This window comes from Amblyraja radiata, chromosome 14, assembly GCF_010909765.2.
Source record: "Amblyraja radiata isolate CabotCenter1 chromosome 14, sAmbRad1.1.pri, whole genome shotgun sequence".
In the NCBI taxonomy this organism is placed as follows: domain Eukaryota; kingdom Metazoa; phylum Chordata; class Chondrichthyes; order Rajiformes; family Rajidae; genus Amblyraja; species Amblyraja radiata.
In genome coordinates this window covers 21010003-21278842 of record NC_045969.1, presented here as the reverse complement: position 1 = coordinate 21278842, position 268840 = coordinate 21010003, and the positions used below count along the sequence as shown (strand labels likewise).

Here is a 268840-nt window from a genome sequence, read left to right as displayed (position 1 = left end):
ATGAAATGAAAATGCATTGAGCTGTTTGGCCTGCCCTGTGCTTGAAACTGCAATGGAAATGAAATGAAAATGCAATGAGCTGTTTGGCCTGCCCTTTGCTTGAAACTGCAATGGAAATGGAAATGAAATGAAAATGCAATGAACTGTTTGGCCTGCCCTGTGCTTGAAAGTGCAATGGAAATGAAAATGAAAATGAAATGAGTTTTTTGGCCTGCCCTGTGCTTGAAATTGAAATGGAAATACGATACGATATGATACGATATTACTTTATTGTCAGAACAAAGTCTGAAATTTGTTTTGCATCGCAGCAGCTCCATTTACAGCATCACATAAAAGATAAAAGAGACTTGAAAAGTCATGCATTAAGACATCAAGACAGGACCCAAAAATACATACATTCAACCCAACATGACAATAACAGAAGACAACATTTGAGGCCCATCAGCTTGCATTTATTCTGGGATTATGCACCGTATTTAGTTTGAGGATTGACTGGTGCACAAAAGAGTGCTTCAGTCTAATTAAATTTTGTAACCCTATATCTCCGATTTGATGGTAACAAATTGTACTCGCTGTTCAGAACGTGGATGGGGCCAGAAGAAATACTGGTGGCCATCCTTAGTTTGTTGTTATGGTAGGATGATTCATACAATTTCTGAAGTGGTTGACCTACAATCTTTGAACAGATTTTTAATTGTTGGAGCAGTTTTGAATTTGTAGTAGCAGACAAACTCTTGTACCATGTAATTTTACAGTATTGCAAAACACTCATTATGAAATGAGTTGTTTGGCCGGCCCCTATTAGCTCAGAAATCAATCCCTTTTGCCCAAAATGTCTGTATTAGTCCAGGGATAGCATTTTGGCACAAAAGGCCCGTGCCATGCCAGGAAAACTCCAGAAAAAGTGCCTTTCACTAAGATTTCACTCAGATTTTTTTTTTAAAAGAGCCCCTTCGGTCCATCAGGCATGTACTAGTCCAGGAGCGAGTCCCTTCAGCCCATGAATAAGTATTCCCCCTGTAAGTATTAAACCTCACACCAGTATTTTTCTCCCTTCATTCGGTCCCTGTGTGATCCAGGCCAGGATAGACTTTCCCCCTTCATTGCTGTGATCTGCAGAAAAAGATAAAAAATGTCTAAAATTGATTCTCCACCCTCTCCCCCTTCTCTCTCTCGCAGTCTCTCACCTCTTTTGGGCAGAATTTCTGGCAGTTTCTGAGCTGTCAGCCCACCAGTCCTAGGTGACTGAGCTGCCAGCCCACCAGGCCTGAATGACTGAGCTGCCAGCCCACCAGGCCTGAGTGACTGAACTGCCAGCCCACCAGGCCTGAGTGACTGAGCTGCCAGCCCACCAGGCCTGAGTGACTGAGCTGCCAGCCCACCAGGCCTGAGTGACTGAGCTGCCAGCCCACCAGGCCTGAGTGACTGAGCTGCCAGCCCACCAGGCCTGAGTGACTGAGCTGCCAGCCCACCAGTCCTAGGTGGCTGAGCTGCCAGCTCGAACTCGCTTATTCTCATATGTCTTGTTGCACATAGAATACTGGACAAGCAGGAAATTATTTTTATATCAATGCCCCAAATGTTTGGGACGCATGGCTTCACAGGTGTTTGTAATTGCTCAGGCGTGTTTAATTGCCTCCTTCATGCAGGTATAAGAGAGCTCTCAGCACCTGGTCTTTCCTCCAATCTTTCCATCACTTTTGAAAACTTCTTTTGCTGTATAACAACATGAGGACCAAAGTTGTGCCAATGAAAGTCAAAGAAGCCATTATGAGACTGAGAAACAAGAATAAAACTGTTAAAGTCATCAGCCAAACATTAAGCTTACCAAAATCAACTGTTTGGAACATCATGAAGAAGAAAGAGAGCACTGGTGAGCTTACACTGCAAGATGCAAACCACTGGTTAGCCGCAAAAATAGGATGGCCAGGTTACATTTTGCCAAGAAGTACTTTAAAGAGCAGCCACAGTTCTGGAAAAAAGGTCTTGTGGACAGATGAGATGAAGATTAACTTCTGTCAGAGTGATGGCAAGAGCAAAGTATGGAGGAGAAGGAACTGCCCAAGATCCAAAGCATATCACCTCATCAGTGTAACACGGTGGTAGGGGTGTTAAGGCCTGGGCATGTATGGCTGCCGAAGGTACTGGTTCACTTACCTTCATTGATGATACAACTGCTGATGGTAGTAGCATAATGAATTCTGAAGTGTATAGACACCCTATCTGCTCAAGTTCAAACAAATGCCTCAAAATGCATTGGCTGCCAGTTCATTCTACAGCAAGACAAGGATCCCAAACATACAGCTAAAGCAGGGGCCTCCAAATCTTTCAGCATGAGGGCCACATTATATATTTGGCACATTTTGGCAGGCCATAGGAAAAAATAAAGAAATGTCAGTTTTATAAATTTAATGAACTCAAAAAAGAACTTAACTAAAACAAATGGAAGAAATTCAAAACAAAACTTGTAGCCATCAACCAAGGTTAAACTTTAAGTTAAAAGGCGGGTGAATTAATTTATATACACACACTTACCGGCTCCCCACCGAGAGGGTTTGGTGCAGCGAGTCGGGAGCATGAACCCTGACCACCCCCTTCCAACACCTTGGCCCTCCTCTTTCTCTCCCCCCACCCAGAGCAATTCCAACCAAACTCGATGGAGGAAGCAGTGACGCGCCCTAACAGACAGCGACCAATGGAAGCGGAAGAAGCAGCCTTACCCGGGTTACTCTAAATATAAATGTTTAAAAGGCTCTGAAGACTAATCCAAACTAGAGATTTCCTATTAATGGAGCGCTCAGGTCATTCTGTAGTTAGGTGACCGTCAAGTAGAAGAAGAAAGTGCGTGTGAATGCGCATCAGCAATTAACACATCTATCCGGACTATTACATCGAATGGATGTGCGATCAGTTCAATGTATTGTTACAGCATTGTATGGATTTGTGCAAAATTGCTCAGCATGTGGTATATTCCACTGGGATTCAATTCCAATGTGTGTTATTTTCAATTGACTTTTGATTTTAGTTTCTCTGCACCCAAATTCCCACATTAATATTTAGCACAAACTCTTGACAAACACCTTCGACAAACCCATTCCTTGACAGATTCATCTGCAGCAACATCGCCACTTGTACACCAACCTACAATAAATGCACGGCCATATGATAGCTTTCAACAGGTTGCTCCGACATAATTTACCCTTTGGCCCAACAAATACAACGAGGTCATTGGCCCGGGAATAATTGATCTTTTCCCCTTTTTTCCCACAGTCGAAATGTAGAGAGAAAATATGCCCTTTGTAAAAAAAATATCAGAGGGATTTTAAAAACAGCTGCAATAATTGATGTTACAGTTGTACAAGATAATTGGGCGGCTCAGTGGCGCAGTCTTACGTTGCTGCCATATAGCGCCTGAGTACCGGGTCTGTTCCTGAATACCGGTCTGTACGGAGTTTGTATGTTCTCCCAGTAACCTACATGGATTTTCTCTGGGAGCTACTGTTTCCGCCCACACTCCAAATACTTACAGGTTTGTATAGGAAGGAACTACATATGCTGGTTATACACCGACGATTTGTAGATGAATTGGGTTGGTATAATTGTCCCTAGTGTGTGTACGTGTGTAGGATAGTGTTAGTGGTGGTGGTGGGGAGTCTGGACGAGCGAAGGGCCTGTTTCCGCGCTGAATCTTTAAAGTTTGGAGCAAACTGACGTGTAAATTCCCGCGCTACCACAGAACCCACTAAATAGCCCGCCGCACGGAACGTGTTAAGAGCGCTGCAGACCAGATAAAATCTCGTGGCAGGCTGGATGTGGGCCGCGGGCCATAGTTTGGAGACTCCTGTGCAAAAGCAACCAAGACGTTTTTCAAAGCTAAAAAATTGTCAAATCTTGAATGGCCAAATCAATCACCCGATCTGAACCCAATTGAGCATGCCTTTCATATGCTGAAGCAGGGCCGGCCTTAAGCCAATTGGGCCAATTGCTCCCAATTGGGCCCTGTATTAGAGTAATCTACTCTTGGCTCGGGTCGATCTACCCGGGTGGAGGGGGGAGAGAGGGGTGGAGGGGGAAGAAATGGATAGGCGGGGAGGAGGTTGTGAGGGGGAATGGAGAAGGGGGAGAGGGGGAGGTGGGTCGTTCCCTCACGGTCCTGGGGCAGTGCTCCCACCCTTCCAGTCGCCGTGCTTCACGCACACCGCCCCGGCTCCCCCCCCCCCCCCCCTCTCTCCCCGGGGAGACGCGGTGAACAGTACAGGGAGGCGGGGATTGGAACAACGTTTACAAACCTCGGCTTCAGCTCACACCCGTCCGCCCGAACCCCGGCATCCGCTCTCGCCGCCGGCCCTCTCCCTCCCTTCTCTCCTTCCCTTCCCTCCCTCCCCTTCTTCTCTCCTTCCCTCCCTTCTTTCTCTCCTTCCCTCCCTCCTTTCTCTACTTCTCTCCCCTCTCCTCTCCTTCCTTCCTTCCTTCTCTCCCTCCACACACACACACACACACACACACACACACACACTCACACGCAACGCACAAGCACAGCACAAGCACACATACGCCCAAAGGGTAGGATGGGGCTGAAGGTCAAAATTTAATGCCTGGACTGTTTTTTTGCCAATGGTTACTGGTTTTACAGGATCTAGTTAATTAAATTATTTTTTTTTTCATTTCAGTCACTAAAACAAGTGGTATTGTAACTATGTGCTTTTCAGAGGTGATCTACACATTTTGTTTGTTACTTGTAGGCTTACATGTCTGCAATTTTATATTAAAATGTAGCTTAGATCTGTTTGATCCATTAACTCGCATGCACTTTTTAAGCGCACATTTTCATTACTTTCCATTCTACCATAGAGATATAAAGTCTATAATAGACATTATTTATATTTCTATGATTCTACAGACCTTGGCTGGGAACGTGGGTCTCACCAAAATTGTTCCCAATTGGGCCCCGCACCTCCTAAGGCCGGCCCTGTGCTGAAGAGAAAACTGAAGGGGACTAGCCCCCAAAACAAGCATAAGCTAAAGATGGCTGCAATACAGGCCTGGCAGACCATTACCAGAGCAGACACCCAGCAACTGGTGACGTCAATGAATCGCAGATTTCAAGCAGTCATTGCATGCAAAGGATATTGCAACAAAATACTAAACATGACTACTTTCATTTACACTACATTGCTGTATCCCAAACATTATGGTGCCCTGAAATGGGGGACTGTGTATAAACACTGCTGTAATTTCTACATGGTGAAACCAAAATGCATAAAAATGGCCTTTATTCAAATCTGACAATGTGCACTTTAACCACATGTGATTTTTTTTCTATTACAAATCTCAAATTGTGGAGGACAGAGGCAAATAAATAAATGAATGAATGGATGGATGAATGAATGAGTGAATAAATAAATAGACAGATAGATAAATAAATAAATAAACAGATAGATAGATAGATAAATAAAGAAAGAAAGTAAAAAATAAAAAAATAATAATTTTGACGACTGCATTGGTGCTACCTCCTGCACCCATGCAGAACTCAATGACTTCATCAATTTCACCACTAACTTCCATCCGGCACTCAAATTCACCTGGATAATTTCCGACATCTCCCTACTGTTTCTAGACCTCACTATCTCCAACGCAGGTAACAGACTACTGACCGACATCTACTCCAAACCCAATGACTCCCATGGCTATCTGGACTACACTTCTTCCCACCCTGCTTCCTGTAAGGATTCTATCCCCTACTCTCAATTCCTTCGGCTACGCCACATCTGCACCCAGGATGAGGCGTTCCAAACCAGGGCATCGGAGATGTCGTCATTTCTAGGGAACGGAGGTTCCCCTCTTCGACTATAGATGAGGCGCTCATCAGGGTCTCCTCTATTCCCGTAGCTCAGCTCTCCCCATCCCCCCACTTGTAGCAAGGACAGAGTCCCCCTTGTCCTCACCTTTCACCCCACCAGCCGTCACACACAACAGATAATCTTCCGACATTTTCGCCACCTCCAACGGGATCCCACCGCTGGCCACATCTTCCCATCTCCTCCCCTTTCGGCTTTGTGCAGAGACCGCTCCCTCCATAACTCCTTGGTCAATTCATCCCTTCCCACCCAAACCACCCCCTCCCCTAGTACTTTCCCGTGCAACCGCAGGAAATGCTACACTTGTTGCTTTACCTCTCCCCTCGACTCCATCCAAGGACCCAAGCAGTCTTTACAGGTGAGGCAGAGGTTCACCTGCACCTCCTCCAACCTCATCTATTACATCCGCTGTCAACTCCTCTACATCGGTGAGACCAAGCGCAGGCTTTGCGATCGCTTTGCCCAACACCTCCTCTCAGTTTGCATTAACCAACCTGATCTCCCAGTGGCTCAGTACTTTAACTCCCATTCCGAATCCAACCCTTCTGTCCTGGGCCTCCTCCATGGCCAGAGTGAGTCCCACTGCAATTTGGAGGAGCAGCACCTCATATTTCGCTGGGGTAGTTTATTCCCCAGCGGTATGAACATTGACTTCCCCAATTTCAGGTAGTCCTTGCTTTCTACCTTCCCCTTCCCCTTGCTTCCCCTTCCCTTTCCAGCTCTCCCACAGCCTACTGTTCCTGCCGCTTCTTTTCTTCTCCCCCCCCCCCCCCCCCACCTCCACATCAGCCTAAAGAAGGGTCTCGACCTGAAAGGTCACCTATTCCTTCGCTCCATAGATGCTGCATCACCCGCTGAGTTTCTCCAGCATTTTTACAATACAATACAATAAATAAATGATGGGTCTTTGTCCCAAACATTATAGAGGGCACTGTAATTTATGTTCTTGGTTTCTAATTTGACTCTGATTTTCTGATCGCACATATCCCCCCCCCCCCCCCATCACCACGTTTGTGTAATTCTTGCTTTGCAAAACCACTCACCTTGCCTCAGCCGTGGAGTCATTGTAACCTCTGGAGAAAACTATTCACATCCTTTCAACCTCTACCCTTCAGTCAACTGCATCTGAAAACTGCTGCAAATAAACTAACTTTCGTGGTACCAATCATCTTAGATAGATAGAGTTACATGGAAAATAGGTGCAGGAGGAGGCCATTCGGCCCTTCGAGCCAGCACCGCCATTCATTGTGATCATGGCTGATCGTCCCCAATCAATAACCCTTGCCTGCCTTCTCCCCATATCCCTTGATTGCACTAGCCCCTAGAGCTCTATCTAAATGATCTTCCACTGCCCTTCACTGTCTTTGTGGCAACCAATGCTTGAAATGCAAATTGTTCATCCATGCACTAGAATCCATCTATTACTGCACCTCCTGCCATCTCTGCAGCTTTCCCCAAAATCACAATCCTTGCTTATGTGCTCGGCCAAGTTTAGAATCCTTCACAACTTTTCCAGCTACTCTCCTTTACTCCAATCAGTCTGAAGAATGTCCCAATCAGTCCAATCAGTCCCGACCTGAAAATGTATCCGTCCATTTCCTCCACCGATGCTGTCTGACCCGTTGAGTTCCTCCAACATTTTGGATTTTTACTCAAGATTCCAGCATCTTCAGTTTCTCATGTCTCCATCCATCACAACCTCAATCACTTCATGACTGTCTTCAGTTTCCAAAGCTTTAAATTAGTTGCTCTGTACAACCTACTTCTTTGATTTAGCTGTTGTTCATCTGCATGAATAATTATTTGTGCTCAACGCCATGTTTTGTATGGTAATCTTTTGCATGTTAGTGGCACTATATATAAATGAAAGCTCTTGCATTACAGTTTTGAAATATGAATTTATGAATTGATAATTCATTATTTAAGTAATAAAATTGCCATTCACCACTCAGAATAGATACTATCTATGCTCCAATCATGTATTGGAAATTTTTACTTCACTATATTTGTTAAATGCTTTTGATGTACAAAAAATGTGAAATATGCTTTATTAGCAGTAGATATTTTTCCAATTTAAAACACTTTCTAATCCATATAGATAATGACAGTTTTTATCTAATTATGTTCTCATTGTCTGTTGATTATAATTTTTTAAAAAACAAATATTTTTTATAGTTCGTTAGTACAACATTCCAAGACTGACAGATTGCAATATGATCTTAATCCAGTGCAGAAAATTGCCACGCTAAATTCAAAGTGATAATTCAATCCCTTTATCAAAAACAAGAGCATGTGTTATAAAAATGATATCTAGAATGATATTGACTAATAAGGAAAAACAAATAAAATAAATCGGAAATAGTCAATATAAATTCCTTAATATACCGATTTAAGCACCTGATATTGTTTTGGGTATGTCCCAACTGCTATTGTACGTCATAACTTAATAGAGCTCTACAGCACAGGGACAGGCCCTTTGGCCCACTACATCCACGACTCTGTGCCTATCTGCACTAATCTCATGTGCCCACATTAGGCCCACATGCTTTTATGCCTTACCTATTGAAATGTATGCCTAAATGTCTCTTAAACATAGTGACTCCTCTACCTCCACCGGCAGCAAGTTCCAGATATCAAACAGTCTCTGTGTAAAGGCTTTCCCCTCAAATTCTCTTCTTCAGATCAAATATCAGCAGCTGTTCAATTCTTAGCCTGTGCTATGTACATATGGCACATTTTTTCCCCTGTGTTTTCAGTTACTATTTCCTGGAGATAGAGCCAACACAATCCCATTCCTAGTAAGAAGTTGATCCCTGGTAACAGTGACAACTTCATTCAGCATAACAAGAAATACTGGCAATTGATCCAACCAATGTCTTCATCTCTTCGTTTAAGTGGCATTCATTAAATTCTCAATTTCAATCTTTTGTCAGATGAATCCTACAATGGAGTTCTTGGCTTCCGACTCCTGTTATTCAAAGCAAGCATAGAAATAATTTTCCAGTAATTGACTCCAATTTTATTCTGATAAGATTTATGTTGTGGCTTTCTTGGCTTAAAATCAAACAATGCCCACACCCACAGGAATTAAATAATGTATGTTCTTAAACTTGGTTGTTATCAGTGGTTATATTCAAACCTGCAATCTGATAGTTAGGTCCAGATAATAGTTGCAACTGCATCAGTTTCAGGTAGTTGCTTTATGATATCTAAATCCTTTGAATGGATTATGGCTTTATAAAACTTGTTTTTTGGTTATTTTATCTTTAACAATGTGTCCTTGTTGGTAGATAATAAACTATAACAAACACCTTTGAGAATGTAATGCACAATGGTTTTCAAATACAAGTTAAAGTCTGCTTTCATTAACCATTGAGACTGATAAGGGACCAGAGGCACTTTAATCATTATGAAAGACCCATTGTATAATTTCACATTGTTCTGGAGTGGCCAAAAAATAGTTTCTTAAAGTGGTCGTGTATTTTTCATTTTTTGCCAAATCCCTTAAACAAAATGAATTTTTCTAAAAGAGATCAAGACCTAGACCAATTTATCAAGCCGGCTGATCGAGTTCAGCTTTGTTTGAAATTGTTCCATAACTTTAAGGTAAATCGTCCAAAACATTTTTAGCCCAAAGGTTAGCATCAAAAGCTGAAGTTGATTCGAAAATTCTAAAAGGCAATTTTTAGTAGCATTTTCAATGCAAGCCATATTATTGATCACACAATTGAAAACTATTCATTGAAAGAAAATATCAGTGAAAGAGGCCAAAAATCTAATCTGAAAACCTAATCTGACATACACCCACAAACAAACACACACACACAGAGTTTTAAAAGTATATAGATAGATAGATATAGATGAAACATGGCCGACGGGAAAAGCAGATGGTGAGGGACCAGTCGAGTAGGTTCAGACGTGTATACTGGTAATAAGCAGTTGTTAATGGGATTTAATTAAGCTAATTCCAATAGATATTTGGTTGACTAACAGACGTGAAGATAATGAAATTTATTACGGAATAAGCCAAACGCAGAATGATTGGCAAAAGTAAATTGAGGTTTCTAATGAAATCTCATCGTTCAAATAAGTTTTAATTATTAAATGAAGTGCAAATAAATGATTTCGATTGGTAGAGTTTAAAATATAACTATCGTAAATTAGTTACTTTTCTGCACTTGTTGAAATGCTGATCGTTTACAGTTACATACCCCAATCTGCATGTTTCAAAAGCCTGAAAGCCTTTTCCGATTCCTGTGGTGGTTATGTTACATTTTTCTGGGACTAAATGATTATTTGTCAAAAATATAATTCGCCCAAAAGTCGTGGGGAATTAGTTTTAGATAATTTATTGCAGCGAGAGAAAAAAACACAGCCCTGCTCAAGTTTATTTTCATTAAATCCGAATACTTCTTGAAAAAAATAATTTGTTAGCAAACCAGGAAGCTGTCCCTGGTTTGATGATCATGACTTCGGTTTTAATACAAAGATAAACATCGTGTATGACGAATAATATGAAACGTTAATGTTAAGGTGGGATATTCCCAGTGGACCAACGAGCCACTGAACACCAGAGTCGTGGCTTTATTTCGATTAGGGTTTTAGATAAAATACAGCGGGGATGAAGGGATTCTCAGATTAAGCGTAGATGAAGTTTGATGAAACCAAGTGCCGTGAAACGTCGTAGTCTATAATCAGCCAACAGCGAGACATGATTGTTGACGTTAAGCACTTAAAAGCCTTCCAGGGGAGATAGATTTACTGCAGTTTATTTGGCGACAGCCTGTGCACAGAAAACGTGTGGCTACAATCTAAAGGAAGCCAACCGTATCCCACCGGTACCCAGGGACATCGGTGCAAGGTTTAAATGTGCAAGGAGCAATCCCAACTTTCACCCTCAGACCGAAGGAAAGCGACGAACTGATGCATTACACACCAATCTCTATATTTTTCAATTGGAGGAACCACTTGCTTGTTTTATGCAGGATTTTATTTAAACTCTAAAGATAGCGAGGTTATATATTTTTTTATTTTAAAGCAGCTGGAAAATATAATGGAAAAGGAACAATTAAGATGTTGCCTGATAATATGCAGAAAATTAATTACTAAATAATGCAGTTTTCAAAATGTAAAGCCAGGTCCTAGCTGCCAGTAGTTAATTTAATTGATTAAGTGGAATTGCAAGTCATTGATATAAATAAGCGGCTTCGTGGGCAGGGGAGTGGGTGGCGGAGTTTGCTCTCCTTTAATTAGGCAACATATGACTTGTACTTGCTGGTTCACCCGCCCTCCTTGCCTCGCCAGAGCTCCCTGTCAATCACACACTACAGATATACCTGGAACATTATCATGAGATGGAATGAATGGTTTATGACTTTGGTGCCTCCCATTCTGTCAAGTTCCGAACGCACACACATGCACAACTCACTCATTGAGACTCCACACAGGAAAGGGCCATCTAAAGGTAGGTAGGGAAGTTTAATCTAACAAATTTCAATTGCACCCTCTTGTGTGGGGAGAGAGGGAGATTAAAAAAAAGATCAAAAAGTTTTCTTCAGAAAATAAAATGTATTATACAAAAAAGATCATAAATGACCTTGTCCAGCCATTACATTTCAGGTGTAGGTTTATTATTGTCACGTGTAATGAGGTACAGTGAAAAGCTTTGCCTCAAATTTGCATGTTATCTGAACAGATCAGATATACCATATATAAATACAATCAAGTCAAGCTCATATCCAATAGAGCGAAGGGGAAGTTGGAGAGTACAGAATATAGTTCTTGGCATTAACTATTGTATTGTAGGCATTGTAGCGCATTGCAGTGCATCAGCTACATACATAAACTCCAATGTCCTCAATGGGGTAGAGGTGAATGGGACAGTACCCCAGCATATGGAAGGGCCATTCAGAAGTCTGACAGACGGGAAGAAGCTGTACCTGAGTCTGGTGGTGCATGTTTTCATACTTCTGTATTTTATGTCAGATGGGAGCACGAAGAAGAAAGAATTGCCAAGTGTTCCATCATGTTGGCTGCTATTCTGAGGCAGTATGAAGTGTAGATGGAGTCTTTGGTGGGAAGTCTGATCTGTGATGGACTGGGCTACATCTGCAACTCTCTGCAATTTCTTGCAGTCTTGGGTAGAGCTGTTCCCAAACCAAGCTGTGATGCAACCTGGCAGTATGGTTTCTTTGGTGCATCTGTAGGAGTTTGAAAGAGTCACCGGAGACATGCCAAATTTCTTCTGCCTCCTCAGGAAGTAGAGCACTGGTGTGCCTTCTTGGCTGTTGCATCAATGTGGTTGGACTACGACATATCATTGGTAATAGTAATGCCAGGAACTTGAAGCTCTCAATCATTTCCACTTCGGTACTATTGATGCTCATTGGGGCATGTACTTCATCGTTCTTCCAGAAGTTGATAACTAGCTCCTTCGTCTTGCTGACATTGAGGAAGAGGTTATTGTTCTAACACCATGTCACTAAGTTCTCTATATCCCTTTCATCTCTATCTACTCCATCATGTCATCGTTTGCAATTCTTCCCACCACAGTAGTGTCGTCTGCAAACTTGTAGATGGAATCAGAACTGGATTTGGCCGTACAATTGTGTGCGTACAGGGAGTATAGTAAGGGACCGAGAATTCATCCCTGCGGGGCATCGGTGTTGCAAATTATTATGATAGCGGTGTTGTCACCAATCCTCACTGATTGAGGTCTGTGGGTCAGGAAGTCAAAGATCCAGTGCAGAGGGGGTGCTGATTCTTAGAATATGGAGTTTGGAGATGAGTTTGGATGGGATTAAAGGCAGAGCCAGTTGATAAACAGGAGTCTAAAGTAGGAATCCTTGTTGTCTAGGTGTTCCAGAGATGAGTTTAGGGCCAGCGAGATAATAGACAATAGACAGTCGGTGCAGGAGTAGACCATTCGGCCCTTCGAGCCAGCACCGCCTTTCACTGTCATCATGGCTGATCATCCACAATCAGTACCCCGTTCCTGCCTTCTTCCCATATCCATTGGCTCTGCTATTTTTAAGAGCTCTATCTAACTCTCTTGAAAGCCTGCAGAGAATTGGCCTCCACTGCCTTCTGAGGCAGAGAATTCCACAGATTCACAACTCTCTGTGTGAAAACTTTTTTCCTCATCTCCGTTCTAATTGGCTTACCCCTTATTCTTAACCTGTGGCCCCTGGTTCTGGACGCTCCCAACACCGGGAACATGTTTCCTGCCTCTAGCATGCCCAAACCCTTAATAATCTTATATGTTTCAATAAGATACCCTCTCATCCTTCTAAACTCCAGAGTATACAAGCCCAGCTGCTCCATTCTATCAACATATGACAGTCCCACCATCCCGGGAATTAACCTCGTGAACTCATCCATTATTCTTCCTTTCAAAGCTCTGGGCTCAAAAAGCATTGAGCTCAACTGATGCGATCTTCCATATTTGCTGCCTGGTTTTGCCTTGTAGACTTGATGGCATGCAAACCCTGCCAAATCTGTCGAGTATCCGTATGTCACTAGTGTAGCTTGAAATAGTCTCTTAGCGCTCTAGGTGGCATTTTGCAAACTGAAAAAAAGGACAGGAATTCTTCTTGTTGCATCCTATAACTCCAGATTTAAAAAAAGTTGTTGGAGTAACTCAGCAGGTCAGGCAGCATCCTTCGGGAACATGGATGTGACATTTCGGGTTGGGATCCTTCTTCAGCCTGTACCCGAAATGTCACCTACCCATGTTCTCCAGAGATGCTTTCTGACCTGTTGAATTAGTTCAATTTACTGTCACATGTACCGAGGTACAGGGGAAAGCTCTTGTTGCTTGCTCACCAGTCAGCGGAAAGACAATACATGATTACAATTGAGCCATCTACAGTGTACAGATACATGATAGAGGGAATAACATTTTGTGCAAGATAAAGTGCAGTAAAGTCCAATTAAAGATTGTCCGAGAGCATCCAGTGAGGTAGGTAACAAGCTCAGGACCGCTCTCGAGCTATTGATAGGATGGTTCAGTTGCCTGAAAACAGCTGGAACGACTCCAGCATTTTGCTTCTTTCTATGTAAACCAACATCTGCAGTTTCTTGTTCCCATAATTCCAGTTAGACAATAGACAATAGGTGCAGTAGGTCATCCAGCCCTTCGAGCCATCACCTCTATTCATGTGATCATGGCTGCCTTCTCCCCATATCCCTTTACTTCGCTATCTTTAAGAGCTCTATCTAACTCGCTCTTGAAAGCATCCAGAGAACCGGCCCTCACCGCCCTCTGAGGCAGAGAATTCCACAGACTCACAACTCTCTGTGTGAAATAGTGTTTCCTCCGTACTAAATGGCTTACCATTTATTCTTAAACTGTGGCCACCGGTTCTGGACTCCCCCAACATTGGGAACATGTTTCCTGCCTCCAGCGTGTTCAAACCCTTAATAATCTTATATGTTTCAATAAGATCCTCTCTCATCCTTCTAAATTCCAGAGTATACAAGCCCAACCACTCCATTCTATCAACATATGGCAGTCCCGCCATCCAGGGAATTAACCTGATGAACCTACGCTGCGATCCCTTAATAGCAAGAATGTCCTTGCTCAAATTTGGAGACTAAAACTGCGCACAATACTCCAGATGTGGCCTCACTAGGGCCCTGTACAACTGCTAGGGAATCTTTCCAGTCAACTTTGGCCAGCTCCTCCCTCATGGCTCCATAGTCCCCTTTGCTCAACTGTAATACTGACACTTCCGATGTTCCCTTCTCCCTCTCAAATTGTAGATTAAAACTTATCATATTATGGGCACTACTCCTAATGGCTCTTTTGCCTCGAGTTCCCTTATCGAATCCGGTTCATTACACAACGCTAAATCCAGAATTGTCTTCTCCCTGGTAGACTCTAGTACAAGCTGGTCTAAGAATCCATCACGGAGGCACTACACAAACTCCCTTTCTTGGGGTCCAGTATCAACCTGATTTTCCCAGTCTACCTGCATGTTGAAATCTCCCATAACAACCATAGCATTACCTTTACAACATGCCAATTTAAACTCTTGATTTAACTTGCACCCTATATCCAGGCTACTGTTTGGGGGCCTGTATATAACTCCCATTAGGGTCTTTTTACCCTTACAATTCCTCAGTTCTATCCATTCCGACTGCATCTCCTGATTCAATGTTACCCCTCGCAAGGGACTGAATTTAATTCCTCACCAACAGAGCTACCCCACCCCCTCTGCTCACTTGTCTGTCTTTTCGACACCCCTGAATATTCAGTTCCCAGCCCTGGCCCTCTTGCAGCCATGTCTCTGTAATTTCCAATACATCATACTTGCCAATTTCTAACTGAGCCTCAAGCTCATCCACTTTATTTCTTATACTTCATGCATTTATATACAACACTTTAACTTCGGTATTCACCTCCCTTCTCACACTGGTGACTATTGGCCCTTACCTTACTCTCTTATCCCTTCTTGAACTTTCCTTCCCATTCGGGAGTCTTTTGTAACTTTTCCTGTACTCACTTCCCCTTTACCCTATCTTTATACTCCCAGTTTGTCAATCCCTCCCCCCCCACTATTTAGTTTAAACCCACACGTGTAGCACTATCGAACCTGCCTGCCAGATGACATATTCTATGGACCTGTTGTGGAACGTAAGCAAATTGCAGTGGCTCAAGACTGGCTGGGATGCTCGAGTTAATGTACGCCATCACTAGTCTTTCAAAGCATTTTATGATGGTGGATGTCAGAACCAGTGGAGGGCAGTCATTAAGACACACCACCTTATTTTTCTTTGGCACTGGGATGATAGTGGTCTGATTGATATAAGTGGGGACTTCAGAATGGAGTACAGAGGGGTTAAAGATGTCTGAACGTCTCTGCCAGCTGATCTTCATAGATCCTGAGGACACGGCCAGGGACTTCATCTAGCCCAGTTGCTTTCCACGGATTCACTTGCAGAAAGATTGACCTTGCATCTGCCGCAGTAACTGTTGGTACAGGCGCACCCGAGACTGGTGGGGGGGGGGGCTTTGTAGCCCGTTTTATCATGCATGTTTTGCCACAATCCATGGGTATTTGCTATCACTGCTTTTGCACAGGTCAAATTATTTTTCACCCTGGCGCTACTGAATATGTTTCTGCAGTCGATGCAAGGCATTCTTTTCCTTTTCTCATTGTTCAGAATTCCATGCACATAAAATTTCATTTTTGCCTTTATTTTTTTTTAATATTTCAAGAGCAGCGAAGTGAAATGCAACAAAATGTATGGTAATAACAAAAACACTGTGGACTAGATAGCGACCAAAGCAACTACTAAGACTTGGTTCGGGCTTGTGCAAAGGTGAATCAGGAAGATATTTGGAGTAGGAAGCTAGAAATGTAATGGTTAACTACTAACACCAGTGATATGAGTGCTGAAGAAGATAAGGGTGCTAAAACTGACAAGGGCTTGTTGTATGCTTCCTATAATATTGATATAAGCCGGTGTGTTATTCGTCATAAACTTTGTTAAAGGATAAGAATGTTGCAAATGTTCTAAAAGGAAGGAAAACAAAACAGGTAACCTGAGCATTAAGTTGTCGATTGCCAGAGAGCACAATTAAGGATAATGTAAATAGATTATTAACAATTACAGCACGGAAACAGGCCATCTCGGCCCTACAAGTCCGTGCCGATTATTGAAGGCCCATTAGGAATGTCAAGCATAGATCTCTGGAGCACTGGTCACAAAAACATTTTAAGAGAATATGTAAGATCAAATCTAAGTATTCAGTGAATATATTTCACAAGGAAGGCATCTCAGTTCATGCAAATTGCTTGAAAAAATCAGGGTTCTTTAACATGAAAGTGACAGTTGTGGTTTTGTTGATATATGGAACTGCTGGCTGGCTTACTTAAAGAAAACACAAATTGCGGGATTAACTCAGCGGGTCAGGCAGCCTCAGGAGAATATGAATATGTGACATTTCGGGTTGGGACCCTTCTTCAGACTGATTGTGGCCATGGTGGTGGGGGGAGGGAAGATAGCTGGAAGAGAAGAGGAAGGTGGGGCAGGACAAAGCATGGTAGGTAATAGATTGATACAAGTGAAGGGGATTTTTCAAGGGAGATTTGAATGGGAAGAGGAGTTAAATGGTTAGCAATCGGAAGATCCTTGTTGGATCGAGCAGAGGTGTTTGGCGAGAAGCTCGCCAAGTCTATGCTTTGTTTCGTCGATGTACAGGAGGCCAAATCGGGAATGCCGGGTGAGGTATATGAGCTTAGAGGAGGTGTACATGAACCTCGTTTCTCATGGAAAGACTGTTGGGGTCCCTGGATGGAGGTGAGGGAGGAGGTCTAGGGACAGTTGTTACATCTTGTGTGGTTGCAGGGGAAAGTACCTGGGAAGGGGGGTGGTTTTGGTGGGAAGAAATTAGTGAACTAGGGAGTTGTGGAAGGAGCAGTCTCTGTGGAAGGTGGAAAGGGCTGGAGATGGGAAGATGTGGCTGGTGGTAGGATCACATTGGAGGCAACAGAAATGTCAGATGATAATGTGTTGGATTTGGAGGCTGGTGGGGTGAAAGGTGAGGACCAGGGGAACTCTAGTTAGGTTTTATAATAGTGCTGGTGTAAGGAAATCAGCAAAGCATTGTGTGGTACTGATCATTCCTGGATGGTATTCTTGTTGAGGCTATATTCGTTTTCTGTGACTTTAATTTAGTTGCAAAGGTTGTAAACCAATTAACACCAAATTGAAGATGGAACAAATTACATGCAGAATGATGAAAGCAGATGTAACAACACATGGGCGAAACAAATGTGAGTTACTACACAACGATAAAAAATGGAAGAAGCCTTAAATTGTACCCTTCTTAATTAATTTCAGACATGCAAGTGTAAAATGTAGTTCAACATAAATAGGCCAGAGTAGGCTCTTAAAACTATTAATGTTACTGTCGAGTTTAGATTGAGATCTTAAATACAAGATTATGTATAAATCAACGGGCAAACCACACCTGGAATGAAGGATGCAGTTTTGGGTTCTACCTCAGAGAAAAGAATGTACTATTTTGAGGAAAAGTACAAATGTATAGAGTCATGGAGTGATATAGTGTGGAAACAGGCCCTTCGGCCCAACTTGCCCAACAATGCCCTAGCTACACTAATCCCATTTGCCTGCACCTGGTCCGTATCCCTCCAAACCTATCCATGTACCTGTCTAATTGTTTCTTAAACGTGAGGACTATGTAGAGGTGTGGGGCGGAGTGGGCACTGCAGCTCATGATAAGTGAAAATAATTCAAAAAATGATCTAGGGCATAATTGATCATGTCTGCAGTTATAAGCTTGTACAAATTAAAAGTCTTTAGACAATGATTAAACTTGTATATAGACAGTAAATTAAATGTAGCTACAAACCCCAACTTTTAAACAGCAGCAATAATATAGAAAATATTATTTATACAGCAGTTCTGTTGTTATTTTGTTTAATGTGCGTGGTTCATTAAGCAATGGGAATTGTATGGGGAAAAAGTGGTGGAATACCATCAGAATATACCTAGGATATAATAGACCAAACAACAGATGAAAAATTAGCTAATCATTGTTAACAGAAATAACCATCAAGATTAAGTTTTGCCCTTAATTTTTTCTGATACTATAAAACTAGTCTATTCATTTTTTATGCTTTCCAGTTGCAGTATTCAATTTCTTCTGTAGTTTATGTTGTATGTATGTATTATCCATGGAATTATTTTAAACTTTTAAGTTTTGTTGAAATGTATTTTCAGATTTCGAGAAAATGCCAAAATAATGTAGTCAAGAAAAGTTGACTATCAAATATTTAAAATAGAAAATATTAAACTCGAACATCAGAAATTAATGGCATTACCTAATTCAAAATTATTTCTAGATTAAGGGATCTAATGATTTTTGTGATTGTCAATAGATAGCAACTGTAAAAATTCTAGAAAGCCATAAGAATTTGTCATAAAGGGCCTGTCCCACGGGCATGCGACCTCCATGCGGCAAGCGCGACCTAAAGGGACGATCCCACCAGCATGTGCCTGCATGCGGCAAGCGCGACCTAACGTGGTCGCTTGAGCTGTACGGCATGTGGCAAGCGTGACCAAATCAGAAGCGGGAGCCGCGCGGAGGTCGAGTGAGTGACACGGCGTCGAGGCGGCTGGGGGCCGGCAGGCCGTTGCCGCGCGGAATTTTTAATCACGGTCAGTTTTTCTGAGCCCCGCGCGATGTCGGGACCAGCTCCGCACAACTCCATACGGCTCCGGCGATCGAAGTGGGACCGGCCCCGCGAGGCCGTACGGCTCAAGCGACCACGTCAGGTTGCGCTTGCCGCATGCAGGCGCATGCTGGTGGGACCGGCCCTTTAGGTCGCGCTTGCCGCATGGAGGTCGCATGCCCGTGGGACAGGCCCTTAAGTAACTCCATGGTGTTTTACGTTGCAAACATGTTGACAATCAGACAGTTTGTTTCTCCCCCTTTTACTGACAATACATTTTATCTGTTGTGTCCAACACTACTATTAATTTATCTGTCCTTTTTTCCCCATAACTCTTGATGATATCCTTTTTAATTGCAGTTTTTTACTTATACGGAGCAGTTGTTGAACAAACAAAAACCAAGACTCAAGCAAGGTCTCTACTATCCAGGCCAACAAACCCTCCAACAGACTCAGTATTGAGATGAGGAAAATACCCACTGATACAAGGTATTAGGAACCAAAGGTCTGTAGAGATGCATTTCCCTCCCAAGTATGCTAAACTTAACAGAACATTAATGAAATACTGGACTTCAATCACTGGAACAAGCAGAGGAATCTATGGCAGTTTTTGTAAGTTGCTTATCAATCATTCAGTTTTTTAATTGTTTTTATACTGACAATTCAATCGATCTATTGCGACAACTAAGAAGAAACACTGGGGAACGTTATAAATTCTCTGTGAAGCCTAGTTGCACTTCCCTCTTAATTCAAAATGAAAAAAATTCAACCCATTTTCTAGTGAATAGAGGGACAAAACTGCACCCGATATCCAGCCAGTACAGAGGAAACAAAAGGCTCAACATGCGAATCAGAAATATACTAATCAAGAACACGAGAAACAAACCAAAAACCTCTTTGTGGTTAATAGCAGAATTAATCGGATTAAATCAATCAATTTATATTTTATGCTCCTATGTTAATGAAATGTAACAGGACAGGCATGGATTTCATTCTCCCATATATTGTCACATTTTCTCTTAAATACAACAATGCTATCTATCTCATTGACTCCTTGTCATAGTGAGTTCAATATTCTCAATAATCTTACTGTAAAGTTTTTTTTACTGATTTCCTTAATGGATCTTTTTTGTGCCTACTTTAAGTTTATGATCTTGAGCTTTCAGATCCCAATTCATAGTTTAAAAAGTCACAGATTTCCTGCCAGTCAAATAACAAACATTTTTTCAAACTAGGTATTCATCAAGTGGTCATTCTTTTAATTTTTTTTCTGGGATCAGACCTGTGCCCTTTGTTCCATTTATAGCCAGCCAAAACAAGGCATTTCTTCTGAATACTTTTTTCTCTTTCCCTTCCTTCCCTGGTGCATAGATAAGGTGAATAACCACAATTTTTTACCCATGGTAAGGGAGTCTTAAACTAGAGAGCAGAGGTTTAAGGTGAAAGGAGCAAGATTTAAAAGGGATCTAATGGGCAACTTTTTCATATAGTGGGTAGTGTGCACATGGAACGAGCTGTCAGCAGAAATGGTAGATCCTCCTCTATTTTGAGTGGCTGTAGGGAAGGGATTTGCACAAGATGGGAATGTTGTACATTTTCAAGGATGCTTTGGGAATCTCCTTGAATCATTTCCTCCGTTTGTTTGGCAATCTTTTGCCACAATGGAACTCAAATGACTGTTTGGAAGTGTAGAATTTGGCAGGATAATTATTTGGTCTGTCCATCAGAGCCCGTTGAGTTTAATAGAGCCTCATTGCTGGGATTGATGTAACTATACAACACTGCATGTTTTATATTTTTCTCTTAGCACTGCATGTGTATGGCTTCATTGTTCTCATGAATAGTATGATTTGCTTGGGTACACACAAACAACGTTTTTATACGTACACATTACCAGTTAGGGAACCATGACTTTGGTTACTTATTTTGTTGGTGGATTTGGAGTATTTTACGAAGGAACGTCTGACATGCTTTGACTTGTATATTAGGTATAGACCATGTCAAAAGCATACAGGAGAACAGGGATATCAGCTGTTTGTTAAGCATAGGCTTTGTGCTGCATCTGAGATCTTGATCTTCAAGCCCTTCCTCAATGATCAAAGGGTCTGCTGGGGTACTGAAGCCTGTAGTGGAATTTGTTAATGATGTCCACCTTTGTGTGATGTAACTTCAATATACGGGCTGTGTTGCATGTGTCTCATTCTGAATCTTTATTATTGGGTGCAGTGTTAGGTATTGGAGAGAGGTTGGTGGAGGACCTTGGAGCAACAAACAATTACTGGAGGATTGAGTAGCATCTGTGGGTAGAAAGGAAGGGTTGATATTTCGGGTCAAAATCCTGCATCACGACTGAGCATGGAGAGGCAAGATGGCCAGTTTTAGGCAGAGAGTGGGAAGTCATAAGGTCATAAGCGATAGGAGTAGAATTAGGCCATTTGGCCCATCAAGTCAACCCCCCCATTCAATCATGGCTGATCTATCTCTCTCTCTCCTAACCGATTTCTCCTTCTCCCCATAACCTGACACCAGTACTAATGAAAAATCTATCGACCTCTGCCTTAAAAATATCCACTGACTTGGCCTCCACAGCCTTCTGTGGCAAAGAATTCCACAGATTCACCACCCTCTGACTAAATAAATGTATCCTAATCTCCTTCCTAAAAGAACATCCTTTAATTCTGAAGCTATAACCTCTAGTCCTAGACTCTCCCACTAATGGAAACATCCTCTCCACATCCACTCCATCCAAGCCTTTCACTATTCTGTATGTTTCAATGAGGTTCCCCTTCATTCTTCTAAACTCCAGTGAGTACAGTCTCAGTGCCAACAAACGCTCATCATAGGTTAACCTACTCATTCCTGGGATCATTATTGTGAACCTCTTCTGGACCCTCTTCAGAGTCAGCACATCCTTCCTCAGATATGGTGCCCAAAATTGCTCACAATATTGAGAAAGCTGGAAAAGAGGTAGGGGTGGGACAAAGCCTGGTTAGTGATAGATGGATACTGGCATGGGTGGTTTGATTGGCAGATAGGTAGGTAAAGCCAAAATATGAAAAGGAGACAAAAGAGGTGTGAAATGTATAGCCAGAGGGAGGGGTCTAGATGGAAAGGGTGTGGGGTGGGGGGGGGGGGGGGGGGGGGGGGGGTGGGGGGAGAAGGATATGAGGGTCATGATAGTTGGAAAAAATGGGTATGCACTGGGGTGGGAGTGGTGGGCAAAGGAAAGAGAGAGGGGGAGGGTGGTTATTTAAAATTAAAGACGTTAATGGCCATACCATTGGGTTGTAAGCTACTGAAGTGGAATATGAAGTGCTTTTCCTCCAGCTCTTGGGTGACCTCACTCTAGCAATGGAGGAGGCTCAGGATAGAAAGGTTGGAATGGGATGGGGAGTTAAAATGGTTAGCAACCGTGAGATCGAACAGGCCTTGGCGAACTGATCGCAATAGTTCGGCGAAGTCTACGCTTGGTCTCATCGATGTAAAGGAAGCGACATCAGGAGCACCGAATACCATAGATGAGGTTTGAAGAGATGATTCAGCGCGGTGTTTGGAGGAGGGAGGCATTGGTCAGAGGAGGAAGTGCGGGGGTGGGACTGAGGATAGAGCGCGGTGATGTGAGGAGGGAGACTTCCGGGGCGGGAGTGGCGATTGGTGGAGAGGAGGTAGTGGCTGGAAAGGCCGGGTCGCGGCTGCAGGGCCACAGCCTTGTCGGTGTCAATCAGCGTTTTAAAGCAAATAGAGGGTGTGTGTGTGTGTGTGTTCGTGTGTGAGCCCAGGTGAGCAGTGTGAGTAAAGGTGAAGGGACGTCCCTGAGAGTGTGTGCATAGGCGAGGGAGTTCCCTGAGAGTGTGAGCAGTGAGGGGGGTCCCTGTGAGTGTGAGCAATGGTGAGGGGTCCCTGTGAGTGAGTAAAGGTGAGGGTTCTCCTGTGAGTGTGAGCAGTGAGGGATTCCCTGTGAATGTGAGCAAAGGTAAGGTGAGGGGTGTCCCTGTGAATGTGAGCAGTGAGGGATTCCCTGTGAGTGTGAGCAGTGAGGGGGTCCCTGTGAGTGTGAGCAGTGAGGGATTCCCTGTGAATGTGAGCAGTGAGGGATTCCCTGTGAGTGAGCAGTGAGGGATTCCCTGTGAATGTGAGCAGTGAGGGATTCCCTGTGAGTGTGAGCAGTGAGGGATTCCCTGTGAGTGTGAGCAGTGAGGGATTCCCTGTGAATGTGAGCAGTGAGGGGGTCCCTGTGAGTGTGAGCAGTGAGGGATTCCCTGTGAGTGTGAGCAGTGAGGGGGTCCCTGTGAGTGTGAGCAGTGAGGGATTCCCTGTGAGTGTGAGTGGGGAAGACCCTGCGAGAAATTAAGGGTAAACAGGCAAGAAAACGGTGTCATTTCAAAGACCAATTATCAAAAAAATTCTGCATAAAAGGGGCGCTGCCCCCTTTCAGCCCCGCCTGGGAGTTGCCTCTTGGAATCCTACCAGAGGCCAATGCCCCCTGGACCCCATCTCTCTTCCTGTTTTTTCTTTTTTTTCCTGTCTCATGCCTGCATCGAACAGTGAACAGCTTGGATAGAGTGGATGTGGAGAAGATGTTTTCACTAGTGGGAGAGTCTAGGACTAGAGGTCAGAGGCTCAGAATTAAAAGGCGTTCCTTTAGGAAGGAGGTGAGGAGGAATTTCTTTAGTCATAGGGTGGTGAGTCTGTGGAATTCTTTGCCACAGAAGGCTGTGCAGGCCAAGTCAATGGATATTTTTAAGGCAGAGATAGATTCTTAATTAGTACGGGATTCAGGGGCAATGTGGAGAAGGCACGAGAATGGGGTTAGGAGGGAGAGATAGATCAGCCATGATTGAATGGCGGAGTAGACTTGATGGGCCGAAAGGCTGTATTTTGCTCCTATCACTTATAACCTTATGACCTTATTTAATGCAACATGTCAAATTGCAAGATTGAACCTACTGGGCTACTAGCAGGACTGGAAAGTGTTGTGCAGTCTGGTCACACTTTTGTAATGAACCAATTGGCGTAGTTTCCCTCCTCTTTAAATTATCCTGCTGATGTGGTGTACAAAATATTCACTCTTTCTTTTGTTTTCTCTTTTATTTGGTGGTTTTCCTACATGCATCATGGAGAGAAGTACCAGATAGTTTCAACTGTGTTTACATTTAATGATTCTATAACATTGGGATTTAATTTAATGACTATTGCACTGGGATTTTAAAACACTCAGTGAATAAATGGAGAAATGGTTCAATACTGAATGACTTAATGGAGCAGTATTCATTTTATAGAGGCACCACTTTAGATAGACCACAGAGCAGATGTGAAAGCCATGAAACAAGGATTAGTTGTATTTAAATGAAAACATTGCAACTTCAGTTGCTAAGAATAAGTAAGAAAATTTAAGGTTAAAACTTGAGTTTTTAACCATAATATCTGGCTGAAACAAATTTTTAAACATTCTGTGTTATTAAATGCTAAGCTTTTCATTTTATGTGTTACTTAGTTGACCTTGTGTGGTGACCTTTCATTCTTCACTAAACCAGCCTCCGACATATTTAAAAAAAACACATTGTTAACGACACCCTGAAAATGAGGGCAATATATAAAACAGACTTTTTCTAACATTCATCATATGGCCCCAAATGGAACCTTGCAGAAAGGGATTTACAGTGCCCTCCATAATGTTTCGGTCAAAGACCTATCATTTATTTATTTACCTCTGTACTCCACAATTTGAGATTTGTAATAGAAAAAAAATCACATGTGGTTAAAGTGCACATTGTCAAATTTTAATAAAGGCCATTTTTGTACATTTTAGTTTCACCATGTAGTGTTTATATGCAGTGTTTATACATAGTCCCCACATTTGCACCATAATGTTTGGGACACAGCAATGTCATGTAAATGAAAGTAGTCATGTTTACTATTTTGTTGCATATCCTTTGCATGCAATGACTGCTTGAAGTCTGTGATTCATGGACATCGCCAGTTGCTGGGTGTCTTCTCCGATGATGCTCTGCCAGCCATCTTTAGCTTATGCTTGTTTTGGGGGCTAGTTTTCAGTTTTCTCTTCAGCATATAAAGGGCATGCTCAATTGGGTTCAGATCAGGTGATTGACTTGGCCACTCAAGAATTGACCATTGTTTAGCTTTGAAAAACTCCTTTGTTGCTTTAGCAGTATGTTTGGGATCATTATCTTGCTGTAGAATGAACCGCCGGCCAATGTGTTTTGAGGCATTTGATTGAACTTGAGCAGATAGGTTGTGTCTATACACTTCAGAATTCATTATGCTACTACCATCAGCAGTTGTATCATCAATGAAGATAAGTGAGCCAGTACCTTCAGCAGCCACACATGCCCAGGCCATAACACCCCCACCACCGTGTTTCACAGATGAGGTGATATAATTTGGATCTTGGGCAGTTCCTTTTCTCCTCCATACTTTGGTCTTGCCATCACTCTGATATGTTAATCTTTGTCTCATCTGTCCACGACCTTTTTCCAGAACTGTGGTTGCTCTTTTAAGTACTTCTTGGCAAACTGTAACCTGACCATCCTATTTTTGCAGCTAACCAGTGGTTTGCAGTGTAGCCTCTGTATTTCTGTTCATGAAGTCTTCTGCGGACAGTAGTCATTGACTCCTAAGAGTGTTTCTGATCTGTCGGACAGGTGTTTGGGTTTTTTTCATTATTATAGAGAGAATTCTTCTTTCATCAATTGCGGAGGTCTTCCTTGACCTGCCGGTCCCTTTGCGATTAGTAAGCTCACCAGTGCTCTCTTTCTTCTTAATGATGTTCCACACAGTTGATTTTGGTAAGCCTAAGGTTTGGCTGATGTCTCTGACAGTTTTATTCTTGTTTCTCAGTCTCATAATGGCTTCTTTGACTTTCATTGGCAAAACTTTGATCCTCATGTTGATAAACAGCAATAAAAGTTTCCAAAGGTGATGGAAAGACTAGGTGCTGAGAGCTCTCTTATACCAGCATTAAGGAGGCAATTAAACACACCTGAGCAATTAAAAACGTCTGTGAAGCCATGTGTCCCAAATATTATGGTGCCCTGAAATGGGGGGGACTATGGATAAACACAGCTGTAATTTCTACATGGTGAAACCAAAATGTATAAAAATACCTTTTAATAAAATCCGACATTGTGCATTTTATCCACGTGATTTTTTTCTATTACAAATCTCAAATTGTGGAGTACAGAGGCAAATAAATAAATGATAGGTCCTTTTCACAATCATTATGGAGGGCACTGTGGTATCTTTAAAGAAAAACCCCTTCATCTCTCATGTGATATTGTTCTAAACTTTCTAAAGAGTGAATGCATTATTAGCATTGACATTTCAAAGCAACATTTGGCATGTTTTCAGACTTGGATTTGCATCTATAAGCACATAATTGTATGCTCATTTCACAAACATCATGCCCCAGTAGTCGCACTTTAGAGCACTAAGCATTTCTTTAATGCAAATTATATCAAATATTTTAAAAGGTTAGCATTATAGAAGCAGCGACATGTAATTTTTAGGCACTCTGCTAAATGGTTACATTCTAAAACTGTAGCTAGTTCTGACAACACATCCCATGCTCTGCATATTTTCAAGTCTCTATTCAGAACTGATTTTATTGCCACCCTTACTGAAACTGTCAAAATGCATCACATTGATCACTGAGTATGGGGGATGCTTGTTCAATTGGAACTTTCACGATTGACACAGATAGATTTTTTAAACTTATACATATGCGTGAAAGGCTGTGAAGTTGGGGTACGGATGAAAATATTTTGTTGTGTCGTTCTGTTCTGCCTATTTGTTTTGCTGCCTATTTGAACAACACAATATAACAGTGTGAACACAATAATCTTTTATCCGTCCTAATGCAATGGGATAATGGATGGAACAAATCATGCATTGGTTGTGACTGTGTGGCAGTATGCATTTCACATTATAACTTCATATCATATATGACAAATGGTGCATGGCTGACAGCTTCATAGGGTTGAAGGTCAGGCCACAAGGTGTCTGCGGATGGTGAGCTGCCCTCAGTTGTACTTTATTTCTGACTAGGCAATAGGGGCACAGGTTGCTACTCAGACATTTAATCATTGGGAGGTTAGAGTGAATCTATACATAACTAAAGCTCTGATCTTGTAATCTTCTGGTTGTGCGGTCATTCTATATGCGCTAAAACGTTACATGATAGCGCTACGATTTTTCGCCAGCTTACTCGCCGTTCCCCTGCACTGTGATTGCACCAAATTTCGTTCCGATCGGTGGTCTAATGTAAACTTTAGTGAGGTTTAAAAATCTTAAAAACCGCACATGCGCAGATCGATCTCCTCTCCTGCATGGATTGGTCTTTTCTCCTGTCACTCCGCGGGACGGTCCGCCCCTTCCTGCGCCATCGCGTCTTTACTGGAGCGGTGGATGGCCGGAGGAGGTTTCCAACCGGGCACAATTTTCAGAGGGACTGGAAATGGCCCGGCCGTCACGTGAAATGTCGCCAAACGGAAAATCTGATCTCGGCGGAGGAGAACGACCAGCGACCGCTGTGAGTCCGCTCCAGCCCCTTCCCCTCTGGTCCCCATCGCTGGCTCCTGCCCCCCACCCCTGTGATACCCCCCACAACCCCCGTATTTTCTCCAGCTCTCTCCCCCCCTCCCCCAAACACTCCCCCCTACCACACACACCCTCCTCCCCCACACACACCCCCTCCCATACACAGCCCCCTTTCCCTCCCCCCCACACGCTTCCCGCCCACAATCCCCCCCCCCCCTCCTTACTTAATATCTGGGTGTTAATTTTGTTCTGTAACCCATATTTTTGGGTGGTGATTTGTAGGACGAGTTTCCATAACCTGAACAGCTGCAATGTGGGCATTGTCTGCAGCTCTCTGCTCAACATCAGGGCTTGGCTTTACTCTTTGGTTGAAAAATAATTTAAGAGAAAAAAACAACCTTCCATTGACTTTTCTCTGTGACATTGCTTTTTTGAATCAACTCATTTGTTTAACTTGCAAAGATTTAATCAGATATGCTTTTTTTCCCCTTCAGAAGCCCAGAGTTGAAAGCTACCTTGTAACAGTTACTCTGTAAATGTTTATCCAGCTATGCTTTCTTTGTCTGCTTGTAATTCAATGTCTGGCTGTAACTGAGTGAAGGTTAAACACCTCCCACTAAACCAAAATTCTTGATATTGCACTTCGACATGGCAAATAAGATTTAAGTTAAAAAAAAAGAGCCTATCACAATCTATGTGCAATATAAAATCTAACAAGGTTGTGTTTTGGCTGCAGTTTCAGTGCACATACTTGCCATAAATAGCCAATGACCTTGTACCACTCTAATCCTGTCCTTGACCATCTGCGGCTTCTATACAATACATACAAGGTTTTCCTTTCAGGCTCATTTATCTATAAAATAACTGCATGTGAGCTGGGTCATATCCAATTGAGAGGAGCAAGTAGCCCAGTAGTTAAGTCTCAAACTAAAAATATGTGAGCTGCTGCAAAATAACAAACATGCCAGTGTTAAGTCAGTGTTGTGTATAAATGTTCATGAATAAAAACTAATACACATGTAAATAAGCAAAATTTTAATTTAAAAAAAGGTAGATTAAAGTTTTAAAAATGTTCCATAAAATAGATCTTTTAAAGAGACTATTAATTGGAACTACAAAGTCTAAACAGTGAAGAAGGCAAAGCACCCTTTAAAAAGGCAGAAAAATAACCTTTCATTTATAGCTGTTATAATTTGGGATGCATTACTTAATAGGGTGGAAATAAGTTCCATGGTAACTTTCCAGTCACAATTAGATATATAGTTAAGCAAAATGTTTTACTGGGGTGCAGAAAAAGAACAAGGGATGAAAGTAATTGGATGAGAGCTAGTATGAGCAAAATGGCCCAAATGTCTTCATCTTAAATTCTTTGTTTTCACCATCCTATGCATTGTCTTTCAGTATGCCGAAAAGCACTTTGCAAACTGCTGTCACTGTTGCAATGCAGAACATGCTGCAGCTAATCTGTACATGGCAACATCCCTCATTAAACCATAATAAAACAAATATACAGATTAAATCCTTCACTGAGGAATTGATATTATTCTTCAAGAACTTGAAGGCTGATGGGATATGGTTTAATATATCACCTGAAGGACAGCACCAATGCAGTGGAAGACTGTGTCAGTGTACCACCCAGATATTTTGTGATTGGGTGTCCCTGGACTTAAATCTCCAGCCTTCCAGCTTAGAGATGAGTGTACCACCACCAAGCTAAGGCCAGATTTATATTTAGTTATAATATCATTATCTTTAGACTAATTCAGTGCATAGTCTTGGTACAGCAATTCCTTTAAGAGAAGGATTCACAACTGTACGTATTTAGTCACCATCAAATATACCACTCTCATATTCTCTAGCCTCTCCGGCATAAAACCATGATGATTACAAATTTAAAACACAATTATTCTTATTTCTAGTAACTGCTCTGCTGGTGAATTCACACACAGTGCCTGGGGTTTAAATTTTAAATTTTGGGTGGGTACTGAGCAGGTGGATGTCGGATACCTGGAATATAGATATAAACTATATAACCCCTGCTGACAGACATCGGTAGTTACAGTGCCCTCCATAATGTTTGGGACAAAGACCCATCGTTTCTTTATTTGCCTCTGTACTCCACAATTTGAGATTTATAATAGAAAAAAATCACATGTAGTTAAAGTGCACATTGTCAGATTTCATTAAAGGATATTTTTATACCTTTTAGTTTCACCATGTATAAATTACAGCTGTGTTTATACATAGTACCCCCATTTCAGGGCACCATAATGTTTGGGACACATGGCTTCACAGGTGTTTGTAATTACTCAGGTGTGTTTAATTGCTTCCTTCATGCAGGTCTAAGAGAGCTCACAGCATCGTCTTTCCTCCAGTCTTTCCATCACATTTGGAAATTTTTATTGCTGTTTATCAACATGAGGACCAAAGTTGTGCCAATGAAAGTCAAATAAGCCATTATGAGACTGAGAAACAAGAATAAAACTGTTATAGAGACATCAGCCAAACCGTAGGCTTCCCAAAATCAACTGTTTGGAACATCATTAAGAAGAGAGTTCTGGAGAGTTTACTAATCGCAAATGGACTGGCAGGCCAAGGAAGGCCTACACAGCTGATGACAAAATAATTCTTTCTATAATAAAGAAAAATCCCCAAACACCTGACCGACAGATCAGAAATACTCTTCAGGATTCAGCTGTGGATTTGTCAATGACCACTGTCCGCAGAAGACTTCATGCGCAGAAATACAGAGGCTACACTGCAAGATGCAAACCACTGGTTAGCCACAAAAATAGGATGGCCAGGTTACAGTTCGCCAAGAAGTACTTAGAAGACCCTTCAACCACAGTTCTGGAAAAAGGTCTTGTGGACAGATGAGATGAAGATTAACTTGTATCAGAGGGATGGCAAGACAGAAGTATGGAGGAGAGAAGGAACTGCCCAAGATCCAAAGCATACCACCTCATCTGTGAAACAGGGTGGTGGGGGTGTTCTCACCTGGGCATGTATGGCTGCTGAAGGTACTGGCTCACTTATCTTCATTGATGGTACAACTGCTGATGGTAGAACCATAATGAATTCTGAAGTGTATAGACACATCCTATCTTTTCAAGTTCAGTTCAGTTGAGTTTTATTTGTCATATGTAGGTTAACACAGGGTCAATGGTACAATGAAATGTGTTTGACAAGACAATGGGTCACCTCAGCAATGATATTACAAGGATAAAAATAAGATAAAATAAAAATGACATTGGTAGGTAAAAGACAATAATAAATAAAATAATCAACATATATGATGTGTTTATGAGTTCAGAGGCCTGATGGCCTGATGGTAAAAACTGTTCTTAAGTCTGGTGGTATGTGCAGCCATTCTCCTGTATCGTCTGCCTGTTGGTAACAAGGAGGACAGTCTGCGTGCTGGGTGGCTGTGGTCCTTGATGATGCTCTGTGCCTTCCGCAGGCACCATCTGTGAAAAATGTCCTGAATGGCCGAGAGATAGTTGCCAGTGATGCGCTGTGCCGCCTTCACCTCTCTCTGTAGTGATTTGCGGCTGTGGGCAGAACAGTTCCCGTACCAGACTGTGATGCAGCCCGTCAGCAGACTCTCGATGGTGCATCTGCAGAAGTTTGTGAGGATGCCAAACTTCCTCACTCTTCTCAGGAAAAAGAGCTGCTGGAAGGCTTTCTTTGTTATTGTGTCTGTGTGCAGTGTCCAAGAGAGGTCCCCAATGATGTGCACACCGAGGAACTTGAAGCTGCTGACCCTTTCAACCTCAGCATCACTGATGTGGATGGGGAGGTGTCCACTCCCCTGCTGTCTCCTGTAGTCCACGATCATCTCTTTAGTTTTGCTGACATTGAGAGAAAGGTTATTTTCCTGGCACCAGCTGTTTAGTTCCTTTACCTCCTCTCTATAGGCCGTCTCATTGTTGTCTGTGATGAGGCCCAGGATGGTCATGTCGTCAGCAAACTTTAGGATGATGTTCGAGCTGTGCTTAGCAGTACAGTCGTGCGTGAACAGGGAGTGAACAGGGAGTACAGGAGAGGACTGAGCACACAGCCCTGTGGTGTGCCTGTGTTAAGGATCAGTGAGGAAGAGGTGTGGCTGCCAATTCTCATCACCTGGGGCCTGCCCGTCAGGAAGTCGAATATCCAGCCTAACTAATTCAAACTAATGCCTCAAAACTCATTGGCCGGCAGTTCATTCTACAGCAAGATAATGATCCCAAACATACTGCTAATGCAACAAAGGAGTTTTTCAAAGCTAAAATATGGTAAATTATTGTGGCCAAGTCAATCACACAATCTGAACCCAATTGAGCATGCCTTTTATATGCTGAAGAGAAAACTGAAGCAGATTAGCCCCCAAAACAAACATAAGCTAAAGATGGCTGCAATACAGGCCTGGCAGAGCATCACCAGAGAAGACACCCAGCAACTGGTGATGTCCATCAATCGCAGACTTCAAGCAGTCATTGCATGCAAAGGATATGCAACAAAATAGTAAACATGACTACTTTCATTTACATGAAATTGCTGTGTCCCAAACAATATAATGCCTTGAAATAGAGGGAACTATGTATAAACACTGCTGTCATTTCTACATGGTGAAACCAAAATGTATAAAAATGGCCTTTATTAAAATTTGACAATGTGCACTTTAACCACAAGTGATTTTTTTCTATTACAAATCTCAAATTGTTGAGTACAGAGTCAAATAAATAATGATGGGTCTTTGTCCCAAACATTATGGAGGGCACTGTATATGGAGCTATCTGTCATTCTTAGGAAGAGTAGAGGAAGAGTTGCTGTAGCAGGGAAAACAAAGCTTCCAAAATCTTTTCTTCTGTGTTTTTTCTATGGAATATGCTTTTCTGACTTCACTCAGCTTGGCAGGGAAATAAAGAGAACCCCCATGCCCTGAATGAGCCGGAGTGATGACTTCAGTTGACTATCAGTGATGAAATTGGGACAGAACAGGCAAAAGTTAATAATGACTTTATAGCTTGTATGGCAAATTAGGTTAAAAATCATTATGTTGAGAATTGGACAGGTTTTTAGCATGTAAGTAACCTGGGCGAATTTCAATGGCCATTTGTCTGAGTCTGCAAAGAGGGTTAGAATTGCCCTGTCCATACTTTGGAGGATATTGGCCATGAAATTCATAATGCCAGTGTGCTTGTCATCTCCTGATTATGATTACTATGATGGTGCATGTTTTAGTGAAGGTTAAAGTTGTCGACCTTTCACAACAATATGGGAACTCCACTCTCTCCAGCTGCAGACTGTTATATATTTTTATGGGTAAAGATGCATTTAACAGTGCAAATAGATGTCTGTATTGGTCTTCATTTTTAATAAAGTCTGTTTTTATGTCGACAGATGTATTGCTCGCAGATAAAATGAATGTGGTATGAAAAAATAGCGTTATCATTTTTAATTCTTATTTTGAGAATGAGTAATGATTTTGTTACATTCTAAGCAATTTTTGAGAATTGAGTAATGATTTTGTTACATTCTAAGCAAAACACTGATGAAACTGTGAATGTAACCTCCTCATGGGATGTCCACTTTAATGTTCCTTATATTAAATTCTTCTATATTTTCCTTACACCTCAGAGCATTCAATGAATACTTGGATTTGCATCTGTAATCATGTAATTGCAACCTTCAGTCATTTGCTTCATTTAATTCCATCTCAACTTGGCCTGGGACAGGTGATGAATAATGTTTAAGGAACGATCTTCCTTGTGGCGTCTTCTTTAGTTCATATCTGAGACATCGAATGACACCATTAATTGCATCAACACATACTTTCCAGTCTTTGCCATCCTCAGCCAGGTCAAAACCTGCAAAGTAATCTGCTAGAAATTCTGTGGAAAAATGGAAAGCAGTCAAAATTACATTTTTACCTGATAAATGACTTTTCAGATTTGTTTTTAAAAGGCTTTACTTTTCGAAGGCATCTTAAAATGATTAAATAAATATATATAAATCCTCTGAGAACGGTGTTTATGGGGAGGTTTGTGGAAATCATAGTAAACCCATGCAAAATGCCAAAACATCTGGATAAGACTTTGAGTAGAAATGGAAGGAAAAACAGATGTCGGAAATCTGGAATAAAATTAAAAACTCCTGGCACCATAGAGTGGTTTGATTAATACCTGGAGGAACACAATAGGTTAATACTTTTGGTGTAATTGCTTGTCAGATTGAGCATGCTTGAGCTGGAGTCATGTTTTGCAGAACTGATGGGGGTAACTTCGTTTATTTTGTAAATCCAGTTGTTTAATGTTTTTGGAGGGAAATGTGCCAGGCCTATATATCAAAGGAATGTTATCCTGCCATTGTGTAAGGATAGCAAGCGAACAAAGTGCTCTTGTGTCAATCATGAAAATTCACCCTGTCTAACATCTGGGGACTGATGCCAAGGTTAGGAGACTATTCCACAGACTAATCATGTACCACCCTGTTATGGGTATTAATAACAATTAACATTCTTCCACCAACTCAACAGATCCACTACCGTTTGGGATGCAATATTTTGGATGGGAATGCTTTTAGGAGTCCTCAGAACTGTTTTCAGGGAAAACACTGGCACAATAAACTTGTCCATTTTCTCTTGGTTAATATATCAGTGTGCCTATTTATCAAACAGGACATAAGAAGCACCGAGGGTAACTCAAGCACAGAATGTACTCTGGGTGGGGTGCAATCACCTGTGATTACTGCAGAATGCAGATGTAGGACTGGGGTTGCAGCATGCACTAAACAAAGAAACACCTTACAGTTCATTCATCGTACAAAGGAAGACTGCGGTGGTAACTAATTCCCCAGAGTAATGTCCTTTCATTGTCAGAGGGAGGGAGAGAGAGAGGGAGTGAGCGCATGGAAAAGGGCCCTTTGCAGAGCAGCTAAGTTTTGTCAGAGCATTTCAGTATTCTAGTACCTGAAAATCAGTATTTTGCTGAGGAAATCAGTATTTTTACGCGGTGCCACTTTGCCGAAATTTTTTTTTTTTGATGTTAACTCATACCCATGTAAGAGTACAAGAATGCATAACTTGTTTATTGTGTATTCATAATAGTTTATTGTGTATTATGTCATAGCTGCTTTCTTGCATCTCTCTCTCTCTCTCTGTTGGCTGCAGCCATCGTCTGCTTCAGTAAGGGAAGCTGGTCGGTGATTGGTCGCAATGCCCCTCAGAGACTGCGTCTGATTGGCCACCGAGTGACGAGCGCATTATGTGACTGGATACAATGCCCTTGGAGACAGTGGTTGATTGGACAAGAATTTTAAGAGAAGCTAGTCGGTGATTGGAACCCCCATAGAGACAGCGGTTGATTGGCCGCCAAATAATCGGGCACAAAAAATTGACAAATAGGAAAACAAAAAAACAGGAATTCCGAATTAAATCAGAAGAATATCATGCCTGATCTGCAGTTCCTTCCTATTGAACAAGAACCCTGGCCCGAAACAACTCCTAATCCATTCCCTTCACAGATGCCGCCTAGCCTGCTGAGTTCCTCCAGCACTCTGTGTTTTTTATTTAACCCTGAAATTGAAGATAGACATACGTTTCCGTGCTGTAATTGTTATATGTTATATGTTATAAAGCTGGAGCAACTCAGCGGGACAGGCAGTGACCCTTCTTCAGACTGAACTGATCTCTCGTCGGTGAGAGTACTTGTGATTGGCTGAAGAAGGGTCTCGACCCGAAACGTCACCCACTCCCTCTCCCCAGAGCCGCCGCCCATCCCGCTGAGCCACCCCAGCCCCCCGTGTCCACCTTCAACTCCAGAGCCAAACAAAAAACACAGAGTGCTGGAGGAATTCAGCGGGCCAGGCGGCACCCGCGGAGGGAATGGACCAGGAGCAGCCCTGAGCCAGGGCTCCCCCCCCACCCAACAGGAAGGAACCGCAGCTACAGCCGTCCCTACTAAACGCCAAATGATTCCGGGAATGCCGAGGCAAGAGAGGGAGCGAGAGAGACGAGATGCGGAGCGGGAGAGAAAGTGTACAAGAGAGAGTGAGGAAGAGAGCGAAAGACAGAGACACAGTGAGAGAGAGCGAGGGAGGAAGAGGAGAGAGGGGAGAGAGGGAGGGAGCGAGAGAGAGCGAGCGAGAAAGAACACGAGACAGAAAGACCCCAACCCAAGCACCACGGCAGACCAACGCCCACAAACACCATCACCCAGATCTTGAAACCCAAAACACCAAGAGATTTATTCTGTTACAATCCCCAGAGGTACAACATGACGCCCCCCACATCCCTGCATTTTCCAAGCAGCAAGATCCCAAGTCAACCCCACCGGGCCACCACCCCTCCATTGGCGAGTGGCATGGCAACGAAACAGGAAGTCGGGCTGATCCCGGCCGCTCCCACCTGCCCGCTGCACCTCGTTGTTACGATTATCTATGGTTGATTTTGCGTTGTTAAATACGGACTTTAAAAATATCCGTATTTAACGCAAAACCGTACATCCGTATTCTTATTGCATTTCCGTACAAAATATGGGAAATCCGTACTACTTGGCAGCTCTTCCTTTTGCTCACTGAGTCCATGCTGATACTCAACCATCCACCTCGCTTATCTGACATTAATCACATTTTTATCTTCCTCTGTCCCAAATTCAGAGATTGGCCGATCATTGTGAGTAGCAAAACAAACCAGTCAATACCCAATTAAAGTAAGACCAAGGTAAAATTGAGGTTTGGTTTAACATATACATGATAACATTCCCACATACAAGGACCAAGCCACCATAATTTCCATCGCACAGCACAGCCACCTTGCTGCTGTGTGTGCCCCTGTCCCACTTAGGAAGCCTGAATGGAAACCTCTGGAGACTTTGCGCCCCACCCAAGGTTTCCGTGCAGTTCCCGGAGGTTGCAGGTGGTTGCCGGAGGTTGCAGGTAGTGGAAGCAGGTAAGGAGACTGACAAAAACCTCCGGGAACCGCACGGAAACCTTGGGTGGGGCGCAAAGTCTCCAGAGGTTTCCGTTCAGGTTTCCTAAGTGGGACAGGGGCATTAGCTTTCAGTTAATGATCTTCACCCAAATGTCCCCAATCAATATCCATGGGGTACTATTGATTAGAAACTCAAACGAATCAGGAAAACAAATGCCATAAATATTTTATAGAATGTCAGAAACTGGATATTCTATAACCTCCTGACTTCTCATCCATTACAGCTGATAAACACATTTCAGGAATGTGATGGAATAGTTTCCACTTGCTGAAATAGGCATAGTTAAGGGCCTGTCCCACTTACGTGTCCTTGGCACGCCAATTACGCGACCTTGTGGTCGCGTTGAGCCGAGACTGTCCCGCGAAGGCCGGGCGCGTTTACATGCATACGCACAGCCGTCTGGAGCGCGTGACGCCATTTGAAGATGGACACAAAGCAGGAGTAACTCAGCGGGACCGGCAGCATCTCTGGAGAGAAGGAATGGATGATGTTTCAGGTTGAGACTCTTCTTCAGTCTGAAAAGGGTCTTGACCCGAAACGTCACCCATTGCTCCTCTCCAGAGATGCTGCCGGTCCCGCTGAGTTACTCCTGCATTTTGTGTCTATCTTCAATTTTCTTGGCCCCGCTCTGGGAGTAGGAGTGGGGGCGGATCCGGACCACTACGTCCGTGAGCCCCAGGCCAAGTTCGACGATCGTTTGCGACAGGCCGTTGGCGCACAAAGATTTCGTTCACTACAAACATTTCGGAGCCCCACGCGATGTCGCGCACAACTACATACCCCTCCGTGCTTCTAAGTGGGACCGGCCCCGCGCGGCCATACGATGCCCGTGCGCCTTAACGCGACCACGACGTCGCGTAATTTGCGTGCCAAGGACACGTAAGTGGGACAGGCCCTTTACAGTGCTCAAGAAGGTCAATATCGCACAGTGTAAAGAGGCTTCCTTTAACCATATCCTTCACAATATTAAACATTGCAAAAGATTTGTGTAGTTGAGAACTACAGTTGGCATTATTATACAGAAGGCTCTTTGAAAATTCTCTGGTTTATTTCATATAATTCATTTAAACCATAATGAATAAACTTTATATGAATATCACTATACTGTATTAATTTTATACACAATAATCCAAATTATCCCCAATTTAAAAAGCTGCGCTGAACTGGATATCAAAATTGGTCAAGTGTAGCTCACCTCTAACAGCATTTATCTTATTACAGTCTAGAGGAGCTTTTCCTTTCCGAATTGCTCCATACACGTTACTCCTGAGAAGAATGCTGTCTGGGAAGAGATGTCTGATGAGGAAACGAGCTGCCAATTCAGGTCGTGTCCTCTGCTTGGCAAGATGGATCACAGAGGCTGGCAACTCCACTTTCCGGTCAGATCTACCGAGGCACTCTAGTATGAAAAGATAGATTACATGTCATCAATCACATTGTGAACACGAAAGGGAAATATTGAACGTGAAACATTCCCCAATAACATTTTCTACACACAATAATAAGGAAATAATTGAATTGTATTGTTGATTCATTGTTCTATTTTAATTGACATATACCACCGAACTTGATTATTTTGGTCATCTTATATGGCTGGATTATTTTAAAGATAAATCTGAAATAATCCATCTGAAATCTTCTTTTGTATGGATGATTGAGAACTACAAATATAAGATCAGTTTACCAGTTTAATGCATTTTTGGAATGTTACCCTCAAATTCATACAGAGGGCATTGCGTTTCTATGTGGCCAATATGTGACTAACATGTCCATGGATGATGGTGTTTATACGTGATATCAGGATATTAGTACAGCAATTACATAGTGATAACAACACAGAAATGTGTCTTTAGGACTGATGTCTATGCTGGTATTCATGGTCCAGTGTTTATATCCAACTTACTTCATTTCCCGTATCAATATATCCTATTTCTTTCACCCTCATGGGACTGTGTCAGTGTTAGCTCCAGGTGCTAGATGTCCATGTTATTCTGGCAAGGCTTCCTCATTTATAGATTTACAGGCAGATTAATTATGAAAATGTAAAACTACTATCAAGAAACCCAATAATAACAATATTTCTTGCATGGATAATCTGGCATTCCTTCATCAAAAATGATCTAGGTTAGTTAAGGAGAATATCTATTAGATAAATCTGATGTTACTTTGAGGCATTATCTCTATACTTATAAAACTATGATCTTGGATGTGTATTTATTTGTGTGTAATCACATCTTCGCAAAAAAATGACACGGTAACGGTAAAGTTTTTACATATTCAGGTAGAGATTTTTCCCGTGGAGTCCAAAATCGCATTATCTGAAAATTTAAGGCTCTATTTCTCGAGTTATTACTGAAAATGTTCAAAAATCTGACAGAGCTTTCAATTTAAAAATGATTGTCCTTCGCTGTTCACATTACAATGGCTCTGCTCCGCGCGCCGTCTTGCTCGTGCTGCGAGTGACATCACCCCCCACCCCGACCACTACCATCCCCCCCCCCCCCCCCCCGTTATTCAAAAGACGCAGAAAGAGCAAGTTGGGCCCTGGACTGAAGCCGCCGAACTCGCAGTCCGTTGGTTTACGCCCGCTCCCCGGCCGCCCACCCCGCTTGCCGGCTGGCCGGCTGGCCGCACCGCTCCCCTCCCCCCCTCCTCCTCTCCCCCCTCCTCCTCTCCCCCCCTCCTCACCCCCCGGCCTCTCCTCTCTCCACCTCCGCTCTATCCCCGTCTCTCTGCCCCTCTCTCTGCCTCTGCCCCTCTCTCTGTCTCTGCCCCTCTCTGTCTCTACCCCTCTCTCTCTCTGCCACTGCCCCTCTCTCTCTGTCTCTGCCCCTCTCTCTCTACCCCCTTCCTCTCCCTCTCTAGATGCGCCTGCGAGTTGGGGGCTATGCGTGAGTGGATAGGGCGGGGATGGGGTAAAAGGAGCGAATTAATAATAGTAATACAATATCAAGGGGAGTGGTTAGTGTGTGTGTGGGTGGGGGGTGGTTAGTGTGTGTGACGCCGCAGCCCCCCCCCCCCCCCCCCCCCGGCAACCGTGCGTTGAGGGGATGGGACCCAACGGGTCCCACTTGGTCTAGTTAATGTTATAAATATTATAGTTATGCTTTCATGATTGATGAATTGTTAATATTGATTATTCACCAGAGGTCAACAACGGCATGAATGTTCAATGTAATCACCAAAAGCACATCTATTGCTAGAGACTTTGTGTCCTTAATATTTCTTTGTGGTCTGCTTCGTCTAATGTACCAGTAATTCAGTTGCATTTCAAGGCATTTGTTCAGCAAAATATGTATATTTTCAGGTTGAACTTATTTTCTCATCACTTTTTTTATTTCTTTTTCCTGATGTCATACATTTATTGACCTGACATTCTCACCATGAGAACCTTGTTGATAATGCTTGTCAGTTTTCTCACAACACTTGAGTATTCAAAGCAAGCAATGTCACTGGTGGGAATAGATCATATTACATGCATTGAGTGTTTGACGATCAAGTATAGCTATCTTGATTAAAAACAAAGTAGATTCTCATCAGCTCTACCTCAGGGAATACGTGTGGATCACTGCATTGGAAATTTTCAAAATATTTCCTGCAATGGAAAGATTGCAACATCAATTGCAAGGTTCACAGAATAGTGATGGTAGGTTTCCCCATGCATATCTACGTTCATTGTTAGTTTCGTCACATTGTTCCTATTGATGTGTTGAAGTTCTTGTAGCTAACGATATTTAGCTTGGTTTATGCTCTCTCTCAATCTAACACGTACATAAGGCCGTTGTTCGACTTCAGCCTGTTGTTAAATACCATCTTCCCTACAAAGTTATCATCAAGCTCTGGGAACTGAGCCCCCAGTTATCCCTATGTAATTGGATCCTTGGCTATAATTAATATGATTGGCAACAACTCTTCCTCCTCGATCGTATCAGCACAAGCGCAACTCTATACCCGTGACGGTGTAGCGAGACATGGCTCCAATGCCACCTTTACATTCGTGACGTGTAGGAAAGAACTGCAGATGCTGGTTTAAATCAAAGGTAGACACAAAATGCTGGAGTCACTCAGCAGGTCAGGCAGCATCTCTGGAGAGAAGGAATGGGTGATGTTTCGAGTCGAGACCCTTCTTGGGTCTTTAAATTCGTGACCATACCACCATTGTTGAAAGACAATAAGACAATAGGTGCAGGAGTAGGCCATTTGGCCCTTCAAGCCAGCACCACCATTCAATGTGATCATGGCTGATCATCCCCAATCAGTACCCCGTTCCTGCCTTCTCCCCATATCCCCTGACTCCGCTATTTTTAGGAGCCCTATCTAGCTCTCTCTTGGAAGCATCCAGAGAACCTGCCTCCACCGCCCTCTGAATAATTGGTAATGATGAGCCAGATTACAGGAAGGAGATTGAAAATTTTGATTGGATGGTGCCAAAACAACACTCTTGCTCTCAATGTTAGCAAGACGAAGAAGCCGATTGTCGACTTGAGGAGGGGAAAACTGAGGATCCACAAATCAGTCATCATCGACGGGATGGTGGTGGAGAGAGTGAACAACTACAAGTTACTGGGCATGCATATTTCTAAAGATCTGTCTTAGGCTCAGCATATCATCACAAAGAAAACTCAGTTTAGCAGATTGAGGACATTTGGTATGTTGACGGATACTCTATTGAATTTCTACAGGTATACAGTAGAGAGCATGCTGATTGGGTGCATCACAGCCTGGTTTGGCAACTTGAAAGTCCAGGAATGAAGACTACAGATGGTGATAAATACTGCCAGGTCATCACAGCTACTGACCTCCCCACCATCGATGGGATCTATAGGAGATGCAAACTAGAAAGACAGCAAGTACCATGAAAGACCCACACCACCTTGGCCCGCCCTCATTTCACTTCCACCTTCGGGAAGAAAACACAAGAGCCCGAAAACTGTGACCACCCGGTTCCAGAACAGCTTCTTCCCAGCAACCATCAGGTTCTTGAATACTACACAACATTAACCTAAGCAACTATAATCTTCTATGGACTGTGTCTTTGGTTGCACTATGAATTTTGGATTTTTTTTTTTGCACTATTATGGTTACTTAGTGGATGAGAATGTACAAAGCATGATTTGTAAGTTTGTAGATGACACAAAAGTGGGTAGTATCTTAGATAGTGAAGATGGTTATCAAAATTTACAGCTGGCTCTTGATCAGCTGGGCTAGTGTTTGAGGAATGTCTAGAGGAGCTTAATGCAAATAAGTGTGAGGAGTTGCATTTTGGGAAGTGAAACTAGGGCAGGACCAAAGATCCTATAGCGGAGCTATAGCATAACTATAAATTAAGTTATGCTATAGCGGAGCTATAGGATCTTTGCTTCACAGTGAACAGTACGGCCCTGTGGAGTGTTGTAGCACAGGGGGATCTAGGAGTGTAGATATATAGTAAATTACAATTACAACACAAAGTACTTGTGCTATAACACCAGGATACATGCTCAACCAAGAAAACCCAAAGCCCAAAGCACTATCCAAACCGATTACACAGACTTATGCAAAGGACAATAATTAACTCCATATGCAATAATAAGAGACCAACAAGCACATCAAAACTAATCGTGTAGATGCAAGTCGAGACCCGAAACATCACCTATTCCTTTTCTCCAGAGATGCTGTCTGACACACTGAGCTACTCTAGCTTTTTGTGTCTATTTTCGTTTTATACCAGCATCTACAGTTCCTTCCTACACATTTCATCTGACAGGAGGCTGCCAAGCAGATCTATGAATTGCTGCACTTTGCAGAAGCTTGCAATAGAGACAAAACCCTGTGCCTGTTGTACCACTTCTGGGGCCGAAGGTGATCTAAAAGTAAAGTGCTAATATGATTGCTCTAAGTTTTCAAAATATGGAAAGGAAATGAAGTTTCTGACACCACTGACAAAAAGTGGAAGTCACAATAATTTTCCATTTGTCTATCAAAACATCACAAGGCAGTAGACAAGAACGTTACATTTGCGATTGAGCAGGGGCAGATTACAAAAGGTTTTATCAAATAAGTATATTATGATAAATGTCATAGGAGAAAATAGAGAAGAGCTAAGGAGATGGTTAGAGCTTAAGACCTGGGAAGCAAGATTGTCAAAGGTGCAGCATTTAAGTTCAGGGAGGAACAAGATACAGGGTTACAAATGTCAGCAAGTGCAGGAGTGATAAATGAATTGTACAAGGTAGGATACAGGCAGCACAGTGTAGGATAACATCAAATTTACAGGGTGTACAAATGAGGGTGTCCATCCAGGTGTTGAAAAGGTAAAATATAACAAAGGCATAGATAAAAGTATCAGCAGAAGAACAGCTCATGTGTTGTTCTGGAAACATGAATTATGTCAGGTAAGTCATTGTTTAAGTTATGCTACCTGCACTGTGTGTTGAGACCCATATGTACAGAATGACCCATCAGATAAATTACCAGAGACCCTGTTGAATCATTACATTCTTAAATGGAAGGGTATTATGTGGGAAATAGGGCCAAGGAGCTATTTTAAGGTAATACACAGAGCAGCTGTGATAAAACAATATTCATGATGGGCTGCCTTATTTGATTGAAACACTTACACACTACAAGCATCTACATTATCAACTTGAATCTTTTTCCAAAGTGACCTGTTACTAAATGAGTTATTCATCTGATTTGGTGCAAGCATCAAGGACATTTTAGACTGTTCTTATTTTTTTTAATCCTGAAACCTTTGAACTACTTCCAAACTATTTTTTTCATGATGGCGATAAACAGATGCAGCATAGAACTTAAAACAGATTCACTGCTGCAAAGTCCTTGAATGGAATGATAGTAACTCTCGAAGTACTGGTTTATGGCAAAAATAAATTGTGTTGTATTATTCTTCTGCAAGAATAAAACTTTTTTGCTTTCAGTCACCATTGGTGTTTTATTTCCATTATGAGAGGGTTTATTACTGGAGTAAGGGAGTCTTATTGCAAGTGTGTATGGCCTTGGCGAGACTGCATTTTGTAGTATTGCATGTAGTTTTCGACTTCTTTTAGCTAAGAAGGGATGCACTTGCCACAGCAACAATTCAGGTCTGTCCATTACAGGTTTTCCTTTCCAAAGAAAGGTACACCTCCAGCTACTTCCCTCACCTGACATTGTCACAGGCACTTTATCTCATGTGGGCCCCTTGTACGCAGACGACTATTGTAGTTCTTCGTTCTGGTTGAACATAGTTTCTCCTCCATCTATCAACCGGTCATTCTTTCCCCTCAGTACAGAATGCATTCCCAGTGATTGAATTGACATCCAAAAGTGAAGTGATGGATGTTGCACCAATCTTTTTAATTTCACTTCTAAATGAACACTGGATATTAATTACTGACCTACATAAAGGTGATGACTGCATACTCGGGATGACCTCTGGTCCACATTGGAGCACATTACACAAGCATATCACAGCTGATTTCCAATGTAACATTGAGAAGCCTTAAGTGCTTCATAATCCTGTTGTGGACTTTGCATATGATCCACCAAAAACCAACAAAGTCAGATGGACCTGGGTAATCATTGAATATATGTGTTACCTCAGTAGCCACATCTATCAAAGTGAGGTTTAGGATCCTGTGGGTAAGTGCTTACATTGTGAAACTGCTCTGACACAATTGCACTGATTGCAACCAACCAGATGCTGAGACATTCAAGATTCAAGATACATTTAATTGTCACATGTGCCAGATGGCACAGTGAAATGAAATTCCCATACAGCCATACAATAAAAATAAAGGACACAACACACTATAGAATTTAACATAAAACATCCCCACACAGCAGAATCAGAGTTTCCCCACTGTGTGGGAAGGCACCAAAGTCAGTCTCTTCCTCCACTGTTCCCCGTGGTCAGGGCCTCCCCAAGCCCTCCGCAGTTGCAGCTACGGGCGGCCCGATGTCCAGGACCGCTCGCCGGGGTGATTCAAGTCCGACGTCGGGGCTGCGGGACGTCCTCAGCGGCGTGGACACCAGAGTCGGCCCCCTCCTACCGGAGTCGGCGGCTTCCAAAGTCCGCAGGTCGCGCCGGGTGGAGACTGCTGCTGTAGACCCTCTGCAAGGCGCCCCAGAACTCCACGATGTTGTTCAGCGCCGCCCGCGTTGGAAGCTCTCCGCACCAGAGCTCCACGATGTTGGAGCAACGGCTCAACGCTCCGGAGCTCCAAACGGCGACCCAGGTGGGCATCGCCCGCTCCGCGGTGAATCCAGCGCTGTCCCGCCGCTGTAGCAGCCCTGGTCCGGTAATCGGTCCCCGGCAGGAAAGGCCGCTCCGATCCAGCTGGTAGGCCGCGAGGTGGGGGGCGAGGACGCGACTCGGAGAAATAGTCGCGTCCCCGCCAGAAAGAGACTGGGAAACGGTTTCCCCCTTACCCTGCCCCCCTCCCCCACATAGAAAAGTAAAAGTTTCCCCCTAAAACAGACTTTGGACTAACTGAAAATTTAAAAAAAGATAGAAATGACAGACAGGCTGTAGGCAGAGGCTGCTGCCAGTGCATGGGTCTATAATACAGACATTATCTAAGGATTAGAGAACTGGGTAGTGTTTGACAATCAGGCATCCACACTAAAATTAACATAAACAGAAATGAAGCATTGTGTGTGAAACCAGATTCCTACATGCCCAAGAAAGACCTACAGCCCAAGATTGCCCTTGATCAGAGGTCCTGTAATGACCAGAAAATACACTGCAAAAACACAAAGATAATGTTATCATTAAAGGGCCAGTCCCACTTACGTGTCCTTAGCACGCAAATTACGCGACCTCGTGGTCGCGTTGAGCCGGGACGGTCCCGCGAAGGTCGGGCGCGATTACATGCGTACGCACATCCGTCTGGAGCGCGTGACGTCCCTTGAAGATGGACGCAAAGCTGGAGTAACTCAGCGGGCCCGGCAGCATCTCTGGAGAGAAGCAATGGATGACGTTTCGTGTCGAGACTCTTCTTCAGTCTGAAAAGAAGGGTCTTGACCCAAAACGTCACCCATTGCTTCTCTCCAGAGATGCTGCCGGTACCGCTGAGTTACTCCTGCATTTTGTGTCTATCTTCAATTTTCTTGGCCCCGCTCTGGGAGTAGAATTGGGGGTGGATCCGGATCCGCAACGGCCGTGAGCCCCAGGCCGAGTTTGACGATCGTTTGCCAGCTTCTGCTGCTGTTGGAGGTGAGACATTGCGTCGCGACAAGGTCTTGGGCTTGTCCCACTTTGTGCGTCAGTTCCGTGACAGGCCGTTGGCGCGCGAAGATTTCGTTCACTACAAAAATTTCGGAGCCCCGCGCGATGTCGCGCACAGCTACATAACCCTCCGCGCTTCTAAGTGGGACCGGCCCCGCGCGACCATACTATACCCGTGCGCCTCAACGCGACCACGCGTAATTACCGTGCCAAGGACACATAAGTGGGACAGGCCCTTAACTGGATGGACAAAGCCATCAGTCAACATCCATGGATTTACAATCTCCACCTAGTAGTGTCATAGAGTCATATAGCATGGAAACAAGCCCTTCAGCCCAATTCATGCATGCTGACAAAGATGATCCATCTAAGTTTGTACATTTGCCTGCATTTGTCCCATATCTCTCTAACATTTCCTTTCCTTGTAATTGTCCAAGTGCCTATTTAAATGTTATTGAATGCCTCAACTATCTTTTCTGGCAGCTCATTCCACACACTCATCTGTTGTCAGTTTCAAGGAGATAATACTATCCTCAAAACCGAAGAGAGTTTGTGGTTTCAGAGTTAGGATCCTGATTCATCTCAGTACTGTATGTAAATCAGTGGCAGTGGTCAATTTGAGGGATCACTGCTCCTGACCCTCTGTACTTGAACAGAAATATTTCATGCAAACTGCTGAATTCTCTTTCAGCCCCAATTACACTTTAAAAAAATTACATGACCATAAAAGGTCTATTTTAAGTTACTAGTATATTGAATTTGAACAAGATGAAAAGAAATATGGCTAACCACAAAGGATCTTGTCTGGCTTGCGGATAAATGTGCTCATGAAATTGTGCACCACACTTTATATTGATTTTTACTTTTCTCGGGTCAGGCACACAGCCAAAACTCAAAGCAAGGCAATACAAATACTGACGATCAGATCAATAATACATGCACACTTTTAAGATAAAACTAACAATTATGTGTCACAATTAAGTGTCACAAAATTCTTTAAAATACCTTGTATAGTTGCTTTTCTAATGTAGGAAATATGCCAGTCAATTTCACGATTAAATCTTGTCAATAATAATACGCTTGGCTAGCACAGTGGTGTAGTAGTTAGTGATACTGCATCATTGTTCCTGGGATCAATCCAGACCTTACATGCTTGCTATGTGGGTTTCTGCTGGGCGCTCCAGTTTGTTCCTACATCCCAAAGATGTGCCAGGCAGTTAACAAGCCACTGTAACTAAGTGACTCTCATAATCAAAGGGCACCTGAGATTCAGATTCAGATTCAGATTCAATTTTAATTGTCATTGTCAGTGTACAGTACAGAGACAACGAAATGCATTTAGCATCTCCCTGGAAGAGCGACATAGCAAATTATTTAAATAAATAATAATAAGTGATAATAAGTGTCCGGGGGGTGGGGGGGTGATTGGCAGTCACCGAGGTACGTTGTTGAGTAGAGTGACAGCCGCCGGGAAGAAGCTGTTCCTGGACCTGCTGGTTCGGCAACGGAGAGACCTGTAGCGCCTCCCGGATGGTAGGAGGGTAAACAGTCCATGGTTGGGGTGAGAGCAGTCCTTGGCGATGCTGAGCGCCCTCCGCAGACAACGCTTGCTTTGGACAGACTCAATGGAGGGGAGCGAGGAACCGGTGATGCGTTGGGCAATTTTCACCACCCTCTGCAATGCCTTCCGGTCGGAGACAGAGCAGTTGCCATACCATACTGTGATGCAGTTGGTAAGGATGCATCTCGATGGTGCAGCGGTAGAAGTTCACCAGGATCTGAGGAGACAGATGGACCTTCTTCAGTCTCCTCAGGAAGAAGAGACGCTGGTGAGCCTTCTTGATCAGAGTTGAGGTATTGTGGGTCCAAGAGAGGTCATCGGAGATGTTGACTCCCAGGAACCTGAAGCTAGAAACACGTTCCACCTCCGTCCCGTTAATGTGGATGGGGGTGTGCGTGCCGCCCCTGGACTTCCTGAAGTCTACAATGAGCTCCTTGGTCTTCTTGGAGTTAAGGGCCAGGTTGTTGTCAGCGCACCATGCAGGGAAATAAGGGAGGCAGTATTGACATGAGGAGTTGAATGGCCTCCTTCATGATAAGTAAAATATAGGTCAGGATATGAGGGATAACACCTGTGTTCATTTCAAAATACAGCACAGATGGAACCTTGGTTTAACATTTCAACTAAACAATCTGCACTCATTCAGCACTGCAGCTCAGGTTTCTGGAGTTGAACTTGAACCTACAAGCTTCTGACTTAGAGGCAAGAGTGATGTTGTCGACAGCACTGAACCTCGGTTGACACCAGCTGTGATACCTGGTGTAAATTTTACTACAGGGTTCCGTTGATTTCTTCAGTGATACCAGAGAAATCATGCCGGAATGTAGCAACTGATTTACTGAGGAAAAATGTGGAAAACATAAAGATATCACATGCAACTATCTAATCCAACAAAGCATCTAAAGTCCATTATTGCTTGACATGGTGTTCTTGAACGGGAGATATCCAAATATCAGATCTACCTTGCCAAGTTTGCAGCTGGAATTAGTTTAACTGCATTACAAGCATATACAAATTCTTGCAAAGCAGTAAAGAAACAAAGAGAATAGTGCAGTGAAACATTGTTGAAAAAAGCAGATCGCCTCTATTGGGAATTGTAGACCAGGTATGAATTGGGTGCGGGCTGGCAAAAACTAATTACCAATAGGAAAGCAAGAACAATATTAATAATGTACCTATAAAATGAATGAGAGAGTAAACAAGTCAAACTGAGCATTATCACAACTCTCCAGACTGTGCACAAGAAATCCTGAAATCAGATGGTCACACCAGGAAATGTTACAAGTGTTAGTAGTTTAGTTAAGACCAGTCACTGAGACACAAAGCCGACCTCAACTCGAGGGAATAAATCAAAGCAGGATCAAAGGGTCAACTAGGCAGCAAGAACATTTGTACCTCAATCATAAACAATTCAAACTGAGACTTTTCATCCTAATGCACAGATGGCGAGACAAAAGTTGGCATCAAAAATGATTGCCTGGACTCCCGCCTCACCAAGACTCTTTAGATTGATGCCTTGGAAGACGAGATGATCTTAACTGGGATTGCGCAATGAATCTCCTCTTCCCAGCCCTTCTCCAAAGCACTGACTATTAAGCATGAACGGCTGGGCTAATCTTCATCTGCACAATGAAAGCAGAACTACTCTGGGAAATCTGGAAATCATAAAGATGTCACATATCACAGCATATTGTCTGATTCTCATCCAACAATTATTCTGTTATGGAAAAACGACAGGTGAAATGACATTTTGGCATTGCTACGTTTGTTCTTTCTACACTTATCCTCGGTCTAATGAATTTCTTGAGCCTTTGAAGTCTGGTCTTTAGACCGTTGGCTGCAGTGAAGCAAAAAACACTGATCATAACCATTAGTCAGAGCAAAGGCCTTTCTGTGCTTTACATACTTTTAAACAAGGAACTGGCAGAAATTTTACAGAACAAATTTACGAGCTGAAAACTCAACAAAAATTGCTAACCGTGTAATAAAAATTGAAACTACTAAATATTTTGTCATCATATACAGGAAGAGCACAAACCACACTAACATCAACAATGATTATAAACAGAACCATCAATTATTGAGTCTGGAGCATAGACCTCTCGAGAGGAATAGCAGTCTTGTAAAAATGATAAAAATGCTCCAAAATGGAGAGAAAATGTCAGTTGAAAAGAAACTTCAACAAGAGTTATATCCTAAATTCTAAGTAAATTTTATTTTTTGGTAAAACTGTTGAACAGTGATTGTCAAAACACTGCAACTATCTCTGAATAGCAGAGAACAAGGTTGGAATTCCCATTATTCAGTAGCAATACCTCTGGCCCTTACAATCACCAATAGAACAAGTCATTAATGAAAAGGTTTAATTTGTACCAATGCAAGGTTCTCCTAGTGTTGCAAATCACCCAGGTTATCACCAACATTCACTCACAAGTTCAGTGAATGAAAACCTTAAGTTGCTGTCGGTTTGTACTCTTCGAAAAGAATCATGTACATAGTGAGAACTGGATTGTCAGTATAGTACTGAAAATGAGAAAAAAATAGATGTTTACCATCCACATAGCTGTAGACTTCTTCGTAAGTGAAAGATTATTTCACTTTATATCATCCGTTCTTCGACCCCCCCCCCCTCCCGCCCCACTGTGGGGGGGGGGGGGGGGGGGGGTTCAAAGAAGGGATGCCAGAGTACTAGAACAACATTTAAAAGACATTTGGACAGGTACATGGTTCGGACAAATTTAGAGGGATATGGGCCAAACATGGTCGGCATGGGCATGTTTTGCCGTAGGGCCTGTTTCCAGGCTGTATGACTATGTACATTCTGATTAATAATATGCACCAAAACCTGGCCCTTATTCCTTCTGGGAAAGCAAAAGGCAAATAAATCCGACAATTTTGTAGTCATGTTTATCAAAACAAATTGCGTGGGTCTGAAAAACAATTTTTAAAGATTGTATGAAAATATTTCATGCTTGGCCCTGTAGTTGATTCAAGATCTTTAAATCTATTACTGTTCATTCAGATATAGGTATCCTGAACTTATTTTTTTAACCCCCTTTCTAAAGAGGCTATCTGATCTCCCATTATTCTGCGAGTAAGAAATTAAAATAAATATTGTGCACTATTTTCCATTTTAGGTTTCTGTTCTTCCTCAGTGATTCCAGACTGTGATCAAAAAGGTGTTGTTTTTTCATAATACCCTAGTATAAGAACAATATTTGAAAATCCTCATTCGAACATTTCTGGCCCCCCTCCCTTTGTAAACTTGTACACATCTGAAGCTTTATTTGTTTTTGTAACTGTGCTGTCAATTCTATGTTATACTGATAAACACCTACAGCACAATGGCCTTGATATACCTTGCCTATTGCAGTGTATATGTTCCTTGGTTGCTTCTGGGGCCCTGCCACAAGAGCTAAACCACGCATCCAATTACTACAATATTAATCCATCAATTCAAATCATCTTGTGACACTATCATAAACCCGACTCAGTTCTGTGTGTTTGGGTGGATTCAGATAGTGGGCTTGAGTTTGAATTAGCGAGAAGGAGCAGGAGCAACTGAAACTTACAATAGAAGAGCAGGAACTTACCATCTGTGGACTGGTTTCTTCCTCAACTCCAAAGCATGAGGTTTGGACCATAGAAGGTTCGATTATGAATGGTTCTGTGCATGATCTATCGGAACAAGGCAAGCTCCCTAAGCTAGGTGTTGACGAATTTATTATCCATATTCACGAGGAAAATGACTCTACACTGTTGCATCACAAGTTTAGAATATGACAAAGCAGGACATTATGGTTATATAAATTCACCAACAGGGAATTAGTACAATTAGATCCACTCTTGCGTGTTCTGAGATTGCAGTTGTGGAGGGTCATTTCTATCTGTCTATGTCATGCTGAAAACTGGGTGCAGAGAGCTATGAAATAGAGCTTCAACAACATCAGTGCTTCTTTCAACCTTTCCTTTGGGTAGGTTAGCCATCATGTTGATGGAGAGCCCTAATCGGCAATAGAACACATACGAGACAGTCAACTTTCAGGCTGTGCACACCATTTTACTTGACCTTCATCTGGAGAGTTTTTGAATTACAGAATACAGTAGCATTGATAGTAATTGAAATAGAACAGAGAACAATTTTTGAACCATTGATTGTGTGCAGACGGACAGCTCAGTCTGCACTTAGCTTAATGTGTGCTCTGGTAGTCTTCCTGGCTGCAGAATTGTTTCCATAGCAACAACTAATGCACCATTATCTGTCCTGCCAAAGTCTTGATGATAAGTGAGCCTTCACCTCCATCACTGTTATGACTCTTTGTACTGCAAAATTACTGAGGGAGACTCTGGCAGGACAATAGTGTAAGATGACCTTAATTTATACAGGAATGTAAGGCCTTATTTTCCCCTTATAGTGGGAAAAACAGCTATCAGATTTTGGAGCTCAACCTTTCTAAGCACTGCTTACTACTGAAGCTTATGTAAGGTTATCATTAGTTATAGCTGAAATGGCTATGCTTTGAATTTGAATAACCATTCCTGAAATCAGCCTTTGTCTTCAAGCAAGTTTTGCAGAGGCAATTGTCTTGAAACAAAAATACTGTCTCTCCTTCCTGGGACCTGGATACCGATTTGCATGACTCGATTATATTCCAGCTGTACACTGAGAGAGAAGCTTTTCTGTTGGCATGACCCGTGGATGTTCTGGATGGCTGTTTGGTTCCAACAGTGTACGTTGTGAATCCAGTAATATAATGAAACTGCAATGTCCTGACATGCTGTAATTGCTTTTCAATGGGAAAATGATTGAAGTGCTTGCCCTGCTATGCAATTCATTAGTCACCTGCTCAGTGCATCTGTCTCCTACAAATAGGCATACATTCCTGTTGTTCCCCTGTGGAATGGATCAAAAAGGAAACTACTATTAGCAGTGTCATCTATGTGTCGTCTGCAGGTGCCCTTGCAAAGTACAGTATGGCTCAGCAACTGAGCCTTTGCCGAGCTATAGCAATGCCTAGGGCTGTTCATACATTCCTTGTGGTTACAGCAAATATGAGCAGTCACCTGGTGTTACCAGTCATCTCTGGCACTTCACATTTGTTTATACACTATGTGGGACTTGAACATTTGTCACTTCTACTGATAAAAACTGAAATAGTACCTCTAAAGGCTGACATGGGACTTACTTTTGTTCCCAATGAATGTCTGTGTCAGCAATAAATGTCATTAATCCAAGAGTTTCGTTCTTAGACATCAAGAACTCCACATACATTTTCTTCAAAATGATCATCGAGTTTACATACTAATTGTGCTTGTCTGTAGGATATACCGATCAAGCAACATGACTGGTGAAAAAGGCCAAAAGAGTCCAAGAGTGGGGCATCAAGTAAATAAGAATTTGCATATACAATAAGATATAAAGCCTGAATAACTGGAATTAATTGAGCTTTATGGAGACTGAAAACCGATGTGCCTCTTTTAAGTCATTTTACATGATGGATACTACCTAATTTTGCCAAAAGCTAATAAAAATGGAAGAAAACCATTCCTGAACTGAACAACAATTAAAAATATTAAGCACTGTTTGTGAAAGGACTATGTGTTGCAAATCAGTTTTTAAAATTTTGGTGTCAGCACAAATCATTGTGAAATACAAATATTTAGATTCTGAAATGAGAAACAGTTGAGAGGAATATAATTTTTAACACAGGCCATACATGATGACTGTCTAGTGTATTTATTTAAAGAATAAAGCGATCATCATTATCATGGCTCTTTTGATATATTCACTGTGGACATTTGGCTCAGTTCTTTATGGACATAGAACAGTACAGCACACGAACAGGCTGCTTGGGCCACAATGTCTGTGAGATTTTCTCTTACATCTCAATTTAGAAATTGCCGGCCTGAATGTTGATCAAAAAGATCAACATCCTTCTGCTAGAGGAACTCAGGCAGCATCTGTGGAGGGAAATGGACAGATTGTGGCAGCACCCAGTGGTTAGGCCACTTGCTATGCGAACTCTCGGCATTCGGGGGTAGGGTCACGAGACTGGGCAATGGCAGGGAGGAGTTGGCACGGGGTATAGGGGTGTGCAGGGCCGGCGTTAAGCCGATTTGACCGATTGCTCCCAATTGGGCCCCGCGCCTAAGCGGGGCCCCGCACTAATGTTCAGTATTTCGTACGGAAATACGAATTCTCTTTGTTAAATAAAGATTTTTTTTAATTCGCCATCCGGATTTTTTTTAAACGAACATGTATAACAACCGCTGCACGGCCATCATACACAAACGATTTGTTAACTAGTGCTGTTAGCACTTCTTAACGGTAAGTACTTAACACCTTGTTATGCAATGTCATGAATCTGCATCTATCCGCATTCCTCAGTAAATGTTATAGTGTTTTGAACAAGTATTAATGACACCGTGTTCCTTTGAATTAAATTCACGCGGCGTCATTAATACTTGTTTAAAACACAATTACATTTACTGAGGAATGTAGATCGATGACACGTTGAGAATTTCATTTAACTCACCATCATGAGTGAGGGCCCCGGACCGCGAGAAGGGGCTTCTTCCTGGTGTGCAGGTTAGTCATTCACCTGCCGACCCACGTTGTGTCCAAAGATCTCTTATAGCGGATCTTTGGTTGTGTCTCTCTGTCTTTTGCTCACTCCCTCCCTCCCTCCCTCCTTCTCTCTCGCTCTCTCTCCCGCTCCCCATATTGTCTCTCTCTAGCTCTCCCACTCCCTCTCTATCACCCTGTCCCCTCAGCATTCCCGGAATCATTGACGTTTTGCAGTAGACAAAAATGCTGGAGAAACCCTGCGGGTGAGGCAGCCGCCTGGCCCGCTGAGTTCCTCCAGCACTCTGTGTTTTTTGTTTGGCTCTGAAGTTGAAGGTGGCTCAGCGGGACGGGCAGCGGCTCTGGGGAGGGGGTTGTGTTTCTGGTCGAGACCCTTCTTCAGACAATCACAAGTACTCTCACCGACGCGAGTTCAGTTCGGTCTGAAGAAGGGTCTTCTCTCCAGAGTCGCTGCGCTGCCTGGCCTGCTGAGTTACTCCAGCTTTATATCTATCTTCAATTTCAGAGAATTACAATTTCTCACGGGGGGCTTATAACGTCTCTAAACCCCTCTGGGACCCTCTGAACACCTCTAAAACTCCTCTAGCCCCCCTATTTCCCTCTATTCCCCTCTAAACAATTGTAAACACACCTGAACCCATCTGAAGCCCTCTAAACATCTCTAAACCGTTTAAACCCCTCTAAACTAGGAGGCTGCAAGGTGACTTGGATAGGCTGGGTGAGTGGGCAAATGCATGGGAGATGCAGTATAATGTGGATAAATGTGAGGTTATCCACTTTGGTGGCAAAAACAGGAAAGTAGACTATTATCTGAATTGTGGCCGATTAGGAAAAGGGGAGATGCAACGAGATGCAACGAAAAATGCTCACGGCAGACCAAACGTGTTAAACAGAAATTGGTCAGATATTGAGCTTTACACAGTGAGAAATCATGTGAAATAATCACTGAATTTAATTTTAAATGAATGTACCTGCATGTTATACTGTTTAGTTTGGAGATACCACCAGATAGTCTGGTTGATACAACCAGATTAGTTTGGAGATACAACCAGATTAGTTTGGAGATACAACCAGATAGTCCACTGAGTTCACACCGACCAGCGATTTTTGTTACAGATTTGACAAATTTATTTGGCGGCCAATCAAACGCTGTCTCTAAGGGGGTTGCATCCAATCACCAACCAGCTTGCCTTAAAATTCCCGAAACTACACGAAATATAAACATACATAAATTTTTACTTTTCTAGAGTAGGGGCCCCGCCATCAGTTTTCTAATTGGGCCCCGCAATTCCTAGCACCGGCCCTGGGGGTGTGTCCTAGTATATAACGAACCCCGGGTCAACCTTCCCTCTCTCTTTCTCTTCTCTCTTCGCGTGAGTGTCCTGCCACCTCAGCAAGAGCCCAGCTCAAGCCCACGAGGCAACAGCCTCGCAGCAGCAACAATTACTTTTGTGTTAAGAGGACTAAACGTGCATGTATATCTATCCTATAATGCCTGAATAAAGACACCGTTTATTCACGACGTTTGGTGTCTCGACAAGACAATATTTCAAGTTGGCTCCCTTCTTGAGAATGGAGCAGAGGGGAATTAGTTGAGAGAAAGAGATGAGAGGAAGGAGTGGGGCAAGAACTTGAAAATGATAGGTGGATCCAAGTGAGATAGTGTGGTTTAGCAGATGTCAAGTGGGGGAGAGAAGGATGGAGACAGTCACAAGGGCTGGAGGTAATGTGGAGAAGACCAAAGGGTGAAAATGGTGGAATCTGATCAGGAAGGAAGTTGAGGAGTGAAGTGTAGAATCGGAGGGAGTGATGGTAGGTAGTACAGAATAGAGGGTACGGGAGGGAGGGGAAAGAACAGGCGATCCATAGGAGGGAGGGGTAGGTGATGAGTGGGTGAAGGAGGGGGAAAATAACTGGGTGACCAGTGGACAGGTAGGTGTGTGCTGGGTAGAGTTGAGATGGGAAGGTTACCTGAAATTGGAGAATTCAATGTTCATGCCGTTGGGCTGTAAGCTACCCAAGTGGAATATGACGTGTTATTCTTCTAGTTTGTGTGTGGCATTCATTCTGCCAATGGAGGAGGCTGAATATTGCATGACTGGGATAGCAAGTCATTATGTTTTATAACAATGTCTCTCCAAATACAATCTTCATTTTCATGTTAGCACTATAAATCTGGGGTAATGTTGCTTGTACACATGCTTCTTAAGAACAGGACTATCCCACAGTACTGCTATTAGCAACACATAAAACAAAGAACTGTAATCCACATTAACCCATTTAGTCTCACCTTAATAGATCTGTCCATCCCAGCTGTCTCTTCTGCAAATTGAATACCTTTATTTGTCATTCAGACCTTTCGGTCTGAACGAAATGCTGTTGCCTGCAGCCATACATGTAATAATAACAAAACACAATAAACACAAATTAACATCCACCACAGTGAGTTCACCAAACACCTCCTCACTGTGATGGAGGCAAAAGTCTTAGAGTTACTGTCTCTTCCCTCCTCTTCTCCCTCTGCGCCGAGGCGATACCCCACCGGGCGATGGCGGCCCGGGGGGTGGTCGAAGCTGCCCGCAGCTGTTGCAACGGGTGCTCCGGAAAACAGGCACCAGCCAGTGACCTGCGAGCTCCCGACATTGTCCTCCACCGGCCCGCGGCCGAGCCCAGGATCCAGGTCGCCGCCGCCTCAGCCGCCGTAGCACCGTCTCCACTCCGCACCGGGCCGCCCACAAGGCAGCGTCTCAGCCCCGCACCGGGCTGCTCACACGGGAGCACCTTCCAGCCGGTAGCCGTGCCGGCCGCACAGGAGTGTCTCAGCTCCGCACCAGGCCGCTCGCTCGGGAGCGCCTTCCAGCCGGTAGCCGTGCCGGCCGCACAGGAGTGTCTCAGCTCCGCACCGGGCTGCTCACACGGGAGCACCTTCCAGCCGGTAGCCGTGCCGGCCGCACAGGAGTGTCTCAGCCCCGCACCAGGCCGCTCGCTCGGGAGCGCCTTCCAGCCAGTAGCCGTGCCGGCCGCACAGGAGTGTCTCAGCCCCGCACCGTTCGCCCTCATCGGAGCGCCGAGTCGTGCCGCTACCCGGACGTCGCCACAGCTCGAAGACGGCCAGCCTCGCGTTGGTGAGTCCTGGCTGGCTCTACCTCCGGAGCCTCGAGGTCGGTCGCAGGTTGGAGGCCGCCAGCTCCGCCATTAGGCCTCAGCGCAGATGGGGGAAGAGAAGGGGGATACGACAAAAAGTCGCATTCCCCCGAAGGGAGAGACAGAAAGCTCTGTTTCACCCTCCCCCCACACACATAACACCACCTAATAACCAAAAAATTACTAAACTAGACAAAAAAAAAACGACATAAAAAGTAAAAACAGACAGACTGCAGGCGAGCCGCAGCTGTATCACAGCGCCGCCACTTCCGGTAAAATGAAATGTTACTTGCTTTTTTTCTCTTACCTAGTTCTGACAAAGGATCTTGGACCTTGAATTTTGAGCACTGTTTCTTTTTCCACAGATGCTGCCTGGTCTGCATGTTTCTAGCATTTCCTGTTTACACTTCAGATTTCCAGCATCTGCAGTTTTATTCTCCTTTACTATAACGATTTAACTGCTAGCTTCACACATACCTATTGCTTCTCATTCTGTCTGAAGATTAGCTCCAGGCTATTTCACAAGTAATGGTCATTGTAGTGGCCATTTGGCTTGTTTTGTGTGTCATTGATTATGGCACGTGTCTTTAAATTTCAGACTGCCCGTTATATTGTGGGCGGGATTTATGACGTATTTTAGGGCATGTTTGGAGCTAAGTTTCTTGTGCAGAAGCTTAGTTTTTAGTTTAGTTTTGGACCAGCATGGGGAAGGTTTACCCTTTGACCATGCAAAGTGTAACGGAGACACGAGGAGTTTTCTAACCTTTAAAGCGATATGTTGGAGTTTGATGAAGTGTGTAGTGTACGAGTCGGAAGAAGTTTGGATATACCTTATTGTTTTTCATCAACAATAAATAATCTATTAATCAAAAGACTGTGTTATGAAGATTTATCTGTGAAGAAGCTCTGAAGGTCTCCAACTGAGAGCTTGCATGCGTACAAAGACATTCTCCTTAACCATGTAGTCCAGTTAGCGGCTAGAAGGAGTAATCTCTTGAACGATATAAAAATCTGTCGCTACAGTCATGTTAAAGATAAATATGATGCACTTCGGTAGGGAAATAAAATTCAACACAGATGGTGGGAGTCATTGGTGATGGTCAATAAAAGTGAGAATTAAGCAGCATTTGTTAAAAATAATAATTACTTGCATCAGCTCAAGGGTTTAATGACAATCTCCTAACCTTGCTGAAATTCAGGCCATCAAGAATTAGATTTTTACACACACAGAAAAAGTAATTAATAGATGTCACTGTACCATGAGTTTAAAAATATTATATATTTATAAAACATGCATTTCACAATGTACTTAAAAAAAATTATGTTATTGCTGACCGTAGTTCTCCTAGATCCTGTACATTGCTTTATTGACCTGTAATGAAATAATTATCTTTGGGATAATTATCATGCCTTATCCCCCACAAAAAGTTTTTGTCACTCTCAATGTGAATTTTCTCTTTGTCTTTGTTTTTAATATTAGAGAGGACATTGCAAATTTCAATATTCTGCATGTATTCTTTTGAACATACTGTTGCTATTTGGTTTTATTTACACCACTAGTTCTCTATTCTACGTTCTGTTCTTCCTTATCCTCCTTCCATAGCCACAGTGGCACAACTAGGACTATTGCCTCACTCTTCCAGTAAGATGGGTTCAATCCTGACCTCTGTGACGAGTTTGCATGTTCTCCCTGTAATTGTGTGGGTTTCCCAGGTGCTCTGGTTTGGCAGGTTAATTGGCATTATAAATTGAGCTAGTGTGTAGGTGAGAGGTCACTTCTCAGGGTAGTTGATGAAAACGAGAGGAGAATAAAATGAGATTAGTGAAATTGAGTGCATGATGACTGGCATAGATTTGTTAAACCAAAGGGCCTGTTTCTGCGCTATATGACCCTATGTTTTATTCCTTCTCTCTGAAGCTCAACACAATAAATTTTCATATGATTTGATAGTGTGGGATCATTAGTGTCATGTCAAATCTTGAGTTTATAAACATCTACTTACAGTTAAGTGTTAATGGAAAATAAACAAGATTTTATTGTGTGTTTTCTGATGCCAATGGAGTTGCAAAGCTACCTGTTCTGATATTAGCTAAAAGTCCAGATTAGATATTGAATCTGACTCTTTTATATTTCTGAAACTCTGTTCTCTTCCTCTCAGAGGGTCAGGAGTCTGGAATGTTCTTCTTCAATGGATGATGGATGTAGAAATTTGAATATTTTTTTAAAGACAAAGGCAAGTTTATTCTTGATACTCAAGGGGGTGAAATATTTCTGTGGGCAGACTGGGTAGAATGGAATGCGAAGTTGAAGTTACACTTGAATCACACCTGATCCAAGTAATTGGCTGAGCAGACTTGAGAGCCTGAATGACCTGCTCCTAATAATGTCTGTGTGTGTGTTTGCATAACTATCCTGGGCAGTAAAGTTATTAATTGAGCTAAGCAGAACCAGGCTGACTTTAATTTACAATTGAGATTGAATAGGTCAATGCACAAGGTTTGGCAAGTTAGCCATCAACTGCATATTTGTTTTATGAGAAAGCACCCAATAATATTTGCTGTCAGCAGCACCAGTGCAATGCGTTTCCTCTTTTTCTAATCTGATTGGTTTCTGTCACAAGGGTGTTGCGGAGAACTGTGAAGAATGGCATAGCAACAGAGTTAATGGCTAATGGTAACCATGTCATTTTTCACTGTCATTCTTTCCATAGCTTCAGGTTCAGAACTGAAGTGGAAAGTAATCATTCTGAATCGCCAGTGGTTTGTTGCGAAATGAACTACCCACCTCGGATACAGTCTTGATAGCCAATCAACTGCTCTTTTAGATTTATCAATTTTTTAAAACTCTAGATCACTTTAAGGAATTTAACAGTTGGCTCGTTGATTATTCTGCTTCCTTATTTTCAGCATTATCTGGCTTGAAGCCCTTGGGAAAACTGGAAGATGGTGAACAGATTGCTACGTGAGGAACACTGCTTGCAAAAGGTACACAGAAAAGCTTTCATAAAGATCAAATTCCCTTGAGCTCGATAGAAAAACCTAACCAAAGAAAATACAGATAAGAGAAGTTGTTACCACTATGATGCACTGGCCAGTTTTTACAAAAGATATTTTGAAATATTAACACAGATATGTCCCTTTGATTACATTGTCTGTCTATCTTGGGTAGGCTTTTTTTCGAATAAAGAACAGGCTGCTTTTAGTTCAATGAATAAACACTTCCCGGGAGCAAAGCGGAAATATACAGATTAGATCCTAAACGTGAGCCAAGTCAACCTGTGTTCAGAGGGGACCAAACATTTGGGTGCAGATTTTTGCATCCGATTGCTGAAAATGACCCCTGTTGACAATATGCTAATTTAGACAACAGTGTTGAATTTCATCTGGCAATGCTTTATGTATCTGCATAATCTTCCCATGGGCCTTTTTCAATGTAACTCACCCCTTTTATAAAAAATGGTTATGATCATTAAAAAAATCTGTGATAATGTAGACAGGAAATTCAACATGAATAACACTGACTAGATGCATCCAGATGAATGTATGTTGGTCAATTTGGCAAGATGCTCTAAGGCTGTAAAAAAACATTCAACTAGAACTAGGAAATTAGACTCTAATATTACTAATTATATTTGGGACTATAGATCACATAGAATCACAAAAAAACACTTATGTAAACCAAAAGAGGTCGGGGGACTTTCACTTCCGAATTTTATGTATTATTACTGGGCAGTGCATATTAAGAATATGATTTATTGGTTGGATAGTTCTACCCAACAGACAGAATGGATAAAAATGGAGAAGGAGGATTGCCATCCTTGTAATATAGGAACGATCCTCTTCTCCCCAAAAAAACTGAATAACACAATATATAAGAAGAACCCAATTATATATGGTACAATAAGAATTTGGAAACAAATAAAATTATCTTTAAAATTAAGAAATCTATCACTGTTAATGCCAATAGCGAATAACCCTTTATTTAAACCATCTCTTATTGATAAGACATATAACCAATGGGAAAGTCTCGGAATTAGAAGGATCGGGGATATGTACGAAATGGGAAACTTACTATCATTCCAACAACTACAATTAAAATTTAAATTGAAAAACAACCAATATTTTAAATATCTTCAGATTTGCGATTTCGTGAAAAAATATATACAAGGATATCAAAAAGTAACTCCTGACTTATTGGAAGAAGCAATGAATATTGAAGCTGACTCACAAAAATTAATATCATATTTATATAATAGTATTCTAAATATAGACCTACCATCGACAGAGGTACTTAGAGAAGAGTGGGAACGGGAACTAATGATAAAAATTACGAAGGTTAAATGGGAAAAATACCTGATATATATTCACAAATGTTCAATTAATGTAAGACATAATCTAATTCAATTTAAAATTGTACATAGATTATATTATTCAAAAACAAGATTGAACAAATTTTATCCAAATATATCCGCCACTTGTGATAAATGTCTAGCCCAAAAGGCAACTATAACACACTCCTTAGTTTCCTGCATAAAACTTTATAGATTTTGGAATGATATTTTTGAAATATTTACAAAATTATTCAAGACAAGAATGGAACCTAATACTGAAATGATTATATTTGGCGTAATGGAAGATGGGAATAAATTGAACACATCTCAAAATCTATTCCTTAACTATGGTTTAATAATAGCAAAAAAATTAATTCTTAAATTTTGGAAGGGTACATCAATACCAACGCTTAAAATGTGGATTGCAAGTATGTTGGACACCGCTCATCTTGAGGAAATGCGATTCCTCCTAATGGATAAATCAGACCAATTCATAACGAGTTGGTCTCCATTCGTTGTTTTTTTGGAATCATATGGTGCAATACAATTGTAAAAAATAACTGTTTCAGGACTGGACGAGGGTTGGTCAAGACTATAAATAATGATCTCCTTTTCTTTTTTTCTTTTCTTTTCTCTATTCTCTCTCTCAACTTTCTTCATTTACTCGTTTTCTTTTTTCACACACTATATATTTCACATCTTTCTATCCTTTACTATCTAACTTCTTTTTCTTATTCTAATCTTTTTTCAGTGTAATAAAAAAAAAAAAAAAAGAAGTTGTACATAAAATGTATTATGAAAATATATATTAGGCACTTTGGTGCCATATGACTGTACTTACTTCTAATAAAATAAAATATTTAAAAAAAAAAAAAAAAAACTAGAACTAGGAGTCAGTGTCTTTCGCAGAGAAGATGCAGAAAATCGAATACGTGAATCGCACTAATTGATAACAGCTCGTCGGATAATTTTTCAAGAGCCATTAAATCCAGATCAACATCCGATTGAGGCTTCTGCTGCTATCTTCACCCAGAATGAGCAAGGAGAATATGCTTTTTTTTTAAAGCAGTGGCCCTGGACATTTTCTAAGCTTCCGTAATGTATTATTGTATCCACTTAAAGTAATTCCCAAGATCTCTTTCTTATCTGCTCATCTCTCCCCCTCTTCCCCTCCCCACCCCCTGCAAGTTGCTCCTACAACCCTCTATTCCTTTCCACTCATCTCCTACCCCTCCCTACATTTTCCTTGATCCCTCCCTTTCCTCACCCCCACTACCACTCATATCCCTCCCTCCGGCTTTACTATTTGCCTTTGTTATTATCTCCACCCCTACCACTCTTTACCATCTTTCTCCCCCATCCCATCAGTCCTGAACTGAAATGGCATCTGTCCATTTCCCTCCATAGATGCTGCCTTATCTGCTGTCCCTGCAGCATTTTTTTAAATTCAAGATTCCAGCATCTACAGTTTATTGTGCCTACATTAAAATTTAATTGCCTTACTGCATAAAATGCAAACAATCTACCAGTAGTAATTGAACATACTTCGGTCCACAATAAGTAATCTTCCGTCACTTAACGTGGCGGAACGTGATGAATTAGGAGCACAGATTACAATTAAAGAAATCGAAGAGACTCACAATTCATTGAAGAATGGCAAAACACTAGGCCCAGACGGGTTTAGTAATGGATTTTATAAAACATTTTATGATGTAATATCCCGCGTTTACATAACCTTTATAAACACGCATTTAAAGAACAGTCGCTATCACAAGCCTTAGCCGAATCAACTATCACACTGATACCCAAAAAAGATAAAGATCGGGAAGACCCGGGATCATACAGAGCAATTGTCCTGTTATATACAGATCAGAAAATATTAGCTAAAACCCTGGCAAGAAGATTAAGTAAATACGTTAATAAATTAATACATTCTGATCAAACTGGGTTTATACCCAAGAGACACTCATTTAACAATTTGAGATGCCTGTTTAATATAATGTACTCACACAGAACGATAAAGGAAGACTTATCAGTTATTTCATTAGACGCAGAAAAAGCATTTGACCAAGTAGAATGGAAATATCTTTTTACAGTATTGCAAAAATTCCAGTTGGGAGAAAATTTTATTTCATGGATAAAATTGCTATATGACAAGACGACTGCCAGAATACTGACTAATCATGTACTCTCACCTAAATTTCAGCTATCCAGGGGCAATAGACAGGGATGTGCATTATCACCCGTTATTTGCCCTCGCGATTGAACCTTTAGCGGAAAGTATAAGAGTACATCCGAATATTCACGGCTATAACACTAAACATTCCAATAATAAAAATCATTATATGCAGATGATGTATTACTTTATATCACCAATTTCCAAGTTAGCATTCCAAGTATACTAAATCTTATAGAGGAAATTGGTTCCTTTTCAGGATATAGAATAAATTGGAACAAAAGTGAAATCATGTCAATAAAACCTCAAGATCCGACACACCTTCTAAAATTCTCTTTTAGAATTGCTACGGAAAAATATTAAATATCTTGGCGTTCACGTAACTAGAAAATACACTTCTCTATTTCAAGCAAACTTTCCTCCTTTAATTACCAAACTAAATGCCCGTACTCAATTTTGGAAAACGCTTCCGATGTCTCTCATAGGCAAAATAAATGCCATAAAGATGATCTTCCTTCCACAAATCCTGTACTTATTTCAATCAATACCGATTTATCTTCCTAAAATTTTTTTTTTAAACTTGACTCTCTGATCACAAACTTTATTTGGGATTATAGAACACATAGAATCCATAAACGTAAACCTAAAGAAATCGGCGGATTGGCTCTCCACAATTTTTTATACTATTACTGGGCAACGAATATTAAAAATGTAATCTATTGGATGGGCAACATGCCAACAGGTAAAATGGTTAATAATGGAGAGAGAGGATTGTTCTCCTTTTAATATAGACGCGATTCTTCTCTCTCCAATAAATTTGAAGAAAACACTATATGAGAAAAATCCGATTACCCTACAAATCTGGAAACAAGTGAAGTCAACCCTTAAACTGAGAAATTTATCTCTTCTCTCACCAATTGCCAACAACCCTTCGTTCAAGCCGTCTATTTTAGACAAAACGTTCACACTTTGGGAAAGATTAGGAATTAAAAAACTGGGAGATCTTTATGAGATGGAAACTCTTCTCTCATTTCAAGAATTACAGTCGAAATATCATCTGAAAGGTAGCCAATATTTTAGATACCTTCAAATGCAAGACTATCTGAAATCATATCTCCAAGTCTATCAATCTATGTTGCCAGACACATTAGACGAATGTATGAATAGATACTAGGATTCAAACAAGTTAATATCATATCTGTATAATACCCTTTTAAATATACAAACCCCATCGTCAGAAGTAATTAGAAGAGCTTGGGAAGATGAGCTTGACCAAAAAATTTTAAAAGACAGATGGGAGGAAAACCTATATATATATACAACTGTTCTCTTAACGTTAGGCAATCGTTAATTCAATATAAAATACTGCACAGACTCTATTATTCAAAGTCTAAACTGAATAAGATCTTTCCAAATGTATCTCCTATTTGTGATAAATGTCTCCTTCAGGAAGCAACTATAACCCATTCCTTTGCCTTTTGTATAAAGTTACATAATTTCTGGAGAGGAATTTTTGAAATTATTTCTAAAACACTAAAAATAAAATTGGATCCCGACACGGAACTGATCACGCTAGGTACGTCAGAAGCCTGTTCTGAACCATCACTATTGCAAAGACATTTCCTTAATTATGGCCTGATAACGGCGAAAAAACTAATACTTAAATTTTGGAAACATACATCAGTCCCAACTCTTAAGATGTGGATTATAAACATGTCCGAGACACTACATCTCGAAAATATTAGACTTGTCTTGGCAGAAAAACCAGATCATTTATCCAAGACATGGACACCCTTCATTGATTTCTTACAAGGACAGTGTGGCGCAACACAACTTTGGATTTAAATCTAATTATGGGTTGGGTGAGGTGGGTGGGGAGGGATGAGAGGCAGGTATACCACCACTTTTCTTTCAATTTTTCCTTTTGTCCTTTTATTTTTTTCTATTCCTCTCTTCTTTCTTGCTTTTATTCACTCTTTAGCTACACTACTTTGGTAGTCTAGAGGTTCTATCTTTGCACCTCACTTTTTCTCTTTCTTGCTTTTTCTCCTTTCTTTTCTTCTAATTCAAAGCTAAAAAGTTAAAAATTGAAGCTGTACAATAACTGTATAATTTTATATGCCGTTGGTTCTACTCTTGTACATTTGCTTCTAATAAATAAAAATTAAAAATTAAAAAAATTTCAATACACTCTGAAAACTCCCATAACAGGATCTGTGGGGAAAAAACCCAAGAATATCTGACATATGTTTATTTCCCTCTAATATGAATTGGAAGTGATATTTTCAGAAAGGTCATTCGATGGTGCTGGTTCCTGGCCAGAACACTAAGACCATAAGTATAGGAGCAGAATTAGGCAATTTAGTCTTCTCTGCCGGTCGATCATGGCTGATCCATTTTTATCTATTCAATCCTGACTCGGTTGCTGACAGTATGAAATTTGCATGTTCTACCTGTGACCTGTGTTTTCTCCCATATCCCAAAGATCATGCCAGTTAATTGCCTACTGTAAATTATCCTAGAATGTTCATTGAGGTAAAATAATTAAAGGGAACTGATAGGTTTGTGAGAGAATGAGTTCTATGGTTAAAGGGAAATAGGAGGGGGAAATTGAACTAATGGATTTGCCCCCGGTGCAAGCTACACAGGACCCATAGGGATGAATGGCCTCCCTCTGTCATAATAAGTAAGAAAGATCCCAGTGTAGTGCGTGGGTCTCGGAATTAAGCACGAAGTCGTGTTTTGAGAGACACTTTTTATTCTGTTCCTCCCGGTTGTAGGGAAGACCAAACGAGAGGAAGATGGCACCCAAACCCCTGCCTTTAAAGCCTCCGGCTAAGGGCCGCCTCCGGACTGAACCACTCCTGTGCCGAGGGGTTCGACTATGGTGGCACAACCCTTGGGAGCCGCCACACCAGAACCTTTGTAGATAATGTTAGTCTGATCAAATAAATCAAGTCATAAATCATCTCCATCCATTTTGATTCCTCCTGTATTCTCCACTTCCCTTTTCCAGTAAATCACATTTAGTATGCGAATTATAGGTATTTTTCTTTGCTGACTGAACTCTTTAGCGAGATTTTCTGAGCATTTCATGCTTCTTGAATCATATTCACTATTTTACACAGCTTATCACTAAATTCCATCATCCAGCTTGTTTACAGGTTGCATTCCATTAAATAAATAACTTGCTTGAATCTCTTGAATCCCTCTGGTGCCAGTCAAGATATTGAAATGGAAAAATTGTTTAAAAAATACAGACATCCTCCACAACTTCTTAAGGCATTTTGCATCCAAAGAGCTCACGATGACTTGGTTATGCTGAGCATGAGAGATTAAACAAGAAAGATTAAAAAAGAAGGCTGTTGCTAGGGGCTGATGATTCAGGTACCTGGGAGCTTGTGGGCAACATCAGACTTTAATTTTAAATGACACATTTGAAATACACAACTTCTGTGTATAGATCTGTAGTCTATTCTCTGCTTATACCAGCACCCAAGGGGCAACTGCAAATGTTCACTGCATGGTACAAACATCCAAGGATTAGTGTGCGGTTTAAGTGTGAATTAGACAGAATATAAACTATAATTAAATAGTACTGGAAGTTAATTTGTTCATTCTTTAGTAATTATAATTATGCCTTGTTTATCTTCTGATCTGATTATCATTTTTCTTCGACACAGTGACCTCTTGCAGCTGGGCAGGAAATCAACCTTGACCTAAAACATCCATCAAGCTAATGCAACATATTAAAGAGCCTACGGGAAAGAGGTGCACAGCAATAATATCAAGCAGGGAAATATTCAGACACAGAATGTCTCCTTCTCTCACACACAAGCTCAAAGGAGTCTAGCCAAAGTAGTTTCTAAGTGAGACAAAAAGACTGAGTGACTTATGCTTTAGTGATTGAGCCAAGAGATTAAACTAATGAGTCACCCGGCTCATTTTTGTAAAAATGGAAAACCTTAAATGTTAGTCTTACCTAATTTCTCATAAGGTTTTTGATTTGTAGTGGGAGATAATGGTGTTGGGTTCTGGTAAAGCCACCACAGCTGACCATTAGCAACTGAATCAGAAGTGGATGGGGACACAGTTGAAGTTGATGCTATTTCATCAGATAGGTATTCCATTCCCTGGTTTGAGCCCGTTTCCTGGTAACAAAATACAGGACAATTATTACTATTTCTTCCACTCATGAACTCAAAAGTCATTCAATTACAGAATAAAAATATACCATGGTGCTGGTTATTATAATGCAGTTAAAAAATAGGCACGGGAATATTGACAATGTGCTTTCTCATCAAACTGGATGAGTTGCTTCATATTTCGCTGGTCTCCCTTTATGGGCTACTTGGACCTGGGATGTCGACCAATATTAAAGACATGCCTCTTTTGACTTTTAGCAATGAGGCATTATAAAGTTAAGAGGCACTACCATTTTAGCTTCTACATAGTGCACTGAAGGGTCCATTTTAATAGAATTTAGTTTCAGATTCTCTTCCTGAATAGTGTCTGTTATGAATTGCCAAGAACATAAAATGTATACCTAGACCTGTGATCGCTTACTATGAACCATGTCTTCTGTTGCACTGTTCAGCATAACCATTGATTAAGGCCATGCTTAGGATTGTGGCCAAGTAAAAGACTATCAGGTACTAAGACTGTTGACTGATATTCAGTTCATTCTCCTTTACACCTGCACTCCAATTCCAATATTATATGTATCTTATATTGAAAATAATTACATCTAACCAGAACAGCCTGGAGGCTATAAAATGGAAACTATAGGACCAGCTTATAAAAGATTAGCAGTTTGTTTCCTGCTGAGCTACATAATATTTAATCAGAATCTATATATTTAACAAAAAATGACAAAATGTTGTGAATGCCTGAAATTGAAAACCTAAAATTATAGCATTGCACACAAGGGGTTCTTGTCCTCATCCAATTAGGCCAAATTGGAAATATTGATTTAAATGATGTATTTACAACTGCACTATAACACTGAAAGAACTTTATCATGCAAGGCTAACCAGCATCGGTTGCATCAATGTCAGGGCAGTCATTCTTTGTCAAAGGTTAGGTACCTGTGCATTCTTTAGTTGATTGAAAAGGTTTCATTTTTGGTGATGTTATCAGGAAAACTGTAATAATTTAGTTGCAAACGGGGAAAAAAAAGATTTTCAAAATCATCAGTAAAATAGTATTGCCAATTCTAATCCATTATTTTGATAAAATGTACTTTTCAAATTGAAGTTATGTGTACATCTAAATTACACCAATAGGCCATTCGAGATAATACTACTTTCACATTAAATATTCAGAACTGACTAAAAATGGCAGCTCTATGAATGAAGCAACCAAAACAAATACAGAAATATTGAATGAAAAGCACATACTCATTTTGCCACAAAAATGGGAACAAAATATGTGCAATGTTGCAAACAGTAAATTTCTCCTAACAATACAGCCATGTGCCAAAAAAAAAATGCTCCTTTATCATAGTATCACCATTGATAAACATGTAGGTTTTATATTACCTTGGCCACAATGGCAAGCTATCATATATTTGTTCCAGAACAATGTAATTCCCAGTCTGATGAAACCAAATAGTTTGTGTTTACATTGTAAACTATACTTTTTGGCAAGGTGTTTCTTACTAGTAAAATGGTGTTAATTTGTAAGACAGGTGCTGGCAATGAGTGAAGGGGGAAGCAGAGAACTTTATCCACTGACAACTCTTGTTAGACAAATGACAGACAAGATGCCATACAGTTGAAAACTATTCCCAATACGGCCCAATGGGAAATTAAGGTTATTTTCTTGTCGACAAAGAATGGACAATGAAAACCCAATGCTATATTTGCCCATTTTAAATAATGTAGAATAACACAAACAGTCCTAAAATGCCAAAACACACTGTTAATGGCTGAATCACTCCAGCAGAAAGACAATGCGGTAATATAATAGAAAAAAGAAAATGAATTTCCTCCACGTCGTTATTAGAATAACTAGCTTTAGCGTACACCTTATAGGGAATTCTGTCTACGTGCAGGTTTCTAGTATTTGATAACCGTCACTGCATTGTTACAGTTCCTCACAGTGTAGTGAAAGGCACACAACACATATTAATGCATGCAGGGGAACTACAGATGAGCAAGAAACATGAACATTTCAGTATCACCCATATCCTGAAAACAAGTTACGAACAAATTCATTTTTTTAAACTGCTATTATCAATGCCAATTTGTATGATCTTGTTGATTGAGTTTCCTCATTATACAATTAGCTGTTGTTAAATTTGGGGTTTTGGAAGACTATAATGCTACAGATACAGTGTATTCAGAAAGTATTCAGACCCCTTCACTTTTTCCATATTATGTTAAGTTACAGCCTTATTCTAAAATGGATCAAAACGTTTTTTTTTTATTATCAATCTACGCACAATGCCCCATAATAAAAAAGCGAAAACAGGTGTTTAGAAATTTTTGCAAAGTAATTAAAAAGAAATAACTGAAATATCACATTTACATATAGTATTCAGACCCTTTACTCAGTACTTTTTGAGGCACCTTTGGCAGCGATTACAGCCTCAAGTCTTCTTGGGTATGACGCTACAATCGTGGCACACCTGTATTTGGGTAATTTCTCCCATTCTTCTCTGCAGATCCTCTCAAGCTCTGTCAGGTTGGGTGGGGAGCGTCGATGCACAGCTATTTTCAGGTCCCTCCAGAGATTTTCGATCGGGTTCAAGTCCGGGTGCTGGCTGGGCCACTCAAGGATATTCATAGACTTGTCATGATGCCACTCCTGTGTTGTCTTGGCTGTGTGCTCAGGGTCATTGTCCTGTTGGAAGGTGAACCTCTGCCCCGGTCTGAGGTCCAGAATGTTCTGGAGCAGGTTTTCATCAAGGATCTCTCTGTACTTTGCTCCGTTCATCTTCCCCTCGATCCTGACTAGATTCGCAGTTCTTACCGCTGTTCTTAACATCCCCACAGCATGATGCTGCCACCACCAAACTTCACCGTAAGTATGGTATTGGCCAGTTGATGAGCGGTGCCTGGTTTCCTCCAGACGTGACGCTTGGCATTCAGGCCAAAGAGTTCAATCTTGGTTTCATCAGACCAGAGAATCTTGTTTCTCATTGTCTGAGAGTCCTTTAGGTGTCTTTTGGCAAACTCCAAGCGGGCTGCCATGTGCCTTTTACTGAGGAGTGGCTTCCATGTGGCCACTCTAACATAAAGGCCAGATTGGTGGAGTACTGCAGATATAGTTGTCCTTCTGGAAGTTTTTCCCATCTCCTCAGAGGAACTCTGGAGCTCTGACAGAGTGACCATCGGGTTCTTGGTCACCTCCCTGACCAAGGCCCTTCTCCCCCGTTTGCTCAGTTTGGCCGGGTGACCAGCACTATGAAGAGTCCTAGTGGTTCCAAAGTTCTTCCATTTAAGAATGAAGGATGCCACTGTGCTCTTCAGGACCTACAATGCTGCAAATTGTTTTATACCCTTTCCTAGATCTGTGTCTCGACATAATCCTGTCTCGGAGGTCTACGAACAATTTTGAGTGTCATAGCAAAGGGTTTGATCGTAATGTAAATGTGATATTTCAGTTATCTACACATTATGTAAATGTGATATTTCAGTTATTCCTTTTTAATTACTTTGCAAACATTTCTAAATACCTGTTTTCACTTCTTCGTTCTGGGGTATTGTGTGTAGATTGATGATAAAAAAATGAATTTAATCCATTTTAAAATAAGGCTGTAACGTAACAAAATGTGGAAAATGTGAAGGGGTCTGAATACTTTCTGAATGCACTGTAAGTGCTCCATTTGTTTACTTCATACTTGAGATGTGTCTGATTGGTAGCAAAATCACCTAGTGGTCACCCCCAAGAATACCGGGTGTCAGTTGTGAAGAACCTTAGGGATTGTAACATCCAGTCCAACTAATCAATATGAACATCTGGATCAAACCAGTGACCGCTGCGAAAGGGCAGCTGACAACCAGGGAAAGACCTGGTGACGGCCTGGAGAGACTGCTGACCGGAGGGAATAGACACCACCAGGGCTGGCATGGGCTAGCTCCTCATGCCAGCAGGATCCATCGCTAATCAGCGTTTTGGATCCACCCTTATATTGCTACGGAAGGAATCGACTATGAATAAGAGAACTAGCACAGCAATTGACAGAGCAGCAGCAGGACATAAGCTACGAAGCTGCATCTGTGGCTGGGAAAATATAACATCAGAGAAGGGTCTTAAGATCCACCAGGGCAGGGAAAAGTGCCTGTGAGAGCTTGGTGTGGGGCCTCGCATTGACCATTACCTTCTAAGAGGTGGACCAAATCAGTCGAGTGAAGCCCAGTGGCAGTTAACCACCGCAGTCCACAGGGTATCAGCACCCCAGGCGAAGCTCAACCAAGTACTGTCCCACCAACGGACACGAGTCCAGAGCCCAACCAGCCACAGTCAGTGGTAGAGAGGAAGATGGAAGGAAAAAAGCAGAATGGAGCAGTCACTAGCTGTGGCTGAAGAGAAAAGATGCTGTCTGGGCTGCCACTTGACCATCTAGAGGCTAACCATAAGACACACACCCAGGGCTGATCACTCTGCGGTGGGCCTGCCTCGACTGAGGGTGTCTTGTGATAAAAGGCCGAAACACCCAGTGATGTTGAGGTACACAACTGAAGATGTGTCTGATTGGTAGCAAAATCACCTAGTGGTCACCCCCAAGAATACCTGGTGTCAGTTGTGGTGAAGAACTTTAGGGATTGTAACATCCAGTCCTATTAATCAATATGAGCAAGATAATCTTTTTGCTGTTGTTGTGAAATTTATACACAAACCTTCCTTCCCAGTGTTTCTCATTTGATGTCATAACTTAACCAAACTTAATGGTATCAAGGCAACATTTTTCCTCCCCAAAATTCTCCCTGAAGGCAGCCTGTCACCTTGCTGCAGAATTATACGGCTGCCTTAGATTTCCAAACCAAGAACAAATTCTTTAGAGTTAAGCCTCAACAATCGAAATTGACTGTTCAACTATGAAAGCTCAGCTGCTTAGCATAATCACACCATTGCCTAATGTTTGCCCAGCCGGACTTTCCAATTTGATGTAGATCAGGGAAGAACCTTTTTCAATGACAATGGCAGGGAAATGACTGTCAAATAAAATTTCTTTGCTGTTGCCCTAATGGAGATTTGTTAATTCTGCCTAAACTCAGGATAAAACATGGGATATTTGTGGCCAGCAATACAGCTCAATTCATTTAAATACTCAAGATTACATTTATCAAATATGCTGTTGAGCAACCTTAATGCACTGGTGGCAGAGGTCATGAAATTCTGAGTTAAATCATGTTTAACTTACGATAATCAAAACTGCCAGTTTTGCAGGTCCAGTGTTTTTTAAATTAGATAGGAAAGACCATCCAAACAGAAGAAGTAATCCAATGTATGAAACCACTCTGTGTGACATTAGACTGCTACAATCTTACAGCTGTTGTTCATGAAGCTGTCAGCAGTGAAGCCAACCATTCTACTGGAATGTCATTTTACACCAAAGATAAATGTGGTACTCAAAGAGAAGTTGATAGGGTAGATAGACAGATGGGGGAAGAGGAAATCTGGGGAGCTTAATTTAAGATTTTTAGCTAGTTTGCTCAGGGATGATGCCAGGAAACATTATAACACAAACATTCTGCACGCAAAGAAGAGAGGTGATTTGGGCCTCTTTATGCAAAAATTCAAGCGAGTTTATCATCATGTGTCCCAGATAGGACAAATCCTGGATCAGGTGAAGGTTTTAAAACTGAGATTGTTTTTAAATATTTTTTTACTAAAATGTGGCATGAATATTAAGGGTAGAGGAACTAAAGGCAGAAGTTCAAGTTAACAGGGATCAGCCACAATCCAAATGGAGGTCTAAGAGAGATTTAGTTATGAGAAATGAAATGCATTTATAAAGTATGTTCTAGAATTAAACCTGAAACTTTCCAAATTTCTGTGGTTTAGCACCTTGCTAGTTAGTACATGAAAATTCTACACAAAAATAAATTTTTTGTATAATACTTTTTGTACAATAGATCCTGCTGGTGTTTGAATTATAATCAGGTGATTTATACATAAATATTGATACAATTGTCGGAATTGCAGTGGAAAAGGCCAGGAGAGCAATTTAACGTCATTCTTTTACCGAACTTGTTCACTATCAACACTGGAGGTAAGAACTTACAACTCTTCTCCTAGTAGTGCTGATCATATTATTGATTGCTGAGATGCAGATCTTCCAGTCTTTACCACCTTCAGTAAGATCATGGTGAGGAAACTGTTTGCTTAAGAACTCTGCAATGACAAATGGTATTTTTTTAAGTATAAGTTCACAAGCAGATTCGGAGTAAAGAAGAACTCCTAATGTGACCATTGATTATTTTCTAATCTTTGCCATGTTTAATTTAAAATATACTTGAGTCCCTTTGTAAATCGATTCTCATATCTTAGTACAATAGAAACAGACCATTCGGCACACCATGTCTATGTTGACATATTAATCATTTGTATTAGTCTCATTTGTCTGCATTGGTCGATGGTCTTCTATGCATTGGTGATTCAAGCACTTGCCTGAATGCTTCTTAAATGTTATACGGGTAACCCTCCACCACCACCACCTCAGGCAGCCTGGATCCCAACCATTCCAAGTAGAAAAGAAATCACCCTCAGATCCTCTGTAAACCTCCTAGCACTCACCATATACATATGTACTCTTGTTTTATACTTCCCACCAAGAGAAAAAAAAAATTATACTTCTCTATGCCCTTCATAGTTTTGTATATTATTTACGACCTATAGACAACTACTTAAAGTTTAATGACTAATTAATTAAAACAGCATAATGTAAATTTTGGAAAAAATGTGTGTACTGTTTGAAAGGACATTGTTCTATCAGCCTCTGTTACTCGATAAGTATGTGGAAGGGTTTAAAATGTACATGATCAATGCTGGTGTTTATAATGTATGAGCCCACTTTACTTCTCATTGCATCAGTAGGTTCTTTCATGTATATATCTAGTTTATCCTTAACTGATCTGTGCCATTTGTCTCAATTATTCCACCTAAGTAATAATTTGGTAGAATTTGTTAATCGAATATTAGCTTTGATCAGCCATTGTGATTTTACTGCCAAGAAAGCCACTGTGATTTTACTGCGATGAAGGTGTATCTACACAAAAAACTGCACGTCTTCTGACAAGAAAGTCAGACTTTTGAACACGGCCATTACTTGAAAAGGTTTACCAGTTTGTCACAGAGTTCGTGGATGCATCGACTAGAGTGAACCTTCATAAATTGAAAACACTTTAATACATATTTATTACCATCCTCTTGGTGAAGATGGACATCAGTGATGAAATTCACTACCTTCTTCAATGTACCAATGCCGTCTTGGGACGATTGAGAAATGGGATGTCCTGAATATCAAGAGCCCATATCTGGCACAAAAGACGTGGTCTGACAGCTATCAGGTGATCCCTGCCCTTACATGCTCTGAGAGCTGGATTACGTACAGTAGGCACCTCAAGGCACTGGAAAAACATGACCAATCCTGTCTTTGAAAATCATCCAAGCACTGAAAGGATAAGTGAGTCAACGTCAATGTTCTCCCATGAAAACAGCCTCAGCCTTAAGACCTTAGTCACTTGGCAATGTCCGTTTGGTTTCATTGTTTGCATGTGCAACTGCACACTTCCAAAACCAACATTATAGTCTGAGCTCCATTATAAGAGATTTTGAGGATGAAATGATATGTTCAAAACGTCCTTGTACATAAAATACCTCCTCAAAGATTCATGGGAACCACTGATTCATGACTACTCAAAATGGGGAAGGAACATTCCTAGAGCACATAGAAGAGGAAGAAGCGCACTACCTCATGAACTACTCCCTGCCTGTCCCATCAACAGCCCCATGTGTTGAAGAGTTTGCAGTTCCCACATTGCCCTTATTGAACACCACATAACCTAGAAAACTGGAGAGGAAGCAAGTGATCCTTGATCCCGGTGGACTGCTAAGAAGATGATGCAGCCTATTATTTCAGTTGCAAAATAATACAAATTCATTTTAGTAATGCAGTAAGTCGGACTGTAATGACTCTGAGGAAAATGCAACCTGACAATTTGTAATATGAATAGAAAAGAAAATGTTTTCTGAAGCACAAGATTCAGTAATGATTGTCAGAGAAGCTGCTGAAGCAGTTACTAAACCTGAACTATGAGAATGCAGAGCTGAAATCAAGAGAATAACAGTGGATTTTCTAATTGATATATATAAGCTTGACTCTGCTTTCCACTGTGTGTCATTTTCAGGCGTGCATAAGCCAATTTAAATTAAACTGGCAATGTCTGTTTAGAATTAGCATGTCTGCCTTTAATCTAGCAGTGAATGTTATTTTCCCTTTGATTTTTTTTCCATCTCCCGAATACAGTCACTGACGTCAGTTGTCCTCAACTACCACCAACACCCTCTATGCAGTGACCTTCAGCCATTGTTAATGCTGGCAGGCTACAATGAGTGGAGGGGGTGGGGGAGGGGGGGATGCAGCATTGCATTCATTTTATATCACAATGTTATAATTTATTGATCAGGAAGGGAACGACTATCCTTTGTCCCATGGAAACAATAGACAAATTGTATACCCCCTCCAATTTGTGCTGAATCAGCAGGTCCTTATGCAGACTTCTTTTTTTAGTATTTGTGATGTTTTAAAATAAAATAATAATTGTATATTTGACAATAACATGATTAAAGTAAAATAATAAATCACCTCTAATTTTCTATGCTTCAATTACAATTTTCAGTCAAAACCTTTATTCTGGCTTAAAAGCTTGGGGATCAATTCAATATTTCAACCTTGCATCAACTAAAGAGAACTTTCAATCCCAGCTGGTCTCTATGTGCAGTTCGAAATATTCAGCATGCAAATCGGTACTTCAGATGAAGCCGATGGATATGAGCGTGCAAATACTTATTCTGTGTAAACGGAGGGTTTCTGTGCTTTTCAACAACTGTCGTAGAGTTTTGTTTGATTCATGCATAATTGTTTTGATTTTGTATGTTGTACAAGTCTATGTGCGTCTACCCTTCATCGGTACAACAGGTCAAATTACAGTAATCGATTATACTTCCAACCTGCACATTTTTGGGATGATGGAGGAAGTTGGAGCACCAGAAGAAATTTACAGTCACGGGCGAATGTGCAAACTCCACACAGAATGCACTGATGGTCAGGATTGAAACTGGAGTCGCTGGAGCTGTCAAACAGTAGCTCGACTAGATGCACCACCATGCTATTCATTAGCATTAAATCATGCTCGAAAAGGACTGTCCAAACATTGCTTAAAGAATTACACCTGAAAAAATGGTTCCTACAGGATACAAGCTGCCTGCATTTTGAACTTTTAAAATAGGCTAATCCTACTTTCTCAAAGAGCTAAACTGAGGTGAAATCCCATTCTGAGTGCAGAAGAGTAATTAAGCTCACCTCTCACAGCTGCAAGTTTGTTTGGATCCAGTGACTTCAGCCCATACTGTTTGTTTCCCAGAACACTACTTGATACAAGAACCTCATCGGTGAACAGATTCCTAGCCAAATAACGTGCTGCTAACTTTGGCTGTGTCTTCTGACTGGCCTTCAATATAAATGCACCAGGTATTTTAACATTGCGCAAGGGATTCCCCAGAAATCCTTAAGAAAAAGAGAAAATGAACCTTAGGATGATGTGAAACTTAGAATCAACTTCTCTCACAAACAAAATAAATTACAGTCACCGTGACTGGCAAGTTAAATTCAAACTTTTGACTCAAATTAATCCAATCTGGGTCTTTTCCAAGAAGGTCAATGCATTGAATTCCAACTTATACCATCATGCATTTGTTGTGAATGGATCTGCAGTGGAAATTATGTAGCCCTGGATCTTCCACTAACATACCAGGGAGCCATGAAACATGACGACAGAGATTATTTAGTCAGGCTGTTTCACCAGTTTATTCACAACCTCCATATTTCTCAGCAGACATCAATAGGATTCTTATCATAGGGAAGGACTACTACTGCTGGGATTCAAACTTAGAAATGATCCCAGGGCATGCATGCCTGATGCAGCAACTGATTTATTTACAATTAAGACAGGAATGTATAATGTACTCTCTTACAGCCATTCATTCTAGAATGCCATGTACACAGAACTGAACTTGCTCACTAACTAGCTTATCATCAAACTATGCTGAAGAGATTTTTTCTCCAATTGATATGTGCAAATTCCAGTGGTATCATGAAACACATGGGTTTGCATTGCCTATTACTGTCATTGGTCTCTGAATTACCTTATATTCAACAACTCAACCCAGCCTGTGACTTTCAGGAACATTGGTGAAGTTGTCTGTTAGTTTTTTAATTAGTAGTTTTATTTTTTTTAAGTGATGCCCGATCCTTCAAATTGTAATTTTGGGATGATATGGAATAATCTGTTTTTAAGCAGCATTTTTCCCTACAATAACATTCTGCCTCAAACTTATTTTATAGTGGTCTTCACTGTACATCTGTGTGGAGGCAGAGCTTTATTTCTAAGTGATGACAGATCCTTCAAATCCTATTATGTGAAATCAAAGTATTTTTATATTGCTGTCCTAATGTACATCGTGATCTGGAATAATGATACCAGATTTAATTTCACTGGATGGATATGGAATAATCTGTTGTTGAACAGATGTTGTTGAACAGCCATTTTTTCCCCTACTATTACATTCTGCCTCAAACTGATTTTAAAGTGATCTTCGCTGTGCAACTGTATTAAGGCTATCCAATTTCATTATCACAACTGATTTAACGACTTTTAAAATAGTCTGTTCCTTTCTCTTCCCCCTCTCCCCATCACTCCCAAGTAATTCCTTACACTGTGACTTAGTAGTTACTCAGGAAAACGAGTTTGGAGCATTGCCTCATCCCTCATCGACAATCAAGCCTAACACTCCTGTGCAGCATTGCTGAGATCTTGAACAATAACCTCACATGTTGGGTGTAAACTGGTCACTATTATACAACCTATCTAATTCCCCCTTTCAGTGAGATGGAAAGGAAAGTCACCAGGTAGATATTAGGTGGCCCATTCTGTTTCCTCAAAATTGACTTCATCCCAGTCTCTATATGGGGATAATTTGCTTACCAATCATCCATTTTTTTAGATTCATTTGTTCAATGTGAGTGGAACTGGCTAGGCCTTTCCTATTATCCTCAAGTGTCCTTAAAAAGACAATGGTGAGCTGTTCTCTTGAACTACTAAAGTTATTCTCGTGAAGATACTCCCGGTGCATCAGGTATGAATTAGATCCAGCAATAATGAAGGAACACTATTTTCCAAGATAAAGGGGTGTGCGATTTGGAGGGAATCCTGCAGGTAGTGCTATTCCCATGTGGCCCACTGCCCGTATCCCAGGTGGTGGAGGTTGTGGGTTTGGGAGGTTCAAGTAGCTTTGGAGAGTTGTAAATGCAGGAAAGTTTTAGATGCTTGGAGACATTTAAAGAGATGGTAGATTTTTTTTGAAATATTATGGAATTGTGTTATGTGAGCAACAGAAAAGAGGATGGGGCAGGGCAACCAAGATCATATTGAATCGCACAGCACTTATGACCTTATTGTCTGTGAGGTTTTAAAGCTTTGACCTTCAATTTGATTAGTTGAAGTTATTTGTCTATTGAACAAAGATACAGTAATTCAACCAAATGTTGCACATGGACTTTCCTTTCCTTTCTGCAGACCCAGGCGCTGTGCATTTGGAATATTTGTCTGCTATGAGATGGCGAGCACTATAATTTGCACTGTAACTAGCCTGCTACTCATTTTGTGAATAGCCTTTAAATACCACTGTCACTGCAGGCCTGTTAGAATGGGAAAAAATGGAAATCACAAGTCATATGATTCTATTCAACAGTATGGAAGGTAAGTTAGAATAAGCGAGTTTGGTATTCCGACTGTGCATGCCCAGTTCAAGGGTCACTATGCATTGACTGCCCTGGAAACCATCTCCAACAATGATTACATCTAATTTGCAGTAGTTTTGCATAGGTTCAGAGTTGAGAGGTCCAAATGTGGTTATGTACTTGGAATAAGCGAGTTTGCTATTCCGACTGCTTCTGACTGCGCATGCCCAGGTCAAAGGTCACTATGCATAAGCAACCCTGGAAAGCAGTGGAGCTGTGGACCGTCATTCCTTCTGTTTTTTCCAGCTTTGATTCTTCTAGGTAAGAAAATACGGCTTTCAAACTAAGAAATAGTTGTATTTATTGTTCCTTTGTTAAAAGGTAAGATTATTTTGTCGTTTTTATTGTTTTATTATGCTTTTGTGAGTGAGCGAGATCTTGCTCGTCCGTGGTCGGTGTCGGGCCCGGGTCTGTTGAGTTGCTGCTGGGTCGTCCCTGTCCCCTCCCGGGTACCTCGTCCCTGTCCCCTCCCGGGTACCTCGTCCCTGTCCGGGGGCGGCTGGAGGTGTCGGGTCGGGCTTGCAGCCGGCGCTGGGAGAAGGTTGAGTTGCTGCAACACTTTGTAGTATGGCTGGTGCTCGGCTTGTGCCGATCAGGATGGCTGGCGGTCCCCGGCCTGTCGGGGAGCGGGGTTGGGCTGGAGTTGCCGCTTCTTATCCGTGGTGTCTGTGGACCTGCGACCGCTGGTGTCGTCGGTCCGAGGCTGTTGGTTGGCCCGGCGGGAATTGAGATGGGGTTGGCGCTTCTCCGCGCTGGCTGTGACCGACGACACCAGCGGCCCCAGGCCCACAGCCAGCACGGATAAGAAGCGCCAACTCCAGCCCAACCTCGCTCCCCGATGCCGGCGAAAGCCAAGCATCAGCAATATCACAAAGCACTGCAGCAACTCAGCCTCTTCCCCGCACCAGCTGCAAGCCCGGCCCAACACCTCCGGCCACCCCCAGAAAGGGACGAGACACCCGGGAGGGGACGGGGACGACCCAGCAGCGAGTCAACAGACCCGGGCCCGACACCAACCACAGAAGAGCACGATCTTGCTCACTCTCCAAAGCATAATAAGGCAATAAATACGACAAAATAATCTTACCTTTTAACAAAGGAACAATAAATGTAACAATTTCAGTTTGAAAGCAGTGTTTTCTTACCTAGAAGAATCAAAGCTGGAAATAATGGGAGAAATGAAGGTCCACTGCTTCACTGTTCCATTGCTTTACAGGGCTGCTTTTGCATAGTGACCTTTGACCTGGTCATGCGCAGTCGGAATAGCGAACTCGCTTATTCCAAGTACATCAAATCATTTGGACGTCTCAACTCTGAACATATGCAAAACCACTGCAAATTAGATGTAATCATTGTCTTTTGTTCAGGGGTGTCCGGGGTTAGAACAGGCAGGAGAATGGGGTGAGGAGAGAAAGATAGATCAGCCATGATTGAATGGCGGAGTAGAGTAGATGGGCCGAATATCCTAATTCTGCTCCTATCACTTATGACTTTATATCAAATGTGCATGAATGTAGCACTAGTTACTTCATTGCACGTGTTCATTTCTATTTTTATTTACCCATACCATTTCAATATATTATTAACTTCCACCTCAATTCTTTTTGGTATTTCTTGGATCATAAATTCTAATGGTAAAAAATGAACATCAAAACAATTTTTAAAAAAAGGTGGTACAGTGTTGAGAGCTGTTCCTTCACAGCTCCAGCGATTTAGGTTCAATCCTGACCTCTGGTGCAGTTTGTACAACCATCCTGTGACCCAGTGTTTCCTTTGCGTGCTCCAGTTTCCGCTAACAGTGGGACATGTGCGATAATTTGTTAACTGGCCACTTTATATTTCCTCTACTGTACGGTCGAGAGGTACAGTCTGGAGGGAGTTGATAGGAATATGGGGAGAATAAAATAAATTTTCACCATGGGTGCTTGATAGTCATAATGGTCTCAAGGGTATGTTTCTGTTCTGTATGGCATTACGGTTCAAATTGTAGATGAACTAGTGCTCAGCTTCTCTGACAGTATTAGAGTATGTAAGTACCTCATGATCATCAGTCATTTGATCCTGTTCCAATGAACAAGAAATACAAACGTGGAGCAAGCTTGTGAAGCAAATATACAATGGACTCCATCTTTTCAACAGGGGAAGCTTACAGCACGTCAAATCATCTTATAGATAAATATTCAATGGCACAAGAATATAGTATTTCTCTGCTGAAAATTGAAAGCTTAAAGAAAAGTAAGCTTATTTGTTGTGGAATAGCATGATTATGGTCAGTATTATTAGGCGAAAGTATAAAATTCATCAAGTTATTTTACTTTACTGAGGGCTAACACATTTATCCATGCAATGGAACAAAGGACAGAGAGATGTAATGGGGTTCTCGTTCATACAGTTAACAGAAATTCCAAATTTGCCTATAATAACATGACTGAACTAATGCATGGTGCCATGATAAAGTCTCTTTTGCTCCTATTTATTAAAAAAATAGTTTGAAACGAAAAAGTGACTTGCTATATAAAAGCAGTTCTGACTTACCAAAGCTATTCTTTGAAAGATCAAAGGATGACTCCTCCAGCATCGGATCCTTTTTCAAAGGCTCCACATTATTACAATGATCAGCTGAGGGATCAATGTTCTCGTGAGCATTTTCTATGGTTTGCAAAGTTTTTTTAATTTCTAGCTGTTGAAGCACTGGTCGCTGACCATGGTGGTTCAGTAGCTTGTTCATTCTATATGTTGCTGGTGTGTATTGCAGCCCCTGGCCTGGTTGCTGAAGTTCTGGTTTTAGGGCCAGGCGTTGTAGCACTTGACCATGCACAGCTGAGTTAGTCGGTGGCATCACATTTTCCAGGATCTGCTCCGTCGGATGAAAGACTGCAGATTCATTTGGCTTCTCGTTAACTATCATATCAGCAACATCTTCTTCATCCTGAATTACTATAGGATCATTAGAGTAATTTGGCTCACTCTGACAAGAGATGTTGGGGCAAGTAATTTTCTTCTTTCGCATATTCACAGCAGACTTCAGTACCATTTTCCTCTTCAAGGTCTGATTATAACCATTGGAAAGAGATGCTAAAACTTGCCTCTACAGTAAACATAAAAGCATTGAGTTAATGTAAGCCATTTTAGCTTTAACAGGAAAGGAGGAGCAGACTGGTGCTCCTTTCTGTAGAAAATTGGAAGTTGGAGAAGGGGTGGGTGCAGGAACAGGGTGGGTGGGGACCAGGCACGTGCTGTCAGGGTAGGCAAGGTAGGCACTGCCTCCCCTGACTAAAATTATAAAATGATAATTATTAAATAAATAGTAAAGGCACGGGAGAATTATGCCTACCCAAGAGATAAGGAGCTCCTTTTACAGTGTGTGGGGAGTCTGGCCAGGGGTAAAGTTGGGCAGGAGCGTTGAGAAGGAGGGGGTCGATGATCATGCCAGCAACCAGCTGAAGAGTGGCTCAGCGGGTGATGGATAACAGGACAGCGGGCGGTGGAGCTTACTCCATGTGTCAGTGTGAGTAACCTCAATTGGTCCCTTGTTCGCACTGACACAGGAGTACGCTCCACTGCCCGCTAACCCGCTCCACTCTATGATCTTTGCTTTTGAGCTAGTCCCCTCACTGTTCAGACGGAGAGCACTGCCAGAGGTGAGCGGGATGGTAGAAGGCGCTGAGATCCCGGCAGCCGCTCGTAGCCACACGAGCTCCTTCCCTCCCCGGCCACAATGCGGTGACTCCACTCCTGGAGCGCCGCGGCAGCGGTGAGTGAGTGGGTTACTGGCATGATCCCCGACCCTCTCCTTCTCTCCTGCCCTCCCCGCAACTTTACCCCTGGACAGACTCTCCACACGCTGTGAAAGGAACTATCCCCCCAATTGGTCCTTGAACTAGTATTGTCATTCAATAAGATCACAACTGATTCAACTTGTCCCGGTGTGCTCCCCTTTTTCCCACCATCTCTCCACCTGCCGTCACCCTCCACCCCCCACCCATTCAGTAATTCAGAATGAAGGAGATTTGGAAGCCTTGGGCAAATAGAATTATTACTTTCTTTATTTTTATTTTTTATTTTACGGAGAGGAGAACAATCTGCGCATGCGCGGTTTAAGATTTTTTAAAAAGCCGACTGACTGCCTACCCTGAGTAATTACTCACGGCACGTGCCTGGTAGGGACGGTGACCCTGCGAATACTTATAAGTCCATGAGGAGATTTGACAGGTTAGATGGAGAAAATGTTTCTGTGGGGATTGCAAAAGCAGGAGGTAAAGGTTGTATAAATCAAATAAATACAAATAAAGCCAACCAGGAATTAGGAAAAATATGATTGAATGTAGTAGCTAGAAGGCGATAATGCTTCTTTGTCTGGGTATTGCATGGTTACTTGCATAGCTTTGGAACAGAGAGCGCCCGGAAGTGGCGGCGCTGCCTGGCAGCTGCGGTTCGCCTGCAGTCCATCTGTTTTTTCTTTTTTTGTTGTTTTCTTTTGTCCTGTTTTAGTAAAATTTTAGTTTATTAGGTTGTGTATGCGTGTGTGGGGGGGGGGGGGGGGGGGGGGGGGGGGGGGGGGGGGGGGGGGGTGAAACATGTTTTTGGTCTCTTCCTTCGGGGGAATGTGACTTTTTCTTGTCGTATTCCCTTTCTCTGTCTCCGTCTGCGCTGAGGCCTAATGGCGGAGCTGGCAGCCTCCAACTGCGACCGACATCGAGGTTCCGGAGGCAGAGCCAGGACTTACCAGCGCGAGGCTGGCCGACTTCGGGGCTGTGGCGGCGCTGCGGCGTTCCGGTGGCGGTGACCCGACTTCGGAGGCTTGGCGCGGGCCCAGTGGATGACATCGTCGGGAGCTCGCAGGTCACAGGTTGGTGTCCTGTTTTTCCGGAGCTCCCACGGTAACAGCTTCGTCCGCTGGACTGGAGGGCGGCAGCTTCAACCACCCCGGGCCGCGGAGTTTGAACCGGCCCGTTCGCGGAGCTTGGATTCAGCCGCGGGACTTACTTACCATCACCCGGCGGGGTCACAACATCGGAAGCCTGGATCGCCTCAGCGCAGAGGGAGAACAAGCAGGGAAGAGACAGAGACTTTAAGACTTTTGCCTTCCATCACAGTGAGGAGGTGCCTGGTAAACTCACTGTGGTGGATGTTAATTTGTGTTTATTGTGTGTTTTTGTCATTTATTATTATATGTATGACTGCAAGGCACGACATTTCGTTCAGACCGAAAGGTCTGAATGACAATAAAGGAAATTAAATGTAATTCAATTCAAAAACGGAACCATAATTGCAGGTGGACGGCTTACAGCAAGAATTGTGATAATGCATATGGGTGTTTCCGTAAATACAGCACTCAATAGTGAAACTGAAGGTCTCCAAACTTCCAGGATATTTTTCTGTTTTTTTATGTAATATTCCCATTGATTCATATCCTGTATTTAAGTAGTAGTAGACCGGGGGAAAGGAGCGGCAACCTCGAGATCCTGGGGAGGTGAGGAGGGAGAGTGTGGGGTTTGAGGGAGAGGGGGGAAAGTGGGAGAGGTGAGGAGGGAGACTGGGGGAGAAGGGGGAATAGAGGGGGAGGAGGGGGAGGTAGGGAGTGGGGAATACCTGGGGAGGTGAGGAAGGAGAGTGGGGGGATTGAGGGAGAGGAGGGGGTAGGGAAGAAGAGGGGGGAAAGTGGGGAGGTGAGGAGGGGGAGGAAGTGAGTGGGGAATAGAGGGAGAGGACTGTGGGGGAGGTGAGGAGGAATAGTGGGAGGTGAGGAGTTGGAGTGGTGGGGGGGATAGAGGGATGGGGGGTAGGGAGGGGAGAGGAGTTATGGAGGGAGGGAGTGTAGATCAAACAGTATTGCTGATTTGATCCGTATCTGATTTTACACAACCATCTGGTGGAATGCGGGCAGCCATGTTAGTTAGTTTAACTTATGACTCGGAGCAAACAGTACTCATTTTGATGGTCTCTATATGTATTCTAATTAAAGTACTTGTTATGATACATAACGACTCTGTATCAATAGTAATTTGCACAGGGAGGGAGGGAGTGACTGAGGGTAGGGGAAAGGAGAGGTGAGGGAGGGGCACGCAAGGAGGAAAAGGAGCGGCACCCTCGAGATCCTGGGGAGGTGAGGAGGTAGAGTGGGGGGATTGAGGGAGAGGGGGTAGGGACGGAGAGGGGGGAAAGTGGGAGAGATGAGGAGGGAGAGTATGGGAGGAGGGGGAATAGAGGGAGAGGAGTGGGGGAGGTAGGGAGTTGGGAATAGAAGGAGAGGGGGGCAGTGGGGGAGGTGAGGAGGGATAGTGGGGGAGATAGGGGGAGGTAAGGAGTGGGGGATAGAGGAATAGGAGGGGGTAGGGAGGGGAGAGGAGTTATGGAGGGAGGGAGTGACTGAGGGTCGGAGAAAGGAGAGGGAGGGAATGGGATGGGGAGGAGGAGAGGGGGAAGAAGAGGGAGGATGAAGAGGAGGGGGAGGGAGTGCTGGGATATGAGGGGACATGAGCCGCGCATGCGCAGTTGGGGGCTATCGGTGAGTAGTGGAATATTGCGTTGGGGGAACAGGTGAGTGGTGGAATACTGCATTGGGGAACGGGTTGCATTGGGGGACCAGGCCTCCAGTGTGACAGGGATCCAAAGGGTCCCACTTAGTCCAGTAGATGATAAAAATGAAATGCCTAAAAGGTGAAGAATGTATTAGAAACATGCAACCTGGATCAGGAAGAGTTGATGTTTATGTTAGGACGAGAGACAAAGAGAGCAGCTTAAAGATCCCATCACACAGGTAGACAATGTGATGGAGTCATTGAACATGAGGCAAGGTGCCCACTTGGGTACACATCCATTTCTCTCCCTCTCCCATTCCCCTTTCTCTTGCACCTACATCACTTTCTCTGGCCTCATATTTTCCGCTTCTTTTCTCCTTATTTCACAGCCTTTTCGTCTCTGGCCTTTGTCCACCCATCTGCCAATCAATCCCCCTCAAGTGTTCTCAGGGATGTTGCCTGGTCCGCTGAGTTACTCCAGCACCTTGTATTTTTTGCTCAAATTACCACTATCTTTACTGCCTTCTTTCTACATCTCATTCATACACCGATAAGCATAACCACATTAACAAAGATGAGCCACTCTGGGACAGCACATGGTGAGAAAAGTTTGTTATGAGTTGTCTGCAGAAATACAGGTTAAACAAAGAATTGAAAGATGGAGCAGCAGGTGCAAGCGGCAGTGAGTTAAACAATTAGGATCTCAATTGCCTAGTCACATTATCAGCAAGCAATTCAGCACCAGTTCATGAGGGTAAACAGCGAGCAAACATATTTTGTTTCAAAATGGTTGAGCATTTAAATCTGGAAGCTGATACCTTTTGTGCAAGGTATACTCACCTGTTTAGCAAAGTATCTTGTTTTTCCTTGACGCAGATCTGATACTTTTCTTTGAATGAATTCCACTTTTTTGTCCAGTCTTCGGATAGCAGAATATATAACCTGCATGAATAAAATAAATATCTGTAAATTAACAATCATAATACACCAAAGGTTGGTTTTGAAGTCAAAATAAATGTTATTTCATTCATTCGCAATTCTGACTCCAAATCTCGCTGCTTGGTAGTAAAATGTGAAGACTTGTTCCTTCCACATTCAGTTCCATTTTTTAAAATTATAGAATTCTCCCACCCACGACCAACCTGCAGTGCCCTCCATAAGACCCATCATTTATTTATTTGCCTCTATACTCCACAATTTGAGATTTGTAACAGAACAAAATCACATGTGGTTAAAGTGCACATTGTCAGATTTTAATAAAGGCCATTTTAATACATTTTGGTTTCACCATGTAGAAATTACAGCAGTGTTTATACATAGTCCCCCCATTTCAGGGCACCATAATGTTTGGGACACAACAATGTCATGTAAATGAAAGTAGTCTTGTTTAGTATTATGTTGCATATCCTTTGCATGCAATGACTGCTTGAAGTCTGTGATTCATGGACATCACCAGTTGCTGGGTGTCTTCTCTGGTGATGGCCAGGCCTGTATTACAGCCATGCTTGTGCTTGTTTTAGGGTATATTCCCCTTCAGTTTTCTCTTCAGCAGATAAAATGCATGCTCAATTGGGTTCAGATCGGGCGATTGACTTGGCCACTCAAGAATTGACGATTTTTTAGCTTTGCAAAACTCCTTTGTTGCTTTAGCAGTATGTTTGGGATCATTGTCTTGCTGTAGAATAAACTGCCGGCCAATGTTTTGAGGCATTTGTTTGAACTTGAGCAGATAGGATGTGTCTATACACTTCAGAATTCATTATGCTATTATCATCAGCAGTTAGAGTCATAGAGTGATACAGTGTGGAAACAAGCTCTACGGTCCAACTCAACCACACCGGCCAACAATGTCCCAGCTACCCTAGTCCCACTTTCCTGCGTGGGTCCATAACCCTCCAAACCTGTCCTATCCATGTACCTGTCCAACTGTTTCTTAAACGATGGGATAGTCCCAGCCTCAACTACCTCCTCTGGCAGCTTGTTCCATACATCCACCACCCTCTGTATGAAAAAGTTACCCCTCGGATTCCTATTAAATCTTTCCCCCTTCACCTTGAACCTATGTCCTCTGGTCCTCGATTCCCCATACTCTGGGTAAAAGACTGTGCATCTACCCAATCTATTCCTCTCATGATTTTGTATACCTCTAGAAGATCTCCCATCATCCTCCTACGTTCCATGGAATAGAGACCCAGCCTACTCAACCTCTCCCTATAGCTCACACCCTCTAGTTCTGGCAACATCCTCGTAAATCTTTTCTGAACCCTTTCTAGCTTGACAATATCTTTCCTATAGCACGGTGCCCAGAACTGAACACAATATTCTAAATGCGGTCTCACCAACGTCTTATACAACTGCAACATGCCGCCCAACTTCTATACTCAATACTCTGACTGATGAAGGCCAAAGTGCCAAAAGTCTTTTTGACGACCTTATCTAGCTGCGACTAAACCTTCAAGGAACCATGCACGTATTCCTAGATCCCCCTGCTCTACAACACTACCCAGAGGCCTACCATTTACTGTGTAGGTCCTGCCCTTGTTCGACGTCCCAAAATGCAACACCTCACACTTCTCTGTATTAAATTCCATCAACTATTCCTCCACCCACCTGGCCAATCGATCTAGATCCTGCTGCAATTGTTCACAACCATCTTCACTATCTGCAAAACCACTAACTTTTGTATCATCAGCAAACTTGCTAATCTTGCCCTGTATGTTCTCATCCAAATCATTGATGTATTTGACAACAGTAACAGGCCCAGGGTTCGGTCCCTGTGGCACACCACTAGTCACAGGCCTCCATTCTGAGATGCAACCTTCCACCATCACCCTCTGCTTCCTTCCATGGAGCCAATTTGCTATCCATTCGGCTATCTCTCCTTTGATCCCATGCAATCTAACCTTCCAGAGCAGCCTACTATGCGGCACCTTGTTGAACGCCTTACATGTACACAACATCTACAGTTCTGCCTTCATCAACCTTTGTTGCTCACGTCTTCAAAAAAATCAATCGGATTTATGACACGAACTCCCACGTACAAAACCATGCTGACTGTGCCTAATCAGCCCTTGCTCATCCAAATGCCTGTATATCCTATCCCTCAGAATACTCTCCAGTAACTTACCAACTACAGCAGTTAAGCTCACCTGCCTATAAGTTCCCAGCATTTTCCCTGCAGCCCTTCTTGAAAAGAGGCACAACATTTTCCACCCTCCAATCCTCTGGCATCTCTCATAAATTTCAACCAGGGCTCCCGCAATTTCCTCTCTAGTTTCCCGCAATGTCCTCGGATATATCTGATCAGGCCCCAGAGATCTGTCTACCTTCAAACACGACAGTACCTTTAGTACTTCCTTGACGGTAACCCTGACTGCTCTCATGACACTTCCAGTGACTGCTCCAATTTCCTCCGCCCTACTGTCTTTCTCCTCGGTAAATACAGAGGACCTTGAGGACCTTGCCCATCTCCTGTGGCTCCACACAGAGGTGATCGCTTTTATTCCTGAGAGGTCCCACTCTCTTTCTAGTCACCCTTTTCCCCTAATGTATTTATAAAATCTTTTGGGATTGTCTTTTATGTTACCCGCCAGAGCTATCACCTATTCCCTTTTTTGCCCTTCTGATCTCCCTTTTAAGTTTGCTCTTTAGTTCCCAAAACTCCTCCTGGGATGCACTTGACCCCAGCTGCCCATATCTGTTCCATGCATCCTTCTTGTTTTTGAATAACGTCTTACTTGCCCTAATCAACCAAGCTTCCTTACGCTTGCCTGCTTCAGCTGTCACCGGTTTATACAGACATTTTCAACCAGTCCCTGCAAACATGTACTGTCTCTGCCTGCTTCAGTCTCCACTATTGTCCCTTTACCCAAAAAGGGAAGGATTACTTGTCTTAATGACTACAGGCCTATCACACTGACCTCTGTAGTCATGTGTGCAGTTTTGGTCCCCTAATTTGAGGAAGGACATTCTTGCTATTGAGGGAGTGCAGCGTAGGTTTACAAGGTTAATTCCCGGGATGGCGGGACTGTCATATGCTGACAGAATGGAGCAGCTGGGCTTGTACACTCTGGAGTTTAGAAGGATGAGAGGGAATCTCATTGAAACATATAAGATTGTTAAGGGCTTGGACACGCTAGAGGCAAGAAGCATGTTCCCGATGTTGGGGGAGTCCAGAACCAGGGGCCACAGTTTAAGAATAAGGAGTAAGCCATTTAGAATGGAGATGAGGAAACACTGTTTCTCACAGAGAGTGGTGAGTTTGTGGAATTCTCTGCCTCAGAGGGCGGTGGAGGCAGGTTCTCTGGATGCTTTCAAGAGAGAGCTAGATAGTGCTCTTAAAAATAGCGGAGATATGGGGAGAAGGCAGGAACGGGGTACTGATTGGGGATGATGAGCCATGATCACATTGAATGGCGGTGCTGGCTCGAAGTGCCAAATGGCCTACTCCTGCACCAATTGTCTATTGAAAGGCTTGTGCTGGCCAAGCTGAAAAATATCACGATCCCCGTTGGATCCTAGGCAGTTTGCATATCGGGCCAATAGATCTGTGGATGATGCAGCCAACCTGGGCCTGCACTTCATCCTACAGCATCTAGACCGCCAGGGGACCTATGCGAGGATCCTGTTTGTTGATTTTAGCTCTGCATTCAACACCATTGTGCCAGAGCTACTACACTCCAAACTTTCTGAGTTGACTGTGCCTGAACCCCTCTGTCGGTGGCTCACCAGCTTCCTGACAGACAGGAAGCAGCATGTGAGGCTGGGAAAGCACATCTCGGAACCGCAAACACTCAGCATAGGAGCACCGCAAGGCTGCGTACTCTCTCCTCTCCTCTGCACCAAAGACTGCACCTCCACAGACACCTTTGACAAGCTTCTCAAGTTTGCGGACGACACAACCCTGATTGGATTGATCCAGGATGGGGAGGAATCTGCCTACAGACAGGAATTGTCACAGCTGGCGTCCTGATGCCATCGCAACAACCTGGTGCTCAATGCTCTTAAGACAGTGGAATTGTTTGTAGACTTTAGGAGAGCTCCCTCTCCCGTCACCCCACTCACCATCAACAACACCACAGTCACATCTGTGGAGTCTTTTAAGTTCCTGGGAACCATCATCTCCAAGGACCTTAAATGGGGGGCTACCATCGACTCCACAGTCAAAAAGGCACAACAGAGGATGTACATCCTACGGCAGCTAAGGAAGCACAATCTGCCACAGGCAATGATGGTCCAATTCTACACGGCCATCGTAGAGTCTGGTTTGGCCCAGCCACCAAGCACGACACCTGGAGGCTACAGCGAATCATCCGATCAGTAAAGAAGGTTATTGGCTGCAACCATCCCTCCATTGATGAACTGTACACTGCAAGGGCCAGGAAGCGAGCAGGCAAGAGCATCTCTGACCCGTCTCACCCTGGCCACAAACTCTTTGAATCACTTCCCTCTGGAAGGCGACTCCAGACTGTCAAAGCTGCCACAGCCAGACATAAAAACAGTTTTTATCCATGAGTAGTTGCTCCACTCAACAGCCAAAAATCTGTAGCCTCCCTTTGATCTGGTATTTTGTTGGTTCACATGCTTGATCAATGGTGTTTTATCATTAATGTTTTATTATTATTAATGTTTAGGGTTTTCTGAGTCATTCGTAACTGTCATTGTATGTCATGTTGTTACTTGTGGGCGGAGCACCAAGGCAAATTCCTTGTATGTGAATACTTGGCCAATAAACTTACTTTCTTACTTACTTCTAACGGGGACACACACATCCTCAGCTCTCTTCAATACACTTTTAAAAACATCCCACTTGGCCGACGTTCCTTTCCTCTTAAATAACCTGCTGCAGTTGAGCGAGACCTTCTCTCATACCCTCCTCATCCATAACTATCTTAAACCTAATCGAACCGTAGTCCCTTGTCCCAAAAGGCTCCTCCACCCCTGATCTAAACCCTTCATGCTATGATTTTCCCCGTCTATATTGGGAAAGTTGAAATCCACTGCTACAACAACCTTATTTGACCTACAGCTGTCTGCAATTTCCCGGCACATTGCTCGTCTAATTCCCGTTGATTATTCAGGGGTCTGTAGTATACCCCAAACAAATCATCCCTTTCTTGTTCCGCAGCTCCACCCATATAGCCTCACTAGACGAACCGTCCGTAATGTCACCTCTGAACACAGCCGTGACATCCTCCTAAACCAACAATGCAACCCCCCCTCCTCTTTTTTCCTCACCCCTGTCTCTCCTGAAGTTCCTGTACCCCGCAACATTGAGCTGCCAGTCCTGCCCCTCCCTTAGCCAGGTTTCAGTCATGGCTACAAAGTCCCAGTCGCTCGTACCTATTCACGTACAAACTCATCTGCCTTACCCGTCAAGCACCATGCATTAAAATACGTGCAGTTTAAACCAACCCTCCTTTCCTGCTTTTTGCCAATTTTGTCCATTAACCTTTCCCACACCACCCACCATACCAACTTCTAGCATCTCCTGTGCCTCTGTCCTGCACGAGATCCCACCCCCCTGCCAATCTTTAAACCCTTCCGTGTAGGATCAATGAAGATGTGGGCCAATACCTTCAGCTGCACCTATTTTCTCTGTTTCTATGAGATTTTGCAAGGTTATTAGGAAAGGGGAGGGTAGCAGAAGTAAATAATTTCTTTCTTGAACTATATTATCATGCGATTCTAACATTGATTTCATGCAAATGGGATCAAGGAACACTATTTCACATACACAAGTTATATTGTCTCCACTACATACTTGGTTCATATGGTAAACAAGTACAGAACTAGTAATGGCAGACAAACTATTAATCATCCTCAATGTCCCACTGATGAGGTTTTCACCTGGTTGAGATTGACTCTACTGGGCTAGAGGTCCAGTACAATTCCAAAGTCCACCTGTCCTATTCTTGGTTTTGTGATTAAAAATTAATGATTTGAAAAATGTGAATAGTGCATATCTGAGTTCCTGTACTGCAAAAGATAAATCTCCCATATATATATATATATATATATATATATGAGATAGAGAGGGAGAGAGAGTGGACACTTCTTTAGACTTGACCTCAATGTTGTGCCTTTAAACCCCATTCCAAAAGCTTAGAAGATGAAAAAAAGGGTAATCTTCTCTTCAATTATTCTACAAAGTAACGCCACCCCTCATCATATCTAGGTAGAGATTAATCATTTTGTAATTACTAATGGGCTGCAGCCTGTAGAATGGCTCTGCTCTCTGTTGGAAGTAACAGGAAATGGAGAGAGTGACACAGGAATACATGGATGATAGCCACGCTAAGCAAAGCTAAAAATTAAGCAAGCCACTGGGAGAGGCAGGATGGCTAATTTCTTTCAGTTACCAAATGGGCAGAAACTTGGTTAACGGATGTCTTTATCGATAGGTTTGAATAAATGGCAGGTGCCAGGACTTTTGCCATTTTACTGTTAGCAGACGGGATGGAAATAGTCCCACAGAAGCAGAAGGACTGCAAGGTAATCCAAACTTCCATTACTAAATGGAGATAATTATACACTAGAAAGATGGGATACAGAAGGGGCAAATAATTATCTGTAAATATTTTTTTTTAATTATGTGTGCATAAATATTCGAATTGAAACTTCATTTCTACAAATATTGCATTGCTCCTTAATTATGTGTGCAGCTGGTTTCTTGGCAGAGGACAGCTCTCCTTCTTATTAGCATCCTAAGATTCCCACATGTGTATAATTTAAAGTACAGTGGTGTAATGGGCCAGCCAGATGTTAATGTTCAACCACTGTATTATCCAAGCTTTTGTTTTGCTTTTAATTAAACAATTGTCTCGTCTTTGAAACGACAACCACTCAAAGTAAAATTCCAAAAGAAAGATGTCCATTATTAGGAAACTAAAGGAATATAAATAAACCAAGTCAGCAAGTCTGGAGCTAGGTGGATATAATTAGGTTCTACCCACCCTTCCCACAGGTGTATTTTTATAAGTTTACAAAATAGCGTATGTAAAAGGCAAGCACAAAAACATGAGTCTATCAGCATGGACAGTGGATTTGACTTATTCCAGAACACTCTGCCTTGTTTATGCTGTGGTGCAATTTCCATGGATTCATGATGGTTCATGAAGCAGAAGGCAGCCGCTTTAAGTATGCAATTAGTCAAATGTCCATCTTGCACAGGACATAAAGGGAAGCTAACTATTAATTTTTAAAGCCACACAAAACAGTTGGAAGGGTATTTAAATAGCCTTCTTCTTACCTGACAATAGTTGATAACTTCCATCAGTGAGGTTTGTTGACCTCCATTTTCAGAGCTATCCGACAAATCACTGGCCTGATTAATTAAAGTGCAAATATATTAATACCTTTTCTCAGTTCAATCTATGAAACATCATGTTATTAGAAAAATGTCCCACACCAGAAATTATAATTCCTTACAGATAATGCAAGTTGTGTCACAAGAAATCTCAGATGTTGGAAATTTGAGCAGAACATTAAGTGCTGAAGAAAGTCAGCGGGTCAGGCAGTATCTGTGGAGGGAATGATTAGATGCTATTTTGGGATCGGACATTTCATCACATTGTGTACCAACCTAGAACATTGTCTGTCCATTCCCTCCACAGATGTTGCCTGACCCGCGAAGTTCCTCCAGCACTTGTACTTTACATAAAGCAAGTCCCTTCCCTTCCAAGGAGAATACTGCACAAAGGGAATTTATGTAAAAGGAATATAATAATTAAGTGCTAGTTCTCAAAGTTTCTTGAGCTCTCTCTTGGAGTAGTTTCCCATTTGAAGTGAAAGTATGTGGCTGGCATAGCACTTATATGAACATATTTTAAGAGAGATCTGTTCCTATGCCAATAGGGACTCTTACATAATTTTACAGTGCATTGGAAGAGATTAATGATTGGAAGGGTAGACATGAGAAGGGTTCTATGTATTGGAAGCAGAGAAAACCAGGAAGTGGATAGAGGGCAAGAACAGGATGGAAGACCTGGAGGGAGTCTATTGTCCTCAGGGATCAGAAGTAGTGATGATGAACAAGCTGTGAGGTGGGGTTTAACGACAGCAGTAGACGGCAGCCCTTTTTGCAGCCACATGCAGGACCACGCACAGATCTGTCTGGTTTGGCCAAGTTACATTATTTCAGAAGGAGATAAACTATATTTTGTATTATGTAAATGAGGCAACCAGTTTCAGCTGCACACCATATTGAAGGCTTAGCAGTTTGTGTAACTAAATGCAGGTTCATCACATATTTCATCTGTTATTAATTAAAAAAAATATTTTATTGCCCATTCCTAGTTTTTCTTGAGAAGAGGATGTTAAAGTATTCTATCCCACACGATAGCAATATATTCAATTTCTACATATAGGATATCTAAGGCAGAAAATGTTCCAAGGCGTTTAATAATTTAAGTAACAAATAATAAATGAGGCCATTCTATGAACAGATGTCGAGGCCTAGAATGTGGTTTGGGAGAGGTAACTGAAAGCTTGGCAGTAAGAAATATGGTGTTGTTTCCTGCTTACATTATCTGGCATTGCATCAGATTCCTCATCGTAGTACTCTTCAAAATCTTCGTCATCTGATAGCCTCCTAAACGCAGGTGGTCTTACCTGGATAAACAGAGCAATGTATTGAAATATTACAGCAATGCATTAGGTGTCTGGGATTTGTGTTATTTGACACTGAAACTTCTGAAGGTGGAGCTGCAATGATTCTGTACGCCTAATTATTATAACCATATAATATAATAACCATATAACAATTACAGCACGGAAACAGGCCATCTCGACCCTTCTAGTCCGTGCCGAACACATAATCTCCCCTAGTCCCATATACCTGCGCTCAGACCATAACCCTCCATTCCTTTCCCATCCATATAACTATCCAATTTATTTTTAAATGATAAAAACGAACCTGCCTCCACCACCTTCACTGGAAGCTCATTCCACACAGCTACCACTCTCTGAGTAAAGAAGTTCCCCCTCATGTTACCCCTAAACTTCAGTCCCTTAATTCTCAAGTCATGTCCCCTTGTTTGAATCTTCCCTACTCTCAGTGGGAAAAGCTTTTCCACGTCAACTCTGTCTATCCCTCTCATCATTTTAAAAACCTCTATCAAGTCCCCCCTTAACCTTCTGCGCTCCAAAGAATAAAGCCCTAACTTATTCAACCTTTCTCTGTAACTTAGTTGCTGAAACCCAGGCAACATTCTAGTAAATCTCCTCTGTACTCTCTCTATTTTGTTGACATCCTTCCTATAATTAGGCGACCAAAATTGTACACCATACTCCAGAATTGGCCTCACCAATGCCTTGTACAATTTTAACATTACATCCCAACTTCTATACTCAATGCTCTGATTTATAAAGGCCAGCACACCAAAAGCTTTCTTTACCACCCTATCTACATGAGATTCCACTTTCAGGGAACTGTGCACAGTTATTCCCAGATCCCTCTGTTCACCTGCATTCTTCAATTCCCTACCATTTACCATGTACGTCCTATTTTGATTTATCTGCTCAACCTGTCATGCAACAATGGTTACACAATAGGCAACATGTGCTGAATATCTTTGTAAATTTGCCAAAGTGTACTGTTTTGCCTGGAAATTTGATAAATTAATAAAATTGGTAACCAGCTCCATTTTATGTCAAAAACCAAGGGTTAAGTTACATGTCACCAACACAAGCTTCATTTTATTCAAAAAACGAAGTAGTATTGATCCGTTCACTATTGCCATTTAGTTATTTTCCCTCGTATAGCAGCCATATTAGAAAGCTTAAACCCAAGATCACAAATCAGAGCTAGAGTGTGGCATTGACCATCATGGTATATTCCTTGTAATGCAAATAACAAGCATAGCTGTGACTTAATGGCCAGATTTTCCTATCCATCAATAGAGCTGGAGGATGGTTTCTACTTTGTCTCACATGCCCAAGATCTAGATTAAATGAAAGGTGAGATTGGATCAGTCTCATTGCATTGTATTCTGATCCTCTAATTACTCTACCGTGTCCCATTATTTTGTGGACACATTGAAGAAATTTGGTGAAGCAACATGATTTTAATCAATTTAAATGGTAAGCCATCTGTGGGACACTTACTTCAGCAAGGCTCACATCGATATCACCAACTTACTTTCACAAACAATGCAGCACTGAAGTTTTACCATATTGTATTAAAACATTGAACAGAGGAGGTATAGAGTCATACAACATGGAAACAGGCCCTTCGGCTCAATTCAACTATGCTGACCAAGATACCCCATCTAAGCTAGTTCCATATGTCCTAACCATGTATTTATCCGTATCTTTAAAATTATGTTATAGCATCTGCCTCAATACCTCCTCTGGCAGCTCATTTCATATACTCACCACCCTCTGAATGAAAAAAGGTTGCCCCTCAGGTTCCTATTAAATCTTTCCCTATTCACCTTAAACTTCTGTTCTCTGGTTCTAGATTCCCCCGAGTCTAAAAGATTCTGTGCATTCCCCCTCTCTATTCCTCACGTTTTTGTACACCTCTATATGATCACTACTCAGCCTCCTGCCTCCAAAGAATATAGTCCGAGCCTGCCCAACCTCTCCCTATAGCTCAGGGTTCGTTCTGGCAACATTTTCATAAATCTTCTCTGCACTCTTTCCAGCTTAATGACATCTTCCCTGTAACAGGGTAACCAAAACTGAACACAGTATTCCCAATGCGACCTCACCAACATCCTGTACATCACTGACATAACCTCCCAACTTCTGGCTGATGAAGGCCAATATACCAACTTACCTTTTTATCACCCTATCTACCTGTGACATCACTTTCAGGGATCTAACCATCCAGAGCAGCCTACCGTGTGGGAACTTATCAAAAGTCCATATAGACAACAGTTGCTGTTGTGCTCTTGTCAAACTTGGTTATTTATTCAAAAAACTCAAATCAAATTCATGAGACATGGTCTCTCATGTACAAAACCATGCTGACTATCCCTAATAAACTGCCTGCAATCTCTCAGCATATTTGTTCTAATTCCCATTGACTATTTTGGGGCCTATAGTGAGCAAGCTTCTGAGGTGAGCAAAGTCCAGTAAAGATTAAGATACCTCAAGAATATCTGAAAATTGATGTCTGTAAATACATGTACTGATATTCTGTCAGCTACTGAAGTTCAAGTTCAAGTGAGTTTATTGTCATGTGTTCCTGATAGGACAATGAAATTCTTGCTTTGCTTCAGCACGACAGAACAATAATAGGCATTGACTACAAAACACATGAATAAATAAACTGATAAAGTGCAAATAACAAATAATGGATTATTAATGTTCAGAGTTTTGTCCGAGCCAGGTTTAATAGCCTGATGGCTGTGGGGAAGTAGCTATTCCTGAACCTGGTCATTGCAGTCTTCAGGCTCCTGTACCTTCTACCTGAAGGTAGCAGGGAGATGAGTGTGTGGCCAGGATGGTGTGGGTCCTTGATGATACTGCCAGCCTTTTTGAGGCAGCGACTGCGATAAATCCCCTCGATGGAAGGAAGGTCAGATCCGATGATGGACTGGGCAGTGTTTACTACTTTTTGTAGTCTCTTCCTCTCCAGGGCGCTCAAGTTGCCGAACCAAGCCACAATGCAACCGGTCAGCATGCTCTCTACTGTGCACCTGTAGAAGTTAGAGAGAGTCCTCTTTGACAAACCGACTCTCCGTAATCTTCTCAGGAAGTAGAGGCGCTGATGGAGTGAGAAATAAACTTGGATTCTCTGAGGAGAAACTGAGATTTCAATCAAACAAAAACACTTCCAAAAGGAACCCAAATTGTTTTGCAATATGGCAACAGCATAAATGTTGGTCATTAATTGTTGCTTAGGGCCTCATGCAGATAGTTAGCTGCAATAGATCCGGTTGGCCTGCAGGGATACAGAACTTTGACCTTCTTGGTCTCGTCTCATAAGATATTGGGTCAGGTATTTCCTTCTTAATGTTCCAGGTCGAAGACCCTTCATCAGAATTGAACCAGCAAACCTTATCATCAGTTCTGCTTATCAGTGTTTCCAATGTTTTCTGCTTTCATTTCAGATTTCCAGCATTTGCATTTTGTTTGATTTTTATTAATTAGACTGCAGATGCAGTCTTGCACTCTGTTGTATCCTGTTTTCCATTGTCTGCAGCACTCCCGCTGCCACCAACACAAATATTTATGAAGATTCTAAATTAATCTACATTAACCAGAGTGGTTATTTGAAAATTTTAATCAGTTTCTCAAGTCAAGTTCCAATTAAGCTTATTCACCTGCACAAGCACTGCCCTTGAAATGTGTTATGGTCACTTACTTTTGGGATGTAATGCCCCTGTCCCACTTAGGAAACCTGAACGGAAACTTCTCAAGACTTTGCGCCCCACCCAAGGTTTCCGTGCGGTTCCCGGAGGTTGCAGGTGGTTGCTGGAGGTTGCAGGTAGTGGAAGCAGGTAGGGAGACTGAAAAAACCTTCGGGAACCGCACGGAAACCTTGGGTGGGGCACAAAGTCTCCAGAGGTTTCCGTTCAAGTTTCCTAAGTGGGACAGAGGCATTTGGAATACCATCATCCTAATTAAGGTGTTAGGAATGGAAGGCAATCACTTTGCCACAGATAAAAGGAAAAGTTTGAGGCCAATAACTTACAACAAGTTTGTGAATCTGCCAGTGAAACTAATAAAGATTCTGCAGGGGACTAGTTGCAAAGTACAAAAAATAATGGAGAGAAATCAACTTCAAACTGTGGAACATGTAAAATAGTTAATCTACACCAAACAGAATAATTTTAACTTTTGTGAACTCTATAATGGAATTGTAAATAATAAAATACATAATGGTTCTTGCTCCAGTAATGAAACAATTCTTGCTTCATTCTGAAGAAGGGTCATGACTCAAAATATAATCTATCAATTTATTTCCACAGATGCTGCTTGGCCTGATGAGTTGCTCCAGCATATTGATTTACACTTGCTCCAGTCATGTTGGAAATACACCAGAATGATGGTTGATTCGACACTCATGAAGCAACTAAAGTGGGAAGAGAAAGGGCCTCACCTATGTCGGATCTTTCACTGCTAGAGTTCCCAGATAGAACAGTTGGATACTATGCATTATCAGCACATGTATGTTATAATATTAGAAGATAGACACAAAAAGCTGGAGTAACTGAGCGGGACAGGCAGCATCTCTTGATAGAAGGAATGGGTGACGTTTTGGGTTGGGACTCTTTTTCAGACATTGGTTACGATACGATAGAACTTAGTTTAACCCAGGAGGGAAATTGATCTGCCAAAAGTCATAAAACACAAAATCCATGAAACATGAAATGAAAGTGACGAGTGGAAAGGATGGGGGATGTGCAAAGATTGGGTGGGGGGAAGTCAGCCTACCCCATGACAGAAGGGGGAGGAGTTGTATAGTTTGATAGCCACAGGGAAGAAGGATCTCCTGTGGCATTCTGCACTGCATCTTGCCAGCTTGCACACTTACTGCCAGCATTCACTCCTTCTGTGCTCCCATCTCAAACCTGGCTCAGAAAAGTCAAGTCACATCCTCTACTTCCAGTTCTCATGTCATTCTGTTCCATCAAATATTTACATCTACCAAAAAGGTGCATGGAATTGGGTGTGTCATTTGAATAAAATCGATTAGTACTGCTGGCTTCACTTCTGCACACTATAAAAAAAAGTACCTGGATTTGAAAACGTCAACATCCTGTGACATCCAAAAAGCTCTGTGGAATGAGCTCAAAAGGGTCACAATCTGTCATGCTAATCTTTAATGAAAGCTGTTGAACTGAGTGATAAAAGCATACACACCACCCACGAGGAAATCATGTGCTGTACAACATCAGTCACGCTTCAGCAAATCAATTGGCATTCGCAATGCCTAATGCATTAAAAAAAATGCAAGTGACATTCAAATCAGGCATTAACGTAGGTTATATAGAGATTACGCAAATGAAAATAAATATATGCATATGTTAGCTCATATGGATCTGCTTCATGGCTTACCATACTGTGCAATCTCTTCTTCTTCAATGTTACTTCATTGTAGTTGGTTAGTTTTTCCATCTGGACATTAGGGGGAGAAAATGTTTTCCTTTTGCCTGATCGAAGTCCACATGGGTGATGAGTAATGATGCCAGCGGGCTTATCCTCAGTGATGGGTTGCTCCTGGTAACCAGTGCTTTCAGATTTCACATCAGATAGATCGCCTCCTGCAGAGCTGCACTCCCCAGCGTTATTGTTTCTGGTATTTTTCACTGCAATAAGAATTTCTATAATAATACTTTTATTTAAAAAATACCTCTTGTTTTCATTCATATGCAAAGCATCACATATCTAAATAAACTGTTAAAATACATGGGGGTATTTTGGCAAAAAAAATATTTGCAGTAAATAAAAGAAAGGAGAATGGAAATGTGTGTGTAGGAAATTATAAACACAGAAATTCCATCAAAAATATTGATTCTCAAATAACCTTTAATAAATGTGAATGCTGTTTACTGTTCCCTCAATGAAGAAAGTAACCAAGGAGATTAGTATTCTAACTGAGAGTAATTAAGATGTAAAGATGTAGAAGGTACAATGGTTCAAGTGTTTCCTTGCCACTTAGAAAAAAATATTTATTTAAATCCCATTCCGTGGAACTTGTTTTAAAGAAGTGGGCCCAAAGTAGGCTTGACAGCTACCAGCTGACACCATTCTCAGTATAGTTAATTTGAGGGAAAATAAAACAGCCATTAATACCAATACTTACTCCACTGCCATTGTCAGGATAGTTCACCATTCTACTAACCAATCCCAGGGCACTGCATTCCTTTAGCAGCAGTCAGCAAATACTCCCGATTTCTGGCAAACAAGCTCCACCTATCCACATTCTAATCAGAGAAGTGACATTCAAAGATTCAATGAAGCTTTTAAACCAGGATGATTGATTCTTGCCGTGTTCAAGAAGGAACTGCAGGTGCTGGAAGATCGAAGGTACACAAAAATGCTGGAGAAACTCAGCGGGTGCAGCAGCATCTATGGAGCGAAGGAAATAGGCAACGTTTCGGGCCGAAAAAACCCGAAAAAGGGTTTCGGCCCGAAACGTTGCCTATTTCCTTCGCTCCATAGATGCTGCTGCACCCGCTGATTGATTCTTGCCATTGTCCTATTCCTTCCATTCCTCAAACACTGATTTTATGCTGTCAGATACACATTCCAGCAGATAGAAGATTTGTTACGGCAAGGAAGGATGCCATTCAATCCATCAAGTTCACTGTGGTTCAATGCAATGGAATTTAATGCACGTTATTTCCCTATAAGTCCTTCAAACTCATTCCTTTCAGACACACCCCCAATTTCCTTTTGAACATCACAATTGAACCTCCCTCCACTACTAAAACTGGCAGGGAATTCCTGACTCTAACCACGTCCACTAAAAAATGATTTTCCTCGTGTCACTTTTAGTTCTTTTGGCAATTATCATTATTCCATGATTCCCTAGTAGAAGAAGATGGGGTCATAGATAGACTGGAGAAGACTGAAGACCCCATCTTTCATCACAGGAATAATTTTACTAAATCTCTTTTGCAATTGCTCTAAAGTCTTTACATTACTCCTAATATGCGTCACCCAGTGAGAAAATGCTTGACAATATTTAGAGGTCCATCACAATTTCTTAGGCCTTGTAGTCTATGCTGCTATCTATAAAGTCCAGGAACCTGTCCGCTTTTTTCTGAAAAGCAATTTTGCAATCTGCATGTCACTATCAATGGACTACATTCAGGTGAGCCCAGACCATTGTGTTTTTTGCACCCGTTTTTTAACTGAGCCTTCGATTTCAAATAGCTTCCAATTGAGTCTTGCTACAAATATTTAACACTTCACATTTTTTATGCATACTGCAAGCTATTTATATCTCCATAAAACGTATTATTATCCAGTTCACAGTTCCTCCAAGTCCAGTGTCATCTAGAAATTTTGTAAATATGTCTTGTACACCCAATTCCAAGTTACAATATATGTCTTTTTACAATACTGCACACAAAAATGTGACAAAGGGGGTCAATTTTCAAATTCCTTCAAAAAAGTTGACAAGCACTTTGTTGGGTTCATGACTAACATAGTATCAACAAAAAATATAAGAAAAGATAGCATATTGATGGCAAGTTTCAGAAAATGTCTTTTTATGTTTATGAATACCACATGGAACAATAACATTGCAAACATCATTTCCACTTTATTCGCATGATCATGTAGTAGAATACTGCATCCATCTGAGTGGACACCGCAACGCGCGTTACACATTATACATACAAACGTACGTTGCGGTGACACTCAAAGGTTTTGTGTCCCAGAAAACGAACAATACATTATTAGCGAACAACAAACATTTTCACCAATGTGATCGCATTACCTTATGGATTTGAGCTATATCGATGGCCGATGATTCGTCAGAAGGTTTAATTTGGGAATATTTTTTAGTAAGTAAAATGTCTCCGTAACGGTAGTTGTGGAGCTTCCGGAAGTTGACACCAAGGAATTAAGTTAGCGACTTGGTCCGTACGAAAGGTAAACAAGAGACAGTGTGTTGCCAAATTGAAGATTGGCTCAGTTTCTTAGTTTTGATGACCAATTTATGTCCAAAAACATTTTTTCATTGATTTAAAAAGTCAGAAAATATATCGTAAACAGTCGTTGCGTATTTGACACCACAACGTTTTTGATATATTAAATTGAAAAATAAGAAAAAAGAATTAACTCGCCCAAAAATCATTACAATAGGATACCTCGTTGGGTTTTTGAAAAGCATTACAGGTTTGGATCCTCCGTAGTTTAACTTAGAGGTATCGACCCCGATAACGGTCGTTGTGACAATGGACACCAAGCACAACGACTGCTACGGGATCTTTGCTAAGCGGAATGCCAGACTTGTTCCTGTGCTTTTCTCCTGGAAGATATTTCCCTAGATCATTATCAAAACGTATATGTATGAGGGGCCATATGAAGTTTATTTATGAATTAAATATTCATGACTAAATGTGGCAGAGTTTTTAATGTCACATTTTTGGTGTCCAAAATGGTGTTAAAACAATGAAAATTTGTCTGTTATGCAAAAAGCTTTTGATTTTTGGTCTTGAAGTTATCTAATTTATATGTTATTTATAAGGTTTCACATGATGGGTAGATTTTTGTTAAGAACAGTGTAATGGTGTAAAAACCTGAATAATAATCTCGTTCCTCAAAATCTCTCCAGTATTGTAAAAAGACATATATATTAAGAAAATATATATATCCTGCATACTAAAATATTACCTTTCCATTTAATATAACTACACATAACTTTAAGGTGAGAGGGGCAAGATGTAATAGAAACCTGAGGGACAACTTCATTCAGAGGATGGTGGATGCATGGGACAAGCTGACAGAGGAGGTAATTGAGGTAGGTCCTAAACAACAGTTGAAAGACACTTGGAACAGGTACATGGATAGGAAAGGTTTAGAGGAATATGGACCAAATGTGTGCAAATAGAGCTAGCTCAGATAGGCATCTTGATCAGCGTGGATGAATTGGGCCAAAATGCTTATTTCCATGGTGTGTGGCCCCATGGCTCTATGACTATAATTTTAAGATGTGAACCAGATGACGTTAGACTAGTGATTCCAAGACAAAGTCTGTTCCACAAAACAGGTAGCTTATAACTGCACAAGTTGTAAGACACAAAAAGCTGGAGAGTAATTCAGCGGGATAGACAACATCCCTGGAGAGAAAGAATGGGTGATGTTTCGGGTAGAGACCTTTCTTCAGACTCAGTCCAGTCTGAAGAAGGGTCTTGACCTGATACGTCATCCATTCCTTCTCTCCAGAAATGCTGCCTGTCCCGCTGAGTTACTCCAGGTTTTTGTGTCTATCTTCGGTTTAAACCAGCAACTTCAGTTCCTTCTTACAACTATTGGAATATCCGGCAACTCATGGATGTAGTGACGGGATGATCATGTCACCTCTTCTGAACAATTTCCCTTACAACAGGGAAAGAAAAGCAGCAATATTTATTCAGCCAATAAACCCTGCACTATCTCTACATGATCATCTCCTCTACAAATATGCCCTGCTGACATCTACAGGTTCAAACCAGTATTACCCAAGAATCTCCTCACTAATTTACATTCACTGACTAAGCTGAAATTCTGATTTTATTGCATGATTTTTTTTTACTAATGTATTTTGGGGCATGGTCTAATGCTATACACTGTGGCTGTGACATTTACTCTTCAGAAAAAAGAGAGAAATCTTATTATTGTGCATTATAAAGTATATAATCATGACAATGCCCCAAGTCTGGATAATAAATCAATCAATTTGGGTAGAGTTATAGTGTGGGGTAAAGAGGAAAATTAGCAGCTGAGGATTTGCTCAACTGAATGATAAATCATTGATATATACATTTCTGAATTTCTTCCCAGAGGTACATTATCCAATTTAATTAAAGATAGATCCTTCACTCTTAAATACCAGCATTTTATTTTCATGGCATCTTCATATGACAGACCACAATAACATAATGTCAATTTTTCTGATACAGGCAGCTTATAATAAAAACCTCAATCAGCATGGGCTGCAGAATATTTTTAGGGTCATAATGCATTACGATCTGAAAACTGCTGTGCTAGGTTCATCTCAAATGTTAAAACGGCATGGCTGACAGCTACAATTCTCAAGACCAAAGTCTAGGCGCCATGGTGGCATATAACTGATGAGTGTGCATTTCTTCTAACCATAATACAAACAATGTTGTCCGTCATAAAATGCAGTACAGCATGTACAAATAATGCAAATATTTATCACTGCTTAGTAACTCTGATTCTGGGCCAAATGCTGTTTCTCAATAAATTGTGACTGCTTGTGACTGGGAAATGAATTGCATGTTATAAGGTCATCAGGAGGCATAAGGTTATGAAAGAGGCAAGAGATACATATCATGTGGAAAATAAAAGCATGCTGATTTGCTGAACTTACAGTCAAATTAAAAAGGACACAAAGTGCTAGAGTAACAGCGGATTAGGCAGCATCCCTGGAGAACATGGATAGGTAGATATGGGCCTAATGTTATTATATCTCTTACTTAAAATCCATGTAAACAATATCCACCACCTCACTGATTACATTTGTCACATCCTCAAAAAACTCAAATTAAGTTGCAAGACATGACCATGCTGACTGTCATTAATTAACCCAACCTAACAAATTCTGCCCCATCTGAGCCTTTTCACTGAGTAAGTCCCAGTGAATATTGGGAAGTTAAAGTCACCCACTAAGACAACCCTGTTGCATTGGCATATTTTAGAAATATGTCTACATATGTTCTTCTATCTTCCACTGGCTATTGGGCGGCCTATTGCACAATCCCATTGTTTCACCTTTCTTAGTTTGGAGCGCTACTCAAATTGCCTCAGTGGAGGAACCCTCCAGTATTTCTACTCGTGTGCGGACGAGGCGTCGAAAGACGAGAAGCCGAAGCGAAGAAGTGGAAGCCAAGATACCGAATGGACACGACACCGAAAAGTAAAATAACAGAACGGAACGATGCCGAAAAGCCAAATAACCGAACGTAAACGACGGCAAAAAGCCAAGATACCGGACGGAAACGACGGCGAAACGCCAAATAAGTGAACGGACACGACGCCTAAAAGCCAAATAACCGAACAGACGCAAAGAACGGACATCACATCTCCGGGGACGAGATTTGTCCAAGACGTTGTCAGCTATTGGTCCAGAGCGTGCGTGCGTCTCTCTCTCTCTCTCTCCCCCCCCTCCCCCAGGGATATAGCAAGACGTTGTTCTTAGTCTGAAGTCGTACGCAACAAACCTTTAACGTCCGGCATGATTTCCAGTATCCTTCACATCAACCAAGAACCTCGTGGTGCAGTAGAATCAACCACCAAAACGATATCACCTGGAATCAAATTTCTTCTTATTTTCAACCATCGTTGTCGTTCTTAGATTAGAGGCAAATTACAGGCAAATATTCTTGTGTCCACCTTTTCCAAAAAAGATCTGCCATATATTGTACTTGCCTCCATCTGCGTCTCATATATAAATCTTCTTTCCATAGAGCCCAGGTGGTAGCATTGGATTGGTCTTCAACAGAAGAATACGATTTGGTGTAAGTGCTTCCAGGTCATTCGGATCATCAGAACTCCTAGTATTGGTCGAGCATTTAAAATTGCTTCAACTACACAAAATAAAGTTTGCAATCCTTCATCGTCCAAAACTTGTTGTTTAAGAACAGAACGTAGCACATTTCTAACCATGCGGATCAACTGTTCCCAAACATGATGAGAACCCGCAGAAGGATTACAATTCCAATCTATCCCATCCTGATGCATAACACTCTGGATTTTATCCTGATTTAAGCCTTTAAGTACTTCTCTAAATTCCCTTTCCGCTCCAACAAAATTTGTACCATTGTCTGAGCTTAACGATAAAACTTTACCTCATCAACAGATAAATCTCCGTAATGCACGATACTGGAGTCTGTGTCAAGTGTAGATGCAACTTCAAGATGTTTGCCATGCAACTGAAGATTATACCATACCTTTTCACAAGACTTCGTCCTCTCAACATTTATAGGATCGAAGTAATCTACTCCTACATTTGTAAATGGATTATCAGGTTGAATCCTCTCCAGAGGTAAGTCCGCCATCTTCTGATCTCCAACCTTTTCCTGCTGTCGTCTGCACACAACACAATTTTTTATTATCTTTCTTGCAGCAGAATTAGCTTTGATAATCTAATATTTCTTACGAAGTTGCAACAGCATGTGGTTCCTTCCTCCATGTCCAATTCGTTCATGAATATGTCGTGACCCACAAGGCGGGAGAGAGAAACAGGGAATTATAGACCAGTTAGCCTGACAGCAGTGGTGGGGAAGATGCTGGGGTCAATCATAAAAGATGTAGATAAAGGACCCTGTAGTAGTTGACAGTTAAGTGATGTTCCTTTGAAGACTGCAGCACAGTCAAAGATCACCCTCAAGGTCCCTTTCTTTGAGTGATACACCCCATGGTGTGGAATGTACCAAAGCTCTCCATCACTTCGATCCAGCTGGTCTGTAGGTACCATTTCGGCATAATCATTGTCAATCATGTCCTTTAGGAAAGATGTACATTCAACATGAAATTTAGTATTCTTGCCAAATTTGCATTTCAGATTCTGGGTGCGTTGCTCTGCAATGCAACGATTATTCTGCAGGCTAACACTTCCTTGTTTGAAAGGCAAGTCTAGACAATAGTGTCCGTGTATCATCTTTACTGAGTGATTCATAATATCCAAGAACTTTAACTCTTCTCTGGACATGTCTTCTGATTCCTTACTGGTACTTTCATTGAAGTCATGGTTGTATTGCTTGATCAATAGCTCTTCTATAGGAGGACTTGTCACCCTTCATACAGCAGATCAAGAGGCAACTGCTTGGCTAAAGGGCTTTGCAGTTGCTAAATAAATAAATAAATAGCTCTTCTAATTTAACAGTAGATATTTGATTGACAGCAGCAGCAGGGTGGTTACTCTGGTTCCTGCTTCTGTTGTTCCTTCTCAAGGAGCCATAGATTACCAATCCGAGTAGGGTTCTCACAGCAAATGGTCCAACCCCTTGACTGCTGACAAACTCTTTAGTTTCCAATGTCTTCAAAGCATTCGTTCCAATAAGTAGGTCTATACCAGAGTTTATTTTAGGTAATTTGACATCCTTCATATAAGGTCATTGTTTCAAGTCTTCTTGCTTGGGTATATTTAGATGAGAAACAGGCATGGTCTCATGTGTAAACACATCAGATAGTCGTATAAAATTGTCTTCGTCCAGACTAGATATTTCCATACCTGTAATATACTGACTATAGCAGCATTTCTCCTAATTCATGGTACGCAAGACAATCTTAGCCTTTTCTCCTGTAATGTCCAGCCTTCTCATCGAGCTTTCTGTGCAAAAGGTAGCCGAACTTCCATGATCCAAAAATGCATATGTTTGCAACACTGTATTCCCTGTGCTCCTTACCTTTACTGGTAAGATGGAGAAAATACAGGTTTTTACCCCTGCCCTAATATGCGCATTTATCTGAGGTGAGGTAACATTTATGTTTATTGTTAAATTCTTTAATGTTGTGTCTTATCTTTATCTGTGTGCTGCATGGCAAGTTAAATTTCACTACACCAATTGGTGTATGTGATAATAAATGTCCTTTGTATCCTTCGTAACAGCATCACTTGTAGCTGGGTTCTCCTTCTGTTCTATTTGCTCCGGCTTCTTTTCCGTATTCTTCGGTTCAGTATGAAGTAATTCAGGATGACCTTGTCTGCACTTATTGCAAGTCATATGACTCTTGCAGTCTCTAACCATGTTTCCTTTCTTCAAACATCCAAAACAGATTCCCTTCTCCTTTAAGAAGTCCACCTTTTCTTTATATTTCTTCTTCTTGAATTTTATGGTGTGAACAACCTCATCACATGACAAACAGAACCCTTTTTGCTTAATAAGCGTGTTCGGTATTCCGACAGCGCATGCCCAGGTCAAAGGTCACAAGCGAAAAACACTATGGGCAGTCGTGCCGCAGCATGGACACAGACCTGCACCTCATCCGCAGCCAGGATCGATCCAAAGTCTCCTGCACCACAATCGCTGCCGAACCGCCGCTGGACCATCCCCGTCCCCTCCTGAGTGCCCCCCGTCCGGGGACGGCCAGAGACATCAGGAGTCAGACAGGAGCGGCATCCCCAGGTCCACAGACAGCTCAGAGAAGCAGTGCTAAATCCAGCTCAACTCTGCCTGTCTTGCCGGGTTAACGTACCAGCCCTGCCTGGACTTACGGAAACGATGGCCCAGGCTTACAGCCAGCGCAGAGAAGCAGCGCTAAATCTAGCTCAACTCTGCCTGTCCCGCTGGGTTAACCTCCAGCACTGCCTGGATTTACAGAATCGACGGCCTAGGCTTACAGCCAGCGTGGAGAAACAGCTCTAAATCCACAGCTCTGGGCTGGTGTCCCATCAGTCTAGGCAGGGCTGTAGGTTAACCTGGCGAGACAGGCAGAGTTGAACTGGATTTAGCGCTGCTTCTCCGCGCTGGCTGTGGGCCTGGGAGCGCCGCTCTCGTCTGATTTCTGACGTCTCTGGCCGCCCCCGGATGGGGAGTGAGGCTCTTGGAAGGGGATGGGGATGGTCCAGTGGTGGTTCGGCAGCGATTAAAGCGCCGGAGATCCAGGTTCGGTCCTGGCTGCAGTCCATGCCTGTGGTCTGTGTCTGTGTCCATGCCGCGGCACAGCTGCCGAGAGTTTTTATTGCTTGTAACCTTTGACAAATCCCATGATTCCTTGCGTTTTTCGGAATACCGAACACCCTTATAGTGGATGCATCTCCTTTCATTCCTCCTGCCGTTTCTACAGGTATTATAGCGGTAGCAAAACTGCTTTCCTTAGGTCCTGATCTTCCTTTTGTTTTAGTAAAAGTAGATTCTTTAACAGTTGCTGGTTTAGGATCGTGAATATTCCCATGGCATAGATTTGACATTAACCGTACTTCTCTTTCCATGAAACTCACCAGATCAGGAAGCATGGCTTCTCGTTTCTCAACTTCCAGTATCAGACCTGCTCTATCCCTCCATCTTTCTCTTAGCCTATAGGGCAGCTTTAGAATGATAGTTCTCATATTACTAACAACAGTCATTTCTTCCATGTGGTCGAGATTTCTCATTGAGCTACAACCTCCAAGAAATATCGCAAATTCATACAAAGCCTTCACATCTTCTGCCTTGATAGCTGTCTAAGCATAGGCCTTCTTCATGTATGCATTAGCAATCTTCTGTTCGTTATGCATTAGCAATCTTCTGTTCGTTATGCATTAGCAATCTTCTGTTCGTTACCAAAATGTTCTTTAAGCAATTTTCTTGCCATTTGATAGCCCTCTTCTGCAGGCAAATTTCAACAATTTATTACAAGCTGCTTTGCATATCTGCTTTTGTAGTGCTCCAGAAATCGTAAGCAATCTCTTTCATTAGTGGTTTTCATTTCAACTCCTTCGTGAAACGCTATTATGAAAGTTTCACATTGCAAAGGATCACCATCATACATAGGAATTTCCATTGGGGGTAAGGTGGAAGAGAGATTTTGTTGAGCTAGGAGCTCGCTGATTCTCGTTTGATTCCTCACCAATTCATAGAATTCACTTTTAGATCCCTGGCTGGGTGCAGATGGATGGTGAACAGGCCTCTGAAAGTCTTGGCTTGTAGAAGCCTATGTATTGGGCCTCTGAGAAGAGTGCTGGGTCGCTGGCTTATTATGAGCCTCAATAGACAGCCCAAAAGTTGTTTGCTTCAGTCTAGCTCCTTGTTGCTGAAATGAAATTTTGTCGCCTATCCACCTACTCAGCACTAGTTCTGAGTCATGCCAGATATTCTCTGGCTGTAGATTTGATTTAGATATTCCCAGTTTAGCAGCTCCTTCTTGGACTAAGGAACTCTCCCTCTGAGATATTCTTGTATCTTGACATTCCAGTATCTCCTTCTGTTCCTTGGAAGCTGCCAACTTCGTGGCTATTTCCAGCCGTTCTTTCTGTTTTCTCAACTGCCTTTTTCATTCCTCGGCCTCTCTCTTCAGCTGTTCTTCTTGCCTTTTCAGCTGCTCACTTTGTTCCTCAGCCTCTCTCTTCAGCTGTTCACTTCGCTCCTCAGCCTCTCTCTTCAGCTGTTCTTCTTGCCTTTTCAGCTGTTCACTTCGTTCCTCAGCCTTTCTCTTCAGCTGTTCTTGTTCCTCAATCTCATATTTTTTCTCCTAGGCAGCAGCTTCTAGCGAGAGAGCAGCTACTTCAGCTTCGGCTTCCATTTGAGCAGAGACTCTTGTAGTTAAGACTCTTGTAGGTTACAGAACCAGATTTATGTCTTGATCTTCGTGTTAAGACATTTGAAATACTATCTTGATGTGTCATTTCTTCTCCCACTTCGACACCTTGTTGCATAGCACTTACGACTGTAAGTTGTTCAATTTCAAGTAACTACTTCTTCACATACTCTGCAAAACCATCGAAAAACTCCACTTTTTCTTGGAACCACTGGGTGTGCTTTTCGAGTTCTCCCTCAGGCAGTTGTAAACTCAGCAATGAGTTTTGCTTTTCTCCAACCTTGCGGACGAGGCTGAATAATTGCTCCCAATTATATGGCACTGTCTTCGCATTCTCATCTAATTCCATTAGTTTCTGGTGTTCAATTTCCTTGGCTATCTGCTTCCATAACTTGTTTCTTTCCATCTGGCATCTTTCCAGGTCGGCTTCTTCTCCCTTTTCAGTGCACTTGGTTTCTCTCTTTCCATATCTTCTCTCTACTGGCTCCACGGCTCCCTCTTCGTACTTACCTGTCGGAAGATCCATGATGAGTAAATTCTTGGCTGGCTGCCAGATTGTTTATTCAAACGTAGAGCAGGAGTTTGCAAGTCTGTTGCAATAAAATTAGCTGTCAATAAAATTACTAATCAAGTAGTAAAATCTTTATTTCGCCAGGCGGGTGTGGCCGTAAACTCTTACAGTATGTAATATACAGACTATAGGTTCACTCTATCCCCATACACAGAGGTAATGTTCAATCAGATATATTTATACCCCAATAATCAGTGATTCAGCAATACTTTATCTTCCAGAGCATTGTACAGCCTCTGGCATGTTAAGATTGACAGGTTCTTCTGATTTTTTTGCAGATTCAAGCACTCTTGTTGGAGTGAGAGAGTTAGAGAAAATTGCTGCGATGCCTTGGCAGAAACTCCAGCAATGAGTAGTGCAATGTATCCACTGCCGGGGGAAATTAACTAGCCCATTAATGGGATTGGTCCGATTCCCTGTCATTCAGGGTCTTGCCACACCTCACACTTTTAAACTGAGAGTTTTAAACTGTACTGACAGTAGGCTGCAATATGTTAAAGTTCTTGGGGCAAAAGTGAGCAGCCTCGATTCTTGCGGGGTAGTTAAGGTACAGTGTCTGGAAAGCCACCAGCTCGACATCCTGCTTTTTCCCTTTCAGTCTTCTTTGATTATCTGCTGTTTCTCTTTCTCTGGTGCTCTGTGTTGTTTAACTCTCTCACTGCTGGATCCATTACTGCTCTTCTTCTTCTGCCTTAAGCCCTCTCCCTTCTCCCTTATCAGTTCTTCCTTCTTCTGGGGGTGCCCTTCCCTGTAGGAGTACCTTCCTCTTCACGGGATCTTAGTGTCGTAGCTCCTGCTGTTAGTGACTGGTGGCCAGGCATGGAGAAGATATTGTACACTATTTCCAATTTTGTTTCTCTCCCCGAATGTGTTCCTCATCCCCTCTCTCTGTAAACAGGGTCACCATGCCAGACAAGGGGTCTCCGTGGATATTTTGCTTAGGTTTCCATTTTTACATACCAATTGTTTAATATTATGTTGGCCAACCATATTCTCTTTTTTTTTTTAATCTATTCATTATGTAATCTTTACATATTGCAACAGTATGTTCTGCTTCTTCAATAACACTTCAATATTTTCAAGGTTTTGGATTCTTTTACCAGTATCTAGTGTAAACATTCATTAGCTGACCACGTCTTATCTTGTCAAAGTTCAAAACATCGTTATTTCCAAGGTCATGGCTCAGCACTAGCTGGCTTATCTTTAAACCACTGTAAACAAGCTTCCTCAGATGTTTTCAATATTTCTACAGGCTGTCCCTTTAAGGATGTGTTGACGTAATAATGTTTCAACGTAATGACGTGGTCATGTAAGACGTATGCTTCCAGACTGAAATTCAAAATAATCTTCAGGAACTCCGACACCAAACTGAAACTTCTAATCTGAGAGTCTGCGCCAGACTCCTCTAACAAAAAAGACACACCCCTACTACGTATCAAATCCCACCTACAAAAGTACAGGCAGATAAAAACTAAAACTGAAAATATCAGACATGATAATAATACTGACTTAAGCTTAATGGCTCCTACAGTTGGTGTCCAATACTTGCTCTGTTACATTTATATTAAATACTCATTGTTCATTTCACTGTTGTGAAATGTGTACAAAGTACTCAACAGGTTTCCTCTTACATCTTATCCAGAGCTGCCTAGTTTTGTCAGAGCATTTTAGTATTCTAGTACCTGAAAATCACTATTTTGCTGAGGAAATCAGTATTTTTACGCGGTGCCATTTTGCTGAAATTTTTTTATTTTTAATATGCAGTCATACCCATGTAAGAGTACAATAATGCATAACTTGTTTATTGTGTATTTGTAATACAGTTTATTGTGTATTATATGTCATAGCTGCTTTCTTGCATCTCTCTCTCTCTCTCTCTCTCTCTCTCACTCTCTGTGTAGGCTGCAGCCATCGTCTTCTTCTTGGTTCTTGGGTCCTCCAAAATATTCCAACTGGAATTTAAACTGGAGGTGGTGAAGGGAGGGATTAAGCCAGAAAGGGTATAAAGAACACACACTATAGAATTTGACATAAAACATCCCCACACAGCAGAATCAAAGTTTCCCACTGTGTGGGAAGGCACCAAAGTCAGTCTCTTCCTCCACTGTTCCTCGTGGTCAGGGCCTCCCCAAGCCCTCTGCAGTTGCAGCTACGGGCGGCCCGATGTCCAGGACCGCTCGCCGGGGTGATACAAGTCCGACGTCGGGGCTGCGGGACGTCCTCAGCAGCGTGGACACCAGAGTCGTCCCCCTCCTACCGGAGTCGGCGGCTTCCAAAGTCCGCAGGCCGCGCCGGGTGGAGACTGCTGCTGTAGACCCTCTGCAAGGCGCCCCAGGACTCCGCGATGACGGTCAGCGCCGCCCGCGTTAGAAGCTCTCCGCACCAGAGCTCCACAATGTTGGAGCAGCGGCCCAACGCTCCGGAGCTCCAAACGGCGACCCAGGTAGGCATCGCCCGCTCCGCGGTGATTCCAGCACTGCGCCGCCGCTGTAGCAGCCCTGGTCCGGTTCCCGGTCCCCGGCAGGAAAGGCCGCTCTGATCCAGCTGGTAGGCCGCGGGGTGGGGGGGGCGAGGACGCGACTCGGAGAAATAGTCGCGTCCCCGCCAGGAAGAGACTGGGGGCACCCTGAGGGAGTTCCGGGACTGCTGGGCACCGAGGGGGGTTGAATGTATCCTTGACAAGGATTGCAATATAATTGTTTAGCAGTTGCTTAGCATATTTGTTCGTCTTGTATTATGGTGGTGTTTTGTTTTATTGTATTGTCAATACTATTTTAATATTTGAATAAATATTTTTGATTTAAAAAAAAAAAAAGGAAGAGACTGGGAAATGGTTTCCCCCTTACCCTGCCCCCCTCCCCCACATAGAAAAGTTAAAATTTCCCCCAACACAAAACTTTAGACTAACTAAAAATAAAAAAAAGATTGAAATAACAGACTGGCTGTAGGTAGAGGCTGCTGCCAGTGCAGCGCCCCCTCGTCTGCTTCAGTAAGGGACTTTAGTAAGGCCTTTGACAAGGTTCCTCATGGAAGGTTGGTTAAGAAGGTTCAACTGTTGGGTATAAATGCAGGAGTAGCAAGATGGATTCAACAGTGGCTGAATGGGAGAAGCCAGAGGGTAATGGTGGATGGTTGTTTGTCGGGTTGGAGGCAGGTGACTAGTGGGGTGCCTCAGGGATCGGTGTTGGGTCCTTTGTTGTTTGTCATGTACATCAATGATCTGGATGAAGGTGTGGTAAATTGGATTAGTAAGTATGCAGATGATACCAAGATAGGGGGTGTTGTGGATAATGAAGAGGATTTCCAAAGTCTACAGAGTGATTTAGGCCATTTGGAAGAATGGGCTAAAAGATGGCAGATGGAGTTTAATGCTGATAAATGTGAGGTGCTACACCTTGGCAGGACAAATCAAAATAGGACGTACATGGTAAATGGTAGGGAATTGAAGAATACAGTTGAACAGAGGCATCTGGGAATAACCGTGAATAGTTCCTTGAAGGTGGAATCTCATATAGATAGGGTGGTAAAGAAAGCTTTTGGTATGCTAGCCTTTATAAATCAGAGCATTGAGTATAGAAGCTGGGATGTAATGTTAAAATTGTACAAGGCATTGGTGAGACCAAATCTGGAGTATGGTGTACAATTTTGGTCGCCCAATTATAGGAAGGATGTCAACAAAATAGAGAGAGTACAGAGGAGATTTACTAGAATGTTGCTTGGGTTTCAACAACTAAGTTACAGAGAAAGGTTGAATAAGTTAGGTCTTTATTCTCTGGAGCGCAGAAGGTTAAGAGGGGACTTGATAGAGGTCTTTAAAATGATGAGAGGGATAGACAGTTGATGTGGACAAGCTTTTCCCTTTGAGAATAGGGAAGATTCAAACAAGAGGACATGACTTCAGAATTAAGGGACAGAAGTTTAGGGGTAACAAGAGGGGGAACTTCTTTACTCAGAGAGTGGTAGCGGTGTGGAATGAGCTTCCAGTGGAAGTGGTGGAGGCAGGTTCGTTGGTATCATTTAAAAATAAATTGGATAGGCATATGGATGAGAAGGGAATGGAGGGTTATGGTATGAGTGCAGGCAGGTGGGACTAAGGGAAAAAAGTTGTTCGGCACGGACTTGTAGGGCCGAGATGGCCTGTTCCGTGCTGTAATTGTTATATGGTTATATGGTTGGTGATTGGTCGCAATGCCCCTCGGAGACTGCGTCCGATTGGCCGCCGATTGACCAGCGCATTATGTGATTGGACACATTGCCCTTGGAGACAGCGGCTGATTGGACGGGAATTTTAAGGGAAGCTAGCCAGTGATTGGACGCAACCCCCTCAGAGACAGCGGTTGATTGGCTGCCAAATAATCAGGCACAAAAAAATTAACAAATAGGAAAATAAAAAAATCGGAATTCGATTTAAATCAGACGAATATCATGCCTGATCTGCAGTTCCTTCCTAATGAAAAAGAACCCTAATCCATTCCCTCCACAGATTCCGCATAGCCCGCTGAGTTCCTCCAGCACTCTGTTTTTTATTTAACTCTGAAATTGAAGATATACATAAAGCTGGAGCAACTCAGCGGGACAGGCAGCGACTCTGGAGAGAAGGAATGGCTGACGCCTCGGATCGAGACCCTTCTTCAGACTGAACTGAACTCTTGTCGGTAAGAGTACTTGTGATTGTCTGAAGAAGGGTCTCGACCCGAAACGTCACCCACTCCCTCTCCCCAGAGCCGCCGCCCGTCCCACTGAGCCACCCCAGCTCCCTGTGTCCACCTTCAACTCCAGAGCCAAACAAAAAACAGAGTGCTGGAGGAACTCAGCGGGGCAGGTGGCACCCGCGGAGGCAACGGGCCAGGGCTCCCCCCCAACGGGAAGGAACCACAGATGCAGCCGTCCCCGCAAAACACCAAATGGTTCCGGGAATGCTGAGGCAAGAGAGACGAGATGCGGAGCGAGAGAGGGAGAGAGCGAAAGACAGAGAGACACAGCGAGAGGGAGAGAGAGCGAGGGATGGAGGGAGAGAGAGGGGAGAGAAGGAGGGAGAGAGAGCAAGAAAGAGAGAGCAAAAAAGAACGACAGGCAGAAAACCCCAACCCAAGCACCACGGCAGACCAACGCCCACAAAAACAATCATCAAGATCTTGAAACCCAAGACACCAATAGATTTAATCTGTTACAATCCCCAGAGGTACAGCATGACCCCCCCACATCCCTGCATTTTCCAAGCAGCAAGATCACAAGTCAACCCCACCGGGCCACCACCCCTCCATTGGCGAGGGGCATGGCAACAAAACAGGAAGTCGGGCCGATCCCGGCTGCTCCCACCTGCCCACTGCACCTCGTTGTTACAATTATCTATGGTCGATTTTTGCATTGTTAAATACGGACTTTAAAAAAATCTGTATTTAACAACGCAAAACTGTACATCCGCATTGTTATCGCATTTCCGTACAAAATACGGAAAATCCATACTACTTGGCAACTCTGCTTATCATAGCTAAAAATGCATGTTAGTAACACACCCAGCTTACTTTGCCCTACTTCAACAAAAAAAGAAATTTGTGCATTATTTGGCATTGGAGAGAGAAGGAACTGAATATGCTGTAAACTTGAGCAAAACACAAAGTACTGGAGTTACTCAGTGAGTCAGGGAGCATCTGTGGAGGGAATTTAGTTGCATTATCACTTTTAAATTAAAAAATTGCCCCATCTATTCATTCATACCAAACGAGCTTCTCCACCATATCATTTTGCATGAAGACCGACATAAAATATTTGGTTTCTCTGACATTTACTTAATACTCATCTTTGCCTATTTGGAATCCACGTTAATTTATTCTAATTATTTCCTTTTTTATGTATCTATTGAAGACTTTTTAAAATCTGTTACGTGTTTCTCACTAAATTGCTTTTGTATTCTACTTCCTCTTTCTTTATCAATATTTTCGTTTCCCTTACTGAAATTTTCCCAATTAACAGACTTACTGGCCTGTTTGGCAACTGTGTAAGCCTTTTCTTGTAGACCCATATGATCTTAACTTTTCTAAGACACTGATGGACCATTTCTCACATGGGGATTTTGTGGCATAAAATGGATATATATTTGTGTCGATTCTGTGTCGATTCTTCAAGCGAATTGCCATTGCTTGGTATTATTATAACTTTTAATATAGTTTCCCATCACAAACAGAATATGCTGGAAATACTTAGCAGGTCAGGCCACATCTGTGAGAAGAGAAATGTATTTAACGTTTCAGGTCAAAGACCCTCAATTAGAACTGGAGTATTCTATCTTTGTAGTATTTCTTAAGATTTAAGACACTGGTTTTGGATTGAACTAAATCACTTTCAACTTTTATATAACATTTTAACATGCATAATCACCCTCCGCTAAAGGCTTCTTAACAACCAGATTAGTAATAGCCCATTTTCTCTGTTTTATCAATAGATTTGATTTAGATCTGTTATATACTATCTGATATACACTCTATGAACACACCATCCTCAACTTTTGTACTGTTAATTTGGTTTGTTCAGTCCCCAACAATTACTGTATTACCCTGGTTGTATGCACCTCTAATTTGTTTATTTATGTGATGGCTCATATTACAATTACATTATGGGACGCTGCAGAACACTTCTAACAATATTTGATTCCTTGCCGTTTTTTAATCTACCCAAACTTCTTGATGTTCTCAGATATGATCCCCTCTCTCTACCGTCCTTATCCCTTTCTTTATTATCATGGCTACCCTCCACATTTTCCAATCGTGCTTACCTCAAGTTTCCAGGAGTTGTTAATTCCCAACATTGGTCATTTTAGCCATTACATCTCTGTAATGGCTATTGTATTGTAATACTTGGGTTCTATTTGTGCCATTAATTCATTTAGCTGCTTGGTATTTATGCTATGTATATTCTGATAGACAGCTTTCAATTTTGCTGTTAATTTTAACCATTTTTCACTGCTTGAACTCTAATTGGAGGTACATTCCCATGCTTCGTCCCTTACTGATAAATCCTGGTTTTTATTACCCATGATCCAACTTTGATCCTTTCTCCGCAAATTTCCCTTCACCTGACGTATTCCTCCCATTATTGAATTTAAAATTGTACCTGAGGCTCTAGTTATTCATTTCCCCAGACAATGGTCTCAGCCCTCAGCGCTACCTTTAAGATCCCCACACCTGCTTCATCTACTGCCACACTCTCTGTCCTTCCTATTTCCTTTAACTGACCACTTCTGCTGCACTTAATCCAAGTTGAAGCTGGAAGAAGGCAGCATTGTGGATTACCTTACTAGCCTGCAATGTCTCCAGTTTCCAAAATATACTGAGCCACAGTAGTTGATTAAGTGAACCTATGCATGTCAGAGCAGTCAAATTTTGAGGCAATTATGGAGTTCCATAATTCAAAGTAATTTGATATCACGGTCATGAAAATCAGCATAACAATGTTGTCAAGAATGTTATATTTCTTGTATCTTTTAATATGTGATTGACATTCAGCTTTCAAAACAATAGGCAACAGCTTCCAAGGTCACTTACGGTATACAAGGGTTGCCAAACATCTCCTTTGTTCCTGACTTTCTTGTGAAGTTGAGGGGACACTATTAACTGAAAGTACTCGCTGTGGAACTTGCATGTTGTGAATGTCAACAACTTCTGCACCATCAAAAATCAGTGCTTCTATTTCTTCTTCTGTTTTCACTAAAAGGCAAAATTTGGAAAGTTATTTCAGGCATTTCTGCCTTTAAAAAAAAGGGTGTGTTTGTTAATCAAACTTATGCAACTTCAACAATGCACATGGCATTGAACTGTATGTAAATCAGGCTTAGCAAATTATTGAGCTTTGCTTGTTCAAAGTGAAATGCTTAAGTATCTTCAAAATTAAGTTGGGTCCATCTATCTTAAGAATTAAGATACCACCGGACATCACTCGTAGTCACACTCTCTGGTTCGTGTTGACTGAACAGTTCTGCAGTATTTAATAACGGGTAATCTTTATCTGTGATAAAGTAACCATGTAAGTTGATGCATAATAATGTCCAAATATTATGCTCCAGCTCAATTAATAGCTCCTACGTTAAAATTTCTTCAGCCACAGAACTGACATAGATGTGGTTGCAACAGTCTCCATCAGCAATCACAAACAATAATTGCAGCACATCACATGCCTATCCTGTCGCATATATTTTATTTAGAGGGGAAGGAGGAGGGGAGAGGGAGAGAGGGGGGGAGGAGAACGGGGAGGGGGAGGGGCAGGGAGGAGGAGGGGGAAGGGAGGAGGAGGGGGAAGGGAGGAGGAGGGGGAAGGGAGGAGGAGGGGGAAGGGAGGAAGGAGGGGGAAGGGAGGAAGGAGGGGGAAGGGAGGAAGGAGGGGGAAGGGAGGGGAGAGGGAGGAGGGGGAGAGGGATGAGGAGGGGGAGATGGAGAAGGGGAGGAGAGAGGGGGAGGAGATGGGGAAGGGGAGGGGAGAGGGGAAGAGGAGAGGGTTGGGGACGAGAGGGGAGGAGGGAGCGGAGAGAGGGGGGAAGGAGGAGGAATGGGGAGGGGGAGGGGGAAGGGGAGGAGATATGAGAGGGGCAGGGCAGAGGTGGAGAGAGGGGATGGGGGAAGGGGAGAGAGGGGTAGGGGGAAAGGAGAGGGGTGGGGAGGGGGAGAGAAGGGAAGGAGGGGGAGAGAGGTAGGATGGAGTGGTGGAAAAGGGAGAGAGAGGTAGGGGGTGGGAGCGAGGGGTGGGGGGAGAGGGGGTGGAAGGGGAGGAGGGAGAGGGGTGAGGAGAGAGGGAGAGGGGGCAAGGGGAGGAGAGAGGGGTGGGGAGGGGGTGAGGGAGGGTGGGAAGGGGGGAGAGAGGAGTGGGGAAGAGGGAGGGGGAGGGGGAAGAGTGGGATGGAGGGGGTAGGGGAGAGAGGGGGAAGAGTGGGAGGCAGGGGGAGAGGGTAAGAGTGGGGAGTGACGGGGAGAGGGGGGAGAGAGAGGGGTGGGGAAGGAGAGAGAGGGGGAAGAGAGCGGAGAGAGGGGGAGTGGTAGGGAGAGGGGTAAGGGGAGAGAAGGGGAAGAGTGTGGAGGGGGAAAGGGTAAGAGTGGGGAGGGGGAGAGAGAGGGGTGGGGGAGGGAGAGGGGTGGGGGTAGGGAGGAGTGGTGGAAGAGAGAGGGGTAGGGGGAAGGGCGTGGGGGAGAGGGGGAAGGGGGGTGGGGGAGAGAGGGGTGGGTAATGGGGGTGAGAGGGAGGGGAGAGGGGTGGGGGGAGAGGGGTTGGGGCAGTCCATCAATTCCCCACTCCTCTCCCTCTATTCCCACTCTCCCTCCACAGCTCCCCCATTCCCCCCTCTCCATCCCTACTCCCTCCTCTCCCTCAATACCCCCACTCCCCCTCTTCACCTCCCCAGGATCTCGCCTGTCCTCGGTGACCTCCGGATCTGCAGAACTTGCTCGTTCACAGAGAGGGACACAGAACAGGAACACAGATGGACAGCGGGAGGGAGAAGTAGTCAGAGAACCAGATGCCAGCGAGGGGGGGTTACGTAACTTGGCTGACAGCAGCCGTTTAAAGCCGCTGAGGCAAGACGCGTTCGCCCAGGAGCGAGCGTTGGCAGTTGGTCGGGCAGCCCAGGAGCGATGGTCGACTGTTGGGGTACGTGAATGAGTGGGGGTCAACAGCTGGACGGCCGAGCGTCGACAGTTGGTGGGGGAGGGGGGGGGCGGGCGGTTAACGGGCATTGAACAATTGATTGAGTGTACGGGCGAGAAGGGTCGGCAACATTCCTTTCCCGTTAGTTCTGGGCTCATTAACCATCCCTTTACTCTCTTTCCCTCTAACTCCATCCTCGACTATCTCATTTGACACCCCACCCCCCTTATTCAGTTTAAAACCACCCGTATAGCAGTGGCAAACCTGCCTGCCAGAATGCTGGTCCCCCACCTGTTAAGATGCAATCCGTCCCTTTTGTACAGTTCCCCCTCACTCCAAAACAGATCCCAGTGATCTAAGAATCTAAATCCCTGCCCCCTGCACCAGTTCCTCAGCCACACATTCAGGTCCCGTATCTCCCTGTTCCTGCTCTCGCCAGCACGAGCAACTGGAAGCAAACCGGAGATAACAACCCTGGAGGTCCTGCTTTTCAGCATTTTTCAGAGCTCTCTAAAGTCACGCTGCAGAATATTCATCCCCTTCGTTCCGACATCGTTTGTACCGACATGCACTACCACTTCCGGCTGTTCACCTTCGCCCTTGAGGATTTTCTGCACTCTGTCCGTGACATCCTGGATCCTGGCACCAGGAAGGCAGCACACCATCCTCGAATCCCGTCTGTTGCCGCAGAAACCCCTGTCCGTACCTCTCACAATGGAGTCTCCAACTACAATGGCGTTGCCTGACGTTGGCCTCTTTGGTTTTGGCTCAACAGCCCTTTTTGCTTCGCAAGCCTGTTCGCTGCTCAGTGTGATAACGTCTTCTGTCCCGATAGCTTTTAAGTGGGCAAACCTGTTCACAAGAGTTTCCCTCCCTTTCTCACCATCACCCACTTTCTCTCTGCCAGTACCTCAGGTGTAACAATCTTACTGTAGGACTTGTCGAGGAAAGACTCAGTTTCTCGGACGAACCTGAGGTCATCCACTTGCCTCTCCAGTTCCCCAACACGGTCCTTCAGGAGCTGTACCTGGATGCACTTCTCACATTTGTAGCAGCCAGAGGCACCAGCAGTGTCCTTGACCTCCCACATACTGCAAGCATCGCGGGATGCTGCATCACATACTGCAAGCATCACAAAGTCCATGGGAGCTCTGATGATTCGGCAGTTTTAATGATTATCCTCTCCAATAGAACTCTCCAAAAGTCACCATTTATAATGTGAGATATAATAATTTTCTTATTAAAATGCTAATTTTTTTAATGAGTTTTGCAGCTCTGTTGTGTCAATCCCTGATAACTGTAATTCATTTTCTGATGCCTGTACTTGATTGGTGATTTGTACAAATGTCGCTAATCATCTTACATTCTGTGCAATACCATCTATTTAAATTGCTCACAAAAAAACCTGGGCAAAAACAACTCACATGTCCATGCATTGGACTGATTAGGGATAGTTAGCTTGGTAAATCGTTTTCTCACCAATTTGGTTGTTTTTCTTTGAAGAGGAGACTAAGAAGATCAATTCAGTGTGATAGACGTTGTCTATGTAGACTTTAGCAAAGCCTTTGACAAGGTACTGAATAATAGGCTGGTCTGGAACAAAGATCTTAGAGCAGAGCAAGATGGGTTACTCTCACGCAAACGCGTAGTACGCTCATGGGCAGATTCATGGGTGATTATAGGACCCATTTTAGCAACCAGCCCCCGCCATCTTGTTCCGCCATCTTGCTTCCGGCCAAAGATCGGATCTTTGTTTCCGCCTCCGCTCCCGTATGTTCGCTTTGGTCTTTGACTTGGGCGGGGAGAAGGAGTGTGCGGCCCGGGGCAGCGGGGAGAAGGAGTGTGCGGCCCGGGGCAGCGGGGAGAAGGAGTGTGCGGCCCGGGGCAGCGGGGAGAAGGAGTGTGCGGCCCGGGGCAGCGGGAGAGGGAGTGTGCGGCCCGGGGCAGCGGGGAGAGGGAGTGTGCGGCCCGGGGCAGCGGGGAGAGGGGCATGGGAGGGTGGGAGACATTGTAGTGTGGGGACAGGCGAGGGAGTGCCGGGGGAGAGTTGAGGGGTGGGATAAGGCCTAGTATGTGTGAAGTTGCGGGGAGGTTTACAATGTTTCTTATTTAATGTCCCTTGTCTAGTCTGAAATAAAGTTCATCATTGGATCAGAAGAAATATAATTGTGTGTGTTATATGATTATATACATTTATATCACATTCATGTATGTGTGTTTATAAACATTTTATTCTTTAACAAGAATTAACAGAATTATGAACTAACAGAATTATGAATCTAACCCTATATCACACACAAAAACTTCCCCCGCAATGTCAATTACCCTGCGAGTTGGGTCGGGTCGGGTCGGGTAGGTTCCGGTTACTACAAAATCAACTCAAACACTGCTTGTGAGCCATTTAAAAAGAAATGATATAAAAAACATAAAAAAAGACAATTACCAGAGTCAAATTTTATTCTTGACAAGTATGAACTGACAGAATTATGAATCTAACCCTATATCACACACACAAACTGTTGCCCCGCAACATTATAATAATAATAATAAATTTTATTTATTGGCGCCTTTCAATAGTCTCAAGGACACCTGATTACATTGATTACATTGCGAGTCGGGTCGGGTCAGGTAGGCTCCGGTTACTAAAATGGGCGGTGAAAAATGCCCAGGATCCCCTCCGTAGCGTACTACACGTCAGCCCATTGTATTTCGCAGGAGTGGCCTATCTTGCTCCGCTCTAAGATCTTTGGTCTGGAAAGCAAGATCACATGGGGTGCACAGCATTTCCAACCAATTTAATACAAAAACGGCTTGATGGTAGGAAACAGGTCAATGGTCGTGCTGTTCTTTTCAGATTAGAGGCCTCCAACAAGTGGGGTACCACAGATATTGGAGTTAGATCCATTGTTGTTCTTTATTTACATTAACAATTTGAATGTGAATGTAGCTGACATGGTTAGTAAGTTTGTGAAGGACACTAAAATTGGTGGTATAATGGACAGTGAAGAACGTTATCTATTATTAAAACAGGATCTCGATCTAATGGGCTAATAGGCCAAGGAATAGCAGATGGAATATTGACTGGAGTAACTCAGCGGGACAGGCAGTATCTCTGGAGAGAAGGAATGGGTGACGTTTCGGGTCGAGACTCTCCACTCAGTCCCGCTGAGTTACTCCAGCTTTTTGTGTCTATCTTCGGTTTAAACCAGCATCTGCAGTTCCTTCCAACACGACTAGCAAATGGAGTGTAATTTAGATAATGGTAAGCATTGCGTTTTGATAGGATAAACCAGGGCAAGCCGCGCACATTAAAATGGTAGGACCTTAAGAATGTTCTAGAACAGAAAGACCTCGAGGTGCAGGTACCAGGCACATGCCGTTAGGGTAGGCAGTGCCTACCCTGACTAAAATTATAAAATGGTAATTATTAAATATAATTAGCAAAGGCACGGGAGAATTATGCCTACCTAAGAGATCGATCCGTACCTCTCACAATGGATCGATCTCTTAGGTAGGCATAATTCTCCCGTGCCTTTCATCTGCAGTGCATGTAATACACGAAAGTATGTTTAACTCACGTGCCTTCAATGACAACGGTCTATAAAGGCTGGATAGACTCGGCTTGTACTTGCTAGAATTTAGAAGATTGAGGGGGGATCTTATAGAAACTTACAAAATTCTTAAGGGGTTGGACAGGCTAGATGCAGGAAGATTGTTCCCGATGTTGGGGAAGTCCAGAACAAGGGGTCACAGTTTAAGGATAAGGGGGAAGTCTTATAGGACCGAGATGAGAAAAACATTTTTCACACAGAGAGTGGTGAATCTCTGGAATTCTCTGCCACAGAAGGTAGTTGAGGCCAGTCCATTGGCTATATTTAAGAGGGAGTTAGATGTGGCCCTTGTGGCTAAGGGGATCAGGGGGTATGGAGAGAAGGCAGGTACGGAATACTGAGTTGGATGATCAGCCATGATCATATTGAATGGCTCGAAGGGCCGAATGGCCTACTCCTGCGCCTATTTTCTATGTTTCTATGTTTACCAGGTATGGTTTGAATTATAAAGAGAGGCTGGATAAGCTGAAGTATGGGACACTGAGGCATGACGTTATAGAGGTATATAAATTAATGACGGGCATAGATAAAGTGAATAGCCACAGTCATTTCCTCAGTATAGTGAAGTCCAAAATTATTGGGCATTGGTTGTTCCTTGGGTCCTTTTCCATTTCCAGTCTTTTCCATTAACCAATGCCCAATAATTTTGGACTTCACTATACTGAGGAAATGACTGTGGCTATTCACTAGAGGGTATTGGAATAAGCTATTCATAGAGGGTATTGGAATAAGCTGTCAGAGGAAGTGGCAGAGGCTGATACAATTAAATATTTAAAAAATGCATTGGACAGGTAGTAAAGTTTTGAAGGACTTGAGTCTGGCATGGGCAAGTGGGACCCGCTCAGGTAGGGAACTTGGTCAGCATTAACAATTTGGGCTGAAGGGCCCGTTTCCATGCTGGATAGTTCCACGACTCAAAATGTTCACGTAAAGCATTTCTGCACTGGTTTACCACTTTTGGGTGGAATTTGTAAACAATCTGGAATAAATTGATAACAAAATCAACTGCTTTTTCTTCTACGCTTTCCACCACAGTGTGACATTCTATCTGTTTTTCAGATAATGATATTCATGTAGGTGCAGTGCTGAATGATTAATATCACCAGAACAGAATTCAAGTGAACAGTAATTATTAAAAACAAAAAGGTAAAAAAAGATAATAATAATGCTCCCACATGGATTCTAAAAAACAGTTCCTTTTTGAAAACCAGGCATGGTAAAAGGAAATATTTGGCCTAACATTTTCAAGTCCTGTGTTTCATGGGGTTTTTTGTAGCAAATAAGGCAACATCTGTAGGCTTGAATTTTAACTTTCCAAAAGAACCGGATGGTGCTGATATGCAGTTCCAGGTGCAAAGGCTATCTTGCATCTGCTCAAGATATTCAATTCGCCACGGGGTTTGGAATATCCTGAGATACTACAAAAATGCAAAATCATTCCCTTTGCCATCATTCTGAGGAGATTTTCAAATCAACTTATCTGCCCTTTCAGATAGTTTTAAAAATAAAATCCTGCATCACTATTCGAAAAACAGCATTTTTTAAGTGAAACTCCTAGTTTCTTGGAAAATATTAACCTGAAGGAATACCCAGAATCCAACCTACCTGACACTTTTTGGGACCTTCCTGGAAACAAACTTATTGTGCTTCCATAAGGAGACCCAAATATTTGATTATTCATTGCACAAACCCCATCTCCTGCTTCTGTTGGAGCCATTGTCAGAGTGTTCTCTTCCCCCAGTCTACATGACCCAAATCATTCATGCAACCACGTTCACCACTTTTGGTCCATCATCCTTCCCTGGATTATTTGTCCAAACTCCCTGCAAATTCAACTGTACGACCACCCTTGTTCTCTGCCCATCTCCTCCTCCAAAAGTGCAACCAATAATTTCCCCAGAGATGATATGGCCAAAAAAAACAGATCAATGCCTCTATTTCTTCAGCAGAGTAAGGACATTTAGCATACTGTATCTCCCATGACTTTTACCAATTACTACAATACACCATAGAAAGCATTCTATCCAGATACATCACAACTAGGTATGGCAACTGCCCTGGCCAAGACCACAAGAAATTGTTGTGTGGATGTAGCCTAACCTAACACGCAAATCAGCACTCCCCCGCCTCCCACTTGACTCTATCTCCACTTCACACCATCTCGGGAAAGCAGCCAATATAATCAAGGATCACTCACATCTTGGTCATTCTCTCTTCTTCCCTCTTCAATCAGACAAAAAATACAAAAGCTGGAAAACACGTACCAAAAGTTTAAAAAACAGCTTTTCCCTGCTGTTGTCAGACCCATGAATTGACCTCTCATATGCTAAGAATGTATTCCCGATCTTCCAATCTACCTTGTTGTGTCCCTTGTATGTTTTTTTTAATCTTCCCTGCCTCTGTAACTGTAACCTTTCTCCCTTTGTACTACCTATTGTACTCATGTATAGTATGATTGTATTCATGTATGTTATGATCCGCCTGGATAGCATGCAAAACAAAGTTTTCACTGTATCTCTGTACACCTGACAATAATAAACCAATATTGGGGCATCCCCTTCAGAACACTTCCATGGGCTGTTAGGATCTGTTGGGAACCAATTTGATACATTGGGTGTGTATTTCCTTGGGGCTGGATAGTTTATTCTAACAGTGGTGCAGAAAGAGAAAGATCTGGGTTCAGTAAACATACAGTAGCCTGGGATACATACACATAGCCATGGAATATAAGAATTAACAAGTCATGATGAACCTTTACAAAACACTGGTATGGCTATAACTGGTATATTGTGTTTGGGCCTAGACACAAATCTTACAGGAAGATAAAGATAAAAGGCACAGAAGATATTTATTTGAATGATTATCAGGCTTGAAGGAGTTTCCTGGACAAACTGGAAAACTCAGGTAACAAAGGAGATTGACAGTTTGGATAGTGGCATTTATAATCATGAAGTGTATTGACAGAGAAAAAACTCCTGTTGACGGGTCAAAAGCCAAAGGTTTAGTGACTTTGGTATCAAAAAAGTATTAAAAATAAAGCTTTGTTCCTTTGTTTTCATTTCATCAACAAGTTCTGCCCATCAGTAAAGTGCACTAGGCACATTCTGCTACTACTTACTCCAACACAGACTTCATTTTTCTGTCATATTATCCTCATGTGATGATGTTATCCTTGCATGTGGCTTGTTTCCACTACTCGATTTGACAGAGGTTGCAAGATACAAAAGCAGCTTACAGTATATGGTAAGCAGCCTCCTCTGTGTATCCAGTGGGATGGGCTTTTAGATTATTAATAAAGGTGAAGACCACAATAATATTCTTTAAAGTCAGGATGTCCACATAAGTGAGATTTTTCACGACTTTGAATTTAGTGTTACAATACAATACAATACCGTTTACTGTAATTTGAACCTCAAATGAAGTTTAAACGAAATTTGGTTTCTGCAGTCATACCACAAGAAAAGAACCAAGACACACACCAACACAATTTACACAAACATCCATCACTGTGAATCTCCTCCTCACTGTGATGAAAGGCAAAGTCTTGTCTCTCCCCTGCTCTCCATTCTTCTCCCGATGTTAAAACCCCCGGCGGCCGATGGCAAGTTCCACGGCTGTTAAGGCCGCGCCGGGCGATGTAAGGCCCCACTCCGGGTCTTGACGTTGGAGCCCCCGGTGGGCGCTGGCAAGTCCCATGGCCGTTAAAGCCACGCCGGGCGATGTAAGGCCCCGCTCCGCGTCTTGATGTTGGAGCCCCCGGCGGGCACTAGCAAATCCCGCGGCCGTTAAAGCCGTGCCGGGCGATGTAAGGCCCCGCTCCAGGTCATTTTCAACCCCGTAATTCGGGCAGGAGAAGTTGCCATTGCAGGAGCTCCGAAAAGCGCTCCCACCAGGGACCCGCGAGCTCCCGATGTTACCATCCACCAAGCCTGCGGCTGGAGCCTCCGAAACTTCTTCTTCTTGCGCATGGCATGCACAGCCTAAGTTGTCAGACAACTTGTTCTATTTGATCTTATTTGAGTGTGCACGCCAGGTTGATTGCATTAGTCGAAACAGGGCGGACCACGTGAAGGTTGCAATCTCCCACCCCCCTCCGAAGCTCCGGAGTCGGGTCGCAGCCGCTTGCCACCACAGCTCTCCACGCTCCGAAACCGGCCAGCTCCACGATGGTAGGTCCACAGGCTCCGCAACTGGAGCCCCCAGGTCGTTCCGGTTGAAGGCCTCTCCAAGGGGACAGGGAAAATGTTGGGTCCCCCATACAGGGAAGAGATTTAAAAGTTTCCCCCAACCCCCACACATACACAGTTAAAAACAATTTAAAAAACACTACAAACTGTACACTCAACGGGACAAAAAAATCAAAAAAAGACAGATGGACTGCAGAGGCCGCTGCAATGTAGGTCGCGCCGCCTTCAAGTTAGCACTGTATGCAGCACTTGTTTACTACACCAAAATCACCCAAGGCTCAAGTTTTTGACGATAGTTGTTTCTAGTCAAGCATATGCTTTCAGATGCTTTTCCATTTTATTTTAAAGTGATGATAATGATTCTTTCAAAATCAAAGACTGAAGTTTGATAGAATTCCTCACGTGAAATATTGCCTTCTTAAAGGACAAATCATTTGTAAAATAGGACGCTTCATCTTCAAATAGCATTGAAACTCAGTTAAATGCACAGCTCAGCGGATAACATTTAGTGAAAACAAAATCATACTCATTTTTAACAGGAATAATTGACAAAAATTCAACAGCGTGACTGTATGGCCTGGAACCAGACATATTAAAAAGCTAACACTCAAAGATTAACTGACTAGATATTCCAAAATATATTAATCCAACTTTGACATTATTTCTATATTTCTGCTTAGAAACCATTTTCATAATTTTGCTGCCACTTGAAGACAGATTGTGCTATTTTCCAAATTATTTTCATCATTAAGGCTTGTGTGGAATTCTATCAGATTTTAGCTGTCATTGACTGCTGCCTGCAGTACGGCAGAATGTTCCATGAAGCAGTAATTCTAACATCTTTTACATGAAAAAACTCCATGTGTCTTTATTTGTACAATTGTTCCGGACTTGATAACTTTGTCCTGAAACGCGGCAGTGAAATTGACACCAACAATGCAGAAACCACAATGAGTTGCAAACAACAATGTGTTATCTCCACGCGTGAGATGCTTAAAAAAGTAGCTCACTTGAGTTTAGTTTATTGTCACATGTACCGAGGGAGTGAAAAGTTTTTGTTGCGTGCTAACCAGCCAGTGGAAAGACAATACACGATTACAATCGCGCCAGTCATAGTGTACAGATGCATGATAAGGGAATAACGTTTAGTGCAAGGCAAAGCTAATAAAGTCCGATCAAAGATAGTCTGAGGGTCCCTGATGAGGTAGATAGTAGTTCGGAACTGCTCTCTCATTGCGGTAGGATGGTTCAGTTACATGATAACAGCTGGGAAGAAACTATCCCTGAATCTGGAGGTGTGGTTTCACACTTCTATACCTCTTGTCCGAAGGGAGGGGCAGAGGGAGTGGCCAGGGTGCGACTCGTCCTTGATTATGCTGCTGGCCTTGCTGAGGCAGTGAGGCATAAATGGAGTCAATGGAAGGGAGGTTGGTTTGTGTGATAGTCTGGGCTGTGTCCACTATTCACTGCAATTTCTTGCGGTCTTGGATGGAGCTGTCCTCAAACCAAGCTGTGATGCATCCTGATAAAATGCATTCTACGGCGCATCTGCAGAAGTTGGTCAGGGTTGCTGTGGACATGCCGAACTTCCTACACCTTCTTAGGAAGTAGAGTCATTGATGCGCTTTCTTGGTTGTTGCTTCAATATGGGTGGTCCAGGAGAAGTCATTGGTGATATTTACTCCTAGGAATTTGAAGTTTTCAACCATCTCTACTTTGGCGCTGTCAATGCAAACTGAGGTACGTGTATCGCTACGCTTCCTGAAATCGATCATTATCTCCTTTGTCTAGCTGACTGAGAAAAGTTGTTGTTTTTCGACACCAGGACACAAGGTTCTTGATCTCCTTCCTGTACTCATTATTATTTGATATCTGGCCCACAATGGTGGTGTCGTCTGCGAATTTGTAAATTGAATTAGAGTTGTAGAAGGCTGCACAGTCGTGGGTGTACCAGGAGTGAAGAAGGGGACTGAGAACACATCCTTGCCGAGCACCAGTGTTGAGGATTATCGTTAACGATGATTTGTCCCCTATCCTCGCTGATTAGGATCCAGTTACAGAGATGAGCGCTGACTCCAAGTCCCGTGAGTTTGATTTTGAGCTTGGATGGTATAATGGTGTTAAAGCCCAATACTTATTTCCTGTGCATCATTTTAAAAAATGAACCATAATCCTATTCTTTACAAATGTATTTACAGTAATTGAAACAAATCAACATATTTAAATATCAGGATTTATTTCCTTGTTTTTTGACCCTCTGAATAGCAACGAGAACTCCCCCCTCCATCATAACCTGTGGTAACACAGCCGACAAATTAATTTAAATGGCAGATGAGCACTATTTCCTCCTACAAAAAGAAATGCTTCAATCTTAGCTAGTGTTTAATTTATTTTCTTGGATGAAGAATTTGTCAAGTTTTCTCTGAAAATAAATGAAACACCCCAAATTATGACAGTTGAATCCCATCTTGAATATGATCATGTCTGCATACAAATATGTAGAACCAAAGAACTGCAGACGCTGGTTTATACCAAAGATAGACACAAAGCGCAGGATTAACTCAGTGGGTCAGGCAGCATCTGAGAAAATGCATATGTGAAGTATTGATTCAGGACTTCTTCAGAAAGCAAATATACAAACATGCCCTGCTCAGGCTGCAAGAACAGCACTGTACTGGGGCCAATAATACAATCTCCCTGCAGTGTACACAAACTCACTAGAATGATCTTATAATGAAAATATACCTTAATGTAATGACTTCTGTAATCCTGTTGGAAAGTCCTTTAACTGAAGAATTGAAAAGAGGTGAATAGAATTTCACTGGTAGCGAAGATCTTTGTGGCCTACTTAGCTCCGCTTTAGTGTTTTCCAAGTGAAGAGAGCATTCTCAGTGCTTGCATCTCCAATGAACCCACACAAGTCTTTAGTGACCACACCAGGGTGGTGAGTGCCAAAATTGGCTTATCAATGCTATTTTTGCTTTGATTAATGCCACTGCCAAACACACCCTCAATTTGTAGTCTCAAACAAATTATAGCCCATTTATGAGCAAGACAGGCAAAATTCTGTAAAAGTACTACTTACTTTGCCTAATTGTGCTAATTTGCAAAAGTTATTAGTGGTGTTGTAAATGGTATTGGTACTTCACAGCTTTAATTTGTTCTCCATGGAGTGTGTGCATTTTCCCTTGTGGCCATGCAGGTTTTCCCAGGTGCACCAGTTACCTCCCAGTTCCCAAATGTGTGTTGGTAGATTAATTGGCCTTTGTAAAACAGCCTTTAGCATAGGTGAATGGCAAAAGCATAAAAATGGGGATGTGTGCATGAGATGGCTTCCTTCTCCACGAGTAAACAAACATTCTTTAGCTCACAACATTCAATGACTCTTTCATAAACTCTGATTTTGAGGCCATACCTTCTGTTGCCCAAGCACCCTCTGCAATCTCCTCCAGTCCAAATGATTCCTCCCTAACTACATCATTGTCTGAAAATTTGATTATCCAACCTAATATATCTTTGTCAAATTAAAGCTCCTGTGAAGATTTGGATGTTTAATTGCAAAAGACATTACACATGTACAATTTGCTACTGAGGTAGAATGAAAGAAAACATGTAATAAGGAGTAAGCCATTTAGAACAGAGACGAGGAAACACTTTTTCTCACAGAGAGTGGTGAGTCTGTGGAATTATCTGCCTCAGAGGGCGGTGGAGGCAGGTTCTCTGGATGCTTTCAAGAGAGAGTTAGATAGGGCTCTTAAAAATAGCAGAGTCAGGGGATATGGGGAGAAGGCAGGAACGGGATACTGATTGGGGATGATCAGCCATGATCACATTGAATGGCGGTGCTGGCTCGAAGGACCAAATGGCCTACTCCTGCACCTATTGTCTATTATCTATGAAAAGAATGGTAATTGAAAAAATTGCGTGACCGCACACGAGAGAAAAATAAGATTACAAAGGAAATTTAAATGGTACAGAAGCTTCAGTAAAATACAGTCTGTCCACTTATCTACAGCATAGAAATCCTGCAAAGAATACTAATATGGGCAGCATTGTATGCGGCAGGTAGAGTTGCTGCCTCACAACACCAGTCGGGTTCAATCCTGACCTCAGGTACTATCAATGTGGAGTTTGCACATTCTCCATGACCACGTGAGGTTCCTTCCACATCCTAAAAGACATCCGAGTTTGTAGGCTCATTGCCCTCTGTAAAATTGCCCATAAATGTGTACAAAATGGATGAGAATGTTGGATAACAGAACTACTGTGAACGGGTGATCAATGGTTGTCGTGGACTCAGTGGGCTTGTGTGTACAAAATGAATGAGAAAGTGGGATAACATAGAACTAGTGTGACCAGTTGATCAATGGTCGACATGGACAGTGGGCTGAAGGGCCTGTTTCTATACTGTATCTCGAAAATAAACGATGTCATAAATATTAGGTCAAGAGTCAAGTCAAGAGTGTATTATTGCCAAATGTCCTGGAACAAAACAATTAAATTCTTATTGCAACATTTTGGTAAAACGCACCAACATTTTGCTAGTTTATTGATTTCATTAATGCTCAGTATTTCATAGTTGAAATACAGTTGCACTGAACATACTGCACTTGTTACAAATTATAATAGATGGTTAAGTTTGACATTAGCTCAATTTTCTGGCCTATTAGAAGAGCATTAAGCTAAACTGGAGCAAGTAAAGGGATGACAGTGAGTTTTAGCAGCATCCAAAACGAGGCCAGGCAGAGAAGATTGTTGTTACAATGGCGGAGATAGGCGATCATGGTGACAGAGAGATGGGACTGGAACTCAGTTCAGAAATCTTGAGGTGATGATAATAATGGCAAATGTAATGATGAGGTAATGGACCCAAGCAGCAAGAAGCATTAACGATATGAGATAATATGGAGACCAAGTTGAAAAGCCGAGTGGTCAACATTTTGGTAGAAAGAGAGTCAAAGGAGTAGAAGGTGGACTCATGGTCACGACATGAGGGGAAAACAGGAGAGAAGTAGGCTCGGTAGTTATAGGAAATGTAACTGAATAGATGGCCATACAAGGAACTAGAGATAAGCTCAAGTCATAGAAGCAGAATTAGGTCATTCTGTCCATCGAGTCTACTCCGTCATTCAATCATGGCTGATCTACCTTTCCCTCTCAACCCTATTCGTTGGCATTCTCCCCGTAACCTTTAACAATCTAGAATCTGCAAATTTCTACCTTAAAAACACCAAAGTCTGTGCCAATGAATTCCGCATATTCACCACCCACTGACTAAAGAAATTCCTCCTCATCTCCTTTCTTAAGGTACGTCCTTTTATTTTGAGGATGTGCCCACTGGTCACAGACTCTCCCGCTAGTGGAAACATCCTCTCCACATCCATACTATCCAACCTTTCATTATTCGATAAGTTTCAATGAGGATACCCTCAATTCTTCTTAACTCCAACGACTACAGGCCCAGTGCCATCATATGTTACCCCAATCATCCTCCGGATCATTCTCATAAACCTCCTCTGGACCCTCTCCAAAGCTAGCACATCCCTCCGTCAGGTATGGGACCTAAAACTGTTCACAATATTCCAGATGCAGTCAGACCAGTGCCTTATAAAGCCTCAGCATTACATCCCTGTTTTATTAAGTAAGTAGGTTTATTGGTCAAGTATTCACATACAAGGAATTTGCCTTGGTGCTCCGCCCACAAGTAACAACATGACATACAGTGACAGTTACGAATGACACAGAAAACACTAAACATTAATAATAATAAAACATTAATGATAAAACACCATTGATCAAGCAGGTGAACCAACAAAATACCAGATCAAAGGGAGGCTACAGATTTTTGGCTGTTGAGTAGAGCCCCCCACTTAAGGTCCTTGGAGATGATAATATTCTAGCCCTCTTAAAATAAATGCAAACATTGCATTTGTCTTCCTTAGTACCAATTCAACTTGCAAATTAACCTTTTGGGAATCCTGCACCAACACTCTCAAGTCCTGTGCATCTCCAATTTCTGAATCCTGGTTGTATCAAAATGCTGGAATCTTGCACCAAACACGAAGTGCTGAGTAACTCAGCAGACCAGGCAGCATCTGTGGAGGGAATGGATATCTATTCCCTCCAAAGATGTTGCCTGACCCGCTGAGTTCTTCCAGCACTTTGTGTTTTTAATGGGTGTCAATCTGCAATCCTGACAGTACACAATGATAATTCTCCAGTCTGAGCAGTCATTTCTTCCTATAAACATTCAGATTGGCATCTCATTTTTCATTTCTCTCCATGCTTGTCACAATATGTTCAGATAGTCAAACCTAGATTATAAACCACCTTGCTTTGCAAAGTTGCAATCATTTTTTTTCATGTTTGTCATTTGCCCAAACACACAAATTCAATATTGGATGATTTTTGTTAAAAAAGGAAAATATATCTGCTGACTGGGGGAGTTTTCATAGAAAATAAGAATTTCTTTCACTCTTTTAAAAGTGGCAGCAACTAAACACGACAGGTATCACATTTATCTTCAGGAACCAGAACACTGGCCTCGTTTACAGGTTTCCAAAATGGTCTCATCTCTTTCTACCGATTGTGCACATTAAAAAAAAAAGAAACTCCACATATTGCCGGAAACGCAACCCAGCATCACGGTCTGGAAATCAAAATAAGGCGATTCATCATCATCGTTTCAGGCAACCGTTCACCTCTGCTAAAATTGTCACTAGTAACCAAAACTTTTGTTTGGCAGACGCTAGCCGTGACTACAAGTACAAACATTTAAAACATGACCACTCGAGAAGCAGTGGGGAATCTGCTGGGCGGGAGTCGGGAGCTGCCGGGAGAGGAGCTTCAGCCGGCCATCGTGACGGCGCTGAGCCGCCACAAAGAGGAACACTTGCGATGTATTTCGTGAGGGCCATCTCAATTAATTTTCTTCCAAATCCACGTCGGTTTATGAAAAGCCACACAGCTTTTCCCCAACAGGGGGAGGGAGAGAGATTAAAAAAACACGGAGGGAGAGACAGACACGTATTCCACGATCCGGCACAATTCGCGTTCGACTTTTTGTTTCCGTCAAAGATTACATTTCAATCATTTCCTTTGAAAACAAAAACGATGAAATGTTGTATTTGTTTTTAAAGTCAAGGAAAAATCGTTTGCTTTGGGTTCCGGCAAGGAGTTGGGGGGGGAATGGAGCCAGACGGTTTGGTGACAAATGGCACAAAGCATCACCATTTTCGACGGTCTGATCTCGTTGATTGCGAGAGGAGGCGACCGGGTGTTTATTTTTTGTAACGCGGCCAACGTTAAGAGGGGCCACTTACCGTCGGGCTGCGCCGAGGCGATCCGCTCACTCTCCATGCGTGGTCCGCGGGCAAGCCCGGGGAGCGGGGTGCGGGCGAAGGCGGCCGAGCGTCTCCCTCTTTGGCTGATGGCGCTGTTCTCTGGCTCGCCCACGGACGCCCGATGATGAAGATGATCGGTGCATCCATCAGCATCATGGGCTTTCTCGCGAGGAGACTCTGCGCTCTGCAAACCCCAGAGGCGGAAGGAGCAACCAGCCAGATCGGCCGCTGCCCTGCGGCGACTGAACAACTCACTTGCTCCATTTTATCCAACCCTAAAGATCATGTTAAAAATGCAACAACAAAAAAACCCCTATTTACCAGAAGGAAAAAAAAAACGTTAACACATTGCTTCTAAAAAAATTTTGCTCATGCGTTTCCATGGCAACGGACGAAATTACACTTTCCATGCAACGAAATATAGCAATGTTACAACATTTTGAGATTTAAAAAATCAAGTCTGCAATTTATCCCATCAGATAAAGCATAAAAAGAAGTTTAATTTGACACCTAATTCACTTTGGCACCGACCTGTAGGGGGTATGGCTGCCTAGCCTGCAGCTGTCTGTTTTTCATTTATTTTTTCTTATTTTTAGTTAGTTTAGTGTTTTGTTTTTAAGGAGTTCTAGCTTTTTTATGTGTGGGGGAGGGGGGGGGGGGGGAAGGGGGAAACTAATTTTCAGGGTCCCTACCTGGTCGGAGATGCAGCTTTTCTCCGGGCTGCACTTTCGACCCGTCCTCGCGGCCTACCAGCGGGCCTGGAGCGGCATTTCCTGAGGGGACCGCCCGGAGCCTCGGCATCGGCAGCGGCGGCGGCTGTGGAGCTGCGGGTCCGAGGAGCGAGGGGACCGCCCGGAGCCTCGGCATCGGCGGTGGCGGCACCGGCAGCGGCGGAGCTGCGGGTTTGAGGACGGCGGTGCAGCGCTGGAGCGCCATTGCGGGGCGGGCGGTGCCTTGCCTGAGTCGCCGCGCTGGAACTCCGGTGAGCTGGGACCGGCGTTAAAAACATCGCGGAGTTGCGGGCGGCGGCGCCGAACTTTACACCGGGAGCCTGGGTTCTCGCGACGAGATCGCCAGTTGAGCTCCATTCGGCGCGGCCTTGTCGGCTCCGGAAGCCACGGTCTCGAGTAGGGAGGCGGCCGTTCCAGGGTTCCCATGCTGCTGAGAGGACTCTCCCGACGCCGGAACATCATCACCCGGCGAGGACGGCCTGGAACATCGGGCCTCCGTAGAGGCAACTGTGGAGGCCTCAATAGGCCCGACTATGGGTGGACATTGGGGATGGGACTGGACTTTGTGCCTTCCCCCATAATGGGAACCATTGTGGGGGGATGTTTTTATGTTAAAGCTATTTATTATTGTTATGTTTGTATTCTTTCTTATGTGCTGCATTGGCAAAAGGAATTTCACTACATCTAGGTGTATGTGACAATAAATCAACCTTTGAACCTTTGAACTTTCATATCTTCAGTATTAAAACAGTTATGGCCATTTTCATACTCGGAAATTAGCATTCCATTGCTTTTCCATTGACTTAACACAAAAGCTGTGATCGAGGACAGTCAAAAACCCATAACTTTCTTAAAAATCAAGAGAACTGAATGAAATTTTCAGTTATTATAGATTGAAGCATTCTGAAACAAATATAAAACATCTTACTTGGATGACGTGAAATTAAAGCATATAATCAGTAAATTACCTAATTGTAGTTAATGACAAAATTGACTGTTGTGACGGAAATAGTAATAAACATCCAGACTGCCTTGAAAATTCAAAAATGTGATATTCTCAAGATCAGAACTTTAATATTATTGTTATTATATGCTGTAAGTTCGTAACAGATAGGTAAATAAATTACAATTTCTAGCAATAGACCAAGTCTATATAGAGAAGATCAGTTGCTAGCTGGTACATTGGCATATCATAATCAGTAGCATCATCATACTCCTCAGATTGTAACCAATAAGCAACTCTGTACACCTTGTTTTTCATCAACTTTTCAATGTTGGCATTGTAAACTACAAGTTTTTGCTCTTCAAACCACGCATGACATGTCTTTCTGTCCACTACTTTCCCATTAAGAATGTCCTTTAGATTCCATTTCATAAGAAAATGATATATTTTTTAAATAGCCTAAGTATCCAAATAACAAACTAATCCCATTCACACAAGAATTCACAATATAACATGATTTTTACATCTCACTGTCATGAATTTATATGCCAGATGGGAGAAATTTAATGTTTTAATTCCCATAAATTAATCTAGAAACATCCACTCAATATAATTACAATTATTATTTTTTTGCACAAAACTGATATTTAGTATAAACATTTTGACTATGGATAGACAATGGCACAAAATATAGACGATTTAGATGCTCTTATGACATGATTGTCCAAAAAAAAGAGCATTTAAATCATCTTGCGAGTGGGTTTTTCGGAAACGCGATCGATTGGAACGTTAAGGAATTTTATTTTAATCTAATTATTAAATTGTCTCGCGATAAAAAAAATCGGGAACGGAAATCTGATAGATTATTCTTCATCAGCTAGCAGCCCGAGGAAATCCGCCTCGGACAGGCGGTAGACTTTGGCGCCACCCCCCCCCCCTCTTCAAAGGCGCCAAAGTCGCGCACACGGTCAGTGGCAGAACTGCAGCGCCGCTGAAGGTAAGTTTTGTAACATCGCTACAATATAGGGGGGTTGCACGTAAGGTCACTGCGTCATAGGGCTTGACGCACGGAGCCGCTCAATCCATCTGGAGGACATCCGTCACTTCCGGTATATGTTATTAATGCAAGAAACGCGTACTTTCCCACCTGTTAAAAACCGCCAAAATGTTGAATTTTTACGCTAAAAGAATTTGTGGAAGTCGGGGTAAGTGTGAGAGACATGTACCCCACTTTAGAATTCCAAAAGTGAAGCAAAATTAAGGTAAAGAGAAGCAGAGCTGAAGGGACAACAGCATCTAAAGTGCTTGGCGAACATTGGCTGGGCAGATATCGGAATTGAAAATATTGGGAATTATCGCGTTTGCTCACTGCATTTCATCAACAGTAAGGCATTATTTGTGTTTTTTCTTGATTCCTTTGGTATCTAAAAAGTCTCAGAAGTGATCAATCTGGCTGTAAATTTTTCTTCAGATGCGTTTTCATTTTGTATGTAAAAACACACTTGAGAACCATGGGCGAATTAAAAATTTTACAGTCAGATTTATCACTTCTGAAACTTTTTAGATGCCAAAGAAATCAAGAAAAAACACAAATAATGCCTTAGTTGATGAAATGCAGTGAGCAAACGGCCAATGTTCGCTAAGCACTCTGTCTGTTGTTGTCCCTTCAGCTCTCACTTATATCTACCGTCATTTCTCCTCACTTTTGGAATTCTGAAATAGGCTAAATGTCTCACACGCTGATCCCGATTTCTGTAATTATTTGCAGCGCAAAAATTGACATTTTCGGCGGGTTTTAACGGGCCCGCTACGCTGGAAACAATGGTAAGTGCCTACCTGCAGTACATCGCGTGTGATCCATTTGGAGTAGCGTAGCAACAGTACGGGTCATGGGTCGTGACCCGACTGCCGTGAAACCTCCCTATACAGCATTCGTAATAAGTTCAGGAATAATTGCAGGTGTATTGATTGCGGTAAGAATTTTTAAGTATTAAACATTGCATCGCTGAGAGGGGCTACAGTCTTTAAGTAATAATTGTTCGTAACCAAAATTCCATATACTACAATATCATCAATCGGGTTACAAAATCAAACACGTGTAGGATTTCACTCTTCATAGATACTGCCTAACATTGGATTTTTCTGGGATTTTCTGATTATATTTTAGATTCACAGTATCTGCTGTTGTATTATAGATTTCCCATGAGGTAGGATTCCTCGGGATGATGTTTTGTACAGGGAGGTTGCACTTAAGGTCAAAGGGCGTGATGCACGGAGTAGCTCAATCCTCTGGAGTACAAGGCAGCTTCCGGCATACACTAGTTACACACAAAACACACACGTAACGGGCTGTGGGTCAGCAGCAAATATCCTACCGCTATAGGATCTTTGGTCAGCAGCGCACACACACGGGGATGGGTTGAGTGGAGCCGCGGCTCCGGGCAGCGGACACATGGAGCCATAAACCCGGCAACGTCCCCGTCAGCTGAAGCAGAGTTGGGGTCAGTCTGGTCCTTCCGCCCACCCAGAGTCGCTGCACCGGCACCGGACCCCAACTCCCACACACCGGGTGATTCACGCCCCCGACTCACACACCGGATGATTCACCTGACCCCCACACGAGGTGAATTACCCCCGCCCCGGGTGCCGGGCTGTCTGTAGCCCCTCGGTTGCGTTTCAGCCGCCAAACACCGGCCACAGGATCAGACAGCCCGGAGTCCGCGAGTGTGGAACCAGTCAGCGTGGAGTACGGATGCTAGGACAGAAGACGGGCTCGCTGTACTGGCAACCGTAGTAAGTGCTTACCTGAAGTTATGGAAGTTATATAGAAGAGCACTTAATTGAAACATTTAATATAGCACAGCTATTTTACGTCATCAGATATCAGCTTATTTTATTTAGCCTCACGTGATTGTTAGCCATTTAGCAGCACTTAATTAAATCATTTATCTAATAATCAAGACACTAAACAAGTTACTTATTTCTACTTTTGCATCTTTGTATTCTTTAAAAAATACATTTGTATCCTTGTACTCAGATTCAATCTTTATTTTCATTGTGCAGTGTACAGTACAGAGACAACGAAATGCAGTTAGCATCTCACCCAGAAGAGCGAACATAGAATAATGGAACAATAATGGAACAGTAAAATATATATATATATTTTGAGTAGCAGTTGAGTAGAACATCCGCAGGGAAGAAGCTGTTCCTGAACCTGCTGGTCCAGCAACGGAGAGACCTGTAGCACCTCCCGGATGGGAGGAGGGTAAACAGTCTGTAGTTGGGGTGAGAGCAGTCCTTGACAATGCTGCGTGCCCTTGGCAGACATCGCTTGCTCTGGACAGACTCAATGGAGGGGAGTGAGGAACCGGTGATGCGTTGGGCAGTTTTCACCACCCTCTGCAGTGCTTTCTGGTCGGAGACAGAGCAGTTGCCATACCATACTGTGATACAGTTAGTAAGGATGCTCTCGATGGTGCAGCGGTAGAAGTTCACCAGAATCTGAGGAGACAGATGGACCGTCTTTGGTCTCTTCAGGGAGAAGAGACACTGGTGAGTTTTCTTGACCAGTGTTGAGGTATTGTGGATCCAAGAGAGGTCATCAGAGATGTTAATCCGTTCCACCTCCGTCCCGTTAATATGGATGGGTGTGTGCATGCCACCCCTAGACCTTCTGTAGTCCACAATGAGCTCCTTGGAGTTAAGGGCCAGGTTGTTGTCAACGCACCATGCTGCTAGGAGCTGTACCTCCTCCCTATAGGCCGACTCATCGTTGTCGCTGATGAGGCCAATCACCGTTTATACTAAACTTATAAACAAATATGTAACCTTATAATATGGTGTGTGTAACCTTGGCTGTAGCTAAAACATAATGGTGCAAAGTAGACATAGCTGGGAGATTAGAGTAACAGTTGAAATTTAAGGGTGGCAAAAGAGGAAGAGATAAGAGGGGAAATATAAAGTTTAATAAGACTGAACCAAGGTCAGAAGTTAATGGTGGCGAGACAGAGAATATTAGAATCAAAGATAGATTGATGCGAAAGGAGTGCAGCATGCAAGATAAGGTAGAAAAGATATGGGTGAAACTAATAAAAAGCAGCCTGTTTCTGTAGTCGGAGAACAATTAGAGAACGGACAGGTGGTGTCATCTCTGAATGTTCCAGCCGATGTTTGCAAATAAAGGCTTACGTCTTCTTGAAGAATTCTCCATGTCTGTGTCATCTTATCCAACTCTGAGTCTCCAAACCACGACAACGTTCACCGCTTGTACTCCAGAAGGCGTTGCGTGGCATTATTACAGGTCTCGGGTCGTGACCTCGACTGTCGTCCAACCTCCCTATTCGACCATCAATGACATCCCAGTCAGAAGTCAAGAATGGAAATGTTTGCACCATTTAACTATAGCTTTACATCCTGCTCCCCTTCCATCTACATTCCTTCTAGCTTCACAAATCGTTACTCTTCAATACTTTTGTCTCACACCTTCTGCATTTTTATCTTTGGCTTTTGTCCACCATTGCCTATCAAAAATCTCCCTCACCTGTATCAACCTACTTTTTAGTTTAGTTCTGAGATACGGCATGGAAACAGGCCCTTCAGCCCACGCCAACCATTGATAATCCATTCACATAATTATCTCACTCCACACTAGGGGGGAATTTACAGAGGCTAATTAACCTACAAATCCGATGGTATTACGAATATCACTGCACATTAATTGGTACACGTGACAATAAAAGACCTTTGAGATCCACGTCTTTAGGATGTGGATGGAAACAGGACCACCTGGAGGAAATCCATGAGGTCACAGGGAGAACGTGCAAACCGCACAGACTGATGGCAGGATTGAACCTGTGTGTCTGGCACTATAAGGAAACCGCTCTACCGCTGCACCACGGTGCCTCCACTATTAATTGCCAGGCTTTATTCTGCCCCTCCTCTCTTCCAACTTTCTTTCTCCCCACCCTACAATCAGTATGAGCAAGCATCCCACCCAACCTGAAACATCACCTATCCAAGTCTCCGAAGATGCTGCCTGACACTTTGTGGTTTTTTTGCAAAGCACCATCTGCAGTTCCTTGTATCTGCTTTTTCACTGCACTGTTTAACCTGAAGGCTTTAATTACCCCCATGTACTGAACTACTGCCTTAAACCTCAATTCCTCCAGTTTGATGAACTCGAAAAGATCATCCACACATTTATCTCCTCCCACCTAGATTACTGCAACTCCGTCTACACTGGCATCAGCCAATCTTCCCTGTCCCGCCTGAAACTGGTCCAAAACGCCACAGCGAGACTCCTGATGGGCACCTGAAAAAGGGACCACATCAGCCCGATCCTGGCCTCTCTCCACTGGCTCCCTGTGCAGCTCCGAGTAAATTTCAAGATCCTCCTTGATGTCTACAAAGCCCTTAATGGGCTTGCCCCCACCTACATCAAAAGTCTGCTTACCCACCACACCATCTCTCAGATCGGCCGACTCGGGGTTACTGAACATCCCGCGGTCTAGGCATAAGCTCAGGGGCGACCGCGCCTTTGCGGTTGCAGCTCCTAGACTGTGGAACGGCATCCCTCTTCCCATCAGAACTGCCCCCTCCATCGACTCCTTTAAGTCAAGACTTAAAACTCATCTCTTCTCCCAAGCCTTTCTTGGCGTCCTCTGATCGAGGGCTTTATGTATGTAGTGATGTATGTATTTAATCTATGAACCACTGTTGTATAATGTTATTACCTCCACCAATGTAAAGCACTTTGGCCAACGAGAGTTGTTTTTTAAATGTGCTATATAAATAAAAGTGACTTGACTTGACTAAACCTTTGCCCCTCAAAACCTTTCTTCAAGTTCTCCCTTTTGACAAAGTTATAGATGGTCAAATTTTGAGTTCTTTATTCAAAATTCATTTCTTGGATTATGCAAAGTACTTTGTTTTCAATGCTGCAGGTGCAGTAGAAATGCAAACGGTGTTTGCAGATTAATATAGTTGTGGGCACCCTGTGGGAAAGTGATCCATCTTTGTCCTGAACCTTTCCCATGATATAGAGGATCCTTGAAATAAATGTCACATCCCAGCCATCCAACTCACAAATTCCTACTTGGTGAAGCAACCTTATGTGAGACATCCTAGTGAATTCCTTTAGAAAATATCGGCATTTTCACAAGTTCCTTTTCATCCATCTGCAGTTATGGCTTCCAACAAAAAAGTAACTTAGATTTGTCTTGATCTGTGGACAGGAACATATGAGAAATCTTTCACATCTCAAAAAAGTCAAACTTTAATAATTCAACATCAGATTAGCAAATTCTCCATTCCTGGTTCACCATTTCCTCTGTCTGGTGGGTGCATTCGTCACCAGAGTACACCAGCAACATTTCAAAGCTCATTGATCCAGATACTGACTTCTAACCAAAGCTTAGCTAATAATGTGGAGCTAAGAAATATATAATTGTACAACAGAATATGGTTACTCCATTGTTGACTAATCAAGAGATTATACAAGGAGAAGACCAATCTTCTCTTGCAGATGACAATCTAAATACGCTAAAATTTGCAAGTTAGCTGTGGTGTTAAGATAAACAAATAGTTTATTGCAACAAAAATGACCAAAATATATTTTGTGTTGCTTCATACAAAATACCACATTGAAATGACCACTGTTAACTCTTGCTAATTCATTACAACATATCTGGGTTCCATCATTATTCTCCTTGTGAAAAATGTCAAAATATCCATTGTGTGCAGAGCCATAATTACCATTACAAGATCCTGGAAATTTTCAGAATTGAGCATTGGAAAATGTGGAATAATCTGCGTGTCAGGAGGGAAGGTGTGGGGGTGTGGGGGGGGGGACGCAGAGTCGTGGGTAATTTTTGGTAATACATGCCCCTTATTGTAATCAGAATGTTGCACTGAGCTAAACGAACAATTCAATAAATCAAAGCCATGTGATTGATGATAATCAGAGCTTGACTGCATAGACTGGATATCAATATGACAGTTTGCTTGGACAACGAAGTGTGCCTAATGGATTCACAGAATTTAAACATGCAGGAGTCTTCTTCTAAACTTTAGAAAGAAAACTGAATGTAAGATTAGATACAGAAAAAATTATTATAGCTACAAGAATACAATTTGTTGTCTTAAGTTAATCACATATAAAAAAAAGGGAGCATGAATAACATTTAACAAAATTATATTAAATTACACTTCCGTTTTTGTTTTACAATTTAAGGGCCTGTCCCACTTACGCGACCTTGGCTCGCAAATTACACGACCTCGTGGTCGCTTGAGGCGTACGGGCACCGTATGGCCGCGCGGGGCCGGTCCCACTTAGAAGCGCAGAGTTGTGCGGGGCTGGTCCCGACATCGCGCGGGGCTCCGAAATTCTTGCAGTGGCCTAAATCTTCGCGCGCCAACGGCCTGTCGGTACTCAGGCGCATTGCGGTCGTACGCAGCGTCATGACGGCGTATGTCTAGCGCATAGCGTTGCGTGAAGTCACCGCCCGGCATGACGTTGCGTGATGACGTCACCAAATTCAGTCGGCCCCCCTCCTGCCCAGCTGATTGGTAAGCATGACGTAAATGACGTCACGCGCGAATTTCGCGTGAACTCCGCTTCCAGTTGGTCGCGCCAAATGCACGCAATCGCATGCAAGTGAGACAGGCCCTTAAAGCATCATGTTTCTGAAAAAGGCAAAGCATTAGTGGCTCCGATGCCCAACTTTAATCCTACAATTTGCACTGTTGAATACTTTAAAAATCCAGTGTCTTTATCAAATTAGGGACTGATGAGCTAGGAGGGAAGATTTACTTCCTCTCAAATGATGCAAAGGATCATGGATTAAACGTCATTATTGTTCTCCATTTCAGAAGTGTGCATTTTTTGTTTCTCTAAACAGCATTCTCAATGGCCTCTAGGTGACATGAAAAATTCAGTACCAACACCATGGAAAATATTATACATGTAAACAATTGGGTTCAGACTGTCCCAAACTCATTTTACACTGGGTTCTCACAAAACACATTCTCTTATTAATTCAGGATGAAGTCAGGTCATAACTTCACAAATATTAAACAACTGCAAGACCTTCCTCTCCTTCTCCAATTCATATCGTTTGCGTCATTTTTTGATTGCACATTATTTGTCAAAGCATACAAAATAGACCACATTATCAAAATTAGCTGTGTTGTGTTTTTTATCAGTTCTCGCTTGAGTAGTTAAGATCATCTTTACAATAATGGAATATTCCATGGTGAGGGAAGAAAGAACATTTTTGCTGAGGAGCACCATGAACTTAAAAATCATAAACATACAACTAAAAGCAAAAATCTTCATACCAGCATCACAAATTGAGTATCAGAAAAATAACTTTAAAAATAGTCTCTCCCTGTAACTAAATTGCAGCAACAATTCACAGTACGGTTATCTCAAACATTTCATTCCATTTTATTGTTCAGTTTGTGCGAGTGCTTTTACTACCGGCTCTGCTACATTAATTCCCCCCCCTCCCCCCACCCCCATTTTTTGCTATTCTGCAATTCATCCTTTAGACTATTGCATGAATGCAAACTTTGACAATCACATAAAAATAAAATGATAGCATTAAAGCACAACTTTACGTATTGGGGGAGCTCTCAGCCAAATTCAGAGGCTTTTAAAAAAACAGAAATAATTTTTAAAAATAGGTATGCCATCAAGGATTTCATTCTTTCAAACAATTGTTTTTTTTCCCCTCAAACGTATACTTCATTTTTCATTCTCAGTATCCATCATTCTTCAGATGATCAGAGGATGTTTGTGTCTCCACTGAATGTTTCCTGGGGATCAGTGCTGCGAGAAGTACTGCTTTTGTAGTTCTGTTTCTCTGACAGTTTCTTATAATACAAACACTGAGGATGCGGTTGCTTGTAATAGCCCGGCCGGGACTTCCGCTCATGCCTTATGCTGCGTATGGAACTATTTATAGCAGCCACACATGCTTTCCAGTCACGTCCTTTCTCACACAAGTCAAACACTGGATAGGCTTCTTCAAGAAATTCTGTCAATACAACAGAAATATGTTATAAACAATGAGATCCAGTTGCCACACCAATAGTTATTGCATGCTATATCCAATCACAATTCAGTTCCCTTAATGTTTATGCTGAATGGGAGAAAATACTTAGCTTGAATGGTCCTGGTTGTAATCAACTCATATTTTGGTACAAGAATATATATGAAGATATTTGATGAGAGGACAGAACACCACAGGAGATCCTTCTTCCCTGTGGCTATCAAACTTTACAACTCCTCCCCCTTCTATCATGGGGTAGACTGAGTGGTAAATTAAATTGATTGGACATGATTTGGAAAGGGACACACCTGTCAATATAAGGTGTCACAGTTGACAGTGCATGTCAGAGCAAAAACCAAGCCATGAAGTCGAAGGAATTGTCCCGTAGACCTCCGAGACAGGGTTGTGGCGAGACACAGATCTGGGGAAGGGTATAAAACAATTTCTGCAGGATTGCAGGTCCCGAAGAGCACAGCGGCCTCCACCATTCTTAAATGGAAGAACTTTGGAACCACCAGGACTCTTCATAGAACTGGCCACCCGGCCAAACTGAGTAATCGGAGAAGGGCCTTGGTCATGGAGGTGACCAAGAACCCGATGGTCACTCTGACAGAGCTCCAGAGTTCCTCTGTGGAGATAGGAGAACCTTCCAGAAGTACAACTATATCAGCAGCACTCCACCAATCAGGCCTTTATGGTAGAGTGGCCAGACGGAAGCCACTCCTCAGTAAAAGGCACATGACAGCCCGCTTGGAGTTTGCCAAAAGGCATGAGAAACAAGATTCTCTGGTCTGATGAAACCAAGATTGAACTCTTTGGCGTGAATGCCAAGCGTCACGTCTGGAGGAAACCAGGCATCGCTCATCACCTGGCCAATACCATACCTACGGTGAAGCATGATGGTGGCAGCATCATGCTGTGGGGATGTTTTTCGGCAGCAGGAACTGGGAGACTAGTCAGGATCAAGGGAAAGATGAACGGAGCAAAGTAATAATAATAATAATAATGGATGGGATTTATATAGCGCCTTTCTAATACTCAAGGCGCTTTACATCGTACAGAGAGATCCTTGATGAAAACCTGCTCCAGACTGTTCTGGACCTGACTCGGGCAGAGGTTCATCCTCCAACAGGACAACAACCCTAAGCACAGAGCCAAGACCACACAGGAGTGGCTTTGTGACAAGTCTGTGAATGTCCTTGAATGGCCCAGCCAGAGCCCAGAATTGAACCCGATCGAACATCTCTGGAGGGACCTGAAAATAGCTGTGCATCAACACTTCCCATCCAACCTGACAGAGCTTGAGAGGATCTGCAGAGAAGAATGGAAGAAATTACCCAAATACAGGTGTGCCAAGCTTGTAACGTCTTACCCAAAAAGACTTGAGGCTGTAATCGCTGCCAAAGGTGCCTCAACCAAGTAATGAGTAAAGGGTCTGAATACTTAAGTAAACGTGATACTTCAGTTACTTCTTTTTAATTACTTTGCAAAAATTTCTAAACACCTGTTTTCGCCTTTTTATTATGGGGTATTGTGTGTAGATCGATGATTAAAAAAATGAATTTAATCAATTTTAGAATAAAGTTGTAACGTAACAAAATGTGGAAAAAGTGAAGGGGTCTGAATACTTTCTCCAAATGGCTCCCAATGATGGTCTTTCAGCTCATCAAAAGGTACAGGTCCAGACTATGTAACTGGGAGTGCAGATAGCTGAACATTATTCCATTTATTCTTTTAGTCTTTTATTATAATATGTCCCAAAACAGAACAATGAAATTCTTATTTGCAGCAGCACAACAGCTATGGAAATATATTACTGTAAAAACCAGAATAAACAAAAAAAGGTTCAGTATATATTTTAAAAAAAGACAATAGTGGTGAAAAACAAAAAATAACGTCCCCAAGTCTGTATTGTTCGGAGCCCATTTGGCGGTTGTAGTGTTTATAGCCTGATGGTTACAGTGAATAAGCTGCTACTGAACCTCGGTGTTACAATTTTCAGGCTCCTATACCTTCTACCCGATGGCAGGAGTGAAATGAGAGCATGGCCAGGGTGGCGTGGGTCTCTGATGATGTCTTTTTGAGGCAGCGACTCTTGTAGATCCCATCGATGGTGGGAAGGTCAGTAGCCATGATGGACTGCGCAGTGTTCACCACTTTTTGCAATCTTCTTTGTTCCTGGGCATTTTGAGTTGCCAATCCAGGCTGTGATGCAACTTGTCAAAAGTTCTTAATTGTACACCTGTAGATATTCAAGAGAGTATTCGTTGACGTACCAAATCTCCTCAATCTTCTAAGGAAGTAGAGACATTGATGGGCTTTCTTTATGATTGTATCAACGTAATGGGTCCAGGACAGATCTTCAGAGATGTGCACATCCAGGAATTTGAAGCTTTTGATTCTCTCCACCACCGTCAATGAAGACAGGCTTGTGGATCTTCTTTCAAAGTCCACAATCGATTCTTTGGTCTTACTGATGTTGAGAGCACGTTTGTTGCTCTGGCACCATTTAGTCAGTCGATCGATCTCCCTCCAATACTCTGATTCATTGTCATTTATAATTCATCCAACAATGGTGGTGTCACTGGCAAACTTGAAGATAAGTTTGAACCGTGTCCAGCTACACAGTCAGCTGCGAGTCAAGAGTGAGTAGAGCTTCTTGGAACTGAATCAAATCAAGCCAAATCACATTTTAACACCAGTCAAATCTATTAAATAAATGTTATCAAAAACTTGTTAAGAATTCTTATATCCTAATGGTTACTCAACCAGCTGATGACAATAGTTTGCTGGACACCAAAATTCTCCTGTGGCTCAGTGACATCAGGAAAGGAGCAAATCTTATTTCCACTCATAACTTGAAATCAAAACCTGTGGCAGTATCCTATTTTAGACAAGATATCAAAGTGGGGACAAATGGAAGAAATATGTAATTGATAAGAATTCATTGATAAGAAGCTGCAGTTATGAGGACAGACCAACAGACTTTTCTCTAAAATAAAATTATTAGTAAAGATAATTTGGAAAAAACAAGTTTTCACAGATCAAAATGTCACTAACTAAATGGCATGAATTCATACAATTCAACCAAAAATAATTGAAACGAGAACCATTGACAGCATATAAAATGCCCAGCCAGAATCAATGCTACAAATGGATGAATAATGAAAAAAACAAAAAGGCAAGAGGACAAGCCAGCTCTTCCCCTTGCAGGGCACTAGTTGTTGTGGTTAAGGACCCCTTGGAGAGACATTGAAAGAGTGCATTGATTACTCTCAAACTATAAACCAGTTCATGGAGCTTGATGCATATCCAATACCTCGTATGGAAGAGATTATCAATACATTAGCTAAGTATAAGATATTCTCTACTTTTGACCTAAAAAGTGCTTACTACCAAATTCCTTTGAAAGAATCAGAAAAGAAATACACTGCGTTTGAAGTAAATGGGGAAATTATACCACTACTGCAGAGTTCATTTTGGGGTAACTAATGGTGTGGCTGTTTTTCAGAGAGAGATGGAAACACTTGTTGAACAGGAAAACCTTAAAGGTACTTTCCCTTATCTTGATAATATAACTACTGCAGGAAAAGACCAAGCTGAACATGATGAAAATGTACAACGGTTTTTAGAAGTTGTACATTCTAAAAATCTAACAGATCTAAAAAAATCTAAAAATAAGGCTGACAATAACATCAGTGTCATCAATTAATATTCTTGGTTATTGGGTTGGAAATGATATAATCAAGCCTGATCCAGAAAGACTCCGCACACTTCAAGAGATACCTGTTCCAGCTACATTAAACTCTTTCCGAAGGGTTCTTGGTATGTTTGCATATTATGCTGAATGGATACCAAATTTTTCTGACAAAATTCAATCTTTGATTAGAGCAAAATCTTTCCCCCTTGACTCTACAGTAATTGGTGGCTTTACTTCTTTAAAGAAACAATTAGAATCTGTGACATTACACGCCATCGATGAGGATCTCCCCTTTGTTGTTGAATGCGATTGTTATGCGCTCCCTCTGCTGGTGTTAATTATGTACTAACCTGTTTCTCTGATTTCCATTAGCACCTCCTGCTGCCTACCTGATTGGAGGCTCCTGGCCCAAGCTGCATCACGTGAGCCTGATGACGGAGCCTCAGCTTAAAAAGACCATGTGTACAGAGTCCCTCTCTCTGTCTTTCTCTTCCCCCTCAGACTGGTGGCAGCAGTCTGGTGTTGGATTAGTTTGTTTGATTGCATAGTGTTCTTTATGTAACTCTTCATTCTGTATTAACTTATTTTGCTTGGTAAGGATGGGACTGGCATTATTGTTTTCGTGGTTTTGTTTCAGGTTTATTTTCACACCGAGGCAGGTTTAGAGTCTCTGGTCCAACGCCCATTGAGTGGTCGGTCAGAGCACCCTTTATCTTTTGTTTGCTAGCCCATCCGACCCCTCTTTGTTTGTTTGATCCAGGTTTAGTTCTTTTTGTTAGTGAAAAATAAATATTTTTTCCATTTGAACCTGGGTTTGTATTATGTTATTGGCCTTTGAGGTATTTGATTTTGGCGGCCGTAACATAATTATGGGGGCTCGTTCAAACTTTTGAGTAAACCCTAGACGTTTTGTGTACTTTGATGGGCTTCTTGTGGCAGTGGTAGTCTGTTTGTGTAATCATTTTTTCTGCTTTGTGGTTCTAGTAACCTGTTGTTTTGGCTATTTTGGTAGCATTTGTGAGCAGGAAAAATGGAATTTAAGGTTGAAGAGTTTGTTGAGACTCCTAGCCTAGAGATGTTTGATCGCTGTACTAAGGAAAATTTAGTGTTGCTTGCAGATAACTATGGCGTTTCTATTAATAAACAAGCAAAAAAACAGTCAATTAAGACGTTGTTAAGGACTGCTTTGGTTGACAAAGAGGTGTTGGCTAGTAGTCCTGACGGTCATACATCTATACAGCCAGTTCAGAACATGGAGGTCGTCATTAAACTGAAGGAAATGGAGCTTGAGTCACAGAAAATGGCCTTAAAAGAGAAAGAGCTCCATCTTGAAATGAAACGGCTTGAGCTTGAGGAGGAAACCAAAAGGGCTGAAATTCAGCTGCAGGAGAAACAATTAGATATTTCCCGGTTCTCTTCTAAAGAGCATGAGTTTGATGTGAGCAGAAATATTCGTTTGGTTCCACCGTTCAGTGAAAAAGATGTTGATAAATATTTCACTGTGTTTGAGCGTGTGGCTATATCACTGAAATGGCCTAAGGGTGTGTGGACATTGCTGTTGCAATGCGTCCTTGTTGGTAAAGCGCGTGAGGTATATTCGTCATTGTCTGTAGACAATAGCCTTGACTATGAAATTGTAAAATCTGCCGTCCTCAGAGCGTATGAGTTAGTTCCCGAAGCGTACCGCCAAAAATTCCGGCGTTTCAGAAAATATGATAACCAAACATATGTTGAATTTGCTCGCGAAAAGGAGGCTCTGTTTGAACGCTGGTGTGCTTCTCAGGGGGTAAAAGATTTTGCCCAGTTAAGGTCCTTGATGATAATGGAGGATTTAAAAAACTGTCTTCCTGAAAGAGTGACAACATATCTTAATGAGCTGGAGTTTACAGTTGCAGGGCTACAATCTGGAAGTCAGGCATATCCGTGGCAGGGATAATGTCTTGGCTGACGCATTGTCGCGCCAGTGATGTCTGAGCTACTAAATTGGTCTTTATTTTATTTTCAGAAACATATTCAGTAACTTAGGGTGGGGGTGTTATGCGCTCCCTCTGCTGGTGTTAATTATGTACTAACCTGTTTCTCTGATTTCCATTAGTACCTCCTGCTGCCTGGCTGCTCCTGTACCTGATTGGAGGCTCCTGGCCCAAGCTGCATCACGTGAGCCTGATGACGGAGCCTCAGCTTAAAAAGACCATGTGCACTGGCAGTCTCTCTCTCTGTCTCTCTCTTCCCCCTCAGACTGGTGGCAGCAGTCTGGTGTTGGTTTAGTTTGTTTGATTGCATAGTGTTCTTTATGTAACTCTTCATTCTGTATTAACTTATTTTGCTTGGTAAGGATGGGACTGGCATTATTGTTTTCGTGGTTTTGTTTCAGGTTTATTTTCACACTGAGGCAGGTTTAGAGTCTCTGGTCCGACGGCCCATTGAGTGATCGGTCAGAGCACCCTTTATCTTTTGTTTGCTAGCCCATCCGACCCCTCTTTGTTTGTTTGATCCAGGTTTAGTTCTTTTTGTTAGTGAAAAATAAATAATTTTTCCATTTGAACCTGGTTTTGTATTATGTTATTGGCCTTTGAGGTATTTGATTTTGGCGGCCGTAACAGCGATGCCTCTGATTTAGCAGTATCAGCAACATTAAATCAAGAAGGAAGACCGGTGGCTTTCATGTCTCGTCGTCTCCAAGATAGTGAATTGCACTACCCACCAGTCGAAAAGGAAGCTACAGCAATTATTGAAGCAGTGAGAACATTGAGTCATTTCCTGACCTTTTTACCTATTTACCTTAATACCAAAAAAAACATGACATTTTTTGTCAGGACAGAATGTTCTCAAGGTCTTACCTGAAACCAATTGTCCACAAGCTTCAGGGCAAAGTTTTTTTTAAGTAACATATTTTGGCTCAGCAATTATTTCCAGGATTTTATTTGCAGTATCCGGGCCTTCAAATGCTACCAAATTATTACAGTCCTGCTGCTCTCTTTCTATTTAAGGAAAAGATGTGTTCTAGTATTCGTTTCCCAGAGTGCTCCATAACCTCATACTAATGCAAATCAAACTACATCATGTGTAGTCTGCTCCCTATTCAAATGTTCAATAAATAGTTTCTATATTGGCAGTTGCTATAGTTACAAAACTATAAATTCTGCTGATAAGCCTTTCCACAAGATTTGAAAAATCCTAATTTTATAATAGTATAACTTTCACATAAATGTATCCATTTATATTATCTAACTTGCTGCCAGAAACAGCAGGATGGAGTAACAGTTACGTCACTGTTTAGACAATTAACTACTGGAGCAGACTGTTCTGGAACCTGCCTAATCTTTCCTGCCATTATATGAACGTTTTGCAAGTGGATATCATTCCTTTGACAAGGAAAATTGTGGCGTGTTTTTATAAAGGCAACTTTCAAATAGGAATGTCTTATTAATGATAAAGCATATGTGATATCTTCCATCTTTTAATTTCTAGACGTAGACCACGTCTCAGCTTGCTTTTGAATGAGGAATTTGTGACTTCAAGTTCAACAAAAGAGCCCACAATCCAGGTCATCAGTATTGTACTGCCAGAAACTCTGACCTGTGAAACAGATGTTAAACCAAATTCATCTGCTTACCAAAGTTGATGCAAGGTTCCTGTGGCAAAGCAGCTATTGAGAGTGTCCAGGTCAAAAACTATCCTCGAGTGAGTATTGCTAATGTTTATACACCCTACTGCATGTAATGTGGCTGCTGAGCTTCCTATGTGTACAAGTGAACTTCACCGGATGGAAAGTATGTTGGCATGTCCCCAGATTGAGAAAGGTATATAGAAACATAGAAAATAGGTGCAGGAGTAGGCCATTCGGCCCTTCGAGCCTGCACCGCCATTCAATATGATCATGGCTGATCATCCAACTCAGTATCCCATCCCTGCCTTCTCTCCATACCCCCTGATCCCTTTAGCCACAAGGGCCACATCTAACTCCCTCTTAAATATAGCCAATGAACTGGCCTCAACTACCTTCTGTGGCAGAGAATTCCACAGATTCATCACTCTCTGTGTAAAAAATGATTTTCTCATCTCGGTCCTAAAAGACTTCCCTCTTATCCTTAAACTGTGACCCCTAGTTCTGGACTTCCCCAACATCGGGAATAATCTTCTAGCCTGTCCAACCCCTTAAGAATTTTGTAAGTTTCTATAAGATCCCCCCTCAATCTTCTAAATTCTAGCGTGTACAAGCCGAGTCTATCCAGTCTTTCTTCATATGAAAGTCCTGCCATCCCAGGAATCAGTCTGGTGAACCTTCTCTGTACTCCCTCTATGGCAAGAATGTCTTTCCTCAGATTAAGAGACCAAAACTGTACGCAATACTCCAGGTGTGGTCTCACCAAGACCCTGTACAACTGCAGTAGAACCTCCCTGCTCTTATACTCAAATCCTTTTGCTATGAATGCTAACATACCATTTGCTTTCTTCACTGCCTGCTGCACCTGCATTCCTACTTTCAATGACTGGTGTACCATGACACCCAGGTCTCGTTGCATCTCCCCTTTTCCTAATCAGCCACCATTCAGATAATAGTCTACTTTCCTGTTTTTGCCACCAAAGTGGATAACCTCACATTTATCCACATTATACTGCATCTGCCATGCATTTGCCCACTCACCCAACCTATCAAAGTCACCTTGCAGCCTCCTAGCATCCTCCTCACAGCTAACACTGCACCCCAGCTACGTGTCATCCGCAAACTTGGAGATGTTGCATTCAATTCCCTCATCCAGATCATTAATATATATTGTAAAAGCTGGGGTCCCAGCACTGAGCCTTGCGGTACCCCACTAGTCACTGCCTGCCATTCTGAAAAGGACCCGTTTACTCCTACTCTTTGCTTCCTATCTGCCAGCCAGTTCTCTATCCACATCAATACTGAACCCCCAATACCGTGTGCTTTAAGTTTGTATACTAATCTCTTATGTGGGACCTTGTCGGAAAGCCTTCTGAAAGTCCAGATATAACACATCCACTGGTTCTCCCCTATCCACTCTACTAGTTACATCCTCGAAAAATTCTATAAGATTCGTCAGACATGATTTACCTTTCATAAATCCATGCTGACTTTGTCCAATGAATTCACCACTTTCCAAATGTGCTGCTATCCCATCTTTAATAACTGACTCCAGAATTTTCCCCACCACCGATGTTAGACTAACTGGTCTGTAATTCCCCATTTTCTCTCTCCCTCCCTTTTTAAAAAGTGGGGTTACATTAGCTACCCTCCAGTCCTCAGGAACTACTCCAGAATCTAAAGAGTTTTGAAAAATTATCACTAATGCATCCACTATTTCTGCAGCTACTTCCTTAAGTACTCTGGGATGCAACTTATCTGGCCCTGGGGATTTATCGCCCTTTAATCCATTCAATTTACCTAACACCACTTCCCGGCTAACCTGGATTTATGAACTATTATATATGAACTAGTATATGAACTATTCTTTCTATCTATACCAAGTATTAATTGGTAACATTCACTTAACATTTGATTTTTCTCTTTCAAAGCACAAGACAGATTTGGGTGCAAATGTAAAATGCAGATGGGATTGTTATTGATCATACTGTTTTGTGCAAAAGTAGTTTAATTAATTTCATTAGTTTGATCTCTTTAAAAGAAATCTACTTATATTGTTTCTCCTCCTCTGGAAGATATTTACAGAAAAAAATGAGAGCTCTTGTTCACTCCAAATGAGAGTGGAAAGAAAATAATCTCATAAAGCATCTTAGTGTAACAACACAAGTAGATAAGAGTGGTAAAGAATGCATTAGCTTGCTTTCAATCGGTCAGGAATCAAAGAGTCATGTTGCAGCTTCATAAAGCTTTCATTAGGTCATATTTGGAGTGTATTTCTCGTTGCCCCATTGCAGGAAAGATGTGGAGGCTTTGGAGAGAGTGCAGAAGAGGTTTACCAGTATTATGCATTAATTATAAAGTATTGGCTTTAAGGAGCTGTTGGAAAAGGAATTATTTTCTCTAGAGCGCTAGAGGCTAAGGGGTGACTTGATAGAAGTATACAAAATTATGAGGCAGAGATCGGTTAGATAGTCAGAAGATTGGTTCATGCTATGGTAGTGGAAGCTGAAACAATAGTGAAATCTAACAAGGTGTTTAACCAAGCACATAAATACATATACAGGGAATGGAGGGATATTGAATCACATTTAGGCAGAGGAGACTAGTTTAACACCATGTTCGGTACAACAACATGGGTCGAAGGGTCTGTTTCTGTGCTGTACTGTTCTGTGTTCTACGTTTATCTTCCTGGCTCATCCAAATCTTCCAATTAGTTATAAACTGGCAACAAAAAAAATTGTCTTGACATTTGGAAAATGGATACAAATGAAAAATAGAATGCAAAGGAAAAAAATTTCGGCAATCTATGTGATTCAGGTGCTCATCTAGATACTTCTTAAATGCTATCGGTGACTTGCTTCAACCACTCACTGTGTAAAGAAGGTCCCCATCTGATCTCCTTTAAATCTCTTACAAATAAACATTAATATATGTGCTCTAGTTTTCCAGGGGAAAACTTTCCTGCAGCCTATCCTATCTATACTGCTCATAGGTTTATATACTACAATCATGTCTCCTTCGGTGTAAATAGACCTAACCTAGACTAGCCTTAGCAAATGCCAGAAAACCATTAACCAACTGCAACACCCATTGATGGGACAACCAATGGAAAACAAAGCCTTAAATGGAAAGGAACTCCAAATATTTTGAATTTCATAATATTTTGTATTTGATACAGACATGTCAGTAACTAAGCACAATCAATACTGCCATAGAAAATTTAAATCATATTGATTAACTATAAATACCTCGAATAGCACCGATTTTGTTGCTGTCTAAAGGAGTAATGCCCCAATCTAAATTTCCATATACATTGCTTCTGACCAGCACATCCTCAGGAAACAGATGTCGAACTAGATATCGGGCTGCCAGCTCTGGTCTTATTCTTTGCTTTGCAACGTATATCGTAGAGTATGGGACTTGGACTTGTCGAGCTGGATTTCCAAGAGTTTCTAGTGAGGAAAAATGGTTAAAGTTACTGTTAACAAAATCGCCCACACAATATACTTACCTATATTGATCACACAAAGTATAATGTCTAATACAGCCACTTTAAATTTCTTAACAGCTCATTTGTAAATTGAATGCATCTTGTTAAAGCACAAGGAATAAATTAGTTCAACGTTATTTATTTGTTCTTAATGATTAGAAATTGGTCAAGGAGAATGTTAGTATTTTTCAACTTTCTGATGAGCAGCGAATGGGTTAGCTATTTGGAGATGAAAATAGAAGATGAAAATGCTATTTATTTATATTTCAAGGGCTCAACCGCAGTACACAAATTTTGAAGGGCATTTTTTGGGATGTTGGAATCACAGGCAAGGCCTGCATTTACTGTCCACCCTTTTGGAAGTGTTGGTGGTGACCGCTGCTGCAGTTCTTCCAATGAAAATATTGTCGGGTTGGTAGTTTTAGGGATTAGACCCTACGATGATAAAGAAACACAGATACATTTTCTAATCAGGATGGTGTGCAATTTGGAGGGGAACCCCAATGGATAGTACACTATTGCCCTTGTCTCTCCTGATAGTTGAGATTATGGATTCAGGAGGAGCTGAAGTGAGCAAGCACAGCATGTTTTATTCCATTGTACGGTATAAATCTTCAGTCATCCAGAGTTGAAGATGCTCCCATTACAGTTCTCTGGTTCTAAGGTGTATGATCAATTTTATGCAGAATCTGCCACATGTGAGACGTATAGAGCTTGACAGGCCAGGTAGATGGATTGCTTGGAATCTTGCATGCACGTTCTAATTACCCCTGACTTTCTAAGTCTCACACTGTATGGAGCCTTTCCAGATGTTTCGTTGACAATCTTGTTGAGTGGTCTTGGACCAGGGATTACCGTGGGTCAATATGTTACATGTTTTGTTTGGAATTTTTTGGAAATCATTGAAGTAATTCTCTGCCCTTTTGGAAATTTCTTGCTGTGATGGGGCTGAATATAAAGGAGGAGATGTTGTTAGATGTTATGGGACGCATTAGGGTTGATAAATCCGCAGACTCAGATATATCCCAGATTGAAATGTGACCAAGAAAGGAGATAGCTGGGGCCTTGATGGAGATTATTGTTTTTTTTAATTATTGGCTACAGGTGCGGTGCCAGGAGCCTGTAAGATAACTAATTTAAGAAGGGCAGGAGGGATAAGCCAGCAACTTCAGTGTGAGTAGACACAAATTGTTGCAGCATCTCTGGAGAGGAATGGGTGACGTTTTGGGTTGAGACCCTTCTGACTGATATCAGGGCAGTGGGCGGGACAGAGATAGAATATAGTTGGGGACAGTAAGAATGGTGGGAGAACTGGGAAGGGGGAGGGGATGGAGAGAGAGGCAAAGCAAGGGCTATTTGAAATTAGAGAAGTCAATGGGGTGTAAGCTACCCAAGCAAAACATGAGGTGCTGTTCCTCCAATTTGCACTGGGCCTCACTCTGACAATGGAGGAGGTCCAGGACAAAAATATCTGATTGGGATTGGGGGAGGGGGGGGGGGGGGGGTTGTGCTGAGCAATCAGGAGATCAGGTAGGTTAAGGCAGACTGAGTGGAGGTGTTCAGCGAAACGATTGCCAAGCCTGCGCTTGGTCTTGCCGATATACAGGAGTTGACACCTGAACTTCAGTGTGGTCTGCTTTACATCTGTGATAGGGAGATTATTGGAGAAATGTTAAGAAATATGATATCTGTACATTTGGAAAGGCATGGGCTGATCAGAGATAATCAATGTGGCCTTGTGCAGGGAAAATTCTGTCCTTGTTAATTTGATTATGTTTTTTTGAAGAGATAACTCACTAGAACGATGTAGATAGGCTGGTGGACATCAGCCTATTTAGTAAGGCATTTGACGTTCCTGGATGGCATGATGGTCCAGCAGGTTAAATCACATGGGATCCAAGTTGAGCTGGCTAATTGGACCCAAAATTGGCTTGGTGTTAGAAGGCAGAGGATAATGGTGGAAATATGCTTTTCTGAATGGAAGTCCATGACCTGTGGCTCACCTCATGGATCGGTGGCAGGACCCTTGTTGTTTGTGATGTACATTAATGACTTGGGTACGAATGTATTAGAAACGATTAATAAAATTTAAGATGACACAAATGATCAGAGAGATCAGATAGAAAATCAGATGGTGTGTTGACGGAATTTATTCCTGAAAAGCGTGAGATGAAAAATTTTGGGAAATCAAATGGGGACACGGCGTGCACAGTAAATGGAATGGCGCTAAGCAATGCGATGGACAGAGGAATCTTAGGGTTCAAGTCTAAAGTTTCCCAAAAGTGGCAAAAACAAGGAGAAAGGGTGAATGCTTTCCTTTATAAATAATCAGGGCATGTCTATACCTATAAAAGTCTCATCTTGTATGTATGTATGTGTGTGCGTGTATGTGTCTTTTGACCTTCGGCAAAATGCCACGGGCTAGCGCATACATTTTCATGGATTATTAATCACATTAACCCCCTCGGCAAAATAAACTGCTTCACTGCACATTTCATGCTATATTTCACAAGTTACAGCATTTTTAAAATAGTCAAAACCAAGTTTTCAAACGGCAAACCTCCTTCAACCCGCTTTGAGTGATGTCACAAAGGGGGGGTGGGCAGCCACCAAGGGGAAGTGAGCGGCCACCAGCTTCCAGTGACGTCAGGGGGAATGCCGCATTTAAATGAACGTTCCGCTTTTTCTGACCTGGGCTTCTACCAGCGACACATCGAGACCGTGGAGGTGAAGGAGACATCTAGACCGCAACGATGAGGCCTCGCGACGATGGGCGAGGGTAGTTGCCACATCTACACTCCCTCTCTCGCCACCTCCCTCTCTACCCTCCCTCCCCCTCTCTAACCCCTCCCTATCTACCCTCACTCCCACCCTCTCTACCCCCCCTCCCTCCTCCCACTCAACCCCCTCCCACTACCCCCCTCCCTCTCTACTTCCCTCCCCTCTCTATCCCCCCCCCCCCTCACCTCCCTCTCTACCCCTCCCTCCCTCTCTAGCCCCCCTCCCTCTCTAGGGATTTAAGAGGGTAGCCTCGCCCTCTCTACCCCCTCCCCCCACTCTACCCATTCCCCCTCTCTCTCTACACCCTCCCTCTCTGCCCCTCGCCCTCTCTACCCCCTCCCCTCCCCCTCCCTCTACCTTCCCTCTCTACTCCCCCTTCCTCTCCCTCTCTACCCCCAACCTCTCCCTTTCTACCCTCTTCCCCTCTCCCCCTCTCTACTCCTCCTCTCTACCCCCCTCCATCTCTACCCCCCCTACCTCTCTACCCCCCCTCCCTCCCTCTCTAGGGATTGAAGAGGGAAGGTGAAGAGGAGGAGGAGGGAATGCTAGGGGATGAGGAGAAATGAGCTGTGCCTGCCTGCGCAGTTGGGGGCTATGCGTGAGTGATGGAATTATGCGCTGGGGGAACGGGTTGTGTTGGGGGAACGGGTGAGTGGTGGAATATTACATTGGTGGTGCAGACTCACACTTGGTCTAGTAGAATATTAAAATTGGGATGTTATAGTTTAACTTTACAAAACACTGGCTAGACCTCACTTACAGTATTGCGTGCAGTTCTGGTCGCCACACTGTAGGAAGGATGTGGTTGCATTGGAGAGTGGGCAGAGAGGATTCATCAGGATGTTGCCTTGATTGTAGGGCTTTAATTACAGGGAGAGATTGGATAAGGTGGGTTTGTTTTCTAATACAATGCTTTGCTTAACGCCTCATGATAATGGTGCTGCTAGACGCCAGCAATCTTTTTGAACTCTTCCCTCACTGCAACCAACATCAGAAACAGGAAGTTCTTGCACACAGATTGTTGGATTCATGGAAACACGTTTCATTCTCAACAAAGCGGCGTTACTTCAACACGAATCACAAATGCAGGCTGAGAAATCAGGGGATTACATCAACAGCAACTGCTGTTGTTAAATTCTGTTCTGCCATGGTAATATCTTTTCTGAATCAGTATCTTGACACTAGATCCATATTCAAAGGAGGGGTATATTTTAAAACATAGAAACATAGGTTATGTTAATGCAAAAATGATAATTAGTCATAATATCTTAGATTCATTTTTTAGAGATCCCCTTTTAAGTCAAATACCTGCAGACGTCAAGCACGTTAATAGTAATAATTTTGAACAATTGACCTAATGAACAATTTGTGAAATGCAGAAATTTCAATAGTTCATGAAACTACTGGTTAAAATAATAAAATAAGTAATTCTCCACACCTTTTGGTTCAAAAGCTTTCTGCTTATCATCCTTCGGTACAGTCGTGACGTCTTGCTGCTGCAATGCCTGTTGCTGTGGTTCTGAAGTAATTTTGGTTTCTTCAGGTTTTTCTGGACGGACCTGCTCATCTTCTCCATCGGAATCCAGATTTACATACACTTGTGCTTCTTCATGTCCCAAAGTTTTATCATTATCATCTGTGATATCCTAATGACCAGAAGCAGTGGGGAGCAAAACAAACACTTGCTCAAATTGCATTTATTCTCACATGACCTGTATTTTAAAAAGATTTGTGCTCAACTAATGAAGCGCTCAAAACCAAATACATCGCTAAATACACAAACACAATAAACAATTCTACATGGAGAAGTTCCATTATGTTGATGTACACACGTTCATAAGTTGCAGGAGCAGAATTAGGCCACTCTGCCATTCAATCATTACTGATCTATCTTTCCCTCTCACCCCCATTCTCCTGCCTTCTCGCCGTAACCTCTGATACCAGTACTAATCAAGAATCTATCAATCACCACATTAAAATTATCCATTGACTTTGCCTCTACAGCCTTCTGTGGCAATGAATTCCAGATTCATCACTCTCTGACTCAAGGAATATTAAGATGACTGACTAGAAGTCATTACGCTGCTGGTCAATAATAAATTTAATTAATCAGTTATGTACAAATTTGTACAATGAGGATCCCCTCATCCTTCTAATAGTCTACTGTCCTCCAAATATTGTTTCTTACAGTACGTAAATGAATCCCCAATGTATGCCATGATTAACTAGGCTTCCACACCATATCCAAATCATATCTATTCTAAGCAGTGGCTGATGGGATGGGCATTTTGTGAAGTGGATTACTTCTTCCAACACTTATGCTGCGCTTTTGTGTGGTCTCAACATATGTTCTCAATACCATCCTAAATGCTCCTCTTCCATTTTGATCAGTCATTAACCGGAGGCTCCCATGAGTCATTGGGGAAGTTGCATTTTAAGGAAGCTTTGAGAATATTCTGGAATTTAGTTTTCCATCTGCCTGGAAGTCTCAGATCAGAATGAACGAATGTTTCAGGATCCAGGTGTCAGGCATGCCAACAACCTGCCAATGTAGCTTACTAAATGTAATCCATGCTGACTTGGGGAAGGCGCTAATCTTGGTTCTCCAATGAACGCAGTGAATTTGGAGCATTTTACAGAGACAATGTTGGTGGTACTTTTTCCTGTGTCCGATGATGTCTGCTGTAGATAATAATAATAATAATACATTTTATTTGTATAGCGCTTTTCAAGGACTCAAAGTCGCTTTACATGGTGAGTCAAGATAGTCAAGGTATCGGAAGCATTTTTGAGGGTAAGGATTTTTTTAACACTTTTTTTTCTCTCACTCATCGCAGCTGTAAAGAGAGCAACTAGAGCTTCTAAGGTCTACCGATACAATTTTAGTCCTTCATTCAGAAACCAATTCACGTAAACCTATAACTTCCCTTAGGCTTTCAAAGTCCATCCTGAATTGCCAAATAAACATCTTTGGACATTGATATCTGTAGCCATGTTCAATTGGTTTTTGACAGAAATTGACTTTGCTAAGAACCTCTTATGATGGGCTCCACTGGTAATAAAATCAAATACTTTACGGATAATCGGTAATGAATATCATGTCAGGGACATTTGGTGGTGATTATTCCCATCCCCCTCCCCTTGGCAAATAAATAAAACAATATATTTCAGGGCAAAGTCAGTAAAGCACTTGGGATAAATGGTCTATACTCTTCATGAAGTATTAAAAACTCGACTGAGACAATATAGTTGCTAATGCCAAAAGGCTTGTTATGTGCCCAGTATATACTCCTCCCAGTCATTACTTCTGAGATCAAAGGAAACGTATGGTAGGTAAGAATTGATAATAATTTGATTCTAACAATCAGAGGTGGTGTTATACACTTTAAGCAGAGTTTACTACTTGCAAAAAATAAATAAAATTTAGAGTTTCAATTGTTTTCTGTCTGTGCAAGAGAGCCCGAGTTGTGCTGCAGAACCAAACACATTCCTTTTAATGCTAAATCCTTCCCAAACTTTCTGTACATGACAGAATTGTGTAAAACACATAAATATTTTAAAATTCATGAGAAGGATGCAGTGAGCTCAGAAGAATAACAGCAGGTTGATGAAAATTATCCAATAACTTTGACATTACAGCTAATGGGCATCTCCTACTGTCACAAATTGCCGGATTAATTACACATTAACGATTGTGCTCACTATTATTTTCCCAGATATTTCTTGGTCACTGAGCGTTTGAATACCAATATTTTATTATAAGGCACCTTGTCTGCTGCAATTTAATTATTTTGATAATTTGACACGTTATAATTTAGATTCTAGAAATTGGCATATTAAATATCAACTACTCGCAGGGAGAAAACAGATAATCTAATAATTTGCCATGCAATCGGAAAAGAAACACATACACAAAAATTGCATTACCATTGCTCTATTCTGAATTTTAGCAAATTCCTGGTAGAATAATTTATTTATTTAAACACAACCCCTAATATCAACAGTCTGAAGAAGGGTCCCGACCCGAAATATCACCTATCCATTTTTTCCAGAGATGCTGCCTGACCCGCTGAGTTACTCCAGCACTCCAAGTTATTCCATCCCCAATATTAACTGTTTTTCTTCTGTTTCTGTGGCCACCTGGGAAACTTCCACCCTAATATGGATCTAAAATTGCCAATCAACTCCATCAGACAGATCACTAACATTTCAAAATGCTGCTTTATGGGCCTGACATGCTTAAGTAATAATCACAATTCATTTTTTATACAATACAACCATTCCAGGGCTCTCACTTAACTTTTTTTCCCTTTTGCCAGCCGGGCAACCTTGGCAGCTTTTTAGGTTGCCAAATGACAGTTTAGGTGGTCATTTAAGACGGCTTGCATGACGCGTGCGATAATGTGCTCAGACGAAGTGCGTAGTTACCAGTCGGAATTATGCTCAATGAAGCATTCACATATTATTTCTGCTTCAAATAATGTCACAAACTAAACATATTCACCAATCAAGACATGATATATACCACAATGACATGCAGCAAAATTATAATACAGTATCTCAACTCTTTTTACACGTTGCAATGAATGCAATTTCTATTATTTCTTTCCACTTCCAAACAAAAATGTGGTTGGATTATTCAGCGTATGATTAACCTGTCAATAAATCCTGGACCATGGTAACATATATGCTTAACCATGCACACTACAGATTGATGCAAGCATGTTTTCTGTGAAGCGCCGAAAATTATCATGACATGGTCGTTATTGCTATTGGTACAGAAACACTCTCGCTTCCCACATAATTTATCCTCAATACAGGTTGCAAGAAAATTTCAAAAGACATTTTATGATAATAGCTGTTAAAACCGGCTATACCCATCTGACAGGTTAAACATTACACTAACTGACAAGAGGTGGCTAAAGCACATAACTGCAGCAAATGTTCTTTTGTCAATATGTTTAAAGGTGTCAAAATGCCACATTACCAGACATTCAGATTAGACGTATGTGTTGTGAACAGCAATGAAGAAACCCAGTTTGTACTCACTAGATTTTTAATGATTAATAAACGCTCTTTCCATAATTCAGATTTCAGAATTAACATTAAAATTTCAACTGAAATATCTCCTGACCAAATTTGTGATGTATATGACTGACTGTAGAAGTAAAACCTGGATAAATCCAACGTATATTTCCAGCACAATAGGGTAAGAGTGTGTGTGTGTGTGTGTGTGTGAAAATCAGTGCGGGGTGGGTAGATGGGGGGGGGGGGTTGAGAAGGCAATCGGTGCGGATGGATGGATTGAGGCAGGGGGATAAGTGCGTGTTGGTTGGAGTAGGTAAAATTGTGAGGGGAGTGCGCGGGGGGTGTCAGTGAGGTTGGCACCCGGGCAACCGCTAATTTCGAGCCCTGCATTCCATTTACCACAAGGGTTTAAAAAAAAATATGGTTGTTTTTCTTTGACCTCTTGTACAGAAATGTTCAGCAGATTGGTATCCCCCTGGCTGCTGCAGTTTCCTTCTACGTCCCAAAACAGGCAAAAGTTGATATGTTAATTGGCTGCACCGGCTGAGAGATTTTAAAAATTACATTGCAATATCTTTACCTGATTTGGTGTTTAACATCAGATATAAATTGCATTTTTATCTACTGTCCCAATTAAGGAATTATTTCAGCTGTTCAAAAACTTCTCTGTTCCCCCATTTTTTGAGGGCACTTGTTTTCAATCTTTTGTCCACATAGATTCACTTTACGCTCAAGCTGATGTGCACTTCCCCACAATGTCTCTATTCTCTATTAACTCTACTTACTGCTCCTCTTTGGATTTCACAACGCAGGCTGCATATCATGGAATCCACACTGATGATGCAAGTCTTCCAGTCTTTGCCATCCTCATTCATATCGAATTTGGGGAAATATGTACAAAGGAATTCTAGGCAAAAAGAAATAAAGATTCAATTTTAAAAGAGAAAACTATAATTTGTTGTAAACTTGTACCCCTTACATCAAAAGCATGTAATATTTCTCTTTGTTTCATATCCAAAGTTATAATAGAATTTGTTTATTAAGTTTGTTTAAAAATGGCTTACAATGAATCCGGACCATTCAACTTATCCGTCGTATACATATACATGACCTGGCATTAGCACATAATTTATCATTGAAAATGGTGATGAAGTCATGAGGAAATGGGTCAATTACTTTTTCCAGACATTAAAATGCTCTAGTTTATTAAATGAATCTCTTGGGAAGCCAGGAAGAAAAGAGCGTTAAAAAGTTATGCACTAAAACCTTGCTGTTCAAAGCCATGAGCAAACAGGTCAATTTATCAAAACTCAAACTTTGTAATTGGATTCTGACTACCAATTCAGTCCCAAAACAGGCAAACAAACTACATGCTGCACCTCATATGCAATGGCCTATTATAATTAACGACCTATTATAATTAATACCATAAGATACAAACTTAAGTATCTCAAGAGGTTAATTAACCGTCTGTCACTCAGAGGAACACTTACCTCGTAAACCAGTGACCCAATTGGGGTCTAGGGGTTTGATTCCTCGAGCTTTGTCACCTTCCATACTACTACACATCAGCACATCTCTAGGGAACAGCATTTGAACGAGGTAGCGTGCTGCATACTTGGGCTTGTTTTTTTCGCGTGCCTTGATCAAAAAGGCTGCAGGCACCTTTATATTCAGTTCTGGGTCACCTAGATAGTCTGCAATTTCAACAGTTGTAGGTGGGTTAAACATGTAACAAAAGTCTTTATAAAACATCTTCACTTAATCAAGCCATAATAGACAGGCCAGGAGAAAGGAACTTATCTATTCTCACTTAACCATTAAAACCCACACATTTAGCATTCCTTTATAAATGTTATAACTATTTTATTCTTTGCCAGTGGAGACTGATCAGTTTAATTGCATATGCAGCAGGTCTGCAACAATGAAATTCTGACCTGATGCAGCTCTCCAGGCACGTTATCGTAACAACACACAAATAAATGTGTGTTAAGCAATAAATTATCGGTAATACTAGGTAACCAGACCATAACAGAGCAACCCAAAGTACATTGTGCAACCAAAACAAAGTCCAAAGTGCTGACATAGGGATGTGCAGGTGGTTCAAGAACCTAATGGTTGATGGGAAGAAGATAAAATGAAGAAAATGTAATATCTGCTGCGAGTTTATCCATCCGTAATATATTTTTGCTTTTTCTTCCCTTCTGATGTGCTGGATATTTCCAGCATACATCCGATTTCTGATTTAGCAACAGCACTGAAGAGCAGTACACAGCTTTAACATGGCCCTTTATTTGTTTCCTTCCTCTCTGTAAAACAGTCTTCATTAACCAGATGGAACCATACACTGAAATCATCAGGGCAAACTGGCCTCATCCCATCATAGATTTTTCCTTTGTCCTAACCATTCTCTAACTTTAAAAAATATACGTCTCTCTTTCTTACTGGAAGGTTCTTCCACCTAAAACTTTAATTATATTTCTCTTTCCACAGATACTGTCTGACTGGTTGAATGTTTCCCAAATTATAAGATTTTATTACCAATTCCTAGCACCTAGTTTTATCTAGATTTTTGATTACAAGGATAAATAATTCTCACTGCAACTGTAACAGGACTTTTGAGTCCAAACGTGGCATAGTGTGTAAACATTCAAAGACCTTATTTAAGGGGTGGTTTTCTCCCCTTCAGACAATGCAGTGAAGTTGGGTTGGGGGAATAAAAATATGAAGAATGAGAAGAATTTAAAGGGACATGCGAGAATAGATATCAAGAAAGTTTCCCCTGGTGTGGGGAGTTTAGAATTAGTTACTGTAGTATCAGAGTAAGGAGATTGATCAGGAGATTAAAACTGGGAAGAGGATTTTTTCTCCTCACACGCTTCTCACATCAGAGAACAATGAGTCATTAAGCTTAAAGCAGGGATATTTTTGCATACATGGGAATCATGGTTAAGAGATGTGAAGATATGGCTAGAAAATAGATCAGATACTCAGGCCCAATGGATCTTCAATTGGTAGGATAATATTATATTAAAAAAGTGATTTCACTAACTGTGCCAAAAAAACTGGATCGTATTTTCCTCAGAAGATGCTATTAACCTGTTGTATTAGGACTATTGCGCTCTTGCAATTTGGTGCTTATAGCAAATGTATACAGTGCCCTCCATAATGTTTGGGACAAAGACCCATCATTTGCTTTATTGGCTTCTGTACTCCACAATTTGAGATTTGTAATAGAAAAAAAATCACGTGGTTAAAGTGCACATGGTCAGATTTTAATAAAGGCCATTTTTATACATTTTGGTTTCACCATGTAGAAATTACAGCAGTGTTTATACATAGTCCCCCCATTTCAGGGCACCATAATGTTTGGGACACAACAATGTCATGTAAATGAAAGTAGTCTTGTTTAGTATTATGTTGCATATCCTTTGCATGCAATGACTGCTTGAAGATTGCGATTCATGGACATCACCAGTTGCTGGGTGTCTTCTCTGGTGATGGCCAGGCCTGTATTGCAGCCATGCTTGTGCTTGTTTTGGGGGCTAGTCCTCCTCAGTTTTTTTCTTCAGCATATAAAAGGCATGCTCAATTGCGTTCAGATCGGGTGAGTGACTTGGCCACTCAAGAATTGACCATTTTTTAGCTTTGAAAAACTCCTTTGTTGCTTTAGCAGTATGTTTGGGATCATTGTCTTGCTGTAGAATGAACTGTTGGCCAATGAGTTTTGAGACATTTGTTTGAACCTGAGCAGATAGGATGTGTCTATACACTTCTGAATTAATTATGCTACTACCATCAGCAGTTGTAAATTACAAATATTACAAATAATTAAATATTACATTATTACAACTCTCAAATCGTGTAGAGGCAAATAAATAAATGATGGGTCTTTGTCCCCAACATTATCGAAGGCACTGTAATTGGTTCATTATCTTTTTCAGTGTGCGTGTACAAAATTAAAAAAAGGTGTAAATGATGGAGAATTGCTCTGCACACTCTATTACCTAGTAGCTGCCAAACAAAAAAAAGTTCCACCTCTCAGCTGTCAATCTGCAGTCAAATGTTCCTTCTGGTAGATTTAATGCAATGTGAATTTCTTTCTGCATCACCATTTTAAACTCCAAGTAAAAGATTTAAATTTATGTTACCTGCTTATTGACGTCTTATGACAAGCAAAATAAGTCCTTCCTGACCAAGCTTTTCATATATATTTTTACATACTTCCATTAAATGTTCCAAAGATAACCACTTCAGTCGAGACGTTCCCTTCTCAAAAGAATAACTTTCCCAGCCACAAAAACATTCACAGCCGAGGGTCGCCTCCTGGCAGGCCACAGAGGCGCGAACAAGCCCGGAGAGTTTGCCACCAAGCCCCTGCTCACCCAGTGTACCAGAGAGGAGGAAGAATGACTTGATTGATTAGTACGCAAAAAAGGTTTTTCACTGTATCTCAGCAGACGTGACAATAATTAATTATAAACCAATAACTATAAACAAGGTTTTATATACAATCTGAAAAAGAAAACAAATGTGATATTTTAAAATCAAACGTACATATGTGGTTTCAGTACGGTGTTTGAGGTTAAATATTCATGCAATTAGCCTTGACTATAACATATCTATGTCCAAACATTTAAGTGCGTGTTCAAATAAAAACATATTTAGTAAATGACGATTACTCACCGGAATCGACATTAGTTGCACTTGATGAAGGAACAGAGGACAAATGTTCAGAAAAGTTGTTTTGCTGCTTAGTTCCATTTGTGATATTTGTATTAACAAATGTTTCTCTATCTCTGGAACTGCATCCATCTTGATACAGCCCACTTGTGGGTATCACTGCGTCAATGTTGTCTAATGGCTTTGGCACCCTTGTGTCTTGCTCAACAATCGCTTTCCCAGGGACAAAGTCAGAAATCTCGATAGCCGTGCCTGAATCCTGCATTGCTGGATCTTGTAAAGATTGGACAGATTGAATAGTTGGCAGAGGTGGGCTTGTTCCTCGTGTGCAGCTGAACATGGTCTGTGGATTGGTTAACGATCGGACAGCTTGGCTTGGAACTGAAACATTCAATGGTTCTTTCTCTACTCGTATCCTGAATGGGGAAGAACAAAGCCCTCGATCAGGTGGAGGCACCCGGATCCTCAGTTCTCTTTCCACTGGTTTGTGTATTTGCATTTTGGTAAGTGGCATCTGATGCGTTTTTCCATATGGCATTGCCATAAGTTTCTGCAAATTGCAATTAGAATTGATGAGATTGAAAATAAAAAGATAAGTAAAACTCAGTTAACCCAGCACACTCAGCGTTTTGATGTTGGACCAGTAGATTTTCTATTAGACCTCCAACACATAATATTATTTTAAATGTTGCACAGTAGAACAATACCAGGTTCATTGAAAAAGGTACTGTTCAAGGGAGCACAGGAACGGAGGCCCTGGCATGTTAAAAGGAAATATGGGAATCAGCATCCAGTGAGCCCGATACCGAATCTTCATGATTTCCAAAACAGCCAGAAACCAAATTATTACAGTTTTACTGTACTAGCCGTCTATACTGGAGATACCCATCCATCCCATTGGAGGTCAAGTCAATGGATATTTTTAAGGCAAATATAGATAGATTCTTGGTTAGTACAGGTGTCAGAGGTTATGGGGAGAAAGCAGGAGAATGGGGTTAGGAGGGAGAGATAGATCAACCATGATTGAATGACAGAGTATACTTGATGGGCCAATGGGCATTAAGGGCCTGTCCCATTTGGCGATTTTTTTCAGCGACTGCCGGCGTCATATCAGGGTCGCCAAAAGATTTTGAACATTTCAAAATCCAGCGGTGACAAAAAAAATTGCGACACTTGAGGAAACACTGCGTCAATACGTCATCACGCCACGTCACCGCCGAGACTTTTTTGGTGAGCTGATACGTCAGTCAATGATGCCGGCAGTCGCCTAAAAAAATCGCCAAGTGGGACAGGCCCTTAAGTCATTCCTTATGACCCATTTAATCCTTGCTAAACAGTAATGCTGAAAATGATTTATAATTTTATTATCACAGGTAGGGAATGAACAGGAAGCAGATTACTTAAAACTGATCCGTTTCCATCACCTGTTTGTAGACATTTCTGCCATGCAGTACGTTAGTCATGTAAATAATCCTGGCATCAGGATCTGTGCACTGGCTACTTATTTTATTGAGACCTTGTTTAATGTTGAAAGAATGAAGTTCAAACTTTAGATGGAAAGAAAAAAAAAATAACAGGCTGCTCAAAATTTTTGAAAGCTTAAACATTTGAAAGATAATTACTTTTAATCTATGTCAAATTTAAATTCACTCCCTTTGTGGTTCTGACCAGCCAACATTTTTTTTTGTGGGTCATTTTAATTGTGTGAGAAAGGTCTGTGTTGATTGTTTTCTTGCCATTTGAATCTAATAACCTCAAGGGTGTTGAATGTTGGAAAGGAAGTAGAACCAGTGTTTGATACTTGCATGCCAGGTTAGCATTGCAGTCACTGAAGAATTTCACCAATCTCTACCATCGACACCAACCCAAGGGCTTTGTCAAGCAAAAAGACTACTCAGGTAGTTGAGCAGCATCTATGGAAGCAAACATGCAAATTCATGGATGGTCTATGTATTGGGTTAAGATTCTGCATGAGGCTTTCTTGTATCGATTTCCTAATTCTTCACAGAAAAACCACAATATCTCAAATTCAGGTCAAGGCTCCATAGATACTGACAAAGCAAACGAGCAGCATCAGATTTATGTCACAGCTCTGTCAATGAGGAAGAGCAGAGGATAGCAAAGTTCTTCACTTCAGTTCACTGATATAAAATCACTGATACTGGGAACTACCTAAATATTTTTAACTTAATTTTCCTTAGTCCCTTGTGTCTGTGGTTATCCCATTTAGGAAGCCATCTAACCCCAGTATTTTTTATTTTTGCCTTAGTTTTACAACTTCTACACCTTTCTTGTAGGTTTTTAGAAATCATTTGACAATTTCAGTAGTGGTATATGTATCACACCGTACTACTGCGGCTGATAACATCAAAACTCACCGGCTTGAAAAACATAGGTTTTGTTCTTCCTTGGTTCATCTCTGTGACTCGACGATGCAGAACATCGAATTTCTTGTCTAGTCTCTGGATGGCAGCATACATTACCTGACAGAAAAAGGAAGATAATGTTGTCAGAATAGCAACAGAGACGACTTATTATTTCAAAAATAATAGAAATACATGGTATCAGTTGTCTTCACCGTATAGAATTAAAAGCTATTGAGAGAGAATGGAGTACTTGGACCAATTTTAATTTATGAATAGTCAAGATTTGATCCCAGTTACCTTCAAGGTTACATCATCATTTACACCGACATAACTACATGGAGAGTCATCTTAAGAGGAGAAGGGGACCTCTATGAAGTAGGTTCTCAGTGACAGGCTCCACAGCTGGGACCTTGTTCAGATGTGCTTTTTTTTAAACTAACCCATGGCAAGCATGTGTCAACTGAGTGCAAGTTCCTGATATTATTTATTTTTTAATGATATTATGCTACATGATAGAATTTCAAGATCATAATCATCACATCACATCACAGCACAGATTCTCAGTTTCTTAGATTCACTCTTTTTTGTGTATCGGGAACAAAAGATTAGAGATTAAATGAGTAAAAAAACAAAAGATATTGTACAAGGTCAGATTATCACTGACATTGCAGTTACCTGACAGTAATTTAGAATCTCCACTAAAGTCCTCGGCTGATCTGTAACATAAGAACCGTCTGACACATCACTTGCCTGTAGAGAAAGAATACAAATTGGTTCATTGCAATTGCAATTGTATAAAATGTAAAATGCTGAGTTACACCTGAATATACAAACACAATGTATTGGAGTAACTCAGCTGATCGCTGCCTGACCTGCTCCAACTTACTCCAACACTGTGTTTTGCTCAAGATTCCAGTATCTGCAGTTCCATACAAGGATATGTACAAGGATCTCTGTATATGCACAAGCTTATACCACAAACACCAAGTAAATTATTTGTAAGTTTCAATTTATGCCATTATTCCCCCAATATATTAATGAATAATTTCCATTGGACCACCAATTGGAACAGAGCAGAGAGAGCTGAATAATTTACACATCATTCAACTACACAGCATGCTAAATGTGTTGTACAGGAGATAACAAGAGACATGGGATAGTCAGGGTTCACCCAAAACATGGAGAACCTCAGTTTATATATGCATTAATACTGGACACTAATGTCTGCTTATGCAGACATAGGTGTCCAGTGGCAGATTGTACCACATAGCAAAAATGTAACAAGAAAAACAATACTTGACAATCTAAAAATCTAAAATTGTATTTTCACATCTGCCAAATTGTATTGGTCATATTGGGAATTAAAGCATTTCCAGCTGCGAGGGACAAACTGTTGAATGGATAGCAACATAGGCAGTAAAAAAAAGAATTCAGATACCTTGCATCATAGACCATACCAGTTCAATGCAAAGAAGTGGGACATTTAAGTGGTGATGAGACATTTCACCAAAATTATTCGCCGCATAATCATTCAGTTATTTGACGTGAAACAGGTGATGAAAGAGGGGAGTGAATCACCAAAACATGCCCCTTTTTAGATCCAAAGCAGCCGAATAAATTCACTTGCTGCCCTTTAGATCAGAAAAGGAAGGCATGCAACAGGTGGTATAGAATAATTAAGCTTTATAAAGGAAATGAAATAATTCAATCTTCCAAAATAGTTTTTTAAAAATTTTATAATTAAAGACCATGTAGGCATGACATGAATATATATATATTTTAATTTACAACTATTTCCTTCAAGTACATTGGTTGTGAGCATGTGCTACGCGATAAGTGTATCACATCTAAAGACAATAAAATTACGATTACTCACGCATTCATAGTCAGCACTATAGTCAAAAACAAAGTCACCATTTTCTTCATAGTCACTATAATCACCAGCATCTCCCATTCTCATCTGAGGCTGAAGATAATATGCACAAAATATTTAGCAGAAAGTAGATATAAGCCAGAGAAAAGATTATTGTTCTGTACAAATATTATCCCCAAGAAAAATCTTGCTTTCTCCCCGCATTAAAATGAAAAATGCACCCATTTAAATATAATGCAAGAACATCTCGACAACTGAAAAACATGTATTGGCCAGCAACTTGTAAGCTGGTGGTCTAAGCAGATGAATTCTCCCATAGCAACATTTAGAACTAAAGTGCATTCAGAAAGTATTTAGATCCCTTCACTTTTTTTTAACGTTACAACCTTATTCTAAAAAAAAATTTTATTCATTTTTTTCACCATCAATCTGCACACAATACCCCATAATAAAAAAGCGAAAACAGGTTTAGAAATGTTTACAAAGTAATAAAAAAGAAATACCTGAAATATCACATTTACATAAGTATTCAGACACTTTACTCAGTACTTTGTTGAGATATCTTTGGCAACGATTACAGCCTCAAGTCTTCTTGGGTATGACGCTACAAGCTTAGCACACCTGTATTTGGGTAATTTCTCCCATTCTTCTTTACAGATCCTCTCACACTGTCAGGTTGGACGGGGAGCATCGATGCACAGCTATTTTCAGGTCTCTCCAGAGATATTCGATCAGGTTCAAGTCCAGGCTCTGGCCGGGTCACTCAAGGACATTCACAGACTTATCACGAAGCCACTCCTGCGTTGTCTTGGCTGTGTGCTTAGGGTCGTTGTCCTGTTAGAAGGTGAACCTCTGCCTCAGTCTGAGGTCCAGTATGCTCTGGAGCAGGTTTTCAACAAGTCTCCCAGTTTCTGCCACTGAAAAACATCCCCACAGCACGATGTTGCCACCACAATGCTTCACCGTAGGTATGGTATTGGAAAGATGATGAGCGGTGCTTGGTTTCCTCTAGACGTGACGCTTGGCATTCAGGCCAAAGAGTTCAATCTTGGTTTCAGCAGACCAGATAATCTTGCTTCTCATGGTCTAAATGTCCTTTAGGTGCCTTTTGGCAAACTCCAAGCAGGCTGTCATGTGCATTTAACCATATAACAATTACAGCACGGAAACAGGCCATCTCGACCCTTCTAGTCCGTGCCGAATTTTACTGAGGAGTGGCTTCCGTCTGGCCACTCTACCAGAAAGGTCTAATTGCTGGAGTGCTGCAGATATAGTTGTCCTTCTGGAAGGTTCTCCCATCTCCAGAGGAACTCTAGAGCTCTGTCAGAGTGACCTTCAGGTTCTTGGTCACCTCCATGACCAAGGCCCTTCTCCTTCGATTGCTCAGTTTGGCCGAGCGGACTGTCCTATGAAGAGTCCTGGTGGTTCCAAAATTCTTCCATTTAAGAATGACGGAGGCCACTTTGCTCCTCGGGACCTGTAATGCTGCAGAAATTGTTTCATGCCGTTCCCCAGATCTGTGTCTCGACATAATCTTGTCTCGGAGGTCTACGGACAATTCCTTTGACTTCATGACCTGGTTTTTGCTCTGACATGCACTGTGGGACCTATATAGACAGGTGTGTGCCTTTCAAAATCATGTCCACTCAATTTAATTTATCACTGGTGGACTCCAATCAAGTTGCAGAAACATCTCAAGGATAATCAATGGAAACGGGATGAACCCAAGCTCAATTTTGAGTGTCATAGCAAAGGGTCTGAATACTTATGTAAATGTGATATTTCAGTTATTTATTTTTAATTACTTTGGAAAAATTTCTAAACACCTGTTTTCACTTCTTCATTCTGGGGTATTGTGTGTAGATTGCTGATTAAAAAAAAGAATGTAATCAATTTTAAAATAAAGCTGTAACGTAACAAAATGTGGAAAAAGGGAAGGGGTCTGAATACTTGCCGAATGCACTGTATGTTATCATCAGGTGGGTCACAGTTCCTCTATAGGCAGTACTGCCAAATTTTCTTTGGACCAGGGCTGTTCACCAGCAACACAGCGCAGCAAAGCAGACAAAATACAAATCTTGCAGACTGAAGCGAAGTAGATGAATCCTGTGGGCCTCATTACACGCAAACACCTGAATAATTCCTTTCAAAGTGAGAAGAGAGCAAACACTATCCACATTTATTCCGGATCAAGCATTCATAGGGTATTATCAGCTATAATAAATTTTGACCTTGTGGTTGCCACAGGAAGATATGAAATGTTAAATGGAAAAAGATAAGACCCATCCATTTCATGTTATAACATCCCAATGGTAGCATGATGTAGCTACAACAGACCACAAGAAGGAGCAACCTATCAGGAGCCATCTGCATGCCAGAACAAAAACTATGAAACACAAACACCCTTTTCAGAACAAATGGCAGCGTATTTACGTACAATGACGGGCTCAATGATGCAATTACACTCTGAACATGATCGTTCAGACACCCACGGGTTAAGAATTCCATTTTTTAAACAATCTCACTCTGAAATTGCTTTCATCAATAGTGAGCATTAGCAAAGCATGAACCCAGTGCATAGACACAATAGACATTAAAGTACTACTTTGCTCTTTGTCATTATTAATGGTTTTTGAATTATTTGATAATTTGAATTAAGACTTTCCCCAACCATTTCCCTCCTCATGAAGTAGCGACACGTACTGCATTACGGACTGTGATTTTCCTTCTTTTTGGCCTATAAACGTAGCTGTATTCTCCAGTGGGTGTAGTCTCATACGATTTCATGTCAGTTAAATTATCCTCCCTCTTTGGTAGATGAGCCTGCGGCAGGTTTCCTGCTGACTCATTGGTATTCATGCCGGGCTCATCTGGTTCACCTTCTGCTCCTGATTGCTGTACTAAAAAAAAAAATGGATGGGGGATATGAAATAGTTTTCTTTTATCAACATTTATTTTCTACATCATTTTATAATGTGTAGATGATATTAAATATATTAAATTTTATGCAAGTTAGTTCTAAATAACAACTTAACCAGTAAGGGCAGATAGAATGGAATGGCACAGTCACAAGTGCAAATCCATAGAGGTTACCCAAGGCTTTGCACTGCATGAACCAAACCAGTCGGAATATTGTATTCTGTTTTGATGCCAACGTCCAAAAGAGGCCACTCCCTGCAGCTAAAAGATTAAAGAGGGAACTCCTTCATTTCGATATGCAATAGTCACAATTAACAATTGTCTTTAATGCAACAAAATACTGCACAACCTCAAAGGGTTTTCACAGAAGCAACATTGTCACTTTAAGATATTGGAACAAAAGAAACTGAAGATGCTACAATCTAGAGTAAAACAGAAAGTGCTGGAGTAACTCAACGGGTCACGTAGCTTCTGTGGAGGGAATGGATAAGCGACATTTTAGGTCAGGACCCTTCTTTAAATCCAGTTTATGAGATGGTGGCCTGGTGCTAGTCTATGGGATCATGGTCAAGGTTAAGTATGAGGAGGTATCCAAGAACTGACATTTGGCTTCAGCATGATAGAGGTCAGCCTGGATATTGGAATAGCTTGGAGTCAAGGTAGGATTTAAGGAGCAATCTAAAAGGCTTTTTCCATTTTCTTAGAATGCACACTGACCCCCCCCCCCCACTTCCCCGCTTCACATTCTGGCTGCGGAGGGGGCAGGAGGGTGATGGGACAGAGTGCATTCTAAGAAAATGAAACCTGTTAGGTTGGTCCTTAAAACCAGAATGTGGGGTGGGAAGGGGTCACCTTTATTTCGCGGATTTTCTGTTTTTATTCATATTCCAAGAGTTTGAGAGGTAGAAAAGCTTAGGGATGGAATTCCAAAAATCAAGTTAGCAAGCAATAGAAAACATGGACACCAATGGTAGAGTCATAAAGATCAGGGAATGCACAAATATTACCTAGTACACGATAGCAAGAGATGAATCTAGCATGCATGAAGGTAAGAATTGTTGTTGGAAATTTAAAAACAATACAACAATATGATAATTAGATTGTGGAGAGAGTTAGGACACAAATGATGGTCAATTAAATAAATTGAAAGAAATGTGCCAATACAAGACTAATTCGTAGTTTCTGGTAAATAAGGTAAGACAAAGAATATATTCTTCTTGCAAAAGAAGGGAACAAATGTTAGCTTTGAACCAATGGGGCTCCGATTGTTAAACTGACGTCTAATTTTACCATAAACAACAGCAGCTAGATATCTGTTCTGATTATTCACTTGCGACTGATCTTCAGTAGCTGGAGGTGAAGAATCATTCTGAACGTCAACCATTTCGGCTCCATTAAATATCACAGGTTCCACATCTTCTTCCATTTTAACCCTAAGGTATGCATCTGCAACAAATGAAAGGCAAATGTTCATATTATCACTTAAGTTAAAACTGAAAATTATTTTGGCCCTCATCTTTGAAAGCTGGTTTCTGAATGAGATTATTGGAATTTGCTAGATGAATTTAGACCTAATCTGAAAAACGAAGGCTCTACAATGCTTCCTGCACACAAATCCAATTAGAGAAGACAGCCAAAAGAAGCACACAAACAACACAGCTAACAAATTTTAACAGAGGCAAAACCATGCCCTTTGGCTGAGCCAACTGACCAAGCTGTTGAAGCACCTTTGCAACTACAACTAAGGGCGGCACAGTGGCATAGTGCTAGAGTTGCTGCCTTACATCGCCAGAGACCAGGGTTCGATCCTGACTACGGGTGTTCTGTACAGAGTTTGTACGTTCTCTCTGTGACCACGCAAGTTTTCTCCAGGTGCTCAAATTTCTTCCTGTACTCAAAAGATTGGGTTAATTGGCTTCTGTAAATTGTCCCTAGTATGTAGGATAGTGCTAATGTACAGGATGATCGCTGGTCGGCGTGGACTCACTGCATCTATAAAGTCTAAAGTAAAGTCTAAAGGATTTTAAACTTGCTCATTGTCGGACCACTATTAGTATGAATTGGCAACAACAATTCCTCCTCAATGACCATCAGCACAGAGCCTTCTCATAGAAACATAGAAAATAGGTGCAGGAGTAGGCCATTCGGCCCTTCGAGCCTGCACCACCATTCAATATGATCATGGCTGATCATCCAACTCAGTATCCTGTACCTGCTTTCTCTCCATACCCCCTGATCCCTTTAGCCACAAGGGCCACATCTAACTCCCTCTTAAATATAGCCAATGAACTGGCCTCAACTACCTTCTGTGGCAGAGAATTCCACAGATTCACCACTCTCTGTGTAAAAAATGATTTTCTCATCTAGGTCCTAAAAGACTTCCCCCTTATCCTTAAACTGTGACCCCCTGCTCTGGACTTCCCCACCATAGGGAACAATCTTCCTGCATGTAGCCTGTCCAACCCCTTAAGAATTTTGTACGTTTCTATAAGATCCCCACTCAATCTTCTAAATTCTAGCGAGTACAAGCCGAGTCTATCCAGTCTTTCTTCATATGAAAGTCCTGACATCCCAGGAATCAGTCTGGTGAACCTTCTCTGCACTCCCTCTATGGCAAGAATGCCTTTCCTCAGATCAGGACTAATCATCGGAAAGACATGGTTACAATCGAGCCATTCGCAATAAGGGAATAATGTTTAGTGCAAGGTAAAGCCAGTAAAGTCCGATCAAAGATAGTCTGGGGTAGACAAAAATAGCGAAGGAATAGGTGACGTTTCAGGGTCTGAAGAAGGGTCTCGACCCGAAACGTCACCTATTTCCTTCGCTCCATAGATGCTGCCTCACCCACTGAGTTTCTCCAGCATTTTTGCCTACCTTAGATTTTTCCAGCATCTGCAGTTCTCAAGGTTTTGTTCTCAGTCCCCTGCTCTACTCTCTCTCTACAACCATGACCGTGTGAACAGATACAGCTCCGATGCCATTTTTAATTTCACTGATGAAATTACAGTTTTTGGACAAATAACAGGTAAAGATAAATCAGAGCACGAAAGGGAGATTCATAATCTGATTGAACGGTGCAAGAACAAACTTTCAACGTTAACAAGGCCCAGTTTAATGACTTGAGGAAGGGGAAAGCCGGAGATCCATCAACCTGTCTTCATCGATAGGACAGCAGTGGAGAGAGTCAACAGCTTCTAGTTCCAGGCATGCATATCTCTGAAGATTTGTCCTAGACCTCAGGAAATACTGTATGCCACTGAATACTCTGTTGAGTGTCCACAGGTGTACAATAAAGAGCGTACTGACTGGCTGCATCAAGGCCTGGTTCAGTAATGGGCCTGTCCCACTTAGGCGACTCTTTAGGCGACTGCCAGGGACTAGTTTTAATGGAATTCACCTACGACACATGGTGACAACCTACGACAGCAACTAAGTCAACCTACGACAGCAAACATTGTCGCCACTGTCGCCAAAATTTTTTCAACATATTGAAACATTTTCGGCAGTCGCCTGATGTCGCCCAAAATATCGCCTAAGTGGATCAGACCAATAAGTCAAACACCTGCGAAAGAAGGTGGCTGCAGAAAGTTTGTCTGGTCCATCACAGGCACTGACCTCCCCACCATCAAAGGGATCTACAGGAGATGCTGCCTCAAAAAGGCAGCTAATAATCAGACCCATATCAGCCAAGGTTAGAATGCCTTCCCAATGGCAACATTAATCACACTTAAAAAAATTATGCTGTTCAATGCTCAGACAAAAATATTACTCCTCCTCATCTTTGGTTTTCTGCCACTTACAATCCAGTGTTCTCTTGCTATCTGTTTCCTTGCTTTGGAATACATACATTTTAAAGGCAATAAAGACAATAGGTGCAGGAATAGGCCATTCGGCCCTTCGATCCAGCTCCGCCATTCAATGTGATAATAGACAATAGACAATAGGAACAGGAATAGGCCATTCGGCCTTTCGAGCCAGCACTGCCCTTCAATGTGATCAAGGCTGATCATCTCCAATCAGTACCCCGTTCCTGCCTTCTCCCCATATCCCCTGACTCCGCTATTTTTAAGAGCCCTATCTAGCTCTCTCTTGAAAGCATCCAGAGAACCTGCCCCCACTGCCCTCTTAGGCAGAGAATTCCACAGACTCACAACTCTCTGTGAGAAAGTGTTTCCTCGGCTCCATTCTAAATGGCTTACTCCTTATTCTTAAACTGTGGCCCCTGGTTCTGGACTCCCTCAACATCGGGAACATGTTTCCTGCCTCTAGCGGGTCCAAACCCTTAACAATCTTATATGTTTCAATGAGATTCCCTCTCATCCTTCTAAACTCCACAGTGTATAAGCACAGCTGCTCCATTCTCTCAGCATATGACAGTCCCGCCATCCCGGGAATTAACCTTGTAAACATACGGTGCACTCCCTCAATAGCAAGAATGTCCTTCCTCAAATTAGGGGACCAAAACTGCACACAATACTCCAGGTGTGGTCTCACTAGGGCTCTGGACAACTGCAGAAGGACCGCTTTGCTCCTATATTCGATTCTTCTTGTTATAAAGGCCAAAATGCCATTCACTTTCTTCATTGCCTGCTGTACCTGCATGCTTACTTTCATAGACAGATGTACAAGGACCCCCAGATCCCGTTGTACTTCCCCTTTTCCCAACTTGATAAAATTTAGATAGTAATCTGCCTTCCTGTTTTTGCTACCAAAGTGGATAACCTCACATTTATCCGCTTTAATCTTCATCTGCCATGCATCTGCCCTCTCCCCCAACCTGTCCAAGTCACCCTGCATTCTCATAGCATCCTCCTCACAGTTCACACTGCCACCCAGCTTTGGGTCATCTGCAAATTTGCTAATGTTACTTTGAATCCCTTCATCCAAATCATTGATGTATATTGTAAATATCTGCGGTCCCAGCACCGAGCCTTGCGGTACCCCACTAGTCAATGCCTGCCATTCTGAAAGGGACCCGTTAATCCCTACTCCTTGTTTCCTGTCTGACCATGACTGATCATCCCCAATCAGTACCCCGTTCCTGTCTTCTCCCCATATCCCCTGACTCCGCTATCTTTAAGAGCCCTATCTAGCTCTTAAGAGCCCTCTCTAGCTCAAGGCAGTTTTAACATCTTTTAAGTCTTGGCAAGGTGTAGGATTCTGGCAGAAAGCAACAAAGACGGTACTTGCTGGCACTCTCTATTAATTCTCAAGATACTTTTGTCAAATTTTGTGTATTCTTGATTGGTCTTGATACAAGGCTGCAATTTGGTCAAATTCCTTGTTGCCAATAACTTCTGACCTGGAAATGCTGTATGCTTACAATTATTAAGTTACCATGATATGATGCTAGATGTCATATGTCTCTGGCATAGTTTTTACTTGTTTGATAAGATGTTGTTAACTTCCAATGTGACTAATGCTGATACACCTATAGTTCCAGTAAGTCAATTATATTTCCATGCACTGGATGCCTTACAATCTGCTATAATACTTAATATAGGTTGGTTTTCTATGAAAATAAAATTTAAACACCGGTTTTCAATCTAACAAATATACCTATCCATCATTTCTCCTCCAAAAACTTTGCTTCCATAGATCTGAAATCATTACATTTTTCCATGAAAACATTTACCTCTAAATTCAATCCCGACTCCTCTCATCTCCTCAAAGCACTGTTTGTTCCAAGATACGAGAACTGTATTTCTCTCCACATAGATTTTGATATCACTGTTCTCTCACCTTTGAAAAGCAATCTCTCAGAAGTGCTGAACTCATCTTAAATATGGAAGTTGGGGCAAGCCCACATGAAAGCCCTTGTAGACCTCCAGAAACAGATTAATAGATGCATCAGCTGTAATCCATCTCAGGCACTATTCTAATGTGAGGGAAGACAGTGGTTTACCACTGGCAGCTTTGGCATTTATATTAAAAAGACAATTTATCACTTGGCTTTCAGTTAGTTATAATTTGATTACTTGATTTTAAACATTGAATGTTTGATTGCGAATTTAAAGGATTAGCTTTCATGGTGCAACGTTCTATGTAACTAAAGTTTAATAAATAACCTTCAGTTATTTATTACCCCAGTCGGCATTCACAGAAAATATTTCAGGCGTAGCTGGAACTTGGCTAAGTTTGAATGAAGTACTAAAACTGAAGGACTAGAATTGCTTGAACTCACTCAATAGGAAGTTACTGCCACCTGTGAAAGGGAATCTTAGGCTTTTAAAAGCATCACAATTATGTTCTTCCCCTTTTACAAACATCCCCAGGAGTGACCTGACTACTGCTGAGGGATTTCATCATTATGCTTAAAATATATGATGTAATATATAGCACATGTGGTAATAAAGTGAGGATTACTTTTGCTCAATGTTATGGGTCATATTCCATGTTTTGCCATAATTAAAGCAGTGGACTATCTTCTGCCTTCTGTTTTACCAGCAGCACAACTTTGCTGTTTATCACGAAACAAAAGCGGAGGGTAATAACAGAAACTAATTCAGAGCCATTTTCTTTTAACTCCAAGGAACCTTGTTATTCTAAAAGAACATGCATTTACCACTACACAGATCGCAAAAGCCAGTATAATTGTGAATTTAAAAACACCTTTGCGTTTTTAAACTGTAACTTTAAGCATTTAAAAGCTATACAAATTAACAGTACATGTTTATTACTTTTTAAGAGTGGCCAGTTAACCTACAAACCCTCAAGTCTTTAGAATGTGGGAGGAAATCGGAACATCCAGAGGAAAACCATGCAGTCATAAGGAGAATGTATAAACTCCAGACAGACAGCATCCAAGATCAGAATCGAACCCTGGTTTCTAGCGCGGTTAAGACGGCAGCTCTAGAAATTCAATTGTTGTTAAACAGCTGTGAGAAAAATAATATCACGAGGGTAACCATTTTTTATTTAAACATTTTCCTTTTGCGATGTCGATATCACTGCCAAGGACAACATTTATTTTCCATTCTAACTGCCCTGGAAGGGACAAGGTGAACTGTGGCAGTCATTTTGGTCATAATTAGAGCCAGGATGTTTAGGCACTAAAAAACTCTGAAATAGACTGGTAAAAAGGCAAAATAAAATCACAAAAAAAAAGCACAAAAAAGGCATTTATTGACAAAAAAAAGGCATAAAATGGGATTTATTTTCACCGCCAAAATATGGTTAAAAATGAAAATATAAAGGTATACTACAGTAAATGACCAAAATTGCCTGGTTGTACATGATTACTGGCATTTTTTTCAATTTATCTGGTGTTATACTATGCCGTCTGTCAGACAGAATATGCTTTAGTTGTGAAAAACTTATTTCTACCTCAGCTGAGGTCACTGGTGCATACCCGAAACAAGGTACAAACTCTATATTCATGTCGATAACTTGTGCATAACAACTACCTTTGAGAACTTTAGCCATGTTTTCTATTTCTTCAAGATGTTTGTTATGTAAAATCACTCTCGCACATTTTCCTTGTATGTCTTTACCTACATTGCCAGGAACTTTACGAATATCGTCAGTTACTTTGTTGAAAACCTGCAAGATATTCACTAATGTTTTGCCACATTTCTCAAGGGAAGTGATAGCTTGTGGGAAGTTTGCAAAATTGGAAGCAATAAACACAAGATCGCAGTGAAGGGACTTTTTCTGCATGATTTCACTGACGATCCTGACTGCAGCAGATTCTTCTTTTTCAAAACAGTTGACGATTTATTTTATCTTTTCAAAAATTGCAGCATTGTAGAGTACAACAGAGAGCCATGTACCCCACTTTGTCAAAACGGGTCGAGGAGGTAGCGGAATCTCAGGTGCCATTTCTTTGAACAACTGCACACGTGACGGTGCTTTGAGGAAGATTTTCTTAGAATAGAATACGTTTATTGTCATTGCACAATACTGTGCAACAAAATTCCATTGCATCTCCTTCGGTTTAAAAAGAACAAACACAAACAGCCATTGACTCACATATACACAAATCAGTAAAAAAATAATAAATAGGTATTAAAAATATTTTAAAAGAATATTGCGCATTATCTTGCACCCCGAATTATATTGTGCTTCACCAGTGTTCTCTGTTAGAATTAAGTTATTTTATCGCACATGGGTAGAAACAATTTTTTAGTCTACCTGTGCGAGCCTTCAGAGACCTGTATCGCCTCCCAGAGGGTAGCAGAGTGAAAAGGTGATTGGCAGGGTGTGATGTGTCCTGCTTGATGTTTGTGGCCCGGCGCAAGCATCGGGCCCTGTAGATGTCATCCAGGGAGGGTAGTTGAGCGTTTGTGATGCTCTGTGCAGTTTTTATAACTCTCTGCAGCGCCCTCCTCTCAGCCACAGTGCAGCTAGCAAACCACACCAGGATGCCATAGGAGAGGATACTTTCCACGGCGCACCGGTAGAAGGACAGCAGCAGCGGCTGTGAAACGTTTGCTCTCCGCAGAGACCTCAGGAAATACAGCCGCTGCTGTGACTTCTTCACGAGAGTGACGGTGTTTATTTGCCATTTGAGGTCCTGGGAGATGTATATTCCCAGGAACTTAAAGTCAATGACTCTCCACCATGTCTCCTTTGATGTAGAGAGGAGCAGGTTCCTCTCTCCTCCTCCTCCTGAAGTCAACAACCAGTTATTTTGTTTTAGTTGGGTTGAGTACCAGGTTATTTTTAGTGCACCAGACAGTCAGTTTTTGGACTTCATCTCTGTAGGCAGACTCGTCGTTGTTATTTATCAGCCCCACCACAGTCGTGTCATCTGCAAACTTGATGATCCGATTTGTGCTGTGTATTGGTGTGCAGTCATGGGTGTATATTGTATATAAGATGGGACTCAGCACACAACCTTGTGGCCCTCCTGTGCTGAGCGTCAGGACTGGGAGTGATTGGACCCCATCCTGACAGTCTGTGGACGGTCTGTTAAAAAGTCCTTGATCCATCTGCATGTGTTGGCATTAACACCCAGGTCAGACAGTTTGTCCACCATTCTGCTGGGGATGATGGATATTAAATGCAGAAATAAAATCTACAAACAACATCCTCATATATGAGCCAGGGCACTCCAGCTGAGACAGTGCAGAGTGTAGAGCTATGTTGATGGCATCCTCAGTTGACCTATTAGCTCTATATGCAAACTGATGCTGATCCAGGGTGGGTGGGAGTGAGGATTTAATGTGGGCCAGGACCAGCCTCTCAAAACACTTCATCACAGTTGAAGTGAGAGCAACAGGTCTGTAGTCGTTCAAGCTGGTGATAGATGTTTTTTTGGGAACAGGCACGATGGTAGCAGTCTTCAAGCATTTGGGGACAGTGCATGTTGACAGAGAGAGGTTAAAGATGTCACTAAAAATTTCCGCTAACTGGTCTGCACAGTCCTGCAGTACTCTCCCTGGGATGCCATCTGGACCAGCAGCCTTCCTGGGGTTGACACTGTGGAGTGCTCTCCTGACATCCTCTGTGCTCACAATGAGTGCCAGGTCGTCGGTGTTGGATGCGGCTGCAGGTGCAGGCTCCGCCTCATTCAGCTCAAAACGGGCGAAAAAGTGGTTGAGCTCCTCAGCTAGCGAGTTGCTCCTGCTGCTGATGGTTGGCCCCCCGTTGCCCTTGTAGTTGGTAAGTTGCTGAATACCCTGCCAGACACGCCGAGGGTCCCTCTCGTTAAAGTGCCCCTCTAGCCTTATTCCATAGGCCGCCTTTGCCTCTTTGATGGCTCTCTTTAGCTTGGATCTGGCAGTGCTGTACATTTCATCATTGCCAGATCTAAAGGCTGAGTTGCGTTCCCTCAGCAACTTCCTAACATACCTGGTCATCCATGGCTTGCTGTTTGGATAACACCTGACCTCTCTGTCGACAGTGACGTTATTAATGCAGTTCTGTATGTAGAACATGACTGTGGATGTGTAGTCTGATATGTCCTGATTTGCAAAAAGATCCCACTGGGTGCGCTCAAAGCAGTCCTGAAGTTGGGCGGCAGCGCCCTCTGGCCAAGTCTTTATGTTTCTCACACTGGGCTTAGTTTTCACGATGAGAGGTCTGTATGCTGGGGTGAGAAAGAGGGATAGATGGTCAGACTGGCCGAGGTGAGGCTTTGTATCCATGCTTGATGTTGCTGTATACATGATCCAATGTGTTTTGACCTCTCGTCGGACACGTGACATGCTGGTGGAATTTAGGGAGGACAATATTTAGATTTGCCTGGTTGAAGTCTCCAGCCACGATGAAAATCCAATCAGGGTGCGAAGTCTATAGTTTGTTGATGGATGTTAGCAGGGTGTTCAGTGCTAGCTTGACATTAGCGCTTGGTGGAATGTAAACAGCCATTGTAACAACAACTGTGAACTCCCGCGGCAGATAGAAGGGTCGGCATTTCAATGCTATAAACTCCAAGTCTGCTGAAACTAGGCAATCAACATTTGGAAACAAGCTACGTATGTGCTTGACAATTCTATGAAGTCCTTGAGCTAAGCAAGTCAAATGCAACATTTTGGGGAATAAAACTTTAAGAGCACAAGCAGCTTTTTTCATGTATGGAGTTGCATCAGTCACAAACAGAAGAACATTCTCGTTTTTTATACCTTCCGGAGCGTTTCCCCCACCCCCACCCACCCCTTCTCTTCCCCCCACTCCGGGAATGCGGGCCGGCCCAGGTGCTCTATGTCCAGTTGGGGTCAGGGGGAGTTGAGGGTCAGTGACCCGGGGGTCGGGCATCAGAGCGGAGCCTTAGCCCGAGATTCATCCACGCAGTTCCGGAGGCGGCACCGACGCCCCCACTCACCCGGTCCGCTACTAGCTCCGGCCCGGGGTTTAAACTCCAAAGGGTGTGGACAGAGCAGCCGATGGACACAGAGCCGCCAGAGGTGAGGGAGGGAGGTGTGAGCGGCGCCTCAGGTCCCGCGGGCCGGTAGTTTGACACCCCTGCTTTAAGCCAATGCCCTCTAGTTCTTGAATCACATATCCGGGGAAAAATACTATGCATTCACCTTATGTATTCCCCTCATGTTTTTTACTCACCTCTACAATATTTTTTGCTTTACTTTGAATTTCCAGCAGCTGCAGATTTTGACTCCATGAATGTCAAATGGAATCATTAGTATTTCTTTATCTATTTAAATTATTATATATTTAATTTTTTGAGCATGAGAAATTCTGTGAACAGCGTGAGAATTTTTTGAAATGCGTGATTCTCACGCTCAATGCGTGAGAGTTGGCAGCCCTGCCATTCTGTCACCAGGGAGTACACACTTCATAATCTTGTATAGGGAGGAACTGCAGATGCTGGTTTAAACCATAGATAGACTAGCGTAGCTGGGACATGTTGGCTGGTGTCCACAAGTTGAGCTGAAGGGCCTATTTCCACACTGTATCACTCTATGACTATAGACACTGAGCTACTCCAGCTTTTTGTGTCTATCTTCAGTTCATAATCTTGTTAATTGAAGATCTGGAATTGATGACTGCAGCAGAGTGCTGAACATCTCAGGATTATTCAGCTGTTCTGTTAAGGCGAGGCAGTGCTCCCTCATGCTCAAATTGGCCCTCATGCAATGCTCCAGTTCATGCCTCACAGTCACCTATGCTGCAGTGCTGCCTCTTGGTACAGGCAACAAACTGCTCATCGAGACCAGGAGTGATCTTTGTTCACCATCACAACCACAGGTGCTCAACATCACAAGTTACTAGTTACCGATGTGCAATTAAGTAAAATAAAATTATCGAAGGGAGGCATGAAGGTGAACAGTTGATGTTATGCCATAGTTCACATTTTTCTTTAATTATGTTTATTGTCACTAAAAAATAAATCATGGAGTTGAGACAATCTTATTAAAAAATATGGGTCAGGGATAACAATAAAAGAATCGGGAGAAAAAAAGAGGTATTTTGTTAGTCTGTGAGTCACTTTTACCTTTTTTTAAATATGCATGTGTGATACCACCCTTAGCACAGAAAATAAATGTGTTTGTATTATGCGCACGACAGAGCACTTATTAGATGTTTCTTCTTCTATACCTACTAAGTATTTGTGCAAATCGAAAGGAATTCTTAGCAGCTGTCCTTTACATAAACACTCCAAATATTTTAAAGTGAAAGGAAACAAGCCATTTTAGCAGTAACCTCTCCTCTGGTTTCTCTTGTACCCATCATGTGGCAAATTGCTTCACCCAACATTGCTGCAGGCATTCCAATGCAACTTAAATCAGTAAAATTCAATGCCCAGGTGATAATAGATAGCAAAACATCACCATGGATCAAACTAGCTGTAATTCGTTGAACTTGTCTTGGCATAGTGTTGAGGGGCAGTGAACTTTCTGTTGATCTGTTGAAAATCTCCAATAATCCAGCACACTGTGCCTAACAAGCCAATTTTACAGACTACTGGATGTTATTGCTATTAATATCCAAACAAATCTATGTCACTTGTTCTTTTAAAGAGAAGTGTTACAGGGTAGTATAATACATTTTCCAGTGAGCTTAAAAGGAGCGAGAAATGTACACAAAAAATGCACCCCTAAATAATAATAATAATAATACATTTTATCTATGGGCGCCTTTCAAGAGTCTCAAGGACACCTTACAAAAATTTAGCAGGTAGAGGAAAAACATGTAAGGGGAATGAAATAATTAGTAGAGACATGACTAGTACACAAAGTAAAGACAGAATTCAATACAAAACACAATATGAGGCAATTAATGCACAGATGAAAAGGGAGGGGGACGTGGGGCTAAGGATAGGCAGAGGTGAAGAGATAGGTCTTGAGGCGGGACTGGAAGATGGTGAGGGACACAGAATTGCGGATCAGTTGGGGGAGGGAGTTCCAGAGCCTGGGAGCTGCCCTGGAGAAGGCTCTGTCCCCAAAACTGCGGAGGTTGGACTTGTGGATGGAAAGGAGACCGGCTGATGTGGATCTGAGGGACCGTGAGGGTTGGTAGGGGGAAGAGGAGGTCAGTGAGATATGGGGGGGCCAGATGGTGGAGGGCTTTGTAGGTGAGGATCAGGATTTTGTAGTTGATCCGGTGGGAGATGGGAAGCCAGTGAAGTTGTTTGAGGACTGGAGTGATGTGATGCCAAGATTTGGTGTGTGTAATGAGTCTGGCGGCTGCATTCTGGACCAGTTGGAGTCGATTGATGTAGGTGGAGCTGATGCCAAGGAGAAGTGAGTTGCAGTAGTCCAGTCGGGAGGAGATGAAGGCATGGATGAGTCTTTTAGCAGCGGGAGGTGTGAGAGAGGGTCTGAGTTTGGCGATGTTGTCATTCTTGGCTGTGTTTCCTCCCACAATCCAAAGACATGCAGGTTCACAGGCTAATTAGCTTCTGTAAAATTGCCATTAATGTAGGAGTGGATGAAAGCGTGAGACAATATAGAACTAGGGTGAAGGGGAGATCGATGATCAGCGTGGAATCGGTGGGCCAATGGGCAGATTTCCATGCCATATCTCTACACTAAACATTCAGGGCTAGTACCAGTCTTGGACACTTCTGGTATCAAAGGGGAGCCGGTGAGAAGGGCATGCACTCTGCGGCCTAAATTATAGGAAATTTGAGTTCAGTGCTGTGGAAAGTGGCAGAAAATATTAACAGAATAGAAAAAGTGAGTGAATGAAAACAAGTGGAACAAAATGTAACTCATATATCTGATTTCACGACCTTGGCAGTTATATTTTCATTATCAACAACCAGGCTTCTCTCGTAAGCTAATTCTCAGTCTGGGCACCTACATTGCATGTTTAACGTGCAATTATGTTTTGTCACGTACGTTGGCGATGTGTTGCTCGTGTTTAATACCTCACCCGCGATTCCAAAGAGAGTGCAATACTAAAAATCTACACCATGATAAATAATTCCACATGTATCTGAAATCCTCATAAATATTTACCTTGGAGGAAGGGGGGGGGGGTCTAATTTGCATTTCCGCTTACAGCTAACGCATTTGCACCAAGTGACCGATAAAATGTAGATTGAACCAACTCAATTGTTACTGAAAGCACCTCGGTTGCATAAAACACAACGCGCGCACAGCTGAAAATCTAGCCCAGAGTGTAAGTATAACAAATTCATTGCAAGCGACAGATAACCATATAAAATGGGAGCCATCAGAAGCGGCGGTGGGCATTAAACGCATTTCAGCAAACGGACGGCGTCCCCACCGTGTCGTCAGAATGACGGACACACGGCTCGGCCAATCGGGACTATCATGACACCCGCCAACGTTTGGGGTGGTCCAATCAGGCAGGCGGCTGAGCGCGGCGGGGGCGGGTCCAAGCCCAGCGTTGGCGTCGGGACGTTGCTGCGAAAACGCTCTCTAACCGTTTCTGGGCCCTCCGTCGCGTTGTGGTCGGCTGCATAAAACTAGCGAAATGCAGGCGCCTTTGAGGGAGAGTAGAGAAGGAGTGCCGAGTGCTCAGCAACGGCCAGCCGTCCGTCAATGAGAAGAGGGGAAAGCGGGGCTTACTCACCGCGTTTGTCCGACATAGCGGGCGGGTTGCAGAGTTTGACGCCGTTGCGCGCTTTGCAGACGCCGCACGAATGGCGCGTTAACGGAAGAGAAGCGCTCAACTAAAAAAAAAAATCCTCCGTGCACTTCGTCCAATGACAGTGAGGCGCAGCTTTGCGCAGATAGCAACACATTCCCAGAATTGCCAGGACTGGGTGGAGAGGAAGCCGCCGACCTGCCCGAGTTTACTGGCCCACCACAGGGTTTGGAAACGTGCCAATGTCTCGATGTAAAACAACGCCTGATGCGGGGGCTTCACTCGGCCCTCGTTAGAGCTTTCGCTACTGCAGTACACCGTTGCGTTTGCGTGTTTTCCCCCATCTGGCTTACAGGGGTTTGAATAATGTATGAAATAGGCGTTGTCGAACTTTTACGGCGTTCGTGTGGCTAAAAAATATCACAGGAAATTGAGTTCATTATTTTTATCTGGTAGCTGCTAACACCCAGTTAAACGCTCCTGGTGCCATATTTCCTCCGAATGAAGGATTCACAAATAATCGGGAACATGAAAAGGATACGGATGAAGTATTGTTGCTGCCATATCCGTAAAACGTTTTTAAGTACGTTGTATTTCTACATTTCAATTACAGTGCTCGGACCTCAAATTATTGTGAATAAACCTCAAAGTTCACTCACAGACCATCTGCCGGGAATTACAAAAAATAAATGGTTGAAAGATGACGAAGGGGGACCGTAAAGTTGTGTATATTCTCCGCAGATGTTGCCTAACCGCCCGAGTAATAACCATATAACAATTACAGCACGGAAACAGGCCATCTCGACCCCTCTAGTCCGTGCCGAACACATAATCTCCCCTAGTCCCATATACCTGCGCTCAGACCATAACCCTCCATTCCTTTCCCATCCATATAACTAATATAACCAACCTCAACCATGTTTTGCTTAATTCCACCACCTCTTTCTTGTGCCGTCAGGAATTATGTTTGGAGAGGGCCGTTTCCCACATATGATCATTTGCTCACTTTAAATGCAGGCTGATTAGTCCGGCAAAGATCAACGCATAGTCGACGTTAATGTTTGTGCATATGCAATGAACATTGAAAAATGAGCCCAGCAGTTACAGGCAAAGATACTAGAAAAGCAAGATAGACCACTCCTACAAAATCCAATGGACTGGCGTGTAGCAAAGATCATATAGCGGAGCTATAGGATCTTTGGCGTGTAGTACGCAACGGAACATCACATTTTAGGAATAAGACCCCAACCGCAGTTATGCCTCTCGCAGTTTAATCCACGTCAGTGCATTGGATTTTGCAGTTTATCTTGGTCTAAGCCTTCTATGATAGACCATTATGATCTTTGTTTATAATAAATAAGGTGCTTCTTTTTTTTTTTAACTAAAAGGGAAACTGCGTGTAAAATGAGCGACAATGCGCAATGAAAGGTCTCTGTGTTGTGTTGTGGGGGAACGGTTTGTGTGTGTTTCTGTGTGAGGCAAGATAGAGGTAATAGATTTCAAAGTTCCTCATGGATCAGAAGTAACTTTGATTTAAAGCAACTCATGATGTACATGAGCCATTCTCATGATGTACATAAGCCATAAAGGCAATTATATTTGCCTTTATTTTTTTTGCCTATAGGAGGGTTGCACGGAAGGTCACTGGGTCATAGGGCTCGACGCACGGAGCAGCTAAATCCAACTGGAAGACATCCGTCACTTCCGGTATATGTTATTAATGCTAGAAACGCGTACTTTCCTACCTGTTAAAAAAACGCCAAAATGTTGCATTTTTGAGCTGAAAAAAATTGTGGGAGTCGGGGTAAGTGTGAGAGACATGCACCCAACTTCAGAATTCCAAAAGTGAAGCGAAATGAAGGTATAGAGAAGCGAGAACTGAAGGGACTACAGCAGCTAAAGTGCTTGGTAAACATTGAAAATATTGGGAATTATCGCGTTTGCTCACTGCATTTCATCAAGTAAGGCATTATTTGTGTTTTTTCTTGATTCCTTTGGTATCTAAAAATTCTCAGAAGTGATCAATCTGGCTGTAAATTTTTCTTCAGATGCGTTTTCATTTTGTAAAAGCGCACGAGAACCATGGGCGATTTAAAAAAATTACAGCCAGATTTATCACTTCTGAAACTTTTTAGATGCCAAAGGAATCAAGAAAAAACACAAATAATGCCTTACTTGATGAAATGCAGTGAGCAAACGGCCAATGTTCGCCAAGCACTCTGGCTGTTGCTGTCCCTTCAGCTCTTGTTTCTATCTACCGTCATTTCTCCTCACTTTTGGAATTCTGAAGTAGGATAAATGTCTCACACGCTGATCCCGATTTCCATAATTATTTACAGCGCAAAAATTGACAATTTCAGTGGGTTTTAACGGGCCCGCTACGATGGTAAGTGCCTACCTGCAGTACATCGCGTCTAATCCATTTGGAGTAGCGTAGCAACTGGGTCGTGGGTCGTGACCCGACTGCCGTGAAACCTCCCTATAAGATATAAGGAACATAAGCCATAAATTTATATATATATATACACATATTTATATGTGTATATATATAATATATACATATGATACACGCACGTATATTATATATATATATATATATATCTATCTATATATATCTCTCTATATATATCTATATATATCTATATCTATATATATATATCTATATATATCTATATATATATATATATATATCTATATATATATATATATATCTATATATATATATCTATATATATATATCTCTCGATCGAGAGAGATCGCTAGCGATAGAGAGAGCGAGAGAGAGAGCGAGAGAGAGAGAGAGAGAGAGAGAGAGAGAGAGAGAGAGAGAGATCTAGAGAGAGAGATCTATAGAGAGAGAGCGAGAGAGAGAGGGCGAGAGAGAGAGAGATCGAGAGAGAGCGATAGAGAGAGAGCGAAAGAGAGAGATCTAGAGAGAGATAGCGAGATCGCGAGAGAGAGCGAGCTATATATAGATATCTATCGATCTATATAGCGAGATATAGATAGATAGCTATCTATATATCTTTATATATCTTTATATATCTCTATATATCTTTATATATCTTTATATATCTCTATATATCTCTATATATCTCTATATATCTCTATATATCTCTATATATCTCTATATATCTATATATATCTATATATCTCTATATATCTTTATATATCTATATATATATATATATATATATATATATATATATATATCTCGCACCTGGAGTATTGTGTGCAGTTTTGGTCCCCTAATTTGAGGAAGGACATTCTTGCTATTGAGGGAGTGCAGCATAGGTTTACAAGGTTACTTCCCAGGATGGGGGGACTGTCATATGCTGAGAGAATGGAGCAGCTGGGCTTGTACGCTCGAGTTCAGAAGGATGAGAGGGTATCTCATTGAAACATATAAGATTGTTAAGGGCTTGGACACGCTAGAGGCAGGAAACATGTTCCCGATGTTGGGGGAGTCCAGAACCAGGGGCCACAGTTTAAGAATAAGGAGTAAGCCATTTAGAACGGAGACAAGGAAACACCTTTTCTCACGGAGAGTGGTGAGTCTGTGGAATTCTCTGCCTCAGGTTCTCTGGATGCTTTCAAGGAGAGTTAGATAGGGCTCTTAAAAATAGTGGAGTCAGGGGATATGGGGAGAAGGAGGGAACGGGGTACTGATTGGGGATGATCAGCCATGATCACATTGAATGGCGGTGCTGGCTCTTAGGGCCAAATGGCCTACTCCTGCACCTATTGTCTATTGTATATAAATGTGATATTGATGTATGTAATTATATAACACACATACATATTTCTCTAGTTTATATATATACACACATATATTCATTATATATGTATGATGCATATATATGTGTGATATATATGTATATATAACACATGCATATATATATTTCTCTAGTTTCTTGTGACCTTTTTTTCTTTCTTTCATTCAACCTCTCTCACTCTCTAAAATCCTAATATTGTGAATAAAATATCAATGAACACATCCCATAGTATCTTTGGTTACAGGGAGGTTGCACGCAGTCGCGGTCACGACCCGTGACCCATACTGTTGCCACACAACGCCAACTGGAATACACGCGATGAACTTACGACCTGGGTGCTTGGGTTCAGAGCAAAGATACTAAAGCATTTGGTTCAGTGCGCTCAGTCACCCAAAAAAATAACCCCACAATATTGCAATCAAATTGCTCTGAGTTTGAGTTTGCTTTATATAGCGAAGGCTTATCGAGATGGTGCTGTCTGGACACGACAATGAATGCGGCTATTAGTCGCGGATTGTAAAAGACGCTACACCATGAGATGACACCAGTTTAAACTTTATACCTTCCCGCTTTCAATGACAGCACCCACAATTATTTACAGTGCAAAAATTGACCATTTTGGCAGTTTTAACAGGTAAGAAAGTACGCGTTTCGTGTATTAACAGTGTAGGCCGAGGCAGCCATGTCCTCCACATGGATTAAGCTGCTCCGTGCGTCATGTGCTCTGACCCGATTACCTTACGTGCAACCCCCCTACTGCGAGGGAAAATGTTGCTGTCACACAATAAACATAGTTTATGACTGAGGCAATGTGTTGAAGAGTTTGGCCCACAATATTTTTTTTGGATGATGATGGCAACTGATTATATCTATCATTTAAATGCTGATATTCATGAAAATGGGTGATGCATGTTTGATGCCAGGAAATTGTCGCATTAGTGCTGTGCATCACGCCCTGAAATATCCAGACCAATGTTCGGCTTTGTGCCATTTGAGAAGATCACGATGACGATGTAACCCGGGGTAAATAATTTGTATGTAATTAAAAAATGATGCAATTCATCTATACCTAGGCTATAAACTTTACATTGAAAAATCACTATCCCATTGGAAATTACCCAAATCACAAAGGCAACCCTTCTTAATCAATATGGAAAAACTCTATAATGCTTCAATTGATTTGTGTGATTACTATTTGATGGAATGAAATTAACCAGCAATAAATGTATCACCTATCACTGTCTTACCTTTGACAGTTAATGTAACCATTTATCTGAACAATTCATGTTTTTTCTGAAATTCCTGGACTATTTGGACCTTAAAACTGATCTCCACCGTGCAGTCTGATCATAGTGTTCTACAGATTAATCGTGCCTTGAATCGTACAATTTTACCATTTGTTGCTGCATTAATTAGAGATATGGTGTTAATTTTGCTGTATCACTTATGTCCCTCTTAATTTCATCCATAGTATGCAAAACAAGTCTTGACCCCTTGATAAATGTCTAACTTTCTTTAGGTTGTTTCTTTTCACCAACATAAACCGATTGGGAGTTTATCTTTACTGGACCACACCTAAACCTTTGAGTGTGACGGGCTCCGGCCTTAAAAAAAAGCCAAACTATCTAGTTTCGGTAATTCCCTAATGTGTGTTTTTTTTAATTTAAAGCTTACTCAGCAGTGTCCTTTCTCTGAACACCGACCCTTGTATCGAGATAGAGAGACATAGAGCAGTAAACCAGGAAGGAAACTGGACCTTGGTCCATCATCATTTACTGACACATCCTATATTAATCCCATTGTTATTCTCATCAACCTCCTGACGCCCATTCTAACACTATGGGCAATTATAGCAGCCAATCTATCTGCCCCAACTTGCATATCTATGGGATGCGGGCAGAAACCTGTGCAGTCACACACAAAACTCCACAGACACACGCAAGGTCAGGATTGAACCAGGATTTAAGACTGAGGAGAGAAAAAACTTTTTCACCCAGAGAGTTGTGAATTTGTGGATTCCCTGCCACAGAGGGCAGTGGAGGTCAAATCACTGGACGGATTTAAGAGAGAGTTAGATAGAGCGCTAGTGGAATCAAGGAATATGGGGAGAAGGCAGGCAGGGGTTAATGATTGGGGACGATCAGCAATGATCACAATGAATGGCGGTGCGGCTCGAAGGGCCAAATGGCCTCCTCCTGCACCTATTTTCTACGTTTCTATGGTAGATCAGAACTGAAGGAGGAATGTTCTCTATTAAAGGTGCACACAAAGATTGAAGTTGTTAACAATAGATTTCAAAAATAATGCTTAATATAGGGCAGACGATTTTTTTTTATTGAAAAACATTCCATTATGGAACTATTGACTAAACCAAAAGATCTTCCAGGACAACATTCAGGAACTTCTGGCAGGAATCAATCAGGAAAACTTCTATTACTACATAGCGCAATTGCAGATTGATTATACTTTGGGAAAGGCTACAATGCAGAAAAAAATATCCGTGGTCTGCCTGTTTCTGTGGCTGATAGAAAAGTAAATGAGGTCAGATCTTCTGGAGTAGAGTCTATCATCACACCCTAATGCAGGAAGGATTAGTGAACTATGCAATGTTACATACATCGGTTGCTGGTTCTGCTTCCATAATGTAGTACTGCTCTTAGGTTTCAAGAGAGATCACTGGGATACGAGTGAATTCTGGTGCAAGCATTGATTATTCCATCAATCTGCTTACTTCAAAGACGTGCACGTTTGGAGGTTAATTGGTTTGGTATAATTGTAAATCGTCCCTAATGTGTGTAGGATAGGGTTAGTGTGCAGGGGTCGCTAGTCTGTGCGGACTCGGAGGGCCGAAGGGCCTGTTTCTGCACTGACTGCATTTCTGAACTAAACTAAACTTATGACTTGTAAATATTGGAAAGGTTTGTGGCACTCAACTCAAGTTACCTATCTTCTGGCCTATATTTGTAGTCAATATTTATTTGGATGATCCTGTTAAATTTCCAGTCAATGTCAATTTCCAGGATGTTGATGGTGCATAACTCAACAATATTAATACAGATGATGGTTAATTGGAGATGATTCAATATTGTTTTATTAATCATTGCCTGGGATAGTGCAATCTTTAATCATGTTTAAGCTGAATATTTTCCAAGTCTTGCTGGATGTCAACATTAATTACATCATCATCTTGTAAGTTGCAAATGGAATTGGATATTAAAAATCATCAAACATCCCCCTCCTCTGATTGTATGATGAAGGAGATATATAAAGGCCACTCTGAGGAACTTCAACAACTATATCCTGGGTTTGAAATAAACCTCAACCAGACTGATTCCTGGGATGTCAGGACTTTCATATGAAGAAAGGCTGGATAGACTCGGATTGTACTCGCTAGAATTTAGGAGATTGAGGGGGGATCTTATAGAAACTTACAAAATTCTTAAGGGGTTGGACAGGCTAGATGCAGGAAGATTGTTTCCGATGTTGGGGAAGTCCAGGACAAGGGGTCACAGCTTAAGGATAAGGGGGAAATCCTTTAGGACCAAGATGAGAAAAACATTTTTCACACAGAGAGTGGTGAATCTCTGGAACTCTGCCACAGAATGTAGTTGAGGCCAGTTCATTGGCTATATTTAAGAGGGAGTTAGATGTGGCCCTTGTGGCTAAAGGGATCAGGGGATATGGAGAGAAGGCAGGTACGGGATACTGAGTTGGATGATCAGCCATGATCATATTGAATGGCGGTGCAGGCTCGAAGGGCCGAATGGCCTACTCCTGCACCTATTTGTATGTTTCTATCTTGTTTTGTGCTTGGCTTGACTCCAACCATTTGAGAGTTTACCCCTCGATTCCAATAAGCTTCTATTCTACCAGGAATCCTTGCTGCCATTCTTGGTTAAATGTCACCTTGGTGCCAAGGGGCATCTTACTTTTCTCAAATATGGTATTCAGCCATTTGGTCAAAGTTTGCACGACCTGCAGCACCAGCAGATCACATTAAGGCATATTGTAGGTAAATGTATTTTGGTATCGCAAACAGCATTTTCTATAGAATAGTCTGAAGTAGGGTTTCGGCCCGAAACGTTGCCTATTTCCTTCGCTCCATAGATGCTGCTGCACCCGCTGAGTTTCTCCAGCATTTTTGTGTACCTAGCATTTTCTATAATCTCCTGGCTAGAGTTAGCATAGATTTTCATTCTTGTTTTTGGAACTCATATGCTGAGGTCTTCCAGCATTGAGGATATGGATATCCATGATCCTACTCTTCCCACTCACCTTTCAATTGTCCACTATTTTTCACCACTGGATATGACATCACCTTTTGATCTGATTTTTTAAATTGTTGGATCACTTAGCTCTGAAACAGCACACATATTTTGCTGTTTAACATGTATGTAGTTGTGTGTTCAGTTGTAACTTCAATTGGAGATGTATCGGATTGTGCTCCAAGCATGTTTTCTACACTCTGCAGGTGTTCATTGGTTTGATGTTAACATTAGAATAAAGCATATGGTTGGTCATGAGTTTTCAGATTATAGCAGAATATTATTTTGTTGGACATGTTAGCTCACAGTGTCTCCTTAAAAACTAAAACATAAGCTTCTTGATCAGTTCTGAATCTGTCCCATTTGGCAATATGTGGGTGTCAATCTGGAAAATGGAGCCCTGAATGTGAAAACAGGATTTGTTTCCACAAGGACTGGACTGTGGACATTTCTGTTGAAGCTGTAAAGAACAAACACTTCTGCAGCAGGAAAAATGCATGAGAATAAGGTAAAATCAATTATTCTTTCATATTAAGTCTTTCATCCACTGCTGTAAGGCTCATCTGGTATCTGTAATGTTCAGAACCCAGACAATGCAGTGAGTATTGGTGTCAATGAACAAATGTCTTGATGAACAATACAGTCATGAACCCAGAATATATATGGTGCCCTTTTACCCTCACTGCATCTTGCATGTTAGCTTGATGGTTTATCGTTGTATTTAAAAATGGCCCCGATGAAGTCACCAAACTGAAATGTTCTTTGTTTCTTTCCTCCCTCTATTTGATCTCCAAGCACAGAAAGTTACTTTTTTATTTCATATATTGTTTACTTTCCTTTATACTGCTCTATCCCACATCACGTTACCCAGCAGAAATGATCAACAAGCAGAAATGATCAACCAGTAGGTCCAAGACAATTTGGGGTTCACCAAGCTTTTGCTTTCTCCAACCTACAAAGAGCTGATTGACCTTTGCTCAGTTTGCCCCTCAAAAGCTTAGCTGGTTTCTGTTAGTTAAGAGCACCTGTTTCCATGCCAGGGAGATTTAGGCTCATTGTAGTACACTCATCGCGACTCTCTCTGAAACCAATTAATTTTGCACAAGCTTATTTTCTTATTAAATGTAATTCATTGGCCTTTTTGTTTTAGGATCATTATTGCAGATGCTTGAAACAAATCCCAATGCAATTTTAACATCTTTCACAAAACATTGAAAGTCACAAAGTAACCATGAACTGTGTGTACAACTGGAGTAAAGAATATATTTTGGTCCTCTTCTGAAATCACAAAGATAGATATAACGAATTGGAAAAATAGTTATTTTTCTGCCGATCAAATGCAGTCACATTTATTGTCAGGCTCTATGCACACTGTCAAAGCAGCCAGACTTGACTGGCCAAATGTACTGTACTTGGGGAGAATTCACAGGGAAAGTTTCACAATTTTTACTAAAAATAAATACAAGACTTAAAAGTGTTGCACAGCTCTAAAATATACAAAGGCTTAGAAATTAATTGTAAACTTTGAAAACATTTTACAAAAAAGCATCTCGGCATTTTAAAAAGTCCATATTTACAAATATTACAAAAAAATTATAAAATGGCTGCAAATCCATAAACCATTCTTGTCTTCCAGATTGGACAGGTTCTAGTACCAATACAGTTACACTGTAACCTTCTTTTATATTTAATTTTATACAATAAACCAAAACCAATATTTTGTTAACTCTGCCAACTATGCAGTTAAGATGCATTCATTCAACCTTTGGCAAAACCGTAGGCATTATTCTTTTAGAGACCGTATACATTTTATTTCAACTGTGCAGAACCTTGTAGTTGTCTTATATATGCCAAATAACAGAAAGAAAGCCTATATAAATTAGGAATCATCAGATACTATAAGAAAGCAGCTGCAGAACTTCAAACACTCACTGTCTTACACTTCAGTGCAAACAACAGAACACACATATTGGAATGATGTTTCACAAAAGTAATTCATATATAATTAGATCACCTTGTTTAAAGATGGCAGTGCTGTCAGAGCATTCAGTAATTGTATGAGTGCTTTAAATAAAAACTAAGCAGTTCCTCTTGCAACTATGCATCATATATTTTAACAAGTAAATTGTCCAGAATGGTTTTTCTTCATTGTTAAATATTTTCTTGTAGCCACCTATTCCAGGGAAAAGAAAGATTGGCACATGACTGCTGCTATTGTAACTGTGCAGGAGTTGATATATAATCTTTTGCTGAAGAATCCTGCTTTTTATTGAGTGCTTTACACTGCAAGCAATTAACAAACTTCAACATGTTACCTAACGCAGCCACCAGCAGTGATACTAAGTTTTCAAATTACACAATAAATTGTGCTCATTCATAAGATTGGGGTTATTGCAAATAATGTAGAATCTGACGAACAGGAATTAAATATTTGATGACACGGAAGCAACGTTATCAGCGGATGAAATTTATACCCGCCAAGTTTCCCATTTACTTCAGGTTAATCAGCATTTGATAAAAACACGGTTAACATTTTAAGGGAAGCCCTGTTTTTATAACTAGATGCTCATCTTTGAATTGTTAACTAATATTTTATCATGTACTGATTGGTCTTGCTATGCATTTTCAACACTTTCTGTTCTCATTTGCAATTCCTTCATTTGCAGTATTTCCTGTTATTGTGTGAAAGTTGCTGTTATAAAAATGGCCAGATATGATTGCCGTGACTTTTAACAGTCTTTGCCTTCAAACTGAAGTTGACCAAGGCTGATGAGTAAACACTCTGTGAACAGATCAATGGCACATTGTCTATTTTACATAGTTTATAGATTCAAAGAGACTCATGTCATGGTGTCAAATATACTTACAATTTTGAACAATTAGTGTTTATAGCTTTGTTACTACCTTTGCAATTCTGAGATTATTTACCAGTCTTCAATGCCGCTATTTCATCATCTACACTGCTCTACAATTTTTCATCTTTCATTGTCAAAGTGGGATTACAACCTCTTAGCAAAATGTCTTCACTGAACATCTCTGGATCAATCTGCACTTTAGAATTACCTATTTTCTTACCCATTCACATATCATTCATCGCTCACAGCTACTCATCCGCTTCGCACTGTTTGAACATTACATTTTTCAATATCCATGAATGCTCCTCTTTCTTATCCATTCTTTTTAAGTTTACACTATCACCAATTCCTTCCCAAAACCTATAAGGGGATCATAACAAGCTATCTCGACAGGAGGGAAACTCACTGGAGTGGGTGAACAAATGGCTTAAGTTAAAATTGCCCCATGCACTTACCCTTTTCGTTCCCTTTTTACTAAAGAACTGATAACTACAGAAAGCTGTCTTTTTACCTTTTCAGTAAATCCCATTACTCACATCTTGCGTTAATAACGTGTAACTTCTGCTTATTCAACACAATAATAGTAGAATATCTGATAAACATATTTGTCAAACCTTGTTAAAAAGGTTCATTGTTTCTCTTCCCTTCACCCCGATCTGCTCCAAACAAACCTCATCTGTTATTGTGGTTCTGAAAATGCTTATTTATATTGTTTTAAATTATGCCATTTTGCCAACATGCAATTCTTGGTATCTATACACAATTCAATTGTAATCACAAAAATAACCATTTCCTTAGGTTTCTTTTTTTTAAATATATTTGTACAATATAATGTTCTTTAATATTTTTTTTTTAAAAAGGTAATATTGTTTATGATTAGGTAGTACCATATTAATCCTTTGAGTGTAATTCCTATTTCTTCAGTAAACAAAAGTTAATGAAAGTTTAGGCTATGATGGAAGACTGCTTGAGTAAATATAGAATATTAAGCTCTTAAAACTAGGCATTTGTATTTGCTTTCTGTTGGATTTATGAGAAAGAAAAAGTTACATAGTAAACTAATTATCGCAACAGAGCATCTTAATTGTGATTTGTGGATGACAAGAAGATACAATTTGGAAGGGGTCATTCTCAAGAATAATACCCATCGTATAGTGATGCATTTAAAATGATATGTGCATATTATGTATTTACGCAAATACATCTGCTCCTGCATCATCTCATCTATCACTGTCTTACTCTCGAAGGTACACCATGATTTTGTTCCCAGAATACACAGAAGGTGCAAATTATGACGAATGTCCATGGCTCAAATGATTAACACTTTTTGTAACTATCTAAAATTTGTGATATTTACAGTAGTTTTTAAGTCTGTGCTACATGTAGCACAGAATATTTCATTTAATGTTTACAAAATCATGTTTGGATTAACAAGAACTGCATTGTCCATTTCTCACAACTGAGCTTTCTTTAGGCATCTGTTTTATGGCTTCCTAATAATAGGTGAAAAGGAACGACAGTGCATATGAGGTTGCAACATTCTTAAGAGTTTTAAATTGAATATTTACCCAAATTCAGAAAACATAGCCTTTGATTTTCTTTCAATAATGAGTCAAAATCACTCTTCGTGATTTATTCTAGTTATATTTGAAAAAGTAGCTTATTTAATCAATGTTTAAATTGATCAAATTACTAGTTTTTGAGATACAATTAAGGGATCTATTATTTCAGTAGTTATTTTTTTGTTAATACCTCAGGCAGCAGTATATATTCTTCTTAAGTGTTTATGACCTATCTTACTTTTGATAAACCTCTCAGTCTAAACATCACTAAACTAAACCGCATGCATGTTCATGTTTGTTTTACCACTGTTGCTGCCGCAGACAGCCATTTGATGCCTGATTGTCAAGTGGGAGAGCTCCGATCATCATGAAGACTTCCGTCTGAGTTTTCAGCCTCCCCTTCAGAGATGACTTGCATTGGTGCACTATGAAGGCGACTGCGAGCACTGTAGCGACTACTGCCCGCTGCCGGTGGTGCTCGAGAACGACTTGGTCTGGATGATAGTGGGCTGGAGAAGCTCCTGGAGGAGATTCCTTCCATACTAAACCTTGGAGAGTATGGTGAAATTAGCAACTGCATTTCACATCCAGATGGGGAAATGGAAGTGTCTTCAGAATCTTTAGCCTGCTCTGGGGAAATATCTTCAGGAGACTTGGGAGAAGTTGGACTTGCATTTTTCAATATTTCTGTCGCTGACAGTCGATAGCTTGAGTCTGACCGACTGCCTTTTTTGAGCAGCAATAGTTTGAACTCCTCCTGTGAGGTGTTGGATTTGCAGGCACTCCTATAAATAGGTCCAGGCTGTTTCTGGACAGCTGGAGGGGTCCCAGGGGAACTGCCAGGGGATGATCGGGGTTTGTTTACATTCGGCCCTTCATCAGAATCTTTCCTTCCAAGTAGTTTCCTCTTTGATCTGGAATGAAGAGCAAAAATACATTTCCTCAAAGGTGTTTCAAGACGGATTAAAATGAATGTGCTACTACTTTGTTCAGAAATTACTTCAAAGAGGAGTACGAACCCTACATGCATACATCTTGTAGAAGATTGATCACTTGATCTCGTACCTTTCTTTTTTCCACATGCCCTATTGTCAGAACTTAATAAAGTGTTCAAATAATATAAAAAGAGACCCAAATGAAAACCAAAGTAAAACTGTAGATACTGGAAATCTGAAGAAAAAAACCCAAATGCTGGAAGACTCAGCATGTCAGGTAACATCTGAGGAAAGAGGAACAATTACGCTTCAAGTCTGCAGCCTTCATCAGAACCTGGTTTCCCAATCCTTTCAGCTCTTGTATCAACCTTGTTACCAACAGCAGCCACCTTGAAACTCTATAACCTCTTGTTTGTTTTTGAGCTATTGACCAATACTTGCAAAATAAAACTGTAAAAGATACTGACCTATGAATCACAGCAAAAAGGTCTTCTGTTGTGCGGAGCTTATTTGGCGATATGAATAAATTATCTTCGTTCATTTGAGGATCTGCAGGAGATGTTAAATAACTCTCACCCTGTCCTACGTCTGCATATAAAAGAATAATTTACTGTTATAGTTATAGCTATTTTAGTTTGATTAGACAACAGACTTTTAAAAATTGTTTTACAATCTCGCTAACTCCATTTCACAAATTGTGAACCGAGTAAGCAATATTCTAACCAAAAAACGATAAAATGTGCTGGTCAGGCCGCCTCTCAGGATAACATGGATAGGTGATGTTTCAGGTCGGGATCCTTCTTCAGGCTCAGGATGGAAAAATCAAATGCTAGAGGGCATAGCTTTAAGGTGAGAAGGGCATGTTTCAACATTCTAACCAGAATCACTTAGCTGAATTTGTATTTACATAAATATATATAATCACATGCATAACTGTCTTATTCAGGTGACGTTGTCTTCAATTGTTCATCCAAGACTTTCCAGGTGTACATTCAACTCTTCAATTTGCTTTTAAAAATTTATTTTATTTATAAATTTAAGAACCAGGTTCCCATTGTGATTATATGAAATGCTTATTATTTAGTTTCTAGAAAAATTTGCTTCCATTTAGCATATAACTAATCCTTTCTTAAAATCTTGCCTGTAAACATTGCGTCATATTGAGGACTGCGCATTAAGAGCATGCCTTATTTTCAAATGGTGCAAAAAATCATAAATATCTTGCTAAGATTTTCATTTTTGATTATATAATATTGATGTTCATAAAATTAAACAGGGTATTGTTTAATACTATTATTGTGTCATACTCCAGTGTAAGCCAATGGTTAACCAGAAATGGTATAACCTAATTTAAAAGCCTCTACTTGGATACATGTTCTCCTTAATATTTAGGATTTGCCAATATTGATTAAGGGATCGGAATATCTGTTTTCAAAAATAAATGCCGAAAACTCACCATAAACTATAACTCATTAGAGCACAGGATGAAAATCCAATTGAAATGAGCTAATAGGAAACGAATAAATATTTTCCCAGATACAAAATGTACCCAAATGTAAATGTAACTGTACCAAATGTAAATCATTGCAATGGGTAAAGCCAAAAAAGGTGATAAATATGATCATAATGTTTATGAAGCATATCTAATACTTAAAGTATCTAAAATAAAATTATTTAACACCCATGTCTATTTATTGCCAAATATAGATGTATTAAAAAGAAATGTTGGACAAAGATTGATTAAATTGTGGCTGATGAAACATAATTGACAATCGCTGGTGTTAAATTTTTTTAGAGCATACCAACATACATTTAGGTGTGGATATAAGTATACATCATCCACAATCTGGGTACATTTTGCACTTCTCAGGACTAATTAGTTGCTTCAGGTTAATTAAATATAGCTGTTTTATCTTACATGAGTGGTTGAGTTTCATAAGATGTTTTGAAAACAGTCAGATGATGTACATTGCTGGTGGAATCAACACTCATAAATGTTTTATGTTAATGCTAAATATTGAGCTTAATAATTTCAATTTGATGCAGAAATAAAATGAGAAAACATTTACCTATGTGACCTTTGTATTGCCCATCGCAAGGGGTTTCACACGGAGCTTCAGCATTTCTCAGGGTATCAGCAACATTTTCTGGGCTGCCATCTTGCAACCTCTTTGTCGTTTCTTCAATACTGTCTTTACTGAGCTTCTGTGCACCTATTGATTCGAGTTGAATCATGTCTGGTGGTTTATCTTCATTGACTGAATCAAAATTTAGCTTTCTCTCCAATTTCTCAGTGGTTGCAGATTTTGGTAGTGCTGCAGACAGGGTTTCTGCAATGGTGCTATTTGACAAAGGCACACTCTCAGGTTTCTCTTTGTTGACTATTTCTTGTGCAAGGACCTCATTCTGAAACTCATTATTAGAATTACTCAAGTCTTGATATATTATCTGTATGGAGCTCTTCTTCACCAAATTTGCTTCACTTATATCTGTGTGGGCATTGGAGACTGCCTGGCAGTTTGCTGTTTCAATCTTTTGATTTTCTCCAAACTTTATGTTCTGTGAACTCCGATTAGCTTTTAAAGACTTTGCCACATGAAAATGCAAGGATAAATGGGTTGAACTGTCTTCATTCGGATTATTTTCTTGAAGCACATGAATACTTTCTACATCCAAAAAGTTGGTGTTTGCTTCTGAGGAAGATAATTTTTGTGGTGGTAAATTGGAAAATTCATTGTAGTTCTGTGTATTATAACCAAATGATTCATTTTTATAGGGTGGTTCTTCTGTTATCACAGAATCTTCCTGCCATTCTTTCTTGGGTTGCTTGGTTTTACTAACAGAGCGAAGCTGTACAGACTGTAGTACTGATGGGGTTATGGCAAGGGAAACTGATGAACTGTTTTTGAATCGTTCAGCTGCCTCATGGTCTTTACTTTGATTTGAGATATGCAGTTGGTTTCTGTGAGCAGAAGGTTTGCTTTTAAACACATTCTGAAGAGCACTTAGGTCAAGATGTGTTGGAGGTATAATTGGTAATTCAAGGTCTTTCTTTAAAACATTAACATCCTTTGCAAAAGATGGCTGTAGTGAAGACCTCCTCTCTGGAACCTTTGGCTTTCTTTTTCCGCTGTTTGGAGACAGAGGACCAGGAAAAAGAGGAGTTGGCAAAGTTGAGGTCGGTGTTCCTGACTGACTTGAATATCCACTTGATGGTGATGCCAAGCCTGCCAATTTGTCGGGAGAGGACAGCTTGAAATCATTGTCAATGGACGGAAGGGATGGAGTGGTAGCACGGGATTCTGACTGGGATGTTTGCGATTCCGAACCTTCAGGGGACTTTGTGCATTCTATGACAGTTGTACCTGTTGCAGTACTGGAGTTTGATAATGATCTGTAAGGGTCATTAGATTTTAAATCATTCAAGAGCCAGAGGCCTGCATAATCTGATTGTATGGCAACTCCATCTTTAAATGATAGTGTTTCAGATGTGGAAAACTGAGGGCCTGATAACTCATTATCATTTGCATATGTGCTGTGACTATCCCAAGGAACATTCCTTTCATTAGCTAGCATGGGACCTTTGAACCCGTCAAATGCAAGGCTTAGGTCAAGCTGCAATGACTTCTGTGCATCTCTGTAAGATACAGTCCCATCCTGCCCATTGTTTGTCTTTGGTTCGTTCTGGTAACTCTTACTTGTACTGACTTCATTTTTTCTCAAAGATGAACTGCGTTTTGGTGGGGCTGGTTTTGCCTTTGGTTTCTTGAGAGCAATGCTCTGGCTCCGAAACCTCTGCTTTCTTAACTCTAAAGGATCCGGTGGAGGGAGCTCAACAAACTCAGAAGCATTTTCTGCACTCTGGATTCCATCAGATACTGTAGATGCATAGTTAAAAATGTAGTTTTTAGTAGTTCTTAAACCACAGTCAAAGTGCATGGATGTATAATACCCTTCAGTATCCACAGAGAAATGTGAACCTGAGTCAGTTCTGGAGGAGGATGGCCTCTCAAGAAAGCTGTCACATGTGGCCATACTAGCAAAACTTGGGCATCCTAAGCTATTAGTCCTTGAATGCTTCGGGCTAAAATCTTGATTGCACGATGCATCATGGCAATGGTGTAAATAATTCCATTCTGCATCACTTGTGTTACTTGTATTGAGATCTTCAATAACATCTGTCTCTGTGGAAGTAAAGGAGTTCAGTCTGTGATCTCTGACTTTGTCTTCTTGATATGCATACTGATCCAGTAGGAAACTGGATGAATCATAATTAGTATGGGCGGGGGTATTCAAAGATAGTTCTGAATCACAGTGTGACGATCCTGTCAGTGGCGGTGAGGATGCAGTATGGATTGTCTCTGATGTCTGTGAAGGACATGTTGAATTACTTCCACTCCAATTGCCACTGGAGGATTGATGGTCCTCCTTTTGATCCATCTGACTGCTTAATATAACTCCTGCACTGGAGAGACTGTTGACTGGACTCCCAAATGTATCTGAATTTGACGAGATCTCGCTGTTTCCCATATCTTGCTCTGGCACAAAGTTGGACATTTTTGTCACTTGGCCCTTGTGTTCTGGACTCTGCACTGGTTGAACAGTCACACCTATTGAATGATGTGTCTGTGGGCTCTGGTTAAATAAACTGGCTTCGCTGTCTTCCTCCTCTGCCTTTCCTGGGCTCGGCAAGTATTTTTCAGCAGCACTAATGATGCTTTCAACACTATTGTCCTGACTTAACTTGTGAGATAACAATGAAACTCTGACACGTTCTCGAGAAAGGCTACGGGAACGGACGTGGTTGTCAATCGGCGCAAGGAACTTTGAGCTTGAGTCATCGGCTAGGGATGTGATGTTCCCATCCGAACGTGACAGTGAATATGTGATATCACTGCCCCGCTGGGCGCGGATCCGCCTCACTGATGGCGCTGCAATAAGGATATCCTCTGTCTGGCACTCTGAATCCTTGGTCCTGGATCGGGTACTGGTGGAATTCAGTTCATCACCGTGATAGTCCAAGATTGGGTTAACATGAACAATCACATTCCTTTCTTTAGCCGCTGAAGATTCATCAGAACCTGCTGCCAATTAAATAAAAGGTAGAATTATAGGGATCCCACAAAATAAAGTTGCAGAATGCATGCAAACGCCTTTAATTTCCTCAAGTCTGGTGGCTTTTTTGACAAGCAGCATTATATTATGCATCAGAGGACTTTTGTCCAAAAGATCATTCTGAACAAATCTGCTGACAATCTAGGCATGGAAGGAGTTCCATTTGGCCTCTTGACAGATTTCCATCAGCTCCTTTTTCCCATTTGAATAAGTCATGGGGATATGATGCCAGCATTTCATGATTAAAACAGTCCAGAAATGCTGCCAAATTAAAGACTGCACCTTTAACAGGAGCAAACTTCACATTTAGTCACATTCTATAGTTGACCTGGCAAGTTTAACCCGCACACAGCTTAGAAATGTGAGAGTTTGCTCCCTTATTAGACGGCATTATGGATGCACAAATACTGTGCCAGCCTAATTTATGAAAATGACCTGATCTGAGAAGCTTTGGCCCCGTGCTGTTGACTAGTAGGAATAGTATAAGGAATGCAGGAGTAGACTTCTGAAGGAATTTGGGAGGGCAAAAACTTGAGATATCCTTGGCAGGGTAGATAAAGGAGAATTCATCGATGGGCAGTGTAGACTTGGTGGGTCATAGAAGCTTTTTTCATTTAATAAGGCCCACAGCCAATACGGAGAAGAAGCACCAACCCCAGCTCAACTCCGCCTGCCCCGCCGGGCCAACCGACAGCCCTGGACTGACGGGACACCAGCGGCCCCAGGCCCACAGTCAGTATGGAGATGAAGCACTAACCCCAGCTCAACTCCGCCTGGCCAACCGACAGCCCCGTACCGATGGGACACTGGCGGCCCCAGGCCCACAGCCAGTGCGGAGAAGAAACGGCAAATCCAGCCCAACCCCACTCCAACTCTGGAGGAACCCGCTCCCCGACGGGATCACCCCATCCCACCCAGCGGCCGCTGGCCACCCACCCCTGGCGCCGGCGAAAACCGAGTGCCAGCCATCAACGGGGATACACACAAAGCACTGCAGAAACTCAGTTGGACAGGCAACATCTCCGGAGAAAAGGAATGGGTGACGTTTTGGGTCAAGACCCTTCTCCAGAGATGTTGCCTGACCAGCTGAGCCACCGAAGTACCCCGTGTGCATCCCCGCCGATGACCGGCGCTCGGCCCCCGCCGGCAACAAGGGGGCCAACCAACAGCCACTGGACAAGGAGAAAGGTACAGCTGATGGTCCCCGGCCCACCGGGGAACGCCTCCCCCGGGAGCCGGAGCACAGCTGGAGCCAGCGCCACCCCTCCGTGCTGGCTGCAAGTCCAGGACTGCCAGTGCCCCGCCAGCCCAGGGCCACCCCGGACACCTCCGGCCGCCCTCGGACAGGGACGGGACACCTGGGAGGGGACGGGGACGGCCTAGCAGCAACTCAACAGCGCCGGAGACCCGGGCCCGATCACGGACAAAACGCAGGTCTGCACCCTCGCTCACTCACCGATGCATAAAGCAATGAAAACTACAAAATCATTGTAGTTTTGTACAAAGGAACAATAAGTACAACTAATTCATAGTTTGAAAGCAGTATTTTCTTACTTAGAAGAATCAAAGCTGGAAAATATGGATGAAACGAAGTTCAGCTGCTCAGCTACAAACAATGTTTATGGCGAGTGACCTATGACCTGGGCATTGGCAGTCGGAATACCGAACTTGTTTATAGTGAAAGGCGGGTAGAGTGGATGTGGAGAGGATGTTTCCACTAGTGGGAGAGTCTAGGACTAGAGGTCATAGCCTCAGAATTAAAGGATGTACCTTTAGGAAGGAGATGAGGAGGAATTTCTTCCGTCAGAGAGTGGTGAATCAGAGGAATTCTTTGCTAATCCAGTGGATATTTTTAAGGCAGAGATAGACAGATTCTTGATTAGACCAGGTGACAGGAGTTATGGGGAGAAGGCAGGAGAATGGGGTTAGGAGGGAGAGATAGATCAGCCATGATTGAATGGCGGAGCAGACTTGATGGGCCAAATGGCCTAATTCTGCTCCTATCACTTATGACCTTATGACCTAATAAATACAAATCTTCTTTAGTGTGTGGGAACGTCTGCTCTGATTTTGTGTTCAGCTGTAGGTTTTTTTTAAAACCACAGAAAATTGTTGTAGGAAAAGTTCCCTATCAGAGTGCATTAATGATTTTTTTTCAAGATTTACCAATTTCTTGTTGCACACGCCTTGGAAGTCCACTGATAGTTTTTCGCCTCTTTAACTTTCTTCTTCGCTGCAATGCAGATTGAGGATGAGCAAAGGAGTATCGGCCTATGACCTGTCTCTCAAAACCCACTCCTGTAATGGTGAATGGAAAACAAATTGGAATCTGTAGCATGCCTTTGCAACCATACTTATCAGCACATCATTCGACTCTTTTAACACATTGGTACCAAAACATTTAAACATATATTTTAGGTTGGACTATATTCGCTCTCTGTGAAATTACTAATTTTTCATCATCACAAATTCCTATCAACACCAGTAAGAATCTTATACTAGCCTAATAATGTCTCACAATATTTTCTTAATAAACAAGCCACGACGAAAGGGCTAAAGTTTATCATTATTTTCCAAATTATTTTCACAATTAAAGTGCATATATTTGATGTCATGTAATTCCATCCTACAATTAAATACTCCACAAATGGACTCAGCATCTAGTATTACTTGGAAAAATAGTCATTTGAGCTGTCAAGACCTATACACCCTCAATGGGAAAGTGGACAAATTGAGCAAGGTGTACAAGATTTTGGAAGAATGTATCACATTTGGTAAAAAAAAGTTTAAATGAAAAAGGAAGTACATGGGTTCAATGCTCAAAATGTGAAATGTTGGGTTTAGTGTTGGCAATGCAATTCAGGAGCCAAACTGTTAATTCAAAGGTGTAGATTATCAATTTGGAGATGGGAGTTCAAATCCCAAGCCAGTCATTGGATTGTTGTAAAAAATGATCATGTTCATTAATCTTCCGACTAAATTTAGACTAAAAAAGCCTTGGTCTAAACATGCAGTAAAGAGCTTAATTCCAGAGGTGAGGCAAGAGCAAATGCCATGAGCAAATGAGTTAATTGTTGCCTTGGAAAATTTATATTAGAATGTGTCAAATGATGTATGGAATGGATGGAAGATTCTGTGAAATTGAATATTTGCTTGATGGACAGAGATTATATTGTTCTCATTTGAATTTTTGAGCATTTGTAAAGGATAAACTAATAGAGCATAATACAATTGTCAGCAATGAATGATGTTCAAAGCACTCATACTATTATACAATTTCACTCATACTATTATACAATTTCAAAAATATGACGTCCTGGTATTCACATCCATCTGTGGATGCAAGTACAAATGGACTCTAGAATTTCTAGAACTGTGAAGTACTAATTACTTATTTATAGCTTACTGAAAAATAAATCCAAAAAGACTCAGTTGGTCAATGCATCTGGGACAGACAATGCTGATTTATTTGTAGGAGAGGGGCATGAAAGGCATTTGCAGAAACCATGTATTAGAGAGGGATAAAATCATCAAAGCAGATGCAGAGATTAACCTTGATTGATTTTGATGGGTCATACGTCTGATATGTTTAGTGATTAGTATGGAGTCTGGTGCTTCTGCTTGTTCCCTGCTGCCTGGACATATCTCTGGACTCCAGCATGAATGCATGTGATTGGTAAGAAGATACGTCTCAGTCATAATGCAACACACCTGACCCCTCAAAAAGTTGAGCATAAATGAAAATGATAATTGGACACCATTGTGAAAAAACCCCACTCATTGTCTTGGTCCACAGTCATTTGGGTGAGATATTGGGAGAGAAGCATGTGGAAATGCACCTCAGAGCAAATCTTGGTCTTCAGAAGATTTACTTTAGAGGACAGCATTTTCTCTGTTTGGTAAAAAAAAATTAACAATGAGGATAAAACTTATTGAGTTAGCATAGACCAGACATGCAGTTTCCAAGGTGTATCAAAGGGATGGGAGTTGCATTTTGACTGTGTGTGAAGAAATAAAGCTATTTTCAGTTACATATAAAAAACCCCCCAATAGTTTCCAGAACGTCTTGAATGGAAGGGACTCAAACTTGCTGGAGGAGGTCATGTAGAATGTCTGATAATAGGGTACAGCAAACAAATGTTCCCATTGCATTTAAGGTCAATGCAACAAAACAATATACAACTCTGCTCTTAGTCACAGGTAATTAAAAATAGTAGGTGATACGCTAGGTCACTTTATGTGGTCAGTATAATTCTAGCAGGCATAATTATTCTACCATTATTGGCATCTGTTGCTTACAATAATTGGCACCGAACATCCTGCTTGTTATACTTCACTGTTAAACTATTTTCATGGCACCTGTGCCACTTCAAACATAGGTGAGACTACAAACAGAGTCAGATGAAGTAATCACATCTGACTACGCTGTTCATTCATAAGAAATTATTTTGTGCACAATGTGTTGTGTCTTATAATACCAAGAATAGATATAGTATAACCTAATGTGAAGCACAGATTCCAATTCAGCTACAGGGAATTGTGTGCTTGTACGCTCCCTCCAGAACAGCCAGGAAACCTTGCAGTGTGCACTGACCTAGAATTTCTACAAAACACTGTCAATTTATAGCACAGGTCCAATAATCACAGACTGTGGTATTGTTTACAAAGTATGAACAATGGTACATTCTCACTTTTGGGCTCCTGATTTCCTTCATCTGTTTTTTTTAATAATGTTTTCAACCTTTGTTGGATTATTTCCAAGTGGATTCCTTGCTTTCTGGTACCTCCTTCAAATTACCTTTATAGGTAATCCTCATTTTTAAACAGCAATCACCACAAGGGGTTTCACAACCCATCACTTCCCCACTCATAATCAACCCTCACTTGCTGTAAAATTCAATGGATTGAAATCAGGAACTTGCTGGAATTTGAGCCTTTTGTCACTCTCTTAACCAGGATCCAGTTGTAGCTATCTTGACCAGTAGAGACAAGGGCATTGACCACTATGACAACAACATTTACTTATAGACCATTGTAATGTTTTTTTTAAATCAGATGGTAGAGAATGAACTTTGTTTTACATGGTTATGAAAAAATATAAAATGTATTCTAATATAACTTAAATCTAATGACATAAATTGGTTGTACTTTACCCAATATTTTTAAGTGGGCATTAATCTTAATAATGCTTCCATTCTAGAACTCCTATCATAAGGATTACATTTTAATCAAGTTAAAAAAAAGGTGTTACTTTCATTGGCCATGCTTCTAATTTACACAATCCTAATCTTGGAAATTAATAGTGGATCAAGTAAAATAATGAATACAAAATGTCATGCACCTCTTTAAAAGAGAGGTTGTCTCTCATTCTGAATGCATGCACGATCCTGCGAAAATAATACACTAATAACTTTGTGAGATCACTTTAAATTTTAAGCAGACAATACAGCAAAGTTTAATTTCAAGCCAGAAAGAGCATAAAGTTAAATGTTCCAATGTTTTGAAATGCGGTTTTAAACTATCAAACAAATATATGCCTCATAGGAATCTGCTTTCATTGAATAAAGTCACATGTAATCCTATTTAAAGCTTCAGCCGTGGGAAGAAATAGCCAATGTTTTTATTTTTATTTTTTGCTCAAGGAACACTGTTGAAGATTATGTCCATGTCTAAGTATTCACATGTATGTGTGAATTTGGACACCTCTCAGAGCCAGGGGCAGAGCCTGCCTGGACCCCCTCCAATCACCCAGATTCTTTGCCAGCAGTGACAATCAACAATGACTGATTGTCACTATTGGCAATGACTGGCGCACATAATGGAGAATTATATATCCCTGACATGGCTCTACCAAAGAACTGAAATTATTTTGCTCTTAGTGAACTTGTAATCTAGTATTGCTCTTCTTAATAAATATGAAGACTTAGAACTGTACCAGTCACATTGATGGGAATAACAGTAGAAGATACAGCCTGGGCCTGCTGGCGCATCTTCTGCTCTGGAGTAGGAAGAGGTAGATCTTTGCTCCAATTTGTCTGCCTGTCTAGTGTTGTAGGGACGTTCGGTACAGGATTTTTCGGTCTCTGACCTAAAGTGATCACGTCATTATCACCATCTGTTGGTGGAATGGACTGTAAAAGAGTAAAACAGTTTGATAAGATTTGTATACATGTAAAACGGCAAGTCTGATACGAAACACATTTAAGTAGCACCCTCTTCATGTAATTATCTTTGGCAAATCTTACTTTTTTATAACCAAGTGATATAATGACACACATCACTTAAAATTACAATTTTATTATTGATAAAATGTTCTTCTCTATAATTTTCCCCCTATACCTTCTGAATGTAGCAATATAATGCAACTCCAATCCCACTGCAAATATCAAGAGTGCTAACTTACTACAGCGATTGAAACATCAAGTCCTATTAGCTCTACTTACAAATACTTATCATGGTTTAGCACTTCTTACAACTACCCTTTCTTTAAGAATGTTAGGAGGATGTTTAACCCTGGAGATATGAAACATGGACAAGCATGCAAATGCCATTGTGATCATCATTAGATGAAGGAAAATGGAAACACAGGATTAATCTTCTCCTCTCTTTACCCAATAGAATAGTGTCCAGTTGTAGTGCCATTAAACTAACTCAGCTAATGTTGTTGAGTTATCAAAGTCCAGGCAGTCGAACCAGGTTTTTCCTGGCTTATCTGATATGCACGTCATCAGTATCATTTAGGATACTTCATCATGTTGCTGATATGTTATGAAACTTGCTCTGCTCCCTTTAAAGTGAACAGTAGCAACAGTGTGCTGCTGGTGTATACTTCCAGTGATCCACATTCTATCGTGACAACTAATGTGCTCTGTGTAAATTTTAGATGTTCTCTCTGTGACCCCATGGATTTTCCTCCCACCTTTGCTCCAGTTTCTCAAAGACTTATTGGTTGGTAGGTTAATTGGATCCTGTCAATTACCTCAAGTGTAGGTGGGTGTCAGGAGAATCAAGAAGGAAGGATGGGTATGTGAGAGAGAATAAGTGAAAGGAAAGGTGGGAGAATGAGGTGGATGGGATTTCTCTGTCCACTGATAAACCAACCTCCTATGTCCAACAGTGCTCCTTCAAATATTTACAAAGCAATAAAATCAAAATCTAGCACGCAAAGCGCACACACACACACTCTCAATAATTCTGCATTAAGTCAGTCAATAATTAACATGTGAGACCAATCATGACCATTATGTGATAAATACTATTTTAACTTTAAGATGTAAGTAGCATGTTGAAAAGTTTCCTTTGCTTAGATTAGATTAAAGATGATTGAAAATTACTGAATGTAACAATTGTTAAATTATTTTAGATTTTTTTAAGAAAAAGATTTTTTATAAATCACATTTATAATTCAGTTGGTAGGAAATACATCTGTTTAAAAAAAGTTAAGTAAATTAGAATCCAGTTGTATTAAAAATGAACTAAATAGTCTACACTAGTGAGACAATGGAATAAATCTCTCTTTATTTAAAGTTTTTCCTAGATGCAGATCTTTAATTTTACTTTCACATTTTTAAAGACAATGTTTCAAATGTCATTGACAATATAAGTTTATGGGATATACGAAGGTTGTGGAAAGTGTTGCATAAATGCAGGTCTTTTTTTTCTACCTATACATAATAGTCATATCATTTACCATCAATCATGGGGTATTGACCTCCCCCTCATGTACAGGAAGCTCTGCCTCAAGAAGCAGCTTATATCATCAAAGAACTGCAGCATCCTGGCTCTGGTCTTATCTTGCTGCTACAATCAGGAAGAAAGCCTGAGAACCATTATATCCAGGTTCAAGAACAGTTTCATCCCATCAACCATCAGGCTCTTGAACCACACTACGCTCGCCTCAAGACATTTCTTGAGAGGTAATGGAATAAACCTCTCTTTATTTGAGAATTCAATAATCACATCTGAGGAATTCTCTCTCTATTTATTATTTTTCTCTTAATAAACTTAATATTTCTTTGGATTCTCCTTAATCCTATCTGCCAGAACTACCTCATGCCCCTTTTATGCCCTCCTGATTTCTTCACCCACTAAGACAATCCTGTTGCTTTGGCACCTTTCAGTAATCTGTCTACATTTTTATTCCTCCATTTCCCGCTTCCTATTGGGGACTGAAAGTACAATCTCATTAGAGTCTCACTTTTCTTATTTTTAACCTCTACCCCTATCGCCTCAGCAGACGAAGCCTTCAGTATGTCCTCTCTGAGTGTCGCTGTGACAGTCTCCCTGATTTGTATAACAACTCCTTCACCTCTTTTGTATTTTATCTATCACATCTGAAACATCAAAACCCAGGAACATTGAGCTGTTAGCCATGTCCTTCTTACAACCACGATTCGTAATCGTTAAAAATATCACTAAATCTCCATTTGTCGCAAATATCGGTTAAATATTTAGATCAAACTACAAGGAAAGTAAATCCATCATGCATTTAAAACAGAATACACTATGTAAGTGAACATTTTACTGAGGTTAAGCTGTACATCATTTTTTTTCTAAGTTTAAGAAACATTGGAGTTTGAAATGATCAATTGAAAAAAAGCTAATTTGGACAAGTTTTTTTCAATAGTCCAAACTAACGTGTATGCCAACAGCCTTTCAAAGTAGATCACATAACCCTTAGTTCACATGTTCTATCTTTGCTCTTGACACACCCTGACTCACCAACTGTTCACTGCGTGCTTCTCTTTAGCAAACCACACATCTTTTATTTCCATTTGTGCATAGCCACTTCAGCAAACATTTATCTTTAGCATGTTCACAGCACAAGGGATAATTCTACAATGGGCAGCTAGCGCTGCTTACCCAGATTCCCTTCTCAGTCAGGAGTTTGCTCTTGTGACTAGCGCAAGAGCTGCCCAAGATTCATGCATGCTTAATGCGGTGTCATCACTATAGTGACCGTTTTTTATGTGAAGGCTGCTATTTTCTTCTTTGGTACAGCTCTTTGACGGTGCATATTAAGGACACCATGGGGAGTAATTAGCTACAGACTAGGTTTTCAAACAAGTTTATCTTCTTTCATAGATGTTTCATTCTCCAGTGAGACAAAGAGGGTCTGTTTCGTCAAGATAAACTAATCTTTCTACTGCGCCTGCAAAATACGCAATGCAGTTAAAAATTAAGCTAAATACAGGTACCTACAATGGGCCCTCTGTGACCTTGAATCTTGTGCATTACTGCTGCTTCCATTCATTTAATTTCTTCACACACATCACCAAACAGTGCGTAACGAGAGCTAGCCTTACGATTGCATAAGTGATTAGAATTGGTATACTATCATGGTTGATTTCCTGAAATTTTTATTGATTGCAGTAGGAGAGCCCATATCACATTGCCCCAGAAAAAAAGAAGTCTGAAGGTATCTTACAGTACCACCAATTAATTGGACTGTATCAGGTTCTGCATCGCTAATAAAAATACCTTGTTATGTTAAAAGGTTTCCTGAGTAAACTTTTGATTTTTTGGGGCGGTGTGAATAATTTTTGTGGTATAATCCACAACTTTGTCATCAAACCTCACTTTAAAAGAAACTCAATGATTCAAGAACATCAAAACATAAGAATTAGATGCAGAAGTAGCTGGTGCAATATTGTGAACATACAGCCATTCCATACGGTCATGAATTAACAATCTCCATTCGTGCCTGTTCTTCGTATCACTTGATTCCCTTGGTGCCTTAAAACCATCTGATCTCAGTCCAAAATATACTCAATTTTCAAGTATCCTCTGATCTCTGGAATAGCAAATTTAAAGAAAAATAATACTGTAATTAAAGGTATCACCCTTCATCTCAGTCTCAAGCTGCTGATCGCTTACATATTTTCCAGCTTGTGAACATTTCCTCAGCATCTATCTGAGACTTAATTTGAGGTTTTTCTACAATACTCAATATTTTATATTTCCTTGTCTTAATGCTCCTCCCCTCTTCACACATCAATCAAATGCATTCCATTTGCCGCTTAACTACCCGATAGACCAGATCATGTCTATTTATTAAGGGCCTGTCCCACGGGCATGCGACCTGCATGCGGCAAGCTCGGCCTAAAGAGCCGGTCTCACCAGCATGCGCGGCAAGCGCGACCTAACGTGGTCGCTTGAGCCATATGGCATGCGGCAAGCGCGACCAAACCAGAAGCGGGAGCCGTGCGGAGATCGAGTGAGTGACGCAGCGTCAAGGCGGCTGCGGGCCTCACGGAATTTTTAAACACGGTCAGTTTTTTGGAGCCCCGCGCGATGTCGGGACCAGCTCCGCACAACTCCTTGCGGCTCCGGCGATCGAAGTGGGACCGGCCCCGCGAGGCCGTACGGCTCAAGCGACCACGTTAGGTCACGCTTGCCGCATGCAGGCGCAGGCTGGTGGGACCGGCCCTTTAGGTCGCGCTTGCCAATGCAGGTCGCATGCCCGTGGGACAGGCCCTTTAAGGTTTTGTAAACATTTGATTTACAAATTTCTGTAGTGTCACCATTGACTCTCTGGCAGGGGCGGAATACCCGGGGGGGCCAGAGGGGACACGTCCCCCCCATGTTTTGAGAGGTGGGCGACATCCCCGCCAGGTTAACCTGCCTGGGCTTGCGGGAAATATGGCCAGCGCAGATAAGCAGCGCTAGTATCCCATCAGTCCAGACAGGGCTGTAGTTAACCCGGTGAGACAGGCACAGTTGAGCTGCATTTAGCGCTGGATTGAGCCTCCGAAGCCTCGCGCGTGTGTGCGTGTCCGCGCGCATGCGCATGCGGCCGCCAAAAAATTGTGTCCCCCGTCCCCTCCATGTTTTGATAGTGAGTTCCGTTCTTGCTCTCTGGGGTGCATGTCTTCGATTTATTAAGCTCTTTTTTTGCAATAACAAATAATGTGCCACTTTCCATGCACTCTGCCCAACTTTTTTATTTATGGAATGTTGCTTAACAAAATATTTTCCAGTATCTCAAGGAATGGTTGATCTACAGATCTTGTTGGATTTTCTCCAAGTTTCCTACTTACTGTCAACCACTCAGCCACCTTTTGCATCCTCGGCAAACTTTTAATATGTGCTCTACTTTTAGAACCAGTCAAATGTATGCTACAAAAATAAAGGGACTGATAAATCAGATCTGTGGAATCCCATTAGTAACAGTCTTCCAGTCACAGACTTACCCTGTATCATTACTTTATGCTTCCTGCCATTGAGCCAATTTTGAATTCAATTTCTGTTAATTTCGTCATTTGACCAGCCTACTTGTTGAAAGCCTCGTGAATCAATGCAGATTACATCAAATGTACTGTGCCAATTGATTCTCTTTTTTATCTCCTCAAAAAACAGAATCATTGTTCAGACCTTCCCTTTACAAACCCATGCTCTCTATACCTGATTAATCTATATATTTCTAAATGAAGGTTTACGTTCTTCCTTCGATGTATTCCAATAATTTGTCCACCATTGTAATTATCCCAACTGACCTGTAATTACTTCCTTCCTTATTAAGCAACGATACAGCATTAGCAATCCAATCCTCTAGCACCCCTCTGTAATCAGGGATAATTTAAAAATTGTAGTCAGAGCCTTTACATCATGACGGGCAATACAGGCGCTGAGGAAATGCAGATGGATGACTGTTTGAATTTATGTTCAACAGAGTATGATTTCAGCTTGAATTTTAAAGAGGAAAGCTAGATTTAAGGTAGCTCTTATTATTGTCTAACAATCAAGTGGACACTAATGGTAAGCACCAGAAGGGAGTATGGTAGAGCTTTTGGAACTGGGGTTTTAGTTGTTGTTATCATACTCAAGATGAATTGAAGTCTGGGTCAAAGGGGTTTCTGGATTGCCTCATCCTCCTCCTCTTCCTGTTTCCTCTTATGTTCCTCAACTTCTTGCAGTGAGTGTCATGGGCTGTCCCATCATGATAAGATCTGAAACACGAAGTGGATGACCAGGGGTATTGACGTCAACTCTGATAATTACTGTTCATCACACTAAGTATTCTGCAACAGTAAGACATGTGGCATACAGATTATTGTCTCTAAAACAGTTCATGCAATGAAAGCTTTGTCCAAGCACATAAATAGTTGTTCTATCTGATTTCACATGGCAACATAAATCTATGTAATTGTCACTGTGAGTGTAGTTGCATGAGGCATGAACCGGATTATTAATAAGGAACATTGAATGATTTGGCATAATTTCACTGAGGATCCCAATAGTTAGTAGGTCTTTTTGCCTCCATTTTGTTTTCTGTCGTGGCTGAAAGGCAACCCAGTCGCCGAATTGTTACAATGTTACCAGGCGCTGCTCTGCATGGCTTTATTCTCTATGATCACACACTTCTTCTTCTTCGAGTCCGTTGCAATCTCAGATGTCGTTCTGCCAGTATCTGGCGCAGGTCACAGCTGGTCGGGTCGGTTCAGCCAGGTCCTGGGGGCTGCACTGGGGGGCGTCGTCACACTCCAGTAGGTGGGACATTGTCTGTACTGCTCCACAGCTGCATGTGTCTTCTGCCTGGTAGTTCCATGCTTTCATAAGTGCTTTGCACCTCCCCTGCTCCACTCGTAATCTGTTGAGGGTCTTCCAGGTTGGCCATGGGAGGTCGTGCCCGCTGGCGAGGCATTCAGTCGGAGTGATTCCTCTCTCCATCCAGTCGTGGGCTCGTGTGTTGAGCTGGTTCCATTCATCTTTCCAGATGTTGGTCCTTGCTGTTTCTTTGGTTGTCTGGAGAGGTGGGACTGTCTGCAAGAAACTGGCTCTGGATTTCAGTCGGGGTGGAGGTGCTGTGTGTCCGTGCAGGGGGTGCCTGGTATCAATCTCCTGTGCTCTCCGCTCGTCTTGGGCGACGATGGATCGTCTGATATGGGGGGGGGGGCAGGACTGGTGTTGTCTTTATGCATCCCGTGATAATGCGGCAGGTGTCGTTGAGGGCTGTGTCAACCAGTTTGGTGTGGTGGGAGCGGCTCCAGCTTGAGCACGCGTATTCAGCTGTGGAGAAGCACAGGGCTAGGACAGTTGCACGGATGGTTGGTGGATCAGCGCCCCACTTTGAGTTTACCAGTTTGCGCAGGATGTTGTTGCGAGTGTTGACCTTGGCTTTGGTGTTCTGAAGGTGGGTTTGAAAGAGAGTGTCCTGTCGAGTGTGACTCCGAGGTACACGGGGTGGAAGTGGTTGGAGAGTTAGTGGCCATCCCATGAGACGCTCAGTTGTTTTCCTGCATCTCGATTTTTAAGATGGAAGCTGCATAGTTGGGTTTTTGATGGGTTGGGTTTAAGGTGGTTGTTATTGTAGTAGGTTGTGATCACACACTGCTTGTTATTGAGAAAGTGGAATCCATGATCATGGAAGCCTAGAAAATTTGTAAAATCCCTTTGCCTGCTGAACACTGGCACAAAAGAATGAAATGTAGTTAGCTTTTTAAATAAAGACTAAATAACCTCCACTCTAGGTGAGTAGGTAGAAAGCTTCAAGAATGGTCACCTTGACAACCACAGACAACCCAGTATTTGCTTTCCTTTAAGGGTGCAGTTGTGGACACAATACCAGACTACAGTGAGGAGGGTTTATTGTTGACTCTTCCATTATTCCTTGCTGAGGATCAAGTAGGGGGGATGTGTCCCCAGCATGCTCCAAGCAGGTATAACTCTCTTCCCCATCATCTTCCTGGTCTTCATTCGACTCAATGTGTACAATTTGTGCTCATTATATAACATTTCTTATTATAGTACCATTATACCATGTTTTATGTGAAAAGACTCCATAAAACATGGTTTGTAATCTGAAAGTAAATACACTTTAACCTAAAAATGAGCTCTTATGTGTAATTGATAAACAGAATTCTGGAAACAATAAATCATAGCAAGTAGACTTAACAATGGTGTTTATATTTGGTCTGGCTTAATTCAAATGTTAAGTTTCTTTACACAAAAGTGGTTGCTATCTGTAACATGCTGCCAGATGAGGTGGTGGAATTAATACAATAATGATGCTTAAGAGGCATTCTAACCTAATGATGCAAATGGAATTAATGTAGATGAGCAAAAACATTGTCATGGGCATGGTGTACCAAAGGGCCTGTTTCTATGCTATATGACTTTATGACTATATCATATCAACAGTTGTTCACTTTGACATGGTTATCAGAGAGAGGTATTCAGTCTTTAGGTATCAGAGTTTGCGATTGTGACTGAAGACACTAGCTTCAATATTGCCAACAGTAGATGGAAATTTTTGCCCTTTCCTGATGGAAGTTGGACTAACAATGAGATAACTTTGCATGGAAAGTGAAGCTGTGCTTTCAGTTGATGTTGTTGAAGGACAACATGTGGATGAGAAAAAGGTGCAGATGGAGAATAAACATTTGGGGGCACAGACTGACAATTCGTGCACGGGAAGCATTGTTTGAGAAGTCATTGCAGGAAATCTCATGAGAATATGTCAATGGGTTCCAGGAAAAATGGACATGATTCTGTAGTCTAATAGATTAGTTTAGTTGATTGTCACGTGTACCGAGGTATAGTGAAATACTTTTATGTTGCGTGCTACCCAAGTCTATACATGATTACAATCAAGCCGTCCGCAGTGTACAGATACATGATAAAGGGAATAACGTGAATATATCTTTAAGGGCTGTTCATGACATGCACCAATGACTTGGATAAGGGAACCAAATGTAATATTTTAAAGTTTACCAATGATACAAAACCAGATGAGTTTGTGAGGATGATATACAGAGAACTGGAATGAGCAAATTAATGGCAAATGCAGTATTAAAAAAATGAAGTTATATGCTTTTGTACGAAAAAGGATGGCAGTATTTTATTTAAGGGTGATAGATTGGGAATGAATAATCTACAACGAGATATTGGTGTCTGTGCAACATTCATTGAAAGCAAACATGTAAATGCAAAGGCAAGCAGTTATGAAGGCAAATAATATGTAGATTATTTTAATACAGGAGCAAGGATGTCTTGACACAATTGTGCAGGGCCTTGGTGAAACTGTTTTGGCCCCAATGAAGGATGTACTAGCTACAGTGAAAGTCCATCAGACAGGTTCTGAGGTACAGCAGGCCTATTGTACGAGGAGGGACTTGATTTGACTAAATCTATATGCACTGGTGTTTCAAAGAAAGAGAAAAGTCTCCATTAAATGCACAAAGTTCTGACCGGCTGGACAAGAGTGGAGACATTTAAAAGTGACCTTGGGGGCAACTTTTTCCACTCAGAGGGTAGTCCATATTGTGCGACAGGATGGTATTGAAGCAAAAACAATTATGATTTTTAAAAGACATTTGGGCAGTCATATGGATAGAAAGAATTTAGAGGGATTTGAGCCAAATGCAGACAATTGGGACCAGCCCAGTAAGGAAACTTGGTTGGCACAGGAAAGTTGGGTTGAAGAGACTGTTTCCATGCTGCACAGCTCTATGACCTTTGTAGATGGTGCATGGATGGAGGATTCCAGTGCATTTTGTTAGACAATTTTCATCATAGAATATTTATAAGAGCAGTGGACAATATTTGAGGAGAAAGGGACATACAATATCAGCTAATAAACAGGACAGGAAAAGAAGGTGGCTGGTCAGTAGTTTAGTGGAAATTAGATTAGCATTATACAGCATGGATTCGGGTCCTTAGGACCAGTGAGTCAACACCCATCATGAAATACCCATCAATAAAGTAGCATTTTTATTCAGCCCACATTCCAACCAACTCCCCCAAATTCTAACACTACACCTACGCATTGGGTTATTTACAGTGATGTGTTAACCGACTAACCCACACATCTTTGGCATTCGAGCGGAAAGTGGAGGCCCCTGAGGAAAGCCATAAGGTCACAGGGGGAACATGCCAACTCTACGTAAGCAGCTGCTGAGGTTAGAATTAAAACCAGGTCTCTGGATTTGTGAACAGCAGCTCTGCTAATCGAAACACCTTGCTGCCCAGATCAGGGAACCAGGAATAGATCTTCTGGATGAAATTAACTCTGAAAGAAGAAAGGCGCAAGTTCTGGCTTGGGCATCAACTATTTGGACCAATGAGTTGGGGGAAAGGACAAATGTGGCAGAAGACAAGGGTTTGCTGTTGGTAAAATATTTAAGAAGACATTTTTTGCTAGTGAAAATAAGCGTAGAGATATATTTTCATTCCTGAAAAAGTGAATAGTTTTGGCAGACACAGCAGGTTCTAACAGTCCTTTCTTTGGTTCAGATCTAGTGGTGAATGGCCAAGTCAAATCAAGAGTGAAGAGTCAAGTGAAGAGTGTTTTATTATCATATGTCCTGAAACGGAACAATGGAATTCTTACTTGCAGCAGCACAACAGATATGTAAACATTGTACTCTGTGAACCAGTTGTCAACTGTGCACATCTTCTTTCCTTGGACAAATGCTGATGGGAGCAGTAGCAAGGAAAACAACCCGAGCAAGAGGGATAATGATTTTAAATAAAACTGGGGCATTAAGGGTGAAGATGAGGTTGTGGTTCACTGCATCAATGTCATTAGGAATCTCAGAATGTGTTGGTGGAGAAACTGGGAGACAGAAAGGGGATCTTCCAAAAATGTGATGAATTATTGATGATCTTTAAAGAATGTGCAAAATCCATCAATGATAAAAGAGGATGATTTCAAACAGAATTGGTAATTGATTTTGTTCTTGCCAACAGGATGGAGGCTTATTTGAAGCTTATTGAATATAATTCCGTAAACGTTTAATGATGAAAACAATGTATTCTGCAGTAGAAATGTTAAAAGCTTAATCCTTTCTGGCTACAATTTTAGGGACAAAGATTATAAATAGATATTGAGTCTCTCTATAAAGCAAAGCATAACATTCACTAATGTAGTACACAAGCACATTGATATTCAAGATTTTAAATATCAAATTTGTTACTATCGTTCCATTATTGTCATAATAAAAGTATTTTATCTGTCTCTCAATTATCATTTTGGATAAGTGAGCATAAACCTAGCAAATGCTCTATGAGTTCAGTAGATCATTTAATTGTTTGAAACGGTCAATCTGGGAAGTTAGAAATGAATATTCCAAAAGCAGCATAGAAGATGTCACACCATCTGATATTGAGCAAATGTAGCCAAGAGGATCTTGAAGACAAAGCTCAGTTATAGTTACTGCTTCTGAGCTATTGGATAAATGGGTAAAGATTTACCACTGTCAGTTAAACTTCTTGGCACACAATAATCTGTTTTGATTACCATTTTACCACTCATTTATATTCTTTTTAAAATTTCCAATCTCCACTCATTGGAAAGATTATTTCTGTCTCTCTATTGCTCAAACCCACCATCTCCAGGTCCCATTCACCCGTAAGCCTTGTCCACTCAAAGTCCTTGTCCTGGTTGAATGTTTGCCAACAGACTGATCCATTTCTGTCTCTTCCAGATAGAAGGCTAAAGCTGAAATACTAACTCTGGTTCACTCTCCACAGATGGTGACTGGCCTGCTGGGCGTTTCATAAACAAAGGATTCAGTGTTGATTAATAATATTATTTGAAACCTGCAGTAAAAGCAGGTAATTATCAAAGGTTTTTAACTCTCACTTTTGTATGACATTATTTTGTAAATTCCCTGAAGGAGTAAGCCTCAAAGAAATTTATAAATAGGAATGAATATTAAGACAACAGGATGAATATTAAGAAAGGCAAGTGTTTCTATGGCAGTGCAACGTGCTAGTCACAGCAACCCTTTCAATTTTGGGGATGAATTGGGTAGCAAATCATTTACTTTATGACATGAGGCAATGACAACTAATCTGCCTACAGCAGTGGAAGCGGCTCACCATATTCAAGCAACCCAATAAGCGAACTGTCACTAGTGCTGTTCTTGACATTTGCAGGGAATGCTTATTATCTCCCAAGTGATGAGTTTAGTTGCAACATATCTCAGGAATGTTTTAGGTCTATGCCCAACCATCTAAACTTTTGACAAATCTGGAAGCAAAGGGGGGCAGCTATTAGGAGCTAATTCAGAGGTTTGCATTATCAATTACAACCATCATAACTTGGCTTCTAATATTTACAAATATGGATGTAGAAGAAGGACAACTCATATTTGTATTACCCCACACAAGCCTCTGTCTCAATCAACAATTCAATTCACATTCAAGTATTGATCATTACAAAATGCATTACTTATGACTGAAGCCCAATGTAGAATTTTCTTAGCCTTAAGATTGAGACAAACGCACCTGTGGAGAAATAGAAATGTGACCAGATGTTCTTCAAATTTTAGAAACCAGTGAGAGAACTCAATAAAGTCTGCTGCATAACTTAATACACAGGCTACTCTTGCTTGCAATATAAATCCAGGCATGTTTCTGCTCCTTGTACAACAGTGCTTTGGATTCAGTTCACATAATGAAAAGAGATTACATAGTGGCATACATTGTTAAACATATTTTCTTACATTTGTATCAGGAACGTTTACCAGCAATTAACAATTATCCTAAAAAAAAAAGTCTGGCAAAAATGATATGTTTTGTACAGTATTCCAAACATGATAAATTAGTTAAAATGCATGTTGACAGCTACTTCCAGAAACATCTTGCTGGATGTTCCTATATTTAGCATTGAGCACTGGCTGAAGTGCCAACGGGTTCAGGTTTCCTCTCATTATCTTTCTAGGAACTGCCTTTCTGCAGCAGATCTTGGCAACCATGAGTATTCATCTTTCAGTCAAAATTGTACATGAAACATGCAGCTTTAACCATGCCTAACTCGTGTTGCTCTTGCAAGATAATACTCGAGTTAGTAGGCCTGATTGCAGGATCGGAGAAGGGTGGAATTTAGCAACAATCAACAACAAGCAAAGACAGGCAACCTCCGTCCTCCAAACATCTAAAAATGATCTTAGGTAATGGAGGTATGTTCTTTGGAGGTATAGATTTGTTGTATGACATCATGGTTACTCAGATAAGTTCCTCCAAATTTAAAATTTTGCACAAATTCTTATGAGCTGCCAAGATACTGGAGGTGACTACAACATTGAGCCAAGTGACTGCATCTTATAATTCTTTTCATGTACTGTATGGTCAAGGAGTGTATAGAGAAATCAGTCACATTTGAAGTAAGGAAACATTATCTCGCACCATCCAACAAGTTCATGCCTGATCTGCTACTTTTCCACATGATCCCCATTCGCTCTTGATTCCCTCTGGATTCAAATGTACCATTAATTTTAAATCTGGAATATACTTAATGAATGAGCTTTGAAAGCCCACAACATATTCCAACAATATCTTTTTTAAATGAAAAGGAATTGTTTCACATTCCGTGAAAACGAGCATAAAATAGCAGAATGTTTTGCCACAGCTTTCACATATTTGCATATCCGGATGGTTGTTGCCAAATTGAAGAACATTGATTTTCTGGCAAAATAGTGAATGAGATCAGTAACTGTCCGCAATGCTTGGGCAATGCGAGTGTGATCATTGATTGTCTATCTGCACAGATGGTTAATGTGGCTGTGATGATCAATCATCAACTTGTACAGCACAGTTAATGTGGCAACAAGCATCGATTGCCTGCCGCACATTCTTAGGATGTCTAATAAATAAAGGCTCATTAGATGCATCCAATAAATACCCTGTGCCATGGAAGATCTCCAAGATAATTTTTGTGTCCTGGAGAACCACATTTTCAGGAAATATTAGTTTATATTTTAAACCAAAGAGTCAAATGAATAAGGCAGATGAACTGAGAGCACCCATTAACTTCACCCACTAATGGGAACAAGAGCTGATTGAGACTGTCATGAGACAGGTTAGTTTTACCCTACTGATGGTATCTTGCTGCAGTGGTAATCCTGGTCAGAACAAGAAGAACTACAAATTGGACATTTGGACCCCTGATTCTGGCTCAGTATTTCATAAGTAGCAGAACAGCTACCTCGCTGCGATCTATTGAAAGTCATCCCTCAAACCAAACATTTGTTAGGGCGGCACAGTAGCACATCTGGTAGAGATGCTGCCTCACACTGTCAGAGACACAAGTTCGATCATGAACTTGGGTGCTGTCTATGCGGAGTTTGCACATTCTCCCTGTGAGAGTATCCAGGTGCTTTGATTTCCTCCCACGTCCCAAAGATATGTGGGTTTGTAGTTTAATTGGCCTCTGTAAATTGCCCCTAGCATGTAGGGGTTGAGAAAATGGAATAACTAGTGTGAACTGGTGATCAATGGTCAGGGTGGACTTGGTTGACTGAAAGGCCTGTTTCATGCTGCATCTATAAACTAAACTAAACTAAGCACAGATTAGGATATGGAAACTCAGCAATAGGCGAGTCATCAAATGGTATTTTTATGAGTTGATTGATAGCTAAAGCCATAATTTGTTCAATTGAGGAAATATTTCATGAATGGTAAGGGTATGGAACTCGTCTGAAAGGGCAGTGGAGGCAGATGGTCTCATCACATTTCAAAAGTACCTGGATGATCACGAAGAATCCTAATTTACCAGACCATGGATCAAGACCTGGGGCCTGGCACAGAATTGATTATTTTCGGAACAATGGAAGCCTGCTCTGAGCTAACTTCATTTCAAAAATGTTTCCTTAACTATGGTTTGATAATGGCAAAAAAACTTATACTCAAATTTTGGAAAAATACACCGACCCCAACGCTTAAAATGTGGATCACAAACATGTCTGAAATGTTACATCTGGAAGATATGAGATTCGTTCTAGCAGGAAAATCAGAACAATTCTTAAAGATATGGTCTCCTTTCATCGATTTATTATGTATAATATGGTGCAACATAACTCTGGTAATTAACCGTTTCAGAACTAGGTGTGGGGTGTGGAAAGACATGAAGTAGGTATATCCCTTTTCTCTTCTTTTCTGTTCTGTTTTCTCTCTTCCTTTTTTTTTCTCTTCTTTTCTCGTCTTTTTTTAATCTTTATATATTTTTTTTTTTTTTTTGCTCTTCCATTCCGGGCGTGTCTTTTTTTCTACATCTCTACGGGCTCTTTCTCTCTATCTATCCACAAATTACCAATTGTAACTTTTGTAGCCTACACATTACTACTTTCCTTAATCTCTTCTTCTTTCTTCTTTTTTTGTATCTATTAGTTTTATATTGTTAAATTTAAAACAAGAAGTTGTACACAAAATGTATTATGTTATATTCCATGGTTTATACGATTGTACATGGCTTCTAATTTAAAAAAAAGAAAAAAAAAGACCTGGGACTAGGATTAACCTAAAACACATTAATTTCTCATTGGTATTAAATATTGTGATAATGTAGTGAGTTGCAGCCATCTTATTGGCAGTGACTAGTGGGGTACTGCAATGCTCAGTGCTGGGACCCCAGCTATTTACAATATATATTAATGATTTGGACGAAGGAATTGAAGTTTGCAGAGGACACAAAGCTGGGGCGCAGTGTTAGCTGTGAGGAGGATGCTAGGAGGCTGCAAGGTGACTTGGATAGGTTGGGTGAGTGGGAAAATGCATGGCAGATGCAGTATAATGTGGATAAATGTGAGGTTATCCACTTTGGTGGCATGAACAGGAAAGTCGACAACTATCTGAATGGCGGTCGATTGGGAAAAGGGGAGATGCAACGAGATCTGGGTGTCATGGTACATCAGTCATTGAAAGTAGGCCTGTAGGTGCAGCAGGCAGTGAAGAAAGCGAATGGTATATTAGCATTCATAGCAAAAGGATTTGAGTATAGGAGCAGGGAGGTTCTACTGCAGTTGTATAGGGTCTTGGTGAGACCACACCTGGAGTATTGCGTACAGTTTTGGTCTCCAAATCTGAGGAAAGACATTCTTGCCATAGAGGGAGTACAGAGAAGGTTCACCAGAATGATTCCTGGGATGGCAGGACTTTCATATGAAGAAAGACTGGATAGACTCGGCTTGTACTCGCTGGAATTTAGAAGATTGATGGGAGATCTTATAGAAACGTACAAAATTCTTAAGGGGTTGGACAGGCTGGATGCAAGAAGATTGTTCCCGATGTTGGGGAAGTCCAGCACAAGGGGTCACAGTTTAAGGATAAGGGGGAAGTCTTTTAGGACCGAGATGAGAAATGTTTGTATTGCTTGTAACTTCAAGTTCAAGTTCAAGTGAGTTTATTGTCATGTGTCCCTGTATAGGACAATGAAATTCTTGCTTTGCTTAAGCACACAGAAAAATAGTCTTGTTACAAGTTGTGAGATAATGTGGTCTCTGCTTTAGTTTCATGCGATCCCTGCATTACAGCCATTTTAGCTATGAAATTCACCCTTACAGAATTCACAAATAACTACCCAAAAATTTGAGATGTGGAATAAAATTTGCTCCCACAGAATTTATGAAATAAAGTAAATAAATCAACACAATTTTTTCCTTGACATATGCGCAGATGGCTCAGTTTTAGATTACAGAAAATCGCAGTATGGCCTGTTTTGGAGGAATATAAACCACCGGTTCGCAGGAGTCACCTGTATTGTTATTGGGTGTCGGGGGGTTTGTTCTGTGCTATAACTGCATTTTTGCAGTATAGAGAATTATGTTGTGTGTGCTGGAACGATTTATAACACAGTGTGAGGTAATATGGCCTGAGCTGTTCATACATTGTTAAAGCATGTGGGATACTTCAGACTGAGCCACAACTATATGGCTACAATAGATGGCATCATGTTCTTAGATATCAAGAATCTGGTAGAGTATTTGGTTTATGGTACTGTGACCTCTACTGTTGTCACAAGGGACAATGCAAACTTGAATGAGGAGTCAGTACAATAACAAATACGTATTTTGCTAATGTAGGCACAAATGCATGTTTTTGTTTAATCCATAAAATCTGCATTATGTACCAAGACCAACTAGAATGGTGGTGCAGCTGTTTCACAGTTCCAGGGATTTGGGTTGGAGCCTGACCTCAGGTGCTGCATGTTTTTCCCATGTCAATGTGTGGTTTTGCTGGGAGCTTTGGTTTCCTTCCACATCCCAAAGATGCGCTGATTGGAAAAACTAAATTATGTTAAATGCGAGGGACAACTACTTATCAATACCAGCAACTGAATGCATAACTCTTCCCAACACTAATACAGACATTAGCTTACTTCAAAATATAATCCTGAAGATACTGTAAAGGAAAATAGTTAAGGTCAGCTACAGCATCATCAGTTATAGAATAAGGACTAGGAAAGAGCAAAGTGTTACTTGAGATGAGATCCAGTACCTTTCTGCTCCATGGGGTCATTTGGCAACATTCAGTGGGGGAGGATGAACGAGTGCTGTGAAACTACAAACGACACAAAACATGGCAATGAAACATTGGAACTAAAAAAGAGACAAGTATGTTTACTTGTATGGAAAACAAATTAAGAATGAAAATCTGAATGAACTGATGCAATGTAATAAATTACAAAATACAATAAAATAAAACATAGATGTATCAACATTGAAGTAGAAGCAGTTTCAAATGCTTATGACTTCAATAGTTTTTATTACAGAGCTTATGGTGTAATAATATATTTTTTTGTTTTATCACTGAAATATCCAATTGCACCAGGTGTACATTATAGATCACACAGTACTAAGAACTTCATATATGTGCATGAAACGGAACTGAACTATAGATTTGAGTCATCCCTTAGTTAAATTATAGAATTGTATTAAATTGGAGAGCTAAAGGAAAACAGTTTATTTCACAATTGGACTAGGGTTTAATTAGGCAAGGCAACTTTAATTAGGCAACACAGCTTTAGCATTTCCAAACTAAAGGCAACACAGCTTTAGCATTTCCAAACCAAAGGCAACACAGCTTTAGCATTTCCAAACCAAAGGCAACACAGCTTTAGCATTTCCAAACCAAAGGCAACACAGCTTTAGCATTTCCAAACCAAAGGCAACACAGCTTTAGCATTTCCAAACCAAAGCCTCACAGTTTAGGAGACATGTGTTCAGTGTTATTCACAGCTCAGACAGAGAGACGTGAACGACTTGCTTCCCCCATCTTGCAGAGACTGACTGAGGCACTCAACACCTCCGGGTTTTATAGTCCATCGATGGGAAAAATCCTCTTGTCCTGTGCAGTGGAGCGGGAATGAGTAAGATGGCCAAAAATGACAGCCATAAGTGGCAGCGTTTTTTCAAAAATCGATATACAGAACAGGAAGTGGTCAAGATCAAACTTTTAGTAATATAGATCGCAGGTTCCTATGCGCATTCTCTTTACTATCTGAGCTGGACATCAGATGGGGATGTGGTATTGAGGCCTAGTGGTGACAATCCTAAAGATCTCAAGCTGCTGTGGGCAGCAGAAAATTCAAAACATTCATGTGGTTACCTGATGGAGTTAAAACAGGCTGCTCCATCTAAAACATTTGTTAGACCTCATTTGAAGGACTGTGTGCAATTCTGGTTGCCCCTTCATAGGAAGATGTGGTGGCCTTGGAGAGGGTGCACAAAGTTTACCCAGATGCTGCCTGGATTAGAGGGTATTAGATATAAGGAAAGGTTGGACAAAATTGGATTGTTTTCTCTTGGACAATATATAAAATTATGTGAGGCATAGTTAGAGTAGACGGTCAGAACCTTTCTTCCCAGGCTGGAAATGTCGAAGACTATTGGGCATAGCTTTAATGTCAGAGGGGAAACGTTTAAAGAACATGTGTGGGGCAAGTTTTTTGGGCCAAAGGGTCTGTTCCTCTGTTCTATTGTTCTACATTCTAAAATACCTGCACTTATGCTCAAGTTAGAGATTTTAATAGAATAGACCCAATATTGCACAAGTTTCGCAGCAATGAAAAAGGAGCAAAGCTATCGATCCTGCATGGGTCTTGTAGTGTCTGTCTCCTTTATCATTGAATTTGCAATTTTAATCTCAGTGGGGTGGCAATGAAGTACATTTTGAATGTCTTATTTATTGTTCATCTGCAACTATGTCAATGAAATTAGACCAGGTTATGTTGTTATTCTGGACCTCAATGTGCAAAATAAGCTCCAGTATCAAAAGAGCACAAACAATGACCAAGGTTCTTTCCTCATCATGAGATAAATCTTCAAAGAAAATTTCCAAAAAGTAACTGCAGCTTGATTCATAAATGTACCAAAACAACTCCCAGTAGCTGCAAAGGAATAAAATAATTATTTAGCATTCTAGTTGGCATCAACTATTTAGTCAAGTCCAAAAAATCTTCACAGTGCTAAACACCATGTGAAAATACACTAAGATATAAAGTTTCATCTTGCCAAGAAGTTTACTTTCTGGAAGATATTGTTTGTATCAAGGACCAATCGGACAAATATATTGAAATTGGGACAAAAGTATAGGATATGCTAATGTGGTTAGATTTCAGTTATATACTGTAACAGCTACATAAATTGAGCTAGATTGAGATGAATATAAACCCAGTCATGTGATATTATGTAATGTTAGCTTGATATTATGAGGGAGCCATAGAAACCACCTTTATTTGAATCACTATTTGATCTGCAGAAATTAAATCAAAGCATAAATGGATTTATATAATTTCTTAAAATCCAATTATCTAAATTAAGTTGTCCACAAACAAACACACTGAAGGCTCTTTATATGTCAGTCCTTGCTTCATAACATTTACTCTGCTGAAAATTTTCAGAAAGATTACAGCTGCTCACAAATATTCAACGAAGCTGGTGAACCACCTCAATGCTTTTCATTAGATTTATTTCTGAAAGTTGATAGGCAGTTGTGTATATTTTTAATCTGTTTCGGCATTTTGAAAATTCAAATGTTTTTGTACCAGATGCATGGCTCTATTCCTTTATTATATTTAGATGCTTTGTTGTAAGCAGCATTTACGGTGCAGGTTCTTCAACGGCATGGCCACATCTTTGAAGCTCAAAAAGATGCCCCTTTGAAGTAGAGATGTAATGTCTCAATTCTAGGTATACAATTTGCCCAGAAGAGACAATAGCACATGTTGATTTTTACCCTCATTCTTTATTCCTCTGATAGCACCGGGTGGCGCCCGTAATGGCCGCCTCGCCAGCAGTCTGTCTTGTTCCTTCTCTGTTTTTATTATTTTAAGTATGTCTTGAATGTTTGTTTTAATCTCCCTTGGTATGTTTTATGCGGTGGGTGCGGAGGGGGGTTTCGGGGGAAACATTTTCCTGTCACTCGATGGAGATGAGATTTTTCCCCGTGTTGCATCTCCGTCCCCCCCCTGCGGCCTACAATGTGGAGTGGTGCGGCCTTTCCTGGAGACCGGGCCAGAGCTTCAAGCCGCGGGTGCGGCACGGACTTACCATCGCGGAGCCTGGGATCTTTTGCCGAGGATCGGAGTGTAGGAGCTCCGACCGCGGGGCCTGTGGACTTTAACACCGTGAAGCAGCGGTCTCCGGTAAGAAGCGGCTGACTCGGGAGCTCCATGCGGAGTGTTCCGATCCATCCTGACGCCGGAGTTTTGACGAGAGGGCTTGAACAGCGGACCATCGGCAATGGCAAGTGAGGGGGGTTCAGCCCCGACCACGGGTGAACAAAGGAGGAAGATGACTGAACTTTATTGCCTTCCATCAAAGTGAGGAATGTGGATTCCACTGTGGTGGATGTTTTTGTTACATTTTATTTTACGTGGCTGAATTGTGTATTGTTGTTTTTCTCACTTAGTATGGCTGTACGGTAACTTAAATTTCACTGTATCTTAATTGGTACATGTGACAATTAAATGGAATCTTGAACCTTGAAATGAATCAGTATGGATGCAGATATCCGTTGGCATTAAGACACCAAAATCATGTGGAAATATCTGGAAGGCAAACACACACTGCCATGGCTACCAAGATCATGTCTGAACTTCAATGAGGATGCATTGCTCTGCTGGCTGGCAACATTCCAAACCAGTTTTTCAAACAATAAGTTACCAAGCCTTGCGAAGGGAACCGGCTGGATTCAAAGAAAATCCGAGGGAGCAATTGACACAATTTACAGCGAACCTTGAAACAATATCAATACCAAAACCAGTAAAGAGTCTGAGTAGAAAATATTGACATGCTCATAATTAAAGAATTGCAAATTTTCATATAAAAATCAATTATATGTATGTAGCAGTAATTAATAAGTTTTTGCTTGTTGTGTGTGCATTACAGTACTTTAATAGCTATTCCAATTTGCCTAAGAAACAACAGTTAATTAATTAGTGTGGAGAATCAAGAAATATGCCAGACGTCTTTCGTGCCAAGAAAATGTCTTGCAGAGCCCACAGGACAATAATAAGTGTCTGCACATTAACAACCTCACAGAGCTGATAAAAGTTCTTAAATAATTTGCTGGCAATCACTGTTTCGAGTTTCCCTATTGCATGCCACCCGTGCTATATTCTGTGCACGAACTCGCTGAGCTACGATACTAATGAATGCAAATCACCTCACTAATCCCTGCGATGTGAATTTGCTCAAGAAGCAAAAGTCCATCAACTTTAACAGCTATATGGGCATATTGTGCAGATCAAAATTTAAAATTAATTTTGAAATATTTATATTTGGGATAGATATATATCATCTTTCAATCCCACCCCCCCCCCCCCCAAATCCAGCACAGTTTACGTTGCTCCACTCAAATATTTAAAAAGGTGTGAAAAGCTAGACTTACTGGATCATGCCTGCAGTAATTTACTCTGACCACTGATCATATATTCATTGGTGATAAGCAGAATAACGACACTGGCACATTTATTATGCAGTAATCCCCTCGACACACTTTTCAATTTTCAATTGTTAAGAAACTGGAACGTAACAAGCAAAACAGGGATTTATGCAATCTTCATCAAAATTAAGGTATTATGGGGCTTGGAGACACACTATGCTAATTAAATTATGTCTGGTCCAAATTTTATCACTCTCTATGGAAATTGGACATCGAATCAAGTAGGAATTTTAAAATGTGCTAATGACAGTGCATGAACTTGCAACAGAAAAGCATTTGATCGTTCATTGTCTGACAGGATCTCCATGCTAACTTGTTGGTTCTCTCGTGATCGTATTAACTGCAAAGTGCAGCCAGGAGCGTTATGCTGCCCATAAAGTAATGCAGAGGGCCAAAGATTCAATACAATTATATTGTTACCAATAGTCCAGGTATCCACATTTTCCAGTGGATAAGAATTAGGTGTAGATGGTTTTCCCTTCCTAGCTTGAGAATTGCACCAACCTATGCACTTAATGCACATTTAAACAAGTCAATCATCACATTGTGGTCATATCCAGTCATGGAAAAGGCTCCAGGTGTAAACGTCAAGAAAATCCGGACTCGGAGCCCCTAAGGCAGTTCGCCGTTGTCTACAACCTCGCTCTGGCAGCTCCTGCGACGGCGCTGGTGCCAAACTGTAATGGCCCTGCTGTTCCTTTGGATCGATCAGCGACGTGGAGAGGGGGGACGTGCTGCATGGGCAACAGCCTGTCCTCCATATGACATCGCCCAGGCTTGCATCCGACCAGGATGCATCACCCATGGTCAGTCGAGAGGGGCCTACTACTACATCACAAAACCTTTTTGTAAGACATTGTTGTTAGCATCGAACTTTCTGACAGGTAGATTGAAATGGGGATAAACGAATAGGCCATGCTAATGCGATTAGATTTCAGTTATGTGTCAGCTACAACAGGAGCTAAATTCAGATTAACATAGAGCTGATCCTAGTCATAGAGTCATACAGCACAGAAACAGGCCCTTTAGCCCAAGTTATCCATGCCGACCAATATGCCCCATCTAAGCTAGACCCAATTGCCTGCATTTGACCCATATTGCTCGGAAACCTTTCCCATCCATGTACCTGTCCAAGTGTCCTTTAAATGTTGTTATTGTTCCTGCCTCAACTATCTGTTCTGGCAGATAATTTCACATAACTGAGTGAAAAAGTGCTCCTCAGGTTCCTGCTAAATCTTTTCCCTCTCACCTTAAACCTATGTCCTCTGGTTCTTGATTCCTTTATACTGGGTAAAACACTGTGCATGGTTTTATATACCTCTAAACAATCACCCCTTAGCCACCTGTGCTCCAAGGAATAGTCCAGGCTTGCCCAATCTCTCCATCTAGCTCAGGCCCTTGTCTGGCAACACCCTGGTAAATCTTCTCGACACGCTTTCCCACTTAATTGCCTCCTTCCTATAGTAGGGTGACCAAACCCGAGCACAATATTCCAAATGTGGCCTCACCAATGTCTTGTACAACTGTAATCAAACTTCTTAACTTCTATACTCAATACCCAAACCGATGAAGGCCAATATACCAAAAGCATTTTTTATCACCCTTTCGACCTGTGTCACCACTTTCAATGAACACCTCAAGGGGTTTTACTCCATTAAACTCCATGAGCCATTCTTCAGCCCACTTGTCCAGCTGATCAAGCTGCAATAAATGTTGACACCATCTTCAGTGTCTACGAAATCACCTACTTTAGTGTCATCTGCAAACTTATATGCAACTTTAGCTTGTTCTTATGAGGGAGCCGTAGAAACAAAATTTATTTAAATCACTATTTGACCTTCCTCTACTGAAATTAAATCAAGACATAAACAGATTTTTCGTAATTTCTCGAAATGCAAAGTAAGTTGTCACTAAACAAACCCACTGAAGACTCTTTATATTCCAATTCTTGCTTTGTAACATTTACCCAGCCAAAAGTAAACATTTCAGATAGAAACATAGAAAATATGTGCAGGAGTAGGCCATTCGGCCCTTTGAGCCTGCACCGCCATTCGATATGATCATGGCTGATCATCCAACTCAGTATCCCATCCCTGCCTTCTCTCCATACCCCCTGATCCCTTTAACCACAAGGGCCACATCTAACTCCCTCTTAAATATAGCCAATGAACTGGCCTCAACTACCTTCTGTGGCAGAGAATTCCACAGATTCACCACTCTCTGTTTAAAAAATGATTTTCTCATCTCGGTCCTAAAAGACTTCCCTCTTATCCTTAAACTGTGACCCCTTGTTCTGGACTTCCCCAACATCGGGAACAATCTTCCTGCATCTAGCCTGTCCAACCCCTTAAGAATTTTGTAAGTTTCTATAAGATCCCCCCTCAATCTTCTAAATTCTAGCGAGTACAAGTCGATTCTATCCAGTCTTTCTTCATATGAAAGTCCTGACATGCCAGGAATCAGTCTGGGATGTCAGGACTTTCATCCCAGGACTTTCATAACAACTCACAAATAATATTCTTCTGACATATAAATATTCAGCAAAGCTGGTGAACCATTAGGATTGTAGGTAGTGAATTTCAGTGAGTCTAATATTGTGGGATTGAATTAGTCCTGAAGCCATGGAGAGTATAAGATTCTTGAGATAACCAATGAAGATGTTCGGATAATATCAGTGGAGCAGTATTATGGTATCAGTGACTATGTCAGCCAGGTTGAATATAATTATGGAAAATAATAGATGTAAAAACTCCAAATTGGGGAGAGCCAGCTTCACTAAGATGGGATATGATTTAACAAAAGTAGTGTGGAAACAGCAGGTTGAATTTAAATCCATGTTCAACTAGTGGGAGATATTCAGGAGGGGATAGTAAGATTTAAATCACAATTGTTCCAAAGAGAGAAAGTTAGGGGCACCAAGAATATCATTAAATATAAAAGGATCAGATAAATCAACCAAAAAACATCAAGGGAAATCTTATATCAAAACTCAGTACTTCCAGACTAAATAGCTGCAACTACATTGGGCTAAGTTTTAAGTTAACGTGGTCTCAACTTTACAGGTGACCCTTGCAATATTGCCATTTTCGTTATGGAAATTTGCCCATTTAGAATTCACAAATCACTACCCAAAAATGTGAGATATGGAATAAAATTTCCTACCACAGATTTTATGAGAAAATAAATAAATAAACAGAATAATTTGCTTTGATAGATGGCGTGGCGTGGCGTCAAGTTATGGAAAATCACAATCTAGCCTGTTTTCTAGGAATGCAAACTGTTGGATCGCAATGTATTGTTACAGGAATATGTGGTCTGAGGTATAACTGTAATGTTGCAGGTGTAGCTGGTCTTGGTCTGGGAATTCTTGGTCTGGGAACTCCAACACTTAGTGTATATTTAACCGTCAACCATCACAAAAACATCACTGGATATGAGGCATGAGCAAGAGAGTGGAAATATCTGAAGGCCCAAAAGAAGAGGAATTATTTGTGCATAGCAACATTTAGGTATACTACATGATTCAACTTCAGTAATAAAAAGACAAATTTAAATGAAAATTGGGAACCTAGTGGGAGTTTCAAAAAGTTCTTGTTTTTCCTTCAGGGTCCTCTACGTACAGTATAACTTACTATTGCACAAACTGGATTTGTCTGCCTACCACATTAATTGTTTACAAGCCCTGCTCCATTGTTATCCTAAGTGCTCCTGGCTGTGAATATCTTAAACTGCAGAGCCCACTTCAAATGAAGCAAAATGCATCCACCTCAAAAATTCCAGCCCTATTCTTGCAATGTGATCCAATGTGATCTCTTGCCAGTGTCTTACCCATCCTTTGCCTCCACTCACCAAATTGTACTCCAGCCTTTACTCTAGCCTGTCCTTGATCACTCCGCCTCTGCCCCCACCCAGACTATTGCTCTCCTCATTGCAATTCCTGGAGAGGTTACTTAAAGTTGGAGAATGCAATGTTCATACAATTGGGTTGTGAGCTACCCAAGCAGAATATGAGGTGCTGTTCCTAAAGTTTGCATGTGGCTTCACTCTAGCAATAAAGGAGGCCCAGGCCATAAAAGTGGATATGGAATTGTGAAGGGGAGTTAAAATGGTTAGTGACCTGCAGTTAAAATGGTTAGCAATCATTCGGCCTTGGCAGACCATGCACAAGTGTTCAGTGAATCGGTCGCCTAATCTGTGCTTGGTCTCAGCGTTGTAAAGGAGGCCACTTCGGGAACACCGAATGCAGTAAATAAATGAGGTTTGAAGAGGTGCATGTGAAGCTCTGTCACAACTGGAAGGGCTACTGAGGCCCCTCCCTATGTGGAGGTCTCCCCCACACCCCCTGTGGTTGCAGAGGATAGTATCTGAGGAGGGGGCAGTCTGGGTGGGAAGAGTTGAGTGAACCAAGGAGTTGCGGAACAGGCAGCAACTCTGGAGAGAAGGAATGGGTGACGTTTCGGGTCGAGACCCTTCTTCAGACGAAGGAGTTGCGGAGGCAGATGATGATGCCTGATATTGCACATACCCTTCTCCCGAGTTAGACAATCTCAATTTTCATTAAATGTGAAAATAGATGAAATCCAGGAACAATGTAGGGGAGCTAGAAATCTTTTGGTATGTAAAAGATTCTTTATAGGTGCTGAGAATACTGTTGCTGTGATGCTGGACATAATAGTGCATGGTAAATGCATGTTACCATGGAAACAGAAGAGCAGCAGAAAGCAGACTATACTCATTCAGACCTGGTAACAAAACTGTCTACAAACGACTGACATTATTAGTTCACAGATCACTTGAACACTTAAAAAGATTATGCAGAAAGGATGCCTGCCCTCTCCTTTCAGTGCCTAGGACAGTACTGAGTTGGAGTAATGGGATCCATCAACCCTACCTCCAGCCAGCAGTTCCTTGCAGAACCATTGGCTGGTTGCTGTTCATTCTTCAGCTCGGTTCTCATTTTCGTGCCTGTGCATTTAAAGGCACAGTCGCAGAAGAGCTGAAGATCAGATTCTAACACTCATGTACACAGTGCAGTGGCAAACTAACCTACCAACCTGCAGGTTTTTGGAATGTGGGAAGAAACCAGAGCACTCAGAGGAAACCCAAGTAATAACAGGCAGAATGAACCCATGTCTCACACGGAGGTGGCAGCTTTACTAGCTGCATCATTTTGCCTTTGCATTAAGCACATCTTAACATTTGATTTAATAGTGGTATGTAAGTATTTTTTATTAAATATATGTTTTAATTTATTTTATATATTAACTTAAATCTATTTGAATGTTTTTATGAAATATCTCTTGACAATCAGCGGCATTTAAAAACACTTCACAGGCCTTTGGCAGGATATGCTGCCTGAATCTTGGTCATCCCTTAGAGCCTATGCCTGTGGTTTATCTCTCAGGATCAGCTCAGATACAAGCAGTCAGCGTGGACAGGTGGATACTGCAGGTGGCAGACCTAATAAATGGGTTTTGTGCCAAGCGACGCTCTTTTTACTTGTAACAACATCATTCATGTGGTGCTGGGTATGATTAAGCAATGTTAAAACTGAGGAATAATTTCTGCAGGTACACAAAAATTCTGGAGAAACTCAGCGGGTGCAGCAGCATCTATGGAACGAAGGAAATAGGCAACGTTTCGGCTCGAAACGTTGCCTATTTCCTTCGCTCCATAGATGCTGCTGCACCTGCTGAGTTTCTCCAGCATTTTTGTGTACCTTCGATTTTCCAGCATCTGCAGTTCCTTCTTAAATAATTTCTGCAGGTTAGGCTTAGTTATCCTATGGAGAAAAAAGACTTACTTTTACATTCTCAGGCTGACTCAAAGCATTTCACAGCCAATGAAAGACTTTCAATTAAGAAATAATCAGCTACCAAGGCAGTTCTCACAAACTTCCCCTGTAAGAAATCTGATCTTACACAAGTATCAGCATGGTGCTGATTTATTACAGTGCTCTTGCTCTTCCAATCTGAACACCTACAGGATGCATCCCCTGTACTTTTAAAACAAGACATATTTTAGAGCTGTGTGCTGCGTTGCCGGAAAACCTGCATGAAACCCTGCCTTCCATTGGTGCTCATGATGCAAGGTATCGCCCACAGAGCAATGTGGAGAGGCTACATGTGAGTGCTGGTGTTGGCTGGACTAGGAAATCAGTGGCAAACATTTAGTGCTGAGACGAGGGCATCAGGGTACCCTGGCGAATACTGTCATTGCTGGGACTGTCAGCAGCTGTTTCATGCATTAACAAACCAACCCAGATCCTACAGTCTCTCTCAAACCATCCTTTGAATGGGATGCAAGCTGTTGGTTCCACTTCACTTTGTGTGGCTGCACAAGTTTAAAGGCCAATACTCACCACAGAAGTTGATGCCTGATTGAGAAATCGCCAGGCTGGGAGGACCTTCGCGATTGCTGCCAATCCTCAGCACTGCCAGCCAGGAAGCACATCTCTGCTCTCCATGGCATAGTGCGCAGTGGTAGAGTTGCTGCCTTACAGTGCCAGAGACCCGGGTTCGATCCTGACTATGGGTGTTGCCTGTATGGAGTTTGTATGTTCTCCCCGTGACCTGCGTTGGTTTTCTCCAGCAGCTCCTTTTTTCCCCCACACTCCAAAGCCGTACAAGTTTGTCGGTTAATTGGCTTTGTATAGCTGTAAATTGTCCCTAGTGTGTGTAGGATTGTGTAAGTGTGCGGGGATCGCTGGTCGACGTGGACTCGTTGGGCTGAAGGGCTGGTTTCCGCACTGTATCTCTAAACTAAACTAAACTAAACTAAACTAAACTAAACTGCTTAAGACCAAACCTAATGGGCAGTATTTCCAGATTGTGGGCGCATAATTCAGGCCACGTTCCTGGCACAACAGCTTTTCAGTAAAGCATCCCGACGCCGGAGTACCATCACCCGGCGAGAACATCGGGCGCCGTGGCGGCGACTGTGGAGGCCTCAATAGGCCCAACTATGGGTGGACAAGAGGATGGGGACTGGACTTTGTGCCTTCCCCCACAGTGGGAATCACTGTGGGGGGATGTTTTGGTGTTGAATTTCTTTATGAATACTGTGTTGTATTTTTATTAGTGTGCTGCAAGGACATCAGAATTTCCCCTGAATAAGGGGATTAATAAATTAATCAATCAATCAATCAATCTCTGCACGTAAAGTGCTTAAGATAATTTTAGGTGTGATTCCATGGATGGTCTTGTACCCAAGGATGCGCACTGAGCATGAAGCAAGGTACCAGTTTATTTCTAGATTGCGAGATTGCTCCCAAGTGGCAATTCAACAGTGCAAACTGGTCAGCATGTCATTTCACATCATATCACCATTTTAATAAATTAATTATATTGATCTCCAAGGTAATACACTAAGTGTCTACATAAATTATTCAGCTAAATAGAGATGATAGATTTTCAGCAAATTTGCATTCAGCCTAGTTTCAAACATTTATGGCACAGATAATGATTTTCTTTACATTGCCGTATAACTTAAATGACTTCCTGTAGCCTGTATACCCCAGAGAAATGTGCTTGCAATGTTTAATGGGGAATGTAGGTGGGAGTTGATGATTTTCCCAAGCCAGGAAGAACAGCGCCTCACCACAGTTTCTCCACAATATATCTAATCCAACTCCTTTCCCACCTTGCCAACATGGAGAGTGTGGCATGTTCACCTCAGGGAGAACTCTCAATGCACCTATGTGAAGTTCTAAATGTACAAAGTACTGTGTGATCACAATGCAAACCCAGTGTAAAACCAAACTCATTGACTAAAGCGTGAAAGGGTGAACTTACCTTTGTGATTTGGTGCTTCCTCTGCGCTCTGAGCCTGTGGTTGTGTTGTGTCAATGGCAGTGGTGGGGGCAACATTGACGGGGGTTTCATTAATCGTCTCTCTCCAAGTTGTCTCTGATGCTCTGTCAAGGAACCAGAATACAACATCAACACATGCCCTGTCAATTCTGGCAGATGCTGGTGTTGAAAAATATACGTGCCAGCTCAAACCTTGATAGTCTCCCTCCCATTCTCTCCATATCTGATCATCTTTTCTTGGAATGAAGCTTTCCAATCCAGGAAATCTGAAATGTCCTCTTTTTTCAGGAAATACAGCTCCCCCCGCTGAACCCACTATAGTTGACCAAGCCGTTCGCCGGATCTTATCTACATCCTGCACTCTGCTCTCATCCTATCTGCACCCAGCAGAACAGGGGTAAAGTTCCCTTAGTTTGTGTCTTTCATCCCATCAGCCTCTACATCCAGCTCATCACCCCTTGACATTTTTTCTGCCAGCTACAACATAATCCCACCACCACTCACATCATCTTCTCCTCCCCACCGTGGAACACGCTCTCTATGACTCCCTGCTTTGCTAATTTCTCCCCCTTCCTACGCACATTACCCTTCAACTATAGGAGGGTAATGTGCGTGGTACTGCACTTGTCACTGCACCTCTTCCCTCACTTCCATCCAGGCCTAAACAATCCCTCTGGGTGGAATGAAGATTCGCCTGCACTTTCTCCAACTTCATCTATTGCATCCAGTGATCTCAACGTGGTTTCCTCTGCATTGGTGAGACCAAATACAAACCGCTTTGCTAAGCACCTGCTGTGGCCACCTGGGTCACTCTGTTGGCAGTCATTTTACTCCCCCTTCCCATTCCCACACCAATTTGTCTGTCCTCTTGCTCCTCCACTACCAGAGGAACAGCACTCATATTCTGCCAGGGTAGTCTACAATCCAACGGCATGAACATTGCATTCTACAGTTTCCAACACACTCCTTTCACTGGATCTCTTTTCCCCACCTACTGCTCACTCCTCCCTTCCCTCTATTGTTCCTATCTGCCACCACCTCTCCTCATTCAGTTTCACTCTTCACCTTCCTTTCCTATCAGGATCTAAAATATGCAGACATTTGCTCTCCATCCTCTGTGGCTACCTCCACCCTTCTCATCCCCCAACTGGCCGTTATCTGTTCATCAACCCTTCTTCACCTATTGCTTGCTACCTCCTGCGCCATCCCTACCATCAACTTGATACTGGCTCCTTCTCCTCTACCCTTACAGTCTAGGTAAAGGGTCTCAAACTAAATACTCATCTGTCCATTTCTTACTACAGATGCTGCCTGACCCACTGAGATCCTCCAGCTGCTCTGTCTTTTTTTGTTACAGATTCCAGCATCTGCAGTCTCTGGTGTTGCCTTGAAAGTTCCCCATCAATACCTTACCTTAATTTAAATGACTGTAGAATGATTTTCCATGCAGAGACGGTGTCTCTTCAGAAATTAAGTCTATATCTTTGTTTAGAGAGTGCACCATATTTCAAACTATTGATCACAACTGCTATGAGTTATCAACTGAACTACAGATTGGATCTTGGATTCATGAGCCATGCACAAATCAACTGGCACAATTCTCCTACTAGAGCAGTAATTGCACTTCATAAAGAATTTCCATTGGAATCGTGAAAGATGCTTTGTAGATATATTTTGCCTTTCTTACATACGTCAGCGGTCTGGATATTTACGGCACAAGATTATTTGCAATGTTACTGCTTGAATTCATTTATAAATTAGGGCAATTCTGGGACTGATCGCACAACAATGATACAATATCTGACAATCAGTAAATTGCAGAAGGCTCAAGAGTAGAGTAAAAAATATTTAACTGTCTTATTTGAAGAGGTTACTCGGGAAATTGATGAGGGTAAAGCAGTGGATGTTGTATATATGGACTTCGGTAAGGCCTTTGACAAGGTTCCTCATGGAAGGTTGGTTAAGAAGGTTCAATGGTTGGGTATTAATGGTGGAGTAGCAAGATGGATTCAACAGTGGCTGAATGGGAGATGCCAGAGAGTAATGGTGGATGGTTGTTTGTCAGGTTGGAGGCCAGTGACTAGTGGGGTGCCACAGGGATCTGTGTTGGGTCCACTGTTGTTTGTCATGTACATCAATGATCTGGATGATGGTGTGGTAAATTGGATTAGTAAGTATGCAGATGATACTAAGATAGGTGGGGTTGTGGATAATGAAGTAGATTTTCAAAGTCTACAGAGAGATTTATGCCAGTTGGAAGAGTGGACTGAAAGATGGCAGATGGAGTTTAATGCTGATAAGTGTGAGGTGCTACATCTTGGCAGGACAAATCAAAATAGGACGTACATGGTAAATGGTAGGGAATTGAAGAATGCAGGTGAACAGAGGGATCTGGGAATAACTGTGCACAGTTCCCTGAAAGTGGAATCTCATGTAGATAGGGTGGTAAAGAAAGCTTTTGGTGTGCTGGCATTTATAAATCAGAGCATTGAGTATAGAAGTTGGGATGTAATGTTAAAATTGTACAAGGCATTGGTGAGGCCAATTCTGGAGTATGGGGTACAATTTTGGTCGCCTAATTATAGGAAGGATGTCAACAAAATAGAGAGAGTACAGAGGAGATTTACTAGAATGTTGCCTGGGTTTCAGCAACTAAGTTACAGTGAAAGGTTGAACAAGTTAGGGCTTTATTCTTTGGAGCGCAGAAGGTTAAGGGAGGACTTGATAGAGGTCTTTAAAATGATGAGAGGGATAGACAGAGTTGACGTGGATAAGCTTTTCCCACTGAGAGTAGGGAAGATTCAAACAAGGGGACATGACTTGAGAATTAAGGGACAGAAGTTTAGGGGTAACATGAGGGAGAACTTCTTTACTCAGAGAGTGGTGGCTGTGTGGAATGAGCTTCCAGGGAAGGTGGTGGAGGCAGGTTCGTTTTTATCATTTAAAAATAAATTGGATAGTTATATGGACGGGAAAGGAATGGAGGGTTATGGTCTGAGCGCAGGTATATGGGACTAGGGGAGAATACGTGTTCGGCACGGACTAGAAGGGTCATGATAGCCTGTTTCCGTGCTGTAATTGTTATATATATATATGTTATATATGTTATGTACCGTGAATGGAACAATGAAATTCTTACTTGCTCCTATACTCAACAAGAGGAGTTGAGTATAGGAGCAAAGAGGTCCTTCTGCAGTTGTACAGGGCCCTAGTGAGACCACACCTGGAGTATTGTGTGCAGTTTTGGTCTCCAAATTTGGGGAAGGACATTCTTGCTATTGAGGGAGTGCAGCGTAGGTTCACCAGGTTAATTCCCGGGATGGCGGACCTGTCATATGTTGATAGAACGGAGCGGCTGGATTTGTATACTCTGGAATTTAGAAGGATGAGTGGGAATCTTATTTAAACATATAAGATTATTCAGGGTTTGGACACGCTAGAGGCAGGAAACATGTTCCCGATGTTGGGGAAATCCAGAACCAGGAGCCACAGTTTAAGAATAAGGGGTAAGCCATTTAACCATATAACCATATAACAATTACAGCACGGAAACAGGCCACCTCGGCCCTTCTAGTCATTGCTGAACACTTATTCTCACCTAGTCCCATCTACCTTCACTCAGACCATAACCCTCCATTCCTTTCCCGTCCATATACCTATCCAATTTATTTTTGAATGATAAAATCGAACCTGCCTCCACCACTTCCACTGGAAGCTCATTCCACACAGCTACCATTCTCTGAGTAAAGAAGTTCCCCCTCATGTTATCCCTAAACTTCTATCCCTTAATTCTCAAATCATGTCCTCTTGTTTGAATCGTCCCTACTCTCAATGGATAAAGCTTATCCATGTCAACTCTGTCTATCCCTCTCATCATTTTAAAGACCTCTATCAAGTCCCCCCTTAACCTTCTGCGCTCCAAAGAATAAAGACCTAACTTGTTCAACCTTTCTCTGTAACTTAGTTGCTGAAACCCAGGCAACATTCTAGTAAATCTCCTCTGTACTCTCTCTATTTTGTTGACATCCTTCCTATAATTTGGCGACCAAAACTGCACACCATATTCCAGAATTGGCCTCACCAATGCCTTGTACAATTTTAACATTACATCCCAACTTCGATACTCAATGCTCTGATTTATAAAGGCCAGCACACCAAAAGCTTTCTTTACCACCCTACCCTGAGATTCCACCTTCAGGGAACTATGCACAGTTATTCCTAGATCCCTCTGTTCAACTGCATTCCTCAATTCGCTACCATTTACCATGTATGTCCTATTTTGATTTGTCCTGCCAAGATGTAGCACCTCACACATATCAGCATTAAACTCCATCTGCCATCTTTCAGCCCACTCTTCCAAATGGCCTAAATCTATCTGTAGACTTTGAAAATCTACTTCATTATCCACAACGCCACCTAATTTAGAACGGAGATGAGGAAAACACCGAGAGTTGTGAGTCTGCGGAATTCTCTGCCTCAGAAGGCTTTGGGGGCCGGTTCTCTAGATGCTTTCAAGAGAGTTAGATAGAGCTCTTAAAGATAGCGGAGTCAGGGGATATGGGGAGAAAGCAGGAACGGGGTACTGATTGTGGATGATCAGCCATGATCACATCGAAGGGCCGAATGGCTTACTCCTGCACCTATTGTCTATTGTCTATTGCTTCTAAGCTTTATTTAAACATCAGATATCCCATGAAAACAGCCAAGTTATTTTAACATATGTTATGTACAATCATAAAAAATAAAAATGAGCTGTACCAAACTTATGCAAATAACAGATATCAGAATAGTATTCTTAAACTGTGATTCAAATAGAGGATTTAAATCCACAAATCGAGGATTTAAATTCCAGAATTTCTCTGCCATAAATCCAAATAACATGAATGCTGGCGGTGGACTAAATAAATACTTAAATGAATTTCGAACTTTCATACGGCAAACATATATGGTGGTGTGATGAAACTTCTATTCTACAAAACTCTGATCAGAATGAACAATCTTGGGGAAAAGTTACAGTACTCTTGCACACTACTGCCTTATTTAAATGTAGCCCCATTGTGTGGAGCTTAGGAGAGCTTAGGTCATAGCCCAGCAGAGTAGTGAAGAATTTACAGCATTAATTTGCACATATCCGAGGTCCAAGGAGTAGCAGTAGTACCTCTCAAAAAGCTAAATTGCTCAGAGAGAAGAAGTATTTTGCCCGAAATTCACATGAGCGGTAATTCACACTTTCAGTAGTGATGATAGAACATAATTCACAGACAACTGTTCCCATTTCTCTCACACACACACACACACACACACACACACACACACACACACACACACACACACACACACACACACACACACACACACACACACACACACACACACACACACACACACACACACACACACACACACACACACACACACACTTCTGTTAATCCATAATTGAAGACAAAAGCTTTCCCCTCGGTGTATGTTTCAATGCCAACGGTACCTCTTTCACCCAGTCTGCGATAACGACCCATTGTTCCACCGACTGCTCTCCTCCGTAGAATGCTGCCTTGCAGTATCAGCTCTCAGCAGGCTTCTCAGGAGCACAAACTTCACTATGGCAGAGTATGGAGCTGAGGCGCCCAATCCACAGACTGCCAGCTGCACATTGGGCAACACTGCTGCCCAGAGAGACTATTTGCTTTGCATAGGACTTCAAAATGATGCTGAATTGATTCAGTCAGTGACAGCTTAGAATGAAGCCATCACGGGTTGCACCAACACAGCAGTACAATGGAGCTGCAGTAGTTTCTGATATTAGCCAGACAATTCATGCATTCCACAAATGGGAAGCTTGATTTTTAGCTTTCATTAATTTGGCTGTAAACACCAATTCCACAATTCAGAAAAGAAACTTTCCTTCTGTAGACATCGCCCTGATTATTTATACTAAAGGGCCTGTCCCACTTATGCGATTTTATCGGCGACTGCCGGCACCTGTCACAGGTCGCCGAAAATGTTCAATGTGTTGAAAATCCAGCGGCGACCAGAAAAAGGTACGACTCTTTGGGTGACTACTCACGACCATACAGGCGTCACCCAAAGAGTCGCCAAAAAAATCGGGTAAGTGGGACAGGCCCTTAAGTGGGACAGGCCCTTACGTCCTTCATCAGGTCTAAATATATATTTAACCATTAGATTGCAACGAGACTGATACAGTGCTCCCAGTAAAAAGTACCAGTGACTTTTAAAATATTTATATGAGGAAGTTGTAATTTGTTGCAATATATTCTGTGATAACCACTGTTCCAGTGTAAAGAGATGAATTGATGGGTAGGCCTCTGACATACTGTGTTCAGCTTTCTGTAGGCTATGGGTGAGATTGAAAAGGGCCCAATCTTTGGCCTTACACCTCTAGGTGAATTGAGGACTAGTGGACATAGGTTTTAAGTGAAGGGGAAAAGATTTAATAAGACTATGAGGGGTAACTTTTTCACACAAAGGGTGGTGGGGATATAGAACAAGCTGCCAGAGGAGGTAGTTGAGGCAGGGACTCTCCCAATGTTTAAGAAACAGTTAGATAAGTACATGGATAGGACAGGTTTCGAGGGATATGGGCCAAACATGGGCAGGTGGGACTAGTGTAGCTGGGATATGTTGGCCAGTGAGGGCAAGTTGGGCCGGATAGCCTGTTTTCACGCTGTATCACTCTATGACTCTAGCCTCGAGTTTTAATCACTTTCCTCTCTATTTCAGATGACTTTGCCCCTGAACAATCATAACTCTTATTTGGTTGTTACCTTTGATTTGCCTCCTCAGGTGCATGCTTTGCATACATAATGCATAGCTGGTTTCACTGGAATAGTAAGATCTGACTGACCATGCATTATTCCACAAATCATAAACCCCTTTATCTTGGACCTTTCTTCTGCATCAGTGGCTCTTATGCTTTGTCCTCAGGCCTTCCCTTTAACCTTTCTTCACTATCAAGCTTAACACACTTCAGATTATTCCTAGCTTGACTGAATTTCACTCCACTTTCATCACATGATGGCCTCCCTGCTCCTCTCTCTATCAAACATGCCTGTTCCCCTGACTCTTTCCTTGCCCTTATTTTAACTGATATTCATAGCCGACCCTCTTGTTGCATGATCTACTTTCTTCTAGACTTCTTCAAATAACTGCACCTCAGTCTCCACTATTCTTTCCATCAGTCTCATCTCTAAACTCCACTCTAACCCAACCCTGTGTTTATACTCTACACAAGCCCATTGCCACCCTTCCTTAATACTTATTAGCATTACTATTTATTTCTTTTTCATGCCCTTCACCCAGTTGACTTAAATGCACCAGTTACTCTAAAGATGCTGCCTGAACTGCTGAATTACTCCAGCACTTTGAGTTACTCATGATTCCAGCACCTGCAGTTCCTTGCGTCTACATTTGCTTCATTCGGCTGCTGCTGTAGCAAGTTCCATGTTCTCACCACACTCTTGGTATAAAAATTAGCCCTGAATTCTCACATGGATTACTTTGCCACATATTCTGCACATACCCTTTCAAAGTTTCACACATGTGTCTCATGGATTTTCTTCTCGCACTGTACTGTTGACCACCCTGGAGACCTACTTTAAATATAATCATATGCCCTCTATTCTTTCCACTCTACACTAGGCTCCTTGTTGGCATCAGGACTTCGATCTACTATTTCACTAATCAAAAGAAGCAATTCATTGCAATTCATTGCAAATGCTGGAAATTAAATCACAACAATGCTGGAAATATTCAGAGAGGATTGACAAAAAAAGTTAGTGTTTCAGGTCAATTACCTTTCATATTAGTGAGATAAAGTTAGAAAACAGCATGTTTTAAGTTGCAGAGAAGGGAATGTGAATAAAGAAAAAAACAGATTTAAAGGGAAGTTTTAAGACAGGCTGGTGAGTGATAGGTGGAAACATAAGGGGAAAAAATTAGCTCAGAACTTCCTCCTCCCCCAACAGGTTCCATCTGCCCAACATCCATTTTACTACCAACCCACTCTCACCCCTTCCTCTCACTTTTTTATATTGGTCAGCTTTCCTCCACAATCTCGATCCTGATGCAGATTCTCAACATGAAATGCCAACCATCTCTTTGCCTCCAGAAGTGTTGCCTGACCCGCTGTGTTCCGGCAGCAGCTCCATTTTTGCTTCAGATTTTGGTATCTGTAGTCTCTTGCGTCTTCTTACCCCGTTAGTTATTCTTTCAGATTGATCCTGATGACTGTGGACTACATTTCTGGACCTATATCCTTTTAATTCCTCAATATCATCAATCTCCATGTGCTGACTGCAAAAACCACGACTTGGTACCTTCAATCTTCAATTTCCTTATACTGCCTTAGTGGGCGTTTTAATATCAACTTTCCATAGAAGTCAGCTCATACAAAACTCTGCTGCAATTCCCATCCTGTCTTACCCTGCATCCAGTGATTGCTGATATCTTCAGGGTAGATTCCACCAATGGTCCTGAATAGCCGGGTGTTGCCCAGTTGACAGTTGCTGGCAATAGATCCTGTCCTGTTTACCCAAACTGACAAGATTCATAGAAAACATCAAAGTCTAAAAAGTAGGTCATCAAAATACCATGAATAAATCATTTCCCACCAGCAGCTGTGAGGACCTCTGCAATATTGCCACATTTAATGAGCCTGCCTAATTATTGTCGTGTTTCCACCTTGCACTGCTTGGCAAATTTCAAGAAGTGCGGGAATCCATGGATGTGATATTAATTTTAAAAATATGTTGTATCACACCCACTCAGCAAATAGCATTTTAAAAGGCAGCTCTCCGCAATTGAGAGGGCTGCAAGTAGTCTTTTGTGCTTGAATTCATTACAGAAGGCAACAGCTCTCTGATATGTTCACATTTTAACCGCATCTATCATCACGCTAACGCTAACTCATGTGTTCCTCAGGCAAAGAGTCTACCCGTTATTTTGAGCACAAGGGTGGGCTCATGGAATTCAATAAATTATCATGCCTTTTTGATTAAGGGCAGATGTTTCTATTTTTTTGCTGTGTGTTTCTTTGAGATTGGAAACAAGCTGCAAGGGACAAGAAATAATTGATGGCAATGCACCCTTCCCAGGATGGAGTAAATCATTATGCCCACTAGGTGGCAGAAGATCCCTCTTGTGTGTAAATCTATCCCAAGCTCAGAAGCCTCCCATCAACCTTAAACAAAAGCTGAATAACACTTTATAAGATAAATAAAATATCTCTGACAAATGTTCATGAACTGAAATGTTAACTTCATTTCCATCGTTTGTCATTCCCTAACCTGCTGCTGTCTCCAGTATTATGCAGATTGCTCGACTAACAAAATCAAAGTACATTTTTTTAAATTAAGTTATCATTTGGCGTACCTTTGGAAATTGGGTTCAGTCACAGTTTCTTTTATAAAAAAAACAGGTCTAATTACATTCAGGAACACTCTGTTGTTTTCAAACATTAACTAATATATGAGGCATAACTGTAAATGCACCAATGTAACAACAGGGAGAAGACCACATGGCTGACTAGTCCAGGTCATTGTTAATTTTCCACATGAGAACATTGATCTAGCCATTTAGCCATCCTGTTCCACAGCCCATCCAGGTGAACCTTGAGTGCTGGCAGTTTCTGCTCAGTTGGCTACACTCTTGCCCAAGTTCAGAGGCTACTGATTAAAGACTCAGTCCGCAGGCTGGAGAGCCGAATCAAGGTTAACAGAGCAAAGAGAATGCGACTGAGGTTCTGTCTGTCCTGTTCGGTGGAGGTATAGGATCCAAAGGTTGTATTCTGTGAAAGGCAACTTGCAGCTCACTGGATATCAATTCAAACAACTAAATTTAAGAGAAATGCAATTTCTTTATCAGCACACGATTGTTTCTTGTGTGCAACTTGGCTGTTGCATTTTTACACTGTATACACCAAAGAAGATATAGGCTGGCAACTTGGTAGATTCTATTTTACATTACCACACAAAGTCAAGATCTACAGTACAGGGTTGTGTCGAGACACAGATCTGGGGAAGGCTATAAAACAATTTCTGCAGCTTTGCAGGTCCCGAAGAGCACAGTGGCCTCCGTCATTCTTAAATGGAAGAACTTTGGAACCACCAGGATTCTTCATAGAGCTGGCCGCCCAGCCAAACTGAGCAATCAGGGGAGAAGAGCCTTGGTCAGGGAGGTGACCAAGAACCCGATGGTCACTCTGACAGAGCTCCAGAGTTCCTCCGTGGAGATAGGAGAACCTTCCAGAAGGACAATTATATCAGCAGGCCCTGGTAGAGTGACCAAGCAGGCCCTGGTAGAGTGGCCAGACAGAAGCCACTCCTCAGTAAAAGGCACATGACAGCCTGCTTGGAGTTTGCCAAAAGGCACCTAAAGGACTCTCAGACTATGAGAAACAAGATTCTCCGATGGAAACCAAGATTGAACACTTAGGCCTGAATGCCAATTGTCACGTCTGGAGAAAACCAGGCTCCGCTGATCACCTGGCCAATACCATACCTACGGTGAAGCATGGTGGTGGCAGCATCATGCTGTGGGGATGTTTTTCAGCAGCAGGAACTGGGAGACTAGTCAGGATCGAGGGAAAGATGAGCAGAGGAAAGTACAGAGAGATCCTTGATGAAAACCTGCTCCAGAGCGTTCTGGACCTCAGACTGGGGCTGAGGTTTACCTTCCAACAGGATAACGACCCTAAGCACTCAACCAGGACAATGCAGGAGTGGCTTCATGACAAGTCTGTGAATGTCCTTGAGTGGCCCAGCCAGAGCCTGGACTTGACCCAATCGAACATCTCTGGAGGGACCTGAAAATAGCTGTGCATCGACGCTCCCCATCCAACCTGACGGAGTTGAGGAACCCGAGGGATTCCTATGAAACATTTTTTACACAAAGGGTAGTAGGTGTATGGAACAAGCTGCCCAAGGAGGTAGTTGTTGCAGGTACTATTACAACATTTAAAATAAATTTGAACAGGTACATGGACAGGATAGGATGTTCTTAAGATAGACACAAAATGTTGGAGTAACTCAGCAGGACAGGCAGCATCTCTGGAGAGAAGGAATGGGTGACGTTTCGGGCCGAGACCCTTCTTCAGACACTCTGAAAGTGCCTGTCCCATTGAGGCTATTTTTAGGCGACTGCCGGCGTCTGTCATAGTTGTAGCAGGTCGCCGAAAATCCGACATAAAATTTGGTTTTATTGCGTTGGGAGAACGGGTTGCGTTGAGGGAATGGGTGAGTGGTGGAATATTACGCTGGGGAACGGGTTGCGTTGGGGGACCAGGCCTCCCGTGTGACTGGGACCCAACGGGTCCCACTTAGTCTAGTGACAGTTAAAAACATCGGTACCAATCCACAAATCCATAGCAGAATAGTTTTGTTAAAAAGTTACTAAACATGCATAGAAATGTTTGATCTGATGAAAAGTAGTTTTTTCTCTTTCCACAGAAATTGAGTATAAAATGGATCAATAAATACACGTTTCTACATTCGCACTGCTTGTATCACTACGCAATTGAGTGATTTCACAGTTTGACCACCAGGTGGCCCCTTAGCCCAACTTTCTGACTGAGATTGGGCACAGGCAATGGGGTGCAAGATTGCAACCTTCACGTGGTCCATCCGCCCTGTTTCGATGAATGCAATCAACCCCGGCGTGCACAATCAAATAAGATCAAATAGAACAAGTTGTCCTACAACTTTAGGCTGTGCACGCCATATGCAAGAAGAAGGCTCAGGCACTTATAGACCTTTATAGCCTCTGTATTTTACTGTGTACTTGATAGGGGAGTGTATGGAGATTGGGTGCTTTGGAAATGTAATCTCTGCTGCAATGTTAGAAATGCAGCAGCCAATTTGTGCAATAGTACAAGCAAAATAATAAAGAGCTGATAACATATTATACAATACAATACAATACAATTCAATTTATTGTCATTTGGACCCCTTGAGGTCCAAACGAAATGTCGTTTCTGCAGCCATACATTACAAACAAATAGACCCAAGACACAACATAATTTACATAAACATCCATCACATTGCTGTGATGGTAGGCCAAAAAAACTTATCTCTCCACTGCACTCTCCCCCCCGATGTCAGAGTCAAAGTCAAAGCCCCCGGTGGGCGATGGCGAATTGTCCCGCGGCCATTAAAGCCACGCCGGGTGATGCAAGGTCGCACACCGGGTTCTAGATGTTAGAGCCCCCGGCGTGCGCTCGCAGAGTCCCGCGGCCATTCCAAGCCGTGCGGGGCGTTGCTGTAAGGCCCCGCTCCAGGAGCTCTTCAACCCCGCAACTCGGGCGGGAGAAGTCACCGTTGCGGAAGCCCCGAAAAGCTGTCTCCCTCCAGGGAACCGCGGGCTCCCGGTGCCGCCGTCCGCCAGACCCGCAGTTGCAGCCACCGAATCTCCGGAGGTCGGGCCACAGCAGCGTCCACCACAGCTCCACCCGCACTGGACTCGGCCAGCTCCGCGACGGTGAGGTGAGTAGTCGGCACCAGAGCCCCCGGTCTTCCTGTTGGAGGCCGCTCCTCGTTGCAGCCCCAACGACAACGGAGACCCGACAAAGAAAAGGTCGGGTCTCCCGTGCAGGGAGAGATTTAAAAGTTACCCCCTCCCCCCCACACCACCCCCACCCCCCCCCCACACACATACCCCAACAAAAAATAACAAAAACTACATAAAAACATAGACATAAAATAATAAAAACGCAGACGGACTGCAGAGGCCGCTGCTGACGAAAGTCGCGCCGCCCACTTATGTGTAGGAAGGAACTGCAGATGCTGGTTTAAACTGAAGATAGACACAAAAAGCTGGAGTAACACAGGGTGACAGGCAGCATCTATGGAGAGAAGGAATGGGTGATGTTTCGGGCCAAGACCCTTCTTCAGACAGGGTATTCTTTAGATAATATATTAATCTACACCTTGGTTGAAAGCTGAGCATTGGGGTAGAAAGGGATAATTGAATTCTAAGTTTAATGGAATAATAATAGAAGGTGTTGTAAAATAAACAGCAATGTACTGTTCTCATCTCTTCTGATTGCTATTTCCATTGACTTCTCTGTAGTATTTGGATGAATGAATACATCCCCTCCTCCCATGCCAACTTACCCTTCCCTCTCCCATAGGCTTCCAGTTGGTTAATATCTGGGTCAGTTCTGCTGCTTTTGCCAGTCACTGTTGCCCATTGCCTTCTGTCAGCCACTCCCAGCATGTCGCATCCCCGTTATTTCACACATGTGCTTTTTCCCACCTCCCGATCATGCTGTCCAACAGCACAAAACAGTTTCTACCCGGATTCAGAGAGATGGCCACAGCTTAAAAAGGGACAAAAATTCCATTCAATTTTCTGTGCGAGATAGTGGTCTATCCGAAGCAACCAGTCTCAGTTGACCTTGAAATAACTATATTTTGCAACCATAGCACTGCATTACAATCAGCAATTAATCAGCAAAAAGTGGTGTGCTGCCTTTCACACCCGATAAATATGACCAGGAAAGATCCAAGGAATATGATGTAACCACCAATAATGTAAGATTCAAGCAGAGCAGCAATGCATAACTTTTTTTGTCAGACGGATAACAAGAAGCCCCTTTACATCAATGTAGAAGTTCCAAATCTCCTAAGAGGCCTTTATCAGTTTCATTCCAAGTGTCCTCTGATGTTAAATCACCTATGCAGTCCATTGCATTCTGTCCAGTTGTGAAGTGCTATTTTCCTGTGCTTTATCAACAGTTAGACTGGAAATTTGGGCAATAAACCTACACAAGGTTAGAGCATGTTCAGTAATTCTATTCATACAATGGAGAGTGGCTCAGGCAGCATCTTTTTTTTTAGAGATACAGCGCAGAAACAGGCCCTTCAGTTCACACCAACCAGCGATCCCTACACTAACACCATTCTACACACACTAGGGACAATTTACAATTTTACCAAGTTAATTTACCTATAAATCTGTACGTCTTTAGTGTGGGAGGAAACCGAAGATCTCTGAGAAGACACACGCGTTCATGGGGAGAATGTGCAGGCTCCATACAGACATACATACAATACATACAATACATTTATTTGTCATTTGGACCCCGTTGAGGTCCAAACGAAATGCCGTTTCTGCAGCCATACATACAAAACAAAAAAGATCCAAGGCCCAACACAATTTACACAAACATCCTTCACAAGCGCATCTTCTCCTCGCTGTGAAGTAAGGCAAAAAAAAACCATATCTCTCCCCTGCACTCCCCTCTCCCCCCCATGTCAGAGTCAAAGACAGAGTCAAAGCCCCCGGCGGGCGATGTTAAATGTCCCGCAGCCATTAAAGCCACGCCGGGTGATTCAAGGCCACGCACCAGGTCTTGGTGTTGGAGCCCCGGCGGGCTCTTGGTGTTGGAGCCCCGGCGGGCGCTCACAAAGTCCCGCGGCCATTCCAAGCCGCGCGGGGCGGTGATGTAGGCCCCGCTCCAGGTAATCTTCAACCCCGCAACTCGGGCGGGAGAAGTCGCCGTTGCGGAAGCCCCGAAAAGCGGTCTCCCACCAGGGACCCGCGGGCTCCCGGTATTACTGTCCACAGACCTGCGGTAGGAGCTTCCGAATCTCCGGGTGTTGGGTCACAGCAGCGCTCCACCACAGCTACACCCGCTCCGGACTCGGCCAGCTCCGTGATGGTGAGTAGATCCGCAGCTCCGCGACTGGAGCCCCAGGTCATTCCTGATGGAGGCCGCTCCACGTTGCAGCCCCAACGACAACGGAGACCCGACAAAGAAAAGGTCGGGTCTCCCGTGCAGGGGAAAGACCTTAAAGTCCCCCCCCCCCCACCCCCACCCCGACAAAAAAGCAATAAAAACTACATAGAAACAAGACAGAAAACAATAAAAAGACAGGCCCACCGACAGCACCCATAGTCAGGATCGAACCTGGGTCTCCGGCGCTGCAAGTGTTATAAGGCAGCAACTCTACCGCTGTGCCACTGTGCCGCCCATGGAGTGATGGAAGATAATTTACAGGCAGACAAAAATGCTGGAAAAACTCAGTGGGTGAGGCAGCTTCTTTGCAGGGAAGGAATAGGTGACGTTTCGGGTCGAGACCCTTCTTCAACATATTTACATATATTTTAACTAATGAAGTTAACTGCTGTATTTTAGTTGTTGATTTAAAGGTGTTTAATTTATCTTTTGTTTCCTAGTATTATTACTTTGTTACAGCCTTTTTTTAAATGTCTAATAACTTTTAAAACATGGTATGGTTGACTTTAAATGGTGTGAATGTTTTGCAATGTGTGTGAATGTGGACTACATATTGTTGTTAATGTAGAAAATGCAGTTGGTGAACATAGATATCAAAAGACATCTTTTCACTAAAATTATCATCAGTTACTTCATCACAAATTTTGCAATTTTCAACGACATGCTCTTTTTAGATTATTTTCAAACTCAGCTAAATACAACCATGACCTGCCCCTGAATCCAATGGCACACATATTTAGAAGAGATCCTGGAAGTTGGACTTTACAACAGATGTAAAGAAGATATTCTATACTGCATCTGCCATGTAATCCACACCCATATTTTGAAATTTATCTTTACTCTGCTGCCATTTTGCATGAATGGATACAATAATTCAAATATTCACATAATTTTTTAGAAATATGAAAAATGGTTGATCGTGATACACATTATCATTGGTGTTAAGCTATCTGCCGCCTTTGTTCTCCCCTTTCAATTGTTTATCTGTTAAGTGATGGTGTCCCTCTGTAAAAAATCACCTAATTTGCCTGTGATGCTGTATTAAGGAAAATGTTCAAATCTCCAAAATAATTACAGAACATTTCTACTTTACAGACTCAACCTCACTGTAATGGAATATGAAGTACATCTAGTTTTTGGCTGTATATGTTTCCCAGATATGACCAGACTTTGCTGAACTAAGGGAAATCCCACCACGAACAGAATTAACTGCAATGATAAAGTGCTTTAGCCCAAATCAAAGGGCCGAGGGACAGATAAAATGTCAACTGGCAATAGGGATGGGCTTCTGTTTTACTTGACCTTGCACTTGTTAATCTGCATGATGCGAAATGTATATCAGTGAGAGCTGTGAAGTTTACCGACATTACAACTTGATTTATAACAACCAACTGCTTTCTATGCAAGATTCCTTTCTGTCAGAACACACTGTACAGCTAAGAGTAATGGTGACTGGCAGATTCAATAGTTTCAGTGAAAAAAACTAGTTACAAATCCAATTCAGACTGATGGGAAGGACCTTTGATTTTGTTTGAAGATGTAAAATTCATGCACTGAGTTGGTGGTCTAGTTTATATATCTCCAATTTTCTTCAGAATAAATAAGTCAGGAGAGAAGCAAAATTAACATATCCCCGTGGGATTAAAAGCTTTAATATTCACAGTCACACTGCAACTTAGTTTAATATTAGTTGGAACAAATTAGGAATCTGACCTCATGGAGTCATGAGGCAGTGGGTATTAGAAGTAAAAATGACCCTCTATACGGTTGGAGCAAAACCATTTTATCAGGAGAGAAATCAGCTTAACTGAAGGTCAGAACACACATTAGGAATGCTTCTCTTGGGACTATCGCTGGTTGTACAAGTGAGGTAAAACTATTTCATGACTTAATGTGTAAAAAAATACACCACAAAGTGTTCTTAAAAAGGGAAACACTTAATATTGCCAAGAACTTGCCATGAACATAGTATGGCAAATTCATGTTCCAAATTCATAGCTCATGCCAAGAAACTCTACTGGTAATAACTAAGTTTGGAGTTGTTCCTATATTTTGTTCATGGGTTGCCTACAGCAGTGCATTAATGATGAAAACCGCCTGATAAAATTCTGTTTATATTGAACTAAGCATTATTTATATTGACCTAGGCATTGATGAATTGTCTTACATCTCTTAAATACTGAGCATTGGAAGGTAATCTGATAGCAGGAAATCAGTCCTAAAATTGGTTTACAGACTAAGAAATTAATTTACACTACTTAAACATTAAATTGCTGTTCACATATGGGCAAATACAAACATACATTTTCTATCATGATCTCATGCCAATAAAAGTCACATAAAATCCTTCTCAATATCTGAACACCGTAGCTTTACACCTTGTCCTTACTTCTCTTATATATCAGATGTTCGCCATTGAGGGCATCACAGCATAGCAAGCATTAGTAACACTGTTAAGTGCAGCCAAAGTCTCTTAAAGGGTAGGAATGGAGGTTTGCATTATGTCTAAGTGATTGCGAATATTGTAAAGACTGAGAAGGCAAACTGGAAGGCATTTGTGTTGTAAGTAGAGCCTTTGTTTCTCTGCTGAAGCCTTGAATGTGCTGGTAAAACAGGCGAGGACTGTTCTTTCATTGAGGAAGCAAAAGAAATGTCAAGACAAGATTCCAAAAATGTTGGGCACTGGTTTCAGAGCAAACCAATAGAACAAGCCCTGGAACTGGATATAAATTTGTAGATGTCACCAAAGGTATTAGACTCTCAAATTTCTCTTACTTTTTCTTTAATCCTGCAACATCTGGAACCTGCAACATCTTTCATCCTGCAACATCTGGTAGTTCTAATGTTAATTCCCCAGGTGTCTGATCTGGAGACCTTAAAACACAGAAAGGGCTACTGTGCATGTCAAACCGTAACCATATAAAATTAACCCCCCACCCCCTCCCCCCCCGAAACAATTAATTCAATATCATTCCAAATATGATCCTTCAAGCTCACATAATTGTCAATGTGATAAATCCAGATAGTCATATTTTCACAGCCACCTAACGTTAAAATAGAGATCCTGAGCATAACATGAATTAACTGAATGAACGCTACACTTCCTTTAAATTCCATAAGTACTTGTACATTTTCTTGTTTACCTTTATGCAGGGACTGTAGTTTCTGGATGGCAAATTGATGAAGTTCCTCTATACATGGTGGCCTGGTCGACGGATGAAGTAAATCTTTCTGCTGATGCCATGGAATTTGGAAATGGACTGTTAGTTTACTCTCCCTGTCCAGGTCCGACACCGCTGTAATACAGAAACACAAAGTAAGCATTCCTGCTGCATCACCATTATAATAACACAACCAACATCAAAAAATAACTGGAGACACTAGGAACTTCAAATGCTGGTTTACCCAAAGAAACACGCAAAAGTGCTTTAATTATAATGTTCCTTTAATTACAGATTACAGTGCAATAGAACAATGTATGTATTCTTCCATCAAAGTAAGATTTTGCCATAAACCAATAATAATGTCTTTATCATGTGCTTTCATGGAAAGTAGAGAAATGTAACTTAAACAACTATTAGCATCAAGGGAGCAATTGTAAATTTACAGACCGTTAAATGTTCAACCACTAGCTTACAATACCTGTCCCAAAATAATTCTTTGCCCATCAATTTGCACATATTCCATAACTACCCCATGCTCCAGCATCTCAGCAAAGAATCAGCTGAACTGCCCCCTATTAACAGTGGGAATGCAAAAACGTCAGAAGAAATTTTTTAAAGTATTTTTATTTTGAACCACTTTATACAAGTAAAAAACAGACCCTTGCAGATTACAGAGCAGTAAATCCGCTGATGAGTCTCCTTGATTACTTAAATTAGTAAAGCATCATAAATTAGGACTAAGCCACCAATTTCTACTTTTAATCTCTGGTCTGTGCTATTTTAAATTAAAACGCTGTTAGCTGTGATTCAGGTGATATTCTCACTTCTTACTTGGGCCATTTATGTGATTGGTCCCACAGCCTGTAAATACTGTATTGGACATGGCCACTTTATTGTACCATAGGTACTTGGCATCAATGGAGTTAAATCTGACTGGTACCTTCAGAAGGAGGAAGGAAACGGTTTTATGTGATCCTATGTATGTACATGGCTTTGGCTAAGATACTAGTTTCAACGAAAGGAAGCTAACAACATGTCAATTTTGGCAGTTGACAATTCAAACAAAACTAAAAACAATGCTCGTTCCTTTATTTTTCTTCTCCTTGGCAAGAAAGATGCAACGGATCTCAATGTGTTGATAGATCAATGGGGGAACTGGCCCAGTGAACAACAGCTTCATCTGACAGAATGCATTGTATTTTTGTTGGCCAGATCCTAATGCAGTTTCCATTATCATATCATCCTTCATGTGTGCACCACCATATCAGGCAATATAGCAACTTATTAGCATATAGTAACTGTGATATCCAATTAGTCCTGCCTCCTTGCTCTTACATCACAGTTGCCCAATTTTCTTCACTTTCAGTATTTTCAAAATTACAAGCTTCCTGAATCCTTTCAGGCAAAGCATTCTTAATCACTTCATAAAATAATTCTTCTCGCTCCCCTTTTGTTATAGGGTTATCCTTCAGCCATTGTATTAATGCTGACTATCATGTCCATCTATATTAATCCCACTTGCCTGCATTATTTCCATATCCCTTATTCAACTATTTTTGCAAATGCCTCTAAGATGTTTTTACCGGTCCTGCCTCCTCCACCTCCTCTGGTAGCTCACTCCAAATATCAACTACATGGCATATGAAAGATTTATACTACAGATTCCCTTTAAATCTCCTCCCTGACACCTTAACCCCATGCCCTCTCAGTTTTAGATACTCCTATCATGGGAAACTGACTGTATCTACGCCTCTCATAATGTTACATTCTTCTATCATGTCATGTCTCAAATTATTTTTCCACAAGGAAAACAGATTCAATTCATCCAATCTATCCTTATAACTCAAGCCCTCCAATCCAGGCAAAATCCTTGTGAATCTTCTCTTTACCCTTTCTTGCTAAATTAAATATTTTCCCTAATGTGGCGACCAGTATTGCGCATAATATTCCCAAATGCAGCCTTACAGAGGTTTACATCTGCAACATGATATCCCGATTCTTGTGTTCAATGTCTTAGACAATAAAGACAAGCAAGTCATATCCCTTTTCATCACCCTGTCTATCTGTGTTTCTATTTTCAGGGAACTATAATCATGTACTCCTTGGTCCCTTTGTATATCTATATTCCCTGAGGCCTTGTCATTCATTGCATATGTCCTGCCCTGGTATAACTTCTCAAAATTCTTCACTTTGCACTTGTCCGAGTTTAATTCAATTTTGAAATATTTCACACACACTGAAATATTTTTCAGGCCATCAGCATAATCAAGGATGAGTCTCACCCCGGACACTCCCTATTCTCCCCCCTCCCATCAGGCAAGAGGTACAGAAGTGTGAAAATGCAAACCTCCAGATTCAGGGACAGTTTCTTTCCAGCTGTTATAGGGCAACTGAACCATCCTATACCTAACTACAGCGGTCCTGACCTACCATCTACTTCATTGGAGACCCTTGGACTCTCTTTAATCGGACTTTACTGAACTTTATCTTGCACTAAACGTTATTCCACTTATTCTGTATCTGTACACTGTGGATTACTTGATTGTAATCATGTATAGTCTTTCCACTCACTGTACAGCCTGTAACAAAAGTGCTTTTTCACTGTACCTCAGTACAAGTGACAATAAACTAAACTAAAAAAGAACTGAACGAGGAAATAGTAGAAATGTATTCTCCTCCTGCAAATAAGTCAACTGCCAGGTCACAGTTTAAAATCATTGGCAAAACTTTGAGGATAGATGAGAATTTTCATATTTCTCAAGAGCTGGAACAAATCCTGAAAAGGTTTAGATGATTCCATAACCTATATTAAAAGGGAGTTTAAAGGTACCAGAGTATTAAAAAATTGCAATGTTATAGATAAAAAACAGAGGTATAGGACTAAGAACATCTATTCTTCGTTAAGATACAGCACAAGCATAGTGGGGTCAGTGATCTCCCTCTCCACTAAAGATGTCCACATGTTTGATACCTGATGGAAATGTACCAGATTTCACCACCTCACCCTCAGTCAGAGCAAACAAAATCAAATTCACACATTCCAAATCTATTTTTGCAGCAATTTTTGGTAATGTTCAAATGGCAAAGTCATGTTCAGAAAGGTGGAAAGAGATTTGTAGTTTGCCTTAGCTAAATTACCTCGATCTTTACCTCAATACAATTTTTTTCAGCCTTTCTTAAATTGAAATACTTGGGTTCCTGATCTCTCTGCCATATTAGATTCAGTTTATCATTATTTACTCCTTGAAAAGCTTTTCTTATTTTGAGCAAAACATCACCTACTCCTTTTCTCTAGAGATGCTGCCTGACCCGCAGGGTTACTCCAGTATTTTGTGCGTATCTTCAGAACAAGGGCAGACTTTGATGTAAAACTAATTATTAATTCTAGACCAGAGGAAATTGTGGAAAACTACGGGAAGATACCCATTTTAAAAGTACGTTCGCTGTAAATAGAAAAGATTTGAAAATGGAAAGCAGAATGGTATAAAGTTATAAGTTGTGTGGATTCCCATTTAAAAGGAAACAACAAGCACATTCGACATACATGAAATTGGAGTGAACTGGCACTTGAGCATGCTAATTTGTGTGGTCCCATTGACTGCAAATGGAGCCGTGGAACATCTACTTTCTCAATCAATCAAGTCCAATCAAAACACTAAATGAAATGTATAAAACCACAGTGGTAAACATCTGGAATTATGATGATGTAAATTTTGCAGTCGTAATAATGACAAAGCTGCTGATGCTCACTATAATTATAGTGCAAAGTTGACAGTATTTTCTGGAAGACATCAATGAACAGTTAAAAACTGAAGTACAGAAATGGGTGCCAGTGATTCCTCACTACTGCCAAGCTACATAGGTCTGCAGTCCTCTCCAAAGTTACTCTCCAAAATCAGTGTATGTATCAGAATGTATTCTCACTATAAAATACTCCAACAATATC

The 268840-nt window shown here is 41.7% G+C and overlaps 3 protein-coding genes and 2 long non-coding RNA genes across 15 annotated transcripts in view; 1 reads left to right on the top strand and 4 right to left on the bottom strand.

The window, feature by feature from the left end:
• Positions 1-32478: 32478 nt before the first annotated feature.
• LOC116980481 lies at positions 32479-137619 on the bottom strand. Its single transcript, XM_033032749.1, has 12 exons — positions 137339-137619; positions 120133-120294; positions 101161-101411; positions 95674-95760; positions 94400-94474; positions 86989-87090; positions 82163-82715; positions 77132-77335; positions 73832-73941; positions 67580-67748; positions 37787-37990; positions 32479-33492 (listed from the first exon to the last, which is right to left on the bottom strand). The coding sequence occupies exons 1-12, from the start codon at positions 137373-137375 to the stop codon at positions 33290-33292; spliced, it is 2157 nt and encodes a 718-aa protein (XP_032888640.1). The 5' UTR covers positions 137376-137619; the 3' UTR covers positions 32479-33289.
• Positions 58710-64332, bottom strand: LOC116980482. The gene is made up of 3 exons (XR_004413980.1): positions 64235-64332; positions 62766-62772; positions 58710-58720 (listed from the first exon to the last, which is right to left on the bottom strand). It is a non-coding gene; the product is annotated as an uncharacterized LOC116980482 (long non-coding RNA).
• A 9612-nt stretch (positions 137620-147231) lies between the features above and the next one.
• On the bottom strand, positions 147232-193221 carry LOC116980480. Of its 5 annotated transcripts, none has more exons than XM_033032743.1 (12): positions 192979-193221; positions 179824-179979; positions 178318-178514; positions 175618-175707; positions 174417-174491; positions 173754-173858; positions 171379-171925; positions 168186-168404; positions 167478-167599; positions 163103-163310; positions 158642-158845; positions 147232-148071 (listed from the first exon to the last, which is right to left on the bottom strand). In XM_033032743.1, the coding sequence occupies exons 1-12, from the start codon at positions 192992-192994 to the stop codon at positions 147818-147820; spliced, it is 2193 nt and encodes a 730-aa protein (XP_032888634.1). In that variant the 5' UTR covers positions 192995-193221; the 3' UTR covers positions 147232-147817. The 5 variants fall into 5 exon arrangements, with proteins under 5 accessions (XP_032888634.1, XP_032888635.1, XP_032888637.1 ...); XM_033032744.1 differs by having other exon boundaries at positions 168186-168389; positions 192979-193116; XM_033032748.1 differs by lacking the exon at positions 147232-148071 and adding an exon at positions 150408-150751.
• Positions 193222-202351: 9130 nt separating this feature from the next.
• Positions 202352-268840, bottom strand: part of nhs (NHS actin remodeling regulator) — a 350753-nt gene continuing 284264 nt past the window's right edge. The window contains exons 2-9 of one of the 7 annotated variants that reach the window (XM_033032736.1): positions 264874-265026; positions 246961-247082; positions 234719-234781; positions 217437-217632; positions 213668-213799; positions 208456-211470; positions 206854-206974; positions 202352-206365 (exon numbers count right to left, since the gene is read on the bottom strand). In XM_033032736.1, the coding sequence (XP_032888627.1) occupies positions 205795-206365; positions 206854-206974; positions 208456-211470; positions 213668-213799; positions 217437-217632; positions 234719-234781; positions 246961-247082; positions 264874-265026 (4373 nt within the window). In that variant the 3' untranslated portion in view covers positions 202352-205794. Of the gene's footprint in view, positions 206366-206853; positions 206975-208455; positions 211471-213667; positions 213800-217436; positions 217633-220222; positions 221248-234718; positions 234782-246960; positions 247083-252463; positions 252526-264873; positions 265027-268840 lie in introns of those variants that run through there. The other 6 variants (XM_033032737.1, XM_033032739.1, XM_033032740.1 and 3 more) reach the window with 6 other exon arrangements.
• Positions 231159-234782, top strand: LOC116980477. The gene is made up of 3 exons (XR_004413978.1): positions 231159-231326; positions 231944-231946; positions 234772-234782. It is a non-coding gene; the product is annotated as an uncharacterized LOC116980477 (long non-coding RNA).

What these genes read in the sequence shown, in the direction of transcription:
- LOC116980480 (XM_033032743.1), bottom strand. An exon ending in TCTAGCTGCTGTTGTTTATG is followed by an intron (nt 178,515 to 179,823) that starts GTAAAATTAGAC and finishes TTTTTTTTTTAG; the next exon opens with TACAGCAATCAGGAGCAGAA. An exon ending in TGCAACTAATGTCGATTCCG is followed by an intron (nt 168,405 to 171,378) that starts GTGAGTAATCGT and finishes ACCCACCTACAA; the next exon opens with CTGTTGAAATTGCAGACTAT.
- LOC116980481 (XM_033032749.1), bottom strand. Translation starts at nt 137,375, where the DNA reads ATGGAGAGTGAGCGGATCGCCTCGGCGCAGCCCGACG. An exon ending in CAAGATACTTTGCTAAACAG is followed by an intron (nt 82,716 to 86,988) that starts GTGAGTATACCT and finishes TGTTTACTGTAG; the next exon opens with AGGCAAGTTTTAGCATCTCT. An exon ending in GCACTACTAGGAGAAGAGTT is followed by an intron (nt 67,749 to 73,831) that starts GTAAGTTCTTAC and finishes TTTTGTTACCAG; the next exon opens with GAAACGGGCTCAAACCAGGG.